The sequence below is a fragment of the Phaseolus vulgaris genome, chromosome 3, assembly GCF_051622355.1.
Source record: "Phaseolus vulgaris cultivar YP4 chromosome 3, ASM5162235v1, whole genome shotgun sequence".
Lineage (NCBI taxonomy): Eukaryota > Viridiplantae > Streptophyta > Magnoliopsida > Fabales > Fabaceae > Phaseolus > Phaseolus vulgaris.
In genome coordinates, this window is record NC_143500.1 from 53444627 (window position 1) to 53729316 (window position 284690).

The 284690-nt window shown below is 31.8% G+C and overlaps 26 protein-coding genes and 1 long non-coding RNA gene across 62 annotated transcripts; 13 read left to right on the forward strand and 14 right to left on the reverse strand.

The window, feature by feature from the left end:
• Nucleotides 1–624: 624 nt before the first annotated feature.
• Nucleotides 625–9080, forward strand: LOC137808648 (isoprenylcysteine alpha-carbonyl methylesterase ICME). Of its 3 annotated transcripts, XR_016519357.1 has the most exons (12): nt 699–1183; nt 1974–2050; nt 2165–2234; nt 2313–2393; nt 3148–3222; nt 3935–4036; nt 4157–4297; nt 5077–5197; nt 6460–6525; nt 6617–6760; nt 8067–8157; nt 8408–9080. XR_016519357.1 is itself a non-coding variant. In XM_068609871.2 (11 exons), the coding sequence occupies exons 1-11, from the start codon at nt 804–806 to the stop codon at nt 8567–8569; spliced, it is 1389 nt and encodes a 462-aa protein (XP_068465972.1). In that variant the 5' UTR covers nt 625–803; the 3' UTR covers nt 8570–9080. The 3 variants fall into 3 exon arrangements, 2 of the variants coding, with proteins under 2 accessions (XP_068465972.1, XP_090155993.1); XM_068609871.2 differs by lacking the exon at nt 5077–5197 and having other exon boundaries at nt 625–1183; XM_090299867.1 differs by lacking the exon at nt 5077–5197 and having other exon boundaries at nt 730–1183; nt 1979–2050.
• A 1683-nt stretch (nt 9081–10763) lies between these two features.
• LOC137808649 (Bifunctional inhibitor/lipid-transfer protein/seed storage 2S albumin superfamily protein) lies at nt 10764–12262 on the forward strand. The gene is made up of 2 exons (XM_068609872.2): nt 10764–11176; nt 12036–12262. Exons 1-2 carry the CDS (start codon nt 10834–10836, stop codon nt 12050–12052), a joined length of 360 nt encoding a protein of 119 aa, XP_068465973.1. The 5' UTR covers nt 10764–10833; the 3' UTR covers nt 12053–12262.
• Nucleotides 12263–14111: 1849 nt separating this feature from the next.
• On the forward strand, nt 14112–18991 carry LOC137808643 (histone-lysine N-methyltransferase family member SUVH9). 2 transcript variants are annotated; one of them, XM_068609864.2, is made up of 2 exons: nt 14112–16385; nt 18603–18991. In XM_068609864.2, exon 1 carries the CDS (start codon nt 14294–14296, stop codon nt 16319–16321), a length of 2028 nt encoding a protein of 675 aa, XP_068465965.2. In that variant the 5' UTR covers nt 14112–14293; the 3' UTR covers nt 16322–16385; nt 18603–18991. The 2 variants fall into 2 exon arrangements, with proteins under 2 accessions (XP_068465965.2, XP_068465966.2); XM_068609865.2 differs by having other exon boundaries at nt 14121–16385; nt 16630–18991.
• Nucleotides 18992–25278: 6287 nt separating this feature from the next.
• On the forward strand, nt 25279–29718 carry LOC137808644 (pentatricopeptide repeat-containing protein At2g03380, mitochondrial). Of its 2 annotated transcripts, none has more exons than XM_068609867.2 (2): nt 25279–29207; nt 29309–29718. In XM_068609867.2, the coding sequence occupies exon 1, from the start codon at nt 25360–25362 to the stop codon at nt 27427–27429; it is 2070 nt and encodes a 689-aa protein (XP_068465968.1). In that variant the 5' UTR covers nt 25279–25359; the 3' UTR covers nt 27430–29207; nt 29309–29718. The 2 variants fall into 2 exon arrangements, with proteins under 2 accessions (XP_068465968.1, XP_090155991.1); XM_090299865.1 differs by having other exon boundaries at nt 25279–29068.
• Nucleotides 27519–29387, forward strand: LOC137808645 (histone-lysine N-methyltransferase family member SUVH9-like; the record flags this gene model as incomplete). Its single annotated transcript, XM_090300170.1, is given in 4 exon segments — nt 27519–28257; nt 28260–28749; nt 28751–29068; nt 29309–29387. Coding segments are annotated over 3 exon segments (1482 nt in total), but the record flags the coding sequence as incomplete, so codon positions are not given.
• Nucleotides 29719–43251: 13533 nt separating the features above from the next.
• On the reverse strand, nt 43252–48065 carry PPR40 (pentatricopeptide (PPR) domain protein 40). Of its 10 annotated transcripts, none has more exons than XM_068609882.2 (3): nt 46404–48065; nt 44353–44516; nt 43252–43902 (listed from the first exon to the last, which is right to left on the reverse strand). In XM_068609882.2, exons 1-2 carry the CDS (start codon nt 48008–48010, stop codon nt 44495–44497), a joined length of 1629 nt encoding a protein of 542 aa, XP_068465983.1. In that variant the 5' UTR covers nt 48011–48065; the 3' UTR covers nt 43252–43902; nt 44353–44494. The 10 variants fall into 10 exon arrangements, with proteins under 10 accessions (XP_068465983.1, XP_068465984.1, XP_068465979.1 ...); XM_068609883.2 differs by having other exon boundaries at nt 43252–43572; nt 44299–44516; XM_068609878.2 differs by having other exon boundaries at nt 43252–43572; nt 44299–44516; nt 45950–48065.
• Nucleotides 48066–54458: 6393 nt separating this feature from the next.
• Nucleotides 54459–55052, reverse strand: LOC150028914 (defensin-like protein P322). Its single transcript, XM_090299869.1, has 2 exons — nt 54932–55052; nt 54459–54814 (listed from the first exon to the last, which is right to left on the reverse strand). Exons 1-2 carry the CDS (start codon nt 54993–54995, stop codon nt 54642–54644), a joined length of 237 nt encoding a protein of 78 aa, XP_090155995.1. The 5' UTR covers nt 54996–55052; the 3' UTR covers nt 54459–54641.
• Nucleotides 55053–68963: 13911 nt separating this feature from the next.
• LOC137808653 (defensin Ec-AMP-D2) lies at nt 68964–69593 on the reverse strand. Its single transcript, XM_068609885.2, has 2 exons — nt 69435–69593; nt 68964–69343 (listed from the first exon to the last, which is right to left on the reverse strand). The coding sequence occupies exons 1-2, from the start codon at nt 69496–69498 to the stop codon at nt 69171–69173; spliced, it is 237 nt and encodes a 78-aa protein (XP_068465986.1). The 5' UTR covers nt 69499–69593; the 3' UTR covers nt 68964–69170.
• A 5100-nt stretch (nt 69594–74693) lies between these two features.
• LOC137808655 (UBX domain-containing protein) lies at nt 74694–85277 on the reverse strand. Its single transcript, XM_068609886.2, has 10 exons — nt 85058–85277; nt 84741–84871; nt 84546–84662; nt 83830–84025; nt 80228–80305; nt 80078–80146; nt 77886–78029; nt 77675–77771; nt 75642–75928; nt 74694–75048 (listed from the first exon to the last, which is right to left on the reverse strand). Exons 1-10 carry the CDS (start codon nt 85157–85159, stop codon nt 74884–74886), a joined length of 1386 nt encoding a protein of 461 aa, XP_068465987.1. The 5' UTR covers nt 85160–85277; the 3' UTR covers nt 74694–74883.
• A 5495-nt stretch (nt 85278–90772) lies between these two features.
• LOC137808646 (DNA-directed RNA polymerase 1B, mitochondrial) lies at nt 90773–102728 on the forward strand. 2 transcript variants are annotated; one of them, XM_068609869.2, is made up of 19 exons: nt 90773–91573; nt 91728–91967; nt 92056–92189; nt 92283–92349; nt 92519–92577; nt 92830–92947; nt 93045–93158; nt 93785–93916; nt 94025–94441; nt 95457–95507; nt 96948–97018; nt 97570–97654; nt 97891–98043; nt 98138–98212; nt 100564–100653; nt 100793–100840; nt 101134–101248; nt 101348–101451; nt 101924–102728. In XM_068609869.2, the coding sequence occupies exons 1-19, from the start codon at nt 90878–90880 to the stop codon at nt 102032–102034; spliced, it is 2880 nt and encodes a 959-aa protein (XP_068465970.1). In that variant the 5' UTR covers nt 90773–90877; the 3' UTR covers nt 102035–102728. The 2 variants fall into 2 exon arrangements, 1 of the variants encoding a protein (XP_068465970.1); XR_016519356.1 differs by having other exon boundaries at nt 90781–91573; nt 98124–98212.
• A 1090-nt stretch (nt 102729–103818) lies between these two features.
• On the reverse strand, nt 103819–117071 carry LOC137808647 (DNA binding protein). 2 transcript variants are annotated; one of them, XM_068609870.2, is made up of 15 exons: nt 116906–117071; nt 116445–116552; nt 116191–116325; nt 112792–113373; nt 112372–112519; nt 111493–111828; nt 111204–111329; nt 110651–111115; nt 109411–109979; nt 109142–109227; nt 108847–109065; nt 108211–108342; nt 107137–107508; nt 106731–106846; nt 103819–104107 (listed from the first exon to the last, which is right to left on the reverse strand). In XM_068609870.2, the coding sequence occupies exons 1-15, from the start codon at nt 117035–117037 to the stop codon at nt 103998–104000; spliced, it is 3636 nt and encodes a 1211-aa protein (XP_068465971.1). In that variant the 5' UTR covers nt 117038–117071; the 3' UTR covers nt 103819–103997. The 2 variants fall into 2 exon arrangements, with proteins under 2 accessions (XP_068465971.1, XP_090155992.1); XM_090299866.1 differs by having other exon boundaries at nt 112372–112511; nt 116906–117060.
• Nucleotides 117072–127813: 10742 nt separating this feature from the next.
• On the reverse strand, nt 127814–149922 carry LOC137808656 (uncharacterized). 16 transcript variants are annotated; one of them, XM_068609888.2, is made up of 25 exons: nt 149767–149922; nt 149652–149685; nt 149462–149550; nt 147008–147085; nt 146764–146898; nt 146617–146685; nt 146361–146452; nt 146173–146290; nt 145113–145201; nt 144544–144673; nt 141192–141283; nt 141001–141118; nt 139007–139095; nt 138442–138565; nt 138135–138226; nt 137944–138061; nt 136515–136603; nt 136191–136299; nt 135062–135153; nt 134872–134989; nt 131176–131261; nt 130687–130759; nt 130459–130550; nt 128899–129110; nt 127814–128064 (listed from the first exon to the last, which is right to left on the reverse strand). In XM_068609888.2, exons 1-25 carry the CDS (start codon nt 149794–149796, stop codon nt 128000–128002), a joined length of 2433 nt encoding a protein of 810 aa, XP_068465989.1. In that variant the 5' UTR covers nt 149797–149922; the 3' UTR covers nt 127814–127999. The 16 variants fall into 16 exon arrangements, with proteins under 16 accessions (XP_068465989.1, XP_068465990.1, XP_068465988.1 ...); XM_068609889.2 differs by having other exon boundaries at nt 146623–146685; nt 147008–147091; XM_068609887.2 differs by having other exon boundaries at nt 147008–147091.
• A 7959-nt stretch (nt 149923–157881) lies between these two features.
• On the reverse strand, nt 157882–164377 carry LOC137808658 (putative transcription factor KAN2). Of its 2 annotated transcripts, none has more exons than XM_068609899.2 (6): nt 163369–164377; nt 163119–163195; nt 161545–161590; nt 161303–161429; nt 159383–159443; nt 157882–158476 (listed from the first exon to the last, which is right to left on the reverse strand). In XM_068609899.2, exons 1-6 carry the CDS (start codon nt 163943–163945, stop codon nt 158354–158356), a joined length of 1011 nt encoding a protein of 336 aa, XP_068466000.1. In that variant the 5' UTR covers nt 163946–164377; the 3' UTR covers nt 157882–158353. The 2 variants fall into 2 exon arrangements, with proteins under 2 accessions (XP_068466000.1, XP_068465999.1); XM_068609898.2 differs by having other exon boundaries at nt 159383–159446.
• A 6126-nt stretch (nt 164378–170503) lies between these two features.
• Nucleotides 170504–182726, reverse strand: LOC137808659 (lysine-specific demethylase JMJ13). 5 transcript variants are annotated; one of them, XM_068609901.2, is made up of 11 exons: nt 182215–182726; nt 180432–180780; nt 177478–177634; nt 177172–177391; nt 174694–174747; nt 174535–174614; nt 173802–174079; nt 173281–173676; nt 172340–172695; nt 171975–172256; nt 170504–171560 (listed from the first exon to the last, which is right to left on the reverse strand). In XM_068609901.2, exons 2-11 carry the CDS (start codon nt 180754–180756, stop codon nt 171276–171278), a joined length of 2433 nt encoding a protein of 810 aa, XP_068466002.1. In that variant the 5' UTR covers nt 180757–180780; nt 182215–182726; the 3' UTR covers nt 170504–171275. The 5 variants fall into 5 exon arrangements, with proteins under 5 accessions (XP_068466002.1, XP_090156009.1, XP_068466001.1 ...); XM_090299883.1 differs by having other exon boundaries at nt 177172–177363; nt 177461–177634; nt 182215–182629; XM_068609900.2 differs by lacking the exon at nt 182215–182726 and adding an exon at nt 180898–181060.
• A 6430-nt stretch (nt 182727–189156) lies between these two features.
• Nucleotides 189157–193011, reverse strand: LOC137808660 (PCNA domain-containing protein). Its single transcript, XM_068609902.1, has 7 exons — nt 192679–193011; nt 192522–192611; nt 191513–191667; nt 190188–190308; nt 189760–189879; nt 189609–189679; nt 189157–189509 (listed from the first exon to the last, which is right to left on the reverse strand). The coding sequence occupies exons 1-7, from the start codon at nt 192787–192789 to the stop codon at nt 189275–189277; spliced, it is 903 nt and encodes a 300-aa protein (XP_068466003.1). The 5' UTR covers nt 192790–193011; the 3' UTR covers nt 189157–189274.
• A 1188-nt stretch (nt 193012–194199) lies between these two features.
• Nucleotides 194200–198348, reverse strand: LOC137808662 (heat shock factor protein HSF8). The gene is made up of 2 exons (XM_068609903.2): nt 197760–198348; nt 194200–195859 (listed from the first exon to the last, which is right to left on the reverse strand). Exons 1-2 carry the CDS (start codon nt 198015–198017, stop codon nt 194693–194695), a joined length of 1425 nt encoding a protein of 474 aa, XP_068466004.1. The 5' UTR covers nt 198018–198348; the 3' UTR covers nt 194200–194692.
• A 5153-nt stretch (nt 198349–203501) lies between these two features.
• On the reverse strand, nt 203502–207503 carry LOC137808663 (syntaxin-22). The gene is made up of 7 exons (XM_068609904.1): nt 207133–207503; nt 206406–206499; nt 205976–206115; nt 205639–205713; nt 204908–205065; nt 204691–204791; nt 203502–203938 (listed from the first exon to the last, which is right to left on the reverse strand). Exons 1-7 carry the CDS (start codon nt 207318–207320, stop codon nt 203873–203875), a joined length of 822 nt encoding a protein of 273 aa, XP_068466005.1. The 5' UTR covers nt 207321–207503; the 3' UTR covers nt 203502–203872.
• Nucleotides 207504–212146: 4643 nt separating this feature from the next.
• Nucleotides 212147–214682, forward strand: DPMS2 (dolichol phosphate-mannose biosynthesis regulatory protein-like protein). Its single transcript, XM_068609905.1, has 3 exons — nt 212147–212316; nt 214079–214192; nt 214283–214682. The coding sequence occupies exons 2-3, from the start codon at nt 214103–214105 to the stop codon at nt 214433–214435; spliced, it is 243 nt and encodes an 80-aa protein (XP_068466006.1). The 5' UTR covers nt 212147–212316; nt 214079–214102; the 3' UTR covers nt 214436–214682.
• Nucleotides 214683–217602: 2920 nt separating this feature from the next.
• On the forward strand, nt 217603–222177 carry LOC137808665 (RNA-binding (RRM/RBD/RNP motifs) family protein). The gene is made up of 5 exons (XM_068609907.2): nt 217603–217736; nt 218988–219091; nt 219187–219262; nt 221268–221348; nt 221430–222177. Exons 1-5 carry the CDS (start codon nt 217731–217733, stop codon nt 222000–222002), a joined length of 840 nt encoding a protein of 279 aa, XP_068466008.1. The 5' UTR covers nt 217603–217730; the 3' UTR covers nt 222003–222177.
• A 1462-nt stretch (nt 222178–223639) lies between these two features.
• LOC137808666 (uncharacterized) lies at nt 223640–225676 on the forward strand. The gene is made up of 2 exons (XM_068609908.2): nt 223640–223876; nt 224948–225676. The coding sequence occupies exons 1-2, from the start codon at nt 223755–223757 to the stop codon at nt 225411–225413; spliced, it is 588 nt and encodes a 195-aa protein (XP_068466009.1). The 5' UTR covers nt 223640–223754; the 3' UTR covers nt 225414–225676.
• Nucleotides 225677–232157: 6481 nt separating this feature from the next.
• On the reverse strand, nt 232158–233747 carry LOC137808668 (putative calcium-binding protein CML18). The gene has a single exon (XM_068609910.1). The coding sequence runs from the start codon at nt 232769–232771 to the stop codon at nt 232280–232282; it is 492 nt and encodes a 163-aa protein (XP_068466011.1). The 5' UTR covers nt 232772–233747; the 3' UTR covers nt 232158–232279.
• Nucleotides 233748–240164: 6417 nt separating this feature from the next.
• LOC137808667 (ABC transporter B family member 2) lies at nt 240165–248871 on the forward strand. Its single transcript, XM_068609909.1, has 12 exons — nt 240165–240556; nt 241085–241139; nt 241518–241693; nt 242964–243164; nt 243792–244051; nt 244357–244897; nt 245058–245437; nt 245637–246049; nt 246368–246609; nt 246690–246937; nt 247091–247503; nt 248104–248871. The coding sequence occupies exons 1-12, from the start codon at nt 240341–240343 to the stop codon at nt 248664–248666; spliced, it is 3708 nt and encodes a 1235-aa protein (XP_068466010.1). The 5' UTR covers nt 240165–240340; the 3' UTR covers nt 248667–248871.
• Nucleotides 248872–255551: 6680 nt separating this feature from the next.
• LOC137805996 (transcription factor MYB53) lies at nt 255552–257144 on the forward strand. The gene is made up of 2 exons (XM_068605869.2): nt 255552–255873; nt 256373–257144. The coding sequence occupies exons 1-2, from the start codon at nt 255605–255607 to the stop codon at nt 257142–257144; spliced, it is 1041 nt and encodes a 346-aa protein (XP_068461970.2). The 5' UTR covers nt 255552–255604.
• A 4141-nt stretch (nt 257145–261285) lies between these two features.
• Nucleotides 261286–261979, reverse strand: LOC137808670 (uncharacterized). Its single transcript, XR_016519358.1, has 2 exons — nt 261741–261979; nt 261286–261638 (listed from the first exon to the last, which is right to left on the reverse strand). It is a non-coding gene; the product is annotated as an uncharacterized LOC137808670 (long non-coding RNA).
• Nucleotides 261980–263994: 2015 nt separating this feature from the next.
• Nucleotides 263995–265662, reverse strand: LOC137808669 (inositol-tetrakisphosphate 1-kinase 1). Its single transcript, XM_068609911.1, has one exon. The coding sequence runs from the start codon at nt 265386–265388 to the stop codon at nt 264363–264365; it is 1026 nt and encodes a 341-aa protein (XP_068466012.1). The 5' UTR covers nt 265389–265662; the 3' UTR covers nt 263995–264362.
• A 9869-nt stretch (nt 265663–275531) lies between these two features.
• On the forward strand, nt 275532–280121 carry LOC137808671 (Zinc finger (CCCH-type) family protein). Its single transcript, XM_068609912.2, has 3 exons — nt 275532–275674; nt 276006–277115; nt 279528–280121. The coding sequence occupies exons 2-3, from the start codon at nt 276278–276280 to the stop codon at nt 279809–279811; spliced, it is 1122 nt and encodes a 373-aa protein (XP_068466013.2). The 5' UTR covers nt 275532–275674; nt 276006–276277; the 3' UTR covers nt 279812–280121.
• A 1424-nt stretch (nt 280122–281545) lies between these two features.
• On the forward strand, nt 281546–282616 carry LOC137805711 (RING-H2 finger protein ATL30). Its single transcript, XM_068605646.2, has one exon. It carries the CDS (start codon nt 281564–281566, stop codon nt 282584–282586), a length of 1023 nt encoding a protein of 340 aa, XP_068461747.1. The 5' UTR covers nt 281546–281563; the 3' UTR covers nt 282587–282616.
• Nucleotides 282617–284690: the final 2074 nt, after the last annotated feature.

Genomic DNA, 284690 nt, shown 5'->3' on the forward strand with positions numbered 1-284690 from the left:
GTCAACTATAGTTATTTTTAATAAATTGATAAAGTAAAATATTAAATTAAATAAATTTCATATAAAAATGATCTGTTCTAATTATTTCTATATTATAAATATTTAAAAAATTTAAAATTTGAACAATCAATTTTGTGTTGTAATTAAATGAAAAAATATCTCAATCCTTAATTTTAATACAAAACTAAGCGTCATTTACGTAATTAGATTTTTCACAAGTAACAGTGATAGTTATTCTTAAAATCACGTTGTTTATTTTGAAAAATAATAATTCAGTCACGCTTTTAAACTTCAATTTAAATATATATATATATATATATATATATATATATTTAAAAATATTATCTGACAAGAAAAGAAGGTAAAGAGAATGTTGCAGACAAATGTACGGCTATTCCGTTAATTTTAGAGTGATTTCAGGGGTTCGTTAAATACATAAAAAAAAAATATATTTAATATTTAGTTTTTGTTTAAATAATTACAAGAATTGAAGCATTTATTAAAATATTTGTGTATTAATAACACATATTTGTTAGATTTAAAATTTATGAAGTGAAGAAGAGTTATTGAATAAAGATTTGAAGTGGTATTGAATAAAAAAGAAAGAAAGCATTTGAAGTGGAGTTTCTCTATTTGACGAACTCAAAGTCCCACATGGGCCCCACATTCTTCCCATCTAAGCCAATCACCACCTTTCTTTTATTTCTCTCTCTCTCTCTCTCACGCTTCATCTTCCAATTGAATCCTCTCTGTAACGAACAAGATTCGCTCACACACGCACTCTGCATTCGCTTCAGCGCAAAATGCCATCGCAGATCTTTCCGACATCCAACCGTTCTCTTGATTCCGCCGTTTCAACTTCTTCCGCCGCATTCATCCGACCGAAAGAGGACGAGAATGATCCCTCCGTCAGCCTCCTCGACCACTCCGCCCCTTCCTTCCGAGACATGTCCCTCAAGCCGCCCTTGCCCAGGGCGTCCAGCTTCACCACCTCGCGCAACAAACCCTCCCGCCCTCGCCACTCTTTCAATCAGAAACGCCGCCGCCGGGCCGCCAGCCAGGACTCCTTCCCCTGCGTCTCCGACCACTCTGACACCGCCATCCGCTCCTCCTTCGGCCGCGATGTCGCCGCCGAGACCTTTCTCTTGACTCGCCTTGGCTTCAAGCTGCTCGGATACCTCGGGTATTGTTATCGTTTTTGTTCGCTTCGAGATCCTGCATTCACCCAAAATAGAATATGTATAAGTGCAAGATTTCAACAATGCAATCAAACAATGCTGATTTCTAACATCAATGGTGACGCACGTGTGACAAGTGGTTTGGGTTCTTTGACTAATGTTAGGATGGATAAAACTACATGCTTGGGGTACTTAACTGATACTTTACTTATCCACGGGATTAGTTCGTCTAGCTATGAGATAGATACCTGTGGCTCTGTACCGATCTAGTGTTATGTTAGAATTTCCATGGATGAAATTAAGAAGAATGAGTGAAAGTAGGTGTGGAATTAAGTGACAGTTCAGGTGTTTTGATCGTGGAGAGATAGAGAACAAATGTGTAGAAATAAGTGAGAATTAATTCAGTGGGTCACATTATTTTTAAAATTATTTCAACTTATTTCTCTGATCACACCAGATTGTTTCCTTCCGCTCTTTGCCCCTAATTTCTCACCTGCCAAACAGGACCTACAAAATGATGTTTTCTTAGTGGGTTTTTGAGGTTTTTCACTATAGTGTATGACTGATTTGAATTGGTAATGCAATTGATAGGAAGGCTTGTTATATATCTTCTTGAAAAGACCCATATTGTCTGTCTCAATTCTTAGGGTGCAGTTTATTTGTCTGTTAAGAACCTTCAATTAATGGAAGTTGGTTTTAAGATGAACCCTAACATCTCTGCTTTTTTGTATTACGTGATTATTATCTTCATATATACCAGTTGTGGATGCTCTCTGATCATTTATTTCTGTTCAGGGTAGGCTATAAATGGATATCAAGATTTCTTGCCCTTAGTTGCTATGCACTACTTCTTTTTCCAGGCTTTATTCAAGGTCTGAATTCTGTGATCTTTAACATTTTTCTTACTTGTAATTAATTATTTGTTTCCAGATTCTGATTTGAAATGCATTAATATCACTCGACATTTGCCCCCTTCTGTTTTATAGTTGGATATTACTATTTCTTCTCCAGTCAGATACGCAGAAGCATAGTTTATGGAGATAAACCGCGAAATAGGTATGATTTATCTCAATCGTCTCCTTACATTTATTAATTCCTTCAATTGTTACAATTTGAGCTTATTTTCTTTTGCAGGCTTGACTTGTATTTGCCTAAAAATAGCAGTGGTCCAAAACCAGTTGTTGCTTTTATTACTGGTGGAGCCTGGATTATTGGGTACGTGATGTCTGTGCGTCATTTCAAAAATTGCAATTTAATGTAATTAGGTGTAATAATTTTTTTTCTAATGTTGTTGCTTTGATTCAGAGCATGATCCCTTTCCGTGAAATTGTTGATTAGCTTCAATTCTTATTTTTATCTCCTATCAAAAGAGAAGTTCATTATTTTTTTGCTCACCATTAATGGTGGTAAGAAGGTTGCAATTTATTGAGACGCATAAGGAAATCAGTTGAACTTATTAAGTTTTGGAAATGTCGATCACACAAGAATATTTATACTGACAATGCTAATTGTTATAAAATTTTACATATTCAAATGTTTTAAAACTAGTATTTACATGTGTTATATTGAATACTCCCTTTCAAGCTAGAGCATATAAATAATATGCACCAAAATATTCAACATGGGAGATCCTTTGAGGGATTTGGTGAATATGTCAACAAATTGATTACTGTAACTGACAGTCAGTTTCAATTTTGCTAAAACTAATATCTACACGTGCTGCGTGAGCTATATTTAGTAGTACTGTATAATGTCGTATTAAGTAGTTTCAACCTGAGGTTTATACAGTTTTTTTTTTCTTTTTTGACTTTTATCATACCATGTGCAATCAGAATAAGATGCTACAAATTTCATTATGGAAGGGATTAACGTGTTTGACTGTGTCTGTTGTTGTATATAAACGCAGACACATTCACCACTTGCCAATTCTGGTATTACTAGTTTTAAAGTGTGTACTGTATTTGTGTAGTTACAAAGCATGGGGTACTCTTCTAGGTCAACAGCTATCAGAGAGAGATATCATTGTGGCATGTATTGATTACAGGTGATATTTCCTTCCCCAGCTCTCACATCTGTATTGCTCTAGGTAGAAGCTATCTATCTGCTCTAGGTAGGAGACAAATATTTATCTGTACTAGTAAATAGTAATAAAGAAAACTCTATTCCTGGATTCTATTCTACTATATCATCTTTTCTAAATATTATCTGTTTTAATTTATGCTTTGGTCCCGGTCCTCATGTTTTTAATTTGTTCTGTCTCTTGTTGGTCTCTTCTTGTTATTGATGATAAAATAAGAACTCTTTGATAGTTTTCAATCTTATCTTTTTGTTTTGAAAATTCTATTGATAAATATAAAATATTGTTATATAATTAGAAAGTCATAGGGTTTAACCAAGCCATTATTTGAAGTGAGCTCTTTCAACTGCCGACTTTCCCTTGAGTTTTCTGGAGACTCCTGAATGGTTCCATATCTCTAATGTGCCATGATATCTTCCAGTTTAAAGCATAGGGATTGTTGAAATATAAAAGTCAAAATCAAAATGAAATTTGGTCGTGAAAGCAGTAATGAAGAATACCAATCCAAGGAAATCAGTGGTTTTAATTGTACCTCATCACAAACCACTAAATGCATGTGTAATTCAAATTTTCTCTCAAGCTACATGATTCACCTAAGTCTAAATAGTCTACAGAATTGAGTGTGTTACTTGCTTTTGTCTTTCTATTGCAGTGTTATAAAACATCTATTTTCTTGCAGAAATTTTCCCCAGGGAACCATCAGTGATATGATAGCTGATTCTTCTCAAGGCATCGCATTTGTGTGCAACAATATTGCAGAATATGGAGGTGATCCTAACAGGTTAATAATCATCCTCCTAAATCGAAAGTTTTCTCATGAAGGCATCAAATTTGTTCACTTGCTTTAAGAGTAATGGCTTCTCAAGATCAATAATGATTTTTTTCCAATTTTTTCCCATAGAATTTACCTAATGGGACAATCTGCTGGAGCACATATTGCTGCATGTGTAATTGTGGAGCAGGCAATCAAAGAGGCAGGTGAAGGAGAGAGTACATCTTGGAGTCTTTCCCAGATTAAGACTTATTTTGGTTTATCTGGAGGGTAAGTACTTGCAGAGAGTCCCTAGTCCCTTTCCCTTTCAATCTTAGTAGTTAAATATGTGTGCTATAGCTGCGTCGTATAGCGGGAAGGGAAATCTACCATTTTATACGCTAATGGCGCAAGCTTCATACCATATGCAAGGGCTCTGTCACCTTATTTTAACACAAACTACCCACACCCAGGGGCATACCCACCTCTCGAAAGGGTAGTGGACTTGCTTTGTCGTTATTTGTCCTAAGTGTGGTCACTCTGTGTTATCGCTCTTCCTCTCCGTTTTATTATATTAGCAAATGTTAATTGGTAATATGTTGTTTTCTGTTAGCATATTCAAACCCACGACCTTTATCTTTCCCTCCCTTCCACTTTTACCATCAAATCTACCTCACATCTCCTATCGCTGACCCCCTTTGTTATATCCTTATGTTTTGTTCTTAAAGTTTTTCTTTTGTTTTTTAATTATTTTGAACTTCATAGGTCGCCCTTGAAACAATTGTAGCATCATCCACTTGGAGGGTTACAGTACAACTATTTAATTTCTTGAATTTGTTTGTTATTGACTTGTGTGTCTCTATCCGAGATTGATAACTATGATGTTATCCACATTTGAATTAGTCTTCTTTGCTGCGTTCTGTATATATCACTTTAGCTGGCTGTAGTACGTGATGTTCTGTTCGATCTCATTTTTATGTTGATCAGAAATGATCAAGGACAAACTCAAGCCCCAGAGATAGCTTAAGTGGTTAGGATTGTTTAAGTCTTAACAAACACCTTTCACACAGGATTGGACATTTGGAGCATGGATTGGACATCTACGGTGACTTAACATTAATGCGGGATAAACTCTGATATCATATTCAAATTTGACTACATCTAACTCAATCCAAAATGCTTTCTCAAGGGGTGAGAATTAACCATTTGTAAGGACTATTTTGGTTAACATTTCTACCCAATGTGGAAACATCTAATAATGTTTAACACCAAGCTTATTTTTTTTAATTGTTGGGATCAACTTTCTTCACTTGTTTTTCATCCCTGGTGATTTATTCCTCTTTTGCTTGGAAAAAATTAGCACTGAGCTGGTTGGTTTGGATGAAGTTTTCTCCCTTCAGTTTGTGGACAATGATAGGAAGAGTAGGTGAACCAATCAGGCTAGTTATGTCAGGGTACCCTTCAATATACTGTTTGTTTGCTATGAATGGTGCAAAATGGTGTTTGAAATCAAAGATGGGTAATCATATTGCGCTTTGCTACCTTGCAGAAAATATTGTATTTTCCTTGATTTTACTGGTTACAATATGGTAGAACAAATAGGGAACAAGGGCAGCAGCTGTACCTAGGCTTAAGTGAGAGGAGAGACAGTATCTCCTAAAAGTTTACACAAATTACGGATATCAGATAGTAGAGATACCTAAAATAGGAATGATGGAACTAATGTCTGCACTTACAAAAACAAAATAGGAAGATTCCGTTTTCTCCTGACAAGCAGGAACTAATTGCCAATCTAGAGTTTGATCCTTGTCACTCAGTTCTTCTAAATAAAAACAGAAGTTGGATTTAAGAATTAGCGGAGTCTGCGCATTATCCTTTTTTTTAAGCTCAAAGGACTCGTGCAGTAGGGGAGTCTGTTAGAAATGTAATAAAAGTTGCTCGTGCTTTCACCTAACAATTTTAGCCATTGTTTTTGTTTAGTTCGTGAAAATCTCATGTTGGAAATGCAAATTTTTATCGAGATATTTTACTAAGTTCTACTAAGTTAGAAATGCAAATGTTAATGGTGACATGTTACAAAAGTGCTTTGTTCTACAAATATTATAAATGCATTTTTTTTATTGTAATATATATTACACAAGCGTTTTGTTTTACTAATATTAGGAGTGCTACACTGTTGTACATGCCAAATATAATATAGCTCAAGTTGATTATGTATGGATTTAATCTTTTTAAATTATAACGACCTTAATAAATGTCTCCAGAAGATATGTGTGTAATGTCTATTAATTCTTCCAACCATTGGTTTTGTTTTGTTTCTCATGGTCGTAAATGTAATGTTATTTGATTGAGATTGTTTATTATATTACCTTGCAGTTCCCACCAATGATTATTGACTTTACACTCAGATTAACATAATTTATTTGCTGTCTTTCCTTCTTACGTCAATTCAGGTATAATTTATTTAACCTAGTAGAGCACTTCCACAGTAGGGGTCTTTATCGGTCCATCTTTCTAAGGTACACACTTCATTAATCTTCAAGTGAGTTAATATTTAATTTCCTGCTTTTCGCTGTATTCGACTTTCAAATGACTACCTCTACCTTGCAGCATAATGGAAGGGGAGGAATCCCTGAAACGGTTTTCTCCAGAAGTAATGATTCAAGATCCAAACATTGGAAATGCGAATTCTCTACTACCTCCTGTAGTGCTTTTTCATGGCACTGGGGATTATTCAATACCATCAGATGCCAGGTTTGTGTCCCCCCTTTCTAAAAATTTGTAACTGTGGAAAACAGGAGTATATATTTGTTGTCCTATTAATTTGTTATGATTTAGTTGTGCCGAGATATAGCCTAGATGACCTTATTTGCGGAGCGTAGTGACTGAATTGTTTCATGCAATATTAAAGTGCCAAGCTTTGTGTAATGGTTGAATTATTGAATGATTTAGTTAGCAATCAGCAGCTTAATTTAACTTCAAGGTATTGAAAAGCATGTAGAAGGAATAACATAGAATGACCTATGTCAGTTCCTTGTCCCCCTGAAAGGAGATTTCAGCAAACAATCAGTATAGAACGATAAAAAAGTGTTAATTCAAAAACATGTAAATGATGTAACATGGTGATTAAGTTCAATTGTATAAGGAGATCTCACAATATCAATATCGTACTATTTGAGTATCTTAAATTATCTCTTGAAATTAGTTTCTCCATTTTTCTTGTTTTTATTCTTTTTGAGTTTATTACTGTCAAAATGGGCATACTATTATAAGTGATGTATTATCGGGTATACACGCATTTCTGTAGTATCTGACAAACTTTCAGAAATTGAAAAGGCATTCTCAATTTATGTGGTTGTTTAATCTCTTTGAACCTTTGGGAAAAAATTGCACTTTATAATGTATTATTTGCTACAATTCAATGTGGTATGCTGCTGATTAGTTGTTTACGAGGGTTCATTGATGATTGTGTGAATTGTGAAATTTGCCGTGGCGCTTAAGTTCATATCTGTTTTAGTAGTCCCACTGCGTCAATAATAATAGTACACACTTAAATAAAAATAAGATCTCAATACAAAACGGAGACCCAAAATAAAAGAAAAATCGTCCTAATCGGAGGCTATGTATTATCTATCTGCTACCTACAGGATAAGTGTGTTTTTTTATTGACTGAATACCGATGAAGTGTGAGCCTGGAGATGGAAATGCGTAATGGTAACAAAGTTACATTATAAGGTTTTTATAAGCGACAAAGCTGCTGTTATGTGACCATATATACTTGGAATTAATTGAAACTTAAGAAATATTCTAGTAAGAATATTTTCTTGGGCACTTAATTTGGTAAACTGTTAGAATTCGTTTCATAATAGGTTAAATTGAAATGTGCGCATGTAATGCTTTTGCATGGATTATAAAGTAGGCTTTAATCCTGTATATCCTTCAATGGGCAACTAGAAGAAATGTATAGCTTTTCTCTTATCTTCGTATTGAAGCATCTCTTTAAAAAAAAATTCGGAATTTTCAGCTGCTAGACTTATGACTAACATACTATTTTATACAGTAAAACATTTGCTGAAACTCTTCAAAAAGTTGGAGTGACGGCTGAATCAATTATGTACGAAGGGAAGACTCATACAGATGTGTTTCTACAGGTATTTGACCACTCTGCTTCTCATTGATTTTGATAAATCTATGTTTACATAATAATAATATACCTTGATGATGCATTTTTATCATCAGACACTTTATTACCTGTCTTTTTTAAATATCCACGCAGAACCATTTAGGTATTTTCTGAAGAAATGGTGCTTGCTAATTTTTATGAGAAAATTCTGGTGAATGTTAAAATTTTTTCTACGCAGCCATTCATGTGAAATGCTTATATTATATTATACATTTCAGGATCCCATGAGAGGTGGAAAAGATGACATGTTTGAAGATTTAGTAGGATATATCCACGCAGGTGATGCTGAGGCTCGTGCCAGAGATGCAGTGGCTCCTCCAAGGAGACGCCTTGTACCTGAATGCATGTTAAAACTTGCTCATAGCGTCAGTCCATTCTAGCCTGCAAGCAGAACGAACTAACATTCTTTCTCCAGAACAACTTCTTGCTGTTGTAAGAACAGAGCTATCCTTTTTAGCTGGCTGGAATGTTCAATGCTATGTTTTCTGGAGCCTCCAATGTCTATGTAGAAATTCCCAAGGTTGAAAGATTTGGTCTAACCAAGGAAGAAGAATGTTGGTACTTTTCAACTCTATATTTTCTGTGGACTGCACCCATCTCTAGTCTAGGCTTTGGAGTTTACCTCCAAACATGTTTCTAAGCTAAGCTTAGAGGTTTGGAAGGTGTAGGTCAGGATTATAGCACTAATAGAATCTGTGTTTTCTTCTGTGCAGTTTCGCAGCTTCTCAAATACTCTTTTTTAGAATGTAATCTAGAGTGGGTTTGGGTAGGATCTGGAGGCCAATTAGACTCTTTTTGTGTGTGTATATGGACTGAAGATACTTCAAATGTTTTTAGTTATTTAATTAATTCTTTACTCATAAAAAAATAAAAATTTCTTTCTTCATTTTATTATTTTTCTCTGTACATAATTAATGATTCACTTGCTAAATTAATTTTCAGCATCAAGTTTTGGCAGGTTCCATTCTATTAGTAGATTTACCATTACACTTAAGAGTCAAACATTTGGTTTTCATCAAAACATGGAAATGTCATTTCTAATGTTGAATTTTGAATTACTCCCAACCCAACTTAACCCTAAAAACTAGCTTATTACATAGGGAGTGTAGAGATTATACTGGTAACTCAATAATGTATAATTATTATTAAATAATTATAAATTATAATTTTGTACAATTGAAATTTTGAAATACCAATAGTAACATCTACGTATACATGATAAATAAAATAAATGATAAATTAATATAATACTAAGTTATAAGAAATTATTAGGGATGATTTTTTTAGAAACTAGTTTGGGTTTTCAGGTATTAATTTTCAGGATTGTATCCATGTTTTTACTATGCTCTTTAAGGAGAGATATAATAAGTTAACTCAGTTACTACTTTAATTAAGGTGTCAAAATATTCGTTATTTTAAAAGATAAGAGATAGCATATAGGTATGTGAAAATAAAAATTGAAAACATTTAGGTCTCTTTTTTCTCTCTCGAATATTTGTTGATTTTTTTTTAACTCTATTAGTTAAATAAATCATGGTTAAAATTTTGGTAGTTAATTGATATTACTCTAAAAATTATTTTATAATTTTTTATTAATAATAAAATTATTTTAAATATTAATAATTCTTTTAATACATATAATAATTTTTTATTTAGTTAATATAATAATTAATTATTTTTTATTGTTAAAATTAATTTTTGTTTAGTAATTTTCTAACATTTGAGCCATCCTTCTAACAAAGCATGAAAAAACATATAAGTAAAGCTAGTTCTTGAACCCTAAACAATTTCTTATCTATACTGTTAAATCATTTATGATAACGAACATTTTTTATTTCCTAATCAAGATTTAAACACCTAAAAAAACAAAGATTAATAATGAATTAGATCACCTTAACAAATAGTGACATAAGATATGGAAAAGTTATATAAGGTGATCTCAATATCTTTAGCTCAATCTATGTTATTGAAGTTATTTTGACTGACACAATATCAACAAATGTTTTTTTTTTCTAGAACTTGTCTCAAAATTCGTACAAAGTTTTTGTAACATTTTGAAGTTTATTTCCAAAAGTATCTTAGTTGCATAATTTTAATTCATTAAAATCACCAGATAATGAACTTTTTTAAGTATTTTTAATCTATTAAATCAATGAGATTTCCCTATCACAAGTGAAATTAATCAATTAAAATAAAATAAAAATTGATTGAAATGATCTTTATTCCAAACCAACAAATTTAAGAAGATTGAAACATTAAAATTGAAATGGATTATGCACACTGCTAAAGAAGAAAAAAAAAAGCATAAGAGCCAGGTGTAGTTATTTGATTATGTGTGAATCATGCACATAGTGGAGCATCAAAGTTTTTTCAATGTTCACACTCACCTACCAATTTACTGTGCCATGGCACACTCTCTAAGATCACTCATAAGAAGCCATAAATAAAATAAGCACTGTTCTTGTGTAGCAGGGAGGTGATTATGAGTTGTTGAATATCCCAAGGCCACAACCACCCCACTAGTGTTAATGTGCACTCCTTTTTCCCTCCAAAAATTGTATATAAAGAAGGTGATGTTGGTCCATGGAATTCAGAGTACTATAACAAGTGAGGGATCAGTGAAAAAGCAGATTTTGAAGGAAAGATGAGGGGCTTGAAGGGTAGAGATAGGGTCATTTTCCTTGTGGCAGTGATGATTTTTGTGTTGGTTTTGGTGGCTGAGGGTGCTGGTGAGTGTGGAAAGACCCCTATAGGGTCTGCAGCTGCTAGTCTCAGCCCTTGTTTGAGTGCTGTTAGCAATGTGAAGGCAAAGGTTCCTCTGGCTTGTTGTAGCAGAGTTGGTGCTTTGCTGAGAACTACTCCAAAATGTCTCTGTGCTGTTCTGTTGTCTCCTCTGGCCAAGCAAGCCAAGATCAATGTTGCCACTGCTATCACCATTCCAAAGAGATGCAACATCAACAACCGTCCTGCAGGGAAGAAATGTGGAAGTAAGTAACCACTTCCTAATTCACCTTCATTCTTGTCAGATTCACATTTACCATGCATTCATGTTTTGTATAGGAGACTATAATAACTTAAATTTGGCAAAAATAGAAGTTCTTTAGAGAGGGTACCGAAGATCTCATCATTATTTTATTTCATTCTTAAGTTTGAAATTCCCTTCTTTAACATGATATTTCTTAACATGATATCATGTGTTATTATCCGTTATCATCATCCGTTATCGGATAAAGAGTTATTTTTTAACATGATATATTATCGAACTATCCATAATATATATTTTCATGCAATAGTTATATTTTCATGCAATCGAACTATTTATAATATATATTTTCATGCAATAGTTATATTTTCATGCAATAACGGATAAAGAGTTATTTTTTAACATGATATATTATCGGACTATCCATAATATATATTTTCATACAATAGTTATATTTTCATGCAATAATTGTTAAACTCGTAACCTTTCTTTATAAACTGATTTTTTCACTAACTGATTTTTTTTTTCACATTATAAACTGATACTGTTGGAGATCCCACATCGACTAGAGATAAGGACATTTCATAATATATAAATGGGTGCAGACCTAAACCCTATGTGCCGGTTTTATGGGGTTGAGTTAGGCTTAAAGTCCACTCTTTCTTAATAGATACTATTTTATTTTATGAAGTTGAATTAAATTTAAAATCTTACTTTAAAAAAAAAATGAAAAAAATAGAAGTCTACTAGTGGCCAACTTGGCATAAATAAGCATAGAGATGGTAATATTTCATGTTGCGTGCTTCTTCATTTGAACAAATCTCTAATGTGATTAATTAACCTTGTTTATTTTGTCTTTACAGAGTACACTCTTCCCTGAAATGAAAGAAGATAATAATATTGAATATGCAGTGTTAAGCAGATTAGAGAGCTAAATAAGTGCAGTGATATGGCATATTTCTCACTGTGTTGTTACAATCACATTTCATATTTTGTATACTTGTACGTGAATCCACAAATTATGTTTGCCTATGTGTTTTTAGTAATGGACCATTATTATGCATATTATGAAAATATATATTATATCTAATTCTTATTAGTATTTTTACACATTATTATATTATAAATAGTTTATTAATTAAATATAGTTAATTGATAATTAATTAAATATATAAAATATAAAAAACTGAAACCTCTATATGAAAATGTACTCACCAAAAGCCGATTTCTAATTGAAAAATTCTCCGAATTTATAAATTTTATAGTTTCGAAATCGTCTGCTTAAACAACAATCTCTATGATAATACAATGATTGGGTTTATTCAGTAAATAAATTTTCAGTGTTGTTTAAGTAATTATTTTTTATTTGAGTTTATTCTAGGAAAAAAAATCAGATTTTGTTTACGCCATTAATTGAATCAGTCACTTCATAAAGTAACAAATTAAAATAATTAAATTGAGCATGGCATGTACTATAAAATGCAAAGTACATTAAATTTTTTTTTTATGGTTGTGAAATTCTCCTTGAGGTTTTGTTTCTATTCTAATAATGGTGGGTAGCAGAGTAGAAAAATGAACAAATTTGAAAATGAATATAAATTAAAGAAAAATAAATATATAAAAAATAATTGAAAATGTATAATTAATTTGATTGATATGATAAAATAAAAAATAATTTAATATAACAAAGAAGTTTTAAACAAATTATATTCAAGATAACAAATTAAAGTATTTTTCAAAATAACAAAATTTCAGTTATTTTATTTTAGTTATTATTTATTATAATATATATATATATATTAATAAAAAAGTTATAAACATTATAATATGTATATAAACATTTAAGTTATAAACATTTTAGTTCTTTTTCATTTATTTTATTTTAGATATTTAGTTATTACTAATTTTTAAAATGATAGGATAATAGAAAATTTTATTTTGAAGATCGTTTTGTTTTGTTTTTAAAATCAAGACGAAAGAAATGAATAATTTGAAATAATTATTGAATGATTTTTAGAAAATTATAGTTTCACTACCATCAAATTCTAAGAGGTTCTTCTGTATGTGAAGAAAAGAGAAATTGGCAAAAGTAGATGAAAAAAAACTGGTTGGGATTAAATATTTATTTAATGTAAATAATTATTCATTAACTACTCTTAATTATGTAATTAGGAATGCTATTAAGTTTATTAAGTTGTTTAAAAAGATTAATATTTTTAAATATTACAATTCAGAGCATATTCCAACACCATTTTCACAAGCCAAAATTTCATGGATGCTGAATTTCAAACCAAAATCATGTATGAAAACAAAATAATTACAAAATTTGTAAAAGCAAATATCAAAAGAGAAAGAAATTGGTCATGAGTCACTTTTTTTAATAACAAAAACAAAAAATTTCAATAACTTTTTTATTTATGTGTTTATTATTTATATCTATTAAAATAAATTACAAATTTATACCGATAATATAAATGTGTGAATAATAATATCTTTTATTTAAATTTTAATATTATATATAAATAATAATAATAAAACTATATATCTATATAAACACTCTTAAAAAAAACATTTGTGTTTCCGATAATAATAAGGATGAAAGAGAATGTAGGAGTTATTTATAGATATAATTTTTATAAAAAGAAGAGAAGTGACACTATTTTGTAGACCCGTGACCCAATAATCTATGTTGTCAATATAAAATAAAATTAAAGTTTGGAATTGAGATTAATTAATTTCATTCATTACGAAAGTAAGTGAATCTCCACTTTATACGCATAATCAATTCTAATATATATAAATTATTACACTCTTCTCACATATTAATTAATATTTTTTATATAATTAATTATACTTAAAGTATAAAAAGTTTTTCATTCTTTTATTCTTAACACGTAAAAGTAGTAATATATAAATATAAATATAGATTTGCGTTTATAGAAACGGATAAGAGGAAGAAGGTTGAATGAAAAAGTGTGAAAAAAAGAAGCACTAGAAAGAAAGAGGTGTCTGGAGAGAAATAGATGTTCCAAATGTCGTTTCCATTTCCAATGTCGTTTCGAGTTTCTCTTTATACGCCTAAACACAAACACTTCAACTGCACTTCCATTAATTCTTCTTAATGGATTCTTCTCTCTCTCTCCACACTTCACCTAACCACAATGCCTTCCAACAACCGCAACCGCCGCCGCAACCGCCACCACTCTTAGTTCCCAAATCCGAACCCTTCTGGTCCGCCTTAGACCACGACGATATCGGAGACGAACTTGACCTACTCACTGAGTTCAACCGAGTCACCGAGTTGTTCCACCTTGCATTCGGAGGCACCAATGCCGTCATTCCCCCCGACTCCTTCGGACCTCAGCCTGCTGCATGCTCCCACCTGCTTCCTTCTGTGGATGTCGATTCGGTGTTCCAGGAAGACCCGAATTCGTCCACCGCCGCCGAGAGTGACGCCTCGCGCGCGATCGTCCCCGTCGCGGACCTCACGGTGAGGTTGGCGCCGAGGCGGAAGCAGAGCCGGCAGAAGGAGCTGGTGCGGGTGATGGGTCTGTCGGTTAGGGAGGATGCGCAGCTGCGGGAGACGGTGAGGCGCACGCGCTTGGTGTACGACTCGCTGCGCGTGTATACCGCTGTGGAGGAGGAGAAGCGGGTGGCGGCCTTGGTGGCGACGAAGGCGGCTGCGGTGAAGGAGGAGGAGGGGACAGCGGTGGAGGGCAGGACGCGACGTCTCCGCGGGGACCTGCGAGCTGCTGGACTGATGCGGGAGCGTGGACTGTGGCTGCACCGCCAGCAGCGAATAGTTGGCGCCATTCCTGGGATTGTGGTCGGGGACGTGTTCCTTTTCAGGATGGAGTTGTGTGTGTTTGGGTTGCACGGTCAGATACAGGCTGGCATTGATTATCTTCCTGGAAGTATGAGCTCCTGCGGGGAGCCTATAGCCACCAGTGTGATTGTTTCTGGGGGTTATGAGGATGATTTGGATAATGGTGAGGTTATAATCTACACTGGGCAGGGAGGGCAGGAGAAGAATTCGTCTAGGCAGATTGCTGATCAGAAGTTGGAGTCAGGCAACCTTGCATTGGAGAGGAGTATGCATTATGGTGTTGAGGTGAGGGTTATTCGTGGGATGAGGTATGAGGGGAGTGCTTCTGCTTCTGGTAAGGTGTATGTGTATGATGGAGTGTATAAGATTGTTGATCACTGGTTTGATGTGGGGAGGTCTGGTTTTGGAGTTTACAAGTTTAAGCTTTGGAGGATTGAGGGGCAGCCTAAGATGGGAAGTGCTATTTTGAAGGAAGCTAGGACTATTAGGAGGAGTGAGGTGGATTCTAACACTCTGCATTGTCTTTCTGCTGATATGTCCAACAAGAAGGAGAAGGTTGCTGTTCGGCTTTTTAACGACATAGATGATTATCGGGATCCTCTTAACTATGAGTATCTTCCCAGGACTAGTTTTCCACAGTTTGTGTTTCATCAGAGTGGCCAAGCTACTGGTTGTAACTGTGTGGATGGTTGTGGGGATGGATGCTTTTGTGCTATGAAAAATGGGGGTGATTTTCCTTATACTCTTCAGGGGCATCTTGTGAAAGGGAAGCCTTTGATTTTTGAGTGTGGCCCTTTTTGTTCTTGTCCTCCTCATTGTCGGAATCGTCTTACGCAGAAGGGGTTGAAATATAGGTTGGAAGTGTTTAGGTCTCTGCAGACAGCTTGGGGGGTTAGGTCCTTGGACCTTATTCAAGCCGGTACTTTTATCTGCGAGTTTGCAGGGGTTGTTCTGACTAGGGAGCAGGCGCAACTCTTCGCAATGAATGGTGACTCTTCAATATATCCTAATCGGTTTTCAGAAAGATGGGCGGAATGGGGGGATTTGTCTCAAGTAGACCCTAAATATGTGCGTCCATCATATCCATCTATTCCTCCTCTAGATTTTTCTCTGGATGTGTCAACAATGAGGAATGTTGCTTGCTATATGAGCCACAGTTCAACTCCAAATGTTTTCGTTCAGTTTGTTCTGTATGATCACAACAATTTGATGTTCCCACATCTTATGCTATTTGCAATGGAGAATATCCCTCCCATGAGAGAGCTCAGCCTTGATTATGGTGTAGCTGATGAGTGGACAGGGAAGCTCTCTATATGTAACTGAATGGTTTGAAAAGGTTAATGCACTTCTAATATGTTGAAGCCAGTTTTGCGCATGGTTATCTGAGGTAAAGCCTAGTTCTATCATTCAACTTTATTGTGTTCACGATTATCTTCCTTTGGTTGCATCTTACTTTTCTCTCTGGTACTTTGTTCTGTCTCCAATGCAAACTCTGTGCCGTATGATGGTGAGTCATGGATGGACATAAAGGTGTTGTGATATTTCACATGTCTAGGTGTACTTTGGATGATGAAAAAATGTTGTAGCGAGGTTGATGATTGACTTCCTGTGTTTTGAATATTTTATTGCAGTTTAATTTGCAAACATGGAGGGATTGATTCTTGTGGTGCTGAAGTTTATTTGATCAGGGAAAACTAATCTTATTTCTACATCAAGTTCTTTTTCAGGGAAGGGGCAAATATGAATTGAACCAGCTTGAATTTTCTGTTGTTATTTCCTTTACTATAGGGGATATCATACATGCTAGTAGTTACATAAACTAAAATAGGTGTCAGGAACTGAATAGTGGATAGGGATATTATATGTTAACTATTTAAGACGTCATAAATATTCTTTGAGGGTGGTTTAAACTTTTTCTTGTGGTTCTGTTCTTCATTCACATAAGTCTAAAGCTTCCATAGAATTGATATTGGGAAGATGTTGTGTATGTTTTGTTGCAACAGTCCACTATTTGCTTATCTATGGCATAATTTTATCCTTTATTCCCTGCTACCTTGTGACTTCAATTGTCAAAAACCCAAGCCTCCCCATCCTAATAATTTAGTATCCAATTTAATGATACAAAATTAATTGTTTATAGAGTGTTTCACCATAAACAAAGAGGATTGCTAGGTCATTAGTGTCTGTTGACTGGTGAGTGTAACTGTTTGTTTGGGTTGATGTCAGTGTGATAAAAGGATGGGATTGACATTCTCATGCAATATTTATGAAATGGATTTTTTGGAGATTGTTTGATCAATTAGTGTTCCGTTCTCAGCAACAAATTCTTATTTTGTTTTTTTTTTTCTCCAAAATGATCAGATTTAGCAAAATTACAACGTTTCATTACATACACTGCAACTGTACTACTTTCTAAAGTCATAGGAAAATCTACAACACAACAAGGGAAATGCTCACAATAGGCTGCAACAGGCCATGTTTTTAATAGTTCACACACAATTAGTTTCTCATGCTTTCTCCTTCACACACAGGCCATGTTTTTTATTTAAGAGTGACATCTAATCAAATATGTCAACATGATGAAAACAATTGTTAGTATATTATGAAATGAAAGCTTATTAGCTTGCAATTAAGGAAGTTCAAAGAAATCCCAAATAAAGCAGGCTAGTGGTGACTGCAATTAAGGGGAATTTCCAACACCCAGGGCTACTTGGAGCATGACAAATGTAGGTGACCCAACATTATATGTAAGATAGACTCTAGTACTATTCTAAAATTTGGACTTAGAACCTAACTTAAACCTAAAAACCGACTTTAGGGTGAAGATTATCCAAGTCTTGTAAGCTTTATAAATTATATAAGTCAAACCCTTGTAAATGTGGCACTAAACACACTCCCTTCAGTCATAGAACCAGCAACAGGCCAAGAGTGGTTTCTTTTAAGGTGGCTTTCCAACAACGGATTAGGGGGCCTTTTAAAATTTGTAAAAAAGGGAGGCAAATCTCAATTTATGATTGCTCTGCACCACCATAGCATTTTATTGATAACAACAACAACAACGGTTAGTTATTCATATTATATAGAAGACCTTTTTATATTTTTTTATAAGTTCCAAATCAAGTAGTATTGGAATGTTTCGTTGGAGTATTTAATTTTTTGGTCCAAATACTTAGTTCCAAAACAGTCCATCTCGTGGTGAATCCCTTCACATCTGTGCCCAATCCTTTTGCAGGTCCCAGCATTTATTCTGACTGTTCTCTTGCACATCTTCCTTGCTATCTTGAACTTTCCTTCCCCAGCCCTCTGACCCGTTTTTTTGCTGCCTGTCAATTTCCTCCATGTCTTCTCACATTTTCCCCATTTCTGATGCTGGTCTATTGTTTTTGGTTAGCTTTTTAATTACTGAAAAATGGCTTCTTCTGGGCTAGGTGATAGTGGGGCTGGGGCTGGTGGTTATTATTTGACTTATTATTATGTGTTGCTTTGATGTTGTTATTTATATGTTTACCCCTGTTTTTTTTGTTGTTGTCTTCTACTTTTTATGGTCTTGCAACCCCTACCTATCCTAAGTATGATCTTATTCTTGTCAACATTGGTTTTGCAGACATAACCATGGTTTTCTGAAGGTTTCAACATCACCAAATTTCTTGGAACTATGAAAGTGCACATTTTGTGGAGGTATTGAAGATAATGTAATAGCTGTTATATTTTCCTGCTCTTGTCTGACTTTTTTTTGGCTAGTGCATAGCATTTGAGGTGTGGTGACGAAGATAGAGTATAGGAGTTCAGCAAGTGCTTAATCTTGAACACTTGTGGAACTATTCTGTAATTTTGTGATGTTAGGGTCTTTGGCAAAGGCATTTGGTCACCACCTTCTTCTAAGCAAGTAGCTCGGATTTATTAGATTTTCTGTAGTCATTGTATATAATGTAAGTTAAAAAGCTTGTACAGGGATGATGTTAGTGATGGATAGAATGTAGCATTTTAATTTAATTGGTTTCTAAGCAAATGAGTAGATATATGATTAACCAGAGCTCATGCTAACCAGATCTATCATCTCTGCCTTTCTTCCCAAATTATTCAAATCTCCTACAATTTGACTGACAATATATTTATGTGTTTTGCATTGGAAGCACAATTGGGATTATAAAATATGATGACTTTGTCTCCTTTTAAGACATTAAAGAAAGTAGCACTTATGGAGAAGAAGAAGATGAAGACCATTACTACATTTGGAAAGTGTACATCCTTATCAAGGGAATGTACATCCCTCCTTTGATTCTAATCACGTTCTACTCTCTTTACAATCCAAAAAATAATACTCACTTTTTGTTTTCTCTGCCTTAATTTATTTACTGTCGGATGATAGAGAAAATTAACAACTTCAGTCTCCAATCTTGTTCATTTAATCTAGAACATAATATATATTAAAAAATATTAATTTAATAAATTGATAATAATATAATAATAATATTAATAGTAATAATGATTTTAGTAAAAGTAATATTCAAAATTAATAATAATAATATGAATATAATAATAATAATAAGATTCAATAATAATATTATTATTATTAATAATATTAACAGTAATAATAACAATATTTATAATAATAATAATTTTATTAATAATATATAATAAGTAATAATTTAAAAATATTATAATAATAAATAAAATATTATTAATTATTGATGGTTTTTATATTTTTTATGAATAATTTATTTTATTGACGGAATTTTTGCCTTACCAACTAAAATTAATATTTTATAATAAATTATTGAAATCAAATTTATCATTTAAAATTTTCCTATAAAATATTAATTAATCATTATTAGCCACATCACCATATATTGTTTTATTTGATTTGGAGTTGAAATTTTAAACTGTGATAAGTATTTAGAAAAATAATTTAACCCTTGGAACAAAATTGTTCATTTAAAGAATAAATGAACTAGTTTATTCCATTATTTTAAATTTTGTGTGGATTATAATTTGAGGTGATGATAATATATTTAATAAATTAATATTTTAATTGTATTTAATTTATTTTTAATTAAAAATATTATATTATTATAGTTGTTTATTAAATATATGCATATTATTGGATGTTAATAAAATCTTTTCTAGTTTGAGTATGATAGTACTTTCAAGTAGAATGCAGTAGCTGCACATGCACATGCACCATTTTCACCTTTTCTGATAACATCATTTTTTTTTAAATTTTTTTTCCTGTGTAATACAAATTACTTCAGTCTCATGTTTAAGGAATCCAATGTTATTTTTATTCTTTTATCTTTTTATTTTATATTATTGGCTAAAAAAAATTGTCTTTCATTAAGTATTCCGTGGTTGAATATAAGAGACAAAGTTAATCTATGAATTAAGATTCAATATTTTTATTAAAAATTGTGTGCGATTAATTTGTGTTAAGATTTTGCAATTATGTCTAATTCATGAAAAGAATAATGAAAATGTGATATACACTTTAACATATTTCACATGTTACTATATGTATATTAATTTTATTTACTTTTACGATAATACTTAAAATACCTAATCTTTAATGACTTATAAAGGACATTATTTGGTAGATATGTTTTTTTTCCGACAATTTTTATTATTATAATTATTATTATTATTATTATAGTAATTCATAAATCATATAATTAATATTATTATTATTATTATAGTGATGCATAAATGTTGTATAAACGTTATTTTTACTATTTTAACAATGATTATATAAGTGTAATCAATTTTTCGTATTTAGGTATATCTATGTATATACTATTTTATGTTTTGTTTTTTACTTTCTCACTTTTTTTAAATATTTTTTTTTTCAAAATAAATCCATTTTAAAAATATTTATTTATCTGATTCCTTTTCAGTGTCCTTGTCCTATTGTATAGTAGGGGTTAGCTATTCATATTAATGACAGTGTCAAAATGATAGAAATCTTGTGATAGCAACTTTGAAAAAAAAAAGATGAAAGTGTAGTACCATGTTGTGACCCTTCAAGACTTCTGAACCCTATCACCATCATTTACACTCCTATTAATCTTCTTCCATTTTATCAAATCAAATCTAAGAAAGCTTTCATTCTTCAATTCCAACACACTCAAAACTTTTCATACTTTTCAATCAATCACCACCTTTCTTTGCAAATTTTCAATTCTAAAATCATACTCTTTTTTTTTCATAATTTTGATCCATAACTATTAATGTAGATGGAAAGATGGGTGAATTACGTATTTGTGTTTATTTAATGTTGTTGATTAATAAATATAGAATAATGGTGTTTGTGACTTTTGTCTTTCTCATTCCACTGCAGAGAAAGTATGGAAAAGTCACTGCATTATTCCTAATGTCTTAATTTGATGCAGGGAATCTTCATTTGTTCATGTTGCATGCAGAGATTTGTTGATTTTTGACCCATCACAGTAATCATAAACAACTTTGATTTTTGGACACGTGATTCTTTGATCAGTTTGAATTTGAGTGACCAGATTGTTGGTGAGTTCTTAAATATTCATCAATAGATATACATGGCAAGTATAAGCTTGATTCTTGTGAGCTATGAGGCATTGTGTGTTGTTGTGGTGAAGCTTTAGGGTTGTTCAATTTGAGCTTTCATAATGTTTTGGTGTGTATTCCTAGGTGGTTTGGTGTTGGATCATTAGGATAAGAACATATATTGATGGATCATTTTTTGGACAAAATTTTTGTGTCAAGGAAATCGTATTCCGTGAATATAATGCCTATTTAGTTCAATGCATGGAATATATGATAAAGATAAAGTGTTATAGTCTTTTTATTGATTGGTCATGTCATACAGACCTGAGTTGTATATCTAATTGATTCGATTTGAATTATCTAAAGGATATCTTATCTATCTATCTATTCATATAAATAGATATTCTATAAAAATGGACTAATTCAACATATTTCTTGATTCAATAGGAGTCCAAAGAAATTAATTGAATAGGATCCTAAAGAATGAGAGATATGTGAAAAACATGTTCGATTACACCTATTCCTAATCCTAAATAAAATTGACCTAAAGATTTATATGTAAACATAGTATCTATTTAAATATGATTGAATTATGCTCGAATGACCCTGCTGATATTTTTAGTTAATAATCAATGGTTCATTGTCTTTGAATACTTACAACATCGATTATGAGGTATTTTTAAGTAAACATCAATTTTCAGGTGTCCATAATCAATGTTGATATTTTTTTCACTCACATAATGGATGTTCTCGTGCCTTTGTAGAGATAGATAATCGATTTTCTACATTTTTAAGTGGATAATCAATTATCCTCTCCACGTAATTGATTATCTTGCATGATTTCACTTTTCATCCATTTGAGTCGGTTCATTTGTTGTAAGATTTGATGTTTTCAAAGTTCACAGTATTATTTCGTAAATGCATTTTGGATTATGTGGTTTTGTTTGCATGAAGTGGTGTTCTTTTCTTTGTGTAGGTGATTCTGTTTTGTATAGTTGGTTGTCCTCCTCTTATTTAGTCCAAACATGATGGATTTATGGTGCTAGTGTGGTGGTTAGTGTGAATACAAGTTTAAGATCTTACAAAATCATTATATTAGAAGTTTGATACCCTTATAGTGTGTGTAAGCATTTATTTTTTATGGAATGAAATTGACATGAATATTTGTTTTTTTTTTTATGTTCTAATGTGCTGTGATGGTGAAGTAATTTGAAATGTAATTTTGTTTTAGTAAAATGTATTAAGTTCCTATTTTCATTGGTTAGATATAGAGAAAATTATTTGTGTGAATAAAAAAAAATTATGTTGAAAGATGTGGGAAATAATTTTTTTGTGTACTCAAAGAATATGTTTATGTAGTTAAATTGAGTTATGCTTTTACATTATTTGTAATATATGATTTAATAGTGTTCTATAATTAATTATAATAATGTTGTTTGTTAATTTAATTTTTTTACTTGTACCCAAATACCCAAATCTGTAATTGTGAACACTAATCATAACACATAAGACCCTCACCAAAACCCAACTTATACCCATAACCCTAATCCAATCCCTACCAATCATCCAAACCCTAACCACCACAAAAGCCTCACCCCAAATGCTAACACTAACCAATAACCCTAATTAAAACCCAAACAATACTCATAATTCTAACCCTAGTCATAACCCTAATCATAAACATAATCCAACTCCTAATTTAACCCTAACCCTAACCCTAACCTTAAACACAAACCATACACCTAACACAAAACCTAATCCAAATCTTAACCATAACCCAAACCATCACTCTAACCATCAACCAAACCTTAACCCTAAACACAAACCCTACCCATAATCTCTAACTTTGAACATAACCTTAAATCAAACCCTAAGCCTAACATAACCACTAACCCTATCAATGCCAAAACCCCTAACCCTAACCCTCAACCAAATCCAACTTTAATTGATATTTAAAAAAAAAAATTACATTAAAATTATATATCAAATAATTAAACATTATTCTGCAAAACTAATATTTGACTTATAATTGAATAGTTTGTTTATAGCAGGAAATAGATATTTAAATATTTTTTAATATGTAATCATATGACACTTTTAATAAAATGATCTATAATATTTTTTAATTATATTAGTTGACAAAAAAAAATTTATATCATGTTAATTAATTCATAATTTTTTTACTTTATGTTATTTTTTTTATTCGTTAATATAAATAACGTCACTTGTTACTTTTTATTTTTCAGTTTCTCCTTTTCTATATAGGAATTTTTTTTAAAAAATGATTCCATTTTAAAAATATCTATCTGATTCCTTTTGAGTGTCCTTGTACTATTTTATATTAGGTGTTGGCTATTCATATTTATGAGACTTGTCCAATCAATCACCACCTTTTGTTTGCAATTTTGAACTGTAATGATAGGTTGATACATATTCATTGACATGTATTTTATTATTTTATTTTAAAATATTATTTATATATATATATATTAATTAAACAACATTTTATTATTAAATAGACTTGTAAAGTGAAAAAAAAAATAAGATGATGATAAGCTTTGTTCAATCTTCAATTCTAAAATTGAAATTTTGCATAATTTTAATGCATAACTATTCTATGTGGGTGGAATTTTTGCCCAAATTCAACTTTTTGATTAAAAGCATAGCAGTGTAGGAAAGTAACAGTTGGGTTAGCAGATAAATTGGAAAGCTGTAATGATTTGTTTGGACTATATATTTAATTTGATTATATAAACTTGAGATGATTTGAAGAAAAAAATTAAAAAAAATTAGAAATATTTGTATTAGGGTAAATAAATTTAAAAAATATATTGTAAATGTAATAAAGTTTATGAAAGTTATTTAAAAATTAAAAAAAAATATTTATTTGTGGATTATAATTTTTTTTAATTAAAATATTATTTTCAATTTAAGAATTAATTTTGGAAAAGATATAAATTATATAAAATTGTCATAACATATTGTTAGAAATAATATATAATAACCCATTTAAATAAAAACAAGAAATATATAAAACTTATTAAATATTCAAAATCTAAAATAAATATAAATTTGGAATTATTTAATGTCTTATTAATTAAAAATCTGATATATATAAAATTCTTAAAATATTTAAAATTATAAATAAATATAAATCCTAAAATTATTTAATCTTCGGTTTGAATAAAAATTTAAAATAAATAAAATTTTTAAATTATTCATATCTCAACAACACAAACACCACAAAGAAAATAAATCATGTGGACATCATACCAATAATCTCAAGTGAATGTAGTCTATAATGTTAGTTTTGTATATGTTGTCTATCAACAAGAACAATTTTAATTCATTAATTATACTAAATTTAAATTCAGGTATGTAAAAAATATGAGTCACAAATATTGAATTTTCGAGAAATATACATGTCATGCTTAAAAAACTTGATTAAATGTTGTATTTCAGTTGTTAATTTTCTTTATGACCTTCAATATGCATACCCTACATTGTACATTTGTTTTATAGTCAGAATCGATGTCTTCACTTTCAAAAGCTCAATAATGTAGTAGCATCCAAGAAACTAGTAGGAAATTAGCCTCACTAATTAGGAATAGAATTTAAAGATACTTCCTTAATTCTGTTAATTATCCATCAGTTTAATCTTGCAAACCCCGTGAACAAGCGTGTTATAGGTAATTCTATCGGAGGTGCAAAAGTAATTGTAGGTGTATTGCAGCCTAATATTGTCGACTGCTCAGAAATGAAAATGGGCCTAACCTGGGCCTAAACGAGACGGCGTCGTTCCACTGCAATGGTTCATCTTAGGCCTCAATTCGCCATGGTAGCGTAAGATGGTTGCGATATCAAGACTTCTCCGCGTTACTTCAAAACCTCGTCTTCAACGCAGCTCCCTCCACCACCACCACCACCACCACTACCATAGACAACAACAGCCGCCGCCGCCGCCGCTCCCTGCCACGTTCTACCTCTCCCGCCTCTGCACAAACCTGGAAAGTCTGCAGAAGCTACACGCGTCCTTGGTGGTCCAAGGCCTCAGCCGCGAGCTCCTCCTCTCGACGAAGCTCCTCAGTCTCTACGGCACCTTCGGCGTCCTCCACCGTGCTCGCGCACTCTTCGACCTCCTCCCGTCCCGCGACCTCTACTCCTTCAAAGTCATGATCCGCACCTACTTCCTCAACGACCACCACTCCAGCGTCGTTTCGGTCTGCCGCCTGATGCGCCTCTCCCTCCACCCCACCCCTCACGATGACGTCCTCTTCTCCGTCGTCCTCAAATCCTGCGCCGAAACACGCGACCTCCTCCAGGTCGCACTCACACACTGCCACCTCACCAAGTCCCTCCCTCCCGACAGCTTCCTCCTCACCTCCCTCGTCGATGCCTACGCTAAGTGCGGCCAACTCCCTCACGCGCGACGCGCCTTCGACGAAATACCCCACCGCGACGTCGTTTCCTGGACCTCAATGATCGTCGGCTACGTGCAAAACGAATGCGCTCGTGAGGGCTTAACCTTGTTCAACAGAATGCAAGAAGCCTTCGTCCACGGGAATGAGTTTACAATGGGGAGCGTGGTCAGCGCCTGCACCAGCCTGGGGTGGTTGCACCAGGGAAAGTGGGTTCATGGGTTTGTTATCAAAAACGGAATTTCGGTTAATTCTTTCTTGACCACCTCGCTTTTGAATTTTTATGTCAAATGTGGGAGCGTTGGGGACGCACGTGCGGCGTTTGATGAGAGTATCTCTTCTTCCTATCATCATCAGGATCTTGTTTTATGGACGGCTATGATCGTAGGGTATACTCAGAGAGGTTATCCTGGCTTAGCGATAGAGTTGTTGAAGAACGAGAAATGGCCTGGGCTTTTACCCGATTCTGTCACCATTTCAAGTTTGTTATCTGCGTGTGGGCAATTACGTAATTCTGTTATGGGGAAATTACTTCACTGTTTTGTAGTTAAGTGTGGATTGGAGGATCCTCCTGTAAGGAATGCTCTTGTTGGTATGTATGCGAAATGTGGCCTTGTTTTGGATGCCCGTAACGTGTTTGAATCAATTGACAAGGATGTTGTGTCTTGGAACTCTATTATTTCTGGTTGTGCGCAGAGTGGTGAAGAGTGTGAGGCTCTGGAGCTCTTTAAGAGGATGAGATTGGAGTTGTTCTCGCCGGATGCAGTTACTGTGGTCGGTGTTCTCTCTGCGTGTGCTTCCCTTGGCGCGCTTCAGCTTGGTTGCTCTGTTCACGCCTTGTCATTGAAGTATGGCCTGGTGTTGTCCAGCATCTACGTTGGCACTGCTTTGCTGAATTTCTACGCAAAATGTGGGGATGCGAAGGCGGCGAGGATGGTGTTTGATTCGATGGGGGAAAAGAATGTGGTGACGTGGGGTGCAATGATTAGTGGCTATGGGATGCAGGGGGATGGAAATGGATCTCTTGGGCTGTTTAGGGATATGTTGAAGGAGGAGCTTGAGCCTAATGAAGCGGTGTTTACAACTATATTAGCTGCTTGCAGTCATTCGGGAATGGTTGGAGAAGGGTCCAGGTTGTTTAATTTGATGTGTGGGGAGTTGAATTTTGTTCCTTCCATGAATCACTATGCGTGTATGGTTGATATGTTGGCGCGCGCTGGGAACCTTGAAGAAGCGTTTCATTTTATTGAGAGAATGCCTGTTGAACCTAGTGTTAGTGTGTTTGGAGCTTTTCTCCATGGTTGTGGGCTTCATTCTAGGTTTGAGATGGGGGAAGTGGCTATTAAGAGAATGTTGGAGTTGCACCCTGATGAAGCTTCTTACTACGTGCTTGTGTCAAATCTGTGTGCTTCAGATGGGAGACGGGGCATGGTTAAGCAAGTGAGGAAGATGATAAAACAAAGAGGCTTAAACAAGGTCCCTGGCTGTAGTTCAGTTTGAATCAAGGTCCCAGTCTTCATATTTTGAATCAGTTTTGCCTGGAGGGTTCCCTTCTAGGTGACTCAATTTCTTCCTTCCTTTGAGAGTAGCACGAACCAACTGGGCCCATTGCGGTGAAGGAGGAGGAGGGGACAGCGGTGGAGGGCAGGACGCGACGTCTCCGCGGGGACCTGCGAGCTGCTGGACTGATGCGGGAGCGTGGACTGTGGCTGCACCGCCAGCAGCGAATCGTTGGGGCCATTCCTGGGATTGTGGTGGGGGACGTGTTCCTTTTCAGGATGGAGTTGTGTGTGTTTGGGTTGCACGGTCAGATACAGGCTGGCATTGATTATCTTCCTGGAAGTATGAGCTCCTACGGGGAGCCTATAGCCACCAGTGTGATTGTTTCTGGGGGTTATGAGGATGATTTGGATAATGGTGAGGTTATAATCTACACTGGGCAGGGAGGGCAGGAGAAGAATTCGTCTAGGCAGATTGCTGATCAGAAGTTGGAGTCAGGGAACCTTGCATTGGAGAGGAGTATGCATTATGGTGTTGAGGTGAGGGTTATTCGTGGGAGGAGGTATGAGGGGAGTGCTTCTGCTTCTGGTAAGGTGTATGTGTATGATGGAGTGTATAAGATTGTTGACCGCTGGTTTGATGTGGGGAGGTCTGGTTTTGGAGTTTACAAGTTTAAGCTTTGGAGGATTGAGGGGCAGCCTAAGATGGGAAGTGCTATTTTGAAGGAAGCTAGGAGCATTAGGAGGAGTGAGTCGGATTCTAACACTCTGCATTGTCTTTCTGCTGATATGTCCGACAAGAAGGAGAAGGTTGCTGTTTGGCTTTTTAACACATAGATGATTATCGGGATCCTCTTAGCTATGAGTATCTTCCCAGGACTAGTTTTCCACAGTTTGTGTTTCATCAGAGTGGCCAAGCTACTGGTTGTAACTGTGTGGATGGTTGTGGGGATGGATGCTTTTGTGCTATGAAAAATGGGGGCGATTTTCCTTATACTCTTCAGGGGCATCTTGTGAAAGGGAAGCCTTTGATTTTTGAGTGTGGCCCTTTTTGTTCTTGTCCTCCTCATTGTCGGAATCGTCTTAAGCAGAAGGGGCTGAAATATAGGTTGGAAGTGTTTAGGTCCCTGCAGACAGCTTGGGGGGTTAGGTCCTTGGACCTTATTCAAGCCGGTACTTTTATCTGCGAGTTTGCAGGGGTTGTTTTGACTAGGGAGCAGGCGCAACTCTTTGCAATGAATGGTGACTCTTCAATATATCCTAATCGGTTTTCAGAAAGATGGGCGGAATGGGGGGATTTGTCTCAAGTAGACCCTAAATATGCGTCCATCATATCCATCTATTCCTCCTCTAGATTTTTCTCTGGATGTGTCAACAATGAGGAATGTTGCTTGCTATATGAGCCACAGTTCAACTCCAAATGTTTTCGTTCAGTTTGTTCTGTATGATCACAACAATTTGATGTTCCCACATCTTATGCTATTTGCAATGGAGAATATCCCTCCCATGAGAGAGCTCAGCCTTGATTATGGTGTAGCTGATGAGTGGACAGGGAAGCTCTCTATATGTAACTGAATGGTTTGAAAAGGTTAACGCACTTATAATATGTTGAAGCCAAGTTTTGCGCATGGTTATCTGAGGTAAAGCCTAGTTCTATCATTCAACTTTATTGTGTTCACGATTATCTTCCTTTGGTTGCATCTTACTTTTCTCTCTGGCACTTTGTTCTGTCTTCGATGGAAACTCTGTGCCGTATGATGGTGAATCATGGACATAAAGGTATTGTGATATTTCACATGTCCAGGTGTACTTTGGACGATGAAAAAATGTTGTAGCAAGGTTGATGATTGACTTCCTGTGTTTTGAATATTTTATTGCAGTTTAATTTGCAAACATGGAGGGAATGATTCTTGTGGTGCTTTATTTGATCTGGGAAAACTAATCTTATTTCTACATCAAGTTCTTTTTCAGGAAAGGGGCAAATATGAATTGAACCAGCTTGAATTTTCTGTTGTTATTTCCTTTACTATAGGGGATATCATACATGCTAGTGGCTACATAAACTAAAATAGGTGTCAGGAACTGAATAGAGGATAGGGGATATTATATGTTAACTATTTAAGACGTCATAAATATTCTTTGAGGGTGGTTTAAACTTTTTCTTGTGGTTCTGTTCTTCATTCACATAAGTCTAAAGCTTCCACAGAATTGATATTGGGAAGATGTTGTGTATGTTTTGTTGCAACAGTCCACTATTTGCTTATTTATGGCATAACTTTATCCTTTTTTCCCTGCTACCTTGTGACTTTAATTGTCAAAAACCAAAGCCTCCCACATCCTAATAATTTAGTATCCAATTTAATGATACACAATTAATTATTTATAGAGTGCTTCACCATAAACAAAGAGGATTGCTAGGTCATTAGTGTCTGTTGGCTGTTGAGTATAACTGTTTGTTTGGGTTGATGTCAGTGTGACAAAAGGATGGGATTGACATTCTCATGCAATATTTATGAAATGAATTTTGTAGATTGCTTGATCAATTAGTGTTCCATTGTCAGCTACAAATTCTTATTTTGTTTTTTTTTTCTCCAAAATGATCAGATTTAGCAAAATTACAACGTTTTCATACATACACGGCAACTGTACTACTTTTGAAAATCATAGGAAAATCTACAACACAAAGAGGGAAATGCTCACAATAGGCTGCAACAGGCCATGTTTTCAATAGTTCACTTCACAGACAATTAGTTTCTCATGCTTTCTCCTTGACTTGTATATTTGGTTAAAGTAGAAGAGTGGCATCTAATCAAATATGTCAACATGATGAAAACAATTGTAAGTATACTATGAGATGACAGCTTATTAGCTTGCAATTAAGGGGAATTTCAAACACCCAGGGCTACTTGAGCATGACAAATGTAGGTGACCCAACATTATATGCAAGATAGACTCTAGTAGTACTGTTCTAAAATTTGGGCTTAGAACCTAACTTAATCCCAAAAACCGACTTTAGGGTGAAGATTATCATAGTCTTCTAAGCTTTATAAATTATATAAGCCAAACCCTAGTCAAGGTGCAACTAAACACACTCCCTTTAGTGCTGCTATTATTAGGCAGCCATAGAACCAGCAACAGGCCAAGAGTGGTTTCTTTTAAGGCGGCTTTCCAACAACAGATTAGGGCCTTTTAAAATTTGTAAAAAAGGGAAGCAAATCTCAACTCATGATTGCTCTGCACCACCATAGCATTTCATTAATAACAACTACGGTTAGTTATTCATATTTATATAGAAAGCCTTTTTATATTTTTTTGATAGTCTTGAGTATTGAGGTGCCTAAGTTCCAAATCAAGTAGTATGGAATGTTCGTTGGAGCATTTAATTTTTTGGTCCAAATACTTAGTTCCAAAACTGCCCATCTCATGGTCAATCCCTTCACATCTGTGCCCAATCCTTTTGCAGGTCACAGCATTTATTCTGACTGTTCTCTTGCACATCTGTCTTGCTATCTTGAACTTTCCTTCCCCAGTCCTCTGACCCTTTTTTTGCTGCCTTGTCAATTTCCTCCATGTCTTCTCACATTTTCCCCATTTCTGATGCTGGTCTATTGTTTTTGGTTAGCTTTTTAATTACTGGAAAATGGCTTCTTCTGGACTAGGTGATAGTGGGGCTGGGGCTGGTGGTTATTATTTGACTTATTATTATGTGTTGTTTTTGGATGTTATTATGTTAAACCAAGAGTTATTTATATTTGAGTGGTGGATCTGAATTTGCATTTTTAGTGTTCTTGGTAGTATCCATACATCAAGGGTGGGTGGTTTATTTAAACAAAAGTTAAATGGACAATTAAAATTTTTATTTTTGTCATATTTAATATTTTATTACATTTTGTTTTATATATAAAGTACATAAATAAAACAAAATAATAAACTCTTATAAATAAGATTTTTTTTATTTTTTTAATGTCAAGTTACATAATGATATATAATATAAAAAAATTTATTTAAAAAATAAGATATTTTTCTATTTCCAAAACCTATAACCACAATATAAATTATCCAATTCAACTATAGTGTGCATCCTTATCAAGGGAATGTACATCCTTACTTTGATTCTAATCATGTTCTACTCTCTTTACAATTCAAAAAATAATACTAATTTTTTTTTGTTTTTGTCTACCTTAATTTATTTAGACATTCGTCACTGTCGGTTGGTAGAGAAATTAACAGCTTCAATCTCCAATCTTGTTCGTTTAATCTAGAACATAATATATATTAAAAAATGATAAATTAGTACAGTAATAATAATAATAATATTAAATATAAATATGATAATAATAATAATAATATTAATAATTTCCTGATAATATAATAATAATAATAATTTTAATATTAGTAATATTATTAATAACTACAATAATAATAATATTAATATTAATAGTAATAATAATTTTAATAAAAGTAACATTCAATATTAATAATAATAATACTAATATTCATTATTATAATATTAATAATAATAATTTTATTAATAATATAAAAATATTTATAATAAGTAGTAATTTAAAAATATTATAATAATAAATAAAAAATGTTATTAATTATTGATGAATTTTTAAAAAAAAATTATGAATAATTTATTTTATTGACGGAATTTTTGCCTTACCAACTAATTGTTGGTAATTTTGACAGTTGGTAAAATTAATATTTTATAATAAATTATTGAAATCAAATTTATCATTTAAAATTTTCCTATAAATTATTTAATTAATTAATCATTATTAGCCACATCACCATATATTGTTTTATTTAATTTCGAGTTGAAATTTTAAACTGTGATAAGTATTTAGAAAAATAATTTAACCCTTATGATTTCCTATCGGAACAAAATTGTTCATTTAAAGAATAAATGAACTAGTTTATTCCATTATCTTAAATTTTGTGTGGATTATAATTTGAGGGTGATGTCTTGACACCATACATAATATTATATTTAACAAATAAATAAATTAATATTTTAATTATATTTAATTTATTTTTTAATTTAAAATATTATATTATTTTAATGGTTTATTAAATATATGCATATTATTGGATGTGAATAAAATCTTTTCCTAGTTTGAGTATGCTATGCAGCACATGACATGCTCGCATGCATCATTTTAGTTTGCTTGTGTTTTCCAATGCTTAACTCAAACCAACGCATCTGCACATGCACATGCACCATTTTCACCTTTTCTGATAACATCATTTTTCTTTTGAATTTTTTTTCTGTGTAATACAAATTACTTCAGTCTCATGTTTAAGGAATTCAATGTTATTTTTATTCTTTTATCTTTTTATTTTATATTATTGGCTAAAAAAATTGTCTTTAATTAGGTATTACGTGGTTGAATATAAGAGACAAAGTTAATCTATGAATTAAGATTCAATATTTTTATTAAAAATTGTGTGCGATTAATTTGTGTTAAGATTTTGCAATTATGTCTAATTCATGAAAAGAATAATGAAAATGTGATATACACTTTTACACATTTCAAAAGTTACTATATGTATATTAAATTTATTTACTTTTACGATAATACTTAAAATACGTAGTCTTGAGCACTGTTGGAATTTGATAATGTATTAAAAAATTGTTATCTTTCCTAATAATAGCCTTAGAATCATTTTAACACAATTTTTATTCATGGGATATGTTACTTAACATTCAAATTATAATGGGACATTATTTGAAGATATGTTTTTTTCCACTCCAACACCCTAAATAACTTTTATTGTTAAATTATAATTTTTATTATTATGATTATAATAATATTATTATTATAATTAATATTATTATTACAGTGATTCATAAATATTGTATAAACGTTATTTTTTCTATTTTAACTATGATTATAAGTGTGAATTAGTTTGACTTATTCAAGTTTTCGTATTTAGGTATATCTAGATATATGTTATTTTATTTTTTTCTTAATATAAATAACGTGACTTGTTACTTTTATTTTTCACTTTCTCACTTTTTTTTAAATAGGAATATTTTAAAAATAAATCTATTTGAAAAATATTTATCTGATTCCTTTTCAGTGTCCTTGTACTATTGTGTAGTAGGGGTTGGCTATTCATATTAATGACACTGTGAAAATGATAGAAATCTTGTGATTGTAACTTTGAAAAAAAAGATGAAAGTGTAGTTTGATAGGTTAAGAGGAGAAAAGACAATGTTGTGGTCACATTACCTATCATCATCATTTACACAAGATCATACCACTCCTATTAATCTTCTTGGATTTGATCAAACCAAATCTAAGAAAAGCTTCCATTCTTCAATTCCAACACAGTCAAAAATTTTCATACTTGTCCAATCAATCACCACCTTTCTTTGCAAATTTTCCATACTTCTTTTTTTCATAATTTTCATCCATAACTACATAACTACTAGATGAAAAACGGGTGAATTACTTATTTGTATTTATTAAATGTGGTTGGTTTATAAGTATAGAAGGATGGTGTTTGTGACTTTTGTCTTCCTCGTTCAAGTGTAGAGAAAGTATGGAAAAGTCGTTATGTCCATTGTTCTTAATGTCTTAGTTTTATACAGGGAGTTTTCATTTGTCATGTTGTATGTAGATATTCTTTGACACGTGATTCTTTGATCGTTTGAATTGAGTGATCAAGTTGTTGGTGGAGTTCTTAAATACTCATCAATAGAGATAAATGATTTCATTAGCAAGTATAAGCGCAATTCTTGTGAGTTATGAAACATTGTTTGTTGTGTTGAAGCTTTGAGCTTTCATAATGTTTTGGTGTGTATCCCTAAGTGTTTTTTTGGTGTGGAGCATCTTTGATGGTTTGGTGTTGGATCATTAAGGTAAGAACACAGATTCATTGAGCATTTTTTTCTTATCTATCTATATAGATAGATATTCTATAAAAAAAATTGGACTAATTCAACATAATTATTAATTCAATAGGAACCCAAAGAGATTAATTGAATAAGGTCTTAAAGAATGAAAGATATGTGAAAAACATATCAATTACACCTATTCCTAATTCTAAATAGAATGGACCTAGAGATCTCTATACGTAAACATAGTATCTGTTTAAATACGCTCGAATGACCATTGATTATGCTAGTATTTTTAATTAATAATTAATGGTTCATTGTCTTTAAATACTCACTACATCGATTATTAGATATTTTTAAGTAAACATCAATTTTCAGGTGTCCATAATTGATGTTGGTATTTTTTTTTTCACTCACATAATCGATGTTCTCGTGCCTTTGTAGAGGTAGATAATCGATTCTCTACATTTTTAAGTGGATAATCGATTATCCTCTCCACATAATTGATTGTCTTGCATGGTTTTTTATTCGATTCATTTGTTGGAGATTTGATGTTTTCAAAGTTCAGTGTTATTTCGTAAATGCATATTGGATCATGTGGTTTTGTTTGCATGAAGTGGTGTTCTTTTCTTTGTGTAGGTGGTTCTGTTTTGTGTAATTGGTTGTCCTTGGTCCAAACATGGTTGATCTATATGGTGCTGGTGTGGTGTTCGTGTTTGTGTTGGTGTGAAAACAAGTTTAGGATCTTAGAAAATCATCATATGAAAAGTTTGATACTCCTATAGTGTATGTGAGTCTTTATCTTTCATGAAATGAAATTGACATGAATATTATTTGTATGCTGTAATGTGTTGTGATGGTGAAGTAATTTGAAATGTAATTTTGTTTTGTTTTGATTTAGTATAACTATTAAGTTACTAATTTCATTGTTTAGATATTGAGAAAATTATTTGTGTGAATAAAAAAAATTGTTGAAAGATGTGACAAATAAATTTTTGTATAATCAAAAGAATATATTTATGTAGTTAAATTGAGTTATGCTTTTACATTATTTGTAATATATGATTTAATAGTGTTTTATAATTAATTATAATAATGTTGTTTGTTGATTTAACTTTTTTTTACTTGTACCCAAATACCCAAATCTGTAATTGTGAACACTAATCATAACACACAAGACCCTCACCCAAACCCAACTTATACCCATAACCCTAACCCTAACCCAACCCCTACCAATCATCTAAACCCTAATCCACCACACAAGCATAGTCCCAAATGCTAACACTAACTAATAACCCTAATCTAAAACCCAAACCATATTCCTAATCATAACCCTAGTCATAACCCTAATCCAACTCCTAATTTAACCCTAACCTTGAACACAAACCATACACCTAACACAAAACCTAATCCAAATCTTAACCATAACCCAAACCATCACTCTAACCATCAACCAAACCTTAACCCTAAACACACACCCTATCCATAAACTCCAACTTTGAACATAACCTTAAATCAAACCCTAAGCCTAACATAACCACTAACCCTATCAATGCCAAAACACTTAATCCTAACCCTCAACAAAATCCAACTTTAATTGGTATTTTAAAAATTATTTTTTACATTAAAATTATATATCAAATAATTAATAATTGTTCTACAAAACTAATATTTGACTTATAATTGAATAGTTTGTTTATAGCAGGAAATAGATATTTAAATATTTTTTAATATGTAATCATATGACACTTTTAATAAAATGATCTATAATATTTTTTAATTATATTAGTTGACAAAAAAATTATTATATCATATTAATTAATTAATTCAGAATTTTTTTACTTTATTTTTTTTATTCGTTAATATAAATAACGTTACTTGTTACTTTTTATTTTTCAGTTTCTCACTCTTCTATATAGGATTTTTTTTAAAAATGAATCCATTTTAAAAATATCTATCAGATTCCTTTTGAGTGTCCTTGTACTATTTTAGAGTAGGTGTTGGCTATTCATATTTATGAGACTTGTCCAATCAATCACCACCTTTTGTTTGCAATTTTGAACTGTAATGATAGGTTGATACGTATTCATTGATAGGTATTTTATTATTTTATTTTAAAATTTTATTTATATATATATATATTAGTTAAACAACATTTTATTATTAAATAGACTTGTAAAGTGAAAAAAAAAATAAGATGATGATAAACTTTATTCAATCTTCAATTCTAAAATTGAAATTTTGCATAATTTTGATGTATAATTCTATGTGGGTGGAATTTTTGCCCAAATCCAACTTTTTGATTAAAAGCATAGCAGTGTAGGAAAGTAACAGTTGGGTTACCAGATAAATTGGAAAACTGTAATGATTTGTTTGTACTATATATTTAATTTGATTACAGGAATATGATTTGAAGAAAAAAGTTTAAAAAAGTTTAGAAATATTTGTATTAGGGTAAATAAACTAAAAAAATATATTGTAAATGTAATAAAGTTTATGAAAATTATTTAAAAATTAATAAAAATTTAATTTTATTTATTTGTGGATTATAATTATTTTTAATTAAAATATTATTTTCAATTTAAGAATTAATTTTGGAAAAGATATGAATTATATAAATAATATAACATATTGTTAGAAATAATATATAATATCTCATTTAAATAAAAACATGAAATATATAAAACTTATAAAATATTCAAAATCTAAAATAAATATAAATTTTGAATTATTTAATGTCTTATTAATTAAAAATCTGATATATATAAAATTCTAAATAAATATAAATCTTAAAATTATTTAATCTTTTGTTTAAATAAAAATTTTAAATAAATAAATTTTAAATTATTCATATCTCAACAATACAAACACCACAAAGAAAATAAACCATGTGGACGTCATACCAATAATCTCAAGTGAAAGTAGCTTATAATGTTAGTTTTGTATGTGTTGTTCATCAACGAGAACAATTTTAATTCATTAATTATACTAACTTTAAATTCGGGTATGTAAAAAATATGAGTCACAAATCTTGAACTTTCATTAAAACTATTCGGAAAATATACATGTCATGCTTAAAAAACTTGATTAAATGTTGCATTTCAGTTGTTAATTTTCTTTATGACCTTCTATATGCATACCCTACATTGTACATTTGTTTTATAGTCGTGACATTGTCTTTGTAGTGTTTTTTCAAAGTCAATAAAATGAATAGATCGTTAGTTCTTGATTGTCCGGGATTATGACATTCACAAACTAACTTATAATCCATCTTCCACCCATGTTTGCTAGTTTTCCATGCACTTTAAAAGGAGAATCACATTTCCTAATTCAATTACAATGAGTTTTAAATTCTTTTTATAACGATTGTATTTGTTACCTCTTTCGCAACTAAATAACACATACATCTTCCATCCTTATTGGTCATTTGTTACAACTAATCTTAATATGACTATGGCAAATTCAAGTGTATAGCCTACCTCACATTTTTTTTAATCAACAAGAAAGAATAAATAAATGTGAATCACTTCATGGGTGGTTCAACCCTTATACAAATCGAAAAAGAAAAACACTTAGTCTCCCTCTAACACTGCTATAACCTCCTACCAACGGTTTAATAAAACTGCAAACACCCAAAAAAACACCTAAGGAACTAACCAACAACCTAACACATCATTTAATCAATCTCATATAGACCAAAGGATCAAGGCATCAGTCTGAATAAGAGAAAACAATTGAGGGTACCTTGGAAGTAACCCAAGACCAAACCTTTAACTGAACAAGAGTGAACAATTCTAAAACATCAACCTCACCACCTTTAAAAATGACATTATTTCTATGTTTCCAAATCTCACTTAGTACAACAATCCAAATCATTCCCCAAACATCATTCATAGATTCATAGACTACCTCACATACATATTCAAGTGAGTTTTCTTGCATACCAAACACCTACACTCTTATATTACAATATAAAATATACGTCACTTACTCACATTGTTATAATAAAAATAAATAAAAAATATATTATTTAATGCATTCATTCTTAAAGTTTCACTATAATCACCTTCAACTAATTCATTTATAATTCATCTATAGTTAAAATAACATCATTATTATCTTCTTCTTTTTTTCAGCAAAGAATTAAATTAAATAAAAGGGGATACTTTAGGGGTATCCCAACCCGTGTACAGAAAAAGGAAAGAAACCTATCTATATCTAGAGCAAAACCTCTTCCCTTCTTAAAAAATAATAAAACTAGGTACCATAAACAGTTTGTACCAAGAACAGGTACCATAACCTAGGTGACACAAGACAAGGTTTCATTATAGCTAAGCCACCACCATCAACGAAACAACTAATTCTATCATTCCTCCAACACTTCACAAACCTTGCATCCCCATGGATCATCCACGGCTTCCAGCAAAGTCTCTACACCATAAACAATGTGTTGGAATCTTAAATCTTCATATTTACCAACCAGAGCCAGCCAAGAAACCAAATTGGCAGCAACAAATAATTAGCTGCAACACACATCAAATAGCATACTAGGATTGATACAGCCTTGATTTGGCCTTGGAAATCAATTGTTGTGATTTGGCCTTGGATAGCATTTGCCATATCTACCATCAGAACCACTGAATAGCATCCTACATCCCTTTGTTTGGATTAAGCTGTCCCTGCATAACGCATCATTATCTTCTTGCCCTTTAAGCAACACTTTTTACTCCTCCCTGCAAAACATCCAAGTATATACATCACAGCCTCACAACAGAATATTGAACCTCACCCTTCCAACTATGCTAGCTTCTCCGTCCTCTGCTACTTATTATTGAACATCTCCTCATCCTGTTTACCTGCATCACAAAACAACTACCTTCTACTCCAACTCAAAAGACATAAAAAACAGAATGCTCTATAACCATAGATATGCAAATCAAACACAGTTCTTAGTGCCATCCAGCCTATCATGCTTTATGAATAGAATATGAAATAGTTACACAGATTGCAACAAGCTGAACTTATTTTGTTACCATCTTAATGCAGGTTAGGGGTGAAAAAATCCATTCAGAATAAGAGAAGTTCACTTTCCTTTCTTTATGTTTCATCCAAACCCAGGATTGTACTTGTGCTAGAGTAAAGATTTCCTCTGCATCTACCTTACCTTGATTAAAAATAACCCTGTTTCTATGCTTCCATATACTCCACACGACTGAAACCCACATGCTTTTCCATAAACTGTTGCCTTCTTGATTTAAGCATGAGCATGCGAATTGTTCAAAATGACAAATCAAATCACTGTGGTTCACCGAACTAATCCCCAACCAGCTGAGGCACAAATTCCAAACTTTAATTGATTCCTCGCATAAAATTAGAATGTGCGTAGTTGTCTCCTCCTCCTTCCCACATAAAACGCATAAAGTATCCTCCATTACAACACCCCTTCTCTGCAGGTTCTGTTTAGTCGCGATTCTATTCGACAAAGCCCTCCACACGTAAAATAGGGCTGAGGGCATAACCTTTAAACCCCAAAGATGTTCAAACACCTCCGACCCCCTCCCAATAATGTGATTTGCTATCTTATTATAAGCTGATTTTACCGAAAAAGAGTATGATGGAGGGTCATTCCAAAACCTTTTGTCCTCAGTGTCATGGTGTAATGACACCTGTGATATTATTGTCATAAAATCCTCTAGCATTATTTTTTCCCACTCAAACCACTCTCTTCTCCATCTAAATTCCCACACCCATCCTTCTGTAGACCATCTTCCACATCTATTTATTGTCTTATCCTTCAATTCTGAGTTATTATATATTCTTTCAAATCTCTCTTTGAGTTGACCAGTATCTAACCATTCATCTTCCCAAAATTTGATTTTCTCCCCTGATCCCACTTTCCAGACTAAGTTCGCATTAAACCAATTATTGCCTTGATCTGAGGTTCTAACTTTTATTATATCCTTCCACCATCTAGATGAGTTTGCTAGCCTCCTCGAATCATACTTCGAGTCTAGAACTTCCTTCCAAAGTCCTGTCTCTGGTGATTCTAGTCTCCATAACCATTTAGCTAGCAATGCCTTGTTAAACTCATCGATTCTCCTGATTCCTAGTCCACCTTCCTTTTTCGCTTTACAGATGTTCTCCCAACTAATCCAAGCGATTTTACTCCCCTCTGCTCCCCACCCCCACAAAAACTTTCTTTGTAGTTTTGTGATCTCCTTGCACACTCCTACAGGGGCTTTAAAAAAGGAAAGAAAGAAAAGTGGTATGGCGTTGATGACAGATTTTATTAGGCAAACTCTTCCCGCGAAGGACAAGTTCCTCCCCTTCCATACTGAAAGTTTCTTTCTAATCTTTGATAGGACAGGTTCCCAGAAGGAACACCTAGATGGATTACCACCTATGGTTAGTCCTAAGTATGTAAATGGTATATCCATAAGGCTACAATGCAGTATTTCCGAGTACATCTTCACCTCATTTCTATCTACTCCAATTGCTCCAATTTTGCTCTTATGGAAATTAACTTTGAGGCCCGAGCTTAGTTCAAAACATCTTAAAATGGCCTTTATGCACATAATATTCTGTACTTTCGATTCACATACAAAAAGAGTGTCGTCAGCAAATTGGAGTAGATTAATTTCCACCTCTTTTCCTCCCACTTTTATTCCGGATACCAAAATTTTTCTCGTAGCTTGTTTCACTAACCCCGCCAGACCTTGTGCTACAATCAAGAACAAGAACGGTGCCATAGGATCCCCTTGTCTAAGGCCTCTAGAGGGTTTAAATTCTTTTGACGGGCTACCATTTACCAAAACCGAGACTGTAGCTGATTCAAGGCATTCTCTAATCCATTGTATCCATCTTTCACAGAACCCAAGTCTTTCCATCATATAAAACAAAAACTCCCAACTCACCGAGTCGTACGCCTTTTCGAAATCAAGTTTCACAATGACCCCACTTTTTCTCCTTCTTTTCAAATCATCCAACACCTCATTCACTACTAGAACGCTGTCTAATAATCCTCTATTCGATAAAAACGCCGATTGCGATCCATCTATCACCTTCTCAATAACTTTTTTAACCCTGTCTAACACTTTAGTCAGGATTTTATACAAATAGCCTACTAGTGATATGGGTCTATATTCTTCAAGAGATTGGGGATTTTCAGACTTTGGGATCAGTGTTAGGAAGGAAGCATTACAACCCTTTGGAATTTTCCCTTCTCTGTGGAAACAATTAAGAGCTCCCATCACCTCCTTATTTAAAAGACCCCAATACTTTTTAATGAAACTGAAAGTTACACCGTTTGGACCAGGGCTTTTCTGACTATCACAGTTCCAAATTGCTTCCTTAATTTCCTTTTCGTCAAAAGGATCAGTTAAGAGTCTATTGTCGGATTCTGTTATCTTCTCAAAATCTACGTTATCCAACCTCACGCCAATGTCCTCAATGGCCGACATCTTTTTTTTGTAGAATTCTTTGACCATCTCCTTTACTGTATTCGGCTCCTCCACCCAATTACCTGAGATATGGCAATGTAAACCTTTTATCTCGTTCCTTAATCTCCTCCACTTAATTGACACATGGAAGTATTTAGAGTTAGTGTCCCCCTGCTTGATCCAAAGGTCTCTTGACTTTTGTTGTAATAAAGATTCATTCCTCACATTTATATCTTGTAATTGGCTTAAGAGTTCTCTTCTTTCCCTAATCTTTTCATCATCCAATTCCTCTATGTCATCCTTCATATCCAACTCTTGTATTTTCCTCAGAGTATCAAGTTTTAACTTATCAGTGTACCCAAAGACTTCTTTATTCCACCCTTTCAAGTCGCTCTTTAGCATTTTCAATTTCTCTTTTAGCACTACTATTTCGTTACCCTGCACCACATAACCCTCCCATTTTCTTTTGACAAATATTTCAAACTCCTTATGGTCTTGCCAAATATCTAGGAACCTGAATGGTTTTGGTCCCCAGTCGACCACATTTGATATACTCGTTAGTATATTTACTTTATCCTTCAAAATTGATTATTCATTGTAGTTCTATCAATCAAATTCTTTAAATTTAATAAATAATTTTATTAAAGTCTAAAACAAGTATCTGAAAGTGAAAAACAACTTTTGAATTATATAATTTGTTACTCATAATAGAAATCTCTAAATTGGTCAATCTAGAGTTGTCCAAAAATACTCTCCCACTTACATTTAGGAAGCAAAAATCTTCACCCACCACAAAGGGCAACCAATTGACTTCCATTGTCATTATAAAAGATAGAATGCTAATATATTAACACTTTCAACAACAATAAAAACATACACTTCACATTTTAATAAATTAATATTTTATTTTATTTTTTAATTAAAAAAATATTATTATATTGTTATAAATCGTGTGAAATATATGTTTTTTACTGTTCATATTATCAACAAAACTTTTCTCTAAAAGATAAAAATGAAAAGTGATATATAGAAAAATTAAGGGTGCGGGGAAGCAAAAGCATGTCCCAATCTCTTAATTTTCTTACCAATGTTTTTCCCTTTTAGTAAAAAAAACTTGACATGGTCAATGGTCGTATTTCCACTGTTTATTTTTTAAACCTCCACTTTAAGACATTAAAATATGTATTATATTGAAAAAAAATCTCTGTTACATGGATTATTGGACTGTCTAATGTAACTCTATATAGTTGGTTCACAATGCAATCTAAATTGCAATTGAATTTCTAACTTATCCACGCCCACTTAACAACTGCAACGAAAACTCGTGTGCTTCAACAATCATGTTTCACGTGACATCAACTAATTCAGCAAAAACTCACCACTAACACAATGAAACTTTTAAAAAAAATTGCACTATACTCAGGTGACAGTATTTGGTGTAATTAAAACTCATGCACTGCAATGGTCATGTCTCAAACTTGAAACAATTTTGTTTCACAACTAACACCATCACCATCTGTATATGCTAATCTGTATATAGAAACCGATAAAATTTCATGCCATCTACATATTTACATTGCCAATAATCAGTAACAAGGTTGCTTCCAATTACAAGAAAATTAGATCAATCTAACTAACCTCTAAGGTTTGTCCCTATTCTTACTGTAACTCTAATTTTGTGTATTGGGATTTTCCATATAATGGCTAGAATGGAACAAAAATTCCTGATAAATAACTTCGATGCATAGAAGCATGCTAATAAGCTCACAACCATATACTGCTACACTATGGATTGTTTGGCTTTTCTTTGGTTCAGCAGGATCTGCTCTTCTGGCCTTTATGCATGGTTTATCTTTCACTGCAGATTGAAAAATTACTTAATACCAAGTAGGTGCTACCAGTACACTTCTCTTTTTCACCATGTGCCAGAAACCATTACTGAGACAAATTATTCAACCTCAAAACGTCACCAACACTCCAAACGAAATAAAACAGCCATAGCAAAGGAAAGCACGCCATCATCAGTCATAATCATAAAAGAGAACTATCTTTAAAAGCAGTATTCCAAGGCTTGGTTACTTCTCTAGGGCAGGCCCTATACAGCTTTTATGCTGGAAATGGTCTTGCTTATGTTTTTATCATACTTAATAGGAACAAGTTTGATGGCCCCTAACATCTTGAGACAGTTCTGTCAAGCAGTGCAAGTAAGCAATCAAAATTTGAGAGCATAATTTAGCAAATTTGAGAGTTGAGACTATAATCAGCTATCATTTTTCAGTACATCATCAATTGATGAAATTTCATTAAGATTCGAACAAAGAAAATTGTACAAAGAGTTTGTTTTTCACTTACTTAAGATAGATGTTCTACTAGCTATGTTTTACTATATTGCAACAAATACCATAGCAAAAAAAGAATACAAAAAAAAAAAACCTAGTTATTGCTCAAGTAATAGCCGCTAGGCCAGTACCAACATAACATTTAAGCATGAACATCATAAAAGATGGATGATGAGACATTAGTAGATGGTAAAAAGATATGTCAAACAAACATGTCCATTGCAGTCTGTTAGACATAAAATTACCTGAATGGAAGAATATAATAGAATAGCATTATGACTGCAATCCAAAATGTTTACCAATCTCTTCTTATTGCACCAGGATGGTCAGTCACGTTATGACCACCTCAACTCAAATATTGATCATTAAGACTTTATGGTCTATCTGCCATTATTTTTGTGACTCACAAAATTGAGAAAGGAGTTGAATTACTCAGGCAATTCAGAAACTGGCGATACTCAACCTGCAATGAATAAAAGAAAAGTTACATTGATAACCCTCGCTCTGAAAATTTTAGTAATGTCAGTGTCACATAGTTCAGTGAATTTTATGTTCAAAATAATTTTAACAGTTAAAGTATATATATCAACAAGTTGCAAAAAATAATAAATGTAATTTAACATAGAACTTGGCTGCATAGTGATAGAAACCAACTGGTATTTATTCAATTGACTGATATAGAAACACCCAATTTTCCCAGCAATAAGCTCGGGTTGGATACAAGGATTCCCTTACAAGATGTTGAGTGCTTGGTCTCTCCCTTTCCACCCAATTACCACTAAATATAAAACCTTTACTTTCCCCCTATTTCCTATTTTGTTCCTGACTCATAACTGTCTATAGAGGCAGTTATGCCTAAAACTGCTAACTGTTGAAAATCAGAAAACTGCTACTCAATAAAAAACTACTAACAAATTCAGTCCTATTAGAGAACCACCTAACCCCTGGTTCTCCTCTTATAATATTTATTTATTAGAGGCCTAACACATGGTTTCACTGAAATGCTTATTTATAATGTCCCAAAACTCATAATAAAATGCTAACACAAACTCTAGAAGTAGCTACCAACCCCAACCTTCCCTCACAACAAATAAGGTTATAACTTCTAATAATAAGAGTGCCTTCATCAAGGAATGAAACTAATACTAGTTTTGTAGATGTGATCTTTGAAGATGAAGATTCATTACATGAATATTGTACAAATGTACTTCATTTGCTATCATGTAAAATTGATAGTAAAATGCAACAAGCTGCATATGGAACCAGTTTAAATTATTATGGGGGGCTGGGGTATGCCGGGGAAGTGAAAAGCAGGAAAAGAGAGATGGTATATATTTCATTGATAAAGGGATACGTGTATGATACACACCCCTGATAATAGTCTAGAACAAATATTAGTTTAGAACTAATATAAACCCAGTCAAATAAAACTAACATCATAAGCGACTCCCATAACCACAAAATTTGGTATCCCACGTTATCCAGTCAAGAGTGCCACCAAATTCGTGCTCTATGTGCAGGATGGGTCACAAATGAAAGATGGAGCTGTCGTGGGTTGGCACAGCCTTCACTGTTGATTTTGGTGTTTGTAAGGTGATCGATGCTACTCCTTTAATGGAGAAACAATGGAAAAAGGTGGTGTTTGTTTACTCCAGAACAACAACACAATTAGTAAGATAAGCATAGCAAGACTAGAGGCATGGTATAACATGATAACAAAGCTACGTCCATCAAAGCCTCTAAATAAACCAAGCTCTTTGTAAGAAGGATGACAGAGAGTCACCAACAAAAGAGGAAAAGATAAATTCCTTATTGTACTATTTTTTGTTGGTGTTGAAATGGCCAAAAAGTACATCCATACATATGAACAGGGCTTTATAATCTGAGGTACTATACCCAGAATCGATGTCTTCACTTTCAAAAGCTCAATAATGTAGTAGCATCCAAGAAACTAGTAGGAAATTAGTCTCACTAATTAGGAATAGAATTTAAAGATATTCCCTTAACTCTGTATCTTTCCATGATGTTTCGTGCCTCTTCCATACAATTCTGCTGAACTAATATTTTAATAATCAAGTTACATATATACAAATCGGGAGAGCAGCCGTTTGCCTCCATTGAGTAAAATATCTTCTTGGCGTCCTCTAATCTCCCAGATTCATAGAGTGCCTCTATAAAAGCACCATAAGTGTAATTGTCCGGATTCAAGCCAGATTTTGACATTGAATCAAAAATATTTTTAGCTTTATCGACTTTATTCGTCCTACAGAAGATTTGGATCAAAGCATTATAGGAGTAGGTGTCAGGGTTTACTCCTTCCTTTTGCATTCTTCTTAAAAGTTTCACTGACCTTGCAACATCCCCAATGGCACAAAGAGACCGAATTAAGATATTGTAAATGACGGCATTTGGAGTTATGCCCCACTCAATCATCTCTGTAAAGCATTCGAAAGCTTCCTCAATCTTCTTTATTCGACAGAGTCCATCAATTATAGAGCCAAAAGTGAAGATATCAGGTTTAAGCCCAGTTTCTAAAAGCATCTCCAACAGCTCCCGTGCCTTAACTATTGCTCCTTCCTTGCAATACCCATTAATAAGGGTATTGAAAGTAACAAGGTTGGGAACAAAACCTCTAAGCTGCATGTCCCTGAAAGCCTCAGACGCATTATCCATCAGTTTGGCTCTGCAGAAGCAATTAATTATCATGTTATATGTGAAAACATTACAAATTAGCCCATCACTAATCATTTGTCCAGATACTCGATCCCCATCCTCTCTCCATCCTCTTTTGTACGAGGCCTCCACAAGTACAAGGTAAGTACCAATGCTTGCCTTCACACCTTGCTTTCTTAAAATTTCAAATATGTCACACGACTCTCTCAGCTCAGCTCCCTTAACCAAACAAGCAATTATGACATTGAAAACAGAGCTATCAGGGGCATAACCTCTTCCCAGAACCTCCCTCAGAAACAAAACCATCTCTTTCGCCATAGAACTATTCGCAAGGCAATACAGCACAGTATCACAAGCTAACTTAAAATGAACACACTCCTGCTCCACCTCCCTATATAAAAACTTAGATAACAACATCTCAAGAGCCTTACCTGGATCCACGCAGCGAAAAACCCCGTGGACTAACGCTCTCACAGTGGCTTCATTTGGACCAACTCCACTCCGCTTCATCGTCTCAAAAACCCCAAACGCTTCTCCAACCCTGTTCGCGTTACAAAACCCATCAACAAGCATTGTATAAGTGAACACATTAGGCAAATGTCCCTTCTCGTTCATCTGTCTGATCAACCGAAGCGCCTCATCCACCACGCCAATCTTGCAAACCCCGTGAACAAGCGTGTTATATGTAATTCTATCGGGGCGGCAATTATCCGCGGGCATTTGCTGGAATTTGAGATAAGCAAGGTCAATTGAATTGGATTTGACCAAAGCGTCAATAAGAGCGTTGTACAACCTAGTGGAGGGGGTGAGACTCAAGAATGAAATTTGACCGAAAACATGAGCACAGTAATTTGCCAAACCGAGCCTTCCCCAGCTTCCGATCAACGCGCAGAGCAGATCCTCGGAGAGCCGAAACCCGGAATTGTGAACGTCACGGAGCAGCTCGAGCGACAGCACCGCGGGGCCGTTACGGTGCAGAGTGTTCCGAAGAGCGCCTTGCACTGAAGGGTGCGTGGCGAGTGCGGGGTTGACATGCGAAAGCCAGGCGTGAAACTTGATGGCGTGGGAGGGGTGGCGTTGGTTGTTGAAAACGGTTACGGCGGAGCGAGGGTTGAGGAGGAGAGTGTTTGAGAAGAGGTGGTGGTTGAGTAGCAGGGCCCAGTTGGGTGTGGAGAGGACTTGTGAAATGTATGGATGCTGTATGGAGCTTGAAGACGTTGTCGTTTTGGGAGGAATCACAATCGAGGGTTTCATGCAATTGAAGGGTTGATTTTGGGGACGCATGCTTGTTTCGAAGAGGGTTCGCAGAGACACAGTTTCTCCCACTCCTCCTTACAACATTACAAATTTTAAAAGCGGATATCAAATTTAAATTAGGTTTAATGAAATTGAATTTCATCAACTCAAGCACATTTTCTAATAAATATAACTTTAATATTCACATAAAAGAAATGTATTAGTCTAATTCTAAAGCTTAATAAGAAAATATTATTTTATTAGTTTTTTCTAAACATGATTTGTGTAAAGATATCAAATTATGTTTAGAATTGTATTCCTAAGTTCTTTTAAGTTCTAAAAATATTTTTCATAAATAATTCAAGCATAGATAATCAAACACAAAACACGAAAAAAAAAATTGTAACAAACTACACATAGTAGAAATTCATTACATTCAAAATAGGAGTTAGTTACTCCTAGATATTTAGAGTAAAAAAATGTTAAGAGAATGAAAAGTTTGAAGTGGTAACTCATTTTGGAGTTTCTTATCATAAATACACATGTTTTGTTTTCTCTCCAAAAAGTTACTTCAACATGTTGAGATTTCACCTTTTAAATCACTTCCAAAAAGTGAATTTTCCTTGGACAAACATAAACTCTATTTGGTCCAATGAGTTTAATGTTCTTCTTGTTAAACGAGACTTCTGGTTGCTTGGCTAGAATTTTCTGAAATGAATTCCTCTTTTTGTCTTCAAATTTGCATTTTTCTAAAAAAAAATGATGAAATCAGAGGTGATAACTTCTATCTCCAAAAAATTGTTTAAACAATAATTTTTAGTATCAAAGGAACAAATGACATAAAGACAAATGAAGAGGTTAATTCATATGATAAAATAAGTTATTATCACACTTATCAAATGTTGAGTTATTTAATACCAAGATGAACAATATAATAATATACATCACAAATGGAACAATATTTTTTGAATTAAGAATAAACAACATGAAATAGAAATCAATCAATAAACAAATGTCTTACAAAAGATTCATATTAATCATTATTTACTAGAGAGTAACATTCATTCTAATAATCCTGTATATAATTTATCCTTGGAATGAAATATAATTACAAAACAATTTTTTTTCATAATATTAATAAACCAATAAACTTTTCTATCTTCTATTATTTTAACCATATTATTTCGTCTCCATAGTATCTTTGCTTCTCGTGATAATTTTTTTTATGTCGATCAATAAAAGTATGTCATTAATCTTTTAGTTACTTTGTTTTTCTTTAAAATAATTTTATCACTTTATCCTTTAAAAATATTAACCTATTATATTAGTGACCTATGAAAAAGTTGAAATCTATCACATTTTTTTTCATAAAATTTCGTTTATTTTATTCATTCTCTCATCTCTTTTACATTGTTCTTTATATTTTTTAAGACAGACTTAAAAAGGATGATTAAATACGGTCTCTTAAAAAAAATAGTACTTTAAGTTATTGAAGATTTTTTGTTAAAGGAATTATTGTTTGTGAAATAATTTTTACATTAAATTTATTCGCTCTTATCTATAGGAGCTAGACTCCAAAGGTAAGTAAAACTTAACAAAAATTGTTTCCACTAATATTTATTTAAATAAGTAATTATTTTAAATAAATATATTTATTAAGAAAATAATAATTATCACAAATAAATATAGTTATTGCATACGATATTGTATGCAATTATAATTGCATACGATATTGTATGCAATTATACTTTAATAAATATAGTTATTGCATACGATATTGTATGCAATTATATGCAATAATTTTTCTTAGTTGGGAGAATGTAAGGATTTAGAAAATAACCTTAGAGTAGAAGTGGTATATTTTAAATGATACCTGAATATTTTATTATTAAAATGAAAATGACATATAAATAGAAAATTCTGTTATTCAGGTTTCATTTTAAAATAACCACCATCTCTGTCTAAAAGTTTACTCCTGGCAGCGAAGACTACAAGATTGTCCGATTAGGGTAAGTTCAGTTTTGTTCCTCTTTTTCCTTTTCTTTCCCTTCTCTCTAAGGCTTTGTTTGGATTAAAGGGTGTGGAGGAGTGGAAAGTTGAGGATGTGGAGGAGTGGAAAGTTGAAGGTGTGGGAGAGTGGAAGTGTGAAGATTTGAGAAGAAAGTGTGAAGAAAGTTGAGAGTGTTTGAATTAGGGTATGTTAGAGTGGATGTGCGACGAAAGTTTATTAAAGTTTGTGAGTGAGGTTGTATTTTGAATTATTTTTAAAGATATAAATTATAAATTTACAAATTTATCCTTATTTTTAAAAATATTTTTATGTAAATTTGATTTAATTAAAATTTTATATATTATTCTCTTTGAATAATTATTTTAGAAAAGAAAAAATACAAGTTTCATATGATAAAAAAATGATTTAATTATTATTAATTTATTTAATATATTCATTATTATTATTTCAAAAAAAAATTAATTAATATTATTATTTTATAAGTTAATTCTAAATATTATTGTTATTTTAATATTTAAATATTCATATTATCAATATTAATATACTTTTTATTATTATAATTAATTTTTTATGTTTTATTATATGTGTAATATAGTTTTAAAAAAATATAAATGTGGAATGTGAATAATTCATATAGTAAATGTTGTGAATAAAATTAAGGGTTTATAAGTCATTTACATATTTTGTATGACTTTCTCTCTTCCCCCTTCTCCTTTCTTTGCAACTCTGGAAAGAAACATTCAGCTCCCTATTTGGCACTTCCTCGCTCTCCCACCTCCTTTCAGCTGTTGATCCAAACACGGGAGATTCTGCACTTCTTTGCTCTCCCACCTTCCATCTGCTGATCCAAACACAAGCTAAGATTCTAACCTCCTCGCTTATCAGTTTGGCGATCGGAGTCTGTCATTGGACTCCTGACAGTGAACCCTATAAGATTGTCCAATCAGAACCTCTCATAGAGTAAGTTCATTCTTGACCCTTTTTCTTTTGAGTTAATTTTGATCTTATTAGATTTATGCTTTGCATATGATTCTTTTAACTTCAGGGTTAATTGTTAACAAAAGGTCCTAGTTATATAGTTAGATTTTTATCAGGATTCTGTGGTGCAAGTTAAATTACTTTAGGCTTTTGATAGATTTGGAGCTCCTAGTGAGCATCAACTAAAGTTCAGGTAACGGAAGCTAGTTTTAAATTGTAAAATAGAATCCTAGGCCAGAAGATCTGGATGTGGGGGTGACGTGGTCACCAGTTTCAAATTTTCTTGCAAGATCTCTTGTTGTTGTGTAGATTGGAAATTGTTTGAGATTGAAATGAAAAATTTAGATATAGTAGATGGTGTAGAATGTATGTAAGTGTAGAATGTATATATGGTATTTGAAAAAGGTTTGTGATGATTTTCTTGACAATTTCAGAGCATATATTTTGATTATTTCGTGATGATTCAGTTTATGAACTAAAAATTGTTTGTGACAATTTTTAAAGTAAATTGTGAATTGATTATTTAGAGAATTGCTATGTTGATTGTAATCTGAATTCCGGTGTTTTTGAGATAAATTAGTTGTTGGGTTTAACAATTGGTGATCAAACTTTAATTTTCATGTTGTGGCTTTCCCATCTTTTTATTAAATAATGTTGGATACGTGGTGTTAGGTATATGTAAAGTAGTAAAAAGAAGAACATTTATTGTTCATGCTCTTTTCTTTCATTCTATAAATGCTATACAATATTGGATAATACTCTTCTTTTCTCCTTTTGTAATTGGTGTAACAATCTTGCAATAATTTTAAATATTGAAGTATTACAAGTTGGAATTAGTTCTTGCTTGTGCAAATTTGAAGAAGTTGATGACCGTTGGATATAGTTGTAGTTGAGAGATAATTTTCTTTCATTCTCCTTTTATTGTGTCTCTTTTTGGGTAGTAAAACTTGATGTTATTTAGATACACTTTGGAGCCCTTTTGATTCAAGACATTTATATCATTAGTAAATAAATTGTTGTGTGTTTTGGAAATTCTAAAATTTGGAATGATTTGATTGTTTGATGTTGGAGATTGTGATGTTTAAAATATGAATTTTAATCAAAATATAGTATTTTCAGGAAAGAAAATACTGTGTTAAGATTGTTTAGGATGTGCATTGACTAGGGATTCGTCTAGAAGGAGATATACTGACTCTCCTGAGATAATGGAATCATATAGATGAAGTTATTCAGGTGGTGAGAGTCGAAGGAGGTTCATATGAATGGGTAAGTTGTTTGAAAGATAACTAACTTGACCTGTTATATGAGTTAACCATGTCATACTAGGAGAGATATGATATTGAGATTCTTTATGCGCATAGCTGTGTGGATTTCACAGTGAGATAGTATGACAGGTGCAGATCTCTGAGTCTAAGTCAACGCACGAGTCTTCCGGAAGTAGAGAGTCAAATGTCTATGTGTTGTGAATCAGTAGAAGTCTGACATATGAAAGATTAATTTTATGAATGTAATAGACACTTGATGGTTTGAGAAATCATATAAGAATTGATTAATTATGCTTATAAATTTGAAATTTAAATTATATCAAACTTTTTATATAGATAGTTTATCCTGTTATTTGTTTGTGTTGTTTCTTTATCTGTGATGATCTAGATTGCAAGTAATAGAGCTCCTTAGTGAGCAGTTGAAGGATGAGATAGTTTTATTTGAATGTTTTGTTTTGTTGTTAAAACTTTTGATGTATATATTAAATCCCTATGAGGAGGGATATTTCTTTTGAGATACACATATGAGAAAGTAGTATATGTTTATTTGTAATTAGAAATTGTTTGTTTTACTTTTATTTCATTATATATGGGTAAAATTAAGGATGTTACATATGCTTCTTTAATATTATTTGTATTCATATTCTATATTACACATTAAATATAAAAAATCATGTATATATATATATATATTTAAATAAATATAAATATTAAAATGACCTATTTAACTATTCCATTTAATAAAAATATCATTATAAAATTTTAAAGTTTCAAAAGGTAACTAATTTCTAAACAGGTAAATTTTGAAGTAGGAGAAATTGTCAGACCCAATTTTAAATAACTTTTTCTAATTTTAGGAAATCATAAAAAGAAAACCATTTTTTTAATATTGAAAAAATGATATCATGAACTGCGGGTAAGTTTCGGATCTCAACAGTAGAACTTATATTTTTCTTTAATTAATATTTCCATCTTCAGTTTTGATGTGACAAAGTACAATAACTGATGTGACATAAAGAAAATAGTGATCAATTATGAAGATTTCATATCCCAAAGAGACAAGAGAATATGTTATAATATGTTTTTTATTGTATTATTTATAAATATATAGTCTATACACTAGTTCATATTTATATATTTATAAATATATAGCCTATCTATTAGTTAATAGTTTTTGATAAAAAAATGGGTTCAAAATCTTATATCAACTTAAAAATTAAAACATTTTTTAAAATATTTTATTTTATAAATTAAAAATTTCAATATGTTGTTTGGGTGGGGCTGTTAGTTTGTTCAACCGCTTTGTGTGTGGTAGGATTTTAGTAGGAGTCTTTATATATTAACACTCTCTAATAGTAACACATATTTGAGGTTGTAAAAGTGGCAATGACGTGATTGAGTGAGATTGCGCATGAGTTTTAAAATAGGATAAAAAAAATGTATTACATTGGTTCTTAGTAACAATTGATGTAATATTTTTTTTTTTACTCACAATGATTCATATTACACTGGTTAAGTCATCTAACTGACGTAATATATGATCCATATTAAAAAAAATTGATTTTTTTTTTTCATAAAGAGTGGGTGGGTCATAAGCGTCACATAGGTAAACCACTTACAGACACACGGGTAACCAGTTTTGCGTGTGCCAGTATATGCGGAGAAACCTGTGGCTTGGTAACCAATTATGGTAAGGTTATTTTGTCATCTAACCAATGTAATATATGGTTTTGTCATCTAACCGATGTAATATATGGTTTTTATAAAAAAAAATGATTTTTTTTCTATGAAGAGTGAGTGGTCATAAACGTCACATATGTAACCACTTCCACACACGGATAATCAGTTTTGCGTACGTCACATAAGTAACCACTTACAAACACATGGGTAACCAGTTTTGTGCGTGCTACGGATCATATATTATAATATAGAGTTAGTGTTACATCCTCATTAGATGTCACGTCTGTTACATCAATTAATGTCACGCAAGCACGCAAGCAGTGTGAAGTCTGTGTTAATGATAGAGGATATTAATAAAACATATATTCCTTTTAGTAGGCACTGTTTGCGTTTATATATAGGTAGTAAGAGATTTTAGTAGGATTATGTTATTTATTATATTTTTATTTGTTTTTATCATTATTTTATTTATTTTAATCTGTTGTAAAATATGGTTTTGAGTATAAAAAATCATCGATGATAATAATAATAGGGTTGGTTGAATCGTAATTGTGACAGTAAGAGCATAAAATAAAATATAGTATTAGATGATGAACAGATTACATTACTGAATCTCACTGGTTTTACAAACAAAGAAACAAACAAAGATTTATTCTGAAACACAAGTACTTAACTTAACTCAACAACACATGCAGAAAGAAGATAGATGAATCATCTTCTATGGAGAATAATGACTCTTGAAGTTCTAAGAGCGTTTGTCGCAGAAGCATCTACAACGGAAGCCACGGCAGTGTCCTCCGCTGAAACGTTCAGTTCGGCAGGCAGAAGCACAGTTCTCGTCACTCTCACATTTTCCCCTGAGATGGCGGCTCCGAGACTCACAACCTCTTGCCTCCGCCACCATTCTTGGTCCCATCTCTGCTCAACATTAATAATATAAGTACTTGATAAGTTATTACAGAAAAGTAGTTAATAGTTAAGATCACAATAAAGAAAACCCTAAAATGGTAGCATTGAGCATGGAGAAAGGGTTACCAGTGGCGAGCAGAAGCAGAAGAAAGACGAAGATGGTTGAGACGAAAGACACAGAGCGAGCCATGGATGAGAGAGTGAGCAAGTTTCAACTGTATATATAGCGAAATGCAATGGAGCTGCTTTGCCTTAAATAGAGATCATCAAGGTAAAAACATGTATGCGTTATAAAATTATATAAATAATATCTTATGGATCATCAAGTTCGATATTCAACTTAAAAATTATAAAATAGTTATAAATTTTATATTATTTGAAAATACTTATAAGATTCATATCTATGAGCTTGAATATAAAAATGAAAAGAAAACCATGTATACTTCAGCTTTTGCATTTTCACCTTTTTTTTAACATTTCAGAACTCATCACTACACCTAACAGGCCTTTGGTAAGTGTGTCCCTTCGCTGGTACCAAACAGGTGACCTTTGGCTCACTTTTTAATCTACAACACAACGAGGGAAATGCTCACAATAGGCTGCAACAGGTCATGTTTTTAATAGTTCACACACAATTAGTTTCTCATGCTTTCTTCTTGATTTGTAGATTTGGTTAAAGTAGAAGAGTGACATCTAATCCCAAATAAAGCAGGCCATAGAACCAGCAACAGGGCTTTTCAAAATTTGTAAAAAAGGGAGGGAAATCTCAACTTATGATTGCTCTGAACCACCATAGCATTTTATTATTTTTTGTTGTTGTCTCCTACGTTTTATGATCTTGCAACCCCTACCTATCCTAAGTATGATCTTATTCTTGCTAACATTGGTTTTGCAGACTTAATCATGGTTTTCTGAAGGTTTCAACGTCACCAAATTTCTTGGAACTATGAAAGTGCACATTTTGTCGAGGTATTGAAGATAATGTAATAGCTGTTATATTTTCCTGCTCTTGTCTGATTTTTTTTTGGCTAGTGCATAGCATTTGAGGTGTGGTGACGAAGATGGAGTATTGGAGTTGAGCAAGTGCTTATTAATCTTGAACACTTGTGTAACTATTCTGTAATTTTGTGATGTTAGGGTCTTTGGCAAACGCATTTGCTCACCACCTTCTTCCACAACAAGAAAATTATCAAATAAAAATCAATTTTTAGAGACTAAAATAATTAGTTGTAATAGTAACTAAATTTAACTACCAATTATTTAGTTTATAAAACCTTGATTTTGCTAATTAGATACCAATATAGAAACTATTTAACAATAATAGAAACTAATTTAAAAACCAATTTTTGTTTTAGTTTCCAAAATGGTCTCTATTTTAGTTATTATTGTAATTAATTATTTTGATCTCTAGAAATTGATTTCTATTTCATAATTTTCTTGTAGTGTTCTAAGCCAGCTCGAATTTATTAGATTTTCTGTAGTCATTGTATATAATGTAAGTTAAAAAGCTTGTCCAGGAAGGATGTTAGTGATGGATAGAACATAGCATTTTAATTGGTTTCTAAGCAAATGAGTAGATATATGATTATAAAATATGATGACTTTGTCTCCAATCTTGTTAGTTTAATCTAGAACATAATATATATTAAAAATATTAATTTAATAAATTGATAATAATTATAATAATATTAATAGTAATAATAATTTTAATAAAAGCAATATTCAATATTAATAATAATAATATGAATATAATAATAGTATATTCATAGTATAATAATTGATTTTGGGGACGCATGCTTGTTTGGAAGAGGGTACGCAGAGACACAGTTTCTCCCACTCCTCCTTCCTTACAACATTAATGCCATGGATTCATACAAATTTTAAAAGCGGATATCAAATCTAAATTAGGTTTAATGAAATTGAATTTCATCAACTCAAGCACATTTTCTAATTAATATAACTTTAATATTCACATAAAAAAATGTATTAGTCTAATTCTAAATTTTAATAAGAAAATATTATTTAATTAGTTTTTTCTAAACATGATTTGCATAAAGATATCAAATTATGTTTAGAATTGTATTCCTAAGTTCTTTAAGTTCTAAAAATATTTTTCATAAATAATTCAAAGATAGATAATCAAACACAAAACATGAAAAAAAAAAAATTGTAACAAACTACCCATAGTAGAGATTCATTACCTCCAAAATAGGAGTGAGTTACTCCTAGATATTTAGAGTACAAAAAATGGTTAAGAGAATGACAAGTTTGAAGTGGTAAGTCATTTTAGAGTTTCTTCTCATAAATACACATGTTTTGTTTTCTCTTCAAAAAGTTACTTCAACATGTTTATATATTTTCTATACACGAATGTAAATACACGCAAGAGAATAAAGACATCTTCATTTTTTTTACCATCTTCTTATATAATTTTCTTATAATATTTAAAAAGAAAAATCACGACAGACACCCTCATTAAGACACAGGCTCGTGTTCTAAATATGGTTTTGGTTTCTATCTTTTCACTCTGTGGCGGGAACTCACACTACCTCCACTCTCGTTCTCTACCCTTCACAACAATGTGCAGAGTAGTCACTAGAATCGTCGTTGTTTTTCTGCCTCGTCGTTGTCGCTCTCTATCGCACTTCTCTCATTTCGCTTCCTTCGATAATCTTTCTCTTTTATTTTTGTGTTTTTTTGTTTCATATTATCATATTCTCTGGCGAATATTCAGTTCATCTGTCAAAACATTGTTTATTCTCTGGCGAATATTCACTTAAATCAATGCATTCTTTGTTCTTTATTCTTTTACCAATGCAAATTTTACAACGTGTCTGCGGTGGGAACTTGTTTTGGCATGGCTGAAAAAAAAAACTATATTATTTAGTTCTTGCAGAAGAAACCTTTTCGTTGAAATTTGACTTTTATACTTCCTTGCTCTCATTGAAATTCTACATATGTCTCGCTCGAGCATCCACTTGTCATTCGAGTGATCAAGTCTCCAAAAGAAAAATAATTTATATTGACTATTCCTCCCTCAAGCGTTACAATTGATGGAGTGACTTGACACGTTGCAGAAGCCACAAAGTTCTAAAATACTTCCTACAACTCTAATGATTCATCACTTGAGTTTAAGTGACCATTTATTGCTTGAATAGTGGGAGTTTTAAAAAAATATAATTTTTTCAGCATCTCTAACTCAAATCTCAAGTCATGACATAAATAAGAAACATTGTCACTTACGTGATCATGTGATTGTAAGTAATAATGACAACTGCTTTCAATATTATTTGAATGACAACTTGAAAATCAAATAATATATGTAAAAAAAATGATAGAACAAATAAGTGATTGCACAATTTAGAAATTTCAATTCTAACACTTCTAACAAGTTTTAACCATCAACAACTAACTATTTTCTCTTAAAAAAAAGGGTAGAAACACCAAACCAACAAAAAAAATATGACTCATCAACATCATAATGGGCTCAAAATTTAGCATAAGGCAAGGATTCAAAATCACAACAACTCTAATATTTCAAATTCCTAAACATACAAATTTAACCCCATAATATTTCACATAATTCCAACACATTCAAACAAAAAATAATTGAATAGATGTAAGTAATTATCTTTCTTTACCTTAAGCTATCTTGCCTGGTAAGAAAAGTGACTCAAGTAACCACAAACCTTCAAAATAAGCAAAGCTGATAAAACCCTCAAAGCTTCAACTTATACAATCAATATCTCTCACTTATTTAGATTACTATAACATTTATGTTTCTCAATTGATTCAAGCAAATTGAGTACAAAACTTTCTTAAAGCCATAAAAAAAAAAAAATCAGTAGTAGGAAAAATAGTAACATATATATATATATATAGATTAAGATTCTAGTTAAGATATTTCAATCTACTAACTATAATATAATTGTTGAAGAGAGGAATAATGAATTAAAATCTTAGAAAAAAATATAAATTATTTAGAAGTTTATGAGTTATGCAGGAATCTGTCCTCGTGAAGTGTTTTGTCCAGTTTTAATGTTGCTTTTTATTGTTCTTGTCATGGTAGTAAGTATCGTACAATTCACGATACGAATCGTACACGCGGTTCCAGATACCAGCGATACGAATCATGAGAAGAATCATTTTCACTCCCGTATCGTGTGAATCGTATCATGAATCGTTTGAATGGCAAAACAGTTCAGTATCGCGACTTGAGTTTTATTCTGGGTTTAGGTGTGAATTGGGTTGGGTTACTTAAATTGGTTTTATAAAAAACCTAATTTTAATTTTTTTACTCGCAAACCTGCACCATTATTGAACTTGAGGTGGACGATCGGAAGGTGCGAACAACGACGAAGGCAAGTTGGCGAAGTAAATGTCAGAACGACGGTGAAGCAAACGCTGGAGCAGCGTGAGGCGCGAGACAGGTGTTGTAGTCGTAGGTGCTGTAGGCATATAATATAACCCAGCCTAATCCAACCATTATAATTTTTTTTTATCAGCAATGAATAAATAAAATTAAAGGGATACTTCAGGGGTATCCCAACCCATATACAGTGACCAGAAGTGGACTTCCTATTTCATTCACAAAAGAAACTCTCCTTTATGGTTGGATCATAACAACCTTAAAGTGAGAGAACCATACCCAAAACATAACCAACAGGTTACCTCATAGCATCATTCAGCTTTACCAAAACACCCAGAACCGAGGCCACCTACATTCACCACGCCACACGCACACATGGAGATCGTCGTTTCATCGACCGGCGATCATGTTGATCTTTGCATAACTTCGACGACCACCGACTACGCATGCATGGAGATCGTTGTTTCATCGACCGGCGATTATGTTGACCTTGTCTAACTTCGGCGACCACCGACTACACATATATGGAGAACGTCGCTTCATCAACCGGCGATCATGTTGACCAACTTCGATGATCACCGACTACACACGCATGGAAATCGCCGTTTCATCGACCGGCGATCATGTTGACCTTTGCATAACTTCGACGACCACCGACTACGCATGCATGGAGATCGCCGTTTCATCGACCGGCGATCACGTTGACCTTGTCTAACTCCACACATATGGAGAACGCCGCTTCATCGATCGACGATCATGTTGACATTGAGAACGCCGCTTCATCAACCGGCGATCATGTAGACCTTTGGATACCTTCGGCGACCACCGACTACGCACACATTGAGTGTATCTGATATAAGAAGGCCATATATTGCTCTATATGATTATCAATTGTTCCTTTTCCAACCCACAAAAGACGAGCCACTAAACATTCCACACTTAAAAGTCGATCCATGTAGTGCCAAAAGCCAAACCATGCACACCTCTCATACTTCACAACCCGTTTAGGGTCTTTGGATCTGCAGTGGCGTCCAAGCACGCGTGACAAACATCTAGGCATTAGACCCTCTAACACCATTCCACCTCACGCCTAGAATAATTCACTAACCCTGCAGGTTGCAGTAAAACCACAACTGCAGCATATTGCTTGAGATCCTATGCCAAGGTATTCTCTCCCTGCATCCAGCATTTCACCTCCTTTGTCAATGTGATCCCAGACCCTCCTTCCTTCGAATGAAAGCCTGCTCCAACACTGCATTCAGCCAGCTCTTCCCCTTCCCCTGATACCTTCGTTGATGTCCTCTGCCTTACTCATTTGCAGTTGGTGATGCACACCAGAGGATTCATCATCCATTCAGCAAAAGAGTAATTGAAATGTTGTGCCTTATTTTTCAGCCATAACCACGATTTGAGTTGGGCATTGTGAAACACTTCTTCCGCATCAGCTACTCCTTGATTGAACACCACTAGGTTTCTATGCTCCCATAAGCACCATACTATGGCTGCCCACACACCTTTCCAAACCTCATTTTGTATCTTGCTGCTCTGCATTAAATGGAAACTCACAAAGTGGGCCATAATGTCATTATGTTGGACAAACACTAGTCCACTCCATCTGAAGCATAAAGCCCATACATGTATTGCAATCTTACATTCCAAGAACAGATGTTGGCATGATTCCTCCTTTGTCTGGCATATCGGACACACTAGTGTGCTTAACATAACTCCTCTCCTGCCCAAAGACACCCTAGTTGGCATTCTGCCCATCAAAACCCTCCATGTTGTGGTTAACACGTTAGGGAACGCCTTAGCCTTCCATAAATACTTAAAGGCATCATAGTGTGGTCCCCTATCAATTTTATCAAGGCAAACATAAGCAGAACTGACATTATAACATCCAGATTCATCACCTGACCATACCTGTATATCCTTTACATCCTTAATGATGATGGCTCTAGTTAAGAGTATACCGAGCTCCTCTTCCATCGGGATTTCCCACTCAAATCTTGTACGCCTCCATCTTAAACACCACTTCCACCTCGCGTCGTCCCACATACCTATCTCCTCCACCTTCTGACCTTGGTTCAACGACACAGAATACAATCTAGGGAACAATGTTTTTAAGTTGACATTTCCTAACCATACATCCTCCCAAAACCTTGCTTTATCACCCCTTCCTACTTTCCACCCCACAGCTTCTTGAAACCACCCATCTTCGTCGCCCTCCCCACAAACCTTCCCAAGGTCTTTCCACCACCAGGATTGTAGTCTCATAGATGTATGATTACCACCATGTTTCAGATCATACTTAGAGTCCAGGCATTCTTTCCATTTTCCTTTCTCACTCGAAATACACCGTCATCTCCACTTAGCTAGAAGAGCTACATTAAACTTCCGAATATCTCTTATACCTAGACCACCTTCCTCCCTCGGTTTACATATGATTTTCCAGCTTACCCATGATATCGGTATCTTCTCCTTGCCCCATCCCCAAAGAAACCTTCTTTGAATGCTGATGATACTTTTGCATACCGAGTCTGGTGCTTTGAAAAGAGACAGATAGTAGAGCGGAATAGCCGTGATAACAGATTTTATTAAACATATTCTACCATCCATAGACAAAAACCGCCCTTTCCATACACTAAGCCTCGATTTCAGCTTGTTCAGAACCGGCTCCCAAAACTTCTTCTTCCTTGGATTACCCCCCACTTCTAATCCCAAATAAGTAAACGGGATTCCCATTTGATCACAATTCAGAGTCTTTGCGTAACACTCCAAATCATGTTGGGGGACATTGATACCAGTTATCTTTGACTTATGGAAATTGATCTTCAGGCCAGATGCCAGCTCAAATCCCCTAAGAATAGCCTTGAGAGTGACTATATTGGCATAAGAATTCTCACATAGGAACAAGGTGTCATCTGCAAACTGGAGAAGATTCAATTCAACCTCCTTTCTTCCGATCTTAAGGCCCTTTAATAAATCAGCCTTCACAATTGCCTTACTAGCCCTGTCATGCCTTCAGCAACCACTAAAAAGAGAAATGGAGCTAAAGGGTCACCCTGCCTTAGCCCCCTTGATTGTTTAAATTCTTCCGTAGGACTCCCATTTACGAGTACTGACACCGTTGCACTTTCCATACACCCCTGAACCCACATAATCCACCTCTTGTGGAACCCCAACCTCTGTAACATATCATACAGGAACTCCCATCTTACTGAATCATACGCTTTTTCAAAGTCCACTTTTAAACACAGACCGCTCCTCCCTCCCCTCTTTAGATCCTCCACCGTTTCATTGGCCAAAACGACACTGTCAAGAATTCCTCTGTTCTTTAAGAAAGCCGACTGTCTTTCATCGATAACAGCCGATAGCACTTTCTTAATCCTTTCCACCATCACCTTTGTTATGATCTTATATACAGCTCCCACCAGAGATATTGGCCTATATTGCTCGAAAGTGAACGGATCCCTTACTTTAGGAATCAAAGCTATGAAAGAGGCGTTACAGCCCTTCGGTATACACCCTTTCTCATGTAAAAGACACACCGCTGCCACAATGTCTTCTTTAATGAAATCCCAACTTTTCTTAAGGAAATTAAAATTGAACCCATCAGGGTCTGGACTCTTTGTGCCTTCGCACTGCCACACTGCATTCCTTATTTCTTCCTCAGTAAAACTAGCTATCAGACTCGCATTGTCTTCCTCTGAGAGGGATTTAAACTCAACCCCATCAAGACGTACTCCAAAATCTTTAGTTGCTTTAAACCTCTTCTCAAAGATCTTCTTGGCTTCCAGGAGAACTGTACTAGGTTCTTCACACCATTGATCCCCTACCTCCACACCTTTTACTTCATTCCTCAAACGTCTCCACCTCAGAGTTGAGTTGTAGAACTTAGTACATGAGCCCCCATACTTAAGCCAGTTTACTCTAGCCTTTTGACACATGACAGACTTCAGCTTCTTGTCAATATCCCTCAGACAACCAATCAACTCACACCTCTTAGCCCTATCACTTTCCGTAAGGTTACTGAGACAATCTTGGTTATCAAAATTCGCAATTGCCTGCAATATCTCCCTCTTCTTGGAATGAATATTACCAAAGACATCCCTATTCCATGCTTTTAGATCACCCTTCATCCGCTTCAACTTCTCTTTACACTTAACGAATTCACACCCCTGGACATCGTAAGAGGACCATTTTTCCTTTAACATCTCACTAAAACCTTTTTCCAACATCCAGGCATCGATTGTTCGGAAAGGCTTAGGCCCCCAATCTTTAGCCATAGATTTGACCACAATAGCACAATGGTCAGATACTTCCCTTTGTTGAACATACTGTTTGCTCATAGGCCAATGATCCAACCACTCTTCTGTAATAAGCACCCTATCCAGTCTGCTTTTCGCCGAGCCATTAGATTTGAACCATGTGAATTTTTTACCCACAATAGGTATATTAAGCAGCAGGTTTGTATCAATGAACCTGTTAAACCCATCCATCTCACTTGATTGGTCAACCCTATCCTTACTTCCTTTCCTTTCACCTCGTCTTCTAATGGCATTGAAATCACCACACATACACCATACCATATCCTGTGAAGACGCTTTAATATTAGACAACTCCTCCCAAAGTAACCTCTTATCACTCAGATTACATGCAGCATACACATTTACCACTACACATCTTATGTTGGTTTTTGAATAATAACCAAACACCACAATGAACCCCTTTCCCATGACATGACTATCGTAATTGAAGGCCTCTTTATGCCACATTGACAGAATGCTACCACTTCCGTTATCACCTTCATAATGTAACCACCCGATATTGTTATTCCCCCACAAAGAAAAACACTTAATCCTTGTTGACCGTCTCGGATTGGGTACCGAATCCCCTAGTTCAGACAAAATTTTCTTCTTTCTCCTTCGTAAAGGAGAATTAGACATACTTCTTGCCTTTAGTCCCCCCTCTCCTGTAAATTTTATAGCGGATGCACACAACCATGTATCTCCTTTTGTTCCGTCATCTTCTTGAGTCCCTTCCTCTTGCTCCACACCTTTCCCTTTCTTCATGATTTTCGGCGATCCATTCTCAAGCATGGTTGCTCCCATTGGGCTACCTCCATAAAGATGCTGACTTGAACCATGATTTTCCTTACTCATCGGGCCTCTTACAAGGCTTTCCCCAGTTTTACCTATATTACCGTTGGCACCCCTACCACCACTAGCCACTTCTATTGACCATTTCGCAGACCCACTCTGTTCCGCTTCTATTTGGGCTGGGATACAATGGGCCTTCATCTCCCTTGCACAGCCCAACCCTACGTTGGCTTCTTTTAAGTTAGTACCACATTCTATGTCAATCACAAGTCTTGCCGCCTTAGGTTTTGCAGGGGCACTACGTAGGACAGCGCCACAGACACCTTCAGAAAGGTAGAAGTCAACATCTTCAGACACCTTTTGCTCATTCCTTGCTACATTCGTTATAGCTGTGTAACTTTTCCCCTGACATGTGATATTTTCCGCAGTGTAGCCCCTAGTGAGTGGCGTTAGCAGCTTTGTCGTTTGCGAACACTGTTCATCTTCTTCCTTTGTCTCCCATCCTTCTTTCGCCCCGATTGACCAGTGGTTCTCCCCCTCCCACGGCCGGTGCTCCTCCAAACCATTATTGGCTGTAAAATCTGTTTCTTCTACATAAGTTTCTGAGGAGGAAACGCTGTCTGATGATTCTGACTGGGCACTTTTAAACTTATAACTATCTTCACAACACATTGGTATCTCCTCCTCAATAAGAATATTGCATAGCTGCTTATTAATTTGCACACATTTTGCTAATCTCGCACTATCAACTTTCAAAATGCGAACTTGGACCCGTGCATATGCCAACATCTCCCACGATTCAGTCACCTTGTCAATGGATAAAAGTGAAGCCGAAGGGTTCACAATTCCGATCAACTTGGCAAAGCAGTCCCTATTCCAATATGGCAGCGGTAGACCATAACATCTTATCCATACTATTCTATGACTCGATCCGCTAGATACCGTCCAAGGCATTATGCTGGCAAAAACATTGTCAAACCATTCACCATTTTGTTTAATAATCTCCTCCATACTCTCCCCTTCTCTCAGGGTAAGCATTATGAGGTTGTCCCCCATGACCCTCAATGTAAGCATACTCATTCCCCCTTTCACTACTTCCTACCCCAATCTGTCATTATCCATAGCGTCTCGAAGCTTCCCAATGGCACTTCTTTCCATCCACGGAAAAACAGAGAAATGGGTTTTGATGCTCGGACCCTTCCATTGTTCCGAGTGTTCTCCCGTCACAGCTTCAGCATAGGATCTTCTCCCCTTCTTCTCCACCCAGGTCTCCTGACTACTCTGTTTTCTGCTAGGCTCAGCTACGTTCTGATATCGCTTCCTTTGTTCCGATTGTTTTTCTGCGTGGATAACCTCGAGACCTTCGTGTCCAGTCTGCGTGATTCGGAGTAAGTTCTCTTATATTTTGGAGTGTTAACGTAGAGTTTCCTACTCCCTATGTACACCTAATCCAGCTCTTTCTCCAACTGCCCTGCATTTCTAACACCAAAGAAGCTCACAAACCCAAACCTCCGTCCCCATTTGTTAAGTCTTCGTGGGATAAAGACCTCTTTCACTCTGGCCCATTTCTGAAAGATCTTGAACATATCGAGTTCTCCAAGCTCACTTGGGAAATTCGAGAAGAAGAAAGTTATGTAGTCTTGCGCAGTACCGTTTCTTCGTCCTCTCTCCGTGCGGCCTCTCCTCTCCATTCCCAATCTCTCCGTATAAAACCGGTTATTAAGGCTTCTTGAAACCTTTGGAGAACACTATCCCTTTTTCTGAGGGTTGCAGAGAGAGATCCTGGAAACGTGTCTATCCAACCATTATAATATTAACCTAATCTGTCCAAATATTAACTTATGTGGCCAATGATATAATAACTCTTTTCTTAAAGTGATTGTGATTATTAATTATATTTTTACAAGGAATTGGGCCATATAACCAAGCCCAATCCAACCATTATAATATTAACCTAATCTGACCAAATATTAACTTAATATGACCAGTGATATAACAACTCTTTTTTAATGTGATTGTGATTATTAATTATATTTTTACATGTTTATATGTCTTATGTTATATTTTTTAAATATTATGTTATATTTTTAAATGTTTATGAATCTTACGATTTGCGATACGAAACTATTCAAGATTCGAAATATAGACTCTCCGATTCACGATACGATTCACGATTCAACTACCATGGTTCTTGTATCTAATTATCTTTGTCTTGTTTTTTTTCTGTGTTATTCATTAATATGTTTGCATTGTCCATGTTCTCAATGTTCATTTAAAATTCATTTGAACTATTCATTTTCTATTATCCATTGATTTGAAAATACAACTATTATATTAAAAAAAAGTTATCTTTATTTATAACAATATATAATAAGATACTCTTATTATTTATACAGTTTTTTATTTTTATTTTTATTTTACCCTGAATTATATTTTAAATTTCAATATTTTGAATATTAAAATTATCATTTTGTTAAGCAAGCATCAATTAAAAAAATAGTGAAAATACACTATATTTGTCCACTTAAAATAACAATACACTGTTATCCCACAATATAATTATGCCTTTTCCTTTCTTTTATGTAAATTCATAATAATATATATTACTTCTTTAATATTATTTGTATTCATATTCTATATTACACATTAAATGTAAAAATTATGTATATAAATTTAAATAAATATAAATATTAAATTTTAACTCACTAAAATAATATATCATGATAAAAAAATTACAGGCACACTTATTCTATTGCGTTTGTTTTCCCTAACAGTAATAATAATTTTTTTAATAATTATAGTTACCAACCATACTAACTATATTACTAATTTAAAAATGAAATTCTTATTTATGATATTATATGTCATTAAAAAAATATAATTATAAAAAATTCAAAATATAAGAATGATCTGAAACTAATTTTAAATCTGTGTAGTTATTTTTCAATAGTCTTCAACTTCTTTTAAATGTTTATAGAGTTTATTCAATAAATCAATTATTCCCGAGTAGCTTCCTTTAGAAGCATGACAATAACATGGTGCCGACATTTTTTTTTTTCTCTTCTAAATAATTATTTTTTGGAAATATTGTGCAATGGTAAAAAATTTGGATTTTTTTATTGTATAATTTTATATCATAATTATTAAAATAGTTAAATTTTAAAAAATTAATAAAATGGATAAATAAACGACTTTAATTGAATTTTATTATATTGAAATCACGTTAATTAAAAATTGTGACATAATAAAATTATATGATGATTTATTTATTTTAATAATTTTTTTAAATTTCTCACCTTTTATTAATTAAAATGTAAAATTATACTATATTGTGAAAACATCCTAAAATTTTATGGTCTTAGCTTATCACTAAAACCCAATAAATGAAAAATGCCAAATCTATCCCTCTCATCCTACGCGAGTTGGTAGACATGAAAATGATGTGATGCAATCTTAGACAAAGGAATAATAAAGGAATCTTTGTACCTTTATTCTTCTTGTTTTCTTCCTGCAATTATTTTTTGTTTTTTCTTTAAACGATTTATAAATTACCTATTTAACTATTCCATTTGATAAATATATCATTATAAAATTTTAAAGATTAAAAAGGTAACTAATTTCTAAACAGGTAAATTTTGAAGTAGGAGAAATGGTCAGACCCAATTTTAAATAACTTTTTATAATTTTAGGAAATCATTAAAAAAAACATATTTTTAATATTGAGAAAATGAATCATGAACTGTCGGTAAGTTTCGGATCTCAACAGTAGAACTTATATTTTTCTTTAATTAATATTTCCATCTTCAGTTTTGATGGGACAAAGTACAATAATTGTCCAGTTTTGATGTGACATAAAGAAAATAGTTATCAATTATGAAGATTTCATATCCAAACAGATAAGATAATATGTTATAATGTAATTTTATTGTATTATTTATAAATATATAGTTTATACACTGGTTCATATTTATATATTTATTAATATATAGTCTATCTATTAGTTAATAGTTTTTGATAAAAAATTGGGTTCAAAATCTTATATCAACTTAAAAGTTAAAATATTTTATTTTAGTAAGCACTTCTTGCTATTTTAGTAAGCACTTCTTGCGTTTATATATAGATAGTAAGTTATGTAGTCCTGTCACGGACAATGGTATAAAGTGAACACGGACATGAAGATATATATAATATTTAACATGTAGGATATGAGACATGAAATTTATATATTATATAATTATAAATTATATAAATTGATAATGAATATTTATTTGCATAAGTACGTTTCAGATTATTTTTTGGAACATAAAACTGTTTTTCATTAATTCAAAATGTATTTTTTATTTTTATAATCATAATAAATAAGTTTGAGTTTTTAGAAAATTAATATTTTTTTTTAAATTATATTAGAACTGTATTAGAATTGTCAGAAATTTAATAAATAATTTTGAATTGCACACTTCACGAACACGTATGAGTGTCGTGTTCAATATGAATATCCACCGCGTAATTTAATAGAAGTTTGTGAGATTCAGTAATAATTTTTTTTTTTTAGTGATTGATTTAGAGCATTATGTTGTTTATTATATATTTTATTTATTTTTATCATTATGTTATTTTTTATATTTTTATTTATGGTATTGAGTATAAAATATCATTGATGATAACAATAATAGGGTTAGGTGAATCGTAATTGTGAAAGTAAGAGCATAAAATATAGTATTAGATGATGAACAGATTACATTACTGAATCCCACTGGTCTTAGAAAAAGATCTGTAGAATAGGAGATAAACAAACAAACAAAGATTTATTCTGAAACACAAGTACTTAACTTAACTCAACAACACAGCTATAGAAAGATGATACATAAATCATCTTCTATATATGGAGATTGAAGTTTTAACAGTGTTTGGTGCAGAAGCATCTACGACGGAAGCCACGGCAGTGTCCTCCGCTGAAACGTTCAGTTCGGCAGACAGAAGCACAGTTGGTGTCACTCACACATGGTCCCTTGAAACGGTGGCTCTGAGACTCACAAGTTCTTGCCTCCGCCACCATTCTTGGTCCCATCTCTGCTCAACACATTATGCAACACAACTTATAGACAAGATCACAATAAAGAAAACCCTAAAATGGAAGTATTGAGCATGGAGAAAAGCTTACCAGTGGCGAGAAGAAGCAGAAGAAAGACGAAGATGGTTGAGACAAAAGACACAGAGCGAGCCATGGATGAGAGAGTGAGCAAGTTTCAACTGTATATATAGCGAAATGCAATGGAGCTGCTTTGCCTTAAATAGAGATCATCAAGGTAAAAACATGTGGTAATATTTCTTACTTACATTAAATTACTTAATCAATTATTTAGTAATTTTAATTGCATCTTTTAATTCATTCTTCAACTTTTATTTTATTATTTTTTAATTATTATTTTTTAATTAATTGTACAAAAAGTGTATTCTAGCCACTTTTGAGAACTCGTGAAAATATAGCAAGATTGAGTGAATCTATAAAGTTTAGAGTAATAAAAAATGTAAAAAAAAAAAATACTGAATTTAAATAGTTTTTTAATTGAATTTTATACCGGGAATTTAAAATTTCTGAAGAACTAGTTAAAGATAATAAATTTCGATATTCAACTTAAACAAGTTAAAAATTATAAAATAGTTACTAAATAAGGAGTTTAACTATGACAATGAATATAAAAATGAAAAGAAAATAATTTATACTTTCGAGTCCTGAATTATATAATGAAAAGAAAATAATGTTTTCTGGTTTGCATTAAGACCCTGTTTGTTTTAAAATGCTTTAGGAGAAAAAGATGATTATTTGTGAAATGAATGATCGAGAAAAAGGTGAGGAAGCATCATTATTGAGAAGCGGTGGTGATGAGAGAGGCTTTATCGCTTTGAGACAATCTTTATGACAAACACGGTGTCGACCTTCAGCTTTTCCATTTTCACGTTTTTTTAACATTTCAGAACTCATCACTACACGTAAGCGCGTTTCCTTCTTTGCTCATTCTGTATCACATGGGCTGGTAAGTGGGTCCCTTCGCTCGTACCAAACAGGACCTTTCGCTCACTTTTTTATTTACTTTTTTTCATTTCTTTGAATTTGGTTGTAGAGTATTACGTATTCATATTTCTTTAAACATCACTTTTTGTAAAGAGGGAATAGACAGAAGAAATAGAAAATATGGGGATGGAATTAAGAGAATTATTATTATTTTTTTCGGTTGGTCGATCGAATTATTTTATTTTATTATTTTAACGATTTTCTCGTACTTATCTTGTTTATCTGTTTTTCGTTTTTTTAAATTCTATACTTTGATAATACTTATAAAAGACATTCTTACATTAAAGTAAGACTACTCGGTGTTATTAGTACTGGATGATGAAGTACTTGATTCTTGAAATCTGTATCTACTTATATGATTATCATGGATATTTTATTGGACCGGATTAAGGATTTGAATCATAGTTAAGAATGTATTACATAATATTTCATCATTAATTAGTCTAATTAATCATCTGTTTGGATGGTTTAGGTTGCGTCGATCGTTCTTGACAGGTACTAAACTTTCAGGTGTCGTTCGTACCGACCAGTACAATATCAAATGATAAAAAAATATTTCATTTATTATTATTATTTATTAATATTAACATTTCTTTAACTATTTACTATCATTATAAAAGATAAAAAGTTGTAAAAAATAAAAAAAAAACACACCTTTAATTTGATTGTAAGTATCACATAATCCACTATGGTTATAAAAATAATTTACTTCTCCCTCTTTAAATATGTATTTATTTATTTTATATGTGGATTTATATCTCTTATTTATTTATGCAATTGTTTTCTATTAATATTTTAATTGGATTTTTTTCATGTTCATTACGTTAATTTGGTATGATAATAATTATATAAAAATTAGTTGTACCTCTTGGTGAGGACTATAAAAAAATAGATTATATGATGCTAATAAGTTGTATATAAAAATGAATTATATTTTCTAATTTTTTTCCGGAAATCCTTCCTGAAGAGGTTTATATATTTGTTAAACTTTAATGTTAATCATTTTTAAGTTGAAATCTAATATAATCTTAAAGTGTATAACTTATTTAGTAATCACCTATTATTAGACTCGTCGGTTCAATATATATATATATATATATGATGAAATATGGAAAAGTTACTTGAAGATAAGTTTTATTCACAATTTTGTAAAGTAAATTATTAGTTTAGTATAATATGTTATTTGTACTACGTTAATAATGAATAATTTTTGTTTTGTTAGTCTCACCCAATAAAGATTACTTATTATTTTATAAATTTATTTTGATTATCATTATTATTTATTTATTATTATTAATATTCTTAATTTTTAATAGTGTTCATAGTACGAAATCAGTGTGAACCACCCTACACCCTATATTATTTCACCAATCCAATGAATTGTCATTAATAATATTGCAACACATTATCTAACTTAATGGAGAAAAAAAGAAAGAGATAAAGAAAGGTTATGTCATGTTTGGAATGCTGTAAAAGAAGTTCGCAGAGCTTCATGACAGAACTTGTCACATTATACGAGATTTGCTTAATACTGAAATAGTTCATGCTAATTACTTATCTTGAAAACAAAATAAAAAACAATCATATAGATAAATAAAATAAATAGGGTATGTTAGTAATTTTTAGAATTTTTAATATAAATATAACTTTAAATTACAAATATAAAATTCATTCTTTTTCATACATTTTTACAAAATCGTTTATAGTAATTTATAATACATATTACTCATCAAAAATTCACTAATTAACCTACACAAACACTTGATTTTTTCTAAGTTTATAGTAATTTATAATACATATTACTTAGATCAGAAATTCACTAATTAACCTACACAAACACTTTATTCTTTCTAAGTTTATAGTAATTTATAATACATATTACTCATGTTAGAAATTCACTAATTAACATACACAAACACTTGATTCTACTTCTAAAAGATTTATGCATGGATTTAAACTCAAATATATGTATCTATCATATTACTTGACTATGAAATTTACACAATAATGCGCATAATAATCTTAATATCAATTCATCTCATATGACATGGTTAATTCATACAACAGACCAAACCAGTTATTTTTCAAACTGTAAACTCATTCATACGAATATCTTTCGACTCTCATCACCTAATAATCTTCATATGTATGATTCTAATATATCAGTAGAGTCATGATATCTCATTCTAAATGAATCATTAGTGAATTCACATTTTTATTTTTTTCAACTTTGAGAAAATCTTTCGAAATATTTTCTAAGAAATTTTCAACTTTTTAATGTTGTATCATATTGAAGGATATTTAACTTTGTATCATCTTAAACAACTCCGATAACGAAGTGTTGGATATGTATTTTTTTTCCAAGTTTAATTGGGTTTTTCATATTAGGATGTTTAAGATAAGAAGCTTATATGACTATTTTAAAAGTAACTTTTTCTTTTAAAAAGTGTGTGTGTGTGTTAAATCCATGGATGAAATATAAGATGAATGAATGAAAGTTGGAAGTATTATTAGTATTAGCAATTTTGGGGAACACATGTCCCTCTTTTAGATTTGTGTATCTTGCTTTACCACTCAGTGGAAGGATGTGGTACGAATTTGCGGAAAAAAGGTGTCATCACTCATTATTACAAAGAATGAATGTGTACACAAAAGTGAAAGAGAAGGAGATTATTTCAGAGCAAATATTTGTTGAATATGCAGTAAATTATATATATAGATAGATTTTTATTCTAGTTACTATTTGTATACTCTTTTTTTTTCTTATAGTAAATTAGCTATTGTTGTATTTCGAATTAAGAAAATGATTTTGTTGATTTTAAGAAAAAAGTAATGTTTGATTTGTATATTTTAATATGAAATTAAAATTGTGTTAGTAAGAAAATCACGTTTTGACATGGAGAATTTTCGTATTGATTGAATATGAGTACGAATAATATCCAATTTTGTATATAAGATATGGGAAGAGGTACGAGTATAGGTATGTACATATTTGTCTCATCTCTAACCTCATATACATGTCTTGGTTTTAAATTATTAAACTTGTTTTAGTTTATTAGGTAATATAAAAACTTATTTCATGTTTTCTTTTTGGTTCTAACTTTCACTCTCATCTAGATGACTCTTTTTCACTACACTTTTTTTTTTATAAGTTCATTCAGATCCTCAATATATTTTTTCTCTTATCACAACCTTTGATTACACACTTTTTCATTTGTGAGATTTCGTTTATAAGGTGTATTACATTTTAGGAAGGACAAACATCAATTACATTCAATGAAACTAGGCATACATTTGATTATTTTCACTTTTTTAAATATTTTTTATTTATTGGTTATTTTTGTCACATGTGAACATCCTACCCTCAATTTTAAGTGTTGGGTAGTATAAAGTTAGTTTATTATGTAACATACAAAACTTAACGTCTTTGTGCTCTTTGTCTTTAATTTTGTTTCATTTATAAAACCTTATTTATAGAACTTTTCTTTTGCTACAAAATTTTTCATAAAAACCCTCTTTTGATTTTTTATCAAAATCTCAATGTGAATGTTTGTTCGTAATTTTGACTATATATGAAACTATTAATTGAGCTTTTAGATAAGTGATATATAAGGTTCGAACACATCTCTTAAAATATCGTACACATGTATCGGACATTGACACTCGTACGATATTTGTAGGACACATATTAGTGAAACGTCCTATTAAAAGAATATTTGTTGGATTTCTGACAATTCTAACACAATTTTAAAACTGAGTAAAAAATTATTATAAATTTTTTTATTATGATTATAAAAATAAGAAACAAATCATTTTGAACCAGTCAAAACAAACATCTGCTCCAAAAAAACCAAAACATACTTGTACACATAAATCTTTATTGTCAATTTATATAATTCATATTTATTTTATATATAAAATTATGTTTCTATGTTCTATATTTTAAAAATTGTATACATATATCTATATCAGTGCATCTGTGTTGTGTATCGTATCAGTAGTCAGTGATCCTTATCGAAACTGCAGTAGATTTTAGAAAAATGTACACCTGTGTTCATCATTTCATATAAAATTTAGAATTCTCTTGTTGGAAATAATTTTCTGACACAAAAACTTCAATAATTTTGAAACAAAATAGCAACTAGTGTCAGTATTTTCTCTTGGTTCTTGAATCGAATTGCTGGATTCTTATCCAAGAAACATTTATGTGACAGATCATTGACTTTACTAACATTAGAGCTTCATCAATACCCGTGTCAGTTTTCCAGTTAAAAACAAGCTTACCGTTAATTTACTAACCAATAACATTTTACTAAACAAAAAAACACAAGGCTATAGGAGAGAATATTAACAAGGTTAATATATTTCCATTAACTTCGTTTAACCCATCATTCGATTCGTGGTATACACAAAGAGTTAATAACCTTTTCTTTGAACATAAAGATCCTCATAAAAAGATGAAAAAGGGGATCATATTGATGGGAATCACCAATCTGAAGTTCTCAGTCTCCAATTTAACCCGGTAATGAACACGAACTCAATCCCATGTCACCGAAATCATAGAGTTGGCAAGGCCTGAATCCTGGAAGGTTGAATTACTTTCATAGTCCAGATTTTTAGATGCTCCGGGAATTGCATGAGTTAGTCTAAATGGCTTTGTTTCATCCTCCCCTAGTTGGGTGGAAATAAAAGACCACAGCAGCTTCAAGAAAAACAAAGAAAATCAAAACCAGACAAATAAACTAACAAAAAACACAATCAACTTGCATCCCAAAAGGCAAAGATCCTTTCATACAAATCTCCACACAACACTAATACTTATTCTGAATAATGGGTGGTGTAAGAAATTCAGGAATTCAACTGAGGGTCAATAACTCTGTTCTCCAAATTAACAAGAAAATAAGCTTGCAATTTAAACCAGGGTACATAATTATTATCATTAACTTTGCAGTATCCAGCAGTCATCAAATAAAACGTAACAATTAACAGTACTACTGTACTACAATACATAATTAACTCATGTTTGAGTAAGAGTGTCCATGATAAATTTAATAATTAAAATATTTCCCTTTGCCATACACCCATATCATATACATCCATAACAATCATAATTTCAAGAACAATGTAGCAATATCGAAAGACATGCAGATATAAATAATATCCAGTAGTCTTTGAAGGGGATAAAGAATGTACAGCATCCAGAAATCATATTAAATTGGCAGAAGATCATCTTTAAGAAAAATGAGAACATTAGGTTGGATGAATTCCTATAGGTATGAGAGCAACATCTGTTACCTGAATTGGATCCGTGCGTAAGAAATTACGCTGAACACGTTGACCACCTGGAAGCCGCACACCAACTCTGCAGAGGAGATTTCTTTCAGCCTTGGGTTCTTCAGGCAGGGGTGGATATGTGGGCCTCTTAGCCAATTTTGTTTCTTGCCCGTTGACTGCAACATCAGCATCTTTATTGTCTCCACCACCAGCCATAGCAGTTGATTCTTTCATGCTTTCCATAGAAGCTGCCAGAGCTCGTTGAACTTCCTCATCCTCCTCTTTATTTTCATTTGATTCTACCAAGGCTATAACATCAAACAACATGATGATGAAAAAATTAAAAAAGACGGTTTCATCATTAGAAATGTAAGGTAGACATATCTCTATACTAAAATATAAACCTTGATTATCTTTGTTTTTCATCTATTCCCATTTTGATAAAATCAGCATATCATAATCCCAGATTTCAGATCCTTATCACTTATTATTTTCTTAGAATATTTGTTAGTTATGATTCTATTAATTAGGGGTTTCTTTATTTTTTTATTAGCATAATTGTTAGATATGATAATACTGACAAAGGATCTCTTTATTATTAATTAGGATATTTTTTAGTTATGATCCTATTAATTAGGGTTATCATTGTAGCCTTTTTTCAAAGACATTTATTTGGAATGATAATAGCTAATAACAGATAGCTGCAGAGTTTTCACCCACAAAAACATTATAGCATGATAGCAGAGTGCGAGATAACCACTCTATTTAATGTTATAATAATACTATTAAAATTTATAATAAATATTCTACCATTAAAATGTAGCATAAATCACACTCATAGCCAGTGAGGTTTTTTCGAATGACACTAACACCCCAGTTCTTTAAAAACTTTACTCAAACCTCCCCTTTGTTTTAAAAACATTACATTTGCCCCCCTTTTTACAGTAAACATGTACCCCCATGCAATCCCATTTTACATTTCATAATGACAAAAGTCGGGGGTCTCTGTGATTTACTCAAATTATATTCAATATTCTGCTGTTAGAAAATCATATATGAATAAAAAAAAGGTTCAATAGTCCAAAGTTGAAACATGGTCTTTGTTTGGAACCACCATTGGCTTGGCAGACTCCGACCAGTGCTATATATTTAAATAAATTTATAAAAAAGTGCATTGACACAGTGGTTGCCTTGACTAATGTTTGTACATGCCCTATATTTGACCCTTCCCAACCTAGCTTTGTAAGCTATTTAGAAATTACATGCCCAATCCCACATCACTCAAGCCCAATAAGCCATCATAAACCTAAATCTCATCTACATACAAATGTGATGAGCCACCACAAGCCCTCACATACACACAAGCATAGTTTAATTTTTCCTCTCTCTTCTCTCTTTCTTTTTCTCTCTTCTTATGCTCCCTCTACGCTACAACAAACTTTAAGAGACAACTACTTTTTTTTTGTGCCAATAAAGGTATTTCTAGTGCGACCGAATTCACTGATTTTGTCCAGTCTAATCTGATTCAGATCCAGTTCAATGACATTGACACCAGTTCGAGAGCAGGTCCAATCTTGTGACTTGATCCAACTGACCACAAGTTCGGTTTATAATCAAATCAGCCAATCCAAGAAAGTTTAATAACACTACTTGAAACTAAACAAGCATAGACTGGGATTATAATAGGCTGGTGAGTATAGAACAGAGTTGCATAGACACCAGTTTGAGAACAGATCCAATATTATGACTGACTGAACTGGTCACAAGTTTGGTTTATGGTCAAACCAACCAGCCAATCTGACCTGAGTTTAATAACACTACATGAAACTGAACAAAAAGTGTATGCGTACGTACCTATGGTGTTTCCTTCTTTTCCATCCTGATTATATTATTTAAGATTGGGTTTATGATTGGTTGGTGAGTATAGCACAGATTTGATGTTCAAAAAACAAACAGGAATACTTAGGAACGCATTGGTGTGCTAGAACTTGTTAACATCAAGTCATCTAACACCAAACAAACACCTAGAATATAGACAGAGACTAGCAAAAAACCTTTAGGTTTTGGTGGGCTAGAACTTCCTCTAGGACGCTTGTGAGACAATGTAATATGATGATCCTTAGGCCCTGCATCAAGGAATGCTAGTAGACCCTGCATCAGTAAGTTAAAAAATAACCTAGTTCAGGATTTATTTATGAATAATGTTTCAATTTCTCAATAAAAAATGTCTTGATCATAGCAAGTTAAAAAAACTGTATCACATACTTCCAATAAGCTTTCGGGTGGAACCATTCCAATCCAAGAGCGCATCTTTTGGCCAGTGATGGGGTCAATAACAAGTACAACAGGAATTGAATCCAGTCGGTAATAAGTGCAGACTTTTCTGCCTTCAGTTGTATCATCATATACCTATATGCAAAAACAATAATTGACAATGAAAAATTGTATATAATACAAAAAAAATACAACAAATGTACGTGTTTAATATCAGCAACAAATACTTTTGAAAATATCACCATAAACCCAAATGCAAGCAGCAACCACTCTTAAAGAATTGGAACTATAGAGGACTTAAAACAGCTACCACAGGGGGAAAGCAGTTGCCATTCACTGGTTAGAGCAAGTTTACATAAGCAAAATTGCCAAGAGTACAAGATTTGAGAAGGACAAGAAAGAAGACTTAAGTAATGGATGCTCCTAAATTAAAGAAAGTATTATTTCAATCATCCAACCCGATCCCATAAAGTATCAACCTGATGATTCTCCCACCAAAAGCAATTGTTACACTTACACACACACACACATCATCACAATATCTAAACACATATATAATAATTCATTCACTTTTATTTTTAAATCCAATGGATCATATTTTTTTGTTTCAAGGACATGATCCATGCAATATCCCAAAGCTAACAACCAAGGACTGATCTAATTAATACTTAATGGATCAAAGTCAATTCATCATAAATTTTTTCATATTTAATTTTTTTAGTATTCTCTCCTCGCCCATTCTCTCTCAATGGATTGGAATTGGATCTATCAAGTCCAAAATTCAAAATTCTTAATAAAAAAATTGTATTTAAAAACTCTAAGAGATAAATAATATTTTCTAACAAATTAAAAATGTCATTAAAATAATAGACACACATTCAATGTTGTTTTCACTCAAAACATGATTTAAGATCAAATACAAGCATACAAAATTACTGATAAAGAAAGTTTCACCAAATTAAGTTGAACAAGAAAACACTCATTGAACATAAACAAACAGACTGGGTTATTTACTTTAGTTACTACTTGCACCAGAAAAAATCAATAGTGTTTGAAGTGAAACTAAAATTTTATTTAGAAATATCTGAAGTCTTATACCATGTGGAAAGATTGAATTATTAACAATGAATCTTGTACTACAGATAGATCACAGATTCACAATTTCAATATTTAAACAATTATTCTAGTTCATTCATCCTAAATCCTCCTTCGGCTTTCAGCTAGCTATAATCTTTTAATCAACCAACGAATTGAACCCATGGTATATTGAAAGAACAATTGGAGTTTGCTTTCAACTTTCAAAAACTATGATATTTTAATTTGTCAAAAAGTATTTTTTTATCTCTTAGTTTTCAAATAGTATTTATTTTATCAAGAATTTTCGACCACCTAAATCCAATTCCAATTCATTAACAGAAAGGGGAGAGGGAAATGGGGGGCAGGGAATAGAGAAAGAAGAGAATATTTAACAAATAAATTTATTTCATTTTTAAAATATATTATTTTATTGGATGCCCATCCATTAAAAATTATAATGGATGGATTGCATTGGATTTTATTAGATGGATCATGGATGGATTGGAATTGTTAGTGGAACAAAATAAATTATTTGTATCCGATCTGTAATGATCTGGCTAAGAATTGATTTGATTCATCCATTTTATCATCCATACAGATAGAAAATATTATGAATCAAGAGGCATAGACAAATTCCAGTTACTGTAAACCTAATTTAACTGGGTCTCACTGACTCAAGTGCTCTATACTTTAATTGAAAGCTGCTGTCTAAACTACCAACTAAATGTAAATGTCCATCAAACTAATAATAGACACAGTTAAGAGAAAGATATACATAAAATTTAACTAAACACAAGAGAAAATGTAATCTGACATGAGCCCATTTTGAAGTCCAAATATCAAAATCCTCCAAACTTCATAATTAATTTAATTAATCTGAGTGAATTTGTTCTTTTATCCAAAAATTACAATAAGACATGGTTAAGCTTAACCGCATACCGTTAGAGTGCCATTCTGTGTATTATGGGCAAGATAATATCCAGAAACTTTTTTGAAGAAATTTGAGAAATTATACGTACTCTTATATAAATGCCAGGTAAATAACATTTTGAAAATAGAAAAAAAATTAACCACCAGTGTTCAAGTCAACAGAGTAGGAAACTGACCTGCCAGAATATACAGTTTGTACTAATAGTCTGAGAAACAGCTTCATTGGCCCATGTATCACGATTTAGCTTCACAAAGTGATCATGATATTAGTGCCAATGCTGAAACAGATCAAGAGAAATGAAAATGGAAAACCAAGAAAATAGTACCATATGGGAGCTGAATTCCTTGGTAGATTGTATGTTCACCAACAACCATTTGTTCTGCACGGAAGCAGCATCTTTTGCCTGCATACAAAGGCCAAATGTTTAGTCACAACGTATACCATTTACATTTACATTTCAAAATATATGCACTGCTCATCTAGACGGACCTGCTACAACTTTTAGGCAAAAATTCCCATAAACTATGGAGATGGAAATGATTGTAATCCAAATGAGTTTAGGGCATCAACTTGTACTATTAACAGACAGATGAAAAAGAAAAAAAAAGGAAGTGGCAACTTAAGCACTCTATCATGTATGCAAAACAGAAATAATCTATATCTTATTAGAGATCTCACTATGATAGACCAATTCCTGAAATAGGTAGGTATTAGCCAGTTCTAATTTTGTACAAGTTATTAAGCAATTATTTTTACATTAATTTCATATTAGGCAGTATATGTCTGATATGACAGTTACAGTGATTTATAGGTTCTGTGACTGACTTGTAGAAGACAATTACAGTGTTGAATTGTTATCCCTTGTCTGTAAGGAATGATGAAACTCTTTCTTAGGAGCAATGTTATCAAAATCGCAAGTATACTTGCAAACTCACACAATCTATGAGTACGGAAGACCAAAGAGAGAACAAGTGCAAAGCAGAACATGAAGGTCACGGATCGTTGCAAGATTGCAACTTCGCTCATGAAATCAGCAGATCATGCATCATGTCAATCCTGAAAGCGTTCATGCAGACTCAGACTTTGTTGCCCAGTTCTAGTTCCCAACTCCTGTAGTTGGCTTTCCAGTTTGGGTTATAATGACCCAATTTAAAAAAATATAAAATATGACCCTTGGATTACCAATTGCAAATCAGAATCAAACATCCTACTCTGTTCCACTATGCTCATCAACGACAGGTTGTCACTGACCATAGCAGCGTACCATAGTCATCTCTGGCCCTTGTAACACTCGTGTCTCAGTAGTTGCCAGCCATCACAACTAGCACTGACGCTTGCATCACCGTAGACAAGGTTCACATCACCATCGCTGGCACCAACTCTTGGGGGTGCCATTTTTTCTTGTTGCTTTGGCTGTTCAGAGTTTTTCTTCTCAGAGATACTTATTTTATTATTTTAGTTAACCATCACAATTTAAAAGACATTTCTTCTCAGTGTTTGTTCTATAATTTTTCTTCTGAATATTTTCTCTTATTCTTGCTTCCATTTAGATTGGGAGCATTATGTCAAGTTCATAATTTGTATTAAGCAATTATGAATTTACTAGTTATTATCAGTTATTCTATGGCTTATGAAACTATTTGTGTTATGTATTGGAGATATTTATGATTATTGTCTATATTATTTTAAAATATAGTTCATGTCTATAAATGTAGTTTTTCCTATATGTCTTATGAGTCGAGTTAAGATCTGTTATCCCCCTTCCGGTTCTCTTACAATCATTGAGTTTGACAACATTGTTAGGGAAACACTCTGAGTATATACACAAACAAATATGTCCTAAAACCCAAGTTATTTCTTTCTTTATTTAGAACTCAGCTTGTTTAATTCTTGAGTCCAACACATTACTAGAGAAGGAAAATTATTTAAGTGGTGGTGATGGAGATCACTATAACAACTCCCAGTCCTATGTTAAACAAGGCTGATTGAAGATTATATGCAAATTTTGAAATGTTGTTTGCCCAATAGCTAGAAATACCAGAATACAAGGGTTTGGAGTATTTTATGAACGGGATTAATAATGTTACTACGAGAAAGTTGTGAACTTGCAACCAAAAGATGTACCAAAGGAAATTGGTCTTTCAAACTCGACATAAATTGAATTGTATGGAGAAACAATGGGTTTTGAGTCAAAGAGAACAATATGTAGAATCTTTCCCTAATGCCTGGCAAACAGGTGAGTTTGTGACAACTAAACTCGGAATGTTAGGAAGAGAAAGGGAAGATGTTGGGTCAGTCTGGTTTTCACCCTAACCCTAATCAATTGGGTGATAGTCGAGCAAGGGTGCAGAATTCTAAAACATTAGCATCAGTTGGGCAACCCAATACCAATTCTGAAAGAAGTAATTAACAAACTTCTGAGTTCAGAAACAGAGGTGCTAGAAACTTATCATACCAGGAGTATGTGAGGAGAAGAGAGAAAAGTTCACTGTTCTCACTGTAACAAACAATTTGGCCATTCCATAGGTGTCGTAAAAAGAAGTAAAAATGCTTATTCAAGAGCAGCATGAGGGGGAGTTTTTGGGAAATCAAGGGCGTGAGGGTGCGTCGGAGTGTCAATCGCCACAATCTTTGTGCATGGCGGTCGCCTGATCGAGACAATCTGAACAATGGTGTCGTCGGTTCAAACAGCGATGACAACTGCACAACGGTGGCTCGAAAAAAAAAGTCACTGGTGAACAATGGGTTCACCAGGATTTACCTAACTCTAGATACCATGCGAAAATAAAGTAAAAAGAGGTATAGGATTAATCCCTTGTGTATAATGAACACATAGGATTATGTATTTATAGATAAGAAACATACAAAAGATATGGGCTAAGCCCATTACATCTAACATATGTAATGATGACTATGGTTCAGATATTAATGACTAAAAATATACTTCTTTTGCTTGTTCATTTCATTCCTTAGGCCTCCCAACCTGATGTCACTTATTGGTGGTCCAAGAAATAAACCTTGGTTACCAAATGCATTACTGAAGCAGAATAAAGGAGTCTTGTTACTTCAGCCTCGGAGAATCAATGGGTACAGTCTCAACTGAAACAACTACAGGTTGTTTGCTCCACACCTACAATATACCTTGACAATCAAAGCATTGTTGCTTTGAGTTGAAGCCTTGTGTTGCACCATTAAACAAAATACATGGAAGTGAACATCTTTTTGTCAAAGAAGAAGGCTATAGATCATTCCCACATAGTTGCTCGTGTTGCTCAAGATCAAATTGCAAACATTTCACCAAGCCTCTCTCTAAACTCAGATCTATAACTCAGACAAACTCAAGTTCTCAGACATCACCAATCACCCTGAGTTATAGGGGACATGCTAAAGCATATTGTATACGATTAGTTAGTTGTCACCTAAATTTGGTTATAATTCAGTTGTACCTAACCATCCTTTGGTTGTTAGATATAACCAACTAAAGTCATCCATAAATTGTGATCAATTGTACTTTACAACAAAGATTATCGATAGCTTGTTTTCTTTGTTTTCTCTAAATTATCTCTATGGCATACCAATCTAAAAAATTTAATGTTAATTTCGAATTAGGTAGTTAAACATTATGATATCTAATAATTATACACAAATTGTGTGACAGGCTTGTGAAAGGAAATTAAAGTGCCAAATTGTTATTCCTTGCCTCTTGGGAGCAGGAAACACCTACGTTAGGGGGAAACCCCTAGTTTGTACACAAATATGTCCTAAAGACTAATATAATTTTATCTTTATTGAGAATTTAGTGTGCTAAATTCCGTGAGCCTAACACAGTACTAGTGTGTGTTTTTTAAATTCTCTCCACATTGTGTTTGGCTTCACTCTTTCCACTCCAACAGAATCTGGAAAATCCAATCTAAGAAGCATGTTTACCTTATCAAAAGGACCATTGAACATCAGATGAAATGGTGGGCGATAAAGTGAAGCAAGGTTGTCCCGAGAAGTCTCTGCTGTAGAAGCAGCACCTTGCTCTGGCTCCCAAACTCCTGGATTTCTCATTTCCTCTTCAAAGTTACGAAATGCAACTAGGGTGCTTGGTTCTTGTGAACGATGCCCAACCCTTGATGCTCTGCATAAACATGACAAAAAACAACATAAATACATAGTTTGAATGTCAAAGCAACATATATACTATAGCACAAGAAAGTAGACTTATAAAACTCAATGAGCCAAACTAAAAAATACGCAAATATTTCTTAAAGATAAGACAAGTAATAAAACAACATTAATTGAATTCAGGCTACAATATCAAGGACTAAAAAGTAAAAACAACATTAATCCTTTATGATACATCTCAAATACCATAAAAAAAAATTGTCGGCATTATACTTCTTGGTGGGTAGTCATCAAACAGACACGCCAAGACACGCCATATTCAAAAAGTTAAACCTTCCAGTTATGTATGGATATCAAGACTGTCTATCTAGATTCAACAATTGATTCTTCTTTCACCTAATTTTGTTTCACAACTCAAAGGCACACATAAACAGCTTGCAGATTATACAAATATATAATCCAGAGAATAAAAAACACCGAATAATATGCATCTCTGACAAAACAAAAGAACAAATGAGGAAAAAAAAACATACCCATACAGCATTGCATCGTCATAGAGAGTTTCCCTTATTACAGGCAAGGGAGGGCGCACTTCATCTGCCTCGTTGAGTCCAACACTTTCACTCGCCGTTGCGTCCTTCCTCGGTTCACTGAAACAACAAGTACAAGTTAGAGAGAAAGCAACCCACAAAAATCACTTACAAATAGCACAGGAATCGGAGTACAACCTCGGAGGTTGGTCAGTCCAGGAATCAACATTTTCCAAAGGTGGGGTGTGCAAAGTTGGAGGCGGCACTGCCCCACTTTCACTACCTATCAAAAACAACTGGAGGGCCTCCTCAAGCTTCCAACTGGTAGCCTGTTACAACATCAATCACAACAACAACCCTAATATTCCGTAGATCTGTTAACAAATAACAATAGTCTACACTTCTCTCTTGATTAAAATTCACTCCCCGCCCCTATGAGTGGTAGGAAGTTTCAAGATTACACAATAATGAGTGTAGAAAGATGTGAAATTGGGGAATTTGGGAGAGAGCGAAACCTGGAGGAACTGGCGCGCAGTTTCGGCAGTCTGGCCCTGAGCGACCTCAAGAAACGAAGAAACCATGCTCTGCTGCTCGTTCGTGGACAGCACTCCTTCCATTGATTCCGATCGAGAAGGGATTAGGGTTCGTTCCAATCCAGAGGAAGAAGATGAAGAAGAATATGAGTACTCATTAACCAACTAACACACTCTTCTCTGTAATCTTTAATGTTTTTGTGAAATAATAATAACAATAATAAATTATTATTATTAGAATGTTTCTCTTCCTAACTTTTACATATTATTATTATATTGGCAAATATAATTTTAAAAAATATTTTTAACAATAATTTATCACATGTTAATCTATTTCACTGTATAAAGATAACTTTTTTTAATGTTATTTTTTAATTTAATTAATAAAATGAATAATTGATTTTTTATTTTAAAATAATTAAATAACTTTTTTTAAATAACGGGTATATAATTTTTAATATCATTTTTACAAAATTATATATATATATTAAATTCTATTATTTTTTTAATTAATTATTTATAAAAATAATAAAACTATATAGATTATAAAGCTATGCATTTTTAATATAATCAAAATGTAAATATACGTGTGTAAAAATACTTGTGTTTTAACTAGTACTTATTAATAATATTTATTTAATTATAATAAGAAACAGTATCATAAATATTATATATACGAATTAAATCAATCAATTAAATTATTAAATTTTGAATAATTTCGATAATTTACTACCAAATTTCTTATTAAAATTTGACTAAAAACATCTACAAAATATTTTGCTAAGGTGTGGTTGAGTTTAGTTCTTAAGGACTTATTTGTGTTGATTAAGTTTGTGATGCTATAATAGAATCTTCATCTTAAGCATAAAAAAACTAATATAGCACATATTATATAAAAAAGAATAGAAGAAAAATGTAAAATAAAACATGAAACTTGCTTAAATTGAAATCTTTTAAGTTCAAAAGAGATCCAAAACACATGACTTAATTCTCGTGCAAAATTTATGATTCTAGTTATCTACTTTCAAAGTATAACAATCATGTCGGGTAAATAAATTATTTTGAAAAATATTGAACCAAACAATGGGAGACTTTTTCAACCTTTTGATATACACAAAACTACAACACAAATAACTTAATTATCTTTTATTATATTTCTCCAATTGATATTCGACTAAACAACATCACAATACTTGAAACCCCAAGTGATCATTAGTCGATTATCTGTAAGCTCTTTCCACTAAGAAATTAGAGATTAACACTTGGTTCACGTCTTTTAGTGAGACAATATTGAAATTTAATAAAAACAACATTGATTTTCAACCTTGCTCTTTACTTTTTGTTAGGGAAAAAATACAACAAATGATGGATATATGTGAACCTTAACAATGAACAGACAATAAAAATAATATGAGTGATACAGTCGATGTTATATGGAAAGATGCGACAAATAAATCATTTTATGCCCCATCAAATTAAAGGATATTGCATGTCATACTCTCCTGTAATAGGGAAAGGTTGATCAAAAGGGATTAAGATCTATTAATGAGTTGTCACCATTAATCATTTAGATTTGGTCTTACCTCTAATTATTATTATACTATTAAGTTTATATATCCATTTTTACTTTCATAATTATTAGCACAAATCGTTTAATGACAAGTATATCAATCGCACGATAGTAAGTAGTAAGTAATTATCGTTCTCCTAAAGGACTTGTGAAATGCACGACAATAATTACAACTCATAACTAATTTAGACTAAAGAATATTTCCATACATTGTTTTGATGTTAACAAAATTAAAACCGTGCATAAATAATTAAAACCTTTTTTGGGATTTTATCAAACCACTTAAAATGTATATGAAATTAGATGTGATGTGTTATTGCTAGGGTTAGACTTCATTGAACCTCACTCTCATGCACATAATCACTCGACTTTTTTCCAATTTAATACTATAGTCAATCCATGAGTTTTCTCAAACTCAATTTTCTTAGTAAAATGAGTTTTAAGTTTCCTTGTTAAGAGTCAGATCCTTAAGCATTTAATAAACAATTTTGCTTTCACAATAAGGATTTAAGACAACTAAGGAGTTAAGTTTCATTTATAGATACAAGCTTTAGTAGGTATTTTACTTTGGTTATAAATTACAAACGATGTTTTTCAATACCCAATGAATCAAATATCAAGTTATGGGTGATAAAATCACAACAAGCATCAAGCGTAAAAGTTGAGTGTTATCATTATGTCTTTAGTAATAAAAACAATTAATTATGTTTAGCTTGGAAAATTGTTACTGTTAGAGCAAAAATCCAACACCATGTAGTTTTGATTAAGTATTTAAAGTAATAAAGCATGAAGTTGTGTTTGATATGACGAAAATCAAACCATACAAGTAAATCATTTATCAAATGATAAGAGCACCGTGACTAACCACAATGTTAGGTAGTTGAAGATTAAAGTTTAGACGATGACTACATTTAAAAGACCAAGTTGGCATCCTTCTGACCTATCATATATTTACGAGTCAATCCGATTCCCATATCTCCTTGGATCTCCCGTTAAGTTGTTAGGAGTCCCTTTAGTTGAATCATTATGAGTCTCAGTAAAAGTTGATTAACCTAACTCTCAATCAACAATTTAATGTTTCCTTTTACTTGTAGTAGCTCATGCTTTGATTCACCCTAACCAATGATGAGTTTCTATTAAGATTGGAGTCTTTCATTCCTTGTCGCTTCAATCCAAATTGAACTCGTCCCAACAACGAAGACCTTCCTATTGTAAGGTGATACTCTGCCCTTCCCTTAAAATCCACTTTGAGTTTTAGGGGTAAAGGAGTAACTAATCTAACTTATTGAGTTGTCAATATATTGAACAATTAACATTTGAGCGAGCCACCTTGTCTCACTTTGGGATGAGAGGGAAGGTTGGTTTGACTTAAATCCCAAACATTTTCTTTCATCTTACATTGTTTTATGATGTAATAAGATAGATTTGTTATTATTATTATGCTAACTTGCTTAGTCCCACTGGGAAAACCTTTGTTCCACTCGTAACTTTAGAATCCACTCATTTTTCCTAGTTTCTGAAAGCCCTTGTATCTTGGCTTACTCTTATTTCTCAACTTGAGTTTTGAGTTTAGCGACTTTTATCATTAACAAAAATTTGCGCTAATAAGACAGGTGGGGAGTGTATGCCTTTTTCATAAAATATAAAGCTCTTTATACTTTAACGAATAAATAACATCAAATTCATAGAATAAATGGTCAAGAAACTAATAGAGAGAGAAATGTCCTTTTCATTATTGGTGGACATTTCGTTAAATTGAACTGCTCATAGAGCTTTTGATTGAGTTGTTTATGTTTTAGAATTCCATGGATAATTAGGGGTTTAAGTTCAAAGGTTACAAAATGTAGTGTTTTTTTTAAGGGTGATCAAAGAAACCAAAACTTTTTGCTACTTTCTTTTCTATTTCTATTTCATAGCGAAATATTTCCTTTGTATCGAAATCTTAACAAAAATTTTAAAAAAACAATTGAATTGAGAACACAAAATATTACTCTAATCACACATTCTCACATCTCTCTACATAACATATTACAATTATCTTTTTCTTTAACGTTAAATTATTTTGTTAATTATATTTTAAAGAATATTTTTCTTATAACTTCTTAATTATAATATTTAATAATGACTCGTATTATTTTAAAAGTTTTTAAAATGCAACACAGACATGTGTTTTCATAATTAAAATGTACTCAATAATTAATGGTTATAAAATTACATATTGTTGGAGATCCCACATCGACTAGAGATTAGAGCCTTTCATCGTATATAAGTGGGTGCAAACCTTAACCTCATGAGCCGGTTTTATGGGGTTGAGTTAGGCTAAAGTCCATTTCGTATCACATATATAATATAATTTATAATTTATAATTATACATAAAAGAGACTTTCTTTGCGTAAATATTTTTCTTTTCTATATTAGTCTAAAATCAAAATTTTTTTTGGTTTTCTTTTATTTCTATCACAATTATCTCACACTCGATATCATTTCAAATTTCTTAAATGGTAAATTTAAATATATGAACAAAATTATTTTTAAACAAAACAACATAAGAAATAGTTTTTATTTTTTACTTATTTTTCTTTTTCAAATTTTCACATATCATTTGATCTTAAAATTGATAATGCGGGTAGGTTGGATAGGACAACTCGTGGTCTGATAGGAAAAAACACTAGATAAACTTACTATTTTAACATATTAACTTGTTTAGGTTCATCCCATATAACTAGCGATCCATACAAACTAAGTACGAGATGAAGTTGATCAACCCCGCATAACCTCATATCTTAAAATTTTATTTCAGTACCTAAAAATAACACGGGGAGTGCAACCAACCTTAAACATAATTTCTCTTACATATAGTTTTCTTAACCACAAATTTTTTTGCATGAGTTATTGAGAAAATGAGTCAAAATAATCAAATTATTAAATTATATATTTTTTATAATTAATAAAATTTCATTAAAATACATTTATATATATATATAATTTTTTCAAAAATATTTTTCTTTTGTTAATGAATGCGGAATAAACCTATAAAATCAAACAATTAGTAGCCAAATATTAAATAGGCTAGCTTCCATTATCATTCCTATTTAATATGTATAAAATAAGATCACTTTTATTTTATTTTATTTTATCTTATCCTCATTCTAACTAAGGTGATTCTGCCACATAAATCCAATTTATTTAGTACACCTTTCAACAGCGACAACCCATTCTTCAAATATAATTTTAATATCAGTGTATTTTTTAATATTTTTATAGGAATTTGAAGTTGGAAAAATATGTTTTCACATTTAATTTACTTTTTAGAAAATAAAATTATCACTAAACTAATTATTCGATTATAAGTCTTAGTTAAATTTTCCACAAAAAAATCCCATGGAGAGAAACTATCTTTTTAAAATAAAAAATCACTTAAATAGTTACCATGTTACTTTTGTTAAATTATTTAACACGTTAACAAATTAGTGTTTGCCATTAAAATAACAAATTATGTATGGGTTCATACATAAAAGAATATGTAAATATTGTTAGTAATAATTTTCGTTAACGAAATAGAATCGAGTCATTATAATTTCCACATTCATGATAATTTGTAATTCTTTTTTATAAAATATCTATTTTTGTGTTGTTAACACCATTAAAATATAGGTAGGGTTAAATGTTTTTTTCTTAATGATTAAATTATTTTATTTAATTAGTATTTTTTTGTAATGGATAGCATACTGGTTTTAACTATTTGATAAAATTAGATTTAAGTTTACTTATATATATATTTTTTTAAAAAAATTGTGTTGATGGGTTGGTATATTTAAGATTTATTTATAAAAAAATATTTTATTGGTATAATAAATTTTTTTTAATTTATTTTTAGAAATCGGTATAAATAGATATAATTTAATTATGTATTTTTGTTAACATATAAGATTCTCTCTATTTTTTCATATTTTTTTAATTTTTTTATTTATTTTATTTTAATAATATAATGTTTGAGGTATCAGTGTTTTTATGATTAAGATCCGAGAAGGGAGTGGGTTGGCCCGAACCGTAACCCGAATTCGAAACCCGAAACGTGAAACCCGAAACCCTGTTGAGAAGCATAGCAGCGGTAACATAATAGGTTTTATGGAGGGTTTATTGGCGGCTGGGTTGTGTGGTGTTTGTTTCAGATCTTTTGCAGTTAACACAACACCGTAACGCTTTCTCTTCTCTTTCTCTTATCTCCGAAATGTGGACCAAATTAGCGAAGCGAGCTTCATCAACAATAAGGAACAGTTTCCGTGTTTCTTCTTTATCTCCCAGATTTTTGCAGCCTCAAACAAGTACAATACTATGCACATACCCATGCCAGGGTTTAGCCAGAGTGGGAGTGAATCGGTCCTCGTTTTTTTACGAAGGTTTTTCTTCGCCGTCTTTGATGGTGGCCGGTAAAGGTTACGCCACGGTTGCGGAGGCAATTGAATCGACGGACACCGAAGACGATCACGAGGAGGTTCAGGAACTGTTGCAGGAAATGGCGAAGGCGGAACAGAAATTGGACTGCAGCAGCTACAAGTACAAGATGCTGAAGAGGAGGCAGATAAAGGCGGAGACGGAGGCGTGGGAAGAAGCGGCGAGGGAGTACGAGGAGCTGTTGGAGGACATGCGCAAGCAGAAGCTTGCTCCCAATTTGCCATTCATGAAGTCGCTCTTCCTTGGTTGGTTCGAGCCGCTAAGGAATGCGATTCTCGCTGAACAAGAGCTTTGTAAAGATAGCAGGTGCCGATTGAACCACGGTCCTTATTTCAACGATTTGCCCGCGGACATGATGGCTGTGGTCACCATGCACAAGTTGGTGGCTCTGTTGATGACCAATTCGAATGGCGTGGGCACCGCCAGAGTCATCCAAGCCGCTTGCCAAGTAGGTGAAGCAATTGAACATGAGGTATACGAGTCTCTCTATCTATGACTGCGACATTAATTCGCTAACGCAAGTGTGATTGATTTCGGTTTTTATTGTTCAACTTGGGTATTACTCTGTTGAATTCGCAATGTTCAAGTGTTCGTTAACTGAAATGCTACCCTTCTATGTGGATCAGGCTAGGATATTCCATTTTATGATGAGGGAGAAGAAAACCACCGCTGACAACTCATCTCATCTTGCTCCTGCAGTACAAAGCGGAAAAGTGACTGGAGAGACCGAGGAAATGGAACAAAAGAAGAACAAGCTTCGGAAAAGAGTTGCTGGTTTGATGAAAAAACAGAAGAGGCGACAAGCGATGGGAATAGTTCGGGGTCAAGATTATTGGAAACCTTGGGGGCAAGAAGCTCAAGTAAAGGTTTGTGATGCTTGTACTTGTAAGTTGTACCTGCGAACATGGAAAGTTTATTCTGTTTGTATTACAATGTATTTATTGTACGTTCCAGGTTGGCTCTCGATTGATTGAAATGCTAATAGAAACAGCTTACATTCAACCGCCTGCCAATCAGTTTGGAGATGGTCCACCGGATATACGCCCAGCATTTAAGCATACCCTTAAGACACTTTCAAACGAGTCACAGTGAGATTGACAGTACTCTTTCACAATCAATATCTACAAATTTGAACGATTACTTTTTCATTCCTAAACAATCGATGCTTTCTACTTAACTAGGAAGGAAACTAGGAGATATGGTGTTATTGAATGTGATTCTCTGGTGCAAAATGGCCTTGAGAAGTCTGTAAGTAACTCTACGGAATGCTTCTTCTTGAATTCATGTCCCCTTTTCTTTAAGTAGGTTATAGGCAGAATTATTATAGGTCATGCTAACATGTCTTGTACTTTCAGCTATACTTCATGCTTAAGTTTGTGAGTTTGATGCTAACATAAAATTTTGTTTATTTTGGCAGGCACGGCACGTGGTCATCCCTTACATGCCAATGTTGGTGCCACCCATTAGCTGGACAGGGTACTATAGATGTTTATACATTTTGTTTTCTTATTATAAAGATTTAGCTTTTTCCCATTCGTTTTATCTTTAGTTTAATTCCCTAATGTAATACCTACATTTTTTGATAGTATAATTTGAATCACATGAACAAGTTCAAACATCTAATTACTTTGTGTATGCTTTACTGATTTTTCTGTGATAAGAACCTTTTGGCATCCCACTTCGGATTGAGTAATGACTACATTTTGCTTATTGCAATATCTTTTGTAGCTATGACAGAGGAGCATACTTTTTTTTGCCATCGTATGTGATGAGAATCCATGGAGCTAAGCAGCAACGTGAAGCAGTTAAGAGGGCTACCAAGAATCAACTTGATCCTGTTTTTGAGGTTTGGATATTCTTTTTAAAATTATGTTTTTCTAAGTCTATTCATGGATTGCTGTTGATAGTTGTTGAAATTAATTCTGGTATTGTTCTGTTACTAGGCCCTTAATACTCTTGGCAGTACCAAATGGAGGGTAAACAAAAGGGTTCTGTGTGTGATGGATCAAATATGGGCTAATGGAGGACGCTTGGCCGATTTGGTGGATCGTGATGATGTAAGCAATAAACAAACCTTGTTGCTATATTTATCTGTTGAATACCCAGATTCCCACAAAACTTGGCCCACTTTATTGGAAGAAATGATATTCCACTTGAGTAGCTTCCAGCACAACAGTATATATTTCTTGGAATCATGCATGATTTTTATTTTTCGTTTAGGGTTTGATATGTATTAATCGATAAAAAAAACATCTGAATTCTTAATTTACATTTTCCTATCAATTGAAGAGTGAGGGAAAAGATAACAAGGGGCATAAGTGGGAATATAGTTGTAATGAACTTACAAATGCAGCTAGGTGTTTGTGAAAGAAGGATCCTTCCTAATTGAGTTATTGGGTATCTACTCATTGAGACAAAATTGGGACCTTTGGGCAGTGAGGAAGTAATCCCCTGAAGTTCTGCATTGCCTTGGTTCATTTTTTATATTTTATTTTATTCTTCTACATTTATATCGATCTGCGGACTTAGTGATATCAGTGTCAATGGTCTTTTACAATAAAGTTTGTATCAGTTGCTTCAAAGTTTCTATTGGATATAAATTTTTGAATGTGTTGTCAAATATAACTCAAGACACCAGGGTTGTTCACTGGTTTTTGATTGAATTCTCTTTTTAATCTCAAAGGTTCCCCTCCCTGAGGAACCAGATACAGAAGATGAAGCAGAAGTCCGAAAATGGAAGTGGAAAGTCAAAACTGTGAAAAAGGAGAATAATGAGAGACATTCACAGCGATGTGACATAGAACTTAAACTGGCTGTAAGAAATCTGCTACTTTTAGAGAGATTGAGTTATGTAGTAAATGCTTTCCAGGATATGTTGCATATATTTATCATTGTTGCATTACATTGGCTTTTTTGGCTGTAGGTTGCACGAAAGATGAAGGATGAAGAAGGTTTCTATTATCCTCATAATCTTGATTTTCGAGGGCGAGCTTATCCCATGCACCCATATTTGAACCATCTTGGTTCTGATTTATGCCGAGGCATACTTGAGTTTGCAGAGGGACGTCCTCTAGGGAAGTCAGGGTTGCATTGGTTAAAAATACATCTTGCAAATTTGTATGCTGGCGGTGTCGACAAGTTATCTTACAATGATCGAATAGCATTTACTGAGAACCACCTGGATGATATATTTGATTCTGCAGACAGGCCTCTTGAAGGTAATCGCTGGTGGTTGCAAGCAGAGGATCCTTTTCAGTGCTTGGCAGCATGCATGAATCTCTCTGAAGCATTGAGAAGTCCTAATCCTGAGACTACCATTTCTCATATGCCAGTACACCAGGTACGTTGTGTGGGATGTCAGAAATTGTTATTTGGGAACAACTATATTAACTGATTTTACATTTTATACTACAAAGACAACTCTGCTACCATTTTTAATTGAAATTTTCATCTAAATGGAACAGTATAATTTTTTCTTTCAGAAGCATAGTTGTTAGCAGGAGGGTGAAAACCTTTAAATTGGAGTTGCATCTTAATCATATAAGTTGAAAGAAATAGATGAAATATATTTCTGAGATATTTTACAAATGTGATTACAGTCTCTATTTATAGACAGTTTTACAACCTAATTAAGGAAAGAAATAATAGGTAATGAAAGCCAGAAATAATGGGTGTTTAAAGCTGTACAAATAAAATAAAATAAAATCACTAACAAATCTGTCCTAATAAAATGGAATCTGCACTTAATTATAACATAATTCTCCTTATGCAACAATATATATTCATGCAGATAAAGTTTACCTTTTGGGAGGAAGACACAGTAAAACGTAGTCATAATAACTCTTGATAATTGAGAAATGTGTTAATTATAATAATCACATCACTCAGGCAACTTATTTATTTTAAAAATGTGTTTACTAGGATTATTTTCACCTCTCTTGGAAGTTTTTCCTTGGTACATTTTGAAATTGAGTTGTGACAAATATCTAATCAATATTAATATTACATGTAAAATTAGATGTATATTAGTCGTATTTGCTTGTTGCATACTAGTATACAGCAACATGCTGTTCATTCAATGTGTAAGAACTTGGGTTTTCATTCAGCTGTACCTAGGAATACATAATAAAAAAGATGAGTTTGTGTTGATCATAATGCGAGGTTTTCAGGTATCAAATACCTTATTAATTTTAGACTTCAACTAAGTTGGTATACTTAAACTGTATCCCAGTATTGCTCTGACATTTCCTAGTCACTCACTGCAGCATGCATGCTGATGAAGTTGAGGCTTGAAGGCCACTAATCCATTCTTTAGTATTTCTCTCCTAATTTTAATTTTTCCCCATGCTTGCTAGGATGGTTCATGCAATGGCTTACAGCACTATGCAGCACTTGGGCGAGACAAGGTATTTTGCATTTCTTATTTTTTCTAAGGTTTTTTGTGTGTATGATGAGCGGGTCAGAGTCTATAGGAGTTTGTTAAATGTTTAGTTGGGATGTTCCTTGTCTCTAATGTTGAGATGCTGCATCAATTGTAGGTATATAACCAAAGAAAATCATATAAATGCTTGGGCAATCCTCACTTTATTAGCTAGTTTCTGGGGTTTAGTAAGACCCAATTGAAATTGAATAATGAACCAACCCTTCATGCAAATGGCTTTTAAGCTCCTTCCCCATCTTGTCTGTGAGAGCAAGACTTTATTTGTTTCATGGGATTGTTATTCAATATAGCTTGATTGATAGAATTAAAATATTATTAACTTTTAAATTTATTTTTTATCTTTTCTCAACTGCTTGAAATTTCCTGATTCTTCTAGAAACTGAAACCATGGAAATGCAATGATTGCCAAATTAAAATAAATTCGTATTTTACATTGATTGCCAAATTAAAAAAGCCTAAAGTTGAATTTTTTATCAACTAAAATAGTTTCCTTCTTTTTATTGTCTGGAAACTTAAAAGTGATATCTTAAAATTCAATGACATGGATTTTGAGGTAGTTCTTAAATTCTGTTGAAGTTGGGGATGCTGAAATATTTTAAAATCCTATTGCTGTCAGAGTTCAGCAATCTAGTGCGAGAAGGGTTTTCTGAAGATTTGTGGCATATATAAGTATTTGAGAGGGAGGCAGACAGTAGGGTAGAAAACTCCACCAATGTCAATATTACACTAGTTTAATTTCATTTTCAGTCATCATTTGCTATTCTATATTTATAACCTAACGAGATGAAGGAACCATTTGGATTTCTTACATTGTGTTGAGGGTAGGATGTTTTCTTTATGGTTTGATATATATGCTCGGAAAGGTTGGACCTTGCACGCTTAAGAATAGTTGCTGTAAACTTTTATCAATATTAATGACAGCATGTTGCTATGATTCTTTATAAATTAATCACTTTTCAATTATAAACATCCATTCTAACATAAAGTATTTGAGAGGGAGGCAGACAGTAGGGTAGAAAACTCCACTAATGTCAATATTACACTAGTTTAATTTCATTTTCAGTCATCATTTGCTATTCTATATTTATAACCTAACGAGATGAAGGAACCATTTGGATTTCTTACATTGTGTTGAAGGTAGGATGTTTTCTTTATGGTTTGATATATATGCTCGGAAAGGTTGGACCTTGCACGCTTAAGAATAGTTGCTGTAAACTTTTATCAATATTAATGACAGCACGTTGCTATGATTCTTTATAAATTAATCACTTTTCAATTATAAACATCCATTCTAACATAAAGTAGGGTCAACTTTTGGTAGTTTTGGCATGACAACATTGTCTTACTTCAGTTCACCCTCTTTTTCTATTCTGCCTCATCATCAATTTTACTTCTCTTTTTGAAGTTGGGAGCTGCTGCAGTCAATCTTGTTTGTGGAGACCAGCCTGCTGATGTTTACTCAGGAATTGCGGCCAGGTAATTATCACTGATATTTCTAAAACTGCACTGGTCGTTGAACTTTTAAAGGAAGTAGCTCATTGTTTGTGTACTAGCCCTTTGACTTATCCCGGATGAATTCTGCAATGTTGGAATCACTACCATTGTCTCTCAATTGCAGTTGAGAGAGGCATGGTAAAAAGTTGTGAATTGATAAGAACTTTGAGAGGACCTTAGTAAAAAAGCTACCTGTAATAGTGGAACTCAACACTTTCAAAGTAGGAATTGAGTCTAATACCTTGCTATTCCATCCTAGTAGTTTTCAACCATGGATTGGTATCTAAGTAATAACTGATTATTTTAAGAGAAGAAGCTACTACTCCGCTTTTCAATTTCTCTCTAACTATTTGATTGCATTATATAGTTGTATTGTAGTATTTCCCCCAGAAATGAATGAGGAGACCCTATTAAATTATATATATTACTACTACTGTCTTTTTATTCCTCTATCTATGAACACTCTAAATTTATTTGCTGTTGGAAAGAAGTTTATGCCTTTTGACGTCTTTGGCTCTGGCAATATGGTGCAGAGTACTTGAAATCATGAAAAAGGATGCAGAGAAAGATCCCCAAACTAGTCCAAATGCATTGCATGCTAGGCGCTTAATCAGCCAGGTTTCTTTTAATTGCAAGTTTCAAACAGTTCTTTTTCTTTTTTGAATGTTTTCCTCTGGAATATTTGAAGATCAAATGGTAGGAGCTTGTAGACTTATTATTATTAACAACATTGTTGACTTCTCTGACATTACAAGTGGCTTTGATATTTTTTCTTTATAATGTAATATGAAAGGATATACATTTTTGTCAGCCTTAAACTTATATAAATTAAATACTATCATAATTAACATTAGGTGGACCGAAAGTTGGTAAAACAAACTGTGATGACATCAGTCTATGGAGTGACTTACATTGGGGCCAGGGACCAGATGAAGAAGAGGCTAAAGGAGCGTTGTGCCATTGAGGATGATGTAGAGCTGTTTACTGCTGCTTGTTATGCTGCAAAAGTATGAAAATTTGATTTAGTGGAATTGTATGTTAACATTTCTAAATCTATTCTATTATTTATTTTACTTTTACTTATTAGTCATTGCTTTATAGACCACTCTCACCGCCTTAGAAGAGATGTTTGAGGCTGCAAGAAGTATTATGGATTGGCTAGGTGATTGCGCAAAGGTATGTCTAATTTTCTGTTGATTATCATTGATTAAATGAATGAGTGAGTGCATCCTTGTATTGTCTCTAAATTTTGTAGAGACAGATGTTGCTTCCCATGTTTTAGATTCTCTTGGTGGGTTTTGGTTTGATCCCCCCACTTTTGTATTTCTTTTTTTCTATTAATTGTATTAAGAATGCTGCATATGATTGGTAAAAGTTGTAGTGCTAATTAATTGTGAAATATAGCTAATCTGAAAAATTTCTAATATATTTATGTTTATCATGATATACTTTTCATAGTTTATCTATCTAGTTTATTTAAATTCTGTATGTGTAATCTTATTGTTTTTAATATATGTCTCTTTTTGATACAATTTGTTCAAAAATTGACAGTCTAGGGTTATGGTAAGATGTTATCTTTAATGAATACATGTGTGTGTGAATAGTAACACAAGCCGACCTTCAAGACTTTTAGAGGTTTGTGGCAGACGACACTCATTATTCTCTTAATAAGTAGCATTTTTTTTCTAAAATTGGAGATTTTGTTTATCGTTGTTGGTGTTGAATTGTCACTATTCTACATTCTCTTCTATGATTAGGTGCTTAGTTATCTTCTACATATAAGCCAAATGACATGCTAACAGTGACCTTGAGGATCTAGTGTTATTTGTGACATTTAATACATAGTAAGTTTTAGGTTAAGGGGGAGTCTTAGAATAACCACATGTAGCTCAGGTGCATTCAGATTTCATTGGAATACGTTTTTGGGAAATAAGACTCACTTATTCATAGCCTTGTAAATTATATCTCAAAAAGTGTTACTCAAGCTATTCCACTCCACCTTTCTGGATTCAACACAGGAAAGTGGTCCACTATAATAGATTATGCAAAACAGCCAAAACTAATCATGGGTGAAATGAAATGGCTTGCTAGGTGCTATCTTTAAAACAATATTACATAATTTCTCTAACTCTTACACTCCCCCTTAACCTAAGACTTACTATGTATATAATAATAATAATAAAAACTAAATAAAACATGATAAGTTAAAAAATTGTAAATATAAAAATTCTATAGATATATATTAACTAAAGAGAAATAAATATTACTAATCAATGCATATATTGTTATATAATATATCCTCATGTAAAAATCTAGAAAGAATATTTATATATGTGTGCTATGAAAGAGTTATTTCCATTTTTACTCTTCCTTTTTTTATCTAATGGTAAACACTAAGTTGCACATTAGAACCATTATAGTATAAGAAAATGAAAGGCGAGAAGGAAGATTATTCTTTTTAAAGTTACTCAAACACTCTAAAAGATTTACTTCTCATCTTCGCTCTTCCTTTTTTATCTAATGATAAAAGAATGCGTTACTCTTCACAAACATTATACTAAAAAAATGAAAGAAGTGAATGAAGATTAGTTTTTTTAAAGTTAATCTTGGAGTAACTTAATCCATATTCTCATATATTTGTTTAAAGTTATTATCTGATCTTTTTATACTGGCAAAAGCTATACATGGAGAATAGTCTTTGAACAATTTGTCAGTAGCACCAAAATCAATAATCCATATATGTGGCTTTAGAATCTCTTTGGGTACTAGTAGGAGCATCAAATCTAATCTAAATTATTCCTTAATCTTAACTACCTGAATCTTCTAGAATCCTTATTTGAAATTTAAACTTAAGTAAAATTAAAGTTACATGAACCTAAACTTTTAATGCAGCACATCCCAATAGATGTGTAGTTTTCAACAATCACCAAGGCATGTTGACATCATTTAGGTGAAACTTCTTTCATATCAATTTTACAAGAGATCTTTAATAACTTCAGTATTTGATTGAATGGAGATGGAATAATCCGAGGATGGTATCATAATTTTATAGGGAAAGTATAAATGGGGATCATTAAGGAACCAGTTCTGTTATATAATCAGCCTGTTGACACCCCTATGACTTCAGGGGTCAAGCTTTTGTGAACTTGGGACATTTCCAACTGTAAATTCAAATGGTCAGCTAGAATATGTATTCTCTAAGTGATTGAGATATCTTATGGCAAGTTATATGTGAAAAGTGTGGTGCGTATATTTTATATGCTCCATATTGCGTGGGACTTTTAGAATGTATTTGTTGTTAGGGTAACAGCAAATCCTTATATTTTTTATTCTGAGGATATATAGTTGAGTTTTTGTTTTGTATTATAGGCACAGATTTTACAACATGCCCTTTTTTCTCTCCAAAAGTGCTACAGGAATTGAACATGTTATTAAAGAATTTTATGTTATTCTAACACTATGTTCGCATGCTTTTACCTGTTTACATCTCAATCATTGTAATGATTTAAATTTTGAACATCGAATAGGTGATTGCTTCCACTAACCAAGCAGTCCGGTGGATCACTCCCCTCGGTCTACCTGTAGTACAACCCTATCGACAATTAGGAAGGCATCTTGTAATTTCTCAACTGTTGGCCTATATTTTTTCTTCCTATTTTTCATTGTCTCTTTTTTCTTCCTCTCTACTAGTTAAATAAATTGGAAGTAGTTAACACATTTTTTGTCACTAATATGGTAATTGGATATGATGCACAGATCAAAACTTCCCTTCAGATATTGACATTACAACGGGAGACTGACAAGGTAAGACTTGTCTTTGGAACTAATTGTTCTTTTTTGAATATATCACAGTTTCATCTGTGAATAAGATCCTATATTTGTACGATTCTTGACGCATTACCATATCAACTTAGAGTAGTTCATGTTTTGACAGGCTTAGTTGCACCATCCGATTTATGTTCTTTTTGCTGTATGTATTACTTTGTTATTATGTTGGTATTATTTGTCAAAACCTGCAATGCCCTTGGGACAATCTAGGTGTCTTTCCCTAAGCATACTATTGTTAAGCTAATAGAATATCCACACTAATGTTACAGGTCATGGTTAAAAGGCAGAGGACAGCTTTTCCCCCAAATTTTGTTCACTCTCTTGATGGTTCTCACATGATGATGACTGCAGTTGCTTGTAAAAAAGCGGGCTTGAACTTTGCAGGTGCATATTGGTTTATATAAAAAACATAAATAGTCTTGGGTGAATGCAATTTGACTTTCCATTAAGAATTTAAATTTGTAATCTAATGCTTAATTGCAGGGGTTCATGATTCATACTGGACGCATGCATGTGATGTCGATGAAATGAACAGGATACTCAGGGAAAAGTTTGTTGAACTCTACGAGGCTCCAATATTGGAAAATGTAAAGTGTTTTTTATCTTTTAAACTACATAGGTTGTTTGATTGGGTTGAATTTGACTTCTAATTTGGTTACTTAGATATTAGATTGCCAAGGTGAAGCATTTTCTTCAAATCAATCCATTCTGACTCAATCCTTTCCTTTTATACTCTTAACTTTTGGTAAATGCTTGTCTGTTGTCATTCAATCCACTCAAACTTTCTCTTTTTATGGCTTCCTGTGTCATTCAAACCATTTGCTTATTAAGTCTTTTTGATGCATTTTGTAATTGTGTAAAGCATTTATGATTTATCTTGAATCATCTAACTTACCTTTCTACTTGACCAAATCAATCAACGTACCAGACTCAATTTTTTGGTAGCCTTGCATGTTGCTTTTGGATTATTATTTGACATATTTTGTATACAAGTAAACTCGTCATTGGATACCAAATGACTTGGTTGTTTAATAGTTCATTCTTTACTTGTAAATGCAGTTGTCCGAGAGCTTCCAAAAGAATTTTCCGACATTGAACTTTCCTCCCTTACCAGCACGAGGAGACTTCGATCTTCGGGAGGTTTTGGAGTCTACATATTTTTTTAACTAGACTCTCAGAAACTCGGGTTACTTATCTAGTACTACCTTTTCCTGTGGTACTGGGAGGCAAGTCTAACTGATGAAATTTGTATATATCTCTACATGCATGGGATTGTGAAAGCCTCAAAGACAACCGTCATGGAGAAGAAGAAAGAAGTGCGTGGAGCAAGAATTGGGTTGCCAAACTTAAAGAATCTAGTACTTCTTTTATACCCTTGTTTCAAACAGAGACATATTTCCTTCACGAGATGTCCCATAGTTGGAACTCAAGTTGTCTTCCCGAATGCGTTACATGTACAAGGAATGAGGTGATCTAAGTTGGGTTTTGGCATGTACAAGAAAGGGGGCCTTCAAATGTGGCTTTACATATGTTGACGATAACTGTTAAAACAAGAAGCATATACAGCAGCCAATCTGTTTTAGTTCGTGGTTGATGTAACAGATGAAGGATTGGAGCACTGGTAATAATTTCTGGTGACTTTCAGATCTGGATGCTACAGTCTTCATGGCTTTCTCTCTTACGCACAGCCAAAATCAAGGTTGCTGGCAAGATCCTTTGTTTTGCTGCTGTTATACAATTTGTATTTTATTTCATTCTTGTAAAGTAAATAAATTAATACCAAAAGAAAAAACACCTGCGGTATCAAATTGTACATGGACGTGTGTTTTTTAATTTAATCACTAATGATTGATAGGTCTCAAAATAATATTTAATGCAAGTTTTAAATTTATTTTTGTCAAGCATTTCCATTTGTTGATAAAATCTTAGTTTACAACAGTATTAAAGAGTTTTGCATTGCACCCTCATAAAACAATTGTTCTACGACATGGCGATACATCCGAGGAAAGAGCTCTTGGTACGTACCCTAATGTTCATGTTTAAGAAATGTTCATATATTCATGCCACAGAATATTATTTATATAGTTAATTACAAAAATTGTTTAAATTATGTGTATTATTTACGTGTAATAATATGAAACTCATAACTGCTTTGTCAGTCCAAAACATCCCCAATGCTACTTGGTTAATTTCATAAGAAGAAAAATTTGTCAAGACATGAATAAGTTGCACTTAAGTAACACAACAGGTAATAAAATGTACTTAAGCATGTACTTTGACGCATTTAATTGGAAATCGAAGTTTATTAATATTTATTTTCCTTTATTAGGTTGAGACTGCCATCTATGACAAATGGGTGGGGGAAGATAACCTACACATCCAAGTAACAGAGAACACGTTTAGGCATGTGCAATCGTTTGCATGTAAATCTAATGTACTTTGAAAACAAGATTTATTCAAAGGAGTGAGATTTAATGTGCTCATTGTTGTACAGGATAAGTTGGACAGCAACTAACAAGATGTTATGTAACTGCAAATCATATTCAACACAAACAATGAAGTTTTCAATTACTAATTTTCAAAGTTTTAAGGAATATGGTAGTTTTAAATAAAATAAAAAGTGAGCATTATTTTATTAAAGATGTTGTTTAAACTATAAAATTATATGAACATCGCTTAACATAATTCTAAATGAACTGCAATCTTCCAAATTAAAATTACCTTGACTCAAACTTTAGTTACAAAATCAATCATAAAATTATGTTTATGATACAAAATTCGATTGGGCAACCAATTTTCTCAAGCTTCTATTCAAGAAGAATAATTACATTTTGAAACTTCCAATTTCAAAGTTATAAAATCAACTTTTTATAAATGTCGCTTCTATCACTTAATTAAAAATTCTGCTGTATTAAACAAATTAATCGACTTTCAAATTTTCCCGCTGCATCGCCTTCAACGAAAATAAGAATTGATTGCATGTACAACTTAATTCACATCCCCTGGTGATATATACATACTGTAAATTGAATATATAGTCGTTCATACAGATTAGAAACACTATTAGCAAATTCAGATACAAAAAAATGATTCCAAGTATCCACACAAGCTCGTAAAGATTGCTGTACACTAGTTAGTCTGAATCTAGCTCAGGAATGTGTAGATAAAGCAACAATTGCCCTCCACCAGCCACTCCCAAGGCACCTCTCGAATTATCGGTAGCAACACATGCAACATTGCCATCTGACATCGAAGACTTGTATTTTTTAAAATTTGGAGAAAAAACAAAAGATATATAACATGATAGAAGAACAATAAGAGTGACGCCTCTCTATGATGGACATCAAAGAAACCAGTCAACATTTTGCTTATGCATCATGTTGGAGATCCCACACCGATTAGAGTATTTTACAGTATATAAGTAGATGCAAACCTCACCTCATAAGCCGGTTTTATGAGATTAAGATATGATATTAGAGCTCAAATACAATTATTCGCAAATAAATGAGGGTGTAATACATGGGATTTGGAAGCTTGAAGGATCGAACAGATAGTGAAGAACCTAATAATAGCTTCACTGGTCACCAGAGTTTCAAAGAATCTTGTATCCATCTCACTCCTCTGATCTGTAGACTATAGCTCGTTCCCCTTTATCATTTGAGCTTCTTAATAAGAGATGGCCCCATTCCTTAAAACCAGCATTGACTGTAACACTCCTGTGTCTTTCACTTCTTCCGATGAGCAAAATAACCTTGAACCCTAGATTCAGAACATCTTCATGTAGTTTTAAACTAGGTTGTAAGGATGGAGCTATCACTCTCGACGTGAAAGGGATGTGTTGAAGATTCTATATCGACTAGAAATTAGAGCATTTCATAGTATATGGGTGCAAATCTCACCCTATAAAGCCGGTTTGTCCTTTGCCTATGTCCATGGTTAGACAACAAATGGACATAGGCAAAGGATAAATCAGCTTTATGAAAAGAGGTTTGCACCCACTTATATACTATGAAATACTCTAATATTTAATCGATGTGAGATTTTCAACACACCCCCTCACGTCGAGGGTGATAGCTCCATCCTTACAACCCAGTTTAAAACTATATGAAGATGTTTTGAATCTGGGGTTCAAGGTTATTTTGCTCATTGGAAGAAGTGAAAGACACAGGAGTGTTACAGTCGATGCTGGTTTTAAGGAATGGGACCATCTCATATTAAGAAGCTCAGATGATCAAGGGGAACGAGCTGTAGTCTACAAATCGAGAAGAGGAGTGAGATGGATACAGGATACTGTCTCAAGTATGAAAACCTAAAGAACGACAGCACATTGTACATAAGTATAATTATTCCCATTATTAAAGCCAGCCAGCCAGCAACCAGGAGTGACCTAGTACGAGCAGAGTAGAAACGTATCTGTATTCTTAAATACATCCCCAATTAAACTTAATTCATGTAGGCATTCTAACATTTTCAAATAAACATTACACGACCAATTTATTACCTCCAATAGTTTGCTGTTTAGTTACATTACTGTCAGCGTGAGGTCAAATATTCATCAAAATCAAGGGACTCGGTTTCTTCCTTGCAATGAAAGATACCAAAAGTCTGCTGCCCTTTTCAAATTCAACCAAAGATGTAAAACACACTATTCAAAACTACACCTTTCTAATTGATGAAGATGAGGAATTTATTTGAATTTTGGGTTGGATTGGAAAGGAAAATATGTATATACGTTTGGTAGGCATGCGGGATAAAATGTGACCCTGCCTTTTGGGATAAAAATGTGATAGGAAACACAGTACATAGTATGTGTTTGAGGAAAAACTCAATGCAGGGAAACAGTCAGGACACATCTTATTTTGCCTTGCTGAGGAAGTTCTTAGCAGAACCTTCTCTAATCTGGTTCGACAAAATTTGCTAATTCCCAACGATTGGGCATAAAGGTATATATTTCCCAACTCATACATTTGAAGTAATGGTTTTCCATAGGGGTAGGAGATGGAACACGTTGCATTGCAGCTAGTGAGGTTATTCCAACTTTATAAAGAAATTGCCAGACAGGAAGTTAATAACTCCAAATCCATGTTCTATGCAATGAGTTGGTCTGTTATTTACAAGAAAAGGACTATAGTTACTATTGAATTCTCTGAAGGGTCACTTCCTTTACATATGTTGGTGAATAAGGAAAAAACTGCCACAGTAGCTTGGCAGCAGTTATGCTTGTCTATAAAGGAAGGGGGTTTGGGGGATAAATCCTTACCTAAATTGAATCAAGCTGCAATTCTTACGCTAAGTTGAGGTTTACTCAAATCTGATCTTGAATGGACCAGGATTCTTGAACTAAAGTTATGCAAGGCAACAAATTTTGTAGTGCTTACATACAGTCATTATGATGGTCTGGAATTAAGTGATACCTCTAGACAACTGTGCTTGGAAATTGCGAGAAAAATCAATTTTTGGTTTGACAACTTAGAAGTCCCCGCTCAAGTCTGACGTAAACTGAAGGCAACTGTTGGAAGTTTTATTACAGATGGCAGATGAAGTATTCCATATGATTTGAGTTCTAGAATTTAAAAACAGATCGATCAATAAACCCGTCATAAAAGTCCACTGGACCTATCTCCTCTAAATAGAAACGTCATGAACAAACTAACGACTTTAGAGAAAACAAATTTAAAAAGTTGGTGTTTTTTCTATATAAAAAAAACTCAGGTTTAGTATCGAGTTTAAGAAAAAGTGTTCTTACTAATAGTGAACAAAAAAGCTTAAATAACCCAATCAAACTTAACAAATCAGTAGTGCTTCTGTAGCAGTTGTCAGGTAAGTGATCAAAGCAAATGCGTGAAAGAGGAACAGTTGAACATACCTTGGAACTGATGCAGAGTATAAAGCTTGGATCCTTTAGACAACTCCCACATATACACCACTCCTTCAGTTGTTCCGATGATTCCATAACCACTGGAAACACCAATACCGCAAGTCCTGCATAGAGTTAATACACTGGAAGCTGTAAATTAAATGATAAATCTTAATTATAGAATAAGCAATAACTTCGCAGCTAAGAGTATTATACTGAGATATCATCAGCCGTTCTTTAGATGCAATTTCATATATCTATCCATATCACTAAAAAATTATTTATAACTAATGGCTTTTCACAATCTTCATAATTAATCCGAGATTTGAATGGAAGTGTTTAAAATAGTAAAAATTTTCAACGGAATAAAGTACAAGACAAATTACATTCAAATTCAGAAAAAACTTTATAGCACCTTAGATTCAAGGGACTTCCAAAATTTATGCTATTTTTCATCATAAGTGCAAGCCTCCAACTTCTAGCTGTATGTATATCAAAACTACTTGAAGTTGAAGTAGGATTGTGGCAACAATCCTGATCAGAGTAAGTCGAGACAAAAAGCCACATAGCAACATTTTCCTCTAATGGTGAAGGCCAAGAGGTCTCTCTTTGCTGTGAGTACCACGAATTGGTTGCTTTTAAAAGTTTATCAGCCTGCTCCTCCATGCTAGCATAGCTGAATCCTGAGCCTTTTGTTTGCCACTGGAACAAGCTTATTGGAAAGAACTCATTTATTGGACTTTTTATAGCAGAGAATCTTGCAACACAGTTACACTTTGCAATGTCCCTGGAAAAAATGTTGACAATAGTGGATGAGATATTATCATATTACTATAACTGTAACCCCAGATTAAATGATACTTAAACTTTTCGAAAGTGATTATTTCTCCCTTCTCTCTCCCATTTCTTAAAACTGCTGGGTTAGGTCATAGGTCATTTCAATAGTAATAGGAATAGAATACGAAATAATGGATGAAAAAATGGCAGAATAGTCAGCAGTAACATTTTCTAAATTTTGAAGCAGATAAAACTAAGACTGGAAACCTAATCTTGAAGATTTGCATAGAAGAGGGGGTCATTATGGAAAGTAGACAGACACAAAATTCATGCTCCGAACAACTTGTGACTCAAAAAAGAAAATAAGATCCAATAAAAACATTAACTAATGCCCTAAATGTTAATGACTACAAAATGGACAAAAAGTGCAAGTGAATTCATACAGCAAATATGATAAATTGATAACATGTAGTAAAAATGCAAAAGTCAACATGAGTAACCCCCAAATTCATTCCTGAACAATTTGGCCTAGACCTGTTAGGTCTAGAGAATGTTTAAATGTCAACATTGTCCCAAAAAAACACAACAGTCCTTGAGAAGAACTTGTGTATTAGGTGCTTCAGAACTAATATGAGCAACATCTGTGGTTTAAAGCACATTGAGTGTTACGAACACAATGTGAAACCCTTTCAAGGTGAATGAGATGGCATACCATAAACTAAATTCCCCATAGCTATTATGACCAACAACCAAATGAGTAGACTTCGGAACCTTCTTCAACTCCACAATGCCAGGGGATGCAGATCCATCATCAGTTGGAATAATGAAGTGCTCTGTTTTTTCACTGCCAAAATATGAACGAAAGAGTAAACAACAAGCTAAGTTGCATGCACAATTGCAAGATAACCAAATGTTATATATTTAATTAAGCTAGCTATAAAATCAACAATTTTAATAGGTATTGACAATACAGACGTCATTGATCAACAAGAATAAATTCTATAATTACAAGTTACAACTTACAAGTGTGTAACTCATCAATAATTGTAGATCTCTTCTAGAAAAGAGGTCGGTAAAACTAATGGCAGGTCTTAGATTCTGATAAAATTAGAGCTTTAATAAAAACTTGGAAACAACCAAGACAAATCTGTCATGACATCTCAAAAACACAGTTTTCCAAATATTCTCATGCAATCTCAGAGGAAAAACAAAGGGAATTCATATCCATGCTGTCAGCTACGAAAGCAAAAATGCAATAAATCAGCAACTTAATTAAAATATTCCTACTCTGGAAGGGACATAAATGGCTTTAGGGAATGCAAAGTGTAAGAAGATTCACTAAAATCACCTCCATTTTGAATTCATGACCCACACCTCCAGTTTCCCACTTTCTCCAACAGAAACAAGTCGGTTAGGTTCACAAACCAATATACAATGTACATTGTCAGCCGTTTCCAATGTTGTTACAACTGATACATAACCATGTTCTACTTGGACAATCTTCAAAGCATTCTTCTCATAGAAAACTGATGTACATGTTGAGCAAGAACAATCAATTTTTCCTTCCCTGGGATGAAACGCTATTTAGTTATTCCACTTAAACGGAAATTACATATCAATTGAAGCATGCAGACACAGTTAACCTGCAATTTGGGGCCTTTATGCTGCCTATTAAGACAATATACTGTCCACCAGGAGTCAACTGCACCCCAGATCTTTCCACCATAGTCTAGCATAAAATATGATAGATTTTGTCACTTACTATGTAATAGTGTATAACTAGATTACATTCTGTTATGACAGCTGTACTTTTAACAAATTTTGATAGTGACCATTTATCTAACCAAACAGTTGGAATAAAAAAAGGAAAAAGGGGTTGAGTTGAGAATGAACCAAGCAAAAAATAACTTACTTCTTTTATGAAGTTATGTTTTGGGTCGGGTAACAGTATTGAGCTGTGAGCCATGACAGAAGGGTATCCTAGAGTTGGTTCAGTAATGGCTACCTTGTAAGTAAACAAGGTCCTGTACTGATCTGTCAGATGGCCACATAAGACACAAATATGGACTTCATCCTCTTTTGTGCTTAAAAATAATGATGAAACTGGCATTGGGTGCAAGTAACATCCCACAAACTTAACACTGCTTCCCAGATTACTCTTGAGTTCCTCGTTTTGCAGGGGCATTGGTTCTGAAATTAATTGAGCCTCTTTGGTACCGAAACACTTATTTTCTTCAGCAAACTGGGTTGGATTCTGAGATGGTGCTAGGCTTTGTTCCACTATGTTGCTATGTTCAATCAGAACATCCCTACAAGTTTGAGGAGTTTGAACACACAAACCTGCAGCATCATCTGGTTCACATGGTTTATCATTTGAATTGCTTATTAGAATAATTTCTGAGGAATGTAAAGTGTCCTTGGTAGTATACATTTGAGTAGTAACAAGTTTAAACTTGTCCCCAGAGAATGCATTGCTAACACCTGCATCGTGTTATAAAATTTGTAAGAAATGGTAATGACTGAATCAAACTGAACAATTCAAGTAAGCAACAGTTTCAATTCAATTAAGCTTAATTCTTCACTCGAGTCCTTGCCCCAAAATAAGCCAATATTTTGCTGCAACCATGACCAGTGATGCTGGATCATGTGATTGGGTTCTCAAGATCAGTGTACCATGGGGTATGGATACCATTATCAATACAGGGATTAGGGTACAAGATTCCTAAATTAGGGGGTACAAAAAATTTCTAAATCTAAGGTGTGCAGGAGCATAGATTATATAAAATATTAAAAAAAATATATTAAAATTAAATATAAATACAATTTTCCTAGTGTTCACGCAGTGAGCAAAAAATATTTAAAAGCACAAGTTCTGACGAGAATGAAACGGCAATTTGTTTCATTTACTAACAAACTTTTCTGCATGGACCAATTATGCTTGGTCATGATTGAGTGTTGGGTGGCCATGCCATGTGTACCCATTAAGTAGAGGAACCAATTTTTGCATTCAGTATGGGTACAATACAACTACTTAGGAGGACAGTGCATCATAGCTTGACATAAATCTCAGTTCAAAATAGACTGAAGAATTATATTGCAATATGCCATTTTATAATTTGTTTTGTCAATGTCAAATATCATAAACACATTACCTCCAGTAAAATCCTGGGCAGTTGGGAAGTCCTTTTGCGCAGGACTGAGACTAACATGTGCTGGATTTTCTTTCACACCTGAGTAGTCATCATCTCTTCTTTCAGAATTAACCTGATCCTTAGGAGACATGTCATCTAGAACAGATTCAGGAATACATACATCAAAATTCCGAGGACTGTCTTCAAAGTCAATCCCTGAAGCATGAGTTTTGGATGTTATGTTTGGCATGTCATGACCAAGAAGCTGCTGAGAGCCCATTTCTATGTTGAAACTTGATCTACCAGCTTCAGCGAGATCAGAAGATAACTTTTCCTGATTGGTTTTATAATCATCACATTCACTATATTCAAAACTGTCAGGAACAATACACTTCATATGTTCAGAATTAAGAGTGTTTGAATGTGGGTCAGTATGCCCATGTATCGTCTCTCGTTCCCCATGTGCAGCCTCTATCATTATTACATCTGCCATATAAAATTTTTCTAATAATGCATAAGGATACATAAACAAACAAACATGAAAATAAAAATGTAGATTGAAAAGACAACATACTATATTCAAAACTGTCAGGAACAATACACTTCATATGTTCAGAATTAAGAGTGTTTGAATGTGGGTCTGTATGCCCATGTATCGTCTCTCCTTGTTCCCCGTGTGCAGCCTCTATCATTATTACATCTGCCATATAAATTTTTTCTAATAATGCATTAGGATACATAAATAAACAAACATGAAAATAAAAAGGTAGATTGAAATGACAACATACTATATCAAATGTTTTGACCCACAGACAGTGATAACAAATTCTAAGAAACAATGATCAAGATAAGGTAATATTTACCAGAAGAGGCTACATCCAAACTACATCCAACTTTATTATGTTCGTCCTCAGAATTCACCTGAGAAGGTGGCATATCTGCAGGACTAATGATAAGCTCCTTATCTGTTGAAACAGACCTCAGTAGAGGAACTGCTTGAGGAAGCAGAAGTGACATCATTGAGTTTGCTACATCAAGGCCAGCGGAACCAAAGTCACCTTTTTCAGAGCATGGATTTGAATTAGATTTTACCAATTTTTCATGCTCCGCATTTGACAATTTTTCAGAGGTGATCTCACAAGTTGTCTCAATGTAAGCATTTTCATCCAGTTCACTTGGCGCAGAATCAGGAGTATATTCTGCAGTGTACTATAGTAAGTGATCCAGTTCAACAGGAAAATAGAAAAGATAAAAGAGAAATTATACTAAAGGAGAGAGAGCTTTGTAGAATGAGGAAATACTAATAAGTTAATAAATAGAAAAAAAGCTTCCAAGAGTTGTTTACAAAATGTGTTCTTGTTGAGAACTACATTAGAAAAGCCAAAGACCAACCGTGAATCCATAAATATTGTATTAACATTAGTGGAATAAATAAATGTCATATATTTGACAATATCACAAGACATTTCTCACTTTCATTCTGTAAAGAACACACTGCACTATTCAATAATGCTAAAGTTATTAAGGAGTATCACCCAATCTTTGATAGCCCAAATTGCAAAGGTTTAAAATTAGATATAAACCCCCAACATTATAGAAAAAGTCAAACAACTGAGTATTTTTAGCCAAAAAGTCTTCCAACCCATCAACTGAAATGAGCATGAGGATACGAGATTGCAGGTATTGAAAAACATTAAAAGTGAAAAGTAATAGCTTTTATAGTACAAACAAAATACAAGTACCTTGCACAAAATCTAGGGTATCAGGAGCACAAAGATCAATGGCAATACAACCTACAGTTTCTTTAGAATGTGACTGCATTAGTTTATTGTCTTCTGATGTCACCAACAAATTAGACATCTTCAACTCGACATTCTGCGACCTATGAAGCTGCAAGAAGTTAAGATATTTTCTTCGATAACAAAATAGACCATTAAATTTGATTTATACCCAATCTTTGGGAAATTTTAAACTGAATCTGAAATATCTCAAGCAGGAGAAAAAATAAATCAGTTGTAAGAATTAAAATAGATCAAGATGAAGAAAATTAAGGAAAGAACATGTTTTCAATGATAACCATTGAATAGATTGCGTTTTATGAAGCAACATGTTTCCATTGAATATCGTTCACTAGAATATAACAAGTTTAGAGGTATGCTTACTGAAGGTTCTTCTGTGGACAAGTTTTCAGTTAGTTCTTTAGCACTGCAACTTTGAGAAAAGAGAAAACCAGCAGATCCTTTAGAAGGCACAGCTCCCACTTCTTTATTATCAGATATTTCAAGAGGATTCAGCAGAAAGTCATTTTTGGATGAAATGCAATTTTTGCTTTTACAAACGGAAGATGCCCTTTGCAATGGAGCTGGCACACCTATCTGATTCTGGACTTCATGTACTTCTGAACCATAATGAGTTGTAGAACTCCCTTGACCATGATTCTTCTCATTCTTTACATTTGAGGGTCCACTGCATACGAATTGTGGAGACTGTGGTCTAGCTCGTACATTTAATTTTTTGTTTTTAAGTTCACATCTACTTCTCTTCCCTGTAACATGTTGTTTTCCAAGGTAACGTAGTAAATCAGGATACGTGCCTACATTTGGGCAGCAATTATCATCATGATCTGTTCTAGCAACCCCCTCACAGATGTTTGGGGATACCAAGCTCCGTTCTGCTATTCCATTTACATTTGTTACCAGTTCACGGAGTAACCTCTGGATAGACTGATTTTTGAACCCAAAAAACTGCATGTGATTAAAATAGAATAAAATATATTAAGCACAACACACAACTATATGAAAAACAATATAGTATAAACAAAAGATGCGTAATTGTGAAATAACAAAAAGGAACTAAAAGAAAAAAAGGAAAATTATGAGATTGCTCAACCCAGACTGGTTGCAAATCCTGGACACAAATTCTACACTTTTAGATCTCTTTATAAAGAAGAAAGTTTATTTAAGAGGAAAAGGAAGGGTTTCAAGTAGAGTAGAATAACATAATCTCACAAACAAAAGAAAGGAAACAGCAAAAATAAGCAAAGTCGTTACTATGATAAAGCTTTCCAATTCCACTGCATATATCCCAGAACTAGAAGACTTGTTAAAGAAACCAAAGAGAAGTAAGAAAAACTTTCTCACCATGTTTTGAAGCACAAATTACAAAAGCTTGAAGAGATTACCAATATAAAGACATAATTTCAACATAAGATAAGGGGTCTTTCTTGCATAATTGCACATTGAATTGACAAGCTTCTCATGGGAATTGGAGTAAGCTGGCTAAATTGGTCATCCAAGTTGTTTTTTTGGTTATTGATTTTACGTATTTGGTACAGTGGGAACCTCATTCAGTTTGATAGTCAATATATGCCATATAAGAGGATTAAAAATAAGGTTCGTAATGAGAAGTTGAATGGGTAATTTATTTCATTATACCATGAATTCTAACATGTCTGAGTTTTGTATTCTAAAGCATTTTAACATTGATATCAAACCTAGTGTTGGCCCAAAAATCATTCCTGTTTTGTGAGAGGACCTTTCTTCGGATGTTTTTTTCTATTTTCCTTGGAATCTATTCATCCATCTATGCTGAAATCAAGGGTACTGTTTATGCAGTTGATTTTGCTTTTGATAGAGGCTGACAGAGTTTGTGGTTGGTGAATGATTCTATGCTGGTTGTTCAATCAAGCATTTAAAATGATCAGATTATTCCTTCATATTTGCAATCCAAGTGACATAATATGAAGTTTAAATATAGTAATAAGAGGATGCATGTTTCTCATATTTATAGGGAAGGGATTAATTGTGGCTAGCTTGCTTGTTATGGAATTAGAGAACGCTGTACTCAGTGGTGGGATAATATTCCAGATTCTCTTAAGATTAGATTTCTTTAGGAGTAGGTGTTCTTTACCTTGTATGTTAATTCTGTAGAGGGTTTTAGTCTAACCCCCCTACTCGTTAGTATTTATTTTCCTTATTTTTAAGCTATTTGGGTATGTTACAAATGATAGACATAACATATAGGGTACCAACTTAGTTGGGATCATATGACATTGCGATGCTTTTGCATATGCTACTCTTTTTTTTAAATACACTACCAACCAGAATTTGAGTTCAGAATCTAATAGTAGCTGTTTTGATAGGATACTGTATACAAGAAATTTGATATTAGTAATTTATAGCCAATGTCATGTCACAATTTTGACACCAGAACCTAAGCAAACAGAGATTGTTATGCAGCAAATGCACAAGTAGTCAAGCAATCCACCTCCTGCATTCTATAGTCACTTGGCAAGTTGGCACACATCAAAGACTGTTGTTTCCATAAAAACATAGGACACAAAGGGGATAAGAATAACCAAAGCAGAACTTTGTGGTTAGTCAGAAAGCAATTTTAATTACAGTTGTCCATACCAATCATTTCCACTCAAATGTGAACTTGTCAAGTGAAGAAATGTTATTCATCCAAATTCCTAAAGCAAAAATAATAAAATAGGAAAAAGGACAGGTGAAGAAGCAGAACCAGAAAATAATGGTAGAAGTATATGCTTATGTTGTTAGGAGCAGGTCATGATTGGTTTTATCTCTATCACACGCCCCTTTGGCTTAAAATTACGCAAAATTTCAACTTTGGTTAAAAGGATATGAGAGGCAAGAATAAAACTCCTAACCACTAGAGTCTTATATATAGTTCATACAAACCTTACGAGAAGTAACCCAAGAACCTGACATCAAGATTAGAGAATCAAAGGTCATATGAACTCCTTATAAGAATCCCATTATTCCACTGTGGAACTCAAATTCCATACTTGGCCTTTGGACCCTAAATCCCATCATCTTTAACATCTCTTGCCACACAGGTTGCATGTGTTTTATGCCTCTAGAAGCCCAAGGAGAAGAACACTGTAATGATGGAATCACAATTCACAGAAGTATTTGCGACTAAGAGGCATGGTGGAAGTCTCTAATACCATATCAATGACCAAGTCTTCAAAAAGTTTAAGCTGTAAGGTGGTGATTTATAAATGGTTTTATCTCTTAACAGAAGTTTACTTATTGAGACAAAATGTAAAGCTTGCTTCTCTAAAACCAAATTCATCAAAAAGAGAACTGTTCCAGTTTGGTCTTCATTGCATGTATAGAACCTATGATTGGTTAGATAGCATAAATGATCGACAGAGAATGCAGCGGAAAACAACAGGTACTGGTTACTCACTCTAAACTTTTTTTATGAAAAAATTATCATAGTCCACAAAACATATAGTTTTATATTTTAACATTTAAATCCTGAACTTAATATTCTTGTCTCTTTTGACCTAGCTGTTTCTTACTTTCTTTTAGAAATCAACAATGATATCGTTGTTGATGAAAAATATATTTCGTCCATGATTGACTAGGGTAAGATATAAGAAACAGAAAGCATAGTATGGATAAAATATCATATTATAGCAAATAAAAAAACACTGTAACATACAATAAATAAGAGAAAAAGGGAAATTTCCGTAAAAACGAGAAAAATCTGAAATTTTACAAAATGATTTTGTCAACATCACAGATTTCTACCTCCAAGCCATCCATCTTAGATGAAAGTCTCTTCCCATGCCAAATCTTGATGCGGGGGCAACTTTTCTTCTGAAATTCCTCCCATGGTTGGTCAGGAGTTTTCCCAGAAGACGAACTCCCATCATCACAAGAAATCTGCATTTACAATCCACAACTGAATCTGTTTAGTAAAACCCAAAGCAAAATGTGAACCTCTACCATATTAAATCAATCTCTAAAACATAAATAAAGCACATTGAAACCCAAATACGAACCAAAAATTTAGGGCCATTGACACCTTCACAAATTTCCATCTTATAAGTGGTCCCATTATAAGCTCTAACAGCCTGATAACCAACAGGATATGGATACCGATCTTTTCCCTGCAATGTAGCGAATGCCAATGTGTTACATCAGTCAGCAGAGAAAAACAAATCAAAACAAAGTGTTACTCCCACACAAATCCTGATTTCCCATGCAATGACATTTCAAAACAAAAACAAAAAATCCATAATTGTTAAACACTCAATTAAATTGAAATAAGAGCAAAAAAACAATTTTATTTCCAAACCGCACAGTTGTTAAATTGAATACGAGTAATCTATAAATTTCATGAAAAATAGCTATTATGAGAGAAAAAAAAAGAAAAAGGTTGATGGAAAGTAAAAGAAATGGAAGAATGCGAATGGATAGTATGAAATTGAGGGGAAGGGAAGAGGAGGGAATGGAATCAAACCCTAGTGGTGGTCCAGTACTTCTTGTCCCAGGCTCCTTTGTAGAGAGAACCGATGGAGATTATTTCGAGGCCATCGCCGCCGTCCTCCGCCTCTGCTCCCGCTGCTTTCTCAGCCCTTCGAGTCTTCGCCATTCAATGAGAAGCAACCAACGTCTGAGAAAGACAAAGTGTAACAAAAATATTTATATATGGCGGGAAAGTCCTTTGGCTTTCAGCAGTTTCACAAACGTTTCCCTCCATTTTTTCTATTTTTTATTTATTTAACAGATTAAAATTAACAACTAATATTATGTAAAATGAATAATTTAATATAAAAATGAATTAAGTTAAATTACGTCAACTTTAACTGTGTGACTTACATAAATTTAGGACAAAGCAACTCCCAAATACATAGACTAAATTTTAAAATCAATAATTATAATTTAAAAATATTTTTTATTTAATTTAGACTTAATTAAATTTTGAGTCATTCATAAATTGGGTATTTTTAATTTTGAATCCCTATTAACTTTTTTATTTTAAGTACTTAAATTTTTTATATTTTCTAATTTAGTATCTATAGTTTAATTTTTTTTTTAACTAGGTCACATGATTCATCTTGCTTACTTCTCTTCCAATATTAAAAAATACGAGATTTTGTAATTAATATAAAATAAAGAGGGACTTGTTTTCATTAAAAACAGGTTTAATAATAAGGATGTCATGATCTTCAATGGCTTTCATATCATCTCTTACAATTAAGAGATTGTCGTCATCACCATTGGTGTATGTGACAAATGATGGTAATAATATTTTTTATCAACACATTTTCAATAAAATAATAAAAATCACCTATTATTTTATATTAATGATAATATTGTTTTATATTAACCTCAAAATCTTACATTATTTATTTAAATTTAAGTCAAATGATTTGGATGTAATTTATTTATTTACAATATATTTTATGTTACACTTGTAAAAACCATATTTATATTTACATGAAATAATTTCAGCCATGAGGATGTTGATCCTCTTGGTTGACCCTATCATGTTGTTAGACATTCTTGACATTAACGATATTTTATTTTTTCAAGGTTTTTTCATAGGAATAGTGTGACTAACCTAATTCAAACGAATGTATCAATGGATAAGTCCATGCCATTATGAGCCACAATTTGTGTAAGAAAAATATCATATGGGATATGCATGTTGTAGTCCTCCATTTATTCATGTGTTGCATGATACAATGAGACCAATTAATCAAAATATTATTTTTCATAGTCCATAACATAAAAAAAAAGTCTTCACACAATAATTGAGCAAAATTGTTAGCCTGCAAACTCAAAATATGCTCGAACACGTATTGCAAAAGTTTGTCTTTAGTATTCAAACTACATATATTCTTGACATTTCAATCCTACATCTTTGGTCATGAAACTGAATGTCACATCATACCATATTACGAAATGGACTTTAAGCCTAACTCAACCTATAAAATCGGCTCATGAAGTTGAAGTTTGCACTCACTTATATAAAATGAATTGTCTTCATTTCTAGTAGATATATGATCTATAACAAAGACTTCTTGAATATGTTAAGAATATCACTAGCTATTTTTAATTTCTTAATTTAAAGATTCATAAATATTTGTTCAATGATAAATATTAGTTGAAAGAGAATGTTTAAACATTTAATACCCAAAATGAAAGCTTGTAATTTTGCATATTAGAATTTGTTTAAGGAATTCAAACAAAACAATATGTAATGAATTAAATACAATATCTATCCTTATACTAACCTAAGCATCTACCTATATATATAAGTTGCAGATAGAGTATACTATTTTATGCATTTTTTTTTGAAGGAACTGTCTACTAATTTATTTCCTGTAGAGAGCCTCCGATGCATTATATTTTTTTGCATTATGCATCATAGACACTCAAAACTAAAATTAAATTAAGTTATAAGTTTTATTTTATTAATAAAAAATTTAAATTTTGAATAATTAATTCTAAGTTGTGTTAGAATCATTTTCCAAGAAGAAAAATTATCGACCGTCTACAACAGGAATAAGAGAAATTAATATTTAATTCTTTTATGCTGCAAAATTAGTGTATGTCTTAATAAATGTTTAATTAAAAGTCAATGGGTTCTAGTCTCAATAAGTGTCCAATGTGTCCAATAACTACGAAAATCATATTTTAATTTCAATAACAATGGATGTCTTGAGAAAACAATAAATTTTTTTTGAGTATATTTTCCAAAAAATAATTTCTTTGAACAAACTTAAAATTAAATGAGATATATTGAAAATATCAAATTAAAGGATTAATATATATTGTGGGTGGTAAATAGAAAAAAACAACAATGGCTCCATCAAGCACCAAAGGAACACCTGAATTGTGAGTAAAATAATTTGGAAAGTTGGACACGTCCATATTATTCTGTTTTAATCTGATGTTTGTATTGTATATGCTAAAAGGAGAGAATACTAAAGTGAGTGAGATATATATGTTAAAATAAAATTACATCAAAAAAGTAGATAGTAAGTGAAACAGATTTATCAAACGATTTGAAGTAATCATTTGAGAATTAAGAAGAAACGATTAAGAATAATATTAGGAATAACATCGAGAATAACAATTGCATTGACTAGTCGAGATAAATGAATAATCAAGACATCATTGTCATCCGACCAACAAAATAATAATTTCTACTCATTTAATCCCTAGGGATTCAATCCTTCATTAATAAGCATTCTAACTTTATCATGATCATGTGACTCATACATATAATAGAATTATTATGACACAAATTAGTGTAAGAAGGTTACATATAATAGAATTATTATGACACAAATTAGTGTAAGAAGGTTTCGTATACAGTAAATTCAGCAAAATCCTACCCAAAAACCAGGAAAAATATGTAGTGAAAACAACAGGAAAAACCAGTTAACTTTTTATAGTGAACTTTGTAATCATTACTTATAGTTCTACTTGAAATATATAATTGGAATCTAAATATAGAGTCAATCTCTGTTCTTTCATTATTATTAAAGATTAACTTTATTAGATAGTCTCATTAACGAGACTCATTAGATGGTTTGGTTTGAAAATTATATGATTTTATGTTTTGATGATAACAAAATTAAATAAAATATCTATTTATTCTAATAGTGGTTTGTGCAACTGTAAGGTGTAGCAGGTGATTTAAGTGTCTAACATGCTATTAGACAATCTAACCATCTAATAGATTTTTCCTCCTTAAACGGTCTTATAAAGACCTTACTGTTAGATGGTCTTATAAAGGCCTTACTGTTAGACCATCTTATGAAGACCTTACTGTTAGACGGACTTATAAAGACCTTACAGTTAGACGGTCTTATAAAGATCTTACTATTAGACGGTCCATTATTGTATATGAAAATATTACAAATTTTTGAATGTTACAACCAAGTTGTGACTTTCAGGTTGGAAAAAACATTCTAATCAGATCCTCGTAGTACATAGTTGTGATACAAAGAAATTGTTCAAAACCTTGAAATTGTAAATGATGGTGAAAGTAAAACCCTTTCCATATTCAATCATCTAATCACACTTGTAAAAAGACATGTTTGATTTAAGATGTCCTTAATTATTGGGAGGTTTCTAGTAGGAAGCCCATCAGTAGTGGTCGAAGCTTTTCCTTTCCTTTGGTTGACACTTCTTTGTCTTTTAGTACGGAACCATAATTTTATATAATTGAAAACACCAGTAAAGGCACATTTCATGTTTTCAATAACAATATTTTTAATAAAGATAGCAAAAAATGAATAAAATATTTAATAATATAAAATAAAAGAATATACATTCATGATAAAGTGCTTGTCACATGGTTTCAAAAGATTACATAGCCATAAACTTAAAAAATAGCATGATTTTTCACTTCCACTCATAAGATTTAATAACTTGTTTAAACAAATGTGAGGGCAATGCCTAAAAGATGTGGTGTATGGGACTTGTTAATTAGCATTGCTACATAATTTACTCGTCTTGTATATTCATGTTAACTAACAACTACACATTCATCACATCAACCATTGAGGCTTTTCTTTTTGAATTGTGTAATAAAGACGTATCACCAAATAATGTAGATTGAGTAAGACCTAGACTATATGAATTCAACAACGATGGTGATGAAGGGGCTTGGTCATCTAGAGCATGAAATGCAGGCTCCTCTAGGATGTATTCCATATCGTCATTAAGGTCCATGTTGAAACTTTTCCTATGCATATCACATTAGACTTAATGACATGTTCTTACTCTATGGTCTTTGGCACAATCAACACCCCACAATTCCTCCATCAAATCGTAGTGTCTAATGGGATTAACCCTCCATCAAATAGTTGGACCACTAGTGTACCTGAAAGTTTTGTCACTTTCAAAGGCACATAACATTCCACTATCACCTTTGCCTAAAATTGGGATGTTTAACTAGTAATGGAAGGTCTAGTTGTGGTGTCATTTTACCTTCTACCCACAATACACATGAATCAATTAATTAGTTTATTTGCTCAACCCAAACAAAATTTGGAAATATATGTATATGTATATCTCATGTAATATAAATGACTCATGTTATGAAGATGTATGCACAACATATTATATTTATAAACTTTCATTTTTAATGGTCCAATGATTTGGTTTAATTTTAATTAAAACATGAGAATTGATTAGATGATACAATACATGTGCAACAAAACATGTTCAAAATCCTAGTTTGCATCTTCATTTGTAGATCTTCTAATTCATTGTTTTGATTTGAATATCTTTTATGGATGAACACTATTGCGAAAACATGAAGAATTGTAGAAATTTGGAAGAGGTGAAAGTTATGACGATGAATATAAGTGATGTTAGGCCAATACTTAATTTTTAGAGTGAAGTTGGGTCAACACTACTAGGAGGACTTTAGAAAGTTGTCTAGCAAGGAGACAACTCTAGAGCGAACTTTGAACAAGTAAAAGTGTCTCAAATTGGACAACATTTCATTACTCAAATCAAAGTTAAAAAAACATGTACAAAAGACTCATATTTATAAGAAAAAGTCTCTCAAAACCTCTCAAATAAGGGTGTGACAAGTGCCACCACCTTATTGGTGCAAATCCTCTCTATTGGGAGATAGACAAGAGACATGCCTTCATTGGAGTAAAATCTTATCCATTAAGGAGAGGACATGTGAAGCCTCATGCCTTCCTTGACTAAATTTCTATTTGCACCCCTTTTTTTTACTATTTTACACTATACTTTATTTTCCATTTACATATTTCTCTACTTTGGTCCAAAATACAAAGCCCAAAACTTCTCAACTACTCTATACCATTTTTACAAGCCTAAGAAGAAGAAAAATACTTTACAATCTCTTCACTAAGGCTCAATCTTCATCTATTTTCTTAGCTAAAAGTTTCGAGACTTGATGGTTTTCATCAAAACATCTCACATAACACATTGGAATTTCCTTAATCACTAGTGATATAAGTTTTGAGGATAGTGAAGATTCTAGTTAACTTTCATGAAGAAATGTTTGATGAAGAAAATATGTTTAAAGGTGTATAAAAATTGTATATCATGCTCTTGGTTAGGATAAAGTTGTTTAAGTAGCCTTTTGCATTTTGATTCAACCTCATATCTCATAGCAATGGTGATGAAATTAAGCACAAGGATCTTTTAAATGGAGTTTTAAAAATCTGCTCAAGTTTTTCAAAACTGATTTTATTGCACTATATTTTAATATGTTGTTTGACAAAACAATTAATTCATTTGTACTGCACCAAAACTGTTTTGATTTTTTCAAAATTTTGTTTTGTCTCCAAAATTCGGTTTTGCTCACATATTCCGTTTTTAACTAATCAAAGGTTGGTTATGTTACTACCACCAAGTTTTTTTCAAAATATAATTTGTTCTTTTAAGTTTTAATCTGTTGTTTTATAACAGTTTTAAAATTGTTTTAGGAAAACTGTTTTGATTTGGATTCTATAAAAGGAGATCAATATCACAGTTCAAATCATCCCTTCCAATTACAAAGTGCATAAGTTTTCAAGTGATTTTCATTGAGGTTTTCAAATGAGTTTAGTTTTTGAAAGTTTTTCTTAAAAACTTTTAAGAGTTCTTGTGTTGTTTTCTCTTGGCTTGGGATTTGAAGGTTTGTCAAGTGCTGCAACAATGAGGATTTGGGTTTGAATTCCTTAGTCTGCAAACAATGTGTTTTCTTTCCTAAATATCTTTCTTTGTAAAAGTGTGTCTTGTATATACTTCTTAATAGTGTTTCTAGAAGTAGAGTGTTGCGAAAATAGTGTTTTCCAGCTTGTGTTCTTAATTCTTGAAGGGTTTAAGAATTTAGTTGTTTGTAAAGATTGTTTTGCTTTTAGTGGAATCCATCTTGGTGTAAGGTGAGACTGGATGTAACTCTTATTGAGTGAACCAGTATAAATATGTGTGTGTCATTCTTCTTCCTTAACCACTGCCTCTAAAACTAAAATCTGAAAATTTGTGATGAAATAAATCAGTTGTTTTAGAACTGAATCTGTTGTTCTTAACTGTTGTATTGGTCTGCATCACATTTTGTTTTCAAGATTTTGATAAGACTTTAATCAATGTTAAGATTCAAGGTATCCTTAATCTTTGACAGGGTAATACTCATAATAAAAACTCTTATAAGCAATCTTGTTCTAAAAGTTGTTTCAAGATTTCATCATATCAAATTTGGTTTTAAAAGATTTCTAAAAAGTATTTGTTGGTTTTTAAAATTCTGATTCTTGAATCTCTTTAACAGAACTGTTTTGAGTAAAACTATTTGAACTGAGTATTTTAAAGGTTTTGTTTTAAAATCAGAATTAAAGATCTTAGTTTCACTTGTCTTGACAAGATCTTGTTTTTAAAACGAAATTAAATCTTTGTTAATTCATTGTGTTCAAGGTTTAATATTGTTTTTAATATTCCCTCTATGTAAAGACCAGAACTGTTTTAGGTAGGAGTCTTAAGTCAAAAATAAATTCTATTAATCCTAAAACTAATATGTTATTTCTAAAATTGCTTCCTGAACAAGAAAATCAATGTTTTTGTTGAAATCAATCTGTTCTTTATTTGTTAGGATTTCCTAAAGAGTGTATTTGCAAAAATTATCCTGAGTACAATTCACCCCTCTTAAACTTAGACTCTCATAATCTCAACAATAAGTATTTACTAAAGATGTATACATTACTTAATTAAGTCATTCTAGACTTTAGCTTCAACCTCAAAATGTTTTGTTGATTCATTCCATGCAAATCCACTAAGTCCACTAAATAAATCTTGGACCTCGTGCCATCTATCTTTGAGGCTCTTCTGCCTATTTCTTACATTGTTTTTTGTTATCACCACTAAACTAGAGTGACGAAGAGACTCAATAATGTCACTGTAGGCTTGAGTCATTTATCTTCTATCGACCCTATTTCACAATTATGTCTCATTAACCATTGTTGACAAAAGTCATAAGTCCATGCCGTCAGTCTATTTTTGACTTCACAGTTACATGCAAATGACTCTAGTACAACATTATTTCCTTTATTCATGTTGTACCTATAGCAAACAAAACTCATCCAATAATGGTAACACAAGAGATGTGAAGTCATGGTTAAGAAACAAATTACTTATGATATCAAAATAGAAGCAAAGAAAGTTCTTATTCAAAATACAACTTGTTACATGATTTTTATTGTTTTCATAATCTCTCTATATTTAATTAATTATATTATCTCTAATGTTTGACCTTTACCTATAATCATTCTCAAGAACTTAAGAGAGGGAAATATCTACATCTTGTTCCATCAACTCTCAATCTACTTCATCTACTAATGACTTATCAATATCCACCATGCGAACAAAGTTGTAAATAATGCAACATGCTGAAACTATATTTGTCATTGTCTCAAAGGAGTAATAGGGTTTTGTTCCACTACCTATTATTGGAAATCATTTTTTCACACTAAACATCCTTTCAACTATATTTCAAAGTGACAAATGACGTTGATTAAACAACCCTCGTGGATTTTGTGAACCTATTCGAAAATACTCTTTTAGGTGGTATCTAATGGTGAAATATGGTGTTATTATTTATGATTTTAACATAAAGTTGATATCCCCAAGATAATGTTTTCCTATAATCATTGCATTTATAGTAATTAGCACTAAGTACTAAGTTACCACACATGAAGTACACCAAATCAAATTGAACTAGGCTTCATGTATTACTAGCAGATCCTCTTGAATAAGGACATCCTTTAATATTCTTGAATAAGATATTATTTCTTACCACCCAGCTAGAACATATGTGAACAAAATCATAAACTGCAAATACATTTTTGAGTTGACAGATCTTTTCTTCCATAAAAGCGAGGGACATCCAATTGTTAGACCTTTACACGTACATGAGGGTCATCTATGAACCCCAAACAATTCTAAAGGTAACAAAAAATCATAGTGTAATTAACAATCATGTCATACATCATGTATCTGAAGTTACACTTTAGTTTGTCTTACTGTTCCTCAAAGTATGGATAAAATTGGTTGTTGTTTAGGATATGAGGTTGCACCTTGCTCCTAGATGGTTGAATTGAAAATTCCAACATCAAAATTGAATTCAACACATTATGAAAGTGATAGGATTCTATTTCCCAGGATCAATGAAAAAAAGAATGAAACATTTCGATTCTCTATGTTATGTCTACTGATGTGTTGAAATTAATGACTTGTTCCTTAATTATTGACCAAAATGTATCCTTTACTAACTAGTTTCCCTTAATCGCTAACATAAGTTAATAAATGTTTTAGTCTCATTCAAATAATATCACAACATTGTTTAGTGTGCACCAAGTATGATATCAATTCATGTTCAAGACGCTATTTTTCTAGTACGAACTTCCTAATACTGTTTGTCATACTACTTGACAGTTGCAACATACTTAATCCACAAGCAACGATGCAAATGATCATCACTACTATTCGTACACAACAATAATTGTTGTTGCAAGTGTGAAATTAAATTAAAGTCTACATTGACAACATTGTCACCCATGTCTCTGTCGTTAAAATACAAAGACCAAGCTCTTTCATGTGCCATGTCAAAATGTCTTTCACAAATACAATTATAACATTTAATATTTTGATCAATTAAATTTTATAAAAAGTATAAATTAATTTAAATGCAAATATGTAATTTACAAATTTCATCTTTCATATTTTATAATTAAATAAATTATATCCAAATTATTTGACTTCAAATATGCCATTACAATCAAAATTAATATTTTTAGGTTCATCAACATTGTCTATTCTAAATTTCAATATCAACATTAATTATTTTCTAAGTTAAAGTATATGATCATTGCCGACATTTCGAAACTACAAACAGGCATAATAATAACTTCAAAATATATTACTATACAATAATAATTTTTAAATATTCATATAAACATAATGACTCATTCAAATCAATCTCACTCCCAGCATCAATAATCTCCACCCCCTGTTCTCAGATCACCGACACTCAACCTACCTTTCTTTGATGACAACAACTCATTGGATTGACTCTTTCAAGCAGACCAATATTTCTCCTTCTAGCAGATATCGCCAAACCAATGTGTACCCATGTTGCATTTCATATGTAGGGATGGACTTTTTCTTGGTTCAAATGGTTGCACAATAACAATTTGTTAACAAATTGACTATCATTCACACAGGCCTTGGAGCTCTATTTTGACCCATCAATATATACAAATCACCAGGTAGGGTTGTTCAAACTCCAACAAACAACCTCAGTTACTGAATATCAATGTTGTTTTGAACGACTATGCAATTGTATTGTGGGTCTCACTCCAAAGACTATACTTAACTGCTTCATTTATGGTTTGTATATTGAGATACACATAGAGCTAGCCATCTTGAACCCATATTCTATATCCCATGCCATTGATTTAGCAAAGCTAATTGAAGACAATCAAAACCTAAACAAAATCGTTTTCCCTTACCTTACCACACCCATCCTTCCAGTAGCTCATCAACAACAAACACGCCTAAATCCAATATCGTCCCTCAACAACACTACTATACCATTGAATGCACCACATGAAGGAGCCAATACCAACACGCCACGTAATCCACGCTAAAAAATGTGTCAACTCCTAAGACCTCGAGTTCAGCGAAGCTGCGTGTCAGAACACTCCACTCACACCTTACCCTAAATCCCAGACGATGTCTCCCCCACCTAAACCCAACTCTCAAACGACATCTCTTCCACTTAACCTTAATACTCCATTGGCCCCTCCCATACTTAAACCTAATAACCAACCCAATATCATCACGACCGACGTAAACAACATACATCCATTTTCCCAATGTCACCCAACCATCTAAACCTAATACTCCAACGACCCCTCCTACACTTAAACTTAATAATTAGCCCATGTAAACAATACACCCCTTTTTCCTCCAACGTCACCCCCACCAACTAAACCTAGTACTCAAATCGCCCAACTCACACTCACACATGCGACCCAATTACCCAATATAACCCCTTTCCCCACCAATTAAACCACGCTAAACAAATCCACGACCCAACAAGTCTAGAGATCCAATTAACTCTAAGACTCCACTTTGAAGACAAAGTGTCTTTCGAGACGGATAGTATTGTTACACCGTAATCCAACATAAGACCCAAAACACAACCTAACTAGATGAAAAACCTTGTAGTGGGATAGACTCAAAGACATTTTAGTGTTTTGTCATGTTTTATTTTCCTTTTATTAATGTTTACTGTTATGTGATGATTTTGTCTTTTAAGTTTATAAGGCCCAACGACCTACTTATACCTTTTAAAGGAAACTATCAGTTATGAGAAAAACAAAGAAGAATTTAGTAATAATAGTCTTAGTATTAATTGTAGCAAAAGCCTAACATGCAACAAAGTCAACAACAAAACAACGAGATCACCTTTCACCAAGTGAGTACCTACAATACATCACTCAAGTATGGTACAAAGTCTATAATGAAGTTAACTCCAAGCCAATCAAACAAATGGAAAAACAACTGCATAATACCCTCACATATCACGTGATCCAACGCCACAGCCACCCTCAAATTTGTCTTCACCAACAAAACTCACCCCTGAAACAAACACGGCATAAATAATTACTTGTCAAAATAATTTTTATGAGGTCATGGAAGCTATTATTTTATGTAATAAAATATTTATTCTAAACTAGGGAAAATACATACACTTCCATGCGTGTATATTCACATTTTTATTTCATTAAAAGATATATATATATATATATATATATATATATATAATTTTATTATTTTTGAGTAATTAATTAAAAATATAGAAAAACAATACAATTTAATATCTATGTGTATATATACACACACATAATTTTATAAAAACAATTTTATAAAAGTTATGTGCTGTTATTTGTAAAAAAAATAGAAATTATAATTATTTTGAAACAAAGAGAAGTTATTCAATTATTTATTTTATTAAATAAATAACTAAATTATTTTTTATTTGTTAAAGAATAAAATTGTTCAATTAAAAATGACACCAAAAGAAGTTAATGATGACTCTTTATATAATGATATAGATGACAAGTAATTACGTTGAGGAGTTTTCTTACAGTATGTTCAGTATAAAAATACCACTTTTCAGTAAACATGTAACTATAAAGTTGTTATTGAATTAATTCACTTATTATTTTAGATGAATAAGATAGACTTCAATACTTTTTTCTCAGAAAAATAACATTTTGATCAAGCAATAAATTTTCATTAATTTTTGAGAGTTTATTATAGTGACAAAAGTTAATGTAATGACTACATAATTGTAAGTAATTCAGTAAATGGTTCTGACTAAATAAACTCTATCACAAGGAAACAAAAAGCTAACTGTAGAAAACTGAAACAGATATGCCTTTCATGAGAAAAATAAAGAATGCCACCCACCACCAGAATGCCATCCACCACTTTCTCCCCAACCAACTCCTTTGTTAGAGCCATTTCCATCCCGTCCACCACCTCTAGTGCCATCTACACTCTGGTTATCACGTCGAGCTCTTGCTTTTTCAACTAACAAGGTATAACCTCCAATCTCAGTTTGATCCAGTTCTAGAGCTCTCTTCACACTGTCAAGATCCTTGAAATCTAGGACAGCAAACCTGCAAATTTTGATATTTGACTTGAGACTAGAACGCTATACACACTAATTCTTGCACTAATTATGTTTAAGAGATTTCATGAGTTCTACTCAAGGTTTATACAAGGGGATAACAGGAGAAATTTAAAAAAAGAGGTCATAACTCTTAAAATCCCACATCCATTAGAAATATGATTAAAATTATAATAATAAGTGTAAACTTCTCTTTACTGAAGATTGAATTAGGTTTAAAGTTTCCTTTCTAAGATGGTACCAGAGTATACCAGAGTCTATCCTAACAAGGTTTGTTGAGTCTATCCTAACAAGACTTGTTGAGTCTATCAAATCCTCTTTCTTTTCCCACACTCGATGATAAGACCAAAATTATAATATATAAGTGAATACAAACCTCTCCTTATTAGTTCAGATTTACAAGATTGAATTAGACTTAAAGTCTACTTTCTAATAATTCCTAAAGGAAATTTTTTGATACCATTGCCTTCTGTCTCTATGACCTGGCCTTCTACTCAGTGGGAAGTTTTATGCTCTAGGTGCCAAATGAGAGGGAGAGAGAGAAAAAAGTATTCAACAAAGAGCTAATTCTATTTGTGTAAATAAGATAGTTAAAAAAGTAAAGTAACAAATAAAAATAAAATAAGTATCACACTCTATGTGTGGAGATTACTGTATAATCTCTAGATAACTTCCAACAGTTGTGTAAACAAAGTGATTTTTATCCAGTTGATGAATGATGTTGAGATAAAAATTATTTCCAGCAAGCAGCATCCTAAACAAACAAGCAAATGAACCTTTTCCTATTCTATTTGTCTAAATTCATTGATTTCACTCTAGAGGTTGTGCTTAATTGTTGTGCGTATAAGCTGTTTATGAGCCAGAGTCTCAATCTTAATAAAAATGTTGCTCAAATAACTACTGCATTGAATATAACCATAGGGAAGTCTTGGTATATGCAAAAGCAGAAAAAATTAATGATAAGAAACGGACATAAATAAAAAAACATTAAAAGGAAGAAAAATAAGGATTATTCCTTAAGTGGTGATTGGTAAAAGCAGAAATGGCATTTGGAATAAATCAAAAAAATCATTTTGCTTTTGCAAGCTCGCAATAAAGTCTAGTATCTTTCATATTTTCACTAAACCACCATAGATTCTCTACTTATTTCATTAAGCAACATATGGACTGCTGAAAGATTTATGTGAATAAACGGAGAATTAATCTTTACAAATTAACAAAATCAAATTGCATACTACTGATATAGATACGAAAAGGCTCATAGGTAAATGCAGTGGCATGTCAAAACATTTAACAGTATATTATAACCTAACTTGCATCAGAACAAGAACACATACCCCTTAAATGCACCAGAATCATAAAATTTTGGAATTGATATCCTCGTAATCTCTCCACAAGAACCAAAATGCTCTTCCAGGTTAGCTTTTATCTGAAAGAAAAAAGTAGGCATTAAATACAGCTAAATACTCGTGTTAAACCAAGCAAAGAGTCAATAGAAAGAGATTCATACAATGAGTGCAGGAAGTGGTGTAAACAATAAAAAATGATAAGAGAAAAAAAGCTACCTCTTCTTCCATGAGGGAACAATCAAAACCCTTGACATATACTGCTAGAGATTGGAATGAGTTGCTCCAGTGGCTAAAATTATTAACATGGAAACATCAAAGGGAGATAATACAAGATAAAAGAAATCTAAAAATACAAGAGATTAAAGACTCATCTCTATTTGTTTTAAAAATACATTTTTAATTAATTTTTTTAAGATAGAACATAACTCATGAAAAAAAGATGAGTAAAAAACTATAATATGAAAGTGCTTTTTTTCCAAAGCTTATCCAAACACCCTGGACAAACGAGTATATAAATACATTACAAGGGACAGTAAACCATGCAAATGCACAGTGAAAAAATGTAAAATGTTCTCCAGTTCAAAATGGCCATGTTGAAATACACATTAGAACAATTAGGCAGGAATTTGTCCAAACACTAACTAATTTACTCAAGAGTCATGCACTTGCATGATTTTATTATGCATGTGTAGATATGTAGATTACCTTTTACTGTAGCTATAACTTTTTTCTCGAGCTAATTCAACTCTGATGGGACGTCCAAACAATTCTGTATGATCCAACACAAGAGCCTGTGATATAAAAGTAAATTGATTGTCAGCTCAATGTCTTCGATAAACATAAACAAACAGATGATGATGAGGCACAGCCAAACAGGCATAAGAAAGCCTAGAAATATAAATTCAAAACTAATTGGTATGCAAAGACAAAGGTTCAAACAATGAATGTAGCCAACAGCACCTAGTTAGTTGAGACTTGGTGGTTCTCGTTTCAGGAATGATAAAGGGGATGGCTTTATAGTAAATGACCATTGACCATGTTAAGAAGCAGTATAGAAGTTGCACCCTATGAGCTGGCTAGAACAATCTACAATGCATGAGTTAAAAATGTTTGGATGAGATTGTTAGAAAAACTGCTTATTTCCTATTGTAAAACCATCTTTGGTTGCATACCGATTATAACCATTCTGTTCAAAGTAATCAGTAGGTGTCCTAATCCTAGCTGAGAGATATAGTGTACTTTGTGTACTTTATTTCTCTACTTGATCTAATCCTCTCTTACCTTCATATATAAAGTACGTAAGTAAAAAACTATAGCCCTGTCAAATTTTCCCACCCGAATTATTGTGAACATACATGACTTGTTGTTATAAAATAAAATTCTTTTCACATGACTTTTAAAACATGGACATTGAAATCGCAGGTCTGCAGTTTTGGAATGCTTTGTTTGTTGTTACTGTAGAAGCATGAAATGGTTTAGATGGAATACTAATGCTATGGCCATTTTAATTAAAGAAGATAATAAATTCTCAATCTGTTCTACTTATTTAATTATTGATATAACTTTAACTCATAAACATCTCCAAATTTACTTCCATGAATTCAAACTCTCATTTAGAAGTGTTCTCTAAACTCACAATTTAGAAGATTTTTTTTCAAATTAAAAGAAATGAATGTGAAAAAAAAATATGTTTTTAATATTTAAAGATATGTCTTTAGAATTAATTCATTTTAAATTTTCTTCAATATTAGTTGTTAACAAATATAAAATTATGCACTTTCATGGCTATGAACATTAATCAGGAGGTAAAAGTATACTATTTTATGTTAAATGCAAACAATAAAAACCTCATGAGTTGACATAGTAGTTTGACATCACAGGTTCACACGATGTAAGGATGATCCATGTCGCAGGAATCGTATGATTGATCCGCTCCATGCACAAAAACTCGACGGACCAGCAACAATCCCACCACCCTAAGTGGGATTTGTATATGGCCTAGTGAGCTAAAAGAATGTATTAAAATTATAAAATAATAATATTATATTTTTAATAATGATATACATATATTAAATGATAAATTATGATAAAAATTTATACTAAAGTGAAACAAAATAATTAAATGATTGAATTTTTAAGACTATGACCAAGTACAGCACAATAGTAATGTTAGTAAATAACAAAAGTAATAGTTTAGTTGTATGTTACTCTTGTATGTATACAATTTATTAGCAAGTTAACACAAATAAAAAAATGTATGGTCGAAACTTATTTCTTGTAGGTGTTTACTTGCCAAGATAAGTTTTTACATATGAATAACTGTCTATCATAATTTCAAGAGTCAAATTTCAATACGGTTAAAAATTTTATATGTGTGTTGATGATATAATTAACCAAAAACTAATGATGGATATTAGGAAGTGAGTTTAAGTCTAACTCATTCTTACAAAACCGGCTTATAAGATGAGGATAGCCTCACTTATATAGTGTAGATTGACTTTATCTTTAGGCGACATGGGATCTTCAACATACACCTCTCACGTCAAGGCATGAACATCTTGTGCGTGAGACTAAATATTTGTGAGTGGTCCAATAGTGACCTGATAACGGGTGGCACAAGAGGCTCATCAAACCTTGCTAGGATAGTCTCTGAAACCATATTGAGAAGTGAGTTTAAGCCTAACTCATGCTCACAAAACCGACTTGTAAGATGAGGATTGCCCCTACTTATATATTGTAAATTAGCCTTATCTTTAGACAGTGTGAGATCTCCAACAACGGAAGATTCAAGCCATGCAGGCCAGTTCTAAGATTCTCTTGTTTTTTCCAAGTGTTTATTGGGATAAAGGTGGCAAGAGATAAAAATTAATTCAAATCATGCAATGCAACATAACACGCCCAAGGTAACCAAGCATAGGACAATGAGGCAGAGGAGTAACAGGAAAAATCAAGTCATAGAAAACATAATACAAGCATTGAGTGCTATTAAAAATCCCGCATCGACTAGAGATAAGGACATTTCATAGTATTATAAGTACGTGCAAACCTCACCTTAGAAGCTAGTTTTAAAAGGTTGAGTTACGCTTAAAGTCCACTTTTTAATAAGTGTCATAAATATAAAGGGCGCACACCTTAATCCAAATTGATTTGGTAGAGGGGTGGAGGGTAGACTTGATTACATTGCATAGTTAAGTGCCAATATTTTCCCATTTGGCACAAACAACCACTTATGTAGAAGTTGAGGAAGAAGTGAGATAATCTTGATATCTAAAGCTTGAGTGGGATAGTTGGAACCATTTAATTTCTCAGAAGCAAGTGTGAAATTTGAAAAATAGTTGTTGGGTCAAAAGAACCATTGAAAGACAGTTAGCCCAAGAAAAGACCAAACAGAAAATAAGGTATTGGAAATATCACTCAGAGAATGGGGTTGGGATTGCCTGAGTGTGCGAAGTTGACATCCAAAGGATGAATGGAACAATCCAATAACACAACACCATGTGGTATTGTTTGTATGTTATAAAAATTGTTCGTGAGAAAGTATTTGGACATGTTGAGTGGCAAAAAAATGTCACCAAAAAGAAAGGGTGACAACCAAAGATTGGAGCAAAAAACTAGATATGTACTAAGTTGAAAAAATTGTGGTTGTTGACAACAGGTCCTCAAGGTAGATCACGATTTTCAAGAGGTCACATTCAGGCACTAGATACCATGTTTAGAAAGAGAAAACAAAAATATTGGACACAAGTTTATATTGGTTACGTACTTAATTATACATATATAAAAAAATATTATGCTTCCTCAAATCATATATTATAAGCTTATAAACTAGCATTTTGATTATTAAAATACATTATATAACAAAAATGTAGCAAGTTGTGTCCTAAAGAGATTTTGAAAAAGATAATGGCAATAAAACAACATGAATCTTAATACATGTTTACAAAACTGATTTAAGAGGAACTTCTTTTCCATAGTATTCTCTTGCACCTCCCATCTATTATATCATGATATTCACACATTAAACTATATATGTGTGTGTGTGAGTTTGTATGAGTGGGTGTGAGTGCATAGATTTATGATGTCAATCCATCATTGTATTCCAAAGATAAGGTTATACACTTCATGAAGCAATCGTGAACTGATACCATGACCATCATCAAAATTGCACAATTTAACAAAACCAACAACAATCAAGACTGGAACACAACTAAGTACAAGGTATCAATTTACTTTAGCAATCAAATACAATAAATTTCATTGAAAATACTATATTGATAAACAATATTCAATAAATCAAATCGCAAAGAAAGTATATGGCTTTGTTGCTTCCAGAAGTACAACTATCATTCAATTACCTTTAGCAGTTCTAAATGATTTGCAACACAAGGTCTTAAAGCTTACCTTTTGTGCTGCTTCAGCCGTTGAAAACTCAACATGTAAAAAGCCTTTAGGCCTCCCTTCATGATCTGTATGTGGATGAACATAAACAATACCTCCACATTCTTTGAAAAGATTTTCCCTGAACAATCTTGAAATTAGAAAAAATGTACAGAACATAATTGATGAGCACCTTTATTAAAAATATACATACACATCAGCCTGTTCCACTCCACATGACAAGTTTCCAACATATATCGTATTTGATGAAGCATTTTGTTCTTTCAAAGTAGGTAGCATTTTAGGCTGCAAAATTCCAGGAAATAACACGTATATAAATGATTCAAAAATTTACATTACATTGGAAATTATGGTGCATACAACTGTATTGCCATTATCTAATGTATATTAGGTAAAACAGTGAGTTGTATACAATGTATTTTCTCCATCTCATTTATTCAAGTGGGACAAAGTGTATTCGAAGATTAGAGAGTAAACCAAAAACTAAGTACAAGGTTCTATGGGCCCTATGAGATCACAGAGAAGCTCAAAGACATACTTATAGCCTGTGATTACCAGAAGGAAGCCAACTCTACCTTGTTTTTCTATTCACTTTGCTCAAGAAATAACTAACTGCAACCACCCAGCCACTACCTTTGGTTCTTAGCAGATGATTAGGTACTTCAAGTCATCCCTTAAGAGATCTTAACTGTCAGGAAAATCAGTTTGGAATCAAAGAGGTCTTGGTGTGATGGCAACGACTACCACCATTTGAAGATCTCAGGGTAACAGTAGCTGAGTTGCAGGAGAGTTTCCTAATCGCCGCATTGAGGATAAGGTGTTAGTTGAACTAGGCAGAGATGATACAGGCCCATTATTTCTAAAGTATGTGTGAAAAGGGCCAAAATGTGTGATGCACCTGATCATGGCCAAAAACGCTAAAATGGGGGGATGAGTAGGGAAGAACACATAATCATAGAATAGTAGTACAACTGGAGAGAGTGTAGGAGCTGGGAGGCTGGAGCTTAGTGGAAAGTGAACCTTGGAGTTTAGACTTCTCCAAGTGCCTAAGGAGAGTTTCTTTTATTTCTTCTTCCTTGATTATATCTAAACAGTGCTATATTTCATGATCTGCTCCTTAATGCACAAAAAAATAATACAAATATTTTAAGTAATATTTCTCTCTTTAATTGATACCTAACACAATTTTACTCATATTTACTCAAAAGCTGCCTCATTTACATCCTTAACTTCTTTCACACAAGCCTATACACACACTCCAACAAGTCATATAACAGATAAACTTTCACCTAGCTTAAGTAAATGCATTTTGAAATGCTCACACTTTCATGAGGACTTTCGTGGGCTTTTTTCTCAATTTCTTCCTCACAGTCCTCTGAATACTCTGTAGTCTTCATGGGCTGAAATCTTTCATGCTTTTGGAAAGAGTTGCTACAACAAATAACATTATTAACAAAGAAATGGTGAGAAGAGGCAAGGAAAGAAAATTATATCATGACTGATTTTTTTTTACAAAGCTTATCCAAGCACCCTAAATAGAGAATTATTTGCATAACATGACAGAATTCCTGCAAACTCAGGAAAATTGGTTAAAAACAGCAATAGGAGGCATGCCTTTGAACGGTTTTATTATATACGAAGATTACCTTCTATTCCAGGTATGTTCACCCTTTCCTCGAGCTATTTCAACTCCAATGCAACGCCTCAACAACTCTGTATTATCCAACTCAAGAGCCTAACAATACAAAGGCAAAACCATTCGCATCTCAATGTCTTCACCCAGAATAGGTTTTCAACAAACTTAAGAGCACAAATTATGATGATGATGCACAACATAGACAAGCCTAGAAATACCAATCACAGCCCTCCATCACTTAAAAACTAATTGCTACACAAAGACATAGGCTCAAATCATGCATGTAATCAACAGAACCTGAAAAGTACAATCTGAGATAGCTTTTTTTCTATTCTCGAATCCTTGGATGCCTTTTAGCTGGTCTACTCCAGACAGTTACAACTGTCTAGATAGGTCTCTAGGCTTTTATATATTTGTTTGATGTATAACAAGACAATGCAGTGCTAATTTACAGATATTCAATAAAATTGCTTTTTCCCCCTCTCACTCTAATGGTCTGGTTGGTATTATAGAAAGGTGCAGGAAAGATTGAAGGAAAGAAAAACAGGAAAACTGTTCCCTTCCCTTGTTTGCAACACACCAAAAAAGTGAAGGAAAAGAAAGTACGGGCCGCACACTAAAACAAATAATCCCCTCCATATTGGGAAGAAAGGGATCAGATCTTGGGAGAAGAGTTTGAAGTTTGTGATTATTGTATGGAGTGCATTTGAGTTGCATACTGCAAAGGAGGGAGAACAGTTTAATTTTACGATGTTATACTTACAATATTTTTTATATACAAAATATAAATGATAAAAAAGAAAGGATTTGGCCAGTTAATAAATATAAATATTTTATATTATATTCCTCAGACACAGACAAGAGGAAAATATTTAATATTTTAAGAATATTGAACTAAAACAATAACGAAATTCTTTTTTCTTTAGAATTTATCTTCGATATATGTATATGAATAAAACAATGGTGAATAATATGATTTTTGGTGATAATATTATAATATTTAATAACGAAATATAATTAAAATATTATTTATCAACCTTTTATTATTTGAAAGTTTTTTTATTCAACATTTTTTATTTCATTTTCATTTTGTTTATTCTCATTCATAAATTTAAATAAAGAGAAATAACTTCTTTTATTTTACACTGTTTTATTTTATTTTATTCTACTCTGTAAAAAACCTTTCATATAAAAAGGTATTTTCTACAATTAAATTTTATGAAAAGATTCATTGTCATCTCTTTATTAATTAGGGGTGTTTCGCTCATATATCCATTTCCTTTCATATCAAACAACCTAAAATTTACTTAACTTTTACTTTTATTCTTCACCTTCACATTCCTCTCTACGCCAAACATACCCTAACACAGATACAACTATCTCAGAAATACTGTTGGCAGTGCTAACTAGTACAGACAACACATGGTCAAAAATCTTACTTTTAGTGCAGCTTCTGCTGTTGCAAACTCAATATGTCCGAAGCCTTTTAACCTCCCCTCATTATCTCTATGTAGCCGAACATCAATGATTTCTCCACACTCTTTGAAAAAAAATTCCCTGAACAATTTTGACATTGTATCATACATACAGAAAAGAATCAATAATCAATTACATGAAAAATAACACTTACACATCAGCCTGTTCCACTCTGTATGACAAGTTTTTGACATATATTGTCTTTGATGAAGCATTTTCTTCTTTCATAGTAGCCAACCAGCTAGACTGCAAATTCCAGGAAATAACATAATGCATAAATGTTTTGATCATTTAAACTATAGAGGGTGAGCATATTGTTCAATAACAGCATTCTTTTCAATGGAAGCAGCACCAAGCATCCGCATCCTTAGTCATTTCAAACAAGTCAACTATATACCTCCAATAACTCATAACAAATAAACATTCAACAATCATAAGCAATTTAATCCTGAAATGCATACACTTTTCCAAGGATCTTTTAAGACTTTTCCCTCAGTATCTTCCTCACAGTACTCTGAACTCCCGGTCCTTTTGAAGGGCTCGATTCTTTCGCACTTATTGAATGAATTGCTCCAGTTGCTAAAACTGTTAACAAGGAAATAGCAAGTGGAATGAATTGGTACAAGATATCTTATTACAGAAATGAACAAATACAAGTGATTTAAGGCTCATTTTAAAATAATGCTTGTATGATTAAAAATCTATTATAACTAGATAAACTTTCTGAAGAAAAAATGCCTCAGTCTATTTCATATAAGCTAAAAAAAGCAGCTTACGATGGAACAATATTTTAAAAAAAAAGATAACTATATATCATGAAAACACTTATTTTCATGGTTTATCCAAGCAGCATTAACAAAAATAATACATACATGACTAGACACAGTAACCCATTCAAATGCATGAGAAAAAACAAAAAATGTGCCCCAATTCCAAATGTTATGAAGAAATTTAGGCTAATGGTCTTAAGTGGGAAATTTTGTCAACAAACGACAACTGCACAATTTCATTATAAATGTACATTACCTTCTATTGGAAGCATATTCACCCTTTTCTTGAGCTAAAACAACACTAATCCATCGTCCAAACCATTTTGTATTATCCAACTCAAGAGCCTATGTTTATAAAAGAAAAATTCATTTCAGCTCAATGTCTTTGCATAGAACAAGGGTTCAGCAAACATAGACAACATATGATGAAATATAGCAAAACAGGCAATATATAAGAAAGCCTAGAAATATCAATGTCTGTCTAATAGGCCATGCTTGAAATGTAGCAGTAAGTTAATTTCCCATTAGTCTGTTCTATGTTATGGTTTAACTGTTAATGTTTTATAAGATGTGTGACAGACCTGTTGAAGAAATTGGAGAGTCAAATTATTACATAGAATTTGTACCAGACCAAGGAGAGTCGTATTCAAATCCTGGGAGATACAAATGGCTAGTTGGTAAGCTAAATCACCTTGTGTATGGTTTGGGCATTTTCGGACTATCATTCAGTTGATTGGAATGATACGAAGAGATTCTGATCATTCTCTACTCTATCGTCATTCTTCCCAAGGATGTATTTGTCTCACTGTTTATGTGGACGATATTGTTATCACACATAGTAATAAGAAGGGTATTGAATAACTAAAACAATATCTTGCTCAAACGTTCCAAAATAAAGATATGGGACACTTGAGGTTTTTCTTTGGTATAGAAGTGACACAATCCAAGGATGGTTTTGTGATGTCTCAGAAAATATGCTCGCACAATTCTAGAAGAAACAGGGAGACACACCAATGGATCGAAGTGTCAAACTTGTATTTGACCAAAGAGAACCTTATTATGATGCTGGGAGGGAGATACAGAAGGTTAGTTGGTATCTCACTGTGACTCGTCCTTGCAGTAAGTGTAGTAAGTCAATTTTTAAACTCAATTCAATGTTGTCGTACAGATCCTAAAGTGTATTAAGAAGACCCCGAGAAAAGAACTTACTTATGAAGAAGATAAGGGCAATACTGAAATTGTTGGGTACTCTGACACTGATTGAGAAGGATCACGAAACAATAGATGTTTCACTTCAGGATATTGTATTCTAGTTGGAGGTAATTTGATATCATGGAAAAGTAAGAACCAAAATTTTGTTTCAAGTTCAAGTGCAGAAACAAAATACATGACAATGACATTAGTCACTTGGGAGCTCATATGGGTAAAACAACTCCTCAGAGAACTTCGATTTAAAGAAAGTTGCCAAATGAAATGCACCTTGTATGTGACAACCACGCAGCATTAACATTGCCTCTACTCCCGTTTTTCATGAGAGAACAAAACAAATTCAGGTGGATTGTCATTTCATAAGAGAAAAACTAGATCATCACTAGATTTGTCAACTCTAATGAACAATCGGCTAACATATTCACCAAGTATCTAAGAGGACCAAAAATTGATTATATTTGCAATAATTTAGGCACATACAACCTATATGCTCCAACTTGAGAGAGAGTGATATAATTATAAAAATAAGGAATTGATCTTGTATAATCAAGAATATTGTTCCAATTATAGGAATAAGGAATTGATCCTATAATCAGAGATATCTAGATTATATATGTATTATTAGAAACATTTTTATTTATTTCCATATAATATCTTTTGTTATTAGAGGATATCAAATCTCCTTTATATATTGTATTAATTCCTTTTTCTCAATATAAATAAAGCACCCGTATTGTCTCAGAAACAAACAGTTTCAGCTTAATGTTTCTGTCTTCCCTAGAATCTAACATTTAGAAATATCACCAACAATAAAGCCCCAACCGCAAATAAGTACAAGTTAGCAACTTGCGTCAGGAATTAAATTAAAAAAAAAATATATAAAAATACAATGATTGAGAAAAATATTTCAACAAACCAAATTGTTAAAACTTCACCATTGAAATTTGTTTGGAATTGTTGCTTCCAAAGGTACAACTACTTTGAAATGATTTGGCAGTTCTAAAATTATTTGCACAGGCTACACAAGGTCACAAAGCTTACTTTTTGTGCAGCTTCTGTAGTTGCAAACTGAACATACCCAAAACCTCTAGACCTCCCTTCATGATCTGTTTGTAGACGGATATCAACAATTTCTCCACACTCTTTGAAAAGTATTTCGCTGAACAATTTTGCAATTAGAAAAACAATACAGAAAATAACCAATAACCACCAGAACAAAAAATAACACATACATATCATCGCTCTCCACACTGTAAGACAAATTTCTAGCACATATTGTCTTTGATGTAGCATTTTGTTGTTTCCAAGTATCTAGCACTTTGGGCTGAAAAATTTCAGGAAATACATTATATAACAAATTTGATAGGTTACATTGCAGGGAGCGCGGATATTGTTTAGTTACTGCTTTCTTTCTGGTGAAGGCACTACCAAAATGTCTATATCATTAACCTCATTCACACAATACAACCATATTCAACATCACGTTGAAATTATGATGTTTTCAGAATGGATGGAGAAACTGTAAAGAAAAAAGACTTTGAATAATATTGACAGATACATTGTGTTGTATTATAAGATATGTCATTATAAAACCTAAAACACTCACCTCTATTTGCTAATAATCATAACTAAATAAGGAAACAAATCGTTAAATATTAGAAAACATGGAAATTATGAAACTGCATAAACTAATTCCAAGATAATTTCTAAAATACTCTAAAAATTTCTACTATACTCTAAAATATTATAAAAATATTGATTATATGAGGTATCAAACAAGTCAAGTAACAAGTAAAGTTTGGGAAGGCTTTGCTATATGCATTATGTTATGAAATACTTCTGGTTGAGAATCAAAATAAGATTTATTATTATAGCCATGTAATCCTTATTTTAGTGCAGACAAAATACGTTATATTCATGCATAACAAATGTAATAAAGTTTAATAAAATCATATTTGCTGTGTATTCAAAAACATGATATTTAGTCCAATATCTTTGTGTCTGCACATTGGACCCACTATACCTGGAAAAAAAATCTTTGGTGAACCAAGAACATCTCTGATCAACCTATATGATCATTGCCCCTCTTCTGGTGACCATTTTCCCTTTTACAGATGATTTTACCAAAACTTTTTTGCCCACCATTGCTCTTGCGATCTTTTTGGTAAAAACAAAAACATTTTTCATGGCTTCCAAGAGCACTCAAGACCCACCAAAAACTGAACCATATTCTTTTCAAATTTCCCTCTATCCACTAAGGAGAGTATGGTTCCAACTACCCCCACTTGGGCTTCTAATATCACCCAATGGATTTGGTGCCAATTCCACTGATTCAGTGTGTTAAATTGGAGAAGATTGACGCTCAACCCTCTACCAGACGATTACACCAATTTTCGCCCTCATGTTACCTTAAAATTGATTAGACCATGGATTGTTGTTTTTAAAACATGACAAAGATGTATTAGTGAAGTATTTGGCTACAATGACTCAAATTGGTGTGGTTAAAAAATTGACTAAAAGAGTACAATAGGGTATGCATTTACGATGTGTAGAACAACTATTCATGGTGTTCAAAGAAGGAGTCAATGGTGACATTGTCTTCAAGTAATGCTGAATACATTGCAGCCTTAGTGGGTTGAGAACTTGATGTCAAAAATGGAAGACAATATTCTATGAAGATGCTAGTAGACAACAAGTATCTATAAGCTTGGATCTTGTGGCTCATGTAAGGAGCAACCATATTGAGACAAGATTTCACTTCCTAATAGATCAAATCAACAAAGTGAAACAAGAGTTCCAATACTACAATAATAATGAATAGGTGGTTGATATCTAGTTCAGCAATGATATTCTTCCTACAACTAGTCCTAAAGGTATGTGTTTCCCTTATCATGTTCTTTATGCATATAATATTTTCATTGCAGGGCTAACAGAAATAGTTTAACTTCCTTTATGCATTTTCTACATGAGTATAGTTTGGTTTCGGAGCAATAGCTCGGTGTTGATAAAAGTTACTTCTTCACTAACTCTGGTTCTAATTTCTTTAATAGGCAGATTCAGAGTATTTTGGGTTTCCAAAGTGGGGAGATACCTTTCACCTATCTTGGTGTTCCAACTTTTAAAGCTGCTAAGGCAAAGTTTCTTAGACCCATTGTAGCCAAGATTAAACGAAAACTTGTTTCCTAGAAAGGCAAGATGTTGAGCATGATGGGTAGTGTGCAATTGGCGATTGTAATTGTAGCTAGTATTGCTTATAGCTTTCAAAATGTATAGATGGCCTCTTTCTATTCTTAAAGAGATGAAAATATCGTAATATCTAGTCTAGTGATATTGCTAAACAACAACTTGTTACTTTAAAGAGGAACTTTGTGTGTCTTCCAAAATCTAAAGGGGGGCTTGGTTTGGTTAATATTTGGGAAGAAAACTCTATTTACATGCTTAGGCTTGCTTGGGATTTTATATATTATTCTATGAATTGATCGTATCTTATAGAGATAGATTTCTTAGTAAGAGTTTTCACAAATTTGTTATATACAAATCTTCTATTTGGCTTGGGATTAAAAATTGTTTTGACACTAATCGGGATAATTATTGGTGGTCAGAATGTAAACTTTTGAAATGATGCTTAGCTTGTGGACAAACCTCTTTCTAAGCTCCTATAGATTCTTTCTAATGTTTCTCTTTTATAAAAGTCCAAGGTTGTCAATGCTTGGAATGGTATTAGTTGGTCTATTCCTCCTTCTTTGCTTCATACTACGATTTTTCGACATATCCACAATATGATGATTTCTTATGTCGAAATACATGTTTTTTGGACTATAGATGATTCTGGTTTAGTTGGTGATCCAATTATTGAACTTCCCTTGCCAAGACCATTGGGATGTAGTGATTCGGATATTGAAATACAATCAGGGAGTGTTTAAAGAAAAGGTCTTTAGGAAGATAGAGGACATGCTCGATTAGTTGGATACTCAAATGTTGACGGGGATGGTTCACATAGTGATGGTGGTGATTCACTTCTGGGTATTGTATGTTAATTGGAGAAAATTTAATATCTTGGAAAAGTAAGTACTAAAATGTTGTAGAAAGATTAGGTGTTGAAGCATAGTATAAGATTGTGGCTTTAGTAACTTGTGAACTCATATGGCCAAAACAACTGCTTAAAGAACTCAAGTTTGAAAAAGGCTACACCAATGACTTTGATCTATGATAATCGAGCAACCTTACATATTGCCTCCAATCCAATATTTCATAAGAGAACCAAACATTGAGTTTGAATGTCATTTCATCAAAAAGAAGATTGAGTGAGAAATGTTGGCACAAGTTTGGTCAACACAAGTGACCAAGTGACAGACGTCTTAACCAAATCTATTAGGGGGGCAAGAATTGGGTACACTTGTACCAAGCTTGGTGTGCATATGATTTATATGCTCCAACTTGAGGGGGAATTTTCGAGAATTAGAAGAAACAAAATATCCTCCATTTAAGCCTAATAATTGTAATGAATCTATAAACTCATTCATTGTGTATTCAAATACACTGTATTTGGTAATATGTCTTTGTATTCTCTATTTTAACACTTACAATTTTCTGAACAGCTTTGGAGTCTTTTTCCTCAGTTTCTTGTTCACAATCCTCTGAAATCTTTGAGCATCTCACCGGCTGAATTCTTTCACTACCTTGATATTTGTTGCTAAAATAATTAACATGGAAACTGCAAAGGGAAGAGAGCATAAATGCAAAATGAGACATCATAAGACATTATAGGCTCCTTTGTTTGTGATTTAAAAGTAGTATATTTTTAATTAAAAACATTTTGAATTTTTTTTCTAATAATTATATCACCTTATGATAAACAAATCTTTTCAAGTTTCTTTCTCATGAAGTTGAAAAGGTAGCAGATGAAACAAAGTTAAAAAAATGTCATGAGCATGCCTTGTTTTTTTAAAGATTGTCCAAGCACCTTGAACAAGTATGTTCATAGTAGACATAGCAACATATGCAAATGCAGCAGGAATAAACAGAAATGTTCTCCAATTCAAATTGACATGTTTTGTAAGAAATTTAGATCAATGCTATTGGATAGGAAAGTTGTCATGAGGACAGCAACAATAGGCAAGTTCTCGGTCAGTTTTATTATATGTATAAATTACCTTCTATTGGGGGTGCATTTACGCCTTGCTGGAGCTACACCAATTCTGATGCGACACCTCAACAATTCTGTATTATTTAACTTAAGTGCCTATGATTACAAAAGCAAAAATTGACTCTTAGGTGAATCAATGTATTCACTCAGAAACAAGGGTTCAACAAACATAAAAGCAGAAATGATGACAATGCATTGCAACAAAGGCCATGCATACATATATATGTATGTGTATGTGTGTACACATAAACCCACACACACATACATGTACAAGAAATCTTCTATATGATAATGACAATCAGACAACTTGGATCTTTACCATTGAACATAATGATGCAAGAAAATGAAAAAAAAATTTGAAGAAAATTGAGAAATTGTAACAGAAACTTAATAATGATTGTGATACAACTTAATATATATATATATATATATATATATATGTTACAACTGAAGAATTTACAGAAGTTCATATATAGGAGAGGAAGCTTCTGTCAGATGCGTACCAACAACTACCTAATAGAAGTAATAAGAGACTTGCACTGCAAGCTTTAAGTTACAGATCAAGGCACACAAATGCCAATATCTGATCTCAATCAAACATTTACTATTAGAGGTGCTATACATTCTTAAAAACTGATGGGAGGAACTTCTTTCCACTGCATAGTCATAAACCTACCGTCCACAATACAATTCTATTCACACATTAACCAAATATAGCACAATTATGATGTCGATCAATCATTAGATTTCAATGACAAGGCCAATCTATCACTGTATTCACACATTAACGAAAATACATCTTGAAGACAACCCCAATCCGAAACCATGTCTGCCAAAATTGCAGGTTTTAGCAATATCAACCACAGCAGTACATCGTGGCAATTTGCTTGAGGATTCAAATTCATTGAAAACACTAGCAATGAGACAAATATTTCAATAAATCAAATTGATCTTTTTTTATCCCTGAAAAGTAGAAGTAACTGTTACTTGCAAAGGTACAACCATCTGTCAAAACCTTCCAGCAGTTATAAAATTATTTGCACAGACCACACAAGGTGACAGCTTACTTTTAGCACTGCTTCTTCTGTTGCAAACTCAACATGACCAAAGCCTCTAAACCTCCCTTCATAATCCGTATGTAGACGAACATCAACAATCTCTCCACAATCTTTGAAAAGAATTTCCCTGAAAAATTAAAAATTAGAAAAATAAAACAAAAAATAATTGACATGCACCTATGATAAATAATACATACAGATCAGCTCGTTCCACACTATATGATAAGTTTTTAGTATATATTGTCTTTGATCCAGCATTTCGTTCTTTCAGAGTAGCTAGCATTTCAGGCTGCAAAATTCCAGGAAATAACATTGTTAGGACTGATTTCATATTGTTCACTTATGGCGGCGCACCAACCATTCTCCGCGTCCTTAACATCTTTCACACTACTGCAATAATTCATAACCTTTAAAATTTTAGCAGGTCTATGGAAATGCATTACGAAATTATACATTTACTTGACCAGTTTTAGAGGCGTTTTCCTCAATTTCTTCCTCACTGTTCTCTGAACTTTTCACAGGCTGCAATGAACAGAAAGGTGCTTAAGTATTAACTTTTGCAAAATAAACAATTGCATGTACAATGTCCAAGATTCTCACATTTGTAGCCATATGTGGCTTGTCAATAAAATCAGAGTTATTGTCATCATGGTTGCTGTCATATGAACTATGACTAGAAGAATCATTTTCAGCATTTTTTGAGTCACATTCTTGAGCATTTGATGTGGTGTCCATCTTCAGAACAGAAAATTTGATTGATAAACAATTAAAAGATATGAACATATAACAAAACGCAATTACAAATATAGTGGGTAAAAGTTGATTGACTGAACAGTTTATATACCAAAACTTCCATCTTTTTCTCTTGTGTTTCTTCATGTCTTTCTTCAGAGTTATCACCCTCATCGATATTGATATTCTCCTGAAACTAACACGTGATAGAACTTTTTCAAACTCAACATAATCAGTCCATACTCTTCTACTACATATAGTCATTCTAGTTATATATTGCAAAACAAGGCATCAAATAGATCAGCTGTTATCCTGTAAGGAATCCCCACTACCAATGACCTATTCTTGGTAATATTACATTTGATCAGTCTTCATTTCAATATTAATACCTTACAAACAAAATTAAATCTATTATTCTCTAATGATGAATTACAAATGAACTAAGTTTGCTAGTGAGTATGGGCCCATAAGCCCATTAGCGTATTTTGTACAAATCTATATCTACCTACTCTTAATTTTCACAAAGTGAATAATAATTCAGTTTCACCGCTGATTGGAATGGAATTTATTTATTTTTGCAGCACTAATTGCATTGAATAATAGGTTTTGTTCATTTGCACATAAACTGTTGGTTATAAAACCCAGATGTTCATTTGTGGCTTTTGTTACTTGTTTGATATGAAATTAAACACAGCTACCATCATGTTAGACTATTTTTAGTCATCAAATTCTCATCTCCAGCCTATCTCTCATCAATTCAAACCATATTCTTCTTGCTTATCATTGAAATTGAGAAATAGGTACATGGAATTGATGCACCCTGCAACAATCTCCACCTCAGCAATTGTCCTACTAGGAATCAAATTCTTGAATTGTGACTCAGCCCACTTGGCCTACACCATAGGACAATTGTGCAACCTCCAACAATCTCCCCCTCATTCCACTAGGAATCGAACTTGTGACCTTGACTCTAATAACAATTGTTGGATAGAGCGTTTACCACTAGGCCAAAAGCTATAGCTTATAGTCAGAGCACAACTCTTTCTACCTAAGAGCATAATAGCCTAAGTGCCACAATTTGATTGTAACTTGACCCACCTGGCCTACGCCACGGGACAATCGATGCATCCTACAACAAAATAAGGAGTAACGTAACATCAATTACGTAGTTTCGTGAAACCAATTGAGCATGCGGGAGAACAATTTTTTTATTAGGCTTGGGTTTTAACCCAAAACTCATTGACGTAAGAAGTGTTATGTATGACATGGAACCCAAAACCTTAGATCGCAATAAAACACAAAAACACAACAATTCCACCATTTTCACGATCTTGGACGATGATCCCACTCTAGCAATCTTGCATGGGCTATAAATTGGACATGGTGAGTGGAATCATGAAATTGTGTGATTCCACATTTTATATCGCAATTTTGACTACATTGATCCACACATCACCTCCTAGTCACCAAAGCAACATTGTGTCACCTCCATTATTTCACCAGTCTCTCAAGTCCTTATTTCAACCTTACTTTCAATCATCTACTGTTGGTTGAAGTGCATCCCCTTGTGAACACCTTGTGGGTTTCCACTTTTACCCTTTACTCCAAAAATGTCTTTTGGACCTACCTTATCTTTTTTTGGGACTTCCACGATCACTTAAGAAAAGTTTAATGGCAAAAATGACCTATCTAGGATTGCATGTGTTTAATTTTGGTTTCTTAGAATCTTAACCAAGATTTTCATGATCATTTGGAAAAGGCTAGCAGGGGAATGTCATCAAAAACTGTTCTGTAATGGAAGAAGTTGAATTTTCAACATTGCTCTATTGTGATAATTTGTGAAACCCTATATAATGGGAACTCTCAAAACATGTAAATCTATTTGGAAGAAGACTCGGAGTATTTTTGCAAACATACACAACATCTTTATGATTCTACCCATAAACTGACATCTCTTAAACAACCAGGTCATGACATGACAAATGATAAGATAATCTTTGGATCTCCTAACATATTTTTTGCTATTTACAACAGTGAATAACATGTCCTGCATGTGCTATGCGCTACAGTGGTGGCAACAATGTGCTTCTGTTAGGACTTAAGATAGAAAGGAAGGCAGAGGTATTTAGGTGGCAACATTGTTCCTAACAACTTCTGCCATGTATTCTCTGTTAATGCTGTTTCTGGGTAGTTGGAGATTGTATTTCTAACCATTGAAAATTGGTAACAGCATCTATATATACCATAAACTATACCAGCATCTTTATATAGGTTCTGAATAACATTTCGGATATCACTCTCACTCCCTCCAAATTTCATCTTAAATTTTCTGTCATATCATCATGGATGGCATTGATTGACAAATAATTCCTCACTCATTAGAAAACATATAAGTAGTATTTAATAGGTACTCATTAAAAACATACATTTGTATGTAATGCATGCACGAAGTTGTTATAAAGTTGTCAAATTTTTTAAGTCATTCAATTGTAGTAAAAAGTTCATACATTTCGAAGCTATGCATGAACTAAATTGAAATTTCTTGAGCTATGCAAATATGATATACCTCATTCTTGAACTCCTCAGCAACCTCATCTCTCTTCTGTCTTTTTGGACTTCCTTGCTTCTCTTGTTCATCCCTGTCCTCACTCCTGCCTATATAAACTTCACATTTTAAGAGATTGAAATTTATAAAACAAGCAAAGAAAGTGGAAACATATATATAAAAAAGAAAGGAACACTGAAAAAAAAAATACCTTTTGGGGGAAGTGAAAATGCAGCAGTACCAACCTACAATCCAAGGAAAAGGGGTTTAGTCGAATTACAAATGGGCCAAAGAGAAAGAATTCACAATAAAGCATGCATGCATACATGGAGTGTGGGATTAGATTCATTGTCCATTTCTGTTTGACTTCAGAAAGGAAAGTGTTGAAGATGATAAGAACTGGTTTTCAGGATTGGGTAAGCAACTAGGGTTTTGGCCTTCAATCGGAACTGTTTCCTATTGATTCTGCATTCTGCTAATATACTGCTATTTGGATATATGCAGCGGTTTTTATAGTTTCGAACATCTTTTGTCTAATTGTTCTGAAATTTGATGACGCACGAGTACTTATCACCGCACGTGTTGAATAATTTTAATTGAAAAAATAATAATTTACTTTTAGCTGATATTTTTTATAAATATTAATTTTTATATGATTTTACTTAAATATTTCGTCACTCAATCTTTTAAAACTAAATTTTTTAATTTAATGGTGGTTATATGTACATATTCTCATAGTGTGTGTATATGTACATATATAACATTTTTTTTTATAAATTAAAATTTGAATATTAATTTAAATCTTGATTATTTTTCTATATGATGAAACTTAATAATAAATAACCGGAGATTACTCATACTTTTACCATATGTAGGAAAAAAAATAATTAAATTTAATTAAAGATACAGAGTTTAAAGAAGTAATGACAAAAACAATAATAATAAATAATGGGAATCACCAAATTAAAATCATCTTTACATATGATAGAAACATCATTTAGAAAAGGTTAATTAATTTTATAAATATGCCTAAGGTAGGATATAAGAATAAAACATAAACAGATCAACATTGTAAGAGAAAAATAAAAGAATAATATTTAAGAAAAATAAAGACAAAAATAAAATAAATTATAATTTTTCTCTAGGCAAAGAATATAATATACTAAATGATAATAAAATATATATAATTATGTTTACACTTTTATTTAAAATTACATATAAATTTTGAAATTTACTTTTAAGTTTTTTAAACCTACGGAAATTATATTTTTGTTATAGAGCTACTTTTATATTATAAAGTATAATATTTGTAACTTAAATAATTATTAATTATTAATTAATTTTGAAATTAGTAAATAGTATAATCTTAAATTATGTGTTACAATAATTTATAAACTTTTAATATGAGTTTTTATAAATTAATTTTATTATTCAAATATTTTAAAAATATATTTAAATAACAAATTTTTATATTTTAATTATCATTGTAATTTAAATTTATATATTTAGAACAAAAATTAGAGGTATGTACAACAACCAAGTGCATAACTCATATAGAAATATTTGACTCATAAGTATTTAGGTCTAAAGAACCTAACTTTTATAGGTCAATGTAATTTTACTAGACAAAATTGGGTGATCATAGATTAAATTTGTAAAGATCCAATTCAAATTCATATTTTTTTATGAAAACAACTTGAATTTTTAAAAAAACAAATATTTGGATTGAATGTTAAAACTAAACTCATATTTTTATAAAGGTAATTTATACTTCTATAAATTTAAATTCAAATATTTAAATCAAATTTTAATTTCAATTTTATATTTCATAAAATAATTATAATTTTTATAAATTTAATTTTAAATTTTAATCTATGTTTTCTACCGTATAAACATGCGTGCATAACTAATTAAAGTGAGTTAGTAATTTAAATAAAAGTAAGTTAGCAACAATACTTACATTAATTATTAAATACATGTTCATTTAAAAAATTAAAAAATAAACTTATATATCAAATTGAGAGTTATGCTATTTGGTTTAACATTAAATGTCGTCCAACAGACTTTTTCCTATTCCAATAAAAATAATTATTACATTTAGATGTTATATAATTAATATAAAATTATTAATAATCAATGCTTATTTACTCGACTAGCAATATTATCTTGTTACTTTATTCATGGCATAGAAAGCCAAATAGAGTAATAAATATAAAAGTTGTAGTAGAAATGTATCTTTTAATTACGAAAGAATAGGTCTTTTTTTTTCATATAAGGTTTTGTAAATTATTAATAATGTATGTAATATTTTAAATAGTAAATTTATTTTATCATCACATAATTTAAATTGGATTTATTACAAGATATTTAATTCTTCATGTGAACTATTATTTCTTTTTTTACTTTTAATAAATTAACTCATAAGAAAATTATTAAATAAAACTAATTTTAGAATGTAGTTATTATATTGATTAAATTATAAACTATTTTATAAATTAAAAAATTATTAAATTTATTATAAGACATTTAATTCTTCATTTGAACTATTAAAATTGTTCGGTCCGGTTGACCTGGGACGTCTTCGTGCGCGACCTCAACCGTCAGCTAGGGACTCCTTCTCACGGGTTACCTGTGGATTCCTGCAAAGAAGGACAAAGGGGCGCCCTAGCGGCCGTTTGCACTCCGACGCTCAAGTCAGCCAGCAAGAAACACCAAAAACTCTACACCTCCGTATTGGAGCACCGTGTGTGGCACTTTGAAGGTGGTCAAAGGAAAAACTCTCTCTCTCTCTCGTGTCTATTTCTCCTTCTGGCCAAAATCTTCCTCTAGTCCCTTGCGCGTAACCTCAAGGCTCGAGCAAACAACTAGAGTGTTTCTGGAAAATTTGCCCAAAAGTTCGAACCCCGTTCCCAACATTCGAGGCGCTATTTAAACTACTCCAGCATTCAAAGCGCCTTAAAGCGCATTTAATTATAAAACGTAGCGTATTTAAGACGTTTAAACCGTTTGGGAGCATTTATAGTACCTTAAATGCTTGAAACGGAAACTGTATTAAATAACTTTAATTACCTTGTACCTGACAAAACGGCGTTTCGATTCTGACTTGGTTGTTGTACACGTGGAGGGCCTCACAGTGCCGTGACCCACACTGAGGGTATTTCCTCGTGTGGGCCCTCCTATCTGGGAGTGCATCTGCGCAAGAGTGACCCTTCGGGTGCCAACTCATGCCCCCAAACCTCCAGTCACTCACTTTGAGAGCGTATCTACCTTCCTCTCGTACCCTGCACCCGGCTACCCTGGGCGTGACCCTCCTCATGAGTCGTATCTATCCCAAGGGCGTTTCTGGGGCGGCAGGGGCACTTCACGAGTCAGGTTGCTCTACACTGGCGCTATTACTTATGGCCTTGAAGCCACCTTTCTCTTCTCTTCATTACTGCCCCGGATTATCGAGATTTGAGGCCTTCCCATGGCGTCGCTCCCTCCATGGTCTTCCCTACCCATGGGTATCGAGGAGCGATATTGTGATTGCCCTGCTTTTGTGACAGTTGGCCTTGGCGACGCCCTACCTTGGCGACGTCTTATCTTGGCGACACTCCCTCTTGGCGACGCCTTACGTTGACTTTGACCTCGACGTTGACTTTGACATTGACTTTGTCAACGCCCGGGTACGGGACGATACAAAAATTATGTTTTTTTTTTACTTTCAATAAAATAACTCATAAAAAATTATTAAATAAAACTAATTTTAGATACGAGTAGTTATTATATTGACTAAATTATAAATTATTTTATAAATTAAAAAATTATTAAATTTATTATAATAAATTTTCTTCATTTGAACTATTAAAAATATTTTTTTTTTTTTACTTTAAATAAATTAACTCATAAGAAAAATCATTAAATATAACTAATTTTAGACACCAGAATAAGTAGTTACTATATTAAATAAATTAGAAACTATTTTATAAATTACAAAATTATTGGTGTCTAAATAGTTTTTATTATTAATATAAATTTATAAAATAGTTTTTAAATGGTTATTTAACCATTATTTACCAAAGTTTTGGGTACTAACTACTTTATATTCTAAATTAATTTTTATTAGTCTTTTTAAGACTAATTTAAAATTTAAAATATTAATAACTAAACCCTTGGTAGCTAATTTAAATATCAGTTTAAAAACTATTTTATAATTTTTTATTAATAATGGAAATCACTTTAGTCAATATAGTGACTAATTATTTTTTGTCCTTAAAAATAATTGTAATTTAATGTTTTTCTTGTAGTGTTAATCGAATTTCATATACTAATGCAATAGCCAATAAGAAAGTTATGAATGTGATTATTATGTCATACAACAGATGTGGATTATATCTCGTGCAACATTATTTTTTATTGGAACAAATATTAAAAAACTTAAATATTCTTAAAAAATAGATTGAATGTTTCATTGGGCATACACACAATTAAAAAGATTCGTTATAGGCAAGATATTTTCTATACTATTAAAAAATATTGTTAGTTAGGGTTTAAAATTATGTTTGGTATTTAGGCATTGGATTTTCATATTGCTACTTTAGTTTTTTATTAATAATTGTGGTTAGTCCAATTATGTTTTAATGTTTTTTACATTGAAATGTTCACATAGTTTAATTGGACAAGTTTTCAGAATCATAAGTCAGAATTAACCGTGAAACTTCTTCTATTAACAAATCTTATATGTTTATATTTACAATTAAAAATAGAAAGACACAAAACTAACAAATTACTTTAAAAAAATTAACACATATTACATCGGTTAAAAATCATAATTAATCTAAAAATACATGTATTATATTGTCCCGATATAATACATGTAAAAAAAAAAAATTCTTTTGCACCAACATCCCTTTGAGACCATAACTAATGCAATTTGTTTCTTCATATTTGTTTGGATTCATCTCCTTTACACTTAATTACACTAAATGTTACATTAGTTAGTATTTTTAGTTGATGTAATTTATAATTCACGTAAATGTCTTACTTTTTTTTTTATCGATAACATCTATGTACCTTGATTGATATAATATTTAACAAATAATCGATGTAAAATATTTTTTTAATCATAATGTTTTTGTGTAGTAATTGGTATTTAGTACACGTTACATGTTAAAATAATAGCTCGTTGTAAATATTATTCATTTTGAGATATTTTGTGTTTTAAATCCTTTCTTGAATTTTGTGTGATGGTTTTATTATGTGAATCAATATGGTCTAAGGGGTACAGTTATATAACTTGGGATTGGGACCTTACAAATGTAATGTTTTTTTTAACTTGACATGATAATATCTATTAATATTATTAAAGAATAATTTATGTTAATATATATATATATATATATATATTTAGAATATTAAAAAACTGTGAAAAGAATAAATAAGATGGAATCTAAAATAAGATAAAGTTAGATATATTTTAAATAATTTATATAAAAATTAAATAATTAATTAGTTTATGATTTATGCCAAGGGGTACCTTGAACTAAATATATGAACTTTTTAATTATGTTATTACAAATGCTTAAGCTTTTAAACCTTTAAAACCATGTCATATTTATTAAAATTCTATTTGTGGTTATGAGTAAAGTATAATTTTTAGAAATGTTTTAATGATATTAATGTATTTATTGATTTATATTTATATTAATGTCAATTATATTATTATATTTATTAAAAAATTACCTTGATATATTAGAAGACACGGTGAGGACTAGGATAAGATTTTAGTTTTATTAAAAAATTTCCTTGATATTATTAATGTATAATTTTAGTTTTAGAAGGATGAGATTATAATATTGTTAGGACTAGGATAAAATTTTAACAACTGTCTAACTAATTTTAATATTATTACACCATGCCAAAGTAGATGATGTGAAAAAACAGAAAATAAAAACACCATTACAATTTGTTCATTATTATTAATTCTGAAAAATATAAATGTTTTCTTAAAGCTTGTATACGTTTGTAGATTTGATTGTGATAAAACCAAAATCGATAAAGTTTTTTTTTTTTTACATGGCATGTCAATTCCATAATACTACTTAATGTAATTGAATTGAATTAGATTCATACTACTATTTAATGTAATTGAATGGAATTAGGTTAAAATTAACCACACAAAAAAATTGACTGGGTTGATTAGCAAGTTATGCAACTTGCTTACACCCACATCTAAAATTTTGAACCTAACAACTTTAGTTGACAAATTTTTCACAAACACCATTAAGGTAAAAGTTTCATATTGTCCATAAAGTATTTTATTACAAAATGAACAAGTTCGTGTCTCTCAATGATATTATGAATAAATAACATTAGATTTATGCATAAATGTGTCCAAATTAAGGGGAGGAGAAATTACAATAGAGATAATTTTTTTTATCAAAAACAAAATTAAAAGGAGTACTTGGAGTGTTCCAAATCCATATGAAAAAAAAAACCAGTAAGATTATCAAACAAAAGAATTTGCATAAAGACATTACAAAACAATAGATTGTCTGCAATAAAATAGAAATTAAATAATTGTTCCTTGCAAATCACAATCTTATGTAATCTTATGTAGTCATCAAATGTGCATATTCCAATTTTAGAATCCTTTAGATTATAGAGTTGATTGTGTATTACATTAAAAATTTCGATTCATCTATTACCGTTGTTCCAAACCTGACATATGATTTTGTAGTTAAAAATAATATGATTGATTGACTCAATGTGAGATGTGCACAAGGACCACTTCGTATCAGCCTATATAATGACACAAATTATCTTTTGTTGATATTTTCCATCAAGTAAAAAAATAACATTAGTTAGAGACTTAATATTTTATAAATCTCTAAAATAAAGAGAATAATCTTAAAATAATATATACATATCCTCATCAATAAAGTACATCACTCATCATGTGTGGCCATGATAGCACAATGGTAAAAAGTGTAGTACTTTTGTAACACAAATCCTCAAACATTTGCTCAATTTACAAGAAAACGTTTGTGTAACTAATTAAAAGTACCCCTCCAATGAGTTTAGCACAAAATAGGAGTAGCTAAAGATTCTTTAATTTATTTCAAATTATAAAAAAAATAAAAAAATTCTTTAATTTATAATAATAACCCATCCACCCATTTCAAGTTATATATAGTACAAAATTCGCCTTAATATGTGTTACTAAGACCACTCTTTTATAATTCGCTTCTTATAAAAAAAATCTGATAAATGAAATAAAAATAATAAAAATAAATAAGAAATAAAGTAGAAATTTAAAATATGTAGATGGAGAAAAATAAAAATATAAAAAAGTAACTGAAAAATAAAAATTTACCCACTCTATTGTCATCTTAGTTTTCACTAATTTTTTTTTTCTAAATTAGTTTTATTATTGTTAAATAGAATACCTTAGTCGATGTGAGATCTCCAACCCACCCCTCACGTCGAGAGTGACAGCAGTTCGTGCGTGGGATAACATATTATGGGTGGTCCGATAACGACCCGATAGCGGGTGCCCTGATAAACTCAACAAATAATTGCTAGGATAGGCTCAAAATGACTCTGATACCATATTACAAAGTGGACTTTAAGTCTAACTCAACCTCATAAAACCAACTCATGAGGTTAAGGTTTGCACTCACTTGTATACAATGAATTGTTCTCATCTCTAGTCGATGTGGGATTCCAACCAATTTAGAAACCAAAATTTGTTTATTCTCTAAAATAATTTTTAATTTAATCACTATAATAATTAATTATTTTTTGTCTCTAAAATTAATTTTTATTTTATAATTTTCTTGTAATGTGTGCGACATGTTAATAAAAATAAAAACAAGACTTAGTATTACACAATGCAATAAAGTTTTGACAAAGTTACCTATAATACTTGAAATAGTCATTGGACGTACAATTAATAATGCCAAATTAATCATTATTGCGGACTTTGTTGCACCTCGAGAAACAATGAAGGGCATAGAATTACCATGTCTTGTAGAACAATTAGTCAACTTTTAGTAATTAGTCAACTAAAACAATTAATTTAGTTTAGGTTTAGTTGATTTAAGAAAATTAGGGAAATGGAAAGACAATATTGAGATTAGGTACAGAAACCAAATGATTTTCCCATGATTTGCAATTTCCTAGGAAATGCCAAATTATCTTCAAATGATGAGAATAATTTTCTTTTAGCTTTTCTTTTATAAGATATCACCTTATTATTGTCTTGTTTGAACCTTTACTATATTCGTATTCTTTTTGTCACTTTATTCCAATTTTTTAGCCTTTTCCCAATGTTCATATTTTCTTGATAAAGTATAAAGTGTGTTTGTGACTGTGCCCAGATTAAATATATGAAAAAAAATTATATTTAAGAACCACTTATAATAATATAACAATATTTTGAATTAAAAATAAAACAAAAATAAATAAAATATTAATTTATTGAAGTATGAAACATATCATCACTTTCACAACTCCATTGGAAAAAATATTAAAATATTGATAATGTAAAGTCCTGTGATGCAATTATCAAGAATCATTTCATACTTTAAGATATCTAAAGCTCTCTTTTCTGCACATTCTTTTGTCAGATTGCAAATATACAATAATAAATTAGATTTAATATAGTTACTGAGAAATTAATAAATGTTGATTTGAATATGACAAAGAGCTTTGATTGGAAGGACATGCTTTTGTTTCCCACACCCTCTTCTTTGTTGCTTTCTGGCTTTCTTGTCTCCTTGTCTTTCTTTAGCTCCTTTTACTTTTTTTAATCCTTTCTTTTCTATTCTTTTCAGCTTTCTTTTTCTGTGATTTTCTTTGCAGGTACCATATTCTTATTCCTGCTATCTATAGCTCTTGTGATTCTACACACATAATTTCACAATGAATGCCTCAAAGTGATCGACCTAAGGTGAACTCCAAATCCAAATTTGGCTTCTTGGCACTTGTTTCTGGAGTGTTTGAAGATGAGTTTCCATCTGATATTTCATTGCTTTGGCCCTTTGGATCCATTCCCTTCCATAGAACAAAAAATGAAGATCAGAACTATAATATGCATGTTTGGCTTGGATAATTACAGAACAACATCAACTAGGGTTCACTTAGAGTCTCTTAGAATTATAATAGATTTGACCCAACTATTTTGCATACATAGTGGTGGTAGCTAGCATAGGAATAAGAAGATTTTTAAAAGTGTTAGGATAAATAATATTAAAATTTTTACCATGGTGCAAGTGAAGGTATGGTTATGGGTGAATCCTAAAGTTTGCAAGGTAAGTTTTTCATATTTTGACCGGTGTTAAATCTTTAGTATGTATGAGATATGTTAGAAAATGTTAGGAGTTTATGTTGAATTGTGTGATTGTTTACGTTTGTCAGCTATCCTTTGTTTTATGTGCTATAGTCTGTGTAAGAATTTTGGAAGATTAATTTTGGTTGGCTTTCTATAAGGTTGAGGTATCCCTAAAATACCTCAAATTCATTTATTCGTTTATTGTCGATAAAAAAAATTATGTAACAATTAATTTGAGTCAAATGGGGTAGGTTTAGGTTTCTATGGTGTTTTTAAATAAAGATATATTGCCATTAATTAAAGCTTAAGTTTTCTTTTCCATATCACAAATCAATTTATTACCCTTGTAATTAGCATCTATGAAAAAGATAGGTCTACCAGGTTGAATATGTGAGCAACAAACAAAGCAACTTTTTGAAAAGCCTCTAATTATTCCTTTCCTTGTCTCCATAATGTACATGGCCAAATGAAAAAGATAGAATATGTGTTCTCTTTTATTCTCAACATACTATTCCATGCATTCCAAGCTCAACAACATGCATGTGTTAGTACAAAACACTAGTTAATCCAAACCAAAAGGACACATTTGGAGAGAGATAAAGGGGTGTTAAGAGTAACATTACACAAACCTCAACAGAAGGCACGTTCCCAATAGAATCAACCTTTGGCTTGCCATGCAACCAAGCTTCCCTGCTGCAACAAACAAACACATGGAAAGAATATTTCCCATTACTGAATGGCATGAAGAAGAAAAGCATTCTGAGGAAAGAAAGCAATCTTTTAGTATCTTATTTATAGCTATTCTGCTCTCTGAAATAAAGTTGAAGCCACCCCATGTGATAGCATCTCTCTCTCAAAGGGCAAAATCACTTTGTTTGGCACCAACATTTCTAAGTATGGTCTACCAAGGGAGTGGCTTTAGGACTAAGTTTCCTATAGTTGTAGGACCCCATCAACCCCACCAAATCATAAGGAAAGAGATATCTCTCTTTCTGAGGTGGATTTGTGCAATCATGAAAATCCAATGTCTTGAGTGTGGGATTGTTTTCACCAACTTGCTAGCAGAGAGTGTATTATTACCCCATCATGGAGTCTTGGAGATCATGCTTTGAGAACAGACACAAACAAAAGCAAACTGAAATGATTTATACCTTTTCTGATTTTTCGCGCCTTAGTTTGTTTGTATGAATGGCCAAAGCTAAGAGAGAGAATCAAAGTGAAAGAGAGATTCTCGTCTGAATAAGACGTGCATGATACATGAATTGCGGTGACTACCTTACAATTAATTGTTTTACACACCACGGCAAATACAAATTAATATATTATATAATTATAAATTATATAAACTGATAATAAAGATTTATGTTTCAGGTTTTTTTAGTAAAAAAATGTTTTTCATGACTGGTTCAAAATGATTTGTTCCTTATTTTTATAATTATAATAAAAATTTGTACAATAAATTTGAATTTTAAAAAATTAATATAATTTTTTAAAAATTATGTTAGAACCGTGTTATAATTTTCAGAAATTCAACAAATATTTTTTGAATTGAACATTTCATATATATGTGTTTTACAAGTGTTGGTGTTTAATACGTGTGTCCGACACGGACACGTCATTTAAGAAAGTTGTCCGAACCTTACTACCAACCAAATAAATGCAAAGAACAAAAATATTACTTAAAATTTTGGTCATGATGATAATAGAAGTCCCCAATTGTAGAGTTTTTTTTCTCCCTAATATTCAAAATAACATGTTATGCGCTGTGTTTGGAGGAATAGGTAATACTAAATTATGAATATCTTTGGAAAAACATTTTTACAAATACTTGAGAAAAAAACACTTTAGAAAAACTATATATCACATATTCATTATAAGTTCACATTGTGTTACGTATTAGTTAACTAATTATGAAACTTACTTTTTATTAAATTTTCCGATTTTTAACTTGCATCACAAAGAAGACCAGCAAAATTTATGGATTGACATTCAATTCAAGTGACTTTTAAATGAATAAACAAACATAAATTACTGTTTGTATTCACAATTTTAGCTGCAAAATCTTGGTTTTATACAACTTGGCATTTGGTAACCTGAACGTATTTTGAATCCAAAAACCGTCTATTTGCATATAAGCATACGATCTACAACCTAATTTTAGAGATAAAAAATAACTAGTTTGATATATTTACAAAATTATATACTTTTTTAAAAATTAAAAAACTATTGATATCTAATTAGATACAAAAGTTTTAGATTCATATTTTTCTTATAGAATTTGTCGTATATTTGCATAGAGAAAAAAGTTTGCAGGTAAATATGCTGCATTTTGTCCAAAATCTGAATCTAAATCTTGTAAGTGTTATATAGAAGGGTTGAACCATCCTTAAGTAGTTCCTGTTATTCAATCTCCATTGCTGATAAAAAAAAGTGTTATATAAAAGGATAAAGCTGAGAAGAAAAAGTTCTGAAAACTCGAAGGGTTTGTGATATAGAAGTTTCTAAGTATTTGAACACATTATTCATGGTAATTATCATAACGCCATTACCTTGAAGAGTTGTCCCAAAGGCCACCATTTTCATTATCTTCATTAACACTTGTTCTTGCCTGCTTAATCCTTGGAGACTCTTCAGAAGTATCTCCAGAAGACCCATTATCATAAGCATCACATTGCCCTAATTAATTCATTTAAGTTTAAAGAACAAAATCAAAACAAAATTAGGAAGAACAAGTTTAGTGTAAAATTTCTGAGTCTTCAAACTAAATAAAGTTCAGTATATGGTCACTAACCTGATGATGCTGCAGCTCTATCAGTAGTTTTCACTGTTCGGTACATCTGGTTTTGAATTTTTGAATCATTAGCACAAGAAACAAGCTACTATGTAATTTATTTACTGCATGCATGCATGCATGTTTAGGAAATGTTTTTGCATTAATTCATATTTTAAAACAGAAAATATATAAAACAAAACTTATACAACATAGTATAAGTCATGTTTATTTAATTTTCTAATTACTACTACAAGAAAATCATTAAATAAAAATCAATTTTAGAAACAAAAATTAACTAGTTGCTATATTGACTAAACTAGATACCATTTTAGAGACTAATTTTTTTATTTATTTTTAAATTAATTTTTATTATTGATAAATAATTTATAAATTGGTATCTAATTAGCTACTAAGATTTTAATTACAAATTATTTAGATTCTAAATTTAGTAACAAAAACATGTATAACTAATTAGATATCAATTTAAAAACTATTTATCAATAAAAACTAATTTAAAAATCAATATTTTTTTTAGTCTGTAAAATAATATTTAATTTCGTCAATATAACAACTAATTATTTTTTATCTCTAAAATTACATTTTCTTGGAATGATAAATCACATAAAAAAACATTAATTTATAGGCACCGGAAAACCTTCCTGCATGATATCAGACTTTGTATATCTCATTGAAGAAATGAGAGATAAGAAGGTAAAAATGTATGACTTAAAAGAAAGAAAGAAAAATCAGAGATAAGAATAATGAAAACCTGTGTCAGAATATCAAACTTGTTTCAATAATGAATCTGATATACAGTAACCACAAGTTCTAGTATAGAAGAACAGAAGCATTGAAACCTACAAGGTGTGATATGTGTAAAGCATACAGAAATTTGGTTTCTAACTATAGATAAAGCAAGATTATATATAATCTTTAATGGGTATTTTGCTTTTTGAAAAGATTAATCTCGTGACTTTTATCTGTGAGATATCTTATTTGAAAGAGAAAAAAAGAAGAACTGAGTTGAGGTACATGGTAAGTTGGGAAGGGAATGCATGGAAACATGTGACTAACCATGGTTAAAAGTGGTGTGGTTAAAAAAGCAACTGAGGAAGGGATGATTGAGAAATGATGGTGTTTTGTACTTGCTGTTATTTTTTTTCCCATTTTTTGTTTGGCAGTTTATATAATAATACTGATAAGTTTGTATATAGCTATGGACTGAAGTCTCGGATTCGCTGCAACTCATTTTGAATTGCAGGGTTTTGTCTTACTCGTTTATAGAAACCTCTCTCTGACTCTCTTTTTCTCTCTCTCAACATCCATGGTTCATTCTTCTAAGCAAAAAGCTGTTTATTAGTAGCTTGCAGAAGCAGAGGCAACAGATCAAATAGTAAATGATATCTGCAAGGAAACCATTGGAATTTGCAACATATATTGTAGGCTTTTATGTATGCAAGTAATAATTACCAAACTCAACTAATTTAAACCCCAATAATCCAACTTTAACTAAAAGATTAACAGTAAAAAGAAGTCAAGATTAATTAAGATTAATGATGAAAGTATAGTGCAATGACCCAGTTTGAGATTACCTGCAGGTGAGACTTAACATGTGCTAAAGTGAGATCCTTTACATCCATTAGCTCAAGAACTGATTTGGGTGTAGCCCCTATGGTCAATTAGAAAGAAAAAAAATGCAATTTTTAGAAGAAATGAAGATCCATTTGTTTCTTTCTTTTGTCTATTTCCAGAATAAAAACAAAGTGAAAAGCAAAGTTGGAGGTAAAGAGGAGAGGAAAAAAAAGAGAAAGTGATTAAGGGAAATGATGAAAGCATGATTACTTTCATGGCCACCCAAAAGTTGAACGACATGGACGAAGCGAGCATGGAGTGTGGTGGTCCAACGCATCCTGGGAGCCCTCATGTGACGCTTGGGAGGAAAGCGTGAGAGGAACCTTGAGTTGATGAGAGGTTGGGAAAGGAAAGGGTTTGAAGGTGTTGGTGTGTTGGATGGAGCATGTGGATGAGGAAATGAGAGAGAAGGGTTTTGGTACACAGGGATTCCTCTTATGGGTCTCAGAAAACCTAGGTCTTGCTGAAAGAAATGGTTTTGTTGGATGGGGTTGTTGCCATTATTATTGTTAATGTTGTTTTGGAAGTGGTGGATAAGGTTGGTGTTGGTGTTGGGGATGTTGGTGTTTGAAGAAGAAGGCCTTGGATTGGAGAGGGAGAGGTCTGTTTTGACTAAGGATGTGTTTGTTTTGACTAAGGATGTGGTTGTTTTGGATTCCAAAGCTCTCTTCCAGAACCCCAAATCCATCTCCTCTTCTGTGCTTCTCTTCCAATTACTTGATGTGGATTTACTGTTTGGAGGAGTGATTTGCAAGGACAAATCTGGCTGTGCTGGGAATAGCTCCATGCCTGTCTATATATCTATCTATGTATCTATCTATCTATATTTGTACTGTGGTAAATACTTCTTCTTCTTCTTCTCCTTCTCTTCTTGTGTTTCTTCTTTTCTTCTTCTTCTTCTTCTAAGTTCTTGTTTCCCTAGCTCAATTTCCTTTTGTTGTGCAATATTGCACAACTAAGAAAATTTCCAAGGATGAGAGAGACATGAATTGGAGGGTGTTTGTGGGTGGTGATTTGCAGGAGAAAGGTAAGGAAATGGATATTTGTGAAGGTGTTTGAGTAGAGATTTGAGATTTAAAAGAGAAATGTAAAGAGAGAAAGAGAGAGAGGAAATGAATGAGAAGGTATGGGAAGTGAATTGTTGTTTGTGTTGTGTGAAGTATGTGAGAAAATGACACTTGAGGGAGAGAGATTGAGTGTGTGTACGTGGGGGTAGGGTAAGAAAGGAAGAAAAGGGTGACAAAAGGAAACCAGAGAAAACAAAATAAGTTTATAACTTTTATTTCTTTTTTATAAATATTGGATTTTAAAAACATCAAAAAGTCAAGAATTTACCATATCTTCTTTTATGTCTCCAACACATACTTCCATGAAAGTTAACTCAATAACTCTTAAATTTAAACACACATAATTTGCTTAAAGATTTTAGGAGTTTTTTTTTTTTTAAATATTAATTTTACAACTATCAACAATAAAAAAATATATAAAAAAAAAACTATGAGTGATCCAACTCTTATAAAAAAAATCAAAACTATCTTACATTACAAAACCTTTCAAACTATTGGATACCATATCTCCCCAAACTAACCCGGACAGAAACAAGTTAAATCGAGAATATACAAACTAAATGATCAAGATACTAATCAAAATCATAGAAGTAGAGAAAATTTAAAAGTAATTCAAGACAAAACCTTCAACTGAATTGAAGAGAAAATCTCTCAGTAATCCAACACTCCACATTTAAAAATAATCTTATTCATGTGACACTAACTACTTAATTATAATCTTTTAAAAATCTTTTAAAGAAAGTATCTTTATATTAGTCCTTATATTTATAATTTCATGATACATTTTTGTGTACAATTTATGTATATAATATATTTAAAGTGTTTATTTATTTTTAAGAGAAAACACAAATAAAAAATTCAAATTATACGGTGACTAAACTATTTTAAGATACAGTCCCAATTTTCAATATAATATATATTTAAAGATAAAAACTGATTTGTCCTGAAGTCATATGTAATTAATTATGTGAACTTGGCATTGTATTATTGTTGTATTGTGAATTTTAAAATAATTATTTCTAAATATGTATTATTAATTGATGTAGGATATTTTTATCTTTGACCATGATTTACCTACACCAATACAAATGACATAAATTACTTTTAAGAAAATTGTAATGATTTCTATCTTAAATTGGCTGAGATAACATCATTACAATCAATTATTGAGATATTGTCCGTTTTTAATGTTGATGTTTTTGTTACGGTTTTATTTTTAAAAGATGTCTCATAGAATTGGAAAAAAAAATAATATATAATCTATTATTAACCTTGACTAACTATATTCTCATCATACCAGAAGAAAAATATTCTAAAAAATGTCAAAAATCTATCCAACATATTTCAAAATGTTACTAAATATCACACACTTGATAAAAATATTTATCTGGAAAAATGTTTCCAAGAAATGTGATTCCTGAAATATGCAATACCTAATTTTTGACAAATCACTTCATGCATTCTTTTATGTTCTTGTCACTTTCTCTATTATAATGAACTAACAAATCAAAGGTTCATGACTATGATACATACAAATAAAAAGTCAAATGTACCCTCTGTCTTGTGTACAACAAAATCAGAATAATTATTTCTAAAAGGTTAAAATTGTCTTTCCCTTATATTTTACTTGCCCCGAACTAGGGGTAGAAAAATGGACGAAAAACAAGTTGAAACAATATTTTAAATATGATGATTAATTTTTATTTTTTTTTAAGAAATGAATGTCTTATTGGTGGGTTGGGAAATCTATGGAAAATTTAATTTTGAGGTCACCCTTTAAAATTAACGAGAAGAATTTATATTTATTTATAATTCTTACTGCCATTATTGTAAAATGCGGATAATAAGATGTCTTTAACTTCTCATAATTAATCTTATTCTACTTTTTATTATGATTGTCCCTAGTTTATTATTATTGTCCTTGCATATATATATATATATATATATATATATATATATATATGATATTAAAATATATATTGTCCTTGCATAAATCAGACATTTATGATATGAAAATCAACAAATAAATATAGAATGGAACATCACTATTTTTTTTATGATGATATGAATAATATTAAATTAAAAATATAGTAGATTAAGTATGTTAATTAACTTATATTTTGAACGATTTCGTGTAAATAATATTTGAAATCACAATATGCAGTTGTTTTTGCTCTTCAGTTATTTCTGTTTTCAAACTACTAGATAAGTTAATATATATAAAATGAGGAAAATTTCATCGTTACTTGAAAGAATTGAATTTAAAATATTATAAAATAACTCATTATAACATAAAATGATGAAAAGAATACCAATTCATAATTTCTATATTATACTAACTTTGTTTTCAATTTTATTTTCTAAAATTATAAAGTGAATGTCATAATTATGGTATTCAATCAAGATTATCATAATTCTATTAGAGGGCAACAAAATATGGGATATTTAATTGAGATTTTTAAAAATTGGAAAATAATAATCTATTATTCAAAATTATACAAGCTTCAAGACATTATTGTTGATAGAATTTTCATGGATTTTTCACGAATTTTTATATGTATGTGCGAATAATATTATTTTATGAAACAATATCATCGTTTAATGACCCACTAGCACTATTTCTATAATTTTTGGCAATTGATATTTAATGACTAATTTTAGTAACATAAAACTTAGTAATGTATATTAACGACGGATTTAGTAAAGAAAATTAGTGATGGACTTAGTGACTAAAAGTAAAAAATTTAGTGATCGAGAGGAATTGATTTTAAAATCCAAAAGTAATGATTAATATATTTGTTATTAAATTGATTACTAGTGATATTATTATTTTTATTTTCTATTTTAAAAATAATATGCTTAATAAATATGTTAAAAAATATAAATATAAGGTATCTTCTATAAAAATCACCAAAATAGGACAAATTTATGAACGTTAACATATAATAAGTATAAACAATCATTTAGATAATATTAAAATAATTACATACATAGAAAGGTTCAAATTAAATGTTTAGAAAACTAATAACAAAGTATAATCTAGATAACTAAACTTGTAATTCAACTAGTGGAGACTCTTCTACAATAAATATTGATTGAGAGATTTCTTATCATGTTCAAACAAATTCTGCTTGTAAACACTCAAATAAGAGTAATAATAAAAAGCATAAAAAAGACATCAATGTACCACAAATTAACATAGCATATTTATTACTTTGATTAACATGTATTGATGTTTGATTCACCATGAGATATTCACCTACATCCATTAGTGTATAACAAAACAACTCTAATATTATTAGAAGGTTACAATTTTAAGAATATCTACACAATAAAAAAAGACGCTCTTCGACATGACTTGTAAATATAAGTAATTTTAAATATGCATTACTAAGATAGCATTTCAAAATTAAATTAATTAAATTTTTTTAAACTTTCTAATTTAATACATTCAATAAACTAGAGAAGACCTCTAGAAGACTACAAAAAGACTGAAACTCAACTCTGCAGAGTCATTATCATTTTGAGTTAGACTTAGTTTAAAATAAATGTATAAAGTAGTTTAGGATTTCCTGAGTCATGTATTATAGAATAAGACAAATTCTTCCTACATTTGAAATACAAAATTTGTATTCAAAATTGTACAATTCATAATATATTATATTATGAATTTTACAATTTGAAATAAAAAAAATTGTATTTCGGATTCTAAAATTCATAATATAAGTTTTGTATTTTGAATTTTATAATTCAAAATATAATTTTTTGTACTTAAACGGTGAAGGTAAATGACTACTATGGTGGTGACGCTGGAAGTGGGAGGTGTTTGTGGTGGTGGTATTGGAGGTAGGGCTACTACAACGATGGTGCTAGAGGTGGAGAGTTGCGACGGTGAAAGTTGGATGTGGAAGTTGTTGCGAGGATGGAAGTTGGAGGTGGAGTGCTCAATGGAGAAGATGCTAAAATTGTAATTTCACTTCTTTTATGAAGGTACGGGAAGAAATTGCCTAGAATAATTGGGCCAAGTAGAGTAAAATAATGTTTCTCTTATATTTAGGTCAATGATAAAATAGGATGACATAAACCATCTAAAGTTACATTTGAACTTTTTAAGCCCAATGTAAATCCTAAGACGTCCAAAGGGAGAGAATGGTACACCAAGAAGCTCTACACACAAGGAGGACACATTCTTCACACAGGAGAGACATGGAGACTGTGACTAACCACATGACATTCTCTCATTGCCTATTCTAGATCCAGGATTTTATTTTGAATATGAATTTTGTGAATTTGGCTCTCTTTTGGGTTGACCATAACACTATAAATAAGTGTGTCCAACTCATGTATTTTTTTTAGCTTGAATAAGAATTGTTATGCAATTCAATTTTGGATATATATCTTGTTCTTGAACTCTCTCTATGATAATTTCCTTTGTAGCTAACCCTAGACTCTTTCTTAGTGAGTTGACATCACCTCTCACTTTACATCTTCACCCAATTCCACTTCAAAGCATCGAAAATACCTCCTCATCTACTTGCTTCCGCATCATCACTTATCCATTTTAAAATAAATAAAAATAAAAAATAATTCTAGAAATAAATTTTATCATATGATATCCAGAGCCATGATTTTGTTGAGTTGAGTGCTTTTTTTTCTACTTTCTTTCATTAATTCCGTTAAGGATGATGATGAATCCAATCCAAATCTAAATATTTAGATTAGATTTTAAATCAAAATCTATATTCTTTATAAAAAAATTTGGTTTTTTATAAATTCAAATCCATATTTTTATAAAAAAAAATTGAATTGGATTTTAAATCTAAATCTATATTTTCTAAAAAAAATCAACATAATATTAATATAATAATATGTAATTTTTTTAACATTATATAAATATTAAATAAATATAATAAAATTATAATTTAATAATATAAAAAATAAAGATAACATAATATATAAATTCTTAACATTCAAAATACACCTTCCTATAATACTTTAACTATAATTTAATTAAACTTGAATTTATTTATTAAGAAAAAATTAGAACCATTTAAATATCTATCAAGAAAAAAAATACATTTTACAATTTTATTTATAATTAATTGTACAATGTGTTATTGTCCAACACTTGAATACACTTTTCTTCTATTTGTGTTGCAAATTCATTTTACAAGCAGATAATTGCGTTGGGTGTCCTGCATTTATTTGTATTTTCATTTTCTCTAATAAAATAGGATTCGTAATCAGTTAACTAAAAGTCAAAAAATAATTTTACATAATCCTATAATATTCTCACACTAATTATTTCTTTAATTTTTATGGCTAAAACCGAAATCAAAATCAGGCTGAGACCGATGAACTATTTGTGAAACACAAATACTAAATTAATATTTGTACAATAAATAGGATTTTCACAAATACATTTCATGTTATTAGTGCTTAAGTCATGTATATTAAATTACACTTTTCTAATCTAAATCCTCCAAAAATGTTATCCCATTAGTCTTCTTTTAGATGATAATAAATATGGAACTCATTTTATATATTTATTTATTATTTTCATTCTAGTTTTTATTATATTATTTTTAGTTAAGTGGAGGGATAACTGTATGCCAAAGCTTAAAATCACTGGAGCAAATGAAATTCAGAAGAGACTGAGAGAGAGAGAATATTTTAAAATTGGATATTCAGATTTTTTTTTAATTTTTAAAATCTGTTTAAATAAATGAAAATCTGATCTGAAAATATTATAAAATATGAATCAAAATAAAAACTAAATTTAAATAAATAGATTTTTAAGAGATGAGTACAAAAATGGATCAGTTTGTCCAATTGAATTTTTTGCTTGGTTCAAAACATTTGTTCTTACTTGAACAGTCCATATGATGCTTTTATGTGTTATAACTTGTTGAAACTGTATTCTTTTATTTTCCTGTGTCATCTTGTTTTTTAAATGTACTGTGTTGATAATGTCATGTTGAATCCATAAATGTGATAATAGCTTATTAGTTATAGTTGGAGTTGCAATTGAAAATATTGGAAATTACTATACCAAATCACTATGTTTTCTTTACATTTCCTCCTATTTTCAAGTATGACAAATGTCATGTAACAAATGATACAGAACGAAAATGAAATTTACATAATGAGAAATTCTAGCATAATCAATAATTATGACGATTTCTTCTCATTAACATAACAAAAACTAACATTAAAAATATCCTAATTGTCGACAACGATGCAAATTGAAGAAACCATAAAAAAGAAAAGAACGGGAATTAGAAGAAATGAGGAATTTCTCTGAACTTTATTCCAGTAGTCCTAGGTAGATGGCTACAAAAAGAATGAATGAACGTCACAAAATCAACAAGAGGCTGATGCACTGAATTGAGAAAACAATAGGGGGACCAGAGTCCCTAAATTGACCTAAACGACTTATCAGAAAAAAAATAAAAATCATTTACACTTAAATCACAAACACAATTCTATGCTCTAGATCGCTGAAAAGGATCACCTTGTCATGCAGATTGCCAAATGTGAGGCCTGCACAAAGAATATGTATTCTTATCTATTTGGTTAACTGTTTGGCATTGCTTCCAGGATTTTGGCTGTTGTTAGAAAGCCCATTTAGCTTTTAAAGAAGTTAGAAAAGTCAGAGTGTTGATTGAAAGCCCATTTAGCTTTTAAAGAAGTTAGAAAAGTCAGAGTGTTGATTGTCTCAGCACTAATTCTCCCTGCACCAGATCAATTGTGATCTGCATTCTTCATTTTCTTTAGAACCCGAACTTGTCCTTGTCATCTTTTCTGGATTTTTGCATCCATAATGAAAAAAAGCTTCTAGATTTTAGCATCCGGAAGACATTCCTGTGTTGCGGATGGTCAAATCCAGAAAGCACATCTCAGTTCTGGATTTGCATATCCAGAATTACCTAATCTATGTTGCGGATATAGATATCCAGAAAATTAAGGGTAAAATAGACATTTTTTGTGCAGGTGTTTGCGGATCACAATTGATCTGGTGCGGGAGAATTAGCCTGGTCTCAGTTCAATTCAATCTGCTCTCTGAGCTTTAAAGCGCTTTGGAGCAACCTCTATGGAATGCAGCAACCTATCTGTGTGGCAATGATGTCGTCGTCTACTAACTTCCTCATTACTTCCCTTCTTATATCTTACGGATACGTGAATGTTATTTCCCCTAGCAAATTTGTCCCTCGAGGATATTTCACCATTAACCTTGCCGCCACTAAATTTGTAACTCGTTTCCTTTCTTTTGCTCATATCTACTGCTGGCACACTCCTTCCATCGCGAAGGTCTTTCTTCAACTGTTTGAGTTCCTGCTCATATACGCACAATAATATTATATGTCATCATGGCTAATGCATTCGTGCAGAAAAAAACTAGATGGTGACAGAGAATGCTGAAACAAGTACACCTGAAAGGCTAAATTCTTGGCTAGACCTTATCTGCACAAGATATTTCGACTAGACCAATCAATGTTTAGCATATTATCATTTTTATACTAAAAAAATAACACAAATCCTTGTGCCACAATTATTTTACATTAAAGTAATGATGTACTCAATTGGTGACTAGTTTAGTCTGCACAATTATTAGAATAAACAACAGATCGTTCACTTACGAAATACCGATGATGATTTTTTATTGGTTGACATTGTTAAAACTTTTAGACTGACTTACATATCTAAAAGTCATTTTTAAAAATAGTAGTTCAAATTATGTAACAATACCTGCTGTACAGAATTTGTTGAAAACGTAGCACCGCTTATATTTCTCCTCTCCGCCGCCTTAAGAGAAGAACGGCGCTTAACCCAAAAAACATCTGAATCTGAATCATCACTCTTGTTATCCACAATGAGCTTCTTCTTCTCCAATCTATGCACATTGCCCATAGATTTATCAGGGCATTCATACCGAGCAGGGGATTGATAAGAGTCAGAAGCATTATTGGATATTCCACAATTCTCTTCAGAATCAGGACTACCTAATTTAAAGTTAGCATGCACCTCATCCTGCAATAAGAATAAGGAGAAAAAATATGACTCCTGATGCAGGAATATGCAAATCATAATATCACCCATAGACAATGACTTACGATAGGAGGTTTGGAAAGAGAACATAGCGTAGATGCAGCAGAAGATACTTCAGGTCTAGAAACAAATTGACTTCGTATACGCTCTTGATTATTTGTTGACAGCTTTGGGTTGGTACAAAAATTAGTAACAGAATCAAATTTCACCTCACAATAAGGTGTATATCCATTAGCCTCAGCCATCTGGAACATGTTTGACAAAGGGCATGAATAGATGTTTTTTTCACTTTTCATTTGCTCAAGTATCTCTTTCAAAATTCCATCTTCCTGCTCAAATCTCTTGGCCGCAGCTTCCATGTCTGAAGTATCTTCCCTAAGATAAAGTGTGCGTTTGGTCCCACAGGTGAAGTCAAGAGATTCTATATCCAGATTATCACATTTAAAAACATAAAACTGCATCACTAAACAGGAGTGCATGATTTAATCAAATTGAAAAGTCACCTCATTACATATTTAATCTGAGGAAGAGAAAAATGTAATGCTTATCTTGTTATTATGCACAATATATGGAATGAAGAAATTGACTATTTATGTAACAACCAAAAAATAAATACAACGAAGCTTTTCCACCTACATAGGGTCGGCTAAATAAATTAAACACAATAGATTTTTATCATATTGTGGTTTTTAGAAAAAATCTTTGACAGTCTAACCTATAAATTTTCCCAGTTGTTTGCCTCTAGTAATTCGGCTACCTTCATGTGATCTACTCCCTGACTAAGGCCTTCTAAGGTCTTCTCCACACGTGTTTAAACTAGCTAAAATTGTACTATTTTTTAACAGTAGGTGTAGGTTATTAGGTTGCAGCCCAACTTTCTCTCTAAGCACTCGTTTCTAAACCTATCTTGGGAACAGAAAATGATAATATCAAATAAGCACTTCATTACCTAACTTGAGCAAACTCAAACTGTCTATATTAGTAAAAAGCATTGACAAAAGCTTACCATGGCGAAGGCATACTGGATGCTCGTGACATTTACAGTCAACATAAGCTATATAGCAGTCCCGTTTGCAGAGGCTACAGAGAATTGTACCTTGGGAATGTGAAGAAACACTTCTACATGCCCTTGATTTCATCAAGAGCCAACGAGCACAATGTTGAAAGCGCATCAAATTAACAAAAGAAATCTTAACACAATTACGAGATAACAAATCTTCAGGGGAAATGTCTGAATCTTCAAGTGTTAATGTTGCATACAAAAGCATTGCTTCTTTGCATAAAAGTTCTTCGTGGGGCAGCAAAGGAACCCTGTGAAGAAGTGCATATCTTTGACTAGCAATAGCCCCTAAAGGAAACCAATCACCAATTGCAAAATTCACTGCTTCTCCACAGTTGAAACCTAAAATTTGATGGAAATATATAAATTATGTATTTGATACAATAAGTGGGTTGGACTGTGGGAACACCAAGTTTTACATATGCTTTGGAACTAAAATGTACTGAATATATGCAAATAAATCTTACCATGACTAAAGCCAGCATGATATGCTCTGGGGAAAGTTATTACGTAATCCCCTGGATTTTGAACAGCCTTGTAGACAGGGACTTCATGCTCCAACAAAATATTTGGTGGGAACATAGTTGTTTTCCCCAGGAGAACATCAAAGGCTCCGTCTTCCCCACCAGTTGACAAAATATCATTAGTATACACGTGTTGTCTCACCACCCTTTCAAAATCCAATGCTGCATGACCTGGAATGCCATACCAAGTTTTTGATGCTCCACAGTGATGATAATTAACGCTGTCATAACAATATAAATATGATTAAAAAAACATGTGGCAAATGCTAACCAGTGCCCAAAGTTATAAAAACTTGAAAGCTTTTATTAAAAATGCTATTGATGCACCATTACCATGATTTCCAAATGCCTGTTTGTAATTAATAGAATTTAATATTAGCATTAGATTCTTAACTCTTGAGAATTGTAAGTTTTTTGGTCTCTTGACATTCCTGAATTAAAAGTAATAAAGGCTATATATAGGAGTGATTTCATCCGTTTTGTATTCTTCAGATTAATAAATCATTTTCAGATTTTTCCTTCACATCTTTCTACTTTCATGTTGCCCAATTTTTATTTTATTTTTTAATGTCTACCTATTACTCTCTTATCTGATGCCCTTCAAGACACTGGTTAGCAAGACCCTTAGCATCATTAAGCCTATGATGATGTTATGTAGAAAATAAGCAACATTTACCTGTATAAATAATGATCTTCAACGTGCCAAGCAAACATGCTAAACAGCATTCCAATGTATAGCATGGGTTCTGTTACTCCCTGCAATAAAACCCCAAAATACGTCATTAACAAACATAAACATGAGTTTTGGTCATTCAGAGAAAAATAACTGTTATACCGGAATTGATGTTTCCAAGAGCCGCAAAATAGACTTGGGCAACCATGAAAATTTCTGAGATCATAAAAAAAAGGTACTTCACCAAGTTAAACAACAATACACTATTAGATCACATTCACAAAAAAGAAAACAACGAAACAAAAATCATATCATGTTCCAACAAATGAAACGAAAAATCTCATCAAAAGTGCAAAAAAAGAATATATCAACATGGACAAAATTGAAAACGAGTTACAATAGTAAACAAGGGAACTGCATTGCTTGGATGTTCAGCAGCCAAGCAACCCAAGATGAGAGCTCAAAAGAAGGAGTGGATCCAACCTCTTTGAAGGTTGTTGATAAGAGGTCTAGGCCCAAAATTCGTAAGGTGTACGAAAGAAAAAAAGAGATTCAGGAATCATAGACCTGATATAGATAGTTAAAACAACATTATAAGTAGGGGATTGGAAGAGAGCAAGGGAACATATGTATTTTTAGAGTACTCACGGAACCACCTTACAGGAGGGTGTAGGGCTCTTGAAATCCCTATAAAGCTTGCCGAATTGGCCAGGAGGATCACCAATCAATTCTTAATAAAAAAAATTCCTTATTTTCATTCTTATTTCTTCTTTTCTGGTCTAGGACCTATCAACTGGTATTAGAGCTCCCAATTCAGGGAGCACAATTACAACAACAGAGACAAGAACAAAAGCACGACAAAATTCCCCACAAAAAGCTATCACAGCTTCTAGGGAAGAGCAAGAAACTCAAAAAAATTGCAAAATGGAAGGTTCAAGAAGATGGATGGAATGCTTGAAGATATAATGTAGATAGAGAAAGATAAATTAGGGGAAGTGCATCCATGATAAAGGTCGTTGTTTGGGAGGACTATTCTGAAGCAGAGGGGGTTGGGTCAAAAGACCCATCTGATAATGGAGCACAAGTGAAAGAAACACGAGATTCCAATGTGTCACCCCTAAAGAAAGGATGCAGGCAATATTATTCGCTATGGGGGAAAGACAATAAGTCGGCTCCATTGGTGGGAGTCTTGTAACTCAAATCCTTCTTGGGAAGGGTTCAAGACAGTGATTATTCAAAGATTTCAACCCACTATGATGCAGAATCCTTTTGAACTCTTGTTGAGCCTGAAACAAACATGTTTTGTTGAAGAATTCATCAAGCAATTTGAAGGATATGCATGCTGACTCATTGAAGTGACTTGATCAAGAATACCTTATGGGTGTTTTCTTGAATGGATTTTCTTAAATGGATTGTGAGAAGATATTAGGGCTGAGGTAAAATTACACGAACTAGTGGAATTGGGAACCATGATGAATAAAACTTGGATGATCATAGAAAATATTCAAGCTTATGTTATGTGAGAATAGAACCGCATCAATTATTAAGTCAAGGTTGAATTCAAAAGCCTCCATGCAAGAAGGAAGGTCCCTTGCATTTTGGAGTAGGGCCTTGTCAAAAAGAGCCCAATTTAAATCAATTTATGAATGTGAGTTGATGCCTATTGTACTTCCTGTCCAAAGGAGGAGACATTATCTTTCTAGCATCACTTTATTCTTATTGATCAAAGGAGCCTTAAATTTCTCATATGAGATGGAAAAGCAACACAAGTGGGCTACCACGCTAATAGGGTGTGATTTTGAAATTCATTATACTTGAATTTGGACGTGATTAAAGAATAAGTGAAAGTTGTTTCTCAGCTTATGTATATTATATATATATGAAAAAAGGAAGATTAGATTATAAGGGAAAGTTATATCCTATATACATACACCCAAAATTTATAAGGTGTATAAAAGAGAAAAAAAAGCGGGATGCAGGGAATCATAACCCTGATTAAAAGAGAGGAGAGTGACATAAATGTCGGGAGGGTGCAAGGCTCTCGGAATCCTTGTAAAGTTTGGTTTCCTTTATTGTTTTCCGAACCTTAGGCTGCTGCCAAATTGACCAGCAAGATCAGGATCCTCATTTTAATTCTTAATTCTTCTTTTTCTGGTCCGGTACCTATGAGTCCCACATGCACTCCTCTGGCTCGGATTACCTATAGTACATTGTTTCCAGGATAGGCAACTAACTGAAAACTAGTAAATAATACATAATGACTTAATGGCATATAAAGTCAATAAATGCATGCTATTCATTCCCATTTCATCAACCTGAAACAGTGGCCAATTAACTGATACAAACTTTCTAAGAACAGAATTTTGCAGAAATAGATTACAGTCAAATGTACAAGGAAAACCAGAAACATTTTTTTTCTTAAAATACTAAATTTTATTATTGGAAAATGTTTTGTTTGATTGTGATTCAATGAGGAAAGAGCAATTAAGAGCTATCACAAGGCAGTCGAGTTAAAGCAATAGCAAGAAGCATCTTTTATTAGTAATAATTACTTTTCTGTTAAAAAAGTAAATGAGAGAAGTAAACAAGGAAAGGAACATAAAATTTAAAGAAAAACAAAGAGACTAGTTGAATTAAAACCTTCAAATTCCATTTGCTTTTCGCAAGTTGATCAGTGGGCAAAGATGAAAAGGCACTACCATCAACGTCACATGCATATTCAACCGTTTCCATCTTCCCACAACCAATTTCACTCCAAAATTCTTTCTCCAAGTATGTGGCAGGAAGACATCCAGCACTGCAATATCTTTGTGCAAAAGACTTGTTCGCCATCTTTTCAAAATCACGAAATGTATAATTTCTGAATTATTTACAACCATATCAAAATCCAAAAGTGATAAAGATAACAGAAATTACAACAATGACATACACAGAAAGAAAACTGACATCCCACTCATGAAAAAAACCACTTTGTCTTCGGTATCCCATTCAGCAAGACGAAGGGGCTGCACTCTAGTTGTAAACTTGAACCCTGCTTGTTCCCTCATTAAAACAACCCCAGCAGGAACAGAAGCACTCAAAGGTGAAATAATCTTGCATATACCTAATGGATTCAAATGGAGTTAAGCTTTAATTCAATCACTCAATAGGTTCCTCATAAATCAAATGTCCGATTTCCAAAGATACATGGCTCATGTAAAAGATTTAACCACATCTAAACAATAGTGAAATGAAAAACTTGAAATAATGGTTAGAGATCAAGACCAACAACTTCATAAAGAGAATTAGAATTAAGAACTTGTAACCTTTCTAAGAAAAATAGCAACCGTATGAACTTATAGTTGAATCCCAAAAGAAATAAAGCCCAAATATAAGTGTATTTTGAGCTAAAATTAACATATTGAAAGCATGTATTCAAGTAAACAACTTCGGTACTCAAGGGATACATCAAAGAATTCAATTATTTGGGCTATAGAGAGCTTTTGAATTTTGAAAGAGCCTTTATTCCACCTCATAATATTCAAGTATTTGGTTTCCAAAAGCCTAGATAAGGCTAACACTTAAATATATTATATTTGAGTACCATCCTCAAAACACGGGTCTGAGGAAAACCAGATCACTGTTTAAATACAAGGCTTCAAACACTCCAATTTGTAAGGCAGACAAGAAAGTATTTGAATCACACTGTAATATTCAAACACAACCTTCTAGCTTGCAAAAGCAAAGGCTCTAATTTTCAGGATTGAATGAAACCCAACCACATCAAATATCCTCTTTGGACTATAAATGCAGGCAAGTATAAATTCCTGAACCTCTAGATTACATTCATTAAATGTAATTACTCTTTACCTTATATTATCAACTATAAGATAAGTGAATGAAATGAAGAAAAGAAAAAGAATTGAGTTAGAAATAAAAGTAAAACATCATGACTGGTGCGCCTTAGGCTATTTAACAATTTGTGTCTTTCTATATTTACACTAATGCAAAGAACATAAGATACTATTGAATTAACTTAGGAGGTATCAGTGCAGTGAACAAGGGAAAATTAACATGCTCACTTAAAATGAAATGTTTATTAAAGGTAAGCATACAAAACAGATAAAAACATGGCACTCACTTTTAATAATTTTAAAGGCGTTAGCAGCACAAGTTTTAGCATGTAAAATTAACATGCTCACTCAAATGAGAAGTGTTCTAGCAAACTAATGAAGTGCTTAATAGTAGTTGAAAGCTCAAAGGCACAGAAGAAACCAAAGTCATCCCTGTTACAGATAACGTGTTACAACCAAAGTGAATAGCTGGATAAGAAAAGGAATAGCATAGCTTCCAAACAAAAAATATGGTGATGAAGGAAATAGAGACTCATTCAACACCATTGAGGAAATCACTAACGCTAAAGTATTGAATACTCAACCAAGAAATTTATGTTATTTCTCACACAAAACATGGGAAAAAAGAATCCCACCACCACCAAAGGGAAACTTACCAAAATGGAAAGGTCAACACAAGGGAAACCAAAATGATACATACCGGGATATAAAAAATGAAGTACCCACCCAAGACAAGAATGAAAAGAAAGCTATCGTTAGACAATACAATCGCATTAATTCTTCCATGGAATCCAACCTAGAATCTAGATTCTCAACCAAGAAAAGGTGAATCACAAATGCATTTAAATTGCATTGGGTTCAATGGGATTAGATTAGACAGTAGGTTTTCAGGTATCATAATTAATGAAAGAAAAACAAATTTGGAAAATGATGTTACTCTTTTGAAAAGGAGAATGATAATTAGAAAATCAAAAATTAAAATCTTGGCATAATTGATGTAAATTCAGCAAATGTCAGTTGTACTTCTCATAGGTGGATTTTCATCACTTCGCTCAACTTGCCATATATGAGAAACTGTTTCAAATTTGAAACCTCCATAAAAACACCCTAGTCAAATCTATGATTGAATGATACAACTAATATGCTATTTATATAAAAAAAGAATTTATTACAAAATAAGAGAAGAACATGTGTGAGAGGAAAAGGAAACAAAAAGCTAAGAAGAGTTCGCTAACCTTAATATATTAATAAAGAAACAAAGATGAAAATTTGCGAATACAGTCCCAATATTCAACCATGTTCTACACCTTTGTCCTTTCATGATGATATTGTTGTCACAAAATCACAATGCATTATCTTTCACTCTTAAGATTAAACTATGGTGCTGAGATAGGGTGTTTAAGGACTTCTACAAGAAAAAAGCTTAATATTTTTTATTATCACATCTCAATGAGAGTTAGATACATAGCATGCAAGAAAAACTTTCATTTCTAAGATGTAATTTTAACTTTCTTTTTCCTAATTACTAAATTCTTCTTCTCGTTTATGTGCCAATAAAAGTGAAGGATGCAGCAAGCAAACTTGGAGAATGGGCCCAATATTAACAGCAGGAAGAAAACAAAATTCTAAGAAAGGGTCTTGATACCCACGTTCGTGAAGGTACATCCAGTTTCTACTTTCATTTTTAAACAGAAAGTGTTTTATGATTACTGACAACTAAAAACAGCTTTAAAATTTCAGCAGGTTAAAACTTTTTCTTAATTATCAAGTACAAACAGATCAGAATTCATTATTCTTTTGGTGTAAAATATAGTTACACTAAAATAAATGGTAGAATATCGAATTCAAGAATGAAGACATCTAAGGCCATAAAATGGCTAGTTTGGAATAGCAAACTACCCTATCACTTATGTTTTTCGCTATTACACAGGAGCTTCTCATCAGCTTATGAAGTGAGGTAGTGCAATGCCAGTCTTATACATCTAAGAAACCCAAGTTAACCATATCAACTCAAAATCTTAAATTGAATACAAAGTAAATCATAGATTCAATAGGGCACACTCATACCATATTTAGAAGCTTCGGGAGCTATTCTTTGTAAATAAAGCAAGGGATCATCAAATTCCTCCTTCGTTGGATGATATACAGGACACTCTGGAATTTTCTCAGTCCATGCCAGATCACTTGTGTCAAACTTATCCACCTTCCGCTGGGAAAAACTACCTGCATCAGCGTGCAACCTCATACTATATGATGCAGAACCTCTAAGAGCATCTCCTCCACTTCTGTTCATCATGTTAGCAATATTTGTTGCAGTGGCACTGGCAGTAGCAGATTTTGCTCGCTGAAGCCTTTTATGTTTCAAATATTCTAACCCATTTCTAGCTTCCATGGATGAACGTACTCTTCCTCCCACCTATTAGTTGTTTCATCATTTAACACCCAAATCAGCAAGTAAGTAAATAGGACATACGGTATGCACAAAACCACAAGTATATGAACCAAGTGAAACTCATGAGTTCCATCTACTCACAATAAACTGAAAAAAGAAATACAATAAAAGCATCATTGGAAGTCTGAATTATGGTGAAATAAGAAAGCATTGCACTCTAATTCATTATCAATAAAAAAAAAGAGGTGTCAATGCATAAACTACTTATGATGCATCAACTCTCTACTTGGACAAATAGAGAGAGAAAGGAATGTTCTTCAAAACATAAACAAGTTAGGATTTTAACCCTCCCTAAAGTGAAAAGATGAATAAAATGAGAAAACACGAGTACATCCACAATTAATTTAAAGTGATTACTACTGAGGTACTTACTTTAATTCAAATCAATACATTCTGAGTTTCTTACTTTGCATACTTCCCTACTTCAAAAGAGTCCAAATCCAACATGTTAAAATAACCCGTCCCCACACAAAAAAGAATGTAATTTAAAAGAAAAAGGAAAAAAAAATCTATGGCCCACAGAGTGCTATCTCACTTTGGCAAATTACCATTGAGGAGTCAAAAACTAGATGCCTAAGGTGTTAGTTGCGGGGCACTGAAAGTCAAAAACAGTATGAAAGTTACGTCAGGACTCCACCCTGGGCCAAACAGAAGTCCACAACTTTAAGTACGAACCGCTAAGACAACAAAAATTGACCCACCGACTGAATGACCGCACCGCCGACTTGGAGATTTTGTCAAACAGAAGCATGAGAATTATATCGGAATTTAGCGAACCGAAACCCCAAATATGGTTAACAGAAAACTACTTTTCAATAAACATAAACAAATAAGAAAATTCAACGAATGCACGCGCTGAAATTTGAACAGTGTCCTCTTCTAAACATCATCATTCCCCCAACCTTAAAATAAGCAAATAAACAAAAGGAGGTATCGAACATCTACACGGAATGCAATGAACCAAAGCAGAAAGAAGTTCTAGTCAAAAACATTATTAATCCTTGACGGAACATAATCCTTTAAAATCCTACTATAGAAAGACGGGGAGAAATAACACACGAGTCCCTTTCTCTTATTTTCATTTTCCTTAAAATTTTCAGAGACGAGTTCCGAATCTCTAACCAAATAGAGAAACTAAAAGACAAGAATTGTACAGTATATATAAAGAAACACGGGAAAAATCAAATTACAAAGTGATACTGGAAAATTCATATTCACCGTAACATAAAAAAAAAAAAAGCACGACCAATGGAGTCCGAACCGCCGGAGATGGAACAATGCCCGGGATCTGAACGACAAACCAGAACAAAACGCACTTCACAGAGTTTGAATAAATGTAATTGATCAAAACACCAAAATTACACGGAAAGATATTTCCAGAAAGCACGATCGACCTACCACTTCATTACGAAATCGCTCCCTATAGGGCTCCGTCTTCGTTCACTTGGAAGAAAAACTTCACACAAAAAAAAAGAGAGGAATGAAACAATCACGAATGCAATTCGCCAAGCCAAACCCTAGATCACAGACTACAAATTAAGAGCGAGTCGTGAAGGACATTAAGCCTCGCCACATTCTCCCAACACGACGAGTACAAGGTGGAAACCAGGTTTCCGAGAGATCCAAAGCTTTGTACAACCAAACTCAGAAAATTGTGAGAAAATGTAACCAGTTGAATCAGTAGGCAACAATAATCTTCCTCCGTAACGGCGACAAATCGCCGGAAATAAAATCAGTTTTCCGGTCGGTGAACAGATTTTTCAGGCGAATGAGAGAAAACAGTGGGTATGAGAGAGAGAAGGGGTAAAAGGGAATGCTTAAAAAACCAAAAAAAAAAGGTAAAAGAGAGGGACACTATTTTATAGTTTTATTATATTATTATTATAATATATGTTTCAAATTACCTAGCAGATACACTCATACACGATATATAACCTCTTAAAATTTAAATACGGAAATATACATTTATATATTATATAATTTTAAATTATATAAATTACAATAAAAATATATACATAACTATATTTTAATTTTTTTAATAAAAAAATTATTTTTTATTATAGTTTAAAATAATTTGCTTTTATTTTTTTATAATAATAATAAAAAATTATATAATAAGTTTAAATTTTTAAAAAAATAATATATTTTTTGCTTTTAAAATTATGTTAAAACCGTGTTAGAATATATTTCTGATACGCACATACCATTTAAGAGACCTGTACGAATTTTATAGGTTCCAAATATTAATAAATTCTCTAAAATTGTCAAAAATTCAACAAATATCTTTTGGATTTAACACTTCACCGATGTGTTTTACAAGTATCCTACGAATATATGTTCGATATAGACTTATGAAGTTCAGACACTCCTCTTAAATGGCGTGTCCATGTCCAATATCGGACACCGACACTCGTATGATGACACCTATAGGACACGTATCCGTGAAGTGTTCAATTCAAAAAGTATAATTGTTAGATTTATGACAATTCTAGTAAGGTTCTAACACAATTTTAAAAAGGAAAAATATATTAATTTTTTAAAAATTCAAACTTTATTATATAAATTATTATTATGATTATAAAAATAAGAAACAAATCCTTGTGAATCAGTCATGAAAAACATCTTTCTGCTCCAAAAAAATAATATGAAACATACTTGTGCATGTAAATATTTATTGTCAATTTATATAATTCATAATTATATAATATAAAGATCTGTGTCCCCGTGTCCTATATTTTAGAAATTTTACGTATCTTCATGTTTATGTCAGCATATAAGTGTGTCAGTGTCAGTGTCTGTACTACATAGATATAGACACATCATTTAAGATGCGTGTGTACGAGCTTTATAGTTTGCAAATATTAATAAGCTATATGAAAACGAAATATTGAGTAATGAGTGTTTGGCTTAATTTAAATAAATTCCGACGAGAAACGTGAGGACGTAGCGGTAGTTGGAAGGTGGGTACGGTTCAAAACAAAAAAGTTGTTTTTGTTGTCCAAAACGCGCTTCTGATACGCGTTGGCGTTTCGTATCATGATGGCACTACCGTTATAATTCGTGGCATTTATTGGCGCGCGAGTAATAGCAATGTTAGCTTAAAGGGTATTTTGGTAAATGTGGAGGTTGAGTTATGAGATGGAAAATACGATTTGGTTTTTACACGAGACTAGCGTGGAACCATTCAAGGACTCCGCGTCCCAAACAGAGTATCACATCCTTTTTTGGTGTTTGTTACTTTTTAGTATTTTACTCTTAATAATTAATTAGATCAATATTTATTTTATATGATTAAAATTTATGATTGTACTTTCCATTACTAAAATAATTTAAGAAGATTATATTATTTCTGAGATCGTATGTAAGAATCGGATAAAATCATATATAAGTTTGAATAATTGAGATTAATTTAAAAATTATCTTAGAATAAACTAGACAACCTAATATCTAGTAATATAATAGACTTAATAGTTTATAAATATAGTTTTATTATATAAGAATTACTATTCATTCTTAATTATTAAATATTTTTTATATATTTCTCTAAGATTTTACTAATTTAAACGCCATAAAATCTTTCGATAATGATTCTCTACTCATGGCTTCATCAACAAAGTTTGACAATCATTTTGAATAAAAATTAACTCGACTAAAGCTCGGTCTTCTTAAGGCCACTTCCAATTCATCTTTGACGGTTGCATCTCAGCTTTGGTAAAAACATTTAGTATTCAACGTACGACCTAGGTAAAACTATTCTCAAATTACAACTCTTATGATATTGACTAGAAGTCAAATTATGACGTCAAAATTATCATATTGCGATATGGATCCATCTTCCGTTGATGCTTTCAAAGCTCACTTAGGCTTTGTTTGTTTTCCACGACGGAAATGTGTGGATTCTTGCAAGCGCAGAATGTCGCAAAATACACAAATTTCAATGAATAAAATATTATTTAAAAGCAAAAAAGGAGAAAAAAAAATTGACAACTTTTCTTTCTACATTTGTGAAGATTTGTGAAGAAACTGATTATATGTAATTAAATATATATTTATAAGATTTTGAATTATATTTTTTAATATATATAAGTTTATATTTTCATATTATTAATTTATTAATATTTTATTATGATAAAATAAATACAATTAATTATATAATATAATATAAAAATAATTAGTATTATTAAAATAATAAAAAATATTAATAAATATATAAAATAATAATTATAATAAATAATTATAAAGAATAAATATAACTAAATAATAATACTAATAATAAAATTAAAATTATTAATTAATTAAAATTATTATTTTTTATTTAGTTAAAATTAATTTATAATAAATAAATTATTATATATTATTTTATAATTTATTATATCTATCAAGTCAAAATATATATTATCATAATTATATATTTTATAATTATTAAAAATTTACATAATACATTAAAAAGTCAAAATTATTCTTAATTTTATTTGTATCAAATATATAATAATATTAATAATAAAAATAAATAATAATAATAATAATTAATAATACTACAAAAATATAGTTATTTATATAATAATAGTATTAATTAAAATAAATAATTATATAAAATAATTATTTATTTTATTATTATTTATATATTTTTTAAAATAAAAATAAATTTATAAATTTACATTTTATACCTTTAAAAAAAATAAAAAAATTTCACACAACATTTACAAAATTCAATAAACTTTCCTCATAAATCTACTCTTACATACTCCAATCCAAACAACCTTACTTTATTATCAACAAATCTTCTCTCCAATCCAAACACAACCTTAGAGACTATTCTCAATAGGAATGAAGTCAACGTCCAACACGCCATCGTAGGCAAGCAAGATAAGTTTAATAAGAACTTGTAACTCCTATGAAATTAGCATCATAATGTGATGCAAGTCCACCATGACAATATGCAGGCTCTCCACGAGCATATCGCCATTTTGCACCAAGATAGTCCCAACAAATTTACCACCACAACATACAGAGCAAGTCACTGATCTTGCCTCCTTATTCCAATAGGTCGTATCCAAGGGTCCAACTATTCGGGTGAAGTTGACTGAGATCCACATTCATGGCAGTAAGCATTCTATTCTCAAAAGGAGATAAAGGAAACAACATGTCGAATTCTTTGAAGAATAACTCATACACGGAGGTAAAGTCCTCATGGTTAGGAAAAAGACTACATATAAACTCAATAGACTAGACAACTTAATACCTTAATGACTTGTATTTGAATATCAATTCAGGCTCAATAGCCTACAAATATATCTTTATTCTCTAGAGAGTACTAACTTAACTCATTCCCACTCACTAAATATTTTTGACATATTTATCTAAACTCTTACTAACTTGAGCTTGAATAATCTTTTGTAAATGAATTTCCACTTGAAACTTTATCAACAAAGCTTGAAAACCTTTATAAAAAAATATTAACTCGACCAAATCTTGGTCTTATCAAGATCACTCTCAATTTCCCTCGAATAGTCAATCTCGGAAAATTAAGAACAATGAAAACAAAATTATTTTAAATTGATAACTTTATGTTTTCATAAATGATACATGAAGGCTAATATATGATGAATTTTTCTATTACCAGAAAAATTTCCTTTACTTAAATAGATGTATGGATAGGTAGAAAGTGGATGTTTCAAATAAAATTAGTTATCTTCATTTACCTTCGTTCCATATGAAAAAGGAAGAAAATATATAAAATTAGAAATTAGAAAGTGTTGTAGCAATAAGTATGTAAAATTAGAAATTTGATCCTTAAATAAAAAAGTGTGTTAAAGGATTAAGTAAAGTAGTCATATTAGTTCGTAATAATTTATCTGATAAAAGAAAACTGCAAAACCAAGTATATGACTCAAAAAATAGAAGGTGAAAAGGGTTAATTTCACTTGTTTAGGTTTGTCTGGTATTATCTGTAAAAAATTGTTAGATCATACTGTTTGCCATAATTAGCTTATCTACCCTGTAGAAAATAGAATGAAGAAAAAAAAAATTAAGGTGGTTAACACTACAATAAAAAAAAAAACATAAACTTCCCAAATCAATAAAATAATACTTTAATTATATTTAATTTATTTTTTAATTTTAAATATTATAATATTATTATAATGTGGTGTCAAAGTATATGTCTTTAATGTATGTGTGATGTAACATTTTTTTTTCCAAAAACTTAAATAGAATCTCTAGGAAGTCTACAAGTGGTACCCATTAATTACTTTTGTTTGTGCTCTTGACTTTACTTTTTTTTGCTAAGTGTCTAGCAAGTTTCTCGGAACTAATTTAAATTTACACTTTTTTTGTATCATTAAAAAATGTACTAACTTTTCACTTACCTCTCATTGTTATAATAATTTACTTTCATTATTAGTTTAGGATTTTGTCTCATCGTCATATTTACTACCTTAAGTATAATTTTCTATACTTAGACTCTAGCTTTCCTTCCTTTTATACTTAAATATATGTAGAAAAGGTAAAGTCTAATGTCACTAGTACTAATGGTCTTAAAACTCATTTTAAATTACAATATTATATTTCTTTCATTAAAATGACATTTTGGGAATGGCTAATTCTCCATATTAACTAACTATGATCTGCATATCTTTTTTAAAACTCCAAATTATCCTTATATTTTTTCTGGATTTTTGCATCTGGAATGAAAAAAAGCTTATGGATTTTAACGTACGAAAGACATTCTTGTACTGGTCATATTGGGAAGACACGTCTCAGTTCTAGATTTGCATATCCAAAACTGTTTTTTTTTATTACGGTATAAATATTAGGAATATTAAGGGTAAAATAGACATTTTATGTGCAATGTCCTGTCACAATTAAGGCTTCTTCTTCCTGCACCCCTACATTTTTCTTCCTGCACCCCTAAAATTTTCTAAATCCCGAAATTGGCCTTAATATTTTATTTGAAAAAGGACACCGTGGTTACCGGAAATAAGAATCTGGGAGTGTGCTACGGATTCAACAATCCGGAACTGAATATTTTTTTTTCCGGATGAGGGGGTGTTCTAGAAGCAATTTTTGCATAAATTATTGATTTTTGGATTGCTGAATCCGGAAGTCTAATTCTATTACGGATTCATGGATCTGGAATGCTTTTTTTTTTTAAATTACAGATTTTTGAATCTGGAATGCATATTTCTGTTACAGATTGGTGGATCCAGAATGCTTTTTTTGAATGATGCATATTTTGAATTACGGATTGGTGGATCCAAAATTTTACCGAAAGTGTCAATCCGAATTTTTTCCGGATTTCATAATCCATAATGCAAAAAATAAATATAGTTCAAGTGCATTTTAGGGTTTTTAAAGAATAATAGGGACAATTTGGTCTTTGCATAACATTGTGGGGTGCAGGAAGAAAAATGTAGGGGTGCAGGAAGAAACTGCCCACAATTAATTTGGTGCATAGAGAATTAGCCTTTTTGAATTCGGTGGACTAACCCAATTTGATAGTGTGGGCATTGTTTTGTTTGACATTTAGCAGTTCTTCCTGCACCTCTATTATTTCTTCATGTACCTTCACACTTTAGGTGAAAACTCTACATTTCTTTATCTACCTTCACACTTTAGGGGAAAAGTCTATTTGAAAGTCATTATCACTTTTAAATTCTAGAATTTGGAACATAAAGTTAGTTTCCAAATTTTGAAAGTCATTTTCTGAATTGTAAAATTTAAAAGTCTCTTTGTATTTAAAAATTTAAAAATTATTTCCTCAACTCCTACCATGTCTATAAAAACTAAACACAATGTTCCAGTGATTCCAAACTAACGTCCAAATTAACAATTTTTTATGACCACCACTATGCCTACTTCAATCAATATCCAATTTCAAAATATTCTACCCAGAAATAACTGTATGTAAATCTAGCTAAACCTTTTTTCCCTTTTTCACACATAAAAGATAAGTCATAAAATACAATCAAATACATAATTCATCAATTAATAACAACTAAAATGTTTCACGATCTCATGACCTATCCAAATGAATTAAAACACAATCTTCAAAGTTAAAAATTCTTGAAGTTGAGTACTAGTGACCAATTCACTTTAAATCACATTTGAACTTAAACTGTATGTATTGCTTGAGAAATTTGGTTGATTTTAGCAATATGGACAGATATGGAAAGAAATGTTGAATCTTCTCTTGGTGTTAGTGGCTTAGGCAAAGTGCTTAGGAACTAAAATTCAGTACATGTGGTTATGTGTCAACTTCTTAGGCCATTTTGAGACAAATGGAATTTCTATTGCAGCCTTCTGTTAGCCAAAACTACATCAATTCAATAGACCCACAGAGAAAACAAATCATTTTGCCACTTTCTTAAGAGCTCACCAATTTTTGATTTTGTTAGAAAAACAATGTGTGAAAATCAATAAGATACATTTTCCTTTATAATAACTAATAATCATTCGTTTAGTCCTCAGTTTCCTCTGGTTTCACAAAGAATTCAATATGGGCTATTCTACCTGGTTGCTGATAGCCAACTGCATCCACATATGTGTGTGACACAGATGGTTTTGATATTGAAACCAAATGCTGAACTTTTAACATTCCACCTCTCCCAATGCTTAACTTACTTCCTCTGTTTTCTTTAATAACAGTGCTAGGCATGTTGGAAGTTGTTGCTCTGAGGAACTTATATTTGTACCTGTTGATAAAATGCAGAGCAATGACAGATTAATTGACTGCAAGAAAAGGATAACTGACACAAACAATAGTTATAAAAAAAGGGGAAAAGAAGTAGTACTTGAAAGAAGTTCGATGATCACACTGAAATGCTACCAAGAGTTCTGAATTGACATAATACATGAAGTCTATCTGGAAAAAAGAAGAAAAAAAAGTGTGTATATGATCAACAATACAAACATTTTATAATTCCAGTTGAAAACAATACAAACCTGTAAGTCTCCATGTCCTTCGGCTCTTAATGTAACAGAAGGAGGATCTGGCTCTAGAATAATCTCGATGCTTGATCCGGGCCATTCAAGATCCTCAATAGCTTCCTTTAGTGCCGCAGACTGGGTTTTTGGATTAATAATCAGAATATCAGTTAACAATATACAAAAGAAATATGTTTTTTTTCACAAGTGTGGACTTTAGAAAATCATGTATTTTCCATAGAGTATATATTCAGAGTTGACAGAAGCATAAACCATGCTCATCATATCAAAGGGTTCATTGAAAGCAACTTATTGGACTTCATAGTCCAGAATTCATAAGCAACAACTTTTATTTTATGAATGCAGTGTAAAAAATGAGTCAGATTTAGAAGATAATAAATCATGGAAGCAGAATTTGAATTTGATATGTGAAATTGATGGCATACTTTAACAGTAAAGGTTAAAGGGTTGGCTCCTGCAGGTTCAAAATTATAGTTCCATGCAATAGTATCTGGAATCCTTGTTCTGATCTCTGCACAAATACTGGCATCCAGCGAATCTACAGATCTAAAGAAGTGGAGAAAGCATATTTAAGAAAAAGACAAGAAAATTCTACAAAATGTTTCATTGAGCTATCAAGAATCTTATGGAATAAATCATCATCATGGCTATCACATAATGGAATAACAGATTGAACCAGAAGTGCATACTTGACAGAGAATATTAAAAAATGAAGAAAGGTAGAAGTTATCCTTTGATTATGTGAATGGAAGGACATTAGATTTGGGATTATATGCACTAGTTTTTTCCTTATACTGTTCCTCCGTTCTCAGTAATAATAATTTTATCCCCTGGACGGGGATTTGCATGCAATATACAGATTCCTTTCCGTCCAAGATTTGTCACTATTACAGATTTTAGAATAAAAACCCTAATTGGCAAGACAATTGTTTACTTACACATCCCATTGAAGCATCTTCACTAGCACTTAAAACAGAGTTTGCTAAGACAAATTTGGTATGATTTTTTGGAAAGATATAGGGTGAAAATGAAACAAAAATATCTGCTTGATTGTTTTCTATTTCCAAATGTTTGAGTATGAATGGTGTGAACAGAACTTTGTTGTTTTCACCAAGTTATTTTTATCTTGTAAAGACATGATCCAATGTACTACCTTAGTGGCCATAGACTACAACATGACCTGGTACCTCTCCGATGCCACTACAGTCCCCAACAAACTATCATCACTCCCATCATTTGTTTCGATTCAAACCTGTTAAATTACACTCGTTCCTTGACTATTATCTTCAAAATTATGCAGGGTTAAACTTATATTTAATAGCTAATGGCCATGACCCACGAGTGTCTCGTTTGTTGCAAACAAAAATTTGCAACAAACATACCATGATTCCATTCATGATGCTTTTGAAAGTTAAAATTTGGCTAAGAGTTAGTAAAACGTGGATTGAGTTCCTAATAAGACATGGTAGAATTCAAGTCAAGAAGGAGATTTATAGGAAATAGAACTAATGGGCTGTATCATCATCTTGCATGAATGCACTGACATGATTTGATAGTAATATTCCTCAAGTTGAAGAGTCATTAAGGTCATTTAACACAGCAACCACAGTCCACAAGTAGAAGTTTGTTCAGATGCCATTTAACATTCTACCCATTGAAGTAGTGCTAACAACAATGTTCATAGTTTCAAGAATTGATTCCAAATTATAAATGAAAAAAAAAACAGGGAAGGGAATAGTTAGTTACAGACTTGAGAAGAAGCTGCATGTCAGGACCAGGATATTGAATCTGAATAACGCTAGATTGACCAGGAAGCGAGAAGGCGTTCAAGCAATCAACGAAATACCCCAAACTCAGTCCAAAACGAGGTCGTCCCCTTGCCTTGTAGTCGTACCGAATGAAAAGCTGCAAATAAACACCACAAAATACTCAAATGGCGAGTTATATAAAATAGATACTGACACGGAGATACTGACACGGACACTGATACGACACGAACACGAAGACATGTATAATCTCTAAAATATAAGACAAGGGTCTATATATTACATAATTATAAATTATATAAATTAATAATAAAAATTTATGTCCACAAGCATGTTTCAGTTTTCTTTCTTAGTAGAAAGATATTTTTTATGGCTGGTTCAAAAAAAATTGTTCCTTATTTCTATAGTCATAATAAAAATTTATACAATAAATTTGAGTTTTCAGAAAATTAATGTATTTTTCCTTTTTAAAATTATGTTAGAACTTGTCAGAAATCCAACAAATAATTTTTAAACTGAAAACTTTACCGATATGTGTCCTATAAGGGTCGTACGAGTGTCATATGAGTGTCCTACAAGTGTCGTACGAGTGTCCTACCAGTGTCATACGAGTATCCTACCAAGTGTCGTACGTACAAGTGTCCTAAGTGTCGTACGAGTGTCCTATAAATGTCGTACAATGTCCTACAAGTGTCGTACGAGTGTTCTACAAGTGTCCTACCAAGTGTCGTACGAGTGTCCTACCAAGTGTCGTACGTACAAGTGTCCTATAAATGTCGTACAAGTGTTGTACGAGTGTCTTATAAGTTGTACAGTGTCTTATAAGTGTCATATAAGTCTAGGTGTCTTATAGGTGTCGTAGGAGTGCCTATAAATGTCGTAAGAGTGTCGTACAAGTTTCGTATGAATGTAGGTGTGTCGGAGCCCTCATAGATGGCCAGAGGAAAAAAAGAACCAATAAATAATAGTGGAATGAATTGAAGAAATTGGTACCTCTCGTTTAAGATAAACCTTGGCTTGGAGGCAACCGCTTTCTTCGACGATCAAAACGATGCCGTGTTCCGACAACTCCAGCACAGCGTCCTAGGAAGGTAGTTAAGGAGTGAGTTGTGAAAGATGAAGGAGTGGGAGAGGAGGGGGTTATTATCACCTGCTGCCGCTTCCACCGAACGGCCGTGAGCGCGTCCACTAAGCCATTAACGTTCTCGAGCTCACAGATAAGGTCTGGTGCTTCTTCCTCCTCCATGCCCGAATCGCTCATTCTTCTTCCCAAAACCCTTCTTTACCAAACTCCACTCACTACTACTCAATCAAGGTTACAACCTAACATATGAACTACACACTTTCACTGTACAAATTTGCTACACTGCTAAACGACGTCGTCGAGAAGATTTTGTTCTTCACCTTCCCTCATTTTGGTGGCTTCGTTGTTCGAAGAAAGCTGAGTAAAATTCATAATTTCTCAGACTTTTTTACTGATTTTAAAAAATTATCCAAATACTTTATTTAAAAATTATTGTTTTGCTCTTAAAATATTTACTTGTTAGATACATTTTCATTATTGCTAAATTGAACCTAAATTAAAAAATTATACTCAAACCAAAACTTATGTCTTTAAAGACTATTATTGCATAATTGAATAAATTATATAAAATCTAAAAATCACTATTAAAAAAAAACAAATTATCCTGTTTAATATCTAATATAAATTCACCACAAAATATTTATTATTAATGTCAATAAAATCAAATCCTCTCGCAGGGTTTCCATAACCCTTTAATTTATCCTTTTTATAAAAAAATTGATATTATTATAAAATTTAATATCTAGACTAAAATTTATATATTAACAAAATTTACAAATATTTATTAATAAATAACTTTAAAAAAAATAGATGAAAGTTTATTATATTAATAAAATTATTTTTTATAAATAAATTCTAAATTATTTTTAGCAAGATTATCAGTTATGACGCTTTAAAATTTTAACCCATTGCAAAATACCTAGTTTCATATTTTTCATGATTGATGGAGTATTATTTCATGAAAACTTAATGGTTCAATAGACGCTAAAAAAATATATTTAATTGGATTTACTTTTTACATTTTCAATTATTTTAATCCCCCTAAATGCATTATTCATGTTTTTTTTCATAATAATATTGTGGCTATCAGATTTCCCAACAAACTCGAAAAAACTGAAAAACTTGACATTTTAAAATCCTACTAAATCATTGTGGTTTGGTAACCCCTATAAATGTACATAGGGTTACAAAACCCTATTATTACACATTTTATTTGATCATTTTTAATTTATTTTCAACCATATTAATTTCGTATTTTATTTTTTTCTTTACTCCTCTTAATTTATGTAAATGTTTGACGATTATGAATACACTAAAAAAATTACTATGTATAATTATGGATAATAAAAGCTAAAAAATCAATTGGAAAATATTAGCGATTTAAATATATTCAGGAGTCATATTTGAAGTAAATATATTTAAACTTAGCTTTTACTTTTATTTTAATTATATTTTTAGTCCTTAAAATTGAAATAAATCTCACTTTAATTTTTAAATTAAAAAAATAGTCCAGTTCTTTAGATTTAAAAATGTTTGAGATTGTTTTAATGGTTGCTTTGTAAAACATTATAGCACCAGACGCTACAATGAGCTCACAGTTAAACTTCCATAAAATATAAGGAAAAATCAATATCAGCTACAAAAAGGAGAATTAGTTTTGGTCTCATATGCACAAACTATACCAGACTAAACAAAATGCATGTTAGTTCTGAGTGAGCAATTGCAGGTGTAATTAGTACCAAAAGAACATCACTCACTCTTGGGGATAAGGCTACCTTGAACAATATGAATTATTAATGTACACTTTCATAGCGCTAATTCTCCCTTCACCATATCAATTGTGACCCGCACCCAAAAAATTGTCTATCAAGAACTGAGATGTGTCTTTGGGATAAGAACATTTTCGGATATGACCATCTACAACACATGAATGTCTTCTGGAAGACAAGATCCATAAGCTTTTTTTCATTCCAAATATGAAAATCCGGAAAGGTAACAAGGGCAATTTGGAGTTTCAAAAAAATATGGGTGCATATCAGAATTGATCTGGTGCAGGGAGAATTAGCCTTTCATAGAACACTCAACTTTTCTCTACATCAGAAGAAAGTAGGCCCATCTGCTCAGTAAGCAGGTCCATATGTTGAGATTTTTCCCATCCATTTTCACTTGGCTGCAGCTCATTCTCCATGAATAATTCACCACCATTCGTTTCAATATCCTCTGACACTGGAGTTCGCACAATATCATCCCAAAAGTTAGGATTGTTCAACAAATCATCGATATCTGGTTCAGGTGAAATACTATTAAAATCAAGGGGCAGTGACATATCTACTCCAAATGAAGCAGGATCCATGTATCCGTCACCACCCGTCTCTGGTGCCATGTAATTTTCTTGAGGAATATCCAGAATATTTCCTGCCACTATATCTGGTATTGTAGAAAGGTCTGGCATGATTTCGTCTGTTTGAGTAGGAGAAGATATTGAAGGACCATGCCCTTGAGTCCTTGTTGCAGATGGAACATAAGAAGACATCACTTTAGTTGGAGGGACCTCTTGAAGTGTTACTCCAGAAGATCGAGTCAAAGAGTTTCCCCGGTCCATTTCACTGGATGGTGATGAATGATCATCACCAATCAAGTAATTATCGGGGTTATTACTGAAAGATTCTAGTCGAGAAGCATCCAATTTCATTATTTGCCTAACCATTGCTTTTGCTGCTTCATTTATCAGGGGTTGATATTTAACAATTTGCCCATCAGAAGTAGCCGTATGTTCCATTTCACCAATACCTTCCTGCTTCAGTCGACGTTTTTTGTTTGCCTCTGTTATGCGTCTATTACTCTCATTTTGCTGTTGTACAAATTGAGCTAAGAAACCAGGGCTCTGAACAGCCTTTGCAAGGAATGACATCATTTGTTGCTGTCGTTGCTCCATTCCCTGAAGGCGCTGAACCATAGTCTGCAGCTGGTTATCAGTAGATTGTTGCTGCTGCCTCAATCTCACAAGCTCTTGCATGAGCACATTCTTATCTCTCTTGAGAATCTCAACCTCTTCCTCAAGTCCAAACTTCCCAACTTCTACACAAGCTCCAACGGATGAACTCTGTCCATGTACTTGTTGTGCTTGTTGATGACTATGACCGTGGGCAGGTTTCCGCCGAGATATAGTCTTAAGCAGGTGCTTTTGACCCCTTAAAAATCCCTCATTTGCAAATTCCCAGCGATCTGGGTCTACCTTCCTAAAACCCTGCTTAATGATGAATTGTTGTAAGAAACGAAAAGGTCACAAGGAGGCCAAATGCAAAACTTTTTATTTGATATACACAACATAATAGTTGGCATGGACAAACAGTCGAAAATGGGGAAAGATGAAATGACAAATGGTAACATATGGATAAGATGCAACAATATAACAAAAAGGTTGAGTGGGTAACAAAACAAAGTAATTCATTTAACCCACATCTATATCACATAGGTTCCTCCATAGCCCGAGACTGGTTCATGGGAAATACATTCTAAGCAAAGTTGTTAATCCCATATACCAGAGAAAAGCAGCCTACCTCAAGACTATGCATCCAAGATAAATTATTTATGATTTGTATATTGCAAACTAGCAGAAACACATGCACTACTGAACTTGTGTGTGTGCATTTCTATTACATTAAATTTGATATATATTATAATAATTCAATCGTACTTGTTTCTTAAACCCAGACTCCGATGGAAAAATAATGAATCTACACTCAATTTGAGAAAAAGACTACAATTCTAGTGAATGACAAAATAATTTAAAAACAATATTTTCAATAATAAAATAAAAAAATAAAAAAAACAGAGGTCTTTGTACACTGCACAGACAAGAAAAAACCTTGAGAACAGAGGTGGGACAGAACAGGACAGGAGTTGCTACAAACAAGAGCAAAGAATGCCCTGCAGTAGAGTGACAAGAAAATGACAATAAACCCATGTGAATGGTGAAATTCAGACCATAAGTGGATGCACAACGACAACTATGCTTTCCTAACAAATAGTGAGGCGCAAACTAGAGGGAGAAGCACAGCCAAAACAGAGGGGGCCACAATGGTCGTGAATAATCAGTAGTGACTGTGATGGCACAATAACTCCATGATTTGCCACAACTAGTTAATGAAAAACTAAATCACTACCCTTGAAGCTACAATTAGTCCAACCCCCAAATATGCCACAACTAGAGTTGCCTAGGGTTGATCACAATTAAGGAGGCATTTCAACGCTACCCTCTATGCCTAAGGCTACCAGCTTCGAGCATGGCAAAAGCAAGTGATCCAACAATAGATCTAGGATAACTTTTTATGTCTTCTTAAAAGTTGATTTTAAATCTAACTTAACTCCATAAATTCGATGAAAGAAGTCATAACTAACTCAGGCTAGGGGTATCCGCAATGCACAAAACGTGGTTGCAAAGATTGTTAATTCCATTTTCCTAACAAATGGTCATTGCTTCGGCTGAGCCACCAGGTCATTTTCTACAAAATCCTAATCCTCAACTTTCCACAGTAAGAAAATAGACAAACTCAACCTAAATCAAATAATTTTCCATACTCAAAATGAAGTTACACATTCAACCTAGTAAAACCAGCCTAGAATCAAATTTTAAAGTATCATAACATATCATCGGATCTAATCACTCTCTAGTTTTTTTGCACCGAACATTGACGCATCCCCTCAAAATAGAGGATAGATCAATCAACGAACATGCCTGGAGTATCACACAAATAAACAAGCAATCAAGTAACTTATCTGGCAAATATACGTTTAATCACATTCCCCTCACGTGCTCCATCCCAATAAACAAGAGACGCAAACCATTCATTCTTCATAATCATCAAAGCAAAACAACCCATAAATTATCCGAGACATACATAATCACACTCTTTTCTAACTTCTGAAACATGTTTTGAAACCTTCCGAGAGAGCAGTTGAAGTAAATTCAACAACAGTTACTTCCTCAATTTTAATTCCAATTTCAACGACCACGGACGATAAAAACAAAGAACAATTCAAGGAAAACCCACCATTTCCCAATCGGAAACAGCCAATCGAACTGACAATTACTGGGAAATCATGGCACATGCGTTGAAAACGAAACTCGGAAGGGGTTTACTTACGTAGGTGTTTAACTGGCGAACGAAACTGGAGAAGTTATTGTGCTTGAAGTGTTTGGGCAAAAGGTCTCTGGCGAACTCCGGAGGGTTCCAAACAATGAAGCTGTTGTTCGCCGGACTCCACGACACAATCGAGTCCGTCGAAGGGTCGTCCACCATGTCGTACGTCTTGCTCAGGAAAGGCGGCGGCGCGTTCGCGTTCGGAATCGGTGTCGGCGCCGCCGTCGACACTTCTCCGCCGCCACTGCCCGCTCCCTCCATTTCACAATTTCAATAATACAAAATCTGTAGCGAAAATTAAAGAAAAAAAAAAATCTGGGTTGGGTTTTGGGTAATCTTGTATTCTATGGAAGTGAGAGAGAAGAAAAAACATAAACCCTAGTTGGAGTGAGGGATGCAAATATATATATATTATAGTGTTGGAAAAGGAACAAGTGGGAAAATTTTTACAGACAGAGAGAAGATCTAGACGATGATGGGGTCAGGAATCAAAATGGCCATTAATTTATATCTGTGTGAGAATTGAGACCGTACGATCTACATTTTCTAGAAAAGAAAAATATCTGTGGGAAAGGGAACACGAAGTTATGGTACTTTGATTTGTAACTCTATAGGTAATAAAATGGATGATGTGTGTTCAACATTAAAAACATACACTTTAGATTTTAATAAATAATTTTTTATTTATTTAAGAATATTGTTATATTATTATAATTAATATCAAATATATGTTATTTATCTATAACTATATATTTTGGACATCCCACATATTTCATTGTATATAAATTAGGTATAAACTTTGTCTCATAAGTTAGTTTTATAGGATTGAGTTCTTAAAGTCCACTTCTTATAATATATAAAGGGGATTTTTCATTATAAACGTTTTTTTTATGTAGTCACTTTTTTCCGATTTTACCCTTATTTAATATATCTCATTTTATTAATACAATGAAATATTTTGTCATTTCATATGAATTACTTAAAACATAAAATTATTTTTTAATTTAATATTAATGTTCTAAGTTACTTAGTATATTGTTAAATTTATTAAAAATTATTTTGTTGTAATAATTATATCTTAGTTTCATATAATTAATAATTATTCATATAAAAAAATTAAAACTAAATGACAATAATAATAATAAATATAACTATTTATATTTTTAAAAGTATAAAAGTATGTGTTAAATTGATTTAATTTATGTAAACAATACTTCAAATAATTTTAGATTAACATAAAATTTCATATATATATATATATGTGATTTAAATGAAAGACACTTTAAATTTAATAATAAGTTATAGCTTAATTGAAAATTATTAATTTAGGTAATATTTAATAAAAATCATACTGATATAATTTTGATTTCTTTTAGACATATAAATATTATATATATATATGTGCATTATTGTACTTGCTTTATATTTAGTTAATGATGAACATTAAAATTGTCTTTTAAACAAGCTTTAGCCAATAATTGTGTTTGTCTTTTTTTGTTTATTTAGGGAAAGCTTGACACTGATGGAAGACCTCCTTTTGACAATTGGTGAAAATGACATGAGGAAAAGATAAAAACACTTAGGAAGAAAATAAATTTTGGACTGTTGTGTTTAAGTTTGCAACTTTTATAGGAAAAAGTCTAGCTAATCATAAATATTTATTCAACTACTCTTTTCCCAAAAAAAGTAACTAAATATTATTCTTTTGTATATAGAAGAAAAAATGGCTTTTTTTAAGTAAATCCTAAATTTTGTTACCAAGTTGGGAGATTTGGTTTGCTGATTTTTTTAAATCAATAACCATGGGATCTAGAATTGTGAGTTTTATGTTTACAAGTATTAGGATTTATTAGGAGAAATGGAATTAGATCAAATTAACTTCTCGTAGTAATAAGGAGAGGAGAAAAAAATTATTGGCAATTTTCTTATTAAGAAGTTTCATCCTCCAATTAGGAACACCAAGCAAATCAAAGAGCATCTTACAAATATCCGGAGAAAGATACTAACCAGAGTTGTTCCAACCATCAACAAGAGTAGATATAAGACTAATTCTACATCCTTTTGCAAATATCTTGAGCAAAAAGTCAATGCTTCTTCTACCAAATAGCCCTCAACAATAGAACCTTTTGGATAAACTTTGTTTTGAACATAACTTTTAAGTTTATGTAAGTATCTTTCAATGGGATATATCCACCAAAACTGAAGATGACCAATTAATCTCATTGCATCTGGTAGATGAATAGGTAAGTGCATAATTATGTCAAAAACCTAAATGGGAAGATCATTTCCAATTGACAAAGTGTTTTTATGATATCCACTTCAAGCTAATCCAAATCTTGTACTTGGATAACTTTTTGACATATAGAGCGAAATAATGATCCAAAATGAATTAGAAGTTCAACCACAACATATACATAATACTTCTTGTTGGTACTTGTTATAAGTAATGTAACATAAAATATGTATGATGACTTTTGTAACCAAATATTTTCTTGTTACCAACTTGCTTCAAACATCATTTCTAGTGAATTGATTAAGCTTTTCTTCCATGATAATAATTTAGTCATCCTCTATTAATAGTTATTTTATTAAGTTGGACTAAATCTAATAGACAAATACATATGATGTTTATTCTCTTAAAAATTAAGGAAGACAAAACGGGTTAGTCAAGCCCATTTTAGTTCGGCATGTTTTTAGCCCGCTAAAAATAGGATGGGACGAACTGGCCTGACATAGTAAAACGGATTATAAATCTTATTCTGCCATACAGAAAGCAGGTCAACGGACTAGTGGGTTGGCCCACCATTTTTTTAAATTATATATTTTTATTGATTATATATTAAAATAGTATTAATCATATAAATATTTTTTAAGTTTTTAATTAATTAATTATGTCTTTAATTGGATAAATTAAAATAATGATTGTCTTACATCCTAAATTACTTTATTGTAATTGATAATAATAACTTAATTTGTAAGTGTTAATGATTTATATTGCAATATTGTTGCATAGTTACATCATTAAAATAAATGCAAAAAAGTTAATCTTTTAAACTATTTTTATTTTTAATTTTAAAAAAAGTGGGTTTGCGAACATATCTTGTTGGAGGGTTCATAATCTCTTGGAGGAGGAGTTTCACCTATCTTAGCATAGTTTGGTGTTCCAATTTGCATATTTGAAAAGTCATCTTCAAGAAGATATTATGCTTTATGGGGAATCATTAAGCTTAATAGTTATGGTTTCTTAAATGACCAATGTCTTAATTGTAAGTTTTGGATATATCAAGATAACTTTAAGACATATATTTTACCATCTTAGAATCAAACTTACTCCAATTCATTATTGGTATTAAGGATAAAACATTCAAAAACTGGAAAGATGATGGAAGTATGATATAATTTAAATTTTTCAAAAATGTCTTTCCTTTCAAAAAATAAAATCAAGAATTAGAAATAATACATTTCGAAAAAGTAGATTGGAAAAAATTATTATGTTTTAGAAATAAAAATCTGAAAATCAAAATCAAAATCTTATTAAGAATAAAAAAATCACGAAAAAAATCAAAAATTTATTCTAAATAAAAAAAATCACCATCTAGAAAAAAATTCAGATGTATTTTTATATGTATCCCATTTTATTTAAGGTCATTTTCGTCTTTTTGATAGATAGTGTTCATAATCTCAACGTACAAATGCTTAATTCCAAATTTTCACAGTGTATGATTTTATCCCTTTTTTTATAGATTTTATATTTTTTCCAACCACCTCATTTTATTGAAATGTTCTTATAAAAAGAAAGTGTGATATATGTCTAATATAGCCCTAATAGAAGTTATGAGAACATTTTTATTCTTCTGAAGTCATTCACAACACTTTTTTACACTTAATCATAATTTTGTTTCAACTCAATTAAAATCATATATAAACCATTATTTACCATAAAACCTCATTTTGATCACCTTACGTATAAAAAAATGGCTCATGTTACCTTCTTAAAATAAAACTGATCTGAATCTCCATAATTTTGGTTCATTCTCTTAGTCTATGTTCAATCATCTTTTTCATAAATTTGTATATTTGTAGACAGTACAATTTTTAATATCTTATTTGTTCTTAACATAGAACCAAAGTATTTTTATTTTACTCATAATCTCAAAATCCTATTGAAAAGCGTAGTGAACCAAATGAAAGTTTTTTTTCCAACACACTTCCAAACTTCAATAAGAATAGTATCATGATCTGCAACCAAAACTTTCTCCATTTATTCATTCTTGATCCAAATCTCTTGTATTCGTTTCTCTATTTTTGACAATCTCATATACCTTACTTTCGACTGTTTCTTCAGCATCTCATATATTCTTCTTCCATCTCCATAAATTTTCATATTTCTAAAAATATCCCTATGTAATATTCTAGATTACGTAATTCGAAAATTATTTTTCAAATTCATAATTAATTTCTAGATTACATAATCCAGAAGTTTTTTTCGGATGCATAATTAGTTTTCAGATTACATAATCTGAAAATTTTTTTTAACTTCTGAATTATGTAATCTGGAAGCTTTTTTTCAAATGCGTGTCCAGATTACATAATCCAGAAGCTACTATCAAATCCATATGTGACACAATAAGGATAAAAAAATATTTCTAGAAGCTACTATCAAATCCATATGTGACACAATAAGGATAAAAAAATATTTTCATGTTTTGTATCAAGGTGTCAAAATAACATATGGATATGGAGGTGCATGAAGAAAGAGTCCTTACTTTCTCTTTTCTTTGTCCTAAGGATTTGTAAAACTCTTCAAGGACTTTAGATTGTGTGCTTCATTCACAACTTGTCTTAACCCAGTTATGATATTTTGTCTAGTTTCCAACATTGTCATGATACCTTGTCTAGTTTCCAATATTGTTATGATACTTTGTCCAGTTTTCAATATTATTACACTTATACAAGAATTTAAATCATTTTATTTTTTTACCTTGTCTTAAACATTTTTATTCCACCACCTCGATTCTTTATCCCTCCATCCAAAACATTTTGACTCACTTAACATCTTCCACAATTTTCCTTATCTTCTTAGACTTATAATTCCAAATAGACGACGTTACTTTGAGATTCCCAGCACCTAAAACTTTCTGCTTAAAATCAAAAGTTTGATCCACATAGTTACAGAAAAAAAAGATTAAAAAAATTGTGATAGTATCTACTCACATTTTGACCCACATTTTTAATTGGTCCGATATAAACAATAGAGTACACAACAAAGACGAAGTGGGTAAAATGCTGCAAGGAAACAAATGATCCATGATAACTTTTCAACTACGGTTGGATGTATATGCATTATACTACAAACTCCACCAGAGACAAGACAGGATGTACTTAAATTACAAAGAGCACATTACATAACACTAATTAGTTCAAAGGTCGCTTTCAGAGCTTAGAAGAAATTGCCAGGAAGCTCCATATATTTTTTTAATCTTTTTTACCTTTTTATAGGGATTGGCCAATCTTAGAAGGATGAATTTTACCTTCCAATGAAAAAGGTTTTCCATTAGCTAAAATAAATACTAAAAAGTATAGCAATTTTCCACACCTTTCCTGCTTTTGGGGCTTTCAGAATAGAACAGACGAGCAAGTTCCCCCACACGAATAAATAGATGTCATTCACAGACAAAACTCATCAAATATATCCACATTTTTTCTTCATACACATTATAGTTCCAATTTGGGAAAGAAAAGCACTAAAACAGAAACATATTACCATATACGAAGGTTTTACTGAAGAGTCAGTACAACCAGCCAGTTTTAGTGTTGCATTTACAAGGGAAATGAAAGAATTAATACTTTTTTAATTAAAGAAACAAGGAGAGGACTTACAACATAATTCGTGACATATTTGAAAACCCCAAACACTAACATATAGAGAGAACATAACACCCCACAACAAAATTATGGGAATTCCCACATCATGTACTGAAATCAGATGCAACAAACTCCAGTCAATCACCAGACCCGACAAAACACAAATCAAGTTATATCTTCAGCAAGGAAGATGATATCTGCTGCTCTGTATATATGCATGTACTCCATAATGGAATTGAGACAATATTTGTCTAAGCAGCAAGAACTATGATCACGATCAGAAGCACAATCCCAAAAATCACCAAAAGCAAGCATGTCTATAGAGAAAATAAAAGAACAAAAGGTTAACAAGGGAAATAGACCAAGATTTCAAAAGGGTGAAAAAAAGACCAAAGGTTTGACCAACGTTGCAAAAACAAAGCTTTCAAGGTGGTAGACAGTCTATGGTAACTCCTTTAAGTAGGAAACTACATAAGGTATTACTTATTCCATCAACCACTTCTTCCCTTCCATATTATTATGACAACGATGCAATAATCCTACTTTCAAATGGAAAACAAATAATATGCCATGCAAACTTATAATACTAAAGAAAATTATAAGCTAAAACGCCTACAAAGATTTAAGCTGCATGCATAGTATGTTTAGAATATTTTCTCTGTAAGTATTTCTAGAAGAAGAAAATAATATAAAATGAAAATAAACTTTTCTCCATAGTATAAAATTAGTTCATGCATAAGTTAGAAATGTTCTTGAGAAATTCTACATATTAGCTTATCCATTAGGTAATTTTAATTTATAGATAAGTTCATTTAATTTTTCCTTCATATTTTTTCTTGTAAAAGTACTTACGGAGGAGTTTATTCAAATAAATCCCTAGTCATCAATAAATTAATTTTGCAAGTCAATACAATATCAGCACAACAAGCCCATACTGAGTCATTTTTAAGTCAAAACCTCTTTAGAAGATATCTCCTCTGGAGATTCCACACATAAAAAGCCATTTCATAGAAGGAGTTTTAGTGTAACAAACAGTAATTTAATTGCAATTAGAAAATTGATACATTACCAAAGAGGAATTTGATCTTTGGGTCTTTGAAGCTTTTAAAAGTTGAGATTTTGCTTGTGCAGTTGCTGCATGGGAATTCTCAATGTTGGAGCCAATATCATCTATAAAATGAAATTTAGTGGCATTAAGGAACATGAACAAGTATGGAAAAATAATTTCGTACAGAAATACAAAGATATGCGTAATCTGGAAAAGAAAAGGGAATGAAAAAAATTACCAATCATGGTTCCTTGCTCATGGACAAGCACAGCAAGATCTTTGAAGATCTCGTTAACTTCACCAATTTGCTGCTGTATTTCTTGAATGCCTTGGTCCCTTTCTTCAATGATGGCCTCATTAAAGGCAATCTCATTATCTAAGAACAAAACCTCCTGCCTGCAGCATGAATAAAACAAGAGCTAAGGTACTGAAATAAAGCAATGTGGAGAATCTGAAAATTCTGATAACACACAAATTCAGTTGTTCTTCTACTTTAGTGACACAACGGATAATTCTAACAGTGATTATGCCACCAATTCCATTGCACCACAGAAAATTATAAAAGAAAAAAAAGCGGGAAGAAGGGAGCTTTGGGTAGTTGGTATCAATCTATGTATGTTGCAGATGAATATGTCAGGCTGTGATACTAAATGCAACAGCTAAATTGGAAAGAGCCTTTTTCCTGATAAATAATTGGCATTCAGTTGTCCTATGATCCTATCAAACTTAACAGCGTAGACATGATCAATTCATGATTCCAGCTCCTCTGAATCACCAAGAAAGAAAAATAAATAAAAGCATCCTCTTTTTCACCTATTCAAAATTTTCAAATGATTAATCCAGATCATTGACTCGAAATTACATTTCAAAAATTGCTTTGTCACATCATAAATATTGGAAATAGAGCAATAAAACATAAAAATAATCTGCAAATCACTGATATACTACTAATCATAAATGAGAAAATACCTCCTTGATTCCACAAGTAAAGCACGCTCTTCCGGTGATTTATCAGAACCAACATTTAATTCACCAGCAGTATAGCTGCAAGCCAAAAGGAAAATCCCATGTCATAACCTTGTAGGCAAAGGTAAACTAAACACTTATAGTGACTACAGAAGAACAATCGATCACCTAGAAACCAATTGCATAAAATTAAACTGCAAAAATTCTAAAAGTAGCCTAATCTAGTCTTCATCATTCAGAAACAGGTCCCATTCGGCATAAGCCACACTCTTCAAAACAAAGGAGAAACACAGTCTTGCCCCTAAATTTGTATAGGCTCTAATTATAATTGATAAATCACCTGGAAGGAAGGATTGCTTGGGGAACAAAAGGAGTGTACGCTGTTTCCCTTTCAACTGCAAGGCGCTGTGCCTTCTGAAACTCTTTCAACACTGCTTGAAAATCTTTCGCAAGTTTAGCATCTGCGATCTTCTTGCTTGCCTGCAAAATTAAGAAAACTTTTTAGGTAAAAGGCATTGAAGGTCGTTCACCCTGTACAAAAGGATTTTGCCTGTAACAAACTTTCACAGTATTCTTTAAAAAAATGATGCAGATTGATTATAAAATTAACAATTCAGTGAAAACGACAGTTAGAATTTAAGCAATAACAGTATTCGGAGGAGTTAATAAATTTTGGAAGAAAACCACAAATTACCGAGACGGAGACCAAATAAACAAACGGCTTTGCACGTGCAGATGCAGTAAAACACAAGATAAAGGTTCAAACTTACATTAACTTCAGCATGGTGATCAATGTCACTGGCTTGCTTAAGTTTAGCAGATGTATCCTTCACCAATTGCCCAATATGTAGTCTTGTCTTGTGGCTGTAAATTTTAAGATAGGTTAAAATATTAGTCAACCACAGTAAGAGCCAAAGAGGTTCTTGTTCCACCAAATCAAAACTTAATACACAAGAGGGATAGTATCCACTTTGCAAGCTAAAAAAAAAGAGTTCAGTTTCCCAACATCCCTCGGCTTCATTTTTTAACTACTTTGAATCACAGAGCCACCTTTTACAATAGCATAACCATAATCATCAAATGCTCCATTACATAGAATGTCATGTTCCTGATTTGAAAAATTAGCATATCACTAGAGAAACAAAACCTCGATCAAAGCTACAGAGATAGCAATCATGATTCTTCCTCCCATCCACTTTTCAACAATTAACGAAGGTAACCTCATATCATCCACACAAAAAAAAGCCCACTGCAATTCAATCGACAACACGCCCAAACTAAGCCCATCTACACGAAAACGATCCCCAAAACACCAAGCGACATGCAAATATCGTAATTCGAGCGGCAATTCAGCTGATTCGGCAATTTTGATGTTGAAAGGGGAAAGGAGGGAGGGAACGTTTTTTTTTTTTTTCGTTTTCTTCGGAAAATAAAAAGTCAATTACGATGAGTTGGCCGAAACGAAAAAAATTGAGTGTGTGATGATGAAGAACTAACAGCTTCTCGCGGAGGTCGGGGGTGTCTTTGGGGGTTCCGAGGGTGTTGACAAGTCTCTGGAAGGTGGAGACGGCGGTGTTGATCTGGAATATTCCGGCAGCCACGGCCTGCGTGGGGTCCTGCTTGCCGTTGGCCAAGCCACGCCGGGAACCGAAGGGCCGGCCAGCCTCGATGTCCTGAAAGCTCATAATTCCGTTTCACTTTCTCGAGAAAATCGGAGGAATTTTCCGGAGAAAGGGAGGGAAAAGGCGAAGGTGGCGTTTACCGGGATCTGGGAAAATGCAGAGAGGGGAATTTGAGGAATTAGGGCAATGCAAGAAAAGGGAAAAAACGAAGGGAAGATTTTGATTCGGTGAGGTAGTTTCTTCGGTGGGTCTCTATGGTTGTAATTCCCTGCCGCTACGTTGACGTGGACCCGCTCTTCGAGACACGTGGCGGGCTTCCATAGGATGGAGTGAAGCTTCTATTTTGGTGGCGTCGTGGTGAATTAACAACTCCTAATTATTGGTGTTGTGTTTGTTTAGTTTTAAATTGTGGTGAGAGGGAGCCACCGTGGACGGTGTTCATTTACTTCTAATCATTTTAATTAAGTTTAATATTAAAATATTAAAATTTATTTTTATAAATACAAACTTATAAGATTATATTTTTTTTCTTTTCATGAAATAATGGATTTTATTTTCGTAACATGTGTATATTCTTTAACTTTTTTTAATGTCAATAGTAACCATTTGTAACTGAATATCACTATAATTAAATACCAAATATATACTTTATAATTTAAAAAAAACGTGTGTTGTGACTTTGAGAAGGAAAGTTCAGAATGACTTTTCCTTATTATTTCATTAAGTTAATTAGCATCTTATACGAGTTGATATTCACTTATATAAATTATCGTTTAAGTTGCTTGTCATTAAAAAAAATGTTAATAAATCTGTTAGAGGAAATTTGTTTTTGATAATCATCTTTAAAGAATAAGGTCGCTATTATGAATAAGAATGTTGGATTAGATTCAATTATTTTATAATTGACTTTGTTATGTTGAAAGTTAATTTAATTATTATATATTTTATTTTATTTTTTTGACATTGTAATTGTATACATAAAGTGGGTATAGATAGTATTTGAGATTGACCGTAACTCTTATCGTTGGTATTGGTCGTCGCTCAATTGTACTCCCTTGTACTCAAGTTCTTTCACTCCTTCAAATTTAAACACTACACTCCTTAGCTCATTAGAACTCGATCGAAAATAAACTTGCGAAGGTTCTTGTCACCCGAATTTGTAAGAAGGTATATCTGGAGCATATCTTCAATAAATCAATATTGGTTGATTTTTCAATGTGTCGCCTGGATTTGATGGAGTATGGCTTGGATTTATAGGATGTTTTCTTAATTGTTTATTGTCAATAAGTTCTTTAATGTAGTTGATCACCCGGTCGGTCGATCAATGAGGCCAAGTAATGTGGCTCGCTCGATCCCGATCGGTATAGGCGCAATTTTTAGAATGAGAATATATTGTTCAAATATATTATTAAATTATTTTTCTACACCTAACTTTTTTTTATAAGAACTTTATCACTATGTAACTTGACATCTCAGTTATGCTATGCTGACACCTCAAGTAACAACTATCATTTGTCATTACATGAAAAAAATATTATTAAAAAAAGAAAAAAAATACAAAAAATATGGGGGACTAAACCAAAACACATATGTTCACAAAAACGATACATAGGTAGCTATACCTATTAGAACATACTAGATGGAAGCCTATTGTACCAATGAAATAATTATTTATGAATAAATCATAAATTAGTCAATTTATCAGCATACACATCCCCTAAACTTGATTTTTCCACAATAATTAAGACAAATATTTCATCGCTTATGAAACATTAACAAAACATTAGTCATAGCCGTAAACGCAACACAAACCAAGGCAGAATCACATTAAAGTCGTCAGACATTAGTAAGCCCCATCTTTTGAGCTTCTTTCATAGCATGTATAACTCCATAAAACTCAACAACTATAACAGTATGAACTTCAAGAAACACAAAGAAAACACCAATAAACTCTCTTATACTCTCACAAAAAATACCTTCACAAGTATAAAGACTAGGATACGCCTAACCGTTCCATTAGTGCTAATTTTAACCCAACTTAGCGAAAGAAACTCCTATCTAAGAGGAAGATGACGAAAAACTTATCATTACGAGTATTAATATAAAAAAACTTAATCACGTTGAAATCCAGCATTTAATTTTAACATTTTAATCAAATATTTCTTTAATTAGCCAAACTAGCGTGTGAAACATTACATTTACTTATTATATTTGTAGATAGTGACGTATATGACATGTTTAAAAGTGCTACAAAGTAAACAAAAAAAATGGGGTTCTTTTATGGTGAAAGTGAAGCATCATACATCTACTTTAGGTTTTTTCATGACTATACACGTTCTTATGGGAAGGTACAGTGTCCTTCGAGTTATGAAACCAATAAAATCTCTTCGATGAACTAATGGATTTTCGAAAGATAAGTTTTGGTTTAACATTGAACGAAAATTTAAGACTTATAGTAAAAAAATTATTAGAATATGTCAGTTTTTTTTTTTTTTTTTTTACATCACTAACATATTTTTAATATGAATAAGAATATTAAAATATTTTACAGCAATTTTTCACTTACATATATATTGTCATATTATATTTTAGTCCACTCATTTCAATAGTTAATTTTTACAAATATTAAAAGAATTTAAAATTTGGACTAAAATAAAAAATTATTTTATGTAAAAGTTTTACAAGTCCTTTTGAGATACATTACGAAAGAGATTATTATTAAGAGCCTCTTGAAAAGTTTGTTTGGAATTATATATTTTAGATACTCATTCTAAATATTAGAATAGTTGTTTGGATAGACTGATAAAAAGTAAAACATTAAAAAAAAGAGTTAAAGTGAATTTTTTTTTAATACTTAGAACATGAATAGAAATAAATAGAAAGTTTATAGGTGCAAATGATTAATTTCAAGAAAGATATTTTTTTAATAGTCCAAATAAACTTTTTATCCTACTTTTATTAATTCAAACATGTAATAAAAAAATTACCCTATGATGGAAAATAATATATCATTTATAGAAAAATAATTTACATGATCTATTATCTTATATAATTTACCTAATCCATTATGTTATTATAAGTGAACACTAATTTAGTTAATTTCAATGAATAACCAAATACACTTTACATATTTATTTCATTTTAATTTACTGCTTTGTCTGGATATAGGAAATAAAAAGTGAACCAAAATTTACAACAAATATACTTTATCAAGGTATTTTATAGGAATTTGAATTTAGATATATTAAATGAAATATATGTATTGTTTTTATTTTAGTTTATGTGACTTTGTTTATTATATTTATAACAAAAAAAAAAATATATATATATATAATTAAATAAATAATGAGATATTGTTTAGTACATTACTTTAATCTATAATAATGTATAACAAAATATTATAATTTAGTTGCAGTATTCAATAAATAAAGTATATATATATATATAATTCATTGTTTTTCCCTGAAAGTTGTTTTATTTGAAGATCGTTGTTATAAAAGAATTATGTATTGTACTTTATATTTAGTGTGGTTAAAATAGTTTTGGCTCAGGTCTAAAATATCTGAAGAAAAACACAAAATAAATTAAATGTCACAAAATAATTTAATGTCTTTTATGTTATAATTTTACTTTCAACATTTTCCTTTGCATAATCTAAATAAAAAAAATGATTTTAAAAATGATTACATATAAAATATGATTAATTATTAAATAGTTTATTTATCACACTTAAAATAATTTAAGCTCCATTTGGTTACATATACAGCACAATCATATAAATCACAAGTTTATTTTTTTTAAAATGTAAAATTTACCTTTATATATTTTTAATTTACCAGAAAAAAATATACAAGCAAGAGTCCAATACTATAAATATATAAATAACATAAAAACTTTATTTCGCAGTAGAAAATATATAATTTACATAAGTTGTTTGAAATTGTTATTGTGACACTAACAATTATGTTAATATATAATTTTTTTTAAATAAAAGTTTTCAGTATCATTATGCAACTTCACATCTCAGTTATGTTGATGCCTCAAGTAACAATAATCATTTGTCATCATATGAAAAAAATATTAAAAAAAAAAATACAAAAATATAGAAGAACTAAACCAAAACCCATATGTTGAAAAAAATGATACATATATTAATATCTACTTATGTTAAGAGTACCAACAATTTGACAACCCTTCTCCAAATTACACCTCTTCAAGTGACAAAAATACTCTTTTCATGTCATGACCTCGATCATGTGAAAGTTATAATGTGGACCAATACAAAAAGTGGTTGTCAAATAATATTTTTTCTTATGTTAATTGACATAAAAAAAAACAATGTAAACAACAAATAACAATGAGTAGATAAATATTTTTGTAATAGGTGGAACACTTGTCTTAACTACCATCAATAAATCAGGTTTAAGGTTTCTAATATATTTTGTGGAGTGAATACAGGTGCTGATAAACTTGCTAACTTATGTTTTATTAATAGTGAGTATTTTTATTGGTATAATAAACTTCTATCTAGTTTTTTTATGAGTTATTTATTAATAGTATAAATTACCTATGTACCGTTTTTGTTAATATATGAGTTTCATGTATTTTTTTTCTTTTTTATTTTAATAATATTTTTTTTCATGTGGTGGCAATCTAGTGAAATGTCAAGTTTATTGATGTGTTTTGTCCAAACTTGATGTTAGTTGATGTGTCAATAGTGAAATGTCAAATTTCGTAATGATATTTAAGATGAGAGTTTTTATATAAAACAAAAAATATATTTAGGATTTTTTTCTCATAATAAACCTAATTTTTTTTTTCTAAATAGACTTTTCACACTTTATTTTCTAAATTATACTTATAAAAGATCGAATTCTTAATTGTGCAGAGTAGTTTCAGTGCTGAAAAATTGATCAGAATTTGGTTACTCAGAGACTGCTAAAAAGTTGTTGTTCCTGTTGCTCTCTGAGTAAGCACCTCCAATTGGTCTGCATTTGATCGCAGAAGCGAACTCAGCTCCAACTGCGTGAGATTCCCGTCGTTGTTCCGATCGAAGAAGGTATGGAATATCTCTCGCAACTCCGCGATTTGTTCTTCGTTCAATTTCACCACCTGCTTCCTGCTCATCTTTTCAATCGATGTTTTAACCAATTCAAATATTTATTTGTTCAATTAACATGCATGCTCAAGGAAGGCAGTGTTAATTTGATTCTAGATCTACGCCACTTGTGTGTGTTTTGTGTTTAAAGTATTGAATGTGGTTAAGCTTCCTTTTCCAAGGAGTTTGCCCTAATGTAGGATCTGCTTTAAATGTTCCAAAGAAGAACAATTCAGAGGTTAGTGGATTTTTTTATAAATAAAATAAACAAAGATGAAGAAGCTGAATTTGTATGATTGGTGTGAATTTCTTCACGCTATGGATGAAGGTAAAGACACGGAGGCAAATAAAGAACACTACAACAATAGGGAAATTCTAAAGAAAATAGATAGTTTTCATTTCATGTAATATACCCTTTGTTTGGGCACAAGGTTAGCTAGGAAGGAGGGGATAACAATTCTTTGTGCTTGGTTACATGTACAAGACGAGGGGGAGTTTTTTACCTCCTTTCCTTCCCAAACATCTCCTATATAAGAGGTGGTTTTGATCATTTTGAAGACACTTTTACTTTATAAAGAAAAGTCATTTGTTTGCAAAAGCCTTGAGTACTTCTGAGAAGTTCGGAGCTTCTCTCTTTTAGGTTCTTATCTTGAGTGTTAGGTCTCAAGTGACAGATCACCTTGCTTATCTCATGGAGTTGGAGTGGTGTTGGATTCTTTCTAATTCCTAGCTTCTCCGAGTCATAATCTCGATCTTTCTCCTAGTTTCTTTCTTTCTTCGCTTTGTTTTTCCTTCTTGGTTGCACATACTTTCATGGCTTTGTCCATCCAAACTTCCACATCACCTAAACTTTATGTTATTTGATTTATGTTCGAGATGCTCTTAAGTTACTGTTCTGTAGTGTGTGGTATGATTTTCATTCAAGAGTTTGTAATAATGGTCTCGAATTGATATGATTGCAGATTCCGGAGAGGTTTATCTTGAATGTTTTAATTGAAATCTCTATGTTTCGTCTGCCCTGCACTAATGTTCCCCTTAAAATGGATTGAACAGCATCGCTAATGTTAAATGGGAGGATTGAATAGCGGGATTAGATAAGATGCTATGTTTTTCTTTAAACTTGTTTAATAATTATTCAGATACATTTATCTGATGGGTAAAGAATGAAGCAATATATTAGTAATCCTTGTGAAGTGGTGACGCAAATGTATAATTTTAACAATACGCATATATCTCTTTACCTGGCTGATTAAGCTGTGTGTAGGTTATGTATGGGTGATAGGGGTTGGTTCACGTGACTAAGATTTCTGGATTTCTTCCTCATTTGTTTTTAACCTTTTTTAAACCAGACTTCTCCGTTTACCAAATTAAGTTTGTTAACTTTTGAACTCTCCCACATAAGTTATGCCCCCGTTCTGACTTTTTATAAGGTCGGGTTAATATGTGAATGGTAGTTATAAGGGGCAATTTTTCAACATTTGAAAAATGTACGAGTGAATTGGTCTGTAAAACAATAGAAGGATACCACAACATCCAATTATACAAGGTTTGAATTTTTCTAACTCATTATTGAGACTGCAATACTTACGTGTGCAAAGAAGCGCTAACAATATTTTGTTGATGGTTAGTTACTGTTGAGTTTGTGGAGTACTTTTAATGTGTGGTTCTATTATCTAATACTGGGAATGGGAGCAGTTATTTATTTATCTTTCGTTGTCAACAGGGAGTGAGAACAGTCAACAGCAAAATGGAATTAGCAGACAGGGCAGTTGGATTTGTGTTATCCATTACAAGCTTGTCGATATTTACCTACTATACATTTTGGGTTATCATCCTGGTTAGTGACACTATTTTAAATGAATGATGGCTTCCCCTTTTTAACTTCCTAATTACAATTTTTATTTATTGATATTGTGTGGTCTTTCAGCCATTTGTGGATGATGATCATTTCGTTCACAAGTACTTTTTACCCCAAGAGTATGCCATTCTTTTACCAGTTTCTGCTGGCGTTGCACTGGTTTGCTTCTTCAGTATATTTGTTGGATTGGTGATGCTCAAATCCAAAAGAAAGAAGGCGTGATTTTTATTTCCGTTTTGTTGCACCACTTTTTCTAAGTTTTCAAACTGAGAATGTATTAAATGTATTTTCGAACATTTCATACCAGTTAGCAAAACAACAGTTACGTAGATTGTGTTTATTGTTTGTCTGCCCATGGAACTACATGGATGGATTTAGGCAATGAGAGGCATGCTAAAGAATTTTGTTACATATATTGTAAAAAAATTATACACAGAAAGGAGTGTGTACTCTTTTTGATTGCTAGAAATTACATCCGACATCAATGCTGAACTAGAGAGAAGAATGAACTTACAAAAAATTAAATCAATCAATTATGAAAGTATCGCTATACTTAACTATAAAAGGGGATGTTTAAACTGTTATTTAGGGGAGAAAGTAATTCTAAACTGTACAATAATAATATTGATGTGGACAATTGTTTTATCACTTAACTACGCATTACTTCACCTGTGACTGGACTCAGCATTGCAAGTTGAAGAAGTTCGCCGGAGTAAAGACAACAGCTTGTCGGAGTGAAGATAGGTATTTATCTAAATTTCATGGATCACAAGATATAAAGCATGATTTGAGCATGGTTTGACAAGTCTTATTTTGTGCATCATGTAGATTGAGATTATTTGTTTCTTATTTGAAACTTTCTCAATGAATATGTGGTTGTTTTGCTTGAACACGAACATGAGTGCTTCTTCCTACACCTCCATCCCTATACTAAATTATGTGTCATCCCTATATTAAATGTGAAAAATACTTTTTTATCCTTTTTGTGTCACCTCCATATATAATCCAGAAGATATTTTTGGATTGGAAAGTGTTTTTTAGATTTATAAAAATTTGAGATAATCCTATGAATTATACAATCCAAAAGTTAATCTCATATCCAGAAAAGACTTTTGAATTATGTAATTCAGAAACATATTACAAAAGACTTTTGAATTACATAATAGAGTAGCTTATTACAAATCTAGAAAAAAACTTCTGAATTGTATAATTTGAAATATTAAATAAGAATACTTTTGGAATAAAAACTAAAAAAGTGATACAAGAACTTATGGAGGTGTAGGAAGAAGCCGTCCAGGAACTTGGATAAAGGCATACCAAATCACCAACCTTTACACCTTGATTCTATTAATGTCATTATTTTTTCTTTTAAAAGGTGAACCAAGTAATGTTTTCATCACACGACCAACTACCAAGAAGGAAAAAAGAACCCAATTAATAAAATGGAGAATTGAACTTGAAATAATAAAAAAGGAGATATATTTCTCCATGGGGGCTTAGATGGTTGTTTAAACATCACTGATTTGATGCATACAATTGATTAAGTTGATATAGTTTTAGTAAGAAAATATAAAAGTTGACGTTTGTGAACCTAGTGTTCTATACAACCCTAATCGAACACGTGGTTTTAACTTGTCGAAAAAATATATACAATATTATTTTCGTTCTTTTTAAACTTAACACATATATCTTTACAATTTTTTTTATCATTTTTTCTCTCTTCCACTATTTTACTTCAACCTAAAGGGTAAACTAATCAGAGACTAGCCAAATAATTGTAGGGGATCAACTTGCTTATATTACATGGTTATGTATTATATAACATCCTATTTCTTTTCTAAAATTAAATAATTTAGTATACCATGCTGTTTGATTTAATTAAATTATTTAATTGGATGTTGAGAATAAATAAAATATATTTTATAAGTAAAGTTGGGTTGTTGAAGAGAGAATGTTAGGAGTGGGTTGAGTTGAACCAAAATTCAGGTCCTAATTGGTAATTAGGAGTTATGTTTGTTGGATTAAGTGTTTATTATTATATCAAAAGTTATAACTCATTATATCGATTGAAGCTAAAAATCTCTAAAAAAAACAATGGAAAGAAAATTAGAATCATTATGAGATAAAAAAAAATAATCAAATATTTACCTATCATTAGTGTATTTGTATTGACAAAGTGAGTCTAGATAGTACCTGAAATTGATTGTAACAATTGTTGTGGTGTCAAACACTCAATTGTTCCTCAATACTTCACTCCTTTAGACTTCAAGACTTATTCTCCTTAATTTCGTAGTGCTCGGTCGGAAGTTGACTTGCAAAAGGTACTCTGACAATGTACCCTACTCTACAGTAGAGAGCATATTTATAACATCGAGTTATGAGCCATATGTTTTATGGACTGAATTTAGCATGTATCAGAGTTAGTTGATTTTTAGGGAGGTTACTTTGATTTCTCGAAACATTACCCAAATTTGATGGAAGGTGATTCTGATTTGTATGGAGTTTCTATAAGTGTCTTAACTGTCATTTATTATAACTATACTTTAAATATACTTTCAACCGGTCGGTCGATCCCCAAGATCAAATGACATGACACCAACCGGTATAATTAACATGCATTTTTTCTTGATGATATGGAACATTGGTTTAGTTTTGAATACATTTTCCTTTTGTTTCCAAATCTGTATTTTTCATTTTTTTTGTGTTCTTATTTTGCTTTCATTTTGAGTTGATCTTTTATAACATTTTTTAATGATAGATGTTTAAATATGTATGTATTTATGCCAATCTTTCTAAATATACATACACACATATATATTTTAATAATCATTTCAAATATTTTTACCTTATCAACGAATTCCTTCCAAATTATTTTAACATTCAAAAAAATAATTATCATCATATATAATTACAATAATTATTAAATTAATTAAGTTTACATTTATTTGCACAACCCAAAATAATATTTTTTTTTTGTTTTCAAAAAGTGCACAATTAGAATTAATATTTTTTTTCGTTCTCCTTTTAAAAAAAATACAAAAAAGAAAGGAAAACAGGTCATTCTTAGAGTTGAAAACCATGGTACAAAATCTGGAATTCGATTATCCAAAAGTGAAATTCTGAATTTATACATTAAACATATATGTTTTTGGAAAATAAAGTGTGAGATATATTTGAGTAATTTTATTTTAATTTAGTTTATTCAAGGAAAAAATTCTGCTTTTTAGTAGTTAAAAATTTATTAATTAAATGTATTCTTAGAGATTCTAAACCTTTTAGTAGTGAGTCGTGGAAAGTCAAAGTCTTACATATCAATGACGCTCACGCGGTTTGCATGCCTTGCTGCCTAGGACCGGCACGTGCGAATCAAATCCGGCACGTGTTTCCAAGTCTTCTCACTGAGACAGATAAAATAGAATACTGTAACTTCTACCGTTTTTTTCTCTTCGCTGAACTCTTCTCTCTCTCTTTCTCTCTCTCTCTCTGCGGCGGTTTCTGGTCACCGGAGATCTCTACGATGTCGGTGAGTTGCAATCGCATCCTTATTTTCTCGTATTGTTATTTGACGAATCATTTCCCGTATTTTTAAATTTCTCTCTCTCTTTGAATTTGCGTACTGTATGAAACATTGCCACTACCGTATGATTTTTTGTATGTGGAGCAGATTCCGTACTTTTCGCAAAGCTTGTTCAGTTACTGAGAACGTGGAAGAGTAGATCCGTCTTAGTTTTATTTTCTTTGAAACCGTGCTGTCTGGGTAGTTCATGTGAATTTATTATGAGTTATTAATGTTTGGCATTTCGATTTGGAAATTTCTGTTTTGGTGCGGAGGTTTGGTTTATTGTATATTGACTTTAGAGAGAAATTGCAATCTATCGGACCAATAAACTTTATGTTATTTGATTTATGTTCGAGATGCTCTTAAGTTACTGTTCTGTAGTGTGTGGTATGATTTTCATTTAAGAGTTTGTAAGAATGGTGTCGAATTGATATGATTGCAGATTCTGGAGAGGTTTATCTTGAATTTTTAATTGAAATCTCCATGTTTCGTCTGCCCTGCACTAATGTTCCCCTTAAAATGGATTGAACAGCATCGCTGATGTTAAATGGGAGGATTGAATAGCGGGATTAGATAAGATGCTATGTTTTTCTTTAAACTTGTTTAATAATTATTCAGATACATTTATCTGATGGGTAAAGAGTGAAGAAATATATTAGTAATCCTTGTGAAGTGGTGACGCAAATGTATAATTTTAACAATACGCATATAACTCTTTACATGGCTGATTAAGCTGTGTGTAGGTTATGTATGGGTGGTAGGGGTTGGTTCAGGTGACTAAGATTTCTGGATTTCTTCCTCATTTGTTTTTAACCTTTTTTAAACCAGACTTCTCCGTTTACCAAATTAAGTTTGTTAAATTTTGAACTCTCCTACATAAGTTATGCCCCCGTTCTGACTTTTTATACAAGGCCGGGTTAATATGTGAATGGTAGTTATAAGGGGCAATTATCAACATTTGAAAAATGTAAGAGTGAATTGACAGCTTGATAATAGTTATATCATTTATATGTATGTTTCTTTTTATCGTTACTGATGGTCTGAGGTAACATCACCACGGAAGTTTCCATTTTTAGGAAATGTACTTCAGTATTGAGTACTAGTATATGCTTTGATTTTGTCCAAAAGCATGAGATTTGAGAACATGTGTGCATATAAGGTGGTGGGTTCTCTGCACTGTTTTAACCTTTTAGAATTACATTATTTTCTTTGCAGATAAAAACTATTAAAGTCAGTAATGTTTCCTTGGGAGCAACTGTGCAAGATATCAAGGAATTTTTTTCCTTTTCTGGTGATATTGAATATGTTGAAATGCAGAGGTCAGTAAGTTGCTCTGTTTGGTGTTTTACTCCTTTTTTTGAGTTATTACTCTTAAGTTTTATTATACAAATTGTAAGTTTATATATTAATGCAGTTATGATGAACGGACTCAAACTGCCTTTGTTACCTTCAAGGATTCACAAGGTGCCGAGACTGCAGTATTATTATCGGTAATCTGCCTGGCATTTGTTACCAGTTAGTATATTTTTGTGTCAATTATCAAACATGATTCTTTATAGAATTATTGAGTGTGCCAAACAATTAATAAAGTTGTCCTGTATTGACAACCAAAACATATATTCTTTGTTGAAAGTTCAAGATTCAGGATTGCATGTCATTATGCAACGTTGACCGCCACAGTTGGCTTTAAAGCAAGACAATGCAGTACCAGCAACTTACTCAAAAGAGTAGATTATATTTAATAATTTCAGAACCATGTTGTGTCACATGTTTCAAAACTTTTTACTTTAAAGGCTTTTGAAGGTTCTCTTTTCTTGAATTTCTTTAACATATGTTGGTTAATCTTCAATCTTCCTGAATCTTTCTATTTCATTGTTTTACTGTGTTCTAAAATTCAAAAGCATCTGTGATTTTTTCTGTCTGCAACATATGCATGTTTATCTTCAACACACGTGAATATTTCCATGTCATTGTGTTTCTATGTCCCAAAAGAAGTTTGTTCATTTTATATTTTCCAGTATCTTGGATATTTTGCTGTCTGCAAACATATGCGTGCTAATTTTGAAGCTTCATATGCGACATCCTTCCCATTCATTTCCCAATACAAAGTTAAATGTTTTGAAAGAAGTTGGTTCTGATACTGATACTGATGCCAATGTTAGTTTATATTAATTTTCCATTGTTTCATTTTGTTAACAAGAAATGTTTCATAGTAAACCTCTTTTTTATGTAAATAATTTTTCTTATCCTGAAAGTTTGGCCTTCCTTTTACTATGATTTTCAATAATCCTATTGGATATGTATGCTACATTAAATTATTGATTCATGTGAATGTTGGATACTGGAAACATTTCCTTCTCTGCTTAGATAGAAAAATCCTTTTACTAGGAACTATTTTGGAAATTTCCATCATCTTTCAATATTATTGATGCCAATGGTATAAGTTGTTTTCCATGTGGTCCTAGCCACTAAGCTGTCTTATTTATGAGTGATTTTGTCTAGCAATTGAAAAGGAAATAGTACGTGGAACTTGGAGGTGGTATGATTTTGCCTCTGTATGGAATGTGTTTAATTTTTATATTTATTAGTTGGATACCACAATAATGTTATGATATACTCAGAGTTCACAACATTGTTCATCACTTGCTACATTGGTAAATGCTTATTTTTTCCCTAAGATTATGTGTTGTTGGTCCTTGAAACATGTATGCAAAATCAAATGGTTGTTACACCGCCACCTTTTTTTTCTCTTAGTAAGTAGGTTTATGCCTAACTCAACCTCACAAAACGATGATGATTGCACCTCACTTTGATTGATTTGCGATCTCCAACACAACCCTCATGTTGAGGAATGAATATCTTGAGCGTGGGATTAGATATTTATAGGTAGTCTAACAAGAGTCCCACAACAAATTAAGATAGTCCCTGATAGCCCCAAAAAACTTTATTAGGATAGGCTTTGATACCATATTAGCAAGTGAGTTTATACCTAACTCAATCTCACAAAACTGACTTGTAAGATAATGATTGCATCCCCATTTATATATTATAATTTGACCTTATTCCTAGTCAATGCGAGATCTCTAACACACTCTATATATTAACCCCTAAAATGACGTCAAATTGATCCACGAAGAATGATAGGCTCTGATACCATCTTAGCAAGTGAGTTTATACCTAACTCAATCTCACAAAACTGACTTGTAAGATAATGATTGCATCCGATTTATATATTATAATATGACCTTATTCCTAGTCAATGCGAGATCTCTAACACACTCTCTATATATTAACCCCTAAAATGATGTCAAATTGATCCACGAAGAATGAAACTAGTGGCATTAAATTTCATTTATATATGGAGAGGCAATGTGATGCCAAATGTTACCTTGTATGTCTATGAAAAACTAAAATGGGTGTATACTTGTTCCTTTAAAGTAGAATTCTTTATAGCTTGAGGTCATACTAAAATTTGACTATGTTTCAATATTTCAGGGAGCAACGATTGTTGATTTGTCAGTTAAAATAGCACTGGATCCAGATTACAAGATTCCACCTGCTGCCTTGACATCATCTGTAAGCTTTGTAAAGATCCTCTACTTATATTGTACTTAATTACCTAATGTTTTTGCATAACAGCTATGTAATATTTTTCAGGCAACAGAGGGTAAAACTCCTGGTGGTGCTGAATCTGCTTTACGGAAGGCAGAGGATGTGGTAACCAGCATGCTTGCCAAGGGTTTTATCTTAGGGAAGGATGCTGTTAACAAAGCAAAGACTTTGGATGATAAACATCAGTTAACTTCAACAGCTTCAGCAAAAGTTACTTCTTTTGACCAAAAACTTGGGCTTAGTGAGAAAATAAGTGCCGGTGCTTCTGTTGTAAGTGATAGAGTTCGCGAAGTGGATCAAAAGTTTCAGGTTTCAGAGAAGACCAAATCAGCATTTGCAGTTGCAGAACAGAAAGTCAGTACTGCAGGATCTGCTATAATGAAGAACCGATATGTGCTCACTGGGACTTCTTGGGTAACTGGTGCTTTTAATAGGGTTGCCAAGGCAGCTGAGGATGTTGGACAGAAGACAAAAGAGAAAGTAGTAAATGCAGAAGAGGAACAGAAGCGAAAAGTAGAAGACCAGTATGCAGAGGTCCTTTCTGACTCCCCAAAAGCAGCTGCAACTAGCGATCTGCACTCTTCCAAGCCTGCTCCTGCTCAGGGTTTGATCCTCTGATTTGCTTCTTGTACATACTTTCTTTGAAACTCTTGAAAATTGTTTCCATACGAACCCCACCCTTTTATCTGATTGGAAATGAATGTAACACTGGTTTTACTAGTTAGATGCACTAAGTTTGCAGTTGTTTCTTACTTCCATAAGCTAGATAAAATGAATTTTCCCTTGTTTGAAATGGTTTGTTTCTATGGTCTTGTCTGGTCCCCCCATCCGTTTGGTAGCATAATAACCTTTGCCGTTGAGGCGCATCTTGTGCAAGAAAAGGTATATTTGCTTTAATCAAACGTGGACTTTTATACTGCCATTTGCATTCTGCAACCCATGCTTGAAGTTTGAAGTGGCACCCGGATGTTCAGATTTATAAAACAACCCCACTTCATCCTCCTCCTCCGCAGTGCACCTCTATTTGTTGCACTGTTCGTGTGTTTGTGTGTGAGAGGTTCTGTTAGAACAATGTTGCTCTTGGAAGAAGTGATGGAGGTGCAGGAAAAAGCAGTCTAGTGGAAATGATAAACAAGGACCAGGCTCTGGAAGATTTTGTGATACGGGAAGATATGGGCTAAAATTATACTAAAAAAATTGCAAAAACTTCTTTTTTTATTACCAAACCTTGGTCTTATAATGACTTTGGTAGAACCGTCCTTTTATCGAGGTCGAACAATTGACTACATTATTTAGAAAACAAGATTTTAAGTTAGGCAAAAAAATAGCTTAGATATCATCTTTTAAGCATGTGGGCCTAATGATATTGGAAAGATGAGGAGCTAGATGGGGAAAATGAAAGCATGAGAAAAAGTGAAGAACTAGTTGGGGAAAATGAAAGTATATGGTGGAGGAATATTGGAGTGTTGGCTTAATGAGACTGTGCATAGATGTAAATTGGGATAAGGGGATAATATTGTGAGTGGATAAATTATATGGTGTAGGTTAAAAAAATCAAGTGTAGGAAGAATTTGCCTCAGCTAGAACTATTGGTTTTCCCTGTGGATTGTAAAGACTGGTAGAAGACTGATTCTTCCTCATCTACATCGGTGGAAAAATCATTTTATTCTTAACAAATACATTTTAGATTTTATATTATAGAAATATTTTTATTTTATTTATACTTCGTGAATTACAAAATTTGAAGTTTTCTTGAATTACACTGAAATGTCAATTTTTTTTAAAGTTCTACACAAACGTCCCATTTGTATTAGAAGCATTAGATTGTCCATCCTTTTTTATTATACATGCATCTCCTTAAGATTAAAAATATTACATAAACACCTTTTTTAAGTTTTTAAATGCTACACTCCAGTTTTACATTAAGAAGGTTATTATAATAATAAAAAAAAGCAACAGGTGTAAACAAAATGGTATACGCAATTAGTGAATTCTATGAAAATTAAAAAATTGTAACATTTGCGAAAATTTGGATTAAAATTGTAGTACTTTGATAAAAAGAACCAAGAAAATGAAAAAAAGAAAAAGAAAAGAAAGAGAGAATTTCATACTTATATCTATGGGAGGTGAAAGCCCACAGATTTTTCAGCAGTTGGAATAAAACAAAAGCGAAATCCAACGGTCACGATGAGACAAGTAAAAACCAATGGCGGAAAGACGTCACTGTGATGCGATCGCAAAGTGAACAAAATCTTGGGCAACAAGCAAATCGTGCAACTTTTGAGAAGTATGCATCAAATAAAATGTTGATGAAGAAAAGTTATAAACCCTAGAACACACAGTCACTGAGCAATCTGGGTCAGAAAAGAAATGGTGTTATGGGAGATTACCCTCGCCGCTGCCTATGTTTTGGGCCTCAAGCGAACCTACAGGCTCGCCCTCAGGACTCAGCGTAGGATCCTAGCCCCTAAGATCCGTCAATTTCTTCACCGGTATTTTTCTCTCCTCTTTCATCTTCCTCATTTCATGCCAATGCTGTGTCGATTCGTGTTCCTCATAAATAAGTAATGAAATAGGTAAATTGGGCGATTCAGATTACATATAGTAGTGATAATGTTGCTTTGGTTTTGTTATGCATGTTAGGATTGTCTTATTAAGTATTGGATTTGAAATGTTTGGATTTTATAGCTCAGAGTTGGAGAATTTTCCTTTACTATCATCCCTTTGAAATTCGATTTTTTTATTCCTTTCATGTGAATTTGTGGATGCTGGACGTCTGAATCGACTTTGGACCTGTCTGGATACAGGGAAAACGAGTTATTGAGAACTTTTTTGCTGTAAATATAAAACTTTTTCTCGAAAGCTCTTTTAGTTTTGTATCCAAACGTGCTTTTAGTTATATGAGAATATCCCTTTTTGCCCCCATTTTTTAGTTTTAAGTTTTTGCACATGAGGTCAAGTTTCTGCGTATGGAAATGGTATGTCCTTTTAAAAGTGACAAGTTGCCAGTGCTGTTAGTGAAAGCATTTGTGTGTTTTACAATGTTTAAAACTTGGTGTCGTTTTCATGGAAATCCTGGGAGGAACACCAAGAAAGTGTTTAATGTTTTTTTTAATAAATATTGTATCCAATCATTCTAGTTTGCTTCACCTAGGATGATCAAGTTTAGTTATTGTACATTCCAGAGGGCAGAAAGTTAAATGATGGAAGTTGATTTGTTTGGGTGATACTTGGTAATGATCTTAGATAATAGATATTGTACAAGGTGTGTTTTGTAATAATTTGTGTGATTTACAATAGCTGAAAGAAAAAGAATTGTAATTTCCAATAAATTTCAACCAATACCAAGAGTGTGTTCAAAAGAATATATTAGTTAGTCTTTGGGTAGCAGGCGATTTTTTCTTGCTGCTAAGCATTCAAAGCATAAGCAGTCAGATTTGAGATGTAATAGTTGCGTGATATTTACCTTTCTCCCTGTTTTCCTGTGCTTTGCCATGAACATGTTAAAATGATTTATTAATGTTAGTAGCCTAAATCTAAATCTTAAATCCTAAATTTAACAGACGAACACGAGCTGTATTCAATGTAGCACTCAAAGTTAATCAGACCATTCAAGAAAGAGACATGACATTTGGTAGGAATGTGGGAAACTACATTTTGCAGCGGCTAAATAGAATGAAACCATTGGCTCAAATTCAGGGGGGTTCACTCTCCAATAGTGCTCCTCACCCGAGTTCAAGATTGACAAAGCTTGCAGCAAAATTTTCTAACAGCAAAACTTCTAGTTACTATCAATTATTCAAGAGAAAATCAGGTAAACAAAACACTTGGTTCCAACAAAAAGTCATATGGTCAAAGCCTTTCCCCTCCATTGTAAAGATGATGCGGCCTCCAAGTCTTGCTGGGACTACCACCCAGTGCAGGCACCTCAACAGCAATGCTTCTGATGCTTTTAGCCCAAACTATAGAGTAAATTGGCCAGGTGATGTTATTAGGAAGGACATCATGCAATGGATGTTGCGAAACTAGCATCTTATTTTCTGGTGTAGGGTAAAAGCACTTATGATTCATCAGTATGGTAAATGCTGTAAACCAGTGGTGATGGAAGCTGCTTTGTATTTTCTTTCCCTAACTATTGTTTTTTTTTTCTTATTTCAGTAGTCTTTGTACACTGTATAGTCTGTTGATCTTCCTTTTGGAGAATGAACTTTGTGGCATTTGTCTGTTAGAGAACTGCAGAACTGATTGCAGTACCTAGGAAATGGAATAAACAAGAATGATTTCAATTAGAATATTCAGGAGATAGAGGTATATCATGAAATATAAACTTAAAACCATGTATAACATAGTTGTAGTATAGACACGAACACTCTTACGGATATACGAATAGAGATACGAATAATTTCTAAAATATGAAAATATGGATTTACTATTATATAATTTATGTAAGTATTTTTAGAAAAATGTTTTTTCATGATTTGTTCATTATTTTTATAATCATATTAAAAATTTAAATTATATTAGAACTGCACTATAATTACATATTTTTTAAATTGAACATTATACTTGTCTTTGAGTGTTTTAATTATTTGCATTTCAAGGAATGTGGTGCCAGAACCTAATGTGGGTTATTGCATATGATAAGTCAACAATTTTACATGTCATTTTCAATTTTGTTGTCTCCCAAGTTAATGAATATTTCTTGAATGACAACATTTTGAACTAATATTTATTTTCCTTTGCAGCACTTTATTATCAAACCACCATCCAAATTTTCAAACTTGAATTTTTGCTATTGTTAATAATCTACGCCATCAACTCGCATCGACAAGAAGAAATAACATAAAAATATTATTTAAATTAGCATGGAGTTGGGTGACGAAGCAAAGTAAGGAAAACATTATACAAAAAATAACTTAGAAAATTAATGTGTAAGAAAAAGAGTTCGATGACAGCGTTTACATGAAAAATAACTTAAAAAATTTAACTGAATAGAAAAATTTATCCCACAAAACTGAAATCTAAATTAAATCATATCATTATTTTACTAAAATTATATGAATAATGTTCTACCAGAAATTGCTTATCAAAAGAGATATTTTTTCTTTTCTTTTTATAAGCTACTAGTGGAAACACATGCAAGCACATGCGTGTCCAATTTTTTTTTTTTTATGATAGAAAATATTTTTTTATCATAATTATTAAAATAAAAAGTATTATTAAATTTATAAAAAATTATATTCATAAAAAATAATTACAAAATAAATATTTTTTATGATAAATTTTAATTATAATAGTTAATTGAGTTTAATAAATATTTACAAAACCTAAAAGATTAAAAAAATTATATTGATAAATGTAAAATTAATAATGAATAATGTATGAACAGAATTTTCTTTATTCAAGTCATAAACGAAATCCTCTTTATTAATACTAATATATATTCAAAGATAATATGATTGAAACTCTCTAGTTGAAAAAAAAAATTGTAATATAATGAAACACAGCAAAAATGAATTAAAATGTGCAGTTGTTTTGAGTGATGAAACTAATTATCGCACCACATTGACCATAAAATTTAAAGGGTAGAAGTAGTCATTTTAAAAATTCTGATGTGTATGAAATAAAATTCTTTATGTTATTTCATGTTATTGGATTATTCATTTGGGATTGAAGTTAAGTACCCTTGTGTTTTCGGCCGGAAGATGTGTGCTTTGTTTATAACTATGAAACATAGATACTTACACGATATGAATACGGACACCGAGATACTTATTATATCTAAATTGTAGATAGATTACACAAATCTATATATTATATAATTATAAATTATATACATTGACGACACATAATTATCAAATGACTTGTTATTTATTTTTATAATCATAATAAAGATTTATAGATAAGTTAAAGTTTTTAGAAAATTAATGTATTTTTCTCTTTTAAAATTTTGTTAGAACCGTGTTATAATTGTCAGAAATCTAACAAATATTGTTTGAATTGAACACTTCATCGATACATGTCCTACAGGTGTCATACGAGTGTCAATGTTCGATACGTGTGTCTAACACAAACACACCATTGGAGAGAAACCATAGAGTAATTGTTTTTTTTTTTTTTTGAATAAAGATTCTTTGATTTAATAGTTTTCTAAAATCACAATGTTTTTGGTTTATTTTTTTGAATTTTATGACTGTCTTATATTCCAACCCATTCCCAATTTTAGAGACTCGAAATCCTCACTGGAGATTAAACAATCCTATTATTTTACTTTTTTTAATGAAATATATTTGTGATTTTTATTTTCCGTTTTGTTGCACCACTTATTCTAAGTTTTGAAACTGTGAATGTATTAAATGTATTTTCGAACATTTCATACCAGTTAGCAAAACAACAGTTACGTAGATTATTATCTGTCTGCCCATGGAACTACATTAAATGTATTGTATAACATCCTTTTTTATATATAAATTAAATAATGTAGTATACCTTGTTGGATTCAATTAAATTATTTAATTGGGCGTTGAGAATAAATAAAAAATATTTTATAAATAAAGTTGGGTTGTAGGAGTGAGTTGAACCAAAAGTCATTTCTAGGTTACTAATAGGTAAATTAGAGTTATAACAATCTTTTATGAAATTATTGTCTAAAATAAATTGAATTTTTTTATTGTGACGAAGTACATTTAATCTATGTCATTCGATAGTTGTGTAACGTATAACAATTTTTTTTTAACAATTATTTAATTGAGAATTGAACTTGTGATATTAATTTTGATATCAATTGTTGATAAAATATTTACTAGATAAAAAATTATAGTAAATATTTATGTCACACTTTTTCTACTTAAGAGTGTAACAATCTAAATCTAATTGTGATTTGACTCATGACATTTTTCATGAGACAATTAATACACCATGTAATAATGTTTTATCACCTTTGTACAATACTTGTTTAAGTTTTAGCACTTGAGCAAAATTCTCTCAAAAAGACAAAAAAAAAATGAAAAGTTTAGAAAGCAACTCTTCAATAATTTTTTTTTTGCTTTGCTTCTCAACTAATGCCTCATAGTATGAATGTTTTTGTAAGAATTGTGCGTAGAGGTAACCTCTAAATTTAGAATTTTGTTGAATATAAATGAAGGATTTTGATTGGTAATTTAATTACTAATTTATTATTATGTTCTTTAGGACCATCATATCTTATTTATGTAAATTTTACTCATTGTTTAAAAGTGAAATTCTTGATAAACCAATTAATCTTTTGATGATTTGATTGTTCCATCCTATTACTATTTCAAATTTTAAGTTGATGATTTTGAAGTTCTAATTGATGAATTAAGATTTCATATCTAATTTATATAAATTGAGTTTTTAAATATTTAAATTTATCTAATTTGTCTGTAATCAAGTAAGCTCTAATCATGAATTTACCATTGTACACTACAAGAAAATCACGAAATAGAAACCAATTTGTAGAAACCAAAATAATTAGTTGCAATAGTAACTAAATTAGATACTATTTTAGAAACTAAAAAGAAATTTGGTTTCTAAATTAGTTTCTATTATTGTTAAATAGTTTATAAATTGGTATCTAATTAGCAACCAAAGTTTTTGCTACCAAATTTACAAACTAAATAATTGGTAGTTAAAACCTTAGTTGCTAATTAGATACCAATTTAGAAACTATTTAACAATAATAGAAACTAATTTAGAAACCATTTTTTTTAGTTTCTAGAATGGTCTCTATTTTAGTTCCTATTGTAACTAATTATTTTGATATCTAAAAATTGGTTTCTATTTCATGATTTTCTTGGGTGGTAAATTAAAAAATCTGTAATGATAATTTTAATGCACGTCAAACGGTATAATTACACTTAAAAAGGTGAAAAAATGTGTTGGTGTAGAAATTACATAAGAAATATGTGATATTAGTGTACATGGTTGTAATTGTGCCTACAAGTTGTGAGAAATCACATTAAAAGTTATTTCCAAGGTTGTGGAAAACGCATTTGAGAAGTTATTTCACTTTAAGAGATTATTATCTCATTCAAACACATTTTTGTATCGAGTTATGAAATGGTAACATTCTTAAAAGACAAAATAAAAAATCTAATCAAATTTTGAGGTAAAATCTAAGAAGTGACTTAACAATGAAAATACAAGCTATGTTTACCATTTGGATATACAATGAGTTATGCATTTAGGTTTTGTGAATTATGTTTGAGATCATGCATAGTTTGTTGGAATGGATACAAGTATTTATCTATGAGTGAGATAAGGAAGAACCATGATCAATTATACTACCTAAATAATTCTTGGTAGATTATTTCTAACAGTTATTTCTTAAAAGAGTTTTTAAAGATATATTTTTAAATTTGTTTTACAGATTTTTTTTTTTAAATATCATTTTAATTCATCCATACAATATAGAGAAGTATTTCTATTTATTTTAGATTATATAATCATTTTAAGTTCTATTATAAAAAAAATTTAAAGGTCAGTTCAGTGCATAAAATTTATTCTAAATTCTTTATTTATTCGCATGAATTTTTTTTATTAATAGAGTCAATAAATTAAGTGATTGGTATGAGAATGGTCGAAGTCATAATTCGTTCTCTGTTTGATGATCATATGAAATATATAATGATGATATTTGTTTAAAAATGTGTGTTATAGTTTTTTATTGGTATAAAGATTTGGACTATAAGTAATTCTATTTTTTTTTACAGATAAAAAAATATAATGATGATATTTCTTAGAATAACATATTGATAATCTTACATCAGATTATAATGATTCTTTTTGCTGAAATGCAGATTCTACTGAAGAATTTTGAAAATGTATTATGTGATATCACATCATATCATAATGGTAAAATGATGCCTTTCATTGTATAGTTGTCAAAGTCCACAATTCATAAAAAATTATTTTTGTTTCCATTTCAGTTGTCAAAGTCCACATTTCAACAAAAAATTAACTTTGTTTTTAGTTATATTATGTGGAAATTGTCAATATATCAACATTTTTAATAACTTTAATAACTTGTTTCTTTTGGTATCGTTTTTATAATTTGCAACTGTGTGCCATTTAGCACTTTGTTTGTCTACCCTAATAAAAAGATTTAACAATAATAACTTGGAATAAATTCTTCAAACATACCTATCTTGGATTTTTCTTGTGCTTCTGTTGTGGTAAACATCATGAAATACTCAATTGCAGTTTTTTGTGTGAAGAGCAATGAACTTTCAACCTCACCACACAAATTAAAAAACTATGCCTCTTGGAATAGGAAAAGAATGCTGAATAGCTTACAAAATTTTGTTACTTAAACCTAAACCTAAGCACTACCTTGATCTCAACTTATATCTGTCTACTAAAAAATGACCAAGTTCCTTGAATGAATCTAAGTTTCACTATCTATTTTGCAAGAAAAGCTATCTTCACGATCAATAAGATTTTACTATCTTTTATGGTTAGAAATTTCTTTTTTTTTTATCACAAGAAATAATAAATAAATAGAATCACTTTTGGGATGGTTCAACCCTTACCCATATCATGAAAATAAGGCACCCCATCTCTAACTATCCACCCCAACGGAGGAAAAAAAAAGACATCACCTAACAAAAGAAACTAGAGCGCTAACATATGCAACCTCAACTTCAAACAACGGAATTAAGAATCCAAAAAGACAAAACAAAACAATAAAGCACATAAAAGAGACACCCAATCCAATAAAACAAAAAACCAGCACTCAACCCACACAACCAGAGACTAACATAAGCAAACAACTTAAATCATATTCAGACAAATCAAAGAAACAAAACACTAATCAGAGAAAGAGAAACGAGTAGAGTGAATTAACTAATAACGTTATATTTTAGTTATAACATAATTAACTAGTAACGTTAGATTCATTGCTAATAATTAGAAAATGTTGTATATATAATTAATTAACCCTATATAATTAATTGACACAATTTCAATAAACAAATAATTATACGTAGCTCTATACTGTACAAATTAATAGGTTAATTTTTATTGTATGCAAGTATTCTTTACCCTATTAATTTGTTTCCTACATTGTATACTGAAATGAGGAAAGAATCAAATGCACACACGAAGATAAAGAACACATTTTTTATCCAAAATTATAACTATTAATTTGAAATTTATGAATTTAACTTCATCCCAAAACTACTGTTAATACCAAATCAATTTAATTGGCAGACATTAACATCACGAACTAAATTAATTTTCTGTTTCCAAAATAACAATTTTTTTTTTCATTTCGAAAGACAATAACCTTTTCTTTATCACACTTCTTAATTACTGTATTCTTTCCTCATATAAATTAGAATTTATTAAAAAGTAGTTAAATAAGATGTAGATTCATAATTTTTTATTAACATATAGTTGATCAGAAGGTTACTCCACTTGAGCTCCTTGAATAATTCAACTTCAAATCTCAGTATTTTTCTTTATCAGTAATAAAATATAAACAAATATGATCCAATTCATGCATACAAAATTGTATAAAAATGAATAATTTTTCTTTACAAAGCTTATAATTAACTTTCTATTAGCACAAATACACTCTAAATCTAAGTATTGAAGATGTTGTTAGAACCAATACGAGTGACGATGAGTTGAAAGATGTTTTTGATTTTGAATCAATCTCAATTAATGTTTTACAAATGTAGAAAGTAACATGACAGAAAGTTAGATTCAGATTCTGCATATAATCCAAGGAGCAAAGATTGATGAAAGAGGTGAAAAAGGAAAAGGACAAAAACGTTTTATATATTTTTGATGGAGAAACAGAATAACACAGACACAGTTTGTTTTTTGATTCTAAAAAAAATTGAAACGTAGTTTACCTAGAGACAAAACTGTTAAGGCCAGGAATTATCAAAAGCCGCAGAAGTAATGGCGTGGCAGAACTCCTGAAAGTTTATCATCCCATCGCCGTCGGTGTCAGCCTCTTTGATCATCCCGGTCAGCTCCTCCGCCGTCAGGGCGTGCCCCAGCCTCGCCATGGAGTGAGCCAGCTCCGCCGCCGTGATGAAGCCGTTCCCGTCGCGGTCGAACATCCGGAAAAGCTGCCGCAGCTGCTCGTCCGTGTAGGGCGATTTCGCCGGAAGCAGCTCCGGCGCCACCAGCGCGACGAACTCGGAGAACTCCACCAGGCCGTTGTTGTTGGTGTCCGCTCTCTGGATGAACACCTCCAATTGGTCCGCACTCGGCTTCAGACCTAACGATCGCAGAAGCGAGCTCAGCTCCAACTGCGTGAGACTCCCGTCGTTGTTCCGATCGAAGGTGCGGAAAATCTCTCGCAACTCCGCGATTTGTTCCTCGTCCAATTTCACCACGTGCTTCTTGCTCATCTTTTCGATCGATGTTTTGAGCAATTAAAATATATTTGTTTGTTCAATTAAGATGCATGCTGAAGAAATGCAGTGTTAATTTGATTGTAGATCTAGGGCACTTGTGTGTGTGTTTTGTGTTTGTGTTTGTGTTTTGTCCAGGGTATTGAATGCGGTTGAGCTTCCTTTTCCAAGGAGTTTGCCCAAATAACGGATCTGCTTTGAATGTTCCAAAGAAGAACAGTTCAAAGGTTAGTGAATTTTTTTATAAATAAAATAAAGAAAGATGAAGAAGCTCAATTTCTATGATTGGTGTGGATTTTACATCTCAAAGTCAAACTATATAGAAAAGGTGGTATGTGATTAATGATGGTTAATAATTAATTGCATTGCTTTGTTGGTTCACAATTCATTATTTTTCCATGAACTTCTCCAACTTTTCATTATTTTAACTTTTGGAACTTCAAGAAAATTATCTTTGTACATGAAATCTTGTTTTTGTTTATCTTTATTCTTATAATGTCAGTTTAATATATTTTTTTAAGTATATTTTAATATCTAAAACTATTTAAATATGAGCAGCTATGATTTTTAATGGAAACATTTTTAATAAAATAATGTTATGAAGTTTAGAAAGTTTGAGGGCGAAATTGGAGGCAGAATGGCGGGAATTGCGTGAGCAGTTCCCACGTTATGCTTGCTGGAACGCCGTCCGTCAGCGTTGGAATGAATAACTGTAGCACTCTTTTGACCTTATGGGTCTGTTTCAATAGTGGGGCACTTGTCATTGTGATCCATCAAATTTTCCAAACTTTCTTTACTGGATTATTTTTATTATTTTTTATTGTTTCTAGTTGAATTGGATCTTACAGAATTTATGGGTTTTGAATTTTTTTTATTTTTTATGATTTTAAAAGTTAACTATTCCTAACCATATGAATTGGGTTGTAAGTTAATATCTATATTGAAAAGTCATACAAGTAAAATGTGCATGTAATGGTAACTACCCTATATGAGAGTTCTAATAATTAACCTCTCTATATAGTTTAATGCATAGGAATATGCATCATTCTATTTTGTCCAATATGTGCAACTTCATAGCGGACAGTTTAGAGCATATGAACTATTTAAATATGTAGAGATTCTAAATGATAATTCAATATCTGTATATTGTCTGCTAATAGATGAGGGAAATATGGACATGATGTTACAGTACAAGCAACTGCAGTGGTAGTATGCATGTAATCCCATCTCTCTTTTGTTTTCAGGAGAGGTTTTTAGAAAAGAAAACATGTAGTAACAAATGATTCATGGTGTTACTTTTCTATTTTTTTTACCTATAACTAATATGTAGTAGGGTGTTACTTTGGTACTTTAATTTGACCAAAGTGAAATAAGTTTTAGATTTAACTTCATTTCTCATGAATTTTTAGTTGTGTTTTCAACTAATTCATTATCTATTAGGAACAATTAACCACCCCACTAATTAACAATGTCAAATAAATGGCTAATGACTGATTAATGTGTAACCATTAACAGAACTGACCATGTAGTTAATTATTCCAAAAACATGAAATACCAAATCAAGAATTTGATTGTTTTGTTTCCCAATTATTTTTATCTGAAACAGATAGCGAGGACATGTTTTTAGTGTTGTATTCAAGCAGGGCATAACTCTGAACACTGATGGCCCTTTCTCTACCTCAGCTAGCCTGTTTAAGGCAAGTTAATTGCAAATAACTAACCACTTAAGCAACTAGTTATGGACTTAATCAGCCATTTGCAACCTTAACCACCGTGTTAATGGAAAATACTGCTACAAAGAACTCCTTTTTCTATGTTTTTCCAACTAAATTTTACCCAAAGGAAATCTAGGACATGCTTTTACTGAAGGGTTGGAGCAGTTGAGGTCACAATTTACTCAGTCAATTGAAGCAAAGGCAACTGTGTTCTTGCTATCAGACTTTGCTATTGTAATTATTTTACAGGAAAGCTATAATTCCCATATAATTCCAATACCAGTACTTATTTAATACATATGCAAGCATACACAATAATCTTGTCACTCATGTAAAACTAAGTCCACACAATATATATTTTGGCACCCATCAACTGCATGATGATGCAGTTAAGCATAGGATGGATTTGCTTTTGACTGAAGCAAGGAATTGGATAATTAATTGAAGTGTCTATAAAAACAATGGAACTAAAATTATTCCAGATTAGCTTTTAGCAGAATAAAACTTAAAGTACATTTGTCCTATTTTCCTAATTGTTTTGAAAACTAGTCATCATCATCCTCCCCCTCGTCCTCGTCATCCTCATCATCATCAACTTCTTCTTCATTTTTATCATCAACATCCCACCCAAATTGAAATATCTTTACTGTCACCTGAGCATAACTTTAAATGTTCCAACTCCATCAACACCAACCCACAGCCACCCCTAGACGGTCCATATCAAATAATCCCATAGACCGTCTACATTATATAAGCATCTCTCTTCCATCTATTCATCACACACTACCACCCATTGATGAAACCATATCTACCCTCCCTACATTTGTCATTCTGACCCATTCCAATCTCACCTTGTTGTATAGGGGTTCATAAAAGCAGATGTTCTCCATGTTTCACCGTCTACACCAAGGTTTGGTGTGCCTTGGCTACATTTCCTGCAAACATAATCTTTGTGCCCCATTATATGAAGGCCTTTGGCTTATATTGCCAAGAAAATGATTGAAGAGATTAGCTGCAGTTCTTCCTATTCTTCAAGTTTGACAAGGGAGTTCTTTTTCTTTTCCCACTTTTATCACACATGTTTATTGATTGCTTTTCCAATGAGGATAATGTGTGATTTAAATGTGGAGGAGGGGAATCATAGTTTATGATTTATCTTTTATTGATTTTTTTAGATTCTATTTGCTTTTGTTAAAATAAAAAAACAAATCAGTTTTATAAGATTGTTTAATGGCTGACATGTTTCATAATTCTTGCGAATTTCAATTTCTTGATATTTGTTAATTAGATTTCCTTAAAATTGATAAATAAGTTGGTTATGAGAAATTTTGGGTTGAATCTTTTGTGATACGACTGTCCCTAGTGAGGTTTTGAGCTTTATTGACCTGTTTAATGGATAGTGATCTAGCATCTACTATGTAGAAGGTGATGAATAATGCAAGTTTTTGGAATGTTCAGGTACACTCATCAAAGCTTCAACGTTCATATTTCAAAGAAACTTTTTGAAAATGAAAATACATAGTTAAGCGCACATATTTCATCAAAACAGAAGTTACCATATAAAGCGTTTAATGACAGAAAGAGACAAAGTTCAGAATGTGATTCATGCAGTTTCAGAAATACACTTAAACTTTCAAATAAACATAAGAAAAGAAGGAATTTGAAATGAAATAATTGATAAGGACGCACAAGATACTATCAAAGCTGAAGTTATTTCATAAAGCATCAAAATTATAATGTTGAAACGCAAGATTCATAGAGATAGTGATTAAAGCATAAGCTACAATATTCAAGTCATTTTCACATTCACCTCACCCTCTACACCTAAAAAATACTATGTTCATTACCTCCTCACTCAACATCAAGCAAAGAAAACTAAAGGGGACAACGAGAGAGCTTATCTCAAACTCCAAGGATATAACTTTGTCTCCACACAACAATGACCTCATTTCTTTTCCCTTTCATAAACTTGCTCCCTTCCAAGACATACACAACATGCTGCATAATCATGTGAACTTAATATTTATTCAGAAAAATTATAGAGGAATCTCCTCACTTTACCTATTCATGCAACACCTATAGGTTGAAGCCTTTACCTAAGTACACCTATCCCATATAATATACATATACACATTTCAAAAACTTAAGCACATCCAACAATTATTCTACACCTTCCTCATATAACTTCGGTATTAAAATAATAAAGAAAATAAAACAACGTTAATATTTCTTTATTTAAAAAATGCTTAACTCTTTTGCTTAATGTAAGCAATGAAATTGAGAGATAATCCGTATATTAACAAGAAAAGAACGTCGCAACAACAACAGTACGTTATTTCATTTGTCTTTCTCACAATTACACGGAAAATTTAGTACGTAATTTCAACATTAGCGTGTTTTTACGACAAAAATGAAACAACAAGGGAAAAACACATGCTAGCTGGTCACATTGTCCCATGCAGAACAAAGAAACACCAAATTTGCCATCATTGACGTAAAGAAACCACCAATTAATTATATATCTTTCATTCATTCTCCAAATCAAATATATGGACATGGCTACATGATACAGCTGAATAAAAGAATTATCAAATTAGGGTTCATGGCTGAGTGAGAATTGAGTACATATAATTCTGTTTGTTTGAAGTTATGGATATTAATTTAAAAATGGGTTAAATACGTATATTATAACTTCAAAATTTATTTTTGTCTCTAATTCAAATTTTAAACTTTATAGATCTTGTACTAAAAAAATTATTAGTATTTTTTTACGTAACAATATTTTTTTTAACGTATTATAATATTTATATAAATAATAAGTTAATATAAAACATTTTAACATCCTAATAAATACTAAAAATCTGTTTCTCAAGCAAAAAAAATTAATAATGACCTATTATAATAATTTTCTTATCACAAGTATTTAGAAAGTATTAAGTTTAAACTAAGGATGTATACAATTTTTAAAAAATATATTTAATTCTTTAAAAATCACTTTTGTAACTTGTTCGTAAATTACTTAAAAAACATGAATGTATATTTTATGTTGCAGGAGCTGGAATTTAGAAAAATGTTTATGTAAATCCACATTGAGTAACAGACAATTAGTACAATACTTGTTTTTTTTTTTTTTTTTATATGAAGCACATGGTAGTTTATTAATAATAGTTTGTGGAGTATGTGTTTGTACAAAATGCTGTTTTAATCACTTAAAAACTTAAACATAGTTATTTGCATAACGCGGTTACTTAATAAAAATAACCTAAAATGTTAACAAAGTTGTTTACAGAATAAAAGAAAAAAATAATAATATTAAAGCATGTAACTCATTTATATGAGTAATAGTTATGTTTAGTACGTAGAATTAGGTTTTGTCTCCACCCAAATGGAAAACCACACAAGTCACATTACTTATTTAATTTCTTAGCAGTTAAGTTAAAACGCATAAACCAACAACAATGCCACCATTATCAAAACATATTTATTATTTATAGAGAAACTTAAACTTAGTAAATTTAAATATTTCTATCTAAATAAAATATTTAAAAATAATATAAAGTTCAATTTAATATATTTAAATACTTTAGAAATTGTATAATTTCCTATTTAAAAACAAACTACATACACACGATATCATCTTTACTTGTCACTACCAAATTTTTTTGCTGCTATCGCAACCTATTCAAACCCAAAATATTTTCATGTTATTGTTATTGTACTCACATGTTATTATCTAGCAACACAAAATTACTTTATAAAATTGATTCCATGATCCGTGAAAAAAAAAACAAATTATAATAAAAAATAATTTTTTCGAACATTCCAAAACGTAGTAATTTCTATGTAGAGAGTAAAAACAATTGAATGTGTATAAAAAAGAGGAATTAATCATATGAAACATTTTTTTTCCCTCTTTCAACGTGTCTAGATTTTTAGGGGTCCCTTAACTGTGTAGGTCATAGCCGGACCTGTCCTTCTAAATTAGATCCACCCGTTGGCAACAAGAATTTTTTTTTCTTTTCTTTCTCCTTAAGTTACTACGATAACCTAATCATTAAATTTTTTAGGCTTCTTTTCTATTACAACTTTTTAAAATTAAATATTAAAATGTACTCTTTTATTTTGTATCTTTTACTTATAATATTGGTTTTAAAAAATAATTACAATTTTTTAATTACAAATTTCAAACACAAAAATGTATTGTTCTCGGGTTGGAACCAAGAAAACGATTTGAACACTTCTCGGTAGGTCGGTCGATCTACACCTCACAACTTCCACTCAGACGAACCTCTTTTACTCTTTGTCTCCCACTCCTTCTCATCCTTGTTAGCTCTGAACTCGGATTATACCTGCAAAAGATACTCTAACGCTCAAGTTAGACTTCGACACTCAACACTCAGTATTTAGGATTAGATGATTGTGTACCCGATCCTTTGGGATCTGTGCTTATTTATATAATTATTGTGGGCTCATTGTTATTAATGGGCCTAATAAAAGGAGAGCAACAAACATTTGGTCATTAATCAGTTTTGCTATCGTCATGTCGATCAATCTAGATTGAGTACCAAGTTAGAGTCTCGATCATATAAACCCTACGATACATGTATAAACCTTTACATAAAAATATTTATCTTTATTTTAATTTAAACTTTCATAATTTCAACACACAAGTATTTTAGTAAATGAATTAATTATACAATATTTTTTATGTTTTAATCATATCAATTATATCATCTCCAAATTTTTCACTCAAATCTACTCACTTTTAATTCACTTTTCCAATATTTAATTAACCTAATCTTCCACTTTCTTTTCCTTTCTACTCCTTTCTTTCCCTTTCTAATTCCAACCACATTCAAGCTAAGCCTTAATATTTTTAAAACTCAATGAGTATATATGTGTAAGTTAAAAGAGAAGATACATATGCTTTTAAAATAAATAAATAAATAAATTGTATAGAATTTTTTTTAAAGTTGGAGTGTTGAGAAATTTGGATAAATGTTTATGTAATTCATTCTTAATTTTTTTTTAATATTAGCTTACCGACACATCTCTAAACATATGCTGCTATTAAGTTTTGTTGCATAAACACTTTCTGGTTTAATTGTTTATAACTTCTCTATACAAGTCAACAGTTATTATACTAATTATTACAAGTTCTATCACCAAAAGTCATATTAGTTTTGGATTATGCATAAACTATATCAATAATACTTAATCGTTTAGATAATTTTTTATAATTTATTTTAGTAAAAATTTATTTAACTTATTAGATCATATGATATGAGACATGAACCATCTCGTATTACATCACGATGGAAACAAATTTATAAGGTTGAATTAGCTTAAAAGTTATTATAATTTAAATATAAAATTATTGTATGTTGAAAAGTATATTTTATTTGAATAAAGTAAAAGATATAAAAATAAATGATGAAATTTTGATTAGTAAAGAGTTATGGTTACGTTAAAAGTAAGTTGTTTTATTAAAATAATCAGTGTGGCTAATATATTTGACAGCAGTTCACGATAAAAATATTTTATATACAAACATTGTATTATTATATAACGTATGTATGTCATAATAAATAAGAAATGGTATTAACATTCATTAAAATATAATAAATGTGTCTTCATTTTGACCTTATATATAAATCTACGACTCATCCACCACCAAAACCTATAGTTCTTGCTTTCCCTCTTCTTCTTCATCATCAAGTTTTCAACACATTCCTTCTTTCAAGCACAACTCATCATCATCATCAAGCATATATATGTTTGTTCTGCAAGAACCTTGCAGTTGGTGAAGCTTACATTGTAGTGTTTGGTTGTGTTTGAGGGGAAGAAGAATATGTCAGATGGGAGAGAGAAGGAACGAAAGGTTCCTCTTCTGAAGCTGTTCTCCTTTGCTGATTGGTACGACTGCGTTTTGATGGGTGTTGGATCTGTTGGGGCGTGTGTTCATGGTGCCTCTGTGCCTGTTTTCTTTGTCTTCTTCGGAAAGATTATCAATGTTATAGGCTTCGCTTACCTTTCTCCTAAAGAAGCTTCCCACGAAGTTGCTAAGGTTTGTTTCTCTTTGTTTCATAATATCAGCTTCATGTCTTGTCCACTTCTCATGCATAAATGGCTATGTTTCATCTTCTTCCTCTTTAAAATCACCTCACTGCCAAATCACCTCCCTTATCCACAAGGTTAAACTTTCATCGTCACATTAAAATATTTTAGGAATATCTCAATCTTTAAACAAGTAAGTCACCGTAAGCTTCAAACATTCAAGTCTTTCACTATTTTTTATTTAATACTTTTGAAAATTTTTATGTAAATCAAATTTCAAGACACTAGTCAGAATACGAAAAATTAGTTAAAAAAAAATTACAATCATACCTTACACTATCGTAAAGATTTCAATATAATCTATCTTCTCATCCCTAAAAATCTTATGATTTATGTCTTCACATAACGTAACATGTACCTTTTAATATAATTATTAGAAAAATCAAATAACTTGTCCTAATATATCAGTTTCTAAGTAAACAACATTAAATTACCTTATTTGTGTATTATTTTAATATTGCTTCTCCATCTTTTGCAGTACGCATTGGATTTTGTGTATCTAAGCATAGTAATATTGTTTTCATCTTGGACAGGTATGGATTAGTTATTATATGTGTTTGTGTAGTGATTTAGCTCTATTTAATCAGTGTAAAATTCGGTATTATCAAAATGGAATAATGTTTTCTTTTTTCATTAAAATGAAATGTTTTTAAAAAAAATTACAGTTATTAAGAAGTAAAACTTTATTGATACCATATTAAAAAGTGAACTTTAAACATAACTCAATCTTATAAAACCGACTCATGAGAATAGGATTTACACCCATTTATATACAATGAAATGTCTTCATTTCTAGTCGACGTAGGATTTCCAAAAACAATATTTTTAATCGATGTAGGATCTCCAACAACAACAACATTTTTAACGATTTTTTCATATTTACAATTTTTGAACGTTGATTGATTTGACAGAGGTGGCTTGTTGGATGCATACTGGGGAACGTCAAGCTGCAAAGATGAGAATGGCATACTTAAGGTCAATGATGAATCAAGATATAACTCTTTTTGATACTCAAGCTTCAACTGGAGAGGTTATTTCTTCTATTACCACTGACATCATCGTTGTTCAAGATGCACTCTCTGAGAAGGTATATATATTCTTGCTTTTTCATTTTTAATTCTAAAAATTCTTATCAACAACTGCTTTATATATTTTAGAAAATATAATCAGACTTAAAAACTATATAATCCAATCAACTTTAAGATTAATTATTCCACTATTATTAAAGAATATATAGCATAGGTACATATCCTACAGTACGAAAGACACTAACAAATATGAAGTTTCTTAAGTACCTACGAAAAACTAATATCAAGTGTAAAAACTTACTGTACTATAACGCAATAAATCTAGGTGTGAAAAGTAATTTAATAAATTAAAAAATAATTAGAAAAAGAATCTTAAAGAAATCTGAAAAACTTGTTCACAAAAGTTTGATCTTCTTTTTCTTTTTATCTCTCCAACTTTCATTTAAAAATAAACTTATATATTCTTTGAAATTTTTTATTAAACTAAAATTGGGTTTTAAAATAACCCGTTAAAATGTTGGTTTGATTTTGGGTCAGATCAAATATAAATAGGCAATTGCTTCCTGCACCATATCATTACACTCAATCAAGGGGAAATATCGAAAATACCCTTAAGAAAATGGGGCACATATAAAATTATATTTCGGACCCTCTTTTTTGGAACACAATAATCTCTTTCGGATAATTTTTTCCAGAATATATTATTTTCAGTTCCGGATTTTTTTTATCCGGAATGAAATTTTGTTTTTTTTTTCTGGATTTTTATATCCGAAACACAAAAACCTCTTTTGGATTTTTTTTTGGGAATGCATTATTTTTAATTCTGGATTTTTATTTCCAGAACAAAGGGTATTTTCGGAATTTTTGAAATTATGTTGGGTGCAGGTTCAAAAGTGTTGGGTGCAGGGAGCATTTGCCATATAAATATCACATTTTGTTTTAAATTCAAAACAATGCAAAACATACACAATTTTATAACTTATAAGAGTTATGTTTTAGATATGTAAGTATAATATGATAATTTATGGTTACTATACAGTTTTCTAATTTATATTTTAGTTTTTAGTTTCTTTTAAAAAATAATTAAAATATCATGTTTTACTTGAATTGATCATATTTTGAAATGTTTGTATATAAAAAAATTAGTGTAAGTCTCACAATAAAGTCAAATAATTTTAATAAGAACTCTTATTATAATAAAAAAATAAAAAAATAAAAAAAATGTTTCATTATTAATATCAAACACAATCAACAAAATAATTAAACTCCAAAAATATTTAAATCATGATTAAAGAATATAATAAAGTTATATACTTGATGTAATTACAGGTTGGGAATTTCATGCACTACATAAGCCGTTTCATAGGTGGTTTTGTCATTGGTTTTGTGAGAGTGTGGCAGATAAGTTTAGTGACACTTGCCATTGTGCCCTTAATTGCTATTGCTGGTGGCCTTTACGCTTATGTCACCATTGGCCTTATTGGAAAAGTTCGAAAAGCATATGTCAGAGCTGGTGAAATTGCTGAGGAGGTAACAATTTTTTATTTATTTCCATAACTTTTTTATGAAAAAGATCATCTAAACATATAATTTATACATAATTTAAGTCATTTTACTTAACACACGTAAATAAATAAATAAATAAAAATAGGAGATGTTATATTTTACTTGATTGAAAGATAAAAAAATTGGTTGCGAATTAATTGAAAAAAATAGACATTTATGTATAAATTCTGATATAACTAACACAACTATAAATTCTAATAATATCAAATATGTTCAATATTTTTTTCTTTGTTAGGATAAATTCACTTCACATGTTTCCAAAACGTATCGGTTTAAAAACAATTGCTTTCATAAATGGTTTGTTTAGATTTCCACTCAAACTTAGATGGCTAATGAAAAATCAGTACAACTTTGTGCTTTGAATAGTTTTGTGGAAAAGTTTATGGTGGAGAAACGTGGCAAAACTTGTGTTATTTTAATTGTATATATGATAGATTATAGATTTGTATTGATATATGTGTAACAAATTATTATGCTGAACCGTAAGTTATCCTTGTTTTTGGATAATTTTGTTTTAAAATTACCCTCCAAATGCTTGTAAAAAAGACATTATGTGTAGGATGACTATGTTTTACTCTTTGTGGATTTAAGGTGATAGGCAATGTGAGAACGGTACAAGCATTTGCAGGAGAAGAAAGAGCAGTGAGATCATACAAAGCAGCTCTGATGAAGACATATAGAAATGGTCGAAAAGCAGGTTTAGCTAAGGGTCTGGGATTAGGCTCCATGCATTGTGTTCTTTTCCTTTCATGGGCTCTCCTTGTTTGGTTCAATAGCATAGTTGTTCACAAGAATATCGCCAATGGTGGCGATGCTTTCACTACAATGCTCAATGTGGTCATTTCTGGCCTGTAAGTAACCTTTTCTCATGATAAAATGATTTGCAATTTTCTTTGAAATTTTACTTAGCAATCAATGATGCATTAAAATTCTGTGGTAGTATTTAACTCTACTGCATGATCCAAACTACATGAAGTGTCATTCGTTAGACTAATACATGGTATTACCCTGCAAACTGTAAATTCACCACGATTTTGTTTAATGCATTAGTTGTAGCATAAGAAAGCCAAGGAGTAAGGAATATCCTACTAACAATTATTTTAATTGTTGAGATTATTTTTCAAAAGTTTATGATGTATGATGTTTTGAATCTCAGGTCACTTGGTCAGGCAGCACCTGATATTTCTGCATTTATCAGGGCAAAGGCTTCAGCTTATCCCATTTTTGAGATGATAGAGAGGGACACCATGAACAAAGTCAGCTCAGAAAATGGTCAAAAGTTAAGCAAATTGGAAGGTCACATCCAATTTAAGGATGTCTGTTTTAGTTATCCATCTCGTCCTGATGTGGTTATCTTCAACAACTTTTGTCTTGAGATTCCTCCAGGGAAAATTGTAGCTCTTGTGGGAGGAAGTGGTTCTGGAAAAAGCACAGTTATATCATTGATTGAGCGCTTCTATGAACCAGTTTCTGGTCAAATACTATTAGATGGGAACACCATCAGGGAACTTGATCTCAAATGGCTAAGGCAACGAATTGGGCTGGTTAATCAAGAGCCTGCACTTTTTGCTACAAGCATCAGGGAGAACATACTGTACGGAAAAGATGATGCCACTCTTGAAGAAATAAATCAAGCTGTGATGCTCTCTGATGCTCAGTCTTTCATTAACAATCTTCCTGATGGTTTAGATACTCAGGTGAGAATGCACCTTTAGCTTTTTAACATAAAATAAAGATCCAAAACTTACCTTTTTCTAAATCGTGTTCAACCATGTATCTAGAAATTTTATTCATTGTCTCAAGTAGAATATGATGGATAATTTTTTCCTGGGAGATGATATTCATTTTCTTTTGCAGGTTGGTGAGAGAGGGATACAACTATCTGGGGGACAGAAACAGAGGATTGCAATATCTCGTGCCATTGTTAAGAATCCATCAATCCTCTTATTAGATGAAGCAACCAGTGCTCTGGATGCAGAGTCTGAGAAAAGTGTACAGGAGGCTCTTGATCGTGTCATGGTTGGTAGAACAACCGTGATAGTTGCACACAGACTTTCTACCATTAGGAATGCAGATATGATCGTTGTTATTGAGGGAGGGAAGGTGGTGGAAATTGGCAATCACGAGGAACTCATTTCCAACCCAAATAATGTATATGCATCTCTTGTTCAAATCCAAGAAACAGCCTTTTCTCAAGGCCATCTTTCTGTTGATCCTTTCTTGGGAGGCTCATCAAGGTACTTACTTCACTCTCAACCTTTTGTAGATGAGTTAATCTTATCAATTTATGGCATTGGCATTCATCTATTAGAGAAAGTTGCTGCAAATGATTCTATTAAGCTGTTACTTTCTGTAACCTTTATACCTATGTTCTACTAGGATAACATACCATTAGCATGTTACTTATATTTATGTTTATTCTGATTGTAACATAAGGCGCCTAGGAGAGTCATCATCTTGCACAACAAGCTTTCGTGGTAGTTTTCGCTCAGACAAAGAATCTACTAGTCGGGCTTTTGGTGATAGAGTAGAAAGTGTTGGAACTTCAAGGCATGTATCAGTAAAAAGACTATATTCCATGATTGGTCCTGATTGGCCTTATGGTGTTTTTGGAACCTTGGGTGCGTTTATTGCTGGAGCACAAATGCCACTCTTTGCTCTTGGAATCTCTCATGCTCTTGTATCTTATTACATGGATTGGGACACAACACGTCATGAAGTGAAAAAAGTTGCTTTCCTCTTCTGTGGGGCAGCAGTTCTAACCATCACTGCCCATGCCATTGAACATCTTTCCTTTGGAATCATGGGGGAACGACTTACCCTTCGGGCAAGAGAAAAAATGTTTTCAGGTAATGAGTATAATCTGATTGAGTTTATGACTTGACCTTCCACTTATGTGCTTGTCTTTCTAAGGAGTGTTTCCTTTTAATCTTCTCATTTTAAAATTTATGTGTTGGTTCTTTTTATTAGTTGACAGAGTAAAAATCTTTACACTGAATGTAACAAAATCAAACTGTTTTGTTATTAAGATGCATTATTTACTTTTTAAGTGTTCACACTTGTGCTACTGATTCTAAAATATGAACAGCTAAACAAAAATATAGCTATTATAGGTTATGATTTGATGATCTTTCTTTTACTAACTTCCCTTGTATATGTGGGTGCAGCTATTTTAAAGAGTGAAATTAGTTGGTTTGATGACATAAACAACACAAGTTCTATGCTTTCATCACGCTTAGAGACCGATGCAACATTTTTAAGAACTATAATTGTTGATCGTTCAACGATTCTTCTGCAAAATGTTGGTCTGGTTGTTACTTCATTTATTGTTGCCTTCATGTTGAACTGGAGGATAACGCTTGTTGTACTGGCCACGTACCCTTTGATCATTAGCGGTCACATAAGCGAGGTTTTCTCTGGCTCCATACTTCTACACTGCTAAATTAGTACATTTATTTGTGTTTTAACAACTGGGTGCCAAAATTTCAGAAACTATTCATGCAAGGCTTTGGTGGCAACTTGAGCAAAGCATATCTAAAAGCCAACATGTTGGCTGGGGAGGCTGTGAGTAATATCCGCACTGTGGCTGCATTTTGTGCTGAACAAAAGGTCCTTGACCTTTATGCTAATGAGCTTGTGGAGCCTTCAAAGCGTTCATTCAATCGAGGTCAAATTGCTGGCATATTCTATGGCATTTCCCAGTTCTTTATTTTCTCATCTTATGGCCTTGCCTTGTGGTAGGTTCTCTTGCTTCTGTTTTGGTTTAATAGCATATATATGTCTTACTCATAGGGGAGAACCAAAAAGTAAACAAACTCTAACTTATTAATAAATTACAAGACTGCAAGATTGCCTTTGTGCTGAGAGTGAAACTTGTATATCTTTTGCAGGTATGGGTCTGTGTTGATGGAAAAAGAGATTTCTAGCTTCAAATCAATTATGAAGTCGTTTATGGTTTTAATTGTAACAGCACTAGCTATGGGGGAGACATTGGCTCTGGCACCTGACCTTTTGAAAGGAAATCAAATGGTTGCATCCATTTTTGAAGTGATGGATAGAAAGACAGGAATATTGGGTGATATTGGAGAAGAGTTGAAGACAGTGGAAGGAACAATTGAATTAAAAGGAATCCGTTTCAACTATCCTTCAAGGCCAGAAGTGGTTATTTTCAATAATTTCAATCTTAAAGTGCCTGCAGGAAAGAATATTGCCTTGGTGGGGCACAGTGGATGTGGTAAAAGTTCAGTCATCTCCCTTATACTCAGATTTTATGATCCAACATTTGGGAAGGTGATGATTGATGGTAAGGTGTTTCAACAACTTTTCTTTAACCACTCACTCTTATTCCATAGTTAGTACAAAACAAAACAAGAAATATAAAAAATATTCTTTTCACTGAGTAAACTGTCTAATGCACACAATGGAATGCATTCTTTTTTATCAACAAGAAACAATTAAATTACACAAACTCACTTGAGGGGTGGTCCAATCTTGAACAAGAGAGACAAAGAACACTTTTTCCCAAACACAACAAACACTTTTTCCCATACACAACAAAAATCAAAATGAAATCACCTACTGCCTACCTCAACACTACTAACTAAAGAGAAACAGAAAGATCAAGAACCAACCACACCGCCCTTATATTAACATTAAATCGAATGCATATTTAACAGGGGTTTTAAGCATCAGTCAGAGAACGAGAAACTCATTAACGGTACCTTTGAAGAGATCAAAAAACAAACATTAAGATGTACCAGGAAAAAATTTTCTGTGATCAACCATTCTTTCTTTAAATAAACAATTATTCCTGATGCATAATAAAAAGACTCCATGGCTACATGATTATCAATGTCTAAATGACAAAACATTCTTCTAACTGTGATTCGTTCAATTCTTACAGGAAAAGACATCAAGAAACTCAACTTGAAATCCCTGAGGAAACATATTGGTTTAGTGCAACAAGAACCGGCTCTTTTTGCAACATCGATATATGAAAACATTCTTTATGGAAAGGAAGGAGCTTCAGAAGCTGAAGTGATTGAAGCAGCTAAACTTGCCAATGCTCATAGCTTTATCAGTGGACTTCCTGAGGGCTACTCCACCAAAGTAGGTGAGAGAGGAGTTCAACTATCTGGTGGCCAGAAACAAAGGGTAGCTATTGCAAGGGCTGTTTTGAAAAACCCTGAAATTTTGCTGCTAGATGAAGCCACAAGTGCACTGGATTTGGAGTCAGAGCGTGTGGTGCAACAAGCTCTAGACCAATTGATGCAGAACAGAACAACAGTTATAGTGGCACATAGGCTATCCACAATAAAAAATGCAGACCAAATAGCAGTTTTAGAGGATGGAAAGATAATTCAGAGAGGGATTCATGCAAGACTTGTAGAAATCACAGATGGAGCATACTACAAATTAGTCAGCCTTCAACAACAAGAACAACATGTACAACAGCATTTTGATTAACAACAAAAAAGACCATTGAATTCTTTTATCTGGACTACCTTTTTTATGTTACAAGGTTTGTTTGTATTTTTATTTTCCTCACACTTACAAAGAATGATGTGGATTCTGGGGCCAGTGTTTGCCCAGAAAATATCACACATATTGGAAACTGTTGTAAAAATATAAAATGGCTTTAAATAATTTGGTTTAATTACATTTTTTCCTCTGTTTCCTGGTATATACAATTTTAGTTTCTCCATTTATTTTAGCAAATTATCTTTTAAATTAAAAATATGCAGTCCTAGGCTCACTGGTTCAATCTCCTGTGTCAGTGCTGACATGTATTATTTTAATTTAAAACACATATTAGACACATAATTAAGATTGATAAGTTGAATTCAATTGATGTGTGTGATATTTAAGGAGACTTTGATTTGAGATGTGTGAATTTGATTTTATTTATACAATTTAATAGTGATTTTGATTTTGTTTTGATAATTTAAAACAGGTTTGATGAATAGAAGTGTAGAAGGAAAATATAAAAATAGTTTAGAGATGAAATTGATTCCTAAGATAATATATAACCACAATTTTAGTAGAAAGTATTAATTTATTAGTAATGAAATTCTTACCGAACACATTAGTGATCATTACAATCAACAATAGTAAATCAAAACAAACAAACAAACTAATGCTTTCAAACTTATAATCATAATTATTTGGTTTATCAAAACAATTCTATAGCATTGTTAAAATTATGATTATCATCACTTTTCATCTCATAGTATACTTACTATAATCTCTTCACGGGGCAAAGATATTCCCTTGTACAATAAGTAAAAATCCTAATTTCTCTTCATAGCGTTCCAACATTCTCATTCAGGCCAAATTACTTGAGTGAAAGTGCAATCATACCACATGGGACATATTCATTCCCTCTATAACATGTATATACCAAACAACTTGCTAACAACTTTGTCAGTGCTTCTTCCTGCACCTCTTGTGTCACTCCCATAAATTTTTTATTTTTTATGAATTTAAAAAATATTCTTATGTAAAAAAGTTAATTTTATATTCTGGACTATATAATCTGAAAATATCTCCTAAATTATGTATAGAGATGATAAAAAAATAAAAAAAAATATTTTTACATTTAATATGGGACCGATAAACACTACGAGAAAATAATGAAATATAAATCAATTTTATAGACTAAAAATAATTAGTTGCTATAGCGACTAAAATAGAGATCATTTTATAAATTAAGAAAACTTTTGGTTTCTAAATTAGTTTCTATTATTATTAAATGGTTTCGAAATTGATATCTAATTAGTTACGAATGTTTTTGTTACCTAATTTAGAATCTAAACAATTGGTAGTTAAAACCTTGGTAGCTAATTAGATACCAATTTAAAAATTATTTAATAATAATAATAATTAATTTAAAAATAAATTTTTTTTGTTAGTTTTTAAAATGGTTTCTAATTTAGTCATTATAGTAATTAATTATTTTTTGTTTTTAAAATTAGTTTTTATTTAATGATTTTCTTGTATAAAAGTTAGAGGAAGAAGCAGTCCAACTTTGTTGACCTAGGTGAGAGAAATTTGAATGAATTTTAGGTGAAAAGGTAATAAATTTGTTAGTGAGGACATTGTTGTGGCTGCTGCATTGAATTATATAAATATAGCTGACATTTGAGAGACTTTCAAATTCTTACAAAATATTAGACTAACACTCTTCTCACAAAACTAATAGTCAATCTCAGAATTACAAACTTTATAATATTCTATTGTCAAAAACTGCAACTTCCCAACATAGGTTACAGTTTCTTAATAACATATATTCAGATACATGCAAACTGCTGAACTTAATAACTTGTGGGAATCACATTGACATTCACCTAAATTCAAAAAGCAATAAACCCTAGAATGTGCATTGCTTCATAATTTTATTTGGGTTATAACTTACGTGCCCAACACTTTTCCTATTAAATTATTATTTATTTCTATATTTCGTCAAATGTCAACTCATTCATTTGGAAACTTAAAAACCTACTGCACAGAGTTGGTCTTTTATGTCACATTTCATCTAACCTCTACTAAGAGGACAAAAATTTAATACAAAGCAAAAAAAAGTTGCATGTACTTTTAATTTAGTTGTAATTTTTATATTCTATTCTTTTATTAATAAAAAAATAAAAAAATAAAAATGAAACATTGAAGTAATGTTGGAGATCTCGAGATTAGGACATTTTATTGTATATAAGTGGTGCAAACCTCAATCTAATGAGCCGATTTTATGGGATTAAGTTAGTTTACTTCGTAATATGATATCAGAGTCATTTCGAGTCTATCATAACAAGTATTTGTTGGCCTTATCAGGTTATCCTTATCGGGCCGTTATCGGAATCTCACTCACGAGTTTTTACTCTCGGTGTGAGGGAATGTGTTGGAAATCTCACATCGACTATAGATAAGAACATTTCATTGTATATAAATGGATGCAAACCTCAACCTCATGAGCTGGTTTTATGAAGTTGAATTAAACTTAAAAGTATATTACGAAATAAGTGATGTTTGAATCTTATTAAAAAAAAAATTCAAGAACTTCCAATCTTAGAAAACCGAAAAGAATTACTTTTTACATACTCTTGTATATCATATTACAAAACCAAAATTGAAGATGTTCCTTCAAAACTCTGTTCAATCAATATAACTAGATAAAAAAAAACCTGCTGTTAACTAGACATATTCCTAATATTCATCACAATTCCTTCTACAACATATTTATTTTAAAGAACAAAAAATACATTCTAAAAAAACAATATATATATATATATGCATATCATCTTATGACCACTATTTTGTTTAATCCTCTCAAAATTCTTCCTCTGAGCAGCTGTATGTATATATTCGTGTATGTATCTATTTTATACTATTATGTGTATTTGTAAATTTTATATTATTGTTAAATTATATTATGCTATATATTTTGTTTAATTAAAAAAGAATGAGCGAAAATGCATGTGTGATTATTATTGTACAATACAACCATATATATATATATATCATCTGTTGTGATCATACTATATAATATATATATTATTAGTCACCACTTTGAAACATAAGGTGATGAATTTGACAAAGAAAATGATATTAAGATACTAAAGATTCACAAGTCAAACAGATAGAAGTCAATTCAAATAAAAGTGGTTAATCCCAACATTCATTGTTAATTGCCTAAAAGGACTTTTATGAAGAATAATATTAAATATTTAAATTAATTGAGAGGCACTCCTTTTTGAAATTTCCTAGAAACCAATCTTAATTAATATCAGCAGGTTAATTAGGTGGACTGAATAAAGTAGGTTGATATTCTAGGATACTGTCCAACACAATATTTTTCTTTCCAACAATTTTTAAATAATTCTTTCAATAACGTTCTACTACTATTATTATATAATATAACTAGTATTATTCAGTTTTATTTAATAACGATTTTATAACATTAAATAGACTTTGGCAAAAAAATTTACAGTACGATATCAATGCCAGATTTTATTGTAAAAATATATAAAGTTCTTTAGCACGTTAAATGACATTTATAACTAATTTTGAGTCTGTAAAAAAGGATAATTAATTTTGCTTTTATATAAAAAAAAATTACTAATTATTCTTAAAAAATATTAGCTCCGTCCCAATTTTCAAGGTTTCTAACCATATATATTAAGAAAAACAATAAATATATGTATTTTTTACACTAAAAACACAATGAATTTACTTTTAAATAGAAGCTTTGGTATAAAATTAGATGTCATCAGAATGGGTTTAACTGACTTTAAGAACACAAAAGTAATTTAAAATTATTTTTATTAAGTTAAAAAACATAAAGTTATTACAAAATTTATTCTTTTATTATGTAAATATTTTATGTCGATTTAACTATGTTATTTATTTTAGAAAAATAAAAAAAAGGTTAGAGTTAAATTAATACACTCTAATTTAAGATTAGAATACAAAAATTAATATTTATATTTTTTCAAGTATGAAATTATATTACTATATTATTTTAATATTTATTTATGTGAGAGTAAATTTTTATTTAAGCTAACATTGATTTAATACATTAATAAAATATATTATTTAAATTAAATAGTTATTTTAACTTGGGTCAGCTTAGTTGAAGTTATTACCTTATAATTGATGTGTCTTATAAATTAAAATATGGATCATAAATAATATTTACTCAAAGATAAAAAAAAATATTGATTATGACATTGGTACTTCAAATTGGAGTTTTTTTGCTTTGGCTATATATTATAATAATTATCCTATGTCAAAAAAAATTATAAGAATAAATCTATTTTTAGTTATCTCATAAGAGATTTTGGTCTTTAATCTTTAGAGATGATCCTATTGTCATCGATGACATTAGAAGGTTTTCGATTTTAAGTTAGGTTAGTTCTCTTGTGTTTTTATCTTCTCAATTTTCGGTGGTGGTGAAAAATTATTGTCGTTGTTGCATGTTTTTGACACGAGAGACACTTTCTCATACTCCAATGTTTTTTTATGAATGGACAACCAATATACATTGTTGTTCCATGACATAACTTACCTGGTTTTAAAAACTTTGATGGCAAAACTACATAGTGTCAACTTGATCAACACTACATAGAGTCGGCATAGTGTTGACTAAGTCAATACTACATAAAGTTTGACGCTACATAGAATTGGTATAAGTCGATACTATATAGTCAACCTTAAAAAACGAACACCGATGAATTAGCATTCATACTTTTAGAGTCAATCATGTGTGTTATGCAAATCTAAAACAATTTACTAATTAGTTTCTACTTTTAGTTGTTAGGGTCGATAAAAAAACGATGTTAAATGTAACTTTTCTTTTAGTTACTAGTTTAAATAATCTCATTCTCTACATTCACTTTAACAATTTTATCTTCTCAAAATTTATCAAAATTAAGGTAATTAATGCGAAGACAAATTAAAAATGTAATTTATAGTAAATATTTTAAAATGAAAACATAAATCATATTGGAACTAATTAGCAATGTTAAAAGTGTTGAAATAATATGATAACAAAGGAATGCATAATTGTAAATAGTTAATGCAAAATTGATATAATGAATTTGAATTCTTATACTTGGCCTCTTCTAACTCAATTTGGTTTCCTTTGACATTGGTAGGGGTTCATTTACTAAAGCAATTTGAATGAATTTTAGGTGAAAAGGTGATAAATTTGATAATGAGGACACTGAGATGCAGTTGTGGCTGCTGCATACAATTATATAAATATAGCTCACATTGCCAGAATTTCAAAAGATGAGAACATGACAAACTACATTATCACTCTCCTCACAAAATTAATAAGCAACTTGAGAAATACGCATCATTGGTATGTGGAAACATCGAGGTTAGAAACAAAAAAGGGTTAATGTTTTCTTCTTTTTCATATTTTTATCACAGATACATCGCGAAACCATTTAATAGAAACTAATTTTATATATTAAAAATAATTAATTGTTAATTGATAAAATTATATACTATTTTAAAAATTAATAAAATAATTGGTATCTAAATTAGTTTATATTATTAATAAATAATTTTTAAATGGATATCTAATTAGATATTAAGGTTTTAAATGCCAACTTTAGAATCTAAATAATTGGTTGATAAAATTTAAGTAGCTAATTAGATACCAATTTAGAAACTATTTATCAATAATAGAAATTAATTTAGATATCAATATTTTTTTTAATCTTTAAAATAGTATCTAATTTAGTCAGTATAGAAACTAATAATTTTTTTTCTCTAGAATTAGTTTCTATTTAATGATTTTCTAGTAGTGATTGTTCTAGTATGAGGATTTGAGCCTTGAGAACTATTGAGAGGATTCTCCTATCTCCTTCTATCGGTCGGTCGTCTGCCCTTCAGCTCCCTTCTTTCCTAGCTTTGGCTCTCAGTCTTCTCATAATCTAGACTCAGAGGGTACCTGCAGAAGGCACTTTGATGCTCAAGTCAGTAAAGACATTTGGTACTCGGTTCTCAAAGCACGGTGTATGACACTACAAGAAAATCATCAAATAGAAACCAATTTTTAGAAACCAAAATAATTAGTTGCAATATTAACTAAATTAGAGACCATTTTAGAAACTAAAACAAAAATTGGTTTCTAAATTAGTTTCTATTATTGTTAAATAGTTTCTAAATTGGTATCTAATTAGCAACTAATGTTTTATCTACCAATTATTTAGTTTCTAAATTTAGTCTCTAAAACCTTGGTTGCTAATTAGAGACTAATTTAGAAACTATTTAACAATAATAGAAAATAATATAAACTAATTTAGAAACCAATTTTTGTTTTAGTTTCCAAGATGGTCTCTAATTTAGTTACTATTGCAACTAATTATTTTGGTCTCTAAAAATTGGTTTCTATTTCATCATTTTCTTGTAGTGTGATGACGAACCTAATTCTTAGAATATGTGCTATTTATATTACCTTTGGTGGACTTTCCTTATTGGGTTAGGTTAAAGAGTTGGACCGCGTTTAGGGCTGCATTACCTAGTTCCTAATCACAAATTAGTTTCGCTGACCTTAATTGAGTATAAATGAATTTGTATTGTCGATCGACCCTACGGAAGTGGACATTTACTTCGATCAGTCCAATGATGAGACCGAGACGTGATATTAGTCGTACAGTCCTCCCTGCTATATTAAATTTTTATATATAAAGCTTTTAGTCTCTCACGTGATAAAAGATTCAAATACTTTAATGCCAAGATAATACTATCACTACAGAAATAAGGTAATGCATGACCTCATTTCGTGAATTGCATGCACCAAACACCTATATATAACAATACATGTGCATAACCTCTCCCAAGAACTTGCATTGCACCTCTTATTTGCTTCTACTTTTTTTGTCTTAGAACATTGGCTAATGGGTAGGTCACCTAGCAGTAGCAGTAACGAGAGTAATGTGAAGAAAGGGCCATGGACAGCAGAAGAAGATGAAAAGCTAATGGATTACATTAGCAAACATGGAAGAGGAACGTGGAGAACACTTCCAAAGCATGCTGGTCTAAATAGGAACGGAAAAAGTTGCAGGTTAAGGTGGGAAAACTATCTGAAACCAGATATTAAGAGAGGAAAATTTACTCAAGAGGAGGAGCTATTCATCATCAACCTTCATTCAGTTCTTGGAAACAAGTATGATTTCCCTTTTATAGTGAAGCATTATATATTTGATCTAATTTCTTTTTATGTTTTGGTGCATGTTTTCTGGTTTGTGTGCCACTAAAACAAATATTAGAAATTAATTTTAAAAATTAAAAATAATTAGTTGTTATGCTGACTAAATTAGACTAAATTAAAGATATTTTAAAAACTAAAAAGTTTATTAATTTTTAAATTAATTTCTATTATTGATAAATAATTTCTAAATTGATATATAATTAGCTATCGAAGTTTTTTCTACAAAATTTAGAATTTAAATAATTGATAATTAATTAGATATCAATTTAAAAACTATCTATCAATAATAAAAATTAATTTAAAAATTAATAATTTTTTAGTCTTCTAATTTAGTAAATATAACTATTTTTAACCTTTAAAATTAGTTTTTATTTAATAATTTTCTAGTAGTTATTTTATTGAGTGTGTTTCTATGCAAATTATGTTCAAACCCTAACTTTTTATGAGTTTCTAGGTGGTCAAAGATTGCTACAAGTCTTCCAGGGAGAACAGATAACGAGATAAAGAATTATTGGAACACTACCATAAGAAAAAAGCTTCTCCAGAAGGGTATTGATCCAGAAACTCACAGGCCAAGAACAAGCTTGAATCATCTGATGAATCTTTTCCCCTTGCTTGGCATGTCAAATTTGGGCACATCAATGAGTTCTTGGACCAACCCTACTGGTTTACAAGCAGATGTCACTCAATTAGCCAAACTACAACTGCTACAAAATATGCTACAACTTATGAACAACACTTCATTGATCAACATCACTAATCCTTACCTTGTAGACAATCAAATTCTCAACCCACCACTTGATACATTTCTCAATGGGACAAACACTCTCCAAGTTAGAGATCCAATGTTATATGCAAACCCTCATGGTAACAACATACCCAATCTATTCTCTCAGACACACAGTGACTATTCTCTGCAGAATATCTTCAAATCAGGGATAGAAATAGAAAATGAAAGTAAGTATCAAGAAGTTCTTAGTTATACCCAAAACATAAACACTTCACAACAAAATGAAGTAGAAAATTTACTACCAGCATTAGTTGCTTCATGTACTCCAAGGACAACTAGCTTCAACAAAATGGAGAGCAACTATAATGCAGCACAAAAGTCTACACAGTCACCTTTCTCTACAACTTTTGAGGCTTGGGAGAAGTTTCTCATTGATGATGATGATGAAACAAGCAGTTCCTACTGGAAAGAGATTCTAGAGTACGTTTATTCTTAATTGTTTTGCTGTTTTTTACTGTTTTTTCCATTACTACCTACTACAAAAGAAGAAAAAATCAAAACTCAACCCTATGATAACATTAAATCGAATAGATACATATTAAGATTCTCGTGAGTAACCTTACATAATTTTTTTTCTTCTTTTGCAGCTTGACATCCACTTCTGCATCTTCAGTTTCCTGATAGAAGAAATTTGCTTCAAGATAAATCAGCTAAAGGATCTCATACCAAGATATTTTTCATTCTTTCATTGTTTTTTTCTTTTGATTTTGATCCTTCATTATAATTTCTTTTATTGTTTGGTTAATGTCCTTCATAAATTTGTGAAGTCTGTAATCATAATTAGTTCCTTCCATAGCAGAAAAAATTTGCACATTATACAGTTCGATGTTTTTTTATTACTTTTCAATGTATTTTGTATCTTCAGCTAAAGAAGTCGTCAATCAAAATCTTTTGTGGTGATAAAGCAGAGTTATAAATAAGATTTGTATTAATAATAGCTCTTTAATTTGATCATATGCTGCATCAAAGTAGCATGTTTGCGTGTGAAAATAAAGAATAATGCAAAAAGACATGTCCTCACAACTACTCTCTTGTCTTCATAAAACTGCTCCTTAAGATAAGGATTTAGGATACAACTTGCATCCAAGTAAAATCAAAGCCAAAAGAAGTAGTGAGACTCCATTATTCAAAAGCTTTTCTATAACATTGTCACTTTTTCATGTTCTAGAGTGTAAATTTTAGTATTTTAGAGGTAGTGGAGAAAGTTGTTGGTTGGTTGGCCTAGGTTTAGGAAAGCTATAGTTGTATTGCTTTGAGAAATAGTCTAAGGTGAATGCTAGTAGAAATTGAAAGTTGATTTGAAAACAAGTCTATGTTGTATTTATGATGAAGTGCACAATTTTATATGCATGAATTACCTTATCATGCAGAAATAGCTTTTGGTTAAACAATCACTTCTAATGGAAAGTACTTTTTTTTAACTATTTTAGGTTCATTATGTAGGTTTTACAATTGATATAAATTCAGATAATACATAAGTTTTTTTTTTGGTGAAACAATTCATATATGAGTCATCCTAAGAAAACTCCCCACATGATTTTGATTCTTTGAAAGGGTCCTAGAGTTGGTATTGTCAATGCAATTTTGGACTAGCAGGTTTTGGTAGAATATTTCAAGGTGATTTCATCTTATATACATTGCAAATGTTTTAACTTTGAAGGCTAAGGTTATGGGAGCTATTTTGGGTATTCAACTTGAGTCATTATAAGGTTTGGACAATTTCTTCCTCCACCATATCACTTTTCACTATAAGAAAATTATGAAATAAAAATTAATTTTAGAAACAAAACATAATTAGTTGATATAGTGACTACATTAGAAACCATTTTAGAGACTAATAAAATTTTTGGTTTCTAAATTAGTTTCTATTATTGTTAAATGATTTCTAAATTGGTATCTAATTAGCAACCAATATTTTAACTACTAATTATTTAGATTCTAAATTTGGTAGCAAAAACCTTGATTGCTAATTAGATACCAATTAGAAACCATTCAACATTAATAGAAACAAATTTTGTAAACCAAAAATTTTTTTAGTCTCTAAAATAGTTTCTAATTTAGTCACTATAACAATTAATTATTTTTTTGTCTCTAAAATTGGTTTCTATTTCATGATTTTCTTGTGGTGTTTAACCTACATCCTATTAATTTTTAAAATTTCCAAAATTATTTGTATTCCAGATTTGAAATGACAAAATAATAAATATAATTCAAAATAATAAGAAAATACATTCTGGATAAAAAAAAATCTAAAATACAAAATTGAAAATGCATTTTGGATAAGAATTTTTCAGAATTCAAAAAAATGTATTCCGAAAATTTAAATCCAGAATATTTTGAAAAAAAAAGTTATGGAAGTAATTTTTATCTACACTCTCTTTTTATATAAGATTATTTTTGTCATTTCGAATTTGGTATATGTTAAAATTGATATGTTGCAGGAAGAATTTGCGAGGAGTTTGTCTTCTATTTGGTTGGAGGCTGATTCTGTGTTGATAGTTGAAGCCTTTAGTTTTTCTTTGAGCTTTGAGGGGTACATGGAATTGTTGTTGCCAGTTTCTTCCTGCACCCCACACTCTTATGCAAAGATAAAATTATCCTTATTAATTTTTAAAATTCCAAAATTACCCTTGACCTAATAAAATCCCAAAAACTGGAAATGGTGCCGTTTGTGCATGCAGGCAGTGTCGTCTTCCTTGGATTGTTGATAGCAGCGGCGCAACACTTTCAAAGGTCATTCTCCTTCCAAATCTCACACGTCTATCTATCTTGTGATTTAGAGTGTTGTTCATAAAGGTAAGCAAAGTTTCATGTGTTTCGGATTTTCACATCCGTTTTTGTCATGGATTCTTGTTTCTGTAAATCTTTTTTTACATCCAAATCACAGAATCTGGTAGAATTTCGAATTTGTGGATCCGGTAGTGTCCCGGATTTGTGGATCCGGTAGTATTCCAGATTTGTGGATCTGGTAGTGAATTTCTAAAAATAGCTAAGCATTTTCGGCAGCCAAGGAAAGGTTCATCAAATGTTCATATATACTCCATAAAAGATTAGAGGTTATTACATTAACCACTCCCTTTAAATGTTTAGAGGTAAAGGAGAAGTTCCAAGCAACACTTTAGATAGCCCAAATAACTCAATTCGGGAACTATGAAATTATAAAAATAGAGAGGGAAAGCGTAACTTTTTGCCATGCAATTTAAACGAAGCAAAAAATAATAGAGGAATAGGAGACAGAGGTCTAATGGTTTTCCTACTTCAATAACCATCTACGAATTAAAGTTTTTGCTATATAAATTATAAAGTATAAACACTACCGGATACATAAATTCATGACACTATCGGATCCACAAATTCAGAAACAAGAATCCATGACAAAAATGGATGTGAAAATCCAAAACACATACTTTGCTTACCTTTATGAACAATACTCGAAATCACAAAAGAGATGTGTGAGATTTGGAAGGAGAATGATCTTTGAAAGTGTTGCGTCGCTGCTATCAACAATCCAAGAAAGACGACGCTGCCTGCACGTACAAACGACACCCATTTCCAGTTTTTAGGGTTTTATTAGGTTAAGGGTAATTTTTGGATTTTAAAAATTAATAAGGGTAAATTTTGTCTTTGCATAAGAGTGTGGGGTGCAGGAAGAAAAAAGTGGGGGTGCAGGAAGCAATTGCCATTGTTGTTTAATCATTTGCAATATCTTAAAATTTAATGTTTCATGTATAAAGAGAAGCAAACACGTGTGCTTATATATTAGGTAATTTAGGAATTGATTCCAAGGAAGATTTTTGTTAGTTTCAGAATTAGTGAGAACTTCTTTAAAAACAAGTTTGGGTAGCCAAAATTTTAATTTTTATTTATTTATTATTGGTTTTGGTTTTGGTTTATTCCCTTTAAATGTTTTTGTTTTTAATTTTTAATAGTATTATCCTCTTTATAGGTAAGTTTTTAATAGTAGTACCTAGAAGAGAAAAAAAATTAACTAAAAAGATAATAAAAATATATAACGAATGGTAATAAAAAAGAATTAAATAAACTAACTAAAATAATTTATAGATTATTGTTTATAACTTCTAAGCCAAACATTTCTAAAATAACTTACTTTTAATATACGTAATGAATATTTTTTTTTATGTTGATGAAAATAGTATGAACTAGTGAGATAAAGTAAAAGATAGTTTATTAATCTCACGAAACATTCTCTTTTATTTCTCAGAAACTTCCACTTCTTCAATTCAAAATGGTGTAATGGTAGAATGTTTAAATAAGATATTTGAACAAAAATACTTAATCCCAAGATTGATTGAAATGGTTACAATTATTTCCCCTTTTTTTCTAGTTTATCTGCTGCTGTATACAGCTCATTGATGCTGCAAATTATGCTTCCATGCTCGATGTTAGAATTTGAACTGGAACAAACACGAAAATTCCTACAATAATTTTGGGGCTATTTCCTAAATTCTTGAAATACCAAAATTATTCTTGATAATTTTGGATGATTCAGTTCCGTAAGAAAAATGTGTTTTCAGAAGAATATAGATTCCGTCAAAGTGTGTCACAAGAATAAGAAATTTAGAAGGCAAAATATCATTCATGAATATTCTTTCCAGAACACACATTTTTAATTCTCAGAATGATAAATCCAAAATTTATAAAATGTGTTACAGAACATATTTTAAAATATTCCAAAAAGAGTAATTCGGAAGTTATTTTTAAAAAGGGTAAAATGATATTTTCCCAGAATGATAAAGGTGCAGTAGCCATTTGTTGGGGGTGGAGGGAGAAACACCCTAATTTGGTATAAGGATGATATTAGGAATGGAGGATGTGGAACACAATCTTGAGGTACACGATGAACACTTACAGGGAAGAATACAGTGCACTGGACATGTTAGCAGTCATGCGTGCCTAACAAAAAAAATATCTGTATCTAAAATCATTAAATGAAAACCAAAATATTATTGAACAAAAGCATGCAAAATTGAGATAACATACGAAGTGATTAGGTGCAATTTCCTAAAATTACCATGTATTCATCTTAATTTTGTGTGAAATAATCCACCAGTACCCCTATTTCATGAACAGCTGAAGTTGTCTTCCTGTGTGTCAACTTGATGTTAAGCTGAGATTTTCAGAAAGTCAAGATCGCATAATACATTTCAGGCATGCATGTGTGAAAAGTGAAAAAGAGCGATGCTGTGTTGCTGATAAGTTGAGGCTAAAGAAAAACCAGAAGCATTGAAAGGCAAGATATATGATATGAACCTGGAAAAGATATCACAATATACTAACAAGGGTTAACTTTGCAACCATATTTCATGTCTGCTAACGAGTCTAGATTTTAATAAAGCCCCCAGGTACCTATATAAACTCTATTTGCACTATATCAATCAATCATACAGTAACACGACAAACATCTGGGGAGACATGCCTGGAGGAAGAATGCCCCAAAAAAACAGGCAAAACAAAAATACGTTTACTGGCATGTTAAAACACTTCAATATATCCAACTGAACAAAAATAATCACCAACAAGCATGAGCCAGAATCTCAATGTGTAAAAGTCACTTCTCTTTTTTATTCCATTCTCTCTTCCTTTTAGGAATGTAAAACAGTTTTGATATCTGTGGGGTTAACTTTCACATGTGAACTTGTTAAGTGGTTTCAAATCCAAGGCCCCATTGAAACTAGGACCACTATTTCATTCATTACTGCATGTCATATAAATATAGATGCATAACTTCAAAAGCAAAGTCATCATAATAGATTAATTGTCATAGGTTATACAACATTGAAGTAAAAGAAAATATTGAAAATAATTCTTTGAGCAAAATTTTCATATTCAGCCTCATGCACTTATCTAAAATGTCCAAAAATTCCAAATGAAGTCCAAGAATACATTTGCATTAGAAAACTAACAAAATGAGGAAAGTTCAATGATTAGAACTAAAAGAATAAGAAAAAAAAAAACTACTGAGCATAACATCAACAATTGTAGACCTATGCTTTTTAAGACATATTAGTATGGTTGGCATCAAAACTTGGGCAGGGATTCAACTTGGTCAAACAAGAGCAATTATAATATATGACCTTCATTGTTTGGATTAGGATAAAATCACAGCTCATCAAGAACTGAAAACAGACAATTTTAATATAGAAGTCATGTTAAGTTTGAAAACCATATTCTATTTTATGCACATTAGTCAAACCCATGTCAATTTGCCAGGGAATGACAATTCCGTAAACATGATGAAGATAGTTTAAAATTAAACAAAAGGGCAAAAGATAAGACTTCCAGCCTTCGACGCAAACCCACCAAATTGTGCCAAGAGCTAAGAGTACAAATTAAATAAAAAAACGACTATTTCCCGAGTATAGTGATGACAAAGATGTTACACCAGAAAGTCAAATTTCTGTAGAAGCCTGGAAGAATCAGTTAAAAACACAACAAATAGACATACATATCAGGGTTTTAAATGGAGCTGTAATAGCCGTGTTGCAAAACCCCTGCCTACTAGACTGTGGAAGAGCTGTTTAGTATATCAGCCGTAGCAGACCACAAATTGCAGGCTGCACAGCGTCTATGGCAACAGTATGTGTAGATTTCAAAAATTCCTCAGAACGGACATTAGGGATTTTTTCTGGGATTTTAATTTTAAAAATTGAAATTTAAAGATGTAAAAACAGTGAAAAAGAAAACAAAAGACATGGATTTAAAAGATGATTATTGATAACTACTATCTAAAAAATGTGCATGACTGTTAATGTGCTTATATGTGTTGTTTAAGACACCTAGCACTTTTATTATTCTTGTTATACACCAATAAACTATCAACAAAATCATCCTGCTATCCACTGCCTGGCTATAGTGTACTTTTTGGAGCTTACTACTTCATCACATCCAATCTGATATTTAAAACATCGTTACATATAAGAAGGGCAAACTTTGCATAAGCACATTACTCCCTTCAATCTCGTGTCAAATAATGAGAAGTTGCATTTGACACACTTTGCTCAGAAATCAACAAATAATTTGAACAATTATATTTGAAATCATCAATCAGTTTGAATATCTACTATCTAGATAAAAGTTAAACAAACTTACTCAACCAATAGTAAGTGGCATAACGGGTTTAACTTCTTTCCACTTTAGTCTGGGAATCATTTTTAAGGAATATTCATTAGCATAATACCAATTAAGGACCTTGATACGGCAAAATAGCAAAGGAACAGATGACTGCACAAGGAAATCGTAAACAGAATCATGTAACCAAAGCAATGTATGCAAAATGGGGAAAAGAGAGTTATTGAGTGGATAAAAAGGGCATAAAGTAAAACAGTTTCTAGCTTAGTATCTTAAGCCGCAAAATACAACTTTCCTAAATGTTGAGGGTATTTGAAAAGGTACCTATCTCCACAAAGCAATGGTGGAAGGAATATACATGTTAATAGGGTTAAAAAACTAGCCACAACCAACACTACTGTACCAACTGCACCCTAAATGGAAATGTGTAACTCGTGCCTACCATTACCAAGTACCAACCAATGAGGCCAATGGGTCCACAGGGGAAATTATGGTTACCCAAAAGCCACCAACCAACGACGCGTACAGAAGGAGAAACGCATTTGAGCTGTGTGACAAAATTATCTCAGACCTGAAAAGATTCCTCATTGTCCTTGGTCGAAACGGTAACGCGACCCTCCCCCTGTTGTTCTTCTTGCTCTTTCTTCAACATGACGTCGCAGAAAAACTGGGTCAAAACGGCCTCGTATCCAGGCATTTTGGCGTAGCCAGGGAAGTAATTGATATCGATGATGAGGTAGCGGTTGCCGTATCGAGCGTCCCGTATGACGTCGAAATTGAAGAGGTTCAACTTGAGGGCGCGTCTGAGGCCCCTGGCGATGTCGACGACGAAGGCATTTGGGGGCATCTCGGTGTCATCCAAATGCATCAGCCGGTAATACCCATCGTTGTCGTTTTCAGCGTCGTGGTTGGCCAGGTTGGAGACCTGCGAAAACGACATAAGGTTCTCCGAAACCCCCACCTTCTTCTCCTCCGACACATCAGGGAGGGACTTGCGCTTGACGCACCGCACGTGCTCGCCCACCACGTAAACCTTGAAGATCACGCCGCCGTGGTTGACGAACTCCTGCAGCACGATCGGGGGCTTCAGCTTGTCGAGCACGTCGCGCGTGAACACAAGCGCCATCTTATGCGACTTGGCGCTGCCGTCGGCCACAAGCGGCTTCGCAATCACCGGAAACTTGAGGCTCTCCCAAGCCTGGGGGTCCATTAGCGTGGCCTTGTCGTATATCACAATCTGCTTCGGGATCCCGAAGGTGTCGGTTCGGTCCTGGATTCGGAGCTCCGACACGACCTGCAGCATCGAGATTCGGTTGTGGAGGCGCTCGATCGCTTCGGGCGCGTCGAGGATAAGCGCATTCGGAAAGCGCGTCTTAAATTCTTGGAGCTGGCGCTTCCAATCGTCGCCGTAGAGCTTGTGGAGGACGCAATCGAAGGGTCCCTGATCCACCAGAGGCTTGTCCGAGTCGACGCGCACGAGCTCGATCCCTCGCGATTTGGCCAGAGTCAGCAATGAGTCGCGGATGAAGCTGTTCTGCTTCTTTGGCGCGAGCGCATACCCTATCACGCCGCCGAATGTGTTCTCCGCCATTGATGTTCGCTCACGCTGAATCACATTCCCGGGGAGAAACCCTAATTTGGAGCGCCTGGGTTTTGTTGTCTGGGAAGAGAATTTCGCAGAGGGGAAAAACTAACGGAACGGATTCGAGGGCGAGAGAGGAGAGAGAAGAGAAAAGAGAAGGAGAGAGAGAGAGAGAGAAACGGGGTAACGGGATGGGGATATTTATAGCTTCGACTAGGGTTGGTGAGGAAGAAGGGGAATGATAGGGTGACTGGGTTTTGATGGAGAAGGTGTGACGTGGCATATTCTGGGGATTGGGTTGCAGATGGCGCCGCTTTATGAAGCGCGTGTGCAACTGCGCTGATTGGGTTGGAATTCAGAAAGTCAAAAGCTGATAAGATTGGGTGAGCCTTTGGGCTATTTACTCATAAGATAAAACACCTTTTGACCTTTTAGTCTTTCTCTTTTCAATTTCAATGCTATTCAAAACACCAAAACCTGTTTCATTGCCTCACTTAATAAATACACACCAAAACTTTCACTTTTTTAACCACCAAATGCATCCAAATCCATTTACATATTATTTATAAAATAAATTAGTTATTAAATGGTATTATATGTTATTGAAAAATAATGAAATGATGCTAATTTAATATATTATTTACTTTATTATATTATATATGTCTCTCATTAAAGTGTTTTTTATATTTTATTTATTTATTTTTATTTTCTTATTTTCATTGTTTGGATTAGGGTAATGATATTACTATTGGTATATCACCAAATGTAGAATATTGGTATAACTATTTTTTTCATATATTAAGGGTTAATAATTAATTTGGTTTGGTTAGTGAATTTTTTTTTAAATCAATTTCGATTTATATTTTTAGTTCTTTGTGTAATTCAACACCTTATTTTTCTTTCATTGTTAAGAAATAAACTTTAAGTTTAACTTAATCTTATAAAATAGTTTATATGGTAAGATTTACATTCACTTATAAAAAATAAATATTATAATCTCCAACACCCTTATTTACGTTGAGGTTACCAAGAAAAGATATATGTTATGGAAAGTTCGATAATGATGACATTCAACAAACTTTTACTAAAATAAACTTTAAACTCTGATATCATATTAAGAAATGCACTTTAAACCTAACTATGTATTCTCCCATCAAGATTTATCTTCTCCCTCACAGAAACTACTTTCTCTTCCTTTTTTTTTTTTTCAAACTCTGCATTCCAGTAATATTAGTTTTACAAAATCATAAGACATAACTAGTCAATCTGAAGCAGCTATTTGATGCATCTACTTATTACAATGGACATAGAAATAATCAGTGTGCACAAAAGCAATTACTAATGGGACAAAGGCTAGCGTAACAATTTATTTAAGACTTCACATTTAATAATGGACCAATAACTTCAAGTGTTGCAACTTTTGGTTCTTAACTTGGTAATCAGAAAAATCATTCATGCTGAATTCTAAAAGCATTTTCGAAAGAAATTTTCTCCTTAATCAATGCTTCAATTTGTTCTTTCAGCATCAAAATTTCCCCCTCTTTCCTTTTAAAAAACAAAATAAAAAAGTAGAATAGTGGTATGGGGTTAGCATTGGTACTTTGAGAGTTCTGTATTTTAGGGTTTCAGATTTTGTGTTTCTACAAAATAGGTTTAGTGTGTTTATTTTCAAATAGGAAAATCGAATTTTGTGGAGAAGCAGTTGCGGGAATCTGTTTATGAATTCTTGGATTTTCAAAATTGGGAGAGTGATGGGGAAACTGTTATTATTGCAGTGAATGGTTTGACAAAAAAAGAAAAAAAAAAGTAATTATACCTTAATATTATTGAAAATGTTTATTATATTATATTGAATCACAAAAATATTATTGATTGTATTTGGAATAAAAATGATTACGAATTAAATTCCAATAATAATTAACTAGGAAAAAAATAGTCTGTGAAATGGAAAAAATAATTAGAAAAATTATTTACATTTTTACATTAAATATATATATATATATATATGTGTAATTAATTGAAAATGAAATTAAAAAATTTTCATACAAATATAATAAATTAAATATTAATAAGACAAGAAAAATACAACTTAATTTTTTTATTTAATCATAAATTATATAATTACCTTGTACTTGTCAAAATAATAAATAAATAAACTGAATTATTTAATTAATTTTTTTAAATCATTTAACTATGTCCTTTATAAAGCTTAAAAATATACATTTAAGAACAAAATATATATATATATATATGTGTGTAAAATTATTCTAAAATAAACAATTTATTGAGAAATAGTTGGAAAGACATAATCTATTATCATTGCCTCATCATAATCTATATTTATGAAATATGCATGAATCTAAAGACTGATGGGTAAGTAAGACAAATTTACATAATTTAATATTATGATGATATTGTGTAATGATTTTTTTACTGATACATGTTTTAATATTTAAAATAATTTTACATTAAAATTATTATTTTATGAGTAAGTTAACATAATAAAATGTTAGTTATATTTTAGGCATATGATAAAGATTAGTTATTTACATATATAACATGAGTTTTTTTTTTTTTTTTTTAACATGCAACAATGGTTATTAAAGAATATCTCTTGTGATATGTATGGTTATTGTTACACGGTTCCAACAAGTTTGTGGCTCGACAAAACACTGCATATGTGAATTCCGACAAAGAGGTGTGTTTGTTTCAACAGATTCAGTGTCGGGAAAATATGAAAATGTCACTATACATATTGCAACTCACCCAACCAGCGTTCTCTTCTACCTGCATTTTGCTCCTCCACTTAAATGCATCACCACAAAATTATTAATTTTAATACTTCAACAAATACAAAATTTCATAATTAAATTATTGATAATTTTTTATGAAAGATCATTCCTCCAATGAGTATTAACTTTTTTTTTTATCAGCAAATTATAAATAAAATAAAAAAAACACTTCAGGGATGTCTCAACCCTTATACAAAACCTCAAAATTACATGACCAATGAGTATTAACTTCTCAATCATCATGAAATAGAAACTAATTTTAAAGACTAAAAATAATTAGTTGTTATAATGAATAAATTAAAAATCATTTTAAAAATTAAAAGAAAATTACTTTTTATTATTATTAAATAATTTTTAAATTAATAACTAAGGTTTTTCTACCAAAATTATAATTTAACTAATTGGTAGTTAAAACTTTACTAACGAAATTAGATACCAATTTAAAAATTTATTTTATTTAAAAATATAATAAGTAAGTATGATTTGAAGTTTTGATAGAGAGAATTGAGAAATAGGATAAAAAGAATTAAAAAAAATAAAGAAATAGACTTTTAAATCACATTTTTTTCTATATTAATAACGAAATTCTAAAATAATTGATTAAAAAGTTTAATTCATAAAAATAAAATGAGATTTGATATATTATATAAATTAAATATTGAATATAAATATATATATTAATTTTTAAAATTTTAAAATTTATCATATTTACCCACGCGTTATCAAATAACATATCTAAGATTTTAGATATGTTATCTAAACTAATTTGAGAATAAAAAAATGATTAATTTTGAAAATTGGAAACTAAATCTATTTTAAATAAACTAACCACATCAAGTACATTTTATTTCATTAATATAATTATATTATTAGATATTTAATGAGTTTATAAAAAAATTATTGTTGAATTGGCTTTAGTGGGGTTCCTTGGTAAATTTTTAATTAATATTTTGTTAAAAATTTAATGTAGCATTCAAATAATATAGAACACATTGAATATGATTATTTTTTTTCTACAAGCCAAAATGCAAACTAAAACATTTCAGTACTTTATCTAAATTATGTTCATGGCTGTGCTTATATCATTGTGTCTCATAAGCTATTACCCCACAACCTTTTTTGAATTTTGGATTCTTCTTGCCACGAAAAACACGTGCTCTTGCAGCAGCAATAATTTTGCTCTGATTAAGATTTCTATTTTTATATTTTTTTTTTCTTTTGAGTGAGATAATATCCATGTTTTCTAAAAGTATAAAAGATTAGTATTTTTATATATAGGATACACGTTTTTATTTAATACTACATTTATAATAAATAGTTTATATTGTGGTAAAAGATTAATTTAACTATTTGGTGATTTATTTTAAAATAGTAATTCAATTTAAAAATAAAAAGGAAAAGAATAAACAGAAATGGATAAGCAATTAAGAAAAATAAATATTAAGATAAACAAAGATAGAAGGGATATATTAGCCTTTTTAGCTGGTTATCAACTCAAATTAAATTAAAATCAAAAGCTCAATATATATTATTATCAAACTAGTTATTAATATTATCCTTCTCCATTATTTTTTTAAAATATCTCTACCCACATGATTTGTATCAATGACCACCTCCTTAGATGTGATTATACTCATAATTAGAGTTACAACAAGTTCCACGTAATTAAGAACTAACACTATAATCAAATCATGAAATAAAAATCAATTTGTAAAAACCAAAATAATTAGTTATAATGGTAACTAAATTAGATACCATTTTAGAAACTAAAAAAAAATTTAGTTTCTAAATTAGTTTATATTATTTTTTATTATTGTTAAATAGTTTCTAAATTGGTATCTAATTAGCAACCAAAGTTTTTGCTACCAAATTTAAAAACTAAATAATTGGTAGTTAAAACATTAGTTGCTAATTAGATACCAATTTAAAAACTATTTAACAATAATAGAAACTAATTTAGAAATCATTTTTTTTTTCTAAAATGGTCTCTATTTTAATTCCTATTGTAACTAATTATTTTGGTTTCTAAAAATTGGTTTTTATTTTTTAATTTTCTTGTAGTGTAATCTAGAAAATATAAGCATATAATATTTATGTAATTACTCTATAAGCACAAAAGACTTCATAATTAATCATTAAACTATAATAGAATTCTAGACATTGGAGAAACTTGGACACAAAGGCAATGCAATTTAATCACATTAAGCATTCAAATGCATACTTCAAGACAAATTTATATAGGGAAATGCAAACTTCAAGACAAAATTATATAATAAATAGGCAATTGAAAAAGTCAATACTTGTAAATTTATCTCTTATTTATCTTCTTCACCCCTTTCTTTCTTTTACTACATATGCCATAAATGTGACATAAAGAAAGCCAAGCGTTTTTCTCTTTTTTCCTGTGATTTTTTTTTTATTATGATTATTATATGGTTAGGTTGTACAACAGTCGAAAGCCTCAGTATCCAGTCGAGATGACCAAATTTATTATGTTTAAACAGAAGATTAATCAGTTATGAATCATTAGGTAATGTATTCATTCAAAATCATAATTCGGTCCAATAACAAATGATCAATGATAATAATATAAATAGACATAAATTTTAAGAATAAAGTATGTCATCACTCAGTACTAATAGCACATAATACTAATATCTCATTTAAGCATCAGAATGTCTTTTGCAGGATATCATTTCAACTTGGAGTTCACGAGAACGAGAAGTAAAAAAGTGAAAGGAGACCATTTCGAGAAAAAGGGAGAAGAGGTAGACCAACCGAAAGACAATCGTTTTCTTGATTCCATACCATTAAAAAACAATTATTATTATTAATATTATTATTATTTAATTATTTTACTTTTTATTTTTTATTTTCTCACCTAATTTTTCTCCCTCCTCCCAAAATTACACTCTGTAAAATTCCACCCAAATCAAAACTGAAGTATCGTCCAGCACCATCCCCGTAGTTCAGAACCTTAACCTTAACTTCTTCAATCCATAATAGATGGAGCAACCAGTTTGCTTCATTTTAAGTGCAGTAATTAGGTTCAGTGTTGGGAGGTTGAGGCCATGGCCAGAAAAATGGAGAGTGAGTTTGGGAATGTGTCTATGGGTGGCTGGGGAGTCACATGTTTGTGGGTTGAATTCAAGTGGGTATTTGGTTTGTAGAGAAAGTATCCATTTTGGTCAGATTGATGATGTTCCTGAAGGAAGGGCTTTGGATTTTTTTGGTTTGGTGCTTGGTATAGAACATAGTTGTTATTCAGAGGTTCGATGGTTCTGTCTTTTGTTGTTGGGGGAAAGGGTTGTTTGAGGTTAATGTTACAAAAGGTGTTTTTTTAGGTTATGAAATTCATGATTAACAATTTTTCAATTATTTGTTTGGGTCCTGGTTGGGCTTATGGTTCAGGTTATGAAATTCATTTTCTTTCAGATCATTCTACTATCTCCCTTTTCAATCATAAGCCACTTCAAGATCCAAAATATAAGAGGATCTTATAGTAAATTTGAAATTAAACTTTTTTTTCTTGATGGTTTTCTTTGTTGTTTTTGCATATACAACTAGGTAGATGTGTTGTGTTTTCTTGATGCATTTCATTTTGAACTTAGTTGGTTTTAGTGATCATCATCTTATCATCAAAATCGATCTTTTTCAACCATGTAAATTTTAAAAAGCATGTTTTAATCATTTGTTCAAATATTATTAGAAATTTCACTTGAATGATTATCAATTGAAATTCGTTTACATAATAAATAACATTATATTTTTATACTGACTAGATGATGAGTATTTGATTTCGTGATTATGTGTTTTTCCAATCAATACATGTATCTTTTTAATATTTATTTTTTATAGAGTTGAAATAGAATAACTAAAACATGGTTTCTTAACTACAAAAAGTATAAAAACAAATTAAAAGACTAAAAATAAACTCAATTTTTTTTATCTAAAAGACTAAAAGCTTATTTTAGTCAAAGTTTAGTAAATTTCATATACGTTAAGGATTTTCATTTTTCCACTCAGAAAGCAAAAATTGGGTGAAGAAAAGTATTGATACTTTAGGTGAATCATAATAATTTTATTTTTGAAAGTTTGACCTAACATGCAAAAACGTATTATTAGTTCTTTGAACAGAGAATTTTGTCCAAAAGTGACAAAACAGTGTTTCTGCAAAATCATATCATAGTGCACGAAGCTTGTGCTCAAACAGAAACTATAATATTATTTTTTTCAACTTTTTATAGAACATGTTAACTAAGATGTAACAGATGGATAAGTATCTTTAAAAGTAAAATATTTAATTATATAAAATAATATTTTACAAATCCTAATCGTGGTTTTTAATACAATTCAATTCCATTTTTTATAATAATCTATGTTTTATTTCTAAATATATATTAAAAATAATTAACAGTATATTTGGTACGCATGCACTGTTTTTATGACAATTTACATATTTTATCAATAAAAAACTATGTATCGATAACATAATTAAAAAATTTATTAGTCAACTTTATTCAATTATATTATACTATTTGATAAAAGATAATTAAAATTTGAATTAAAGTAGAAATGATATTCATTAAATTCGAAACGAAACTCATAAAAAATTATCGATCAGGTTCAGTTAACGATGTGATGTACGTTACCAATATTTTGAGTTAGCATAATGTATTCAAACATTTGAATACAGTATATTTGTTAACGTTAAGTTAAAATTATGTATAGATAGTTATTCAATAAATATTTGTAGAAAAAATAACAAAGATAAAACACAGTATATTTTTTACATAAATAAAATTATCTTGTAAATAATTTAAATATGTTTAATTTGTGTATACGTAAGTTAAATGAGAAATTGTTTTATAAATGAAATGTTGGGGGTACTTTTTTGAGTTGAAAAATGGTCAAAATTATTATTATTATTTTATTATAATATAATATTTTATTTAAAAAAAAGTTATAATGATTATTTTTTACTATTACAATGTTAAAAAAAATTATTAGTTATAATTAATGTCATTACCATTTAAAAACATTCCAGCTGGCAACTCTTCTCTCTCCTCTGTAATACATGGATTATTATCTTCTTTTATTAAAAAATGTTAAATATAGGAATGCACACTGTTTAAAATATTAAATTTGGATAGTTTTACCTGAATTCAGTACTTCCAATTTTTTCTTAATGTTTTTATGCTTTTGTACCTGTCTATAATAAATATGCATTAGTGCTTATTGTTGTCTTGGTCATTTAAGTGCTAATGAAACTTGATTTATTGAAGTTTATTTTGAATCATCATTAATAATTCACATCTTAACATTATAGAAGGAAAGTCATAAAGGCATTTTTTACTAATAATAAGTTAGATTACATCAACTTTTGTTATATATATATATATATATATATATATATATATATATATTATATTGTGCTTTCTTGTGTGGATTTGAGAGTGCTTGAAAATTCCTGAATTTTAGGAGGGTTCTTACTTTAATGAGAGGATTTTTTTCCTTTTTAGTTTTCCAATATATGTTTATGTGTTGATTGTATTGATATTATGAGTAAGGAACAATTTTATATTGATTATTTTAAATATTATAAATTATTTATCAAAAGAATATATATATATATATATATATATATATATTACTAAATGTTGAGAGTGAAAATTTTAATATTAGTTTTGCATGTTTTTATTATAAGTTTTTTTTTTCTGCTTTCAGGTCTCGTGATAAGATTTATTTCAATTTCTATCACCTCCAATTCCAATCTTTGATTACCTCAACTCTAATCCTAATTTCGTCTTCAAATAAACAATGAATACATACACATTTATAAGGAAATAAATATGTAATGTTATTGAAAGCTCACAATGATGGTGTACGCTTTTGAGTTTGGAGTTTCATCACGATTTTATCCTTAAAATACGTCTTGAAGGATTGAGGGGAGGAAGTATATTTAAATTGTCTTGCCTCGACTTCTAAGTAATGCAAAACTATTGGACGTATTGGAATAAGTCCTCGAATTGAGCGTTAAGAGATGACAACGAGAGATTACAAGTCATAATTAACTTCAAGTTCATTGAGATTATATTATTAAAGTCAATCATCACATTTGAGGTATTGTACGCTTTGGAGTTTGGAGTTTCGTTACAATTTTGTCCTTAAAAGACGTCTTGAAAAATTAAGGGAAAAGTATATTTAAATTGTCTTGCCTCAACTTCTAAGTAATGCAAAAGTATTGGACGTATTGGAATAAGTCCTCCAATTGAGCGTTAAGGGAAACAATATTTCGTCTTTGGAACCACTTTTCCATCCCCACAAACAACATCAATGTTTCAATCTTAAATCCACAAAAGTAACATCGTTAGGATCAATCATCACATCCAAGGTATTGTTCGTTCTAGATCCTAGAGCTCTATCAGGGTTTTGCCTTAAAAGGTGTCTCAGAGGGTTAAAGAGGATTATGTATTTAATTTGTGCTTAACCTCAACTCCTAAGTCCTATGAGACTATTAGGTGTAATGAAACAAACCACCAAATTAAGGGGAATGATGACTTGTCTTTAAAACCACTTTTTCATCTCCTTAGACGATGCTAATGTTTCAACCTCATGGGGGCGAAGTTTATTTCAACTTTTTTAGTCCCTACAAATGATGTCAATTTTTTACATTTAAGTCTATTGAGATAGATCTGGTAAGGTCAATCATTGCATCTAAGATATTATTAGTTTTGGAGCTCAAAGATTCATCACAATTTTGTTCTTTAAAAACATCTCAGTGGTACAAGAGACAAATATGTATTTAAATTGTTCTTATCCCCGACTCTTAAAAATGTGTGAAACTAATGAATGTACAAGAAAAAACTCCTAGACGAAATTTAAAGAAAATAAAATTTTATCTTTGAAATCATTTTCTGTATAACTCATCTATAGAGAAAAATAAAATAAAACTTTTGACTCTTCATGTTATATTTTAGTAGTAAAATTCTAAATAACTTATTTTTAATAATATTAAAAGAATAAACAATAGTAGAAAAAATAAATCATTTACGATATCCAAAGTTAAATTTTAAAAATACATCATTTATAATAATTAAAGTATTAAACTTCAGAAAACTGTTATATTAAATAAGGATATTCTAGTTTAGAAACATATTAAGTCATATATTTTAATGAATTTGAAGAGAACTAAAACAATTATACGCATAACTAAAATAATGCAACACTAGAGAATTAATAATCTTGAAAAGAATTAATTGAGAATTTAATGTTCATAAGGTAGAACCATATCTATCTATTTCTATATATATATATATATATATATATATATATATATATATAAATGCACAGAAACATTAAGCAGCAGAGTAAAGACAAAGTCGTCAACTCTCAACTCATTTCATGTTAGAGGGACGATCTTAGCCTTACAAAAAAAAAATAAAGAAAAATAAAACACTGAGTTTCTCCACTTCCGGTTGGTTCACACGAAATTGTAACCAGGTACGAGAAATCCTGAAACTCATTCCACTGCGAACCCGTTTTCTAGATTGCATTCTTCTCAGAATCTTTCTTTCTTGCAAATGTTCGAACTATTTTTCGTATCAGATTTGTGACGGTTTTTGGTTTCGTTTTTCTTTGACACTGTCGTCACAGATCTAGTTTCAGTTCGGTGCCATAAATTAAACTCTCTCTGTAGGGGAATGTGTGAATCTTTATTACAAACTCTTTTTTTTTTTTTTGCAATTCTGTTTCTCTCATCACCCTATCCACCTACCTAGATATTTTGAACAAGATCTGTCTGTGATTGTTTCCAACGTGATGTCTTCAACAGGATTGTCTTCAACATAAACGAGGTTGTCTTCAATAGAATTGTGTTCGAAACGAGATTGTCTTGAACAAGATTGTCTTGTTACAGCCAGAAAAAGAAAACCCATTCATGCCATGTCCTCAGCTGCAGCTGTGTTGGGGGCAGTACTAGGTAGCTGTTAGTTTCCGCGAACCATCTTTTTCTCGGATTTTCCGAAACCTCGGTCTCCGAGGAGGAGCATAGAGGGAGAGAACTCTGAGGTCGAAATCTGGTTAGGGTTTTGGCTCGTTTGCGAGATGGATTACGCTCGAGACGGGAACGTGGTGCAGATAATCACAGGTGGTGGCGGAGGAGGAGAGAGCTGGTCCGGCGATCAAGCCGATTGGGCGACGGAGGATGAGTACCGGTTTTGGAACAACAACAACAACAACGGAGACGCGGAATCGACGCCGTCGAACTCGAATTACGAGTCGCGGTCGGAGCCGCCGAGCAAAAAGTCCCGGAATTCGCAGGATGGGAGCTCGAACCGGTCAAAGGCTATAGGGAAGATGTTCTTCAAGACGAAGCTGTGTTGCAAGTTCAGGGCTGGGACCTGCCCTTACATCACCAACTGCAATTTTGCCCACAGCATTGAGGAGCTGCGCCGCCCACCACCGAACTGGCAGGAGATTGTGGCGGCACACGAGGAGGAGAAGGCGGTGATGGCAGAGCCAAGGGAGGAGTTTCAGATTCCCACTGTGGGGTCTTCCACCTTTGCAGGGGATACGATGCAGAGGTCCTACAAGGGAAGGCATTGTAAGAAGTTTTACACTGAGGAAGGGTGCCCCTATGGGGATAGTTGCACCTTCCTTCATGATGAGCAATCGAAGAACCGAGAGAGTGTTGCTATAAGTTTAGGACCAGGGGGTTATGCCGGTGGTGGTGGCGGTGGTAGTGGAAATGGTGGTGGTGGTGGTGGGGGCGGTGGTAGTGGAAATGGTGGTGGTGGTGGTGGTGGTAGTGGTGTTGCTAATGCTGCTGGGAATGGGGCTAATTCCAAGCCCTCTAATTGGAAAACCAGGATTTGCAATAAATGGGAGATGACAGGGTATTGCCCCTTTGGCAACAAATGCCATTTTGCTCATGGTGCCACAGGTACAACCCTGTTTCCTTTCCCTGTTTTTACGATCTTCTTTTCCCTTTTCAGTGATAATTGAGGGATCCTTGTGTGCTGCTAGAATTGGAAATATTTTGGGTTGTTGCTGTCATTTCACATTATGATGTGTATTCTTGTTGATGGCACTTGATCTTAGGTTGCATTGTGTTTATTATTATTCAATCTTGGATTTTATTTATTCATTTTATGCTGTTCTTATAGCTATAGTTCCTGCTGTTTTTATTTTTAGTATGCCATAAATACTTGTGTCAATTATTAATAATTTGATATCGAAGTGTTGCATCAAACATATAATTAAAGTGTGTGTGGCAGCTGGTGTAATACTTTGCTAAATTTTGTTCAAGCATGTTTGCATGTTAGAAAATCACGCTTGTGCACAGGGAAATGCATGGTTCCTTTTACTTTTGCACAATGAAAGGCATAACAAACAACTCAAAATCTACAGCAAGAGAGAACTTGAGTTTGGAAGTGTGGAAATTTGGCCCTCTCTTTTTCCGAAGTATCTTTCATCAGCTATGTGTTCCCTTATTTGAGATTATTGATACTTTTTCCGTGCCTTGTATGCTTCAATATCTGAGGTTTCTTTTTATAAAAATGAAAGAGAGATCAGAAAAACATAGGTTCTTAAGTAGCAGGTTCAAAATGAATAAAGGGTGCTGCTTACATCCTTGTAGCTCTCAGATATAGTGTTATAGATGGAGTTGAAGCAAAAAACTCTTAGATGCAACTTTTGGTAACTGCTGTCTACACAGTGGAAGCCACACTAAGGGAAAGAACAATTTGTTAAACTCTACTTGTCCATTGACATACTTACAAATGGAGCCAAACCGAAATGTGAAGAAGCTGATTTGGGTAATCACTTAAACGGTGGGTTCTCTCCAACTACATAGTACTATTCTCGAGATACTGTTATGCTAGGGCTTGAGAAACCAGAAATGCAACGAATGATTTATATTGGGCAACCTAGATTCCACCTGAATCTGCATATTTAGGGACCATAAATATTGTATTAAAATACATTTCTGGCTTCCATGTCAATTTTTTTTGATTGTGTTGCTTTCTGATTTATAAAATTTAAATGACATGATATAAAAAATTGGAAGCACTTGCGATGATTCTAATTTGAGAAATTCTATTAGGCTCTATGAAATTTAAGGGCTTTTCTTAAAAAAGTGGAATTTAAGCCTAACTTAACTTAACAAAACCGACTTTATAGGTGAGATCCCCAACACAAACTTTATAGGTGGTCCGATAGTAGGTCGATAGCGGATGACACGATAGACCCAATAAACTCTCGTTAGGATAGACTCAATGACTCAAATACCATCTTAAGAGGTAGATTTTAAGCCTAACTCAACCTTACAAAATCAGCTTGTAAGGTGAGTTTTGTATCCACTTATATACTATGCATTAACTTTAACTATAGTTGATGTGACATCTCCAAAATCTTTGGTAATGTTATTGAGAAACTCTCACTCCCTCTTTCTCTGGTTTGCCCAAAATTCATTCAACTATTGGCCCTGGTACAATTGTGCCAAAATCCTAATTTATTTGGTTACCATAGAATATGTCTTGCAATTAACTTAGTCAGTTAGTAGATACTACCTATGTGGTTCTATATATAAAAAACAAATACCTAATTCATTTCATCCGCACCAATAAACATTGGTAGGTTAGTTAATTTCAATTGATAATGTCAGAAATTTAAGACGTATTCCAAAAACATGTATAGAATTAAATGATTCAAGTATTTGGTTATATTCAATGAGTTTACTCAGAATTCAAGAAATAAATTTTTTTGAACCAATGGGAGTGACTATTTTTATTGATAACTCAATAAATGCATCCACTCTTATGGGAAATGAGTGCATATCTCATTAATAGACTCTTCAAAAATTAAGAGTATAAAAACAAATTAGTAATTAGTAATAATAATACATTTGAAAATGATTCTCTGTTTCTCATAAAAAGGATAAAATAATTTGTCCTCATTTGTTTCTTAAACACAGTAGGAGCAGAAGTACCAGTAAATACAATTGGAATGTTTCATGGGGAATGCAGAAATATGTGTGAGTGAAGTACTCACTTAATCATGCTGTGCTTATTTATTTTTAGTTCTAAATGTTCATACCCCATCATTTTAATGTCTGCCTGAATTTTTTTTTCTGATCCGCAAAGAATAAAAAAAATAAAATGAGACACTTGAGGGTTGTATCAACCCTTATACAAACACTTCAAGGTGTTCCAATCCTTATACAAAAGTGTCTCTCTGATAATGCTTGTATTTGTATTTTGAGTGGATCCTTGAATTGATTATCCATGAGATATGTAGCTAGCAGTAACTAGTAATCCATTTTCACTGTCATCTGAGTCTGATACTGTGACCACAGAGTTGCACAGATATGGAGGGGGGCTTATGGAAGGAGAAAGCAGAGATGGTGGTTCTGTGGTTGGCAGTGACACAAGCAAGGGAGCAGCATCAAAAGCTTCTGCTGATAACGTGGTTGCTGCAGTTACTCCTGTTGCACATTCTGATGTGTATCACATTGGAGTCCCTTCACAGAGGCCTTCTTCCATTGTGATTCAGAGGCCAGGGCAGAGAACTCATCAGAAGTGGAAAGGTCCAGATAAAATCAGTAGGATATATGGTGATTGGATTGATGACATTGAATGAGTTATGATCACAGTTACCACCACTGATGAGGAGGGCTTATGTACCATGAAAAAAAGTGAATACGCAATCATTTTTCTTTTCTTTCGCATGTTATATTTTTATTAGCTAATTTCTCTTATGATGATCATGCTTAACTTGTAACGGGAATAACAGTTTAGTTGGTTTCACGGATAACTGTCAACTGTCTTGTACGATTATGTTTGCTGGTGTATTCACCTTCCTTAATACGCTGCTTCTCTGCTGTCTCAGTGTGGCAACAGCTTCCTTGTATTTGCATCAGAGATAGTATTTTAGCAAGAGCTTTTCATTAGGATTGTTTTGCTCCCCTTCTCCTCATTTATGAAAACCATTTTAGGATATTCCAAAAAACAGTTTTGTGAATTGAACTCACTACAATTTTGACTACCTCAAACCATATTCATAGTCTTTTTTCTTTCCTTGTTAATAATGTAACGGTTGTCTTATCTTTTCTTTTGTTGTTTTAATGTAACGGTTGTTATACTCTTTTCTTTTTGTTGTTAATGTAACTGTTCTTTACGATTAAAATGTGGTCTTTAAATCTAATTTAATTTTATAAATTGTGAAATTTATATTAAGTTGTATATTATAAAATATTTTTGTTTTTAAGATTTTTTTAAAATTGTTTGGTTATATATTATGAAATGTTATTGTTTTTATGATTCTGTACATATAAAATAGGTGTTAGATATAAGTTCCCACATGATGAGAGGTAAATAAATAATTTACACTATTTTCTTTGTAACATATATCAAACTGGTACAAAATATACAATGTTATAGGAAAATAATTCAAATTGATTTTACAGATTAGCATTGTTTTCTTTACACATTTTCATAATTTAAAGGCGTTATAGGAAATTTTTACACATGTTAATTCTATTAAAAATAAAATGGTATAATTAATATCAATTTATTTCTTACAATTTTTTTTCACATTTGTTTAAAAGATATAAAGTTGTCTTATAGAGATAATACTAATTATTTTATAAGGACAAAAAAAATCCTATGGGGAACAATTAACATAACAACTTTTTATGTGGATTTATTGCTAACAAGATATTTCTCGTTAGTGTTGTGAAATTTAAGACAACATGATTCCATTATTCAAATTTTAAAACATTATTGTAATATATTCAAAATAATTTTTTTAATAACAACATAAATTCAAAAATAAAATATAAAATAATAAAATTTCATAAAAAGAGTCAATCAGGTGACTGAGTTTTTTTTATTGACCCAATCAAGTCAAAGTGGATTGAATTTTATTGTTAGGACTTGGAATTGTTTTTTATTTATTTATTTAAAAACTCGTTTAAAAAAAGATATAGTGATTTTATACTTAATCTTGGTAGATCTCTTTGAAAATCAAGAACACTAAAAAAAGATTACTTTTGATACTCCTAAAAATATCCTCCCACCTAACAATCAATTTTGAAAATATAATATTATATATTATGATTTCATACTAAAAAAAAAAATATTTTGTGATGTTAAATGAATCTATTTTGTGTTTTAATGGTGTGAAAGGATGGTGGTGAGTGTGTAAAGAGTAAATAATGTTCGGACACTATTCCTTTACCCTCCGCCATCACTTCTTCGTATCTTCTGCTACAAAACTAAACCATTCCTTCATTCTCTCTTTACATTTTCTCCAACTTCACAAAAAAAAAAAGGAAAAAAAAATCAAATAACAAAAACAAAAACAAAAAAAAAATAATTTACCTTACCTTGCATGCTTTCAAACTCCTCTCAGATCCATGCAAACAACCAAGAACAGAGTCTCCGGAACAAGCCACTCTCCGGCGAACTCAACCACCGTAAACCGCCCCTCCCTCTCCGGGAAATGTCTTCGGTGGGGTACGACCCGGCACCGGCCGCGCCGCCGTACAACACCCCACCCGCGCTGATCGCCTTCACGCTGGGCGTGCTGGTGGTGTGCTTCGTGGCGTTCAGCATCGTCTACCTCTGCAAATACTGTTTCGCCAGCGTCATCCAGACCTGGACCTTCCAACGCACCGCTTCGGGTTCCCTCATCCGTCTCACGCCGCACCGGTCTCCTCCGAGGGGCCTTGACCCGTCGTTGCTGCAGGTCTTCCCCACCTTCGCCTACTCCTCCGTCAAGGACCTCCGCAAGGATCAGAACTACGGCTTGGAATGCGCCATCTGTTTGGTGGAGTTCGAAGACGACAACATGCTTCGCCTCTTGACGCTCTGCTGCCACGTCTTCCACCGGGACTGCATCGACCTCTGGCTCTGTTCGCACAAAACCTGCCCTGTTTGCCGCAGAGACCTCGACTCTGCCCCCGACCAAACCCTCAAACCCGGCAACGTCGTCGTTTCGTCGACCAGCGGCGAGTTACGCATTGATGTGAGAGAAGAGGGTCTTGATTCTTGTGATGGCAACCAAATAGAAGAGCAACAGCAACAAGAACTTGAACAAGAACGTGAAAAAGAAGATGAAAAACATGAGGTGGTTGAGGAACACGTGCGGTCGCATTCGACGGGGCACTCGATAGTGATGATTAGAGAGGAGGGGGCTGAGGAGAGAAAGGATGATGAGAAGTACACGTTGAGATTGCCGGAGCATGTTTTGAGAGTGAGGCATGATAACAAGCATAACTGTACGAGGAGCTGTGCCAGTTTTAAGGACATTACCAAGCTTGATGCTCCTCCTGCACCTTGCAGTAATTGTGGGTTTGTTCAACCCCAATCACCCACTTTCTTCTCCTCCCCAACTAATAGTCAGAAATCTTGAACCGTGCATGTTGTAGCCAAAAGATGTCTCTTTTCTAAACCAGGTAGTCGAAGTCGGTTAAACTTCGAGGAGACTTTACCGCCAAAAGATATTGCCGACGCTCAAGTTAGTAAGAGTATAAAATACATTGAGTATAATGTAAATATGAGTTGAAAGTACTATCTTGTGTATTAGATGATTATTTCTGTAGAGCGTAATTTAGTATATATAGATATAGTTGTAACCTCTCTTTGATTGAGATTCCTTGACTTGTCCTCTCTCATTAATGTTAGACTTTTAATGTTAGAAACACAGGTCTGAGAAATAACCCATAACTAACCAACCACCGGAACAGATCCATGACCTTACATGCCGCAACCTCAAGCGTAGACCAATAAGATTATGGTGAGTTAAAAGTCGGAAGATGAGCCATTTGTTATATTTTATCGAGTTAGGTCCGCGAACTTATAGTACATCTTTAAATTTAGAGTTTCCTTTTCTGTGTTTTTTAAGCTTTTGGTGCATGTACATATGCATAGAGATAGAAGGTAATCGTTTGAGGTAAATGGTTGTTGTAGAGTTGATAGGTACATTGTGGAATATTATGGTAATTAGGGATATTCACCTTTTCAGTTGGAAGGTTTCCATGTGTTTCGGCTCCATATATTTGAAAAACTAAAGGAGATAGTCATTCTATTTTTAGACATTTTTCACATCATAAATTACCATATATAATTTAGATATTCTTTCACTGTATAATTAAATATTTACAATATTTGTTTCTCATTTGGTGTGTATATTTAAATATTATCTATTATTACACTGAGCCAAAAATTATTTTCTCAATCATTTCAAATGAGCATTCTCTAATGCGTAAAATTAATCTTGGTCTCATCCTTTCTTTTAACATCAATGATTAAAAAACTCAACCTTACCATTAGAAAATCTCCATTTGTCGATCATATCGTATGATTTCAAACTCTCTCAACCTTGTAAAGAAGCAAAGATGTTGCACCACCATCAATATAGTCCTATATCATTCAAGAATCGAGTTTAATAAAAGTTTATATACTCTTTCTTCTTCCAACTCACTAAGACGTTTCTTAAAAATAAATTTGTGACACTAACTTTCAAAGTGAATAATACCTCAGATGTAGTGATTGATTCTAACAATATTATCTCTCTCGAATTTGAAGTCGGAAAAAAGTTTTCATGTATCTCCTTCATATCTTTTATAAAAGCTAAGGATGTCTGGTTTTTGCGAAGTTGGAAACATTTCAATACTCCTTAGTAAAGAAAAAGGGCCAATAGCAGTGATGAATGCATACATCTTGATGAGAAACATGAAATGTGGAATGAAATTGATATACTTAGGATTGTTGAACCTTAAAAAACAAACATGGTGTATACTTTGGGGACTTTAATGTTATTAGGAGAGGAGAGTGAGTGAGACGAAAGTTGTAAATCAGGGAGTAGCAGCAAAAAGAGATGAATATAGAAAAACAGAATTACTCCAAGTATCAGTATAAACCTATAGATCTGGTTGGGTGTATGTAGATTTTAAACTGCAACTACATAGAAATACACCTTTCAAATGCTTAGAATGCTTGTAGGGGAAATTCAAGGTAACAATTTTTTTGGCAACACACGATGGATAAAATTAAGAATGGTGAGTTCTTATTATTTGTTGGTATTTAAACAACTTTATTCGAAAGTGTATGCAAAGCAATAACGAAAATACAAGAAACTACCTTTGGGAGTGAGGATCTTAGGCTAGAAAGATTATTGTTAGAAAATAAAATTATAAATAATACAACAAAAGAATATTTTTCTTTAATTTATTTTCTATTAAACAACTTTTTTTTCACTCAATTTCTATCTTTTTCTTCTAATTTATAAGGGTGTTTGCAGGTTGAGTTATGTAGAATTTAGGAAAATTTATTATCTAACCCACTAAAAAATATCAAATTGAATTGAATCGAATTTGAATTGAATTCAACCCATTCTCGAAGTTGGATTGGGTTGGGTTAGTTGAGATAAGATTTTAAAAAACTTTGTTTGTTTATTAGGTTAAGTTTCAAATATCAACCTAATTAAAAAAAACACATTCTTTATAAAAATTAGT

Bases quoted from the DNA above. Each gene is read 5' to 3' on its own strand.
- LOC137808647 (XM_068609870.2), bottom strand. From the start codon at position 117,037: ATGGCGAAGACTCGAAGGGCTGAGAAAGCAGCGGGAGCAGAGGCGGAG. The intron at 109,980-110,650 runs GTAATGTGTTTA...AACACGATGCAG, and splicing joins TGCCCAGGATTTTACTGGAG to GTGTTAGCAATGCATTCTCT. The intron at 109,228-109,410 runs GTAAGTTATTTT...ATTTTATGCTAG, and splicing joins AACATAACTTCATAAAAGAA to ACTATGGTGGAAAGATCTGG.
- LOC137808665 (XM_068609907.2), top strand. The intron at 219,092-219,186 runs GTCAGTAAGTTG...ATATTAATGCAG, and splicing joins GAATATGTTGAAATGCAGAG to TTATGATGAACGGACTCAAA. The intron at 221,349-221,429 runs GTAAGCTTTGTA...AATATTTTTCAG, and splicing joins CTGCTGCCTTGACATCATCT to GCAACAGAGGGTAAAACTCC.
- LOC150028914 (XM_090299869.1), bottom strand. From the start codon at position 54,995: ATGGCTCGCTCTGTGTCTTTCGTCTCAACCATCTTCGTCTTTCTTCTG. The intron at 54,815-54,931 runs GTAACCCTTTCT...AATGTTGAGCAG, and splicing joins TCTGCTTCTGCTCGCCACTG to AGATGGGACCAAGAATGGTG.
- LOC137805996 (XM_068605869.2), top strand. From the start codon at position 255,605: ATGGGTAGGTCACCTAGCAGTAGCAGTAACGAGAGTAATGTGAAGAAA. The intron at 255,874-256,372 runs GTATGATTTCCC...ATGAGTTTCTAG, and splicing joins CATTCAGTTCTTGGAAACAA to GTGGTCAAAGATTGCTACAA.
- LOC137808660 (XM_068609902.1), bottom strand. From the start codon at position 192,789: ATGAGCGATTCGGGCATGGAGGAGGAAGAAGCACCAGACCTTATCTGT. The intron at 192,612-192,678 runs GTGATAATAACC...CTACCTTCCTAG, and splicing joins TTCGGTGGAAGCGGCAGCAG to GACGCTGTGCTGGAGTTGTC. The intron at 189,510-189,608 runs GTACTACTTCTT...TTTTATCAACAG, and splicing joins GATCATCGAACTTCTTTCAA to GTACAAATATAAGTTCCTCA.
- LOC137805711 (XM_068605646.2), top strand. From the start codon at position 281,564: ATGCTTTCAAACTCCTCTCAGATCCATGCAAACAACCAAGAACAGAGT.
- DPMS2 (XM_068609905.1), top strand. From the start codon at position 214,103: ATGGAATTAGCAGACAGGGCAGTTGGATTTGTGTTATCCATTACAAGC. The intron at 214,193-214,282 runs GTTAGTGACACT...GTGGTCTTTCAG, and splicing joins CATTTTGGGTTATCATCCTG to CCATTTGTGGATGATGATCA.
- LOC137808648 (XM_068609871.2), top strand. From the start codon at position 804: ATGCCATCGCAGATCTTTCCGACATCCAACCGTTCTCTTGATTCCGCC. The intron at 2,051-2,164 runs GTCTGAATTCTG...TCTGTTTTATAG, and splicing joins TTTTCCAGGCTTTATTCAAG to TTGGATATTACTATTTCTTC. The intron at 4,037-4,156 runs GTTAATAATCAT...TTTTTCCCATAG, and splicing joins TATGGAGGTGATCCTAACAG to AATTTACCTAATGGGACAAT.
- LOC137808646 (XM_068609869.2), top strand. From the start codon at position 90,878: ATGTGGACCAAATTAGCGAAGCGAGCTTCATCAACAATAAGGAACAGT. The intron at 98,044-98,137 runs GTATGAAAATTT...ATTGCTTTATAG, and splicing joins CTGCTTGTTATGCTGCAAAA to ACCACTCTCACCGCCTTAGA. The intron at 101,452-101,923 runs GTAAAGTGTTTT...TTGTAAATGCAG, and splicing joins AGGCTCCAATATTGGAAAAT to TTGTCCGAGAGCTTCCAAAA.
- LOC137808666 (XM_068609908.2), top strand. From the start codon at position 223,755: ATGGTGTTATGGGAGATTACCCTCGCCGCTGCCTATGTTTTGGGCCTC. The intron at 223,877-224,947 runs GTATTTTTCTCT...TAAATTTAACAG, and splicing joins ATCCGTCAATTTCTTCACCG to ACGAACACGAGCTGTATTCA.
- LOC137808643 (XM_068609864.2), top strand. From the start codon at position 14,294: ATGGATTCTTCTCTCTCTCTCCACACTTCACCTAACCACAATGCCTTC.
- LOC137808653 (XM_068609885.2), bottom strand. From the start codon at position 69,498: ATGGCTCGCTCTGTGTCTTTTGTCTCAACCATCTTCGTCTTTCTTCTG. The intron at 69,344-69,434 runs GTAAGCTTTTCT...TGTGTTGAGCAG, and splicing joins TCTGCTTCTTCTCGCCACTG to AGATGGGACCAAGAATGGTG.
- LOC137808644 (XM_068609867.2), top strand. From the start codon at position 25,360: ATGGTTGCGATATCAAGACTTCTCCGCGTTACTTCAAAACCTCGTCTT.
- PPR40 (XM_068609878.2), bottom strand. From the start codon at position 48,010: ATGCGTCCCCAAAATCAACCCTTCAATTGCATGAAACCCTCGATTGTG.
- LOC137808658 (XM_068609898.2), bottom strand. From the start codon at position 163,945: ATGGAGCTATTCCCAGCACAGCCAGATTTGTCCTTGCAAATCACTCCT. The intron at 163,196-163,368 runs GTAATCATGCTT...AATTGACCATAG, and splicing joins ACTTTTGGGTGGCCATGAAA to GGGCTACACCCAAATCAGTT. The intron at 159,447-161,302 runs GTAATGGCGTTA...TGTTTGTTGCAG, and splicing joins CTTTGGGACAACTCTTCAAG to CAGGGAAGCTTGGTTGCATG.
- LOC137808669 (XM_068609911.1), bottom strand. From the start codon at position 265,388: ATGGCGGAGAACACATTCGGCGGCGTGATAGGGTATGCGCTCGCGCCA.
- LOC137808668 (XM_068609910.1), bottom strand. From the start codon at position 232,771: ATGAGCAAGAAGCACGTGGTGAAATTGGACGAGGAACAAATCGCGGAG.
- LOC137808655 (XM_068609886.2), bottom strand. From the start codon at position 85,159: ATGGAAGGAGTGCTGTCCACGAACGAGCAGCAGAGCATGGTTTCTTCG. The intron at 80,147-80,227 runs GTACTATTTTCT...CACTTTGTGAAG, and splicing joins AGGAATTCAGCTCCCATATG to CTAAATCGTGATACATGGGC. The intron at 77,772-77,885 runs GTATGTGATACA...TTACTGATGCAG, and splicing joins CACCCGAAAGCTTATTGGAA to GGTCTACTAGCATTCCTTGA.
- LOC137808659 (XM_068609900.2), bottom strand. From the start codon at position 180,933: ATGATGCTTTTATTGTATTTCTTTTTTCAGTTTATT. The intron at 177,392-177,477 runs GTCAGTTTTCTT...TAAATAATTCAG, and splicing joins GTTTTTTTCATGAGTGGGAT to AAATTATACATTTCGTGATT. The intron at 172,257-172,339 runs GTAAGTCATTGT...TTCTTATTGCAG, and splicing joins CTCTTTCCAAACCTCCTATC to GATGAGGTGCATGCTAACTT.
- LOC137808649 (XM_068609872.2), top strand. From the start codon at position 10,834: ATGAGGGGCTTGAAGGGTAGAGATAGGGTCATTTTCCTTGTGGCAGTG.
- LOC137808671 (XM_068609912.2), top strand. From the start codon at position 276,278: ATGGATTACGCTCGAGACGGGAACGTGGTGCAGATAATCACAGGTGGT. The intron at 277,116-279,527 runs GTACAACCCTGT...CTGTGACCACAG, and splicing joins TTTTGCTCATGGTGCCACAG to AGTTGCACAGATATGGAGGG.
- LOC137808667 (XM_068609909.1), top strand. From the start codon at position 240,341: ATGTCAGATGGGAGAGAGAAGGAACGAAAGGTTCCTCTTCTGAAGCTG. The intron at 241,140-241,517 runs GTATGGATTAGT...TTGATTTGACAG, and splicing joins ATTGTTTTCATCTTGGACAG to AGGTGGCTTGTTGGATGCAT. The intron at 246,610-246,689 runs GTTTTCTCTGGC...CCAAAATTTCAG, and splicing joins TTAGCGGTCACATAAGCGAG to AAACTATTCATGCAAGGCTT.
- LOC137808662 (XM_068609903.2), bottom strand. From the start codon at position 198,017: ATGGAGGGAGCGGGCAGTGGCGGCGGAGAAGTGTCGACGGCGGCGCCG. The intron at 195,860-197,759 runs GTAAGTAAACCC...ATCATTAAGCAG, and splicing joins TTCGCCAGTTAAACACCTAC to GGTTTTAGGAAGGTAGACCC.
- LOC137808663 (XM_068609904.1), bottom strand. From the start codon at position 207,320: ATGAGCTTTCAGGACATCGAGGCTGGCCGGCCCTTCGGTTCCCGGCGT. The intron at 205,714-205,975 runs GTGATTTATCAA...TTTGGCTTGCAG, and splicing joins CAAGCAATCCTTCCTTCCAG to CTATACTGCTGGTGAATTAA. The intron at 203,939-204,690 runs GTAATGTATCAA...TTTTCTCTATAG, and splicing joins AAAGATCAAATTCCTCTTTG to ACATGCTTGCTTTTGGTGAT.
- LOC137808656 (XM_090299870.1), bottom strand. From the start codon at position 149,796: ATGGACAATGAATCTAATCCCACACTCCAT. The intron at 146,453-146,616 runs GTATAATTTCGT...GGAATTTTGCAG, and splicing joins CTAAAACTGGTCAAGTAAAT to CCTGAAATGCTAGCTACTCT. The intron at 136,300-136,514 runs GTAATCTTCGTA...TATTTGTTGTAG, and splicing joins GAACATACCTGGAATAGAAG to CAACTCTTTCCAAAAGCATG.